General features: G+C 40.0%; 3 protein-coding genes across 5 annotated transcripts; 2 read left to right on the top strand and 1 right to left on the bottom strand.

The window, feature by feature from the left end:
• The first annotated feature begins 121108 nt into the window (after positions 1–121108).
• On the top strand, positions 121109–248522 carry GHR (growth hormone receptor). Of its 2 annotated transcripts, none has more exons than XM_050913295.1 (10): positions 121109–121135; positions 166459–166543; positions 181110–181189; positions 231383–231512; positions 233998–234158; positions 235200–235378; positions 240239–240410; positions 242536–242626; positions 245370–245439; positions 245699–248522. In XM_050913295.1, exons 3-10 carry the CDS (start codon positions 181120–181122, stop codon positions 246659–246661), a joined length of 1836 nt encoding a protein of 611 aa, XP_050769252.1. In that variant the 5' UTR covers positions 121109–121135; positions 166459–166543; positions 181110–181119; the 3' UTR covers positions 246662–248522. The 2 variants fall into 2 exon arrangements, with proteins under 2 accessions (XP_050769252.1, XP_050769251.1); XM_050913294.1 differs by lacking the exon at positions 121109–121135 and adding an exon at positions 121455–121514.
• Positions 248523–259891: 11369 nt separating this feature from the next.
• CCDC152 (coiled-coil domain containing 152) lies at positions 259892–279020 on the top strand. Its single transcript, XM_050913326.1, has 9 exons — positions 259892–259928; positions 262499–262591; positions 263566–263671; positions 271749–271817; positions 274054–274118; positions 275630–275732; positions 276447–276574; positions 277497–277583; positions 278099–279020. Exons 2-9 carry the CDS (start codon positions 262505–262507, stop codon positions 278219–278221), a joined length of 768 nt encoding a protein of 255 aa, XP_050769283.1. The 5' UTR covers positions 259892–259928; positions 262499–262504; the 3' UTR covers positions 278222–279020.
• Positions 278313–286501, bottom strand: SELENOP (selenoprotein P). Of its 2 annotated transcripts, none has more exons than XM_050913324.1 (5): positions 286477–286497; positions 284831–285034; positions 282830–283042; positions 281002–281119; positions 278313–280103 (listed from the first exon to the last, which is right to left on the bottom strand). In XM_050913324.1, the coding sequence occupies exons 2-5, from the start codon at positions 285019–285021 to the stop codon at positions 279456–279458; spliced, it is 1170 nt and encodes a 389-aa protein (XP_050769281.1). In that variant the 5' UTR covers positions 285022–285034; positions 286477–286497; the 3' UTR covers positions 278313–279455. The 2 variants fall into 2 exon arrangements, with proteins under 2 accessions (XP_050769281.1, XP_050769282.1); XM_050913325.1 differs by having other exon boundaries at positions 279474–280103; positions 286477–286501.
• Between the last annotated feature and the right edge of the window lie 1857 nt (positions 286502–288358).

The following is a 288358-nucleotide window of genomic DNA, read 5'->3' as shown; positions in this document are numbered from 1 at the left end:
TTAGTGATAATATTATGAAAAATCGGGGTATGTGTTACAATAATTCTAATGTTCCATGGTTTGGTGGAACCAGTTCTTGAGAAAACCAATATTCTAGCAGCCAGGAATCAGAACTAAATTTCTGTTTCTCTACAGCTTTTCTGTAGCCCTAAACTCCACTTCTTTTAGGTGATTTTCCCAAATCAGTAGAAGTCAGGTACCTAAGTCAAGAATAAAGCAGTTCATTGCAGGGATAAGGAACCAAAGGCATTAAAACTTGCAAAGGACTCATCTATGACAGCAGTATGAACCCTTTTGATGTCAAAGATGAAGATATGTCAGATTTACATCTCTGGCATGTGGTTGCATCTTCCCTTACCTGTATCTTTTGTATTGTCCATCTTGGAAAAAATGTAGACTTAAACACAAGGAGGGACCTCAGTAAGCCAACTGTCCACCTATTTGAATTGTTGTGTCTCTCAGTTTTTAGTTACTGCCATTGACCTACCTCTAGATGGTGTACTAAAAAATTAACTTTTTCACTTATTCTTTTTTAACATTAGATCAGTATTAAAGCAGCAGGGAAGAACAGATCTTTCTTACAGGATTTGAAGTAGTTCACAGAATATCTACTTTGGCTTCAAATCTCCAGACTTTGCTCATCCCTTAAACTCACTGATCATATGTGTATTATTTCTTACACTGTTTTAGCTCTTCAGTGTTTTGCCCTCAGTCATTTGGAATTCTTTTTGGGATACCTTGGATTGTCCCTGTGGTTGTGACTTGCTGAATGAGATATGCAAGATCTTCCTTACACTTCCTTTGGAAGAGAGCAAATTTTTACCCTGTCAGATAACTTAGTTTTCATTAAAATAAATTCAAGTTATCACCAGGGTACAATACGAACCCCAAAACTTTTTAGTCAATGTAACTTTCCTGTCCTCCATATTTAAATATCGCTAGCACTGCAAAATTGAGTCTATTTTTCCCTGGAAATGTCAGCACTTTGTTTGCTGTCTGATAATGCTGAGAAGTATGTTATAATAAGGAATCACAGGAAGATCCTATTTTCTATTAATTCTCACAGAATTGCAGAATGGTTGAGATTGGAAGGGACCTTTGGAGGTCATTTTAGTCACATACAATCCAAACAATACATACAGAAGCAGTTGCATCTTTTATGGGGTTAAAATTTGTCACAGAATATAATAGGTTGTCCAGACTGGCTTTGTCTGATACTGCTTTATACTTTTCTATGTCTTATAAGGCGGTGAGATGGGAGATATCATTGTGTTTATCATGTTTGTTTTCTTCTGCAGAACTTTGCTTTCTTTTTTCATCCATGCAGTAGGCAATTGACTGCTGCTTGTTTCCTTCACACCTTTATCATAAGCCACAGCTAAATGTCTCATTTCATTTTCCAGCCTGAGTGTCAGAACAAAGTCTGGTCTGTGCCGGTGTCTCACTTTCACATATAAGGGACATTCTTCCTTGTTTCTACTGTAGCTTACACCCATAATATGAAATAACATTGTGGTTCTGTTACTGCCTACAGAACTAGAACCAAAGCATGTGTTACCTGTTTGAGAGTTTGTTAAGCCTTTATGTTTCTGAAGTCCATGGCCTTTCATGGGGCCACAGCATTTGAGGACTAAAGAGAACATGTTGTTTTGAAAGGAAGACCCTGAAAACAGGGAATCAGCAGTCTCTCATACTTTCTTTCTTGTTCTCAGTTCATGCATTTATTACTGGAATTAGCTTACAAGAAAACCTCATTAAGCCTCTTCTCCTTACTAAGGAGAAAGCCTGTAGGGACAGAAAGCGTGGTTTTCAATAGAAAACACTTGGTTTCAATAATGAATGTTAGCAACATCAGAACACACAATGACCTGAGTGATATTTTAAATGAAACAACAAAAACAGCTTGGGACAGAGGTCGAGTAGAGTACATCCTCAGTCCAGACAACATATTTTGAAAGGTGGAATTTTTCTGACTTTTAAGGGTGGGTTTTTTGAAGGAAAATCTGAACTACATGGTAAGTTTCTCTTTTCTAACATTTGATCGTTCCATTGATACTACCAAGTAGATGAATTGCATAAAGTCTAAGTATCTCCTTGCTCATTCCTTGCAGATATCATAGGGGACATGGTTCTTCCAGAAGAATTTAAATGCCCTCTTGGGCAAGAGCAGACTCTGTGTGTTACAGGAAATAACAAAAAATGGTTGTAGGAGAAGTAGAACAAATGGTTCCCTTCACAGTTGTAAATTTGACATGAGACATATCTGAGAAAAGATCTTAAGCATCAGTTTGAATATGATGATTTCAGCATGAAAGCTACATGTTACACTCGATGTAAGTCAAAGTTGTTCTCTGTGTAGCTTTTAAACAAAGACCACAGAAAACCTGAGCATGGCTGAGCAAAGATCTCAGATGGATTTCTTTTGTAAAGAAATATAAGAAATATTGCACAATTTTTGGCTAAAACATTCTGCTTTTGCTTTCTCTTCAGTTTTTGTTTTGTCATTTGATTACAAGAGAACTTTAGGAAAAAAATTACTGTGTATTTTTTCCCATAGGATCCTTCTTGTCATGACTGATATATTTAGTTTCCTGTTTACCCTAAGGGTTTCACCTTTACAACCAACTGCCTTTCTCTGCCTCTTTGTTACTGTTGTTTGAATATAGTGTTGTGATGAAAATATGAAAAAAGAGGACAATAATATTTAAAAAATGGGGAAACATTGGAATTCAAAATTCCTGTTTTTTATCTGGATTTCTCTGAGGTGGTTCATGAAGAAATTCAGCATAAAGCTGTAGGAGAAAAGGCTTTCTTAGACTGCAGTTATAACTACGTTATACCTGAATCATTGCCTCCATTGTGCCATTTTGTGGCCATGCTGGAAACCCAGCAACTGAAGCAAATAACTTTCTTGAAGTGGCAGGTGAAAACTGGGATCTTTAGATCCAAATGTCTCACACAGGAACAGCATGTTCAAATGGATTTGGAAAGGGAATGAAAACATCTTAATCATTGTTCTGCCACTGAATGACTGCAAAATTATCAGGCAAGCCACTAAGCCTTAGTGTTCCTGTTTCTCCTCTTGACCAAATTGGGTAGTATTATCTCTAGCTTTTAGAACTGAGCCTTAAAATAACCTAAAGATTAATTATGTTTTGGCTGCAAATCAATAGGAGTTTTGCTGTTATTTGATGGAAGCAGAGTTTCTTCCTAGGAAAACAGAAAATCTGTGGGAACAGAAAACTAGCCAGATTAAGTGTTATTTATCCCCTAGCAGGCTCTGTGAGGTGAATGGTTTAAAAGATATAGTACTAGCTACTGCCACTTCATCAACATTGAGACTTAATTTGTAATGCTGGACCTTAGGATAAAGAACACAAAAAACCAGCCACCTTTTAAACTGTTTTTTGCATCTCATTTCCTACCAGCTGACTGATGCCATTTGCTACTCTACACTAATTTCCTATAAAATGGCAGGATCCCCCTGCATCTGCACTCAAGGGCTTAGGCATGCCACAGATATGACAACCAACCTACTTTTTAACCTTAGTATTTCTGATACGTTGCAACAAAAGCAAAGCTACTCTTTACCCCTGGAACAACATTAAGAGTTCAGCATGGAAATAAGTCCCTTGAGCTGTTCTCTGGAGTCTGAAAGCCTGGTTCTTCCACGTCTTTGTGTCAGCAGGACGGAACCTGCAGAATAACCACTGGGAGAGTCCCCCAGGAGAGATCCAAACAGCGAGGAGGAACTTTTAGTAGTGCGCAAGTGCTAGGACATCTAAATGTCTCCTATTCTCAGGACAAGTTGTCATTTTGGCCAGCTAAAATCTTCAGTGGGTGTAGCATCCCTGTTGCTAGAAACTAGAAATACTTCAGATTTAGTAGCAATTAGTCCATTAAATATATTGTAGTTAACCTGTTCTGAAGAATTTAGGTTTGTAGAGATGTGGTATTACAGAAAGTACTGTGAAGAGATGCACAATTCAATAGTAATATCATGACAGACTAGACTCTGTGACATGTTCCTCTTCCTCAAATAATTTAGGAAGGGAATGGTAGTTTCATTTAGATGGTAGAAGGCTTTTATGAAAAAAATCAGTTTAGAATGGTTTGTAATACCTTCTAGCTGTGCTTCATTTTCCTCTCAGAAAGCAACACAAAATGTTCACCTAATTTTGGACTGCTAAGAAAAAAGGAATGAATCCTAAGATGCTTGCTACAGCACGCTTCTATCCTGCCGTGTCTATATCTGCTTGTACCTCAAATTTTTGATGTATTGATGTGTAAGTACTTCTCAGTGGGATGCTTTCGATGTCGGTTGGGGAACCAGGGGAGGAAAGTACATGTATGCTTTCAGAATTGAAATAGTACATTATTTTTGATGTGAGGCTGAAGATCCAGAGTGATACCATACCCACGCAAATCAAAGGAATTGCAGAGTTATTTCCAGACATGGAAAGCAACTCTAAAATATTGCATTAACTTTCCATGCTTAATTTTATTGCAGGTTTACTCAGAAGCCTGAGTATTCAGAATATTGAAGCAAAGGCTTCCTATTGTACCCAGACGTATGCCTTTTTGACTCCATAGTCTTTGGCAATCTTAAAGAAATTTCTGAGAAGGTAAGTCATGAAAGGAACTACATTTTGTTTTGTGCAGATGAAAACTAGATTGACATTGCATGTTGTTTTCTTTAAATTTGAGAATTTTGCAATGCAAAAAAAATTCCCCCAGAATAATAGAATAAAATCAAGCTTTTTATCTAGGTATTAAGTGATTGGAGTTATCATTTTAATTGCTTTAGTAAAGATATCAAAAAGGGAGAAGATGTTAATATCTGTTGTTGTAGTTGAAGCTGCAATAATGCCTCAAGGATTTTGTATGGAAACATGGTAGTATGTACTAATTGTATCTTTTACTGGGAATTATTAATAGCAGGTTATACACCATTTGAGCAGAATCACATAGAGGTGTATGTTATTTATTTGTTACAATATGCAGATTAGTAAAAACTAATTAAATTGTGGCATATAAATTTATGCATGTCATTGCATAATAACGTATTCTGACAAGTCTTGGTTTATTGTGAAATATTAGTGTTGGGTTCCAGATTTCCCCTGAAAATTTTTCTTTTGTGGTTTTTCGGGTAAAAGGTGCCATGTGCTTCTTGCAACTTGCAGTCTGAAATCTTATCCAAATCTTTGTTATATTATATTGGGGGAAAAAGCACAACTTTATTATCTAATGCTGTTTTGCACAATTTATTTACAATAAAATTTGTATAATTTTACTGCATTATTAAGAAAGCAAGATAAGAGAGACAGAATTATTGTAGATGTACTGGAAATCATTATCTATACAATATTTAATTTTAGAGAGAGAAAATTGATTGCATGTGCAGAAAGTTTTAAGACTAAAGAACTAGCCTCATTTAAATGTAATTACTGTTTCTACTTCTCTGTCCTGCATCCTTCCCTAGCTCACACATCCGTCTTGTTTTTGTCATTGAATGTGGCTGTTATGTATGGCCTGTATTCTAGATTGCTGTTTGGGCATTTATTATGTACTCACAGACATTACACACACAGATCTAGATGTAGGGTGGGCCAGGGAGTGAGAACTGTGCCTGGTTACAGGTCTCCAGTACATGTCCTGTGTTACCTTCCTACCTTTTAGGGAATGCCCTATTTTTAAGGCACCATGGCAGTGCAGTGCAAGGTGCTCTAAGATACGGACATTAGGGAACAGTCACTGAATTCCCATGTCTCAGGGACTGTAATTGCTGTAGTACTAGCCAGAAGGCACGATAAATAGTTTGTGTTTGCCAAGGCCTTTGGGGTTCTGTAGAAAGAATGGACCCAAGGATTGCAAAGAGATCAGCTTCTGATTTCGGTTTCATCACACTGGCGCAGCTGTCCTTGGTTGAATTTGACGCAAACGAGATCAGATTCTGGCTGGTATTATTTACAAACCGTAACCATATAATTTCATGGCAAGAATGAGAATTTTTGGGAAAATGATGGTGATCTCACTGAAACCTAACAATTTCACTGACTCTTTTTGTTCAGTCTTACCTTCTGATAATAGAAATAGGAAAACTGCTGTAGTTTTTCTCCATTTCTTTCTAGCATTTTTTTCAAAAACCGTCTAGCTGTCAGTGTGACTCAAGATGAGAGAAGACAAAGATAGGGAAAGAATATAATAGAGACTGCACTTTCATTTAAAGAAAAAAAATTGTGAGATTACTAGTCTTCAGTAGCTAAACAACATTTGGGAGTCTGAATACCAGATATTGCTCTATAGAAGAGCAAAGACACAAATTCTAGCCCAGTCCCTTGTTCCTTAATAGTTAGGTTCCCAAATCAAGAAAGTTCAATTTTTGTAGTATGTCACATGAAATCTTTTCATCTTACACACTTCTCCATAACAGAAGGATCAAATCTCTTGTCTTTGCTTTACACACAATTGGGAGATGAAGAATGGGTAGAGACTGTTCCTTACATTTGACCTCTTTCCCTCCCTACTGTAAGATGGGAGAGCACAGCCCTTCTATCGCATTACTGTGCAATCCTTAGGCACTTACACTGGTGACTAACCTACAGATATGCAAGCTTGTGTAGGGATTAGAGACCTCGGCAATGAAAGGGAAGAAGTATCTTCAAGATACGAAAGTTCTGAGATTATAGCTTAGAGAAAGTTTTGGAGTATTTAGAAGGAAATTAAAATGACATTTGAAATCCTTCTGTCTTCACTAAGCTGAGCAAATGAGCAGAGTGACAGCATGCAGAATCAGTTTTGTATCTCTTGGATGGCCAACTGTGTAGTTTTGGATGTTTCTGGCTGATATTTAAGGACACCATAGCAGAGGTACAGAGCAAATGCACACCACTTACCCAATAAATAAATATAAACCCCTGAGAAAATGCAAAAGGATGCTGGCATGACTAAATATCAACATAAAGAGAAAAGTGTTAATAAAAGCAAAAAGATATCTTTCAGAAAGCTCAAACAGCATTGGAAGCATTTGCTAGTTGAATGTAAAACATAATAAAACAGGCAAGAAATCTGGAAGAACAGCTAGCAAAAGGCAGAAACCAAAACCCAAGTCCAATGTAAAAACCCTTTTTAAAGGCATCAGGAGGGGGTAGCCTTCTAGATGGTATGCTGGGTCAATAGATACCACAATGTGAAAAGAACACTCAGAGAAGCTAAACATCTATCAGAAAAACTAAATGAGGTTTTTGTTCAATGCACATGAGCTTCAAGACGTTTGTATGCTGGAATTCTTTTGAGAGGGAATTCATCAGTATTTCACTCAAAGTGAAGTGTTAGTGGAAGAAATTGTGGAACAAACAGAAACTGAACTACAGCAGATTGCCAGGAGCAGACAGTATTGAACCAGTACTTAGAAAAGTTCAGCTCAAGGATGAAATCTCTGAACTAGTTAACTGGAGTGGGTAGCCACGTGTTTAAAAACCCCTTGCACTTCAGGACTCAAAGGTCTCAGATGTGATGGTAATTTTAGAAAGGGCTGTATGGAAGATCTAGAGGAACTTGTACGGAAGATCTAGGTGAACTAAAATCTACTAATACTGTTATCTGTAACAGCCAAATTAGTAGAAAACTGTAATAAAGAATGATTCCTGGATACTTGGATAAATGTGTGGAGAGGAGTAATTGTGTAGAGGCATTAGGAACCTTGAGCCACAGGGAGCAAGATCCGCTCAGTCTAGTCTACCTGCATCTTGAAGAGGTGTTCTTTGAGCTCCCTTACCACAGGGTCCTAAAGAAACTACCATTGAATAAAAACAAAGTCCTTTTCAGGGATAAAGAGACAAGAAAGAATCTAGATGAGAATAATCAGTAGCAGTTTTATAAGTGACTGTATGCCCCTCCCCATCTAAAAAAACCAATCTAGTAGAACTAGCAAAAATACAATGAAGAATGTGACAAGGTTGATTAGAAATATGAGATGGCTTACATTCCAGGAATTACTCATTAAACCAAAGAGCCTCCAGCCCGCAACAGAGAGTGCTGACAGGAGATACAATAAAAGTGTGTTAGATGAAAGTAGCTTGGATGCAAAATAATTGATTGCTAGGATCTTTTCGTATACAAGAGTGTAAGTCCTCAAATTAAGTTAATAGAAGCCAGGTTCAAGAGATCTGATGATGATGATGAGGCTCCTTACACACCATATTGGTGACCTGAGGAGCCCCTTACTTCTGGGGGTTGTTGTGAGTGCCAGAAGGCTTAGGGCACACAAGACATGATCATGGGAGAGAAATCCTCCGAGAATTGTTAAATATATTGTGGTGGGTTGACCCTGGCTGGACGCCAGGTGCCCACCAAAGCTGCTCTATCACTCCCCTCCTCAGCTGGACAGTGGAGAGAAAATATAACAAAAGGCTCATGGGTCAAGATAAGGACAGGGAGATCACTCACCAATTACCATCACAGGCAAAACAGACTCGACTTGGGGAAAAAAAAAAAATTAATTTATTACTAGTCAAATCAGAGTAGGATAATGAGAAATAAAACCACATCTAAAAAAACCCCCCACCACTCCCTTCTTCCCAGGCTTAACTGAGTTCCTGAATTTTCTACCTCCTTCCCCCCAGCAGTGCAGGGGGATGGGGAATGGGGGTTGCGGTCAGTTCACCACACGTTGTTTCTGCCGCTCCTTCCTCCTCAGGGGGAGGACTCCTCACACTCTTCCCCTGCTCCAGCGTGGGGTCCCTCCCACGGGAGACAGTCCTCCATGAACTTCTCCAACACGAGTCCTTCCCACGGGCTACAGTTCTTCACGAACTGATCCAGCGTGGGTCCCATCCACAGGGTGCAGTCCTTCAGGAACAGACTGCTCCAGCGTGGGTCCCCCGCGGGGTCACAAGCCCTGCCAGCAAACCTGCTCCAGCGTGGGCTCCTCTCTCTCCACAGGTTCACAGGTCCTGCCAGGAGCCTGCTCCAGCACGGGCTTCCCACAGGGTCACAGCCTCCTTTGGGCATCCCCCTGCTCTGGCGGGGGGTCCTCCACGGGCTGCAGGTGGATATCTGCTCCACCATGGACCTCCATGAGCTGCAGGGGGACAGCCTGCCTCGCCATGGTCTTCACCACAGGCTGCAGGGGAATCTCTGCTCCGGCGCCTGGAGCACCTCTTCCCCCTCCTTCTTCAGTGACCTTGGTGTCAGCAGAGTTGTTTCTCTCACATATTCTCACTCCCCTCTGCAGCTGTAAATGCTGCTGCACAGTAACTTTTTTCCCCTTCTTAAATCTGTTATCCCAGAGGCGCTACCACCGTTGCTGATGGGCTCAGTCTTGGCCAGCAGCGGGTATGTCTTGGAGCCGACTGGCATTGGCTCTATATCAGACATAGGGGAAACTTCTAGCAGGTTCTCACAGAAGCCACCCCTGTAGCCCCCCTGCTACCAAAACCTTGCCACGCAAACCCAATACATATATTCGGCTCAAGGGTCCCTGAGCTGTAAGTTGTTGGAGTCTGGATGAACGCTTTTCAAAAGCATCACTATCTGCTTACACTACTTTTATATTCACTTTTAGGCATCTGCTTGGGCTCCTGTTCAAGACTGAGTATTGGACTTGACAACCTGACCCAATATAGCTATATGTTCAGCCTTTCTTCCTACAGTTTACAGGTGGCTGCTTCCAATTGCACGTCTTCCAGAAACCACTTATCCTACTTTGCCCAGACATAATACTTGACTAGACTTCAGATTCATCATTCAGACTGTTTTATGATCTAATGTGGCAAGGAACAAGCAGAAGTCTGGTGGTGCGCCCTGTGCAGCCCTCTCTTGAGGCAGCGTTAGTTCAGTGACCACGGAGAAGGATTTGTAACTCCAAGTTTATTGTTTCCTAATCACTAAGGTTTGTTTATCAGCCTTATCTCTTTCATCTGTATAATATATCACCTAATTAGTTAATAACTCTGCTCACATGCTAAGCATGCATGGCCATTAGTGTCACTCATCCAGTCTGTGGTAAATGTTGCATTAAGATCTTTTGTGGTCTCTGTCCTTGTTTAGCAACACCATTTCCGTAGCTGATATAAGTCAGATCAAAGGTGTCCTGTTGTGATTAACCAAGGCTCTGCAGCCTGATTCCCTTATTACCTCAAAAACATTCTATCAATCAGCTTTAAGCAGCTGTCCATATAGGCACTTATCCTCTCTTCAGATAATGTATATGCTTTCCAAGCTATCTATCAGTTATCACCTAATTGTATCATGTCTGAGATGATAGACAGTCAAATTTGCTGTTTTTTCACACATGCGTAAGTGGTATGCTGCTTTGAATGCGAGCTTTCACCTTTTTAATGCCACTTGGCCTTGATCTTTATAACATTGCTTTCTGTCACAGTGGTAAATGGACAGGTAACACTGAGGAAGCCTAAAGTGCTTAATATGAATTACTCATCATATAAAAATGTGCCGCTGAGCAGAAAAACATGGGGTAAATTCTCACACATTAGAGATACTATTAGAGAGAGGGAGGAAAAAGGCTGTGCCATATAATTCTATATCAGATTTATTTTGGGGCTGTGATATTTCACCATTCATTATTTTCATCTGTATTTCTGGTACCTCTTTAGTCATGCATTTACAAACTGGAGCTAATACGTGCTATGGTTCTTACAGTGGTCTGAAAACAAAATTCAGCTGTAGTTTTTTTCAGTTTTCATTGTGTGCTGTTGAATTTAAAATCATTCAGAGAAATCCTTTTTCCAAAAAAGCAAGTTATGTTTTTGCATTTGAATTGTCGTGGCACCGCACAGGTTGGCAGCTCCACGGGGGTGTGAAGGCTCCCTGGGACAGCAGGGCAGGGCCTGGCAGCCAGGCCCCATCCCAGCAGCCAGCCAGAGAGCCAGGCAGCCCCAGTCCCGGGCATCGGGCTGTGCCCTGGGTACAGGGACGGGCCGAGGCTGGGCCAGGACATTGGCCTGTGGGTAGGGGTCACATTCAGCAAGGTCCACAGCCAGGCAGGAGCATGGACTGGTGGCTCTGGGCTGGATGAAATGGGCTCCTGGGCTATGGTCAGGGGTGGGGGAGGCCCTGGGGGAGGCTGGGCCAGGCTGTAAGGCCTGCTGGTGCCCTCAGGACCCTGACGTGCATAGGAAATCAGTCAGAAAAACAAATTCCCACAACACTGGGATATAATTGTGTTTTGAAATGTAGTGACTTTGGGAGAATATTATACTGACGTGTTCATCCCTCTCACGGCTCAAATCTACGATACGTAGATTGGGACAAAATATCCTGTCAATATTATTTGTCAGAAGTTCAAATGCTTCATGGGTTTTTTTTGCCAAACTGTTTCTGTTGGGAACATTTTTTCCTGCATTAATGCTAACGTTAATGGTATAATAACCCCTAAGCAATTGCATAAATATAATATTGAGTCATCCATGTAATAAGAGCTCCTGGCTATGTTCCTTTATCTTCTGGTCATGTGTTTCAACCATCAGGTTATTAAATGCGGGTCTCTGTATACCGTGGTGAAGCTGATATGCTTTTAGTAAAATTCTTAAATATTTGTTGCTCCAAAATGTGGAAGAGAATTGAGCTGCTGGTTAGAAAATTCATCAAGGACATGGTACCTTAGGGTTATGTATCATGTGCTAATAAGTGTTTAATTTGTTACACAACAGTATCAACAGGAGAGATTATCTAATAAATCTGTGTCTTGGCAAAACAAACAAGTGTAAATGTTGAATGTCAACAGCATTTGACATCAAATCAAACTAGAGGGCACTGCTCTACAGGGTACACTGTCACTTGGACTTGTCCGTAGCCTCATTACACACACCCCGTCTGGAGAAACCAGCCATGGTCACAATGCAGCCAATTCAGTGACCTCACTGAACAGGCTGTAATGGTGCAAAATAAAATAAAAATAAAAATTAAAAAAAAAATTAGAAAAGCAGGTGATAGGATCAATGATAAGGGTTCAATTTGTTATCACCGATAAAAGTCATTTTTCTTAAGAACATGACTGTAGTTGTTGTGGATCAGGGAGGCTGTATCAATCATAATTAACTGTATGTGGGTGCGGATGTGTATGTCAAATGGAAGATCACAATTAACAAGGGTATTCTCTAACATTTTGAGACTAATCTCTTCGAAATGGATTGGAGGCCACAATGGTTATGTTAATAATCCTTGTAAGATGTAGCATTGCTCATACACTGTCACAGTTGTATGCTACTGCACCTCCACAACCTATGAAAAGCGTTGAAGGATATATAATATTTTACAGGATAGTTTAAGAATAAGAGCTTACCTGTCATTGGTATGTAGTAGTTCACTGTGGAGGCTATTACAAATTTTCATTTTGGCAGCTTTTTGACCTCTTGTGAACAGATGAAGACAGATTGAATCTAGTGTTGCAAAGAGAAGCAACTCTTATTTTAGTCACCGCTGATCAGTGGTGCATGTAGTTTGTGGGCAGTAGAAGCACCACAGCAGTAGACTGTATATGAGACTGGTTTATTTGCATTCAGCTAAGTGATGTAGTCTGCTGCAGTATTCAGATAGTGTGGCTGTGCCAACATTTAAGGTAACATATAGGTCAGAATGACTGAACTCAGATACTAAGGAACGTTTCATCTGCAGCTTTTGTAAGGAGAAGGCCAGTTCTTCATCAGCTATCTGTTTTCTAGATGTTTTTGCCAGTTTGTCTGGATGCATCATAGATGGCTCTTAGAACTCGGAATGTACTGCCCAGGTTAGGTTTCAATTTTGTTGCTGTTGCTGCTCATGACAGCTGTTTTTATATAAATAGTTGGTGTGAAAAATCAGTCATGGATAATGCATCCTTCATGGATCTCACTGTGCTCCTCTATGTTTCTCTGGTGGTACACTCTGGAAGATGAGACACTGCTGTATTATGCAACACATGCAGCAGTGATATCTTTGCCTATTTGCTGCATTTTACAGCTCTTCCCTGGCTTTGGAAAGGCACTCCCCAGATTTTTGGAAGTTTTTCCTGTATGGTAATCCAAGTGAAGGTCTGGACTGGGAAAATGCAAGAGTATAGGCCAACTTACGTCAAGATCTTCTGGAGAGCTAATGGCATATACAGTGTAGGGCTGGATTTTACATCATTTAGTGTTTTATGCACTTGTGATACTGAAGAGTTCTAAGTAGTTAAAAAATGTCTGAGGACACTCTTTCCTCAAATATTCTGTTAGCTGCTTGGTAGGGCACTGCTAGAGGACACTTCATTTTCCCTGAGAGAAGAGGAATCACCTCCTTGTATATGCTTTGGACTGAACAAGCCCAACCTGTTTTTTTCAAGTTTTTATTTGGTTTTGTGGAGTTTTTTCATTGAACAGACTCCACACTAGAACTAGTTATACCTGAACTGAAAATCTGGGAGGAGAGGGCAAGAAAGGAACCCTCCAAACCAGCTGAGGGGTAGAAACTGTCTGGCAGAGCTGGAGCTCCCGTTGTCCTTCAGCAAACAAGCATACTGCAGTACTCTCAGCCCTAGTTGCATGTATCCCTCATGATCTTAAATTGTTCTTGCTGTATTATTACTCAATATTTCTCCCAGGATATTGTCCTGGGAGTGATCATTAGGTAACAACTGTCCTGTGTCCAACTTCTTCACTACAATGAAAAAAAAAGCACCAAAACCCATAATTATTTGCTTCTGAATAATTCAGTATAGGAGTTGTTTATAAAGCGCCAGGCTGGGACACTACTGTTCACCAGAGCATGTGAGGGGTGTTCTGAAAAATTGTCTGGGAAGAGTGTGATTCTGTTTCTAATTCTGCTGCACGCTTGCTTGTTCTGCTGTGGTTCATCTGCCACTTGGGGAACTTTGCACAGAGCATAAATTATCGCAGTGTTGGGGCTTCCCTTAAATTAGATCAGTGAAATACTTCGGAGTGCTAAGCATAGAGAAATCAGATTTAAATTCACTTTGCAATTTTCCCTCATTCACAGCATGAAGCTCAGCTTGGTTAGAAGGGAGAAGCAGGCTTAGGCAGCCAGGAGGAGGACTTCGGAACTGGCAGTCTTTGGCAGCTAGACCCATTTGGAAAATTTCTGTGACTGCTACTTAGGGATCTTTCTTCTAGAAGGACAAATATGTGAGAGCTAATCCACAGAAGATAATAAAATGCTGAGCAACCAGTACTTTTCTGAGTGCTGAAGTCTTGAGCAGGATCTGTAAAGCGGTTGCTGTATATTTTAGATAACTGCCAAGTTACTGGGTTTTTCCCTCAGTGAAGTCTTACATGCATTAGTAACCCCTGAGGAATGACACTTTGGACTAGTTTACTGGCTGATCATCATACATCAATTAAGTCTGATCAGTTAAAGGATCTGAGGTAGCCTTGAACTTCATGAGCACCTCTGTTACACTAAGTCATCAATAATCTGTCAGGTTGTAAATAGCTTTTGGGGGAGCCCTTTCAAAAGTGATTTACCAGATTACAGATGTGTTTTTCTGCCCACACCTAATCTGGTTCTCCCGTGACTGGTGGCTGGCATATTGTTGGTGCTGTGGGCACCAAATATCCTCCTCTCGAATAAAAAATTAGTTCACTGATTCCTTTTCCCATCTCCTTTTACTAAGTCCCCCATCTTCCCCCCCCTGCCCCCCCTTATCAGGTCAATGTATCTTACTGTCCTTATGTTTCTAACAAGGGTTCCTTCTGTCAGCAAACTGAGAAACTCAGCCTCTGGACCCAATTTCTGGCACCTCATCTAGATTTATTTTGTAATTTTTCTGGGAAATGTAGTCTTCTGGATGACTGGGCAGAATTTTAAAGAATCTTCCAGATTCAGAAGCTGATACTGGAAAGGCTCGTATTACATCCCTGAGTACACCCTGAACTCAGGAATGTTTTCTTAATTTACTTTAATCTGGCTGTATTCAAATGTCTTTGTTAAGCTTCCAGAGAATTTTATTGACAATTTCATTTTTCTGTCCTTTTTTGCCAGAAGTTCAGTGCTGCCTCAACAGCTTTTAGTGAGAGAGATGGGAGGCTTTCATTAGCTGAAATTTTGCACAACAGTTAATGTCAGATCAGTTTTCACTGATCTCAAAACCGATCTTCCTTTTATCATTAACTGAATGTTATTTTTATTAGTGATTCACCACAAAGATTGTCCATATTTGCAGTTGTAGTTAATTCTAGACCCACTGTCAGCATTTTGCCAGACTGTTTGTTTTGTCTGCTTTAGTTCAATGTATCACTTAGATTAAGCAAATAAACCTTTGCTCTGTTTTTCCAACTCATCAGTGTTCAATTCATTGTAATATATATTAATAAATTATGAACGTACTTGCATTTTATCTTGTAATATAGGGAATTCTGATTATAAAACCATAAAATTTAATTTTCATTCTATTGTCTACACATAAACAGAAATAACTTTGTCTACTTTTTGCCATGCTGTTAGCAAGCAGGTTTAGATCTGATTGAACGCTCTAGTTGCCACTGTTTCATACAATGCATAAGGAACTTAGTATTCAGACACAGCCATGCTGGGCATCAGTTAATAACTTAATTGACAATTACAGCTAGAACGAAGGGAGTGTTCTTGACAAATAACAGGAGGAGAGCATGGAGGAAATAAATTTTAGGAAGCAAGGAGAGATAGCATGAAAAGAAAATATGATTAGGTAGAGAAGAAAGCACTGAACAATAAAGGATAGTCTTCAGCCATTAGTGTTTATAAATAACCTTGTAGTCTGGAACCAACATTTTGTTCATCCAGGCTCTGTTGACACATGGCCCTGGTACCTTCTGCCTACACTATCTCTACAGATGCACTCTGAACAACCACTCTCAGACCTCTTTTTCTAGGCTGCTGGAGAATGTTTGGCGGCACCTTGAGATGGCAATGGTCCCTTACGTATCAAACTTTGGTGGCATCTTTCTATTCCCACGGAAATGTCAGTGTGATGGGCATGCTTTGCTATTATTTACATGTCTTCTGCATCAAAAGAAATTGCATCCTGTTGATCACATCAATGCTGTACTAACAACTGGTAGTACAAATCAGTTCCTTCCAGATAAAAGGAGTGTGATAGCTGCTGATGAAATATATTTGTAGTCTAACGGAGCTTATTCCAGGATTATTTTGCAAGCATTCATGGGAAGATTTCTCTGAGTCATCCCTTGCTTCAATATTTAACTAGAATTCAAGGGTCTTCTACGATGCTTACTGGATGTTACACTGTGGCATGCGGCTGTAGCTTTGTGCTAAAAGCATTTACACACAGCAAGAAATCAAGAAGTAGAATTTCTGGGTACAATAAAGGCTGACAAATGAGCAGGTATAACTAAGAAAGGCACAGCATGTATTGACAAGCGGAGCTGTTACTTGCCTACCTTGTATGCCAAGGAACTTCCCCAGTGCTTATATTTACAGAAACATTCAAGCCTTTTAAATATGCTAATTTGTACTAGCACTGGCTGTGGAGCATGCACTGCTGTGGGACTGTTGGGGACCACTCACAACTGGAGTTTCTTTTCATACCTCAGTGGCTGCAGAGTGGGGGCCTGTCAGGGTAGGTTGATATTTGCATGGGAGACCATTGGGTCATTTCTCCATGGAGCCAGAGATGCTCACTGACAGACTGAAGGGTTTGTAGTAACTTTGTGCTACATCATGAGTCTTGGGCCTGTCTCTGCTGTGGCTTACTGAAGAGTCCAGCACAGTCAAGGCTTCAATTTCTGCTAGAAGCTACCTCTTAATATTGATCCTTCTCTTCTGACGTATCTCATAGAAGGGCAGTGATCAGAGTTCTGATTGTTCAGTCTCACTGACTTTTATGAGCCTGTGATTGGGTCGTGCACAAATACGCAACATCAGTTCTCTAGAATTTCAGTTTTCTGCCCCTGGGTGAATGAACCTTATATTGGTGACTTTTATTCCCTGATATTCTACATGATTTCATAACCAGCACTTCTGTTCTTTCATTGCTTATTAGTGCTTTCCTCTGAAAAATGCTATTTATAAATCTTCCACTCATTGAATTTTTGTGAAATCTTCTTCTTACAATAATATTCCTTTGACTGGATGATCAGCTACATTGCAAAAAAAAAAAAAAAAGAGTACCCAGTCAATCTGTGTTAACTGTTCATACTCCTATAACTGAGTTTTATTACCTAAGTCTGCATCCCCAATCAATGTTTCAGCTAGAAATGAACGCTCTGAGTTGTCTTTGGCATTTCTGTCCTTGGTTAGAGACTGCAGGGCTTCTAGGAAGATAAGGAGGCAAGGGCTTGCTTAAATTTTTTTAAAAGAAAAAATCACCTGTTTCTATACAAAAGGCTTTTATCCAGAAGCCTTTGCAGTATTACCATTTTCCAATGACTTTCCCTTATAGGGACCCTAGGCTTGTTTTGTGCTCCCCAAATTACTGCAAATCTCCAATCCCCCTTGCATTTTGCAGCAGAATGAGTCTGCTGTTTCAGATATGCCTCACTTTAACTTCCTAAAATAATAATCTATAACATGAAATAACTTATTTAAAAGGGCTAAATAAATTAAAATGTTATTCTAACAGTCACAATAATATATTTTGATAGGAGTGGTAAGATTGGAAAACCAAGTGCTGAAAAAATTTGAGAGTGCCAAAAATTCAAGTTATTCGGTCAATGTTATCTTAGTAGCAGAGCATATCCTGTGGGCTTTCTGATAAAGATATAGTTAAATTTAATGTTTACACTTGACAATGAAGAAGAGAATTAAAGTTTTGCTTTTGTCCTCTTCTTCCCAAATACTAGCAAACTAACACTTGAGGAGCAAGAATTATGACTAGAATATCTTTATTTCCAAAGGTGGATTTTTTAAAAATGTTTGTGGTTTTGTAGTAAATGGTTCTTGGGTAGTCCTGTCCCATGTTTCTCTTCCACACTGCTCCCCTCCACCCCCTATACCCCTACCCCCCTGGAAAAAAATTACAAACATAAGAAGAAATCTTCACAGCTAATCAAGCTTAGTGATTTTAGTACTACTGGCAATTTTGTCAGCAAAACATGAATTCCATGAATTGGAGCTATCTATTAGGAGGTATGTAAACACTTCACAGTTTCTAGAGATGTTTTGTCAGAACTTTCAGGAAACCTTGACTAAATGTTCAGTTATAATTAAACCGGGTACATTTCTTTGATGTTATGTATATTGAAAAAAATACTGAAATATTTCTGAAATGCAGATTGGTGGGAAGGGAATATGTATGTCTTATACTGTGAGTAACCTACTCAGACCCTTTAAGCTATCAGCTGGTTCAGAAAATTTTAATCTTTTTTTCTTTTGATGAGTCATTTTGTGTGTGCATTTCATATTATGCGTGATTTAATGCCTTGATGAATTACTATTAACATTAGAACTCTTTGGGATGAATTAGCACTTTCATACATTATGTCATCTTTTACAGTCCTTCACGCAGCACAGAAGATACATTTTCAAAGTGTCGTTGAATAATACTAAGTTGAAAATGAATACAGAAATAACACATATTTTTAAAAGTTAAATCAATTATAGAATGAAAATTAACTAGGATTGGCCATACAGAAAAGAGAATTCAAAAGGTACCTATTTTCTCTTAGGTGAGTCATATAGCATGAGCCAGTTCACATAATATGAGCATATAATTAAAGAAATACATTCCAAAAGAGTAAAAGCTGATACATATGCAGGTGATCCAACCAAGGTAACCTGAGGTGAGTAACCGAATTTCTATCCATTAGTCTCATAAACGATAAAACTGTTCTACAGATAAATTTGTTTAGGGTGCACGTGTGCAGTGTGGCGTATTACTAACACTGCATAGCCCTCCATTGTATCTTTGATGTTTAGAGATTACAAGCAGTGATATTTGTCTTCTGATAAGTAGTGAGGGGTGTAACTTTGTGCAATTGCCAGTGTGTGAGTCAAAGGTTTAAAGAAGCTGAGATACTGAACTTTGCACATGGTTACTACTGTTTCCCAGCCTTGGAGTTGCAGTTTGGCAAGAGAGTAACTGGGACATTGGCCTTTCTACCGAAGCAGCATGCCTCCATGGCAGTAAATAATAACTACAGAAATAATCATTTCCCTACCAGATAAAGAGAGTTTTCTGCTAGATTTGAGGCTTCGGCATAGATATTGACTGTATTTAGATTGCTAAATAAAACTGTCAGGGAGCAAAACTGAGCACTGGACCACTGATGGTACCCATTGCTCAGTTGTTAGCAAACAACCCAGTACAGTTATGGCTGTGCCAACCAGCCTTTGACTATCCTGTCTGTCCACTAACCTATGCCAACTAGTCTAGGCACAGCTAAAGGGATAGCATTCACCAAGACTATGCTCAGTAGGTGGTATGGAAATAGATACACTGCATTGCCCTCCAACACTGTCCCCGCATCTTCAGATACTAATGTGCTTTCATGCCATACCCCTGGGCATTCAGCACATACCCTTGGCTTCCAGCTTTCTGTTATGAAAACACCACTCTGACAAGTTGCAAAACAACCCTCATTCCTTCAGGCACTTTGAACTGAAAATAATAGTAATAATATCTCAGGATACCATATATGGCTTCAGAGAAGCATATCGGCTGGTATGTGTCTCCTATCGCAGGGTCAGGATACGGTCCCTTTTGGTCATATCCTGACCGCATACAGATTTTTGTGAGTTTGCCAGTTGCTGGCTTCTCTGACACATGCATTTGTGCAGCAGAGTGCTGAGAGGTCACTTCTGCAATAGGTGGTTGTACTGCTCTGCTGCAGTCACTACAATTGACTAAGAGTGACTCCCCCTGCCCAGGCCCCAGCTGAGCATTGCAATAGTCCAGAGTGTTCAATACACAGAAGTAAGGAAATAAAAATACTGGAGTATTAAGAGTATTCACAGTGGCTGATTTAAGTGTCTGACTTCAATGCAATTTGTGGCACCAGACCTTAGTAACCTTTGTTTCCTAAATATTGCCAATGGAGAGATGCACTTCTATAAAGCAATCTGATTAACCTATGTTAAAAACTTAAATTTAAGAGGATTTAGCTTCCAGCTATTGTTTGCAGGTGGCAAACAGTGAAGAACATATTTGCAAGCATGTTTGCTAAGACTGAAGTTAAATTCTTTACCTAGAAGTCAAAAACGGCAACAGACATTTATTGGAAAGAGCCTATGTACTTCTCATTTTCTCAATAGTTATTATCATAGATTTGTAAGGAAAATTCAGTTATGGATGTGTCTGTGTTTGTCAATCGTAGTCTGTCACTTATCATTTGGAATTTAATCCTTCTGTCAGCCTAAGTGTCTCCCACTTTCTAAGGCCTGCCCTGCAGTTCTTACAGCACACATTCTCTCATTGCCATATGCGTCACTAAAACTAAAGGCACATATGATGACGATGATGATGGTTCGAAGAATCCAGATGGTATAGAACGGAATACTGTGGTGGGTTGACCCTGGCTGGATGCCAGGTGCCCACCAAAGCTGCTCTATCACTCCCCTCCTCAACTGGACAGTGGAGAGAAAATATAAGGAAAGGCTCATGGGTCGAGATAAGGACAGGGAGATCACTCAGCAATTACCATCACAGGCAAAACAGACTCGACTTGGGGAAAAAAATTGATTTACTTTATTACCAGTCAAATCAGAGTAGGATAATGAGAAATAAAACCACATCTAAAAAAACCCCCCACCACTCCCTTCTTCCCAGGCTTAACTGAGTTCCTGAGGCTCACTCCTGAATTCTCTACCTCCTCCGCACCCAGCGGCACAGTGGGACAGGGAATGGGGGTTTGGGTCAGTTCATCACACGTTGTTTCTGCCGCTCCTTCCTCCTCACGGGGAGGACTCCTCACACTCTTCCCCTGCTCCAGCGTGGGGTCCCTCCCACGGGAGACAGTCCTCCATGAACTTCTCCAACACGAGTCCTTCCCGCGGGCTACAGTTCTTCACGAACTGATCCAGCGTGGGTCCCATCCACAGGGTGCAGTCCTTCAGGAACAGACTGCTCCAGCGTGGGTCCCCCGCGGGGTCACAAGCCCTGCCAGCAAACCTGCTCCAGCGTGGGCTCCTCTCTCTCCACAGGTTCACAGGTCCTGCCAGGAGCCTGCTCCAGCACGGGCTTCCCACAGGGTCACAGCCTCCTTTGGGCATCCCCCTGCTCTGGCGGGGGGTCCTCCACGGGCTGCAGGTGGATATCTGCTCCACCATGGACCTCCATGAGCTGCAGGGGGACAGCCTGCCTCGCCATGGTCTTCACCACGGGCTGCAGGGGGATCTCTGCTCCGGCGCCTGGAGCACCTCCTCCCCCTCCTTCTTCACTGACCTTGGGGTCTGCGGAGTTGTTTCTCTCACATGTTCTCACTCCTCTCTGCAGCTGCAAATGCTGCTGCACAGTAACTTTTTCCCCTTCTTAAATCTGTTATCCCAGAGGCGCTACCACTGTTGCTGATGGGCTCGGCCTTGGCCAGCAGCGGGTCTGTCTTGGAGTCAGCTGGCATTGGCTCTATATCAAACATAGGGGAAGCTTCTAGCAGGTTCTCACAGAAGCCACCCCTGTAGCCCCCCTGCTACCAAAACCTTGCCATGCAAACCCAATACAAATACTTATGAGGAATGGTTCTTATTTTATCTGCTGGACAGTTCAAAGTTATACAGGCATCTTTCCCAGGAGTTCACTGTAACATTCCTCTTTCCTTCTAGGCTTGGCCTTCTGGCTTCTTGTTCTCCATGCATCATTGTGTGTTGTGTGTGCATGCGACTATAGTTTTACAGCTTCTTATCTACAAGTCAAGATTGCCAAAATTATTTACATTCCTATGGAAAACTCTTTCCGAAGGAGATGCATCTGAGAGGGAGGAAAAAAAATTAGCAGGTCTGCACTGTGAGAAATTTCAAGGCTAGCACAAGGCCCAGTAGAAACTGATAAAAAATATTTGGTTTATTCTCTTTAGACATTTTTAGTGTTTCGTGTTAAGTTCAGTCTCTAAGATTTTAATTAAAGATTCTTTAAATATTTGCATAGTCTAACAACTGGAGAACAACTGTGAAGGATGAAAGAAGATACCTAGAAAGAAACAAAAATTCTGCAACCATTTTGTTACCATAGCATTTATAAAGCGCACAATATCAGACTACTTTAGGCAAGAAGGATGAGCAATGTGGATTCATAACACAGAACACTACCCATGTGCCCAGTTGTAATACATTTACAAAATTAATAAATGTAGGGTGCATGACGTTTTGAAGTGATTCAATGTGTTTGTTAAAATTTTCAGAAGTGTCAAAGAGCCAGATTTTTATGGATATTTAATTTCTAAAGCTATAAAGATTTTAGAAGCATTTATTTGTGTCCTCAGGCGACTATAGGGAGAAGCCTTAAACTAATGAGACTTACATATCTAACATGCTGCCTAAAGCAAGGGTCAGGTGATACAAGTCCTTTGCACATATGTAGGTTACTGCATAACTATTCCCATGAAATATGGCTGAAGATAGTAAACAAAAGGTGGAGCTGAAGGGCAAGCTAGAAAATGAGTGAAGTATCTGCAGTGATGACACAAAGATCAGAAGGGCCTGTCTGAATATCCATTTTCATTTCTCATTTGAGTGTGGGAGTGCACTGAGTCACTGAGCTAGAGGGGAAGTGGCAATACATCACACAAGCATATAATTACTTTATTGGATCTAGTTTTGTGTTCAGGCAATTAGCACACCCCTGTTGAAACCTGAGGCACTTCCTAAGGTACGTACTTTCTTATTGATCAAAGGCATTTATTGCAATTCACTTGATAGTGTTTTAAAAGTTTCCTGCTAGGTTATGCACCCGCCAATGTTTTTGCTAGTGAAGTACTGAAGAATAAAGTGTTTTTCTTTTGCTCTGCAAAGGTTCCCAGCAGACTGTAAACTGCAAATGATCTTACATAGCAACAAGAATATTGTTCCCAAGGGAATATCACTGCAGAATTGCTATGAGTCAAATTCTATTGCATTTTAATAGTAATTTTACCAGTTATTTGATCTATTAAAACTCTTTGGAATTTAGTTCTACAAACAGCAATGTTGTAAACTGTTTTATTTCTTTGAAGATTGCCATGCCAGATATAGTAATCTATTCATGCTGAAGAGCATTAATCTCTTACTAAGGGTTTTATGAATTTGAGATGAACAACAATTTTGAAATCTTCAGAAGACAGAGCAACTCCTGTGAGCATCCTGTAGCCAACCAAAATTTTCAAGTCTAGCTGTATAAATCCAGGTTAACACAATTCTCACTTGCAGGAGTTGCTGAAGTCAAATCAGAGCTGTTATGAAAGCATGGCTAATGAGCAGCTGGTCTGTGCAAAAGAGGTTAGAAGAACATGTCCCTATCAGTTAGAACCATAGAATTAAGGGAAAATTTAGGTTTGAAGGAACAATCTAATTTAGCCCCCTGCTCATGCTGAAATTGGATCAAGTTCATCAGGGCCTTGTCCCAGGAGTACTCTGGAAACCTGGAAGGATGGAGATTGCACAGTCTCTTAGGCACCTATTCAGTGCTTAACCACCCTTATTGTGAAAGCTTGGGAGTTTTTTCCTGATATTTAGTCAGAATTTCCTTTGCAGCAATTTCTGCCCATTGCCTCTTGCCTTATTGCTGTGTACCTCTGAGAGGGATCTGGCTTGGTCTTCACTAAAACCTACGACTGAAGCTGAAGACAGCACTTAGATACTCTCGAGCCTACTTTTCTCCAGTGTGAACAAGCTCAGGTCCTGCAGCCTGTCCTCATACATCACATGCTTCATCCTTTTAACCATCTTTGTGGTCTTTTTCTGCATTCATTCCAATTTGTCAATGTCTTGTACAGGGGGACCAAAACCTGGCTCCAAGCCTGGTGTCACCAGCAGAATTTTGGGTTTTTTGATCATGGGTCAGTCTACATGACACCAGGCCGGCTGGCAACAGATGGGGTACACCTGTCTCAAGGGGGGAAAAGGATCTTTGTGCAGGAGTGAGCAGGGCTCATTGAAAGAGCTTTAAACTAGATTTGAAGGGGGAAAGGGATAAAACCAGGCTCACTAGAGATAAGCATGCCAATGTTTGAGAGACAGTGCGCTAGTGAGGTCCTTTGGTCTGCCATCTCAGTGGAGGTAGGGGATGGACATCCATGTGGCAGCAAAGATGCGAGGGTTATTGGTCTGTTAGAAACCATGGAAGCACCTGAGAACAGTCACATAGGAATTAGGGCTTCTCCTCCAAAAAAGGTGGTGGGATCAATAGCCCAACTGAAGTGCATCTACACCAATGCACGCAGCACAGGCAACAAACAGGAGGAGCTGGAAGCCGTTGTGCAGCTGGAAAACTATGATATAGTTGCAATCACAGTAACATGGTGGGATGACTCACACAACTGGAGTGCTGCAATGGATGGCTATAAAGTCTTCAGAAGGGATAGGCAAGGAAGGAGAAGCTGTGGGAGAGCCCTGTATGTCAGGGAGTGTTTTGACTGTCTGGAGCTTGATGGTAGTGATGAAAGGGTTGAGTGTTTATGTGTAAGAATCAGGGGGAAGGCCAACAAGGCAGCTGTCATGGTGGGAGTCTGTTATAGACCACCCAACCAGGATGAAGAGGCAGAGGAAATATTCTATAAGCAGCTGGGAGAAGTCTCACGATCGCTAGCCCTTGTTCTCGTGGGGGACTTTAAGTTACCAGATGTCTGCTGGAAATACAATACAGCGGAGAGGAAACAGTCTAGGAGGTTCCTGGAGTGTGTGGAAGACAACTTCCTTACACAGTTGGTGAGTGAGCCAACGAGGGAAGGCGCCCCGCTGGACCTGTTGTTTGTGAACAGAGAAGGACTTGTGGGTGATATGATGGTTGGAGGCTGTCTTGGGCACAGCGATCATGAAATGATAGTGTTTTCGGTTCTTGGAGAATTAAGAAAGGGGTTAGCAGAACTGCCACCTTGGACTTCCAGAGGGCAGACTTTGGCCTGTTTAGGAGCTTGGTTGGCAAGAGACCCTTGGGAGGCAGTCCTGAAGGACAAAGGAGTCCAGGAAGGCTAGACATTCTTCAAGAAGGAAATCTTAAAGGTGCAGGAGCAGGCCGTCCCCATGTGCCAAAAGATGAGCCAGCGGAGAAGAGGACCAGCCTGGCTGAACAGAGAGCTTTGGCTGGAACTCAGGAACAAAAAGAGAGTTTATGACCTTTGGAAGAAGGGGCAGGCAACTCAGGAGGACTACAGGGATGTTGTGAGGTTACACAGGAAGAAAATTAGGAGGGCCAAAGCCCAACTAGAATTTAATCTGGCTACTGCCATAAAAGACAATAAAAAATGTTTCTATAAATACATTAACAACAAAGGGAGGGCTAAGGAGAATCTCCATCCTTTATTGGATGCAGGGGGAAAACACGGTGACGAAGGATGAGGAAAAGGCTGAGGTACTTAATGCCTTCTTTGCCTCAGTCTTTAATAGTAAGACCAGTTGTTCTCGCGGTACCCAGCCCCCTGAGCTGGAAGACAGGGACAGGGAGCAGAATGAAGCCCCCATAATCCAAGGGGAAATGGTTAGCAACCTGCTACACCACTTAGACACACACAAGGCTGTGGGGCTGGACAGGATCCACTCAGGGGTACTGAGGGAGCTGGTGGAAGTGCTCACAAAGCCACTTTCAATCATTTATCAGCAGTCCTGGCTAACCGGGGAGGTCCCAGTTGACTGGAGGTTAGCAAATGTGACGCCCATCTACAAGAAGGGTTGGAAGGAGGATCCAGGCAACTACAGGCCTGTCAGTCTGACCCAGGTGTCAGGGAAGGTTATGGAACAGATCATCCTGAGTGCCATCATGTGGCACGTACAGGACAACCAGGTGATCAGGCCCAGTCAGCATGGGTTGATGAAAGGCAGGTCCTGCTTGACTCACCTGATCTCCTTCTATGACAAGGTGGTCCACTTAGTGGATGAGGGAAAAGCTGTGGGTGTTGTCTACCTGGACTTTAGTAAAGCCTTTGACACCGTTTCCCACAGCATTCTCCTGGAGAAACTGGCTGCTCATGGCTTGGACGGGTGTACTCTTTGCTGGGCAAAAAACTGGCTGGATGGCTGAGCTCCAAGACTGCTGGTGAATGGAGTTAAACCCAGTTGGTGGCCAGTCACAAGTGGTGTTCCCCAGGGCTCAGTATTGGGGCCAGTTCTGTTTAATATCTTTATCAACGATCTGGATGAGGGGATCGAGTGCACCCTCAGTAAGTTTGCAGACGGCAGCAAGTTGGGCAGGAGTGTTGATCTGCTTGAGGGCAGGAAGGCTCCACAGAGGGATCTGGACAGGCTGGGGCGATGGGCTGAGGCCAACTGTATGAGTTTCAACAAGGCCAAGTGCCGGGTCCTGGACTTGGGTCACAGCAACCCCATGCAACGCTACAGGCTTGGGGAAGAGTGGCTGGAAAGCTGCCTGGCGGAAAAGGACCTGGGGGTACTCATTAACAGCCGACTGAATATAAGCCAGCAGTGTGCCCAGGTGGCCAAGAAGGCCAATAGCATCCTGGCTTGTATCAGAAATAGCGTGGCCAGCAGGACTAGGGAAGTGATTGTCCCCCTGTACTCATGTCGTGGTTTAACCCCAGCCGGCAGCTAAGCACCACGCAGCTGCTCGCTCACTGCCCCCCCACCCCTGGGATGGGGGAGAGAATCAGGAAAAAAACCTCGTGAGTTGAGATAAAGACAGTTTAATAGGACAGAAAGGAATGAAAAACAATGATAATGACAATAATAATATGACAATAGCAATACTAAAAGAATTAAACTATACAAAGCAAGTGGTGCACAATGCAATTGCTCACCACTTGTTGACCAATGCCCAGTTAGTTCCCGAGCCGCAATCCCCCCTCCCAGTTAACTCCCCCCAGTTTATATACTGGGCATGATGTCATATGGTATGGAATAGCTCTTTGGCCAGTTTGGGTCAGCTGTCCTGATGGTGTCCCCTCCCAGCTTCTTGTGCCCCTCCGGAGAAGCTGAAAAATCCTTGACTTAGTATAAACACTACTTAGCAACAACTAAAAACATCAGTGTGTTACCGACATTCTTTTCCTACTAAATCCAAAACACAGCACTATACCAGCTACTAGGAAGAAAATTAACTCTGTCCTAGCCGAAACCTAGCCGACAACTCAGCACTGGTGAGGCCGCACCTTGAATCCTGCGTTCAGTTTTGCACCCCACGCTACAGGAAAGACATTGAGGTGCTGGAGCGTGTCCAAAGAAGAGCAATGAAGCTGGTGAAGGGTCTAGAGCACGAGTCTTATGAGGAGCAGCTGAGGGAACTGGGGTTGTTTAGTCTGGAGAAAAGGAGGCTGAGGGGAGACCTTATCGCTCTCTACAACTGCGTGAAAGGAGGTTGTAGTGAGGTGGGTGTTGGTCTCTTTTCCCAAGTAACAAGTGATAGGAGGAGATGAAACAGCCTCAAGTTGCACCAGGGGAGGTTTACATTGGATATTAGGAACAGTTTCTTCACTGAAGGGTTGTCAAGCATTGGAACAGGCTGCCCAGGGAAGTGGCTGAGTCACCATCCCTGGAGGTATTTAAAAGATGCATAGATGTGGCACTTAGGGTCATGGTCTAGTGGTGGTCTTGGCAGTGTTAGGTTTATGGTTGGACTTGATGATCTTAAAGGGTCTTTTCCAACCTAAATGATTCTGTGATTCTGTGAAAACTGGATGCAACTCCAGTAAGTCTTATAAAAGAGGAGGATAATTGCTTCCCTCAATCTGCTGGATACACCTTCTAATGCAGCACAGTACTTTATTAGCTCTCATTGCCTCAAGCGTGCCTTGATGAGCCATGTTCAGCTTGTGCACTGAGACTGCCAGGTCTTTTTCTGCAGAGCAGCTCCCCAGCTGGTCAGTCCCCAGCCTGCACAGGGTTATTCTGCACCAGGTCCAGAACTTTCCATTTGTCTTTATTGAACTTCATGAGGTTTCTGCTAACCCACTCCTCCAGCCTGCCAAGCTCCATCTGAGTGGCAGCCCCGCTATTCAGTGTTGCCTTCCTAAAGGCGTAGGAATTAATGTGAATTGGCCATGGTAAATCTATGCTGTCTGTTATTAATCACCTTCTTGTCCTCCATGTACCTGTAAATGGCTTCCATGAAGATTTACTCCATAATTTTCCTGGGGCCTATGGTGAAGCTGACAACTCTAGTGGCCTTTCTAACACTTTTGAAGATTGATGTAATTTTTGCCTTTTTCCAGTCATTGTGAAACCTCCATGCCAATCTCCAGAGCTTTTCAAAGATGGTAGAGAGTGGCTTCATAATGACATTGAGAGTTCTTCTGCCGAAACAAAACTCTTGTTGTGCCATCACCTATAAACAGAGTTTAAAGCTCTAAATTGTGCATCAAAAAATCGCACATTCATACCATAGCACCTAAAAGAAGCAAGGTAGGGAGATGAGAAGGAACACAGTGGAAATGGAAAAAAGCTCAGGATGGTTAAGGGATAGATTTTCAGTTTGTGTCTCGAGCACTCTTGACTACCTCCCTCATCATCTCTCTAGCAGGAGCCTAAGACAAGCTCTCCTCCACACACAACAGCTACTCCACTTTCTTCCTTGTGCAAGTAACTGACTCAGAGAGTCCTAGGGAGAAGCTGGCCTCAAGACAGTTGCTACTAGATCCAGAGTTGAGCTGCTGCTTTTCACACCAAGGGGCAGGGACAGGTAGGGATGGCCAAAAGAGGAGCCTGGCAGGAGGATGCAGCAGCAGCAGCAGCTGCTGGGAAGAGGCTTTCTCATCAGCGATATCCCCTATCTCTCACCCCTTGGGTCAAGAGTAGCATCAGCCCAACTTTCTGGGATGTGCTGCCACTGCCAGGGGGTGGAGAAAGAAGATGTGTTCAGGTGCTTGGGTGGTGTTTTCCCATCAAACAGCTGTTTCCCATCTCTTACAAGAAAAAGAGTAGGCAAGATCGAAATGGTTTGGGCCAGAATGATACACAGAAATTCAGTCATAGGCTATTATCTTCATCAAATTGAAAGAGCCAAGGAAGGATTTTCAAGGTTTTTTGAAAAGGTTAAAACTGCTGTAGAAACTGCACAAGACACGGCTAGGATCATGTGAACTCACATAACTAGAGGTATACAGCATACATTGGAGCTAGTACTGGGTTACCTTTATAATCATGGAGAGGAATAGCTACTTCTCAAGTACAATTCTTCTTCTTCAAAGGTACATTCCTAAAGTAGTCACATGAATCACTTTCCGTAGGTGCCTATTTCCAGTAACGTGCATTATGTGAACTAGGAACCATTTCCATATTTGCATGTTCAAAAGTAAAATTATGTCATTTTTTATTGATGAAAAAAGCCAGGATTTTGAATATGATCTTGATTAAATGCTTTTAAGGGTACACTTTCAGAATTAGATTAAGCTGAAGCTTTTTTAGCAGCTGACTGTCAGCCCAAGGGAATGTACAAAGTTCCCTTTTTAGTGGAAGCACACTCAGATCCAATTAAACAAGGTTTGCACCATATCATGAATATTCATTTCTGCTGTATTTATTGCAGCTTTTGTAATTGTGTTTACTGATGTACTGAGCAAACATATTTCATACTTTGTTAATAAAATTTCTGAATAGGCTTTTGGAATTCAGTGTGGAAAAGAGTAAAGTTCATAATTATATTAGAGTTATGCATGGATTTCTGTGGGCTTCCTCACCCAGCCTCAGATGCTTTGTATCACCTTCTTAGACACTTTTAGTCATAATTTTTTCAGACATACCAGTTATGATTCTGCATATGAAGTATGGGAAGTGTGTAGCCCAAATGTTTGAGCTTCCCCAAAGCTTTCTGTTTGTAATATTAAACAAACCTTGAATTAAATTATTAATTTTTTGGAAAATCATACCCCATATTGAAATGAGCAGTCTTAAACACGAGTAAGGCATGAAGAGGGAAGAAAAAAACAGGAGTTGCAATGTGAAAGCTATGTTCATTTTTAAGAATCTCTTTGCAGTTTAGAACTTAAATGTCTGATTTTTCTCATCAGACCAGGGCGTCTTAAACAAGCTGATGGGGACAAAGGTGAGACCATTGCAGTAACTGCCCTTTTCTTTCATATTACCTACAGTTTGGATTATCTGGTTGCTCTGTTTTTGTCTTTTGAATGAGCAAGAAGCTGAGGGTAAGAAAGATGATGCTTTGTTTGCAGCATAATGCGTGGCTTGAAAATAAGCATGGTATTCAATATTGTGAAGAGAGAAACAGCTTACTTGGGGAGTAGCAAAAAAATCTTATCAATTGCTTGACATCTCTGTACTCTACTCTTTGCAGAGCTGTTAGTCCATTGTCTTTTTTGAAAGCATATAAAGCATTGCATTTTTCTGGCTTTTAACTTTGGGTGAAAACTTTCCAAATGTTTCTATAGCAAAATCACATCCAATAAATAAAAGCATCTCAATTCAAGACTATTTGGGTCACCTTCCCTTCCAGAAATAATTAAACAATACCTTTTGACATTGAATTTTATAGAGAACTTAACAGTAGAGACACTGTACTTTGTCCTACTACAGTTTTTGAGAGACAATCAGATGGTATCAACTCCTACTTGATCCTTACTACTGTAACTACCATGAACTCCATGTGGTTAAAAATGTAGAAGCCACTGCAGAGTGAACTCACAGTTTCTATTCCTCTAGTTAAACCGTAAAAACAAAAACATCATCTTTGTATATTTGGGTTGGAATGTGATTCTTCAGTCAAGCTGTGGCCATTGCAAAATTATGCTGGACCTTGTCTCAACCTCAAGAGGAGACGCTCAAAGGATTTGTAAGATATTAACTCAAGCAAAGCGAAGTGCAAAAAGGCAGCACATTTTTTCCATTGAATCCCTTTGTAGTATTTAATGAACTTAAAGTATTTTCATTTTAACATGTAGTGGGTCAGTTCCTGCTTTACAGTTCTAAATCCTCCACTGAAAGCAAATATGCAGTTTTAGTTTGTAGAAAGACTTGTGTTCATTTTATTTTCTCAGTCCAAGTATATGAGTTGGGAAATGACAATAAACCTTGAAAGGAAAGCCTCAAGAAAGCTCTTCTGCTGAAGGAAAGGGGAGCTAGCAGTCAGACAGTTTGCTCTGTATTGGGTTTCTGGATTTTGTGTGCTGTTCCATTTAAAGTTTTCATGCCTATATCATCTCCTTTTGATCCAGTTCAAGAACAGCTGTACCGAATTGGACCAAAGTATCCTGGTCTCCACTGGTGAGAAGTTCTTAGAGAGAATAAGAAAAGAGCAAACATAGACTGGTCTTTCCCCTGTCATGTCTCCTGGCTTTCTGCAGTCAGTGGGTTAGAAACTCAGTGAGCTGGAGGCTGCATGAGTAGGGGTAGATGGTCTATATTCCTTGAATTTGTCCAATCCCTTTGGCCTCCTCTATAAGCTGGAATGGTGAGTTCCATCAACTGATTCAGTGTAATTACAATGTATTTCTGTAGCCTATCTCAAAATTCCTGATAACTTCAGAGAAAAGCCTTATTTATTTCCTCTATTTTAAGAAATATTCAATAATCATTCCCCATTCACACACCCTATGTTAACTGATCTTTGTTGTGTCCCCATAAAGTAAAGAATTTTCAAAGCTTTTGTGAGGGAAACAAGTGGCAGAGACGCGTCCCAATGATGTCTTGTTAACCACCAGGTGACTAAGGTTTGAGTTAAGGTCTTAATAAATCTGCTTGTTATGCAGTTAAGTTCTTATTCATGCTATCTCACCTAGCAGATGATAATCATTTAATATCCTTTACCACTGGCTATACTGTTGCAAAGGGATAATGCACATCTGCAGCTATTATCCAAGTGGCTGCAAAAGTTTTAGCTATTCATGCCTTTTCCATTTTTAGAACAGCTTGTAATTTTCAAAGCAAATTCTTGATACTTTTTTTCCAGATTATCACTAGCCACTCTGTTTCTGTGTCTCAGGTGTTTTTTGCATTTCCCAGGCCAACTGACTGTTTCAAGTCCGCTGTGTCCTGTGTTCTGCCACTCCTAGGCCTGGTGGTCCTACTATCTTCAAGAGTGTCATGGTTTAACCCCAGCCAGCAGCTAAGCACCAGGCAGCTGCTCCCTCACTCCCCCCACCCCCCTCCCGCTCCCAGTGGGATGGGGAGGAGAATTAGGAAAGAAGGTAAAATTCGTAGGTTGAGATAAGAATGGTTTAATAACTAAAGTAAAATACAATACTAACAATAATAATAATGAAATATAATAATAATAATGATGAAAAGGAATATAACAAAAAAAAGAAGAGGAGGAAAAATAGGAGAAAAAAAAAACAACCAGTGATGCACAATGCTATTGCTCCTGCAACTGCAGGATGCACCTGCTGACCGATGCCAGAGCCACGATCCGCGCCTCCTGGCCACCTCTCCCCTGTTTATATACTGGGCATGATGTTCCATGGTATGGAATACCCCTTTGGCTAGTTCAGGTCAGCTGCCCCGGCCATGCTCCCTCCCAGCTTCTTGCACACCTGCTTGGTGGCAGAGCATGGGAAACTGAAAAGTCCTTGGCTTAAGATAAGCGCTACTTAGCAACAACTGAAACATCAGAGTGTTATCAACATTATTCTCACACTAAATCCAATCCAAAACACAGCACTGCACCAGCTACTAAGAAGAGAGTTAACTCTGTCCCAGCCGAAACCGGGACAAAGAGTCTACGCAAATCCCATCCCCTTTATATGGCTACAGCACAGACCATTCACCAGTCTCTCTAGTTCTTCCTTCCTTCAGCTTTTCTCAGTTGGGTGGCTCTCAACTGATGTGTTCACTTCGTCCATTTTCTTGCACTCAGTGCTGTAAAATTCTCCATTTCACAAATATGTTGAAAAAAGTTCTTTGAGAACATTAAGTTCTTTTTCCTTTGTTGTCTTATATTGTCTTTTGTGGTATTGTGGTATTGGGAAAACTTGCCTAAAAACAATCTGGTTTGTGGCTAATGATGACCTCTCTATTTTTATTTATTTTTATGTGGGTGAATTTGTTTTCTTTTTTGGTTTTTTGGCATGTGTCTGCAGACTGGTTTTGTATGTTGCATAGGCAGGGAAAGGAAGTAGGCCCATCCCCCAGAATGTTTCTGCAAGTTCAATGCATGGTTCCTATTAACTTGCATGCATTCAGAAATATGGGATGAATAAAGAAAATGCTGAGCATAATAAAATGGTGCAGTTAAAGATGTGAATGTAGGCGAAATTGTACCATGCAGGAAAGGAAAAAAGGTAAAATGTAGGGAATTTATATAGAGTAGTGGCGTTACAAAGAATCTTCAAACCTTATCTATAAAATTTATGCACTCCGTAAGGTGGTACCTGCTGCTGTTTTTGTTAATAGCAAACTGTTGTGGTTTAACCCCAGTCAGCAGCCAAGCACCACACAGCCACTCCCTCACTCCCCATCCCCCTGCCCCGCGCTCCTGGTGGGATGGGGAGGAGAATCGGGAAAGGCGGCAGAACTCGTGGGTTGAGATAAGAACAGTTTAATAAATAAAGTAAAATATAATATTAAAAATAATAATTATGAAATATAATAATAATAATAACAATAATAGCAATGAAAAGGGATGGAATACCCCTTTGGCTAGTTCAGGTCAGCTGCCCCGGCTCTGCTCCCTCCCAGCTTCTTGCACACCTGCTTGCTGGCAGAGCATGGGAAACTGAAAAGTCCTTGGCTTAAGATAAGCGCTACTTAGCAACAACAAAAACATCAGTGTGTTATCAACATTATTCTCACACTAAATCCAAAAAACAACACTGTACCAGCTACTAAGAAGAGAGTTAACTCTGTCCCAGCCGAAACCAGGACACAAACAAACCTTGAGCATTCACACATCCAGAGCTCTTTCTGTGAAGGCAGTGAGTGGGCTGTAGCTATGTAGCTATGTATGGTACAACTGTACCACTTTGGCAGGCACAATTAATATAAACTCCTGAATCAAATAAAAAACAGTTGTGCCACATCTCAAAGATAATGTAGGAGATGATAACCAGCAAATTTTGTTGTTCCTTGTGTTAAATTCCATTTCTTTCTATATAGTTGCCTGAGCTCCTTCAGCAGCCTCTTTCCAGGGTAGTGCCTACAACATATTTAGAAATGAATAGGGATCCCCATTATCTTGTTAAACGGTGTCCACATTTTACATAAAATAAGAGTATTTTCTGCACAACTGGGGGACATGCACACGCTGAGCACCACTAAGCCTGTAATGAGGCTCCTCCAGGTCTCAGTCATGACAGCCCTGGGGTTTGGATTGCAGTCTGGGACATGGGATAAATTCTTTGTCTAGGTTCCCATGGCTTTTAATAATCAGGAATTGGGCCATTTGTGTCCCGTCCTCAGCCTGTGTTAGGCTGCTGTTATCCATCTAGTTTCTAATGTATACGCTGTGCCAGTGTAGCAGGTCCTATTAAGAGAGAAGGTGGGTTCTGCCTGCAAAGGAGAATTGTGAGTTCTTTCCACCTTGGAAGGTAGGGTTCCATTTTGCTGGGAACACAAACTACTGCAAACACCAGGCTCTGCTCACAGCTACATCACAGTTCTACAATATTTTAATCTTGTGTGTGTGTTTAAACACAGAGTCTTTGTGCTAAATAAGGACAGTGACAAATAAGTGCTTTAGCTGCTGGCCACTTCTGTCCCAAGAGGACTAGCCACCACATCTAAAATGTGTTGAACACAGTAAAACAGATTAGCAACGATTATATGTATAAATCTGGGGCTAGATCCAATAAAGAAGCTTATGTGTTGCAATACTTGGCTTTTCTACAGTTAACTTGGATCCAGAAGTCCAGTATAATGGAGATCCATGCAAACTTTCTGCATATATCTTTGTTCAGCCTTTTTCATACGCTATAGTTAGACAGGTATCATTTTGCCATCTCCATTTAGGATGTGGCATTCAGAATCTTCTCCTGAAAGCAGAAGTTTAAAACCCCTCTTCTCCCAGTGGGACAGGGGTTGCTCTTTTCAAATGCTGAGAGTGTTGTTTTCCCCTCTACTGAAGGATAGAGACCCGCCAAAGGCTTCTGGAGAAATGCCCAGGTTCAAGTCCCCTCTCCCAAAGACCAAAACAAGCTACAGGAACTGAAAGGCTTTTCCATTATATCTCTACAGATGTCCAGGATCTGTTGCATAAATCAAACTTTGCTACTCATCTTTTGGAGGGCTGCTAACTCTTTATCTGAATCATCTGGCCTTGTCATCTGGATTGGAGAGGAGCACAGAGTGGGCTAGTTAAAGGCTACCCAAACACTGAGGTAGTAGACCAGCATCTTCCAGCCCAGGCATTCATGTGTTTTTCTTCTGAAAGTATAAATTAAAAAGGCTGGTGGCAGCCTAATGTTCTGCATTTAGGTCCTGGTGTTGCTGTTCACTGCCCGAGTTGTGTGGGAAAGCCCATCTCCTACTGATGGTGCTGCATGTGCTCTGTGGATAAACAGGACTATTAATCCATTTTGACAGGAAGAGGTATGAGTCATATGAGATTTAGCTTTTTCAAACACTTATATGAATGTGCCATTTTTTAAAAATTTCTATTGGGAATAGAATTGGGTGCATGAATTGAATTTCCAGCTAGCACAGGCAGGCAGCAGATGTAATTGCTAAAATCTGTTCTCTTGAAAACCCCATCTGAAGAATGACCTGTTATTGCCAAAGTTAAGATTGCTGAAGAAATTTGCATTTACATCAGGCAGGAAGATGCTTCTTTCAGCCTGTTTTTTTCAGAACTGTGGAAAAGGCAACCCAGAAAAACAACTGGAATAGATTTTCTTTTTCCTTCTCATTTGAAGTTTAACTCTCCTGCAGGTGTTGTGATGTTTATGTCCTGTTTATTGTTACCTAGAATAGTACAGTAACAAGGGGTGTTTATGGATGGAAGATATATTCTTTTCCACTGTGGAAGAAGTGCTGAGCAGCTGTTGTCAGCATCTGAGCTAAATAAAAAATAATTTAAAAAAAGTATTGATGATGTTTCCTGCCCAGTGGCATTCATAATGCTGTGTTATATGGTACAGATTTCCCTTTCCCCAGGCATAGAAATGGTCTTTGCAAAGGTCCTTCAATTATTGTTCAGTCTTGTTAACTGAGATGGTTCTTATGTTGCCAGCCTTTGAGCAAATGTTGATATACCATGTTGCTGTTCTTCATTTTTGTTTGAAAGGTTGTCAGAAGAGTGAATGACCACTAGTGTCTTGATTACACTGCAATTAGGACACAGCACCTGTTCTGATACTTTCTTAACCATGCTCTGAAATGAGTTTCAGGTGCTTTAGTGTCTTTTTATTTCCTTTTTCTAAGGTTTTATGTTGCTTTTGTCTTTAAATGTTTATCTGCATGCTTTACTTATCTATAGTTCTCTGTTGGGCCAGATATTTTTCTCACTTATGTATGCATAAATCATAAGAAACCTTTTTCTCTACAGGAAATCCCTCTGTATTTGTGAGTGTAACTGAAATTTGAATCTGATGTCATTGGTGTATAAATAACAGTATACATTAAATCATATGGCAGTTTATTTGGTCATAATTCTGCACACTCACAGAAACAGCTTTTTTTTCTGTTAGGAGCTAATGATAGGAAGGCAAGAACCTCTTGTCTTTCCAGTGTAATACATTTGAGGAGATGTGAGGGTGACTCCCTAAAGAAATGAACTGAATTAATCAAAAGTCATTGAGAATTTTCCTTTTGAATCTCACAGTCTATAAAAATCTTTGTTATTTGTTAAACTATCATCTTCAGTGCTTCATTTTTGTCTTTGTACTTTCAAATTACTTGCTTCACATAACTACCATTTCTTTGTCATGTGTGACTAGCAAAAGTAAACCTGTTTCAACACAAAAAGATGAGCATACTGTGTCTGGGCTGACAGAAAGCACAAAAATCCCAGAATTTGAGTTACTTAAATTTGAACAGCAAATTCCCCTGCATTTTTCCCTTCAGCCTGTAAGCTGAAATGTTTCCATGCTCTTAACTGAAAACTATATATGAAAAAGGGAGGTTGGTCTTGGTTTAGGTTTTGTGTCTAATTTTTGTTTCACAGGTAAGTGTGAATGCAACAGTTCCCTTAAAAAGAGTGAAATCTTCTGATGATTTGTATTTGGCTAACATAGATATTAAAGAAATTATGCTACCATGGTTCTTATCCTGCACCTCTGTTCATAGGAGTGAGATCTTGTATTTAGTTTGCATTGAGTTGGTGCAGTTCTGGGTAGATGACAGCTTCTTTCTGAATTGGAATCAGACTTTCTTTTTTAGTGAGTTGCTTTTTAGCCTTAACACAAAAATCACTTAGAAAACAATTTGAAAAGTAGGCTATATGATAAATACTGGCCATATTTTTCAGAACATTTATTAACTTTTTTTTGTTCCTTGCATCCAAGTAGGTATTAATCACTGACAAGCTTTGACTAAATAAAAAGTCAAGAATATTTTTCCTGTTCTTCTTAGTGGAAAGATACTAACCAATAACTGAAAATACAACATGAGGGAATGCAATGAAGAGAGAAAAGAATTTTACAAATATTCAGTAAATTCTAATCTTTTCTTTCAAAGTTAATTAGTAGAGCCTGATTAATCCTGGGTAAAGAATGACTCTACACCTGCACATCTAATAAAGTAAGCTCTTTTGTGCATTTAAGGTCTTTGGACTGTGTGCCAGTTATTAGGCATGTAGAGTGTCTTCTCTGAAAAAGGTAGAATACACTCATTGGGAATTCAGCATCAGTAAATCATATCTAACACCCTTGAGGAACGTAAACACTTCTCTTGCTTTACAATAACTGTAAGAAGCTGTTAAGATCCTTTATATAACCAACAAATTGAAACAGGAAGTGTACGTCACATAGAATCACATCACTGATGAAAACAAAGACAGGTTTTACTATTCTTTACAGAAAGTTGATTTTTCTTTAGAGGAATAAGTAGACAGGTAGAGAAGGCTTAAGGAGACACCAGACACAGAGACATTGCTGGTTTTGCTCTGAAGAAAAAAAGAGAAAAAGAGAGGAAAGAGCTGTGCTTGAAATGCTAGTTAAGTGAAGAATATCTGAGAACTTTTCCCCATGCTGATGATGGTTGGTTTTCTCTTTTTAAGAAACAGGACTTTGACAGAGGTGATTGCCACCAGTTTCTCCTACTAGCAGTAATAAACAACAGTGAATAATGTGATAGACCTAAGTTCAAAAGCAGTAACAATGCTGCTTGTATTTTTGTACCATAGCGAGTAAAAGACTTAGACAAAGTGGCTGAAGACATTGTCTTAGCACCGATGAAGGATGAATGGAAAGTTTCCTATTGGCATTAGGGGAAACCTGCAGTATGTAATTCTGCAACATGCTGCACACCAACAAGCGCAGCAGCAAAGGCTGAAAATGCTCCACACTCCAAGGGAAGGGCTGTAATCCTTTCTGGATAAAGTCTCAAGAGCTTGTTCCTTTGTATTTGATTTACATTCTGTTCCCTTGTGATTTTTTTCCTGGTTCTTCTCTGGAAGAGAAGAGGGAGTGGAAGCAAGTGTCTCAGGGTGTACTTCCATTGCTGAGTATTGGAGTTAAACCATGGGGTTGCAATTATTTACCTTAAGACATCATGAAGAAAATTCTTCTCTTATCACAGTTCAACACTTAAGTTTAATAATCTAAACCTCATGTGAACAGTGTGCTCAGTGTCAGGTCTGGCTTTCTCAGTGGAGAGTGTTTTCAGTTAACCATGTACAAAAATATACACCAATGTGCTTCATATTTAAGATGAAGTCTAAAAACCTCAGGTAAAAGCTATAAAAGGTGAGCAACTACTGAAGAGAGCTCTTGACCACCTGTTAATTAGTTCATGTTTCTGGGAGACAAAGGTGGGTTTGAGGTCGTATCAGGCACTATTCCATTTCAATGCATTTCACCACACACAGCTCCTAGACAAATGAGAATGACATTTTCCTATGTAGAGATCTATTAGGTGTGCTTTGAAAACCTGTACAAATATAGTCCTCAGCAGGGAGCAGAAACAAAGTACCTGCTTGGTATTTTCAAAGTATGAGGAAGGCATTAAGCTGCCAAAAAATTGTATCCTGGTAATATCCTTCATATCCTAATTAACATTAATTTTGGAAATTTGAGCACCAAGGATTGCTAGACATCTTCATGTATAGACAGCAGTAGCACAGGACTTTTTTTTTTTTTTTTTTAATTTAGGTACTTATAGTGATGGCAAAGTCTTTTAATGCTTTTGTTAATCCAGCCATTAGTTCTTTGTTTCTTTGTTCCTAATTTATTCCAGTCAAACGTAACCTTTGTTATTTCCAGTCACTGCTGCCATCCACTCCCAATGATGACAAAGACACTCAGCGCTGTTGCCTTTCTATTGTGCACCTAGTCATTGGGCCTGATTCAGCAAATATATTGCTTATTACACTTATTTCAATAGTGAATTCATGGTTCAGGAATGGAATATAGTGTTGCAGGACATGACTTCTGGTTTTAGAATACAAACCTCCCCAGTGTTTAGGACACATCCTCAATAGCAATACTCAGCCATGCATTGCTGGATATATGGGGATGGCCAGTGATTGCTCCTGTAGGATCTGCACATGGCAGATGTACTTCTGCTCCAGCTGTGCTGCATAGACTTGCATTTCTGCTGCCCCTTTGGGCTGGATATGGAACAGAGATAGTAAACCTTGTGTCACTAACTTTTCACCTTGTCCTTAGTGGGCTCACTGGTATGTTGCAATATGGTAATCCCATTCCCCATTTGAAATGGATCACTAAATTGTGTATAATACGTGAGCTTTTTCTGTCTTCATTGTGTTATATTACTACCTGGGTATCGTTTATTCATTCTAGCCTTAAAATAGACTTTTTGATCATAAAAAGTGGGAAATCATTTGAAGACAGGGTTTTGCCATTCAGCTGTGCTAAATTACTTTTATTGTGATGAAGTTTTGGAGCAAAACTGGTAGTCTCTTATTTGTCTAGTATGAATCGTATGAAAAGAAATTGTGATGTAAGGGTGCTGCCTCCATTTAATACCTGTTTTTATTTCCCTGTTTACTATTTATTTTCCAGTCTGTGTTAGTCCTGTCCTTATCACTTCACAGCTGGGCATTCATGAAGTTCACAGTTATGCTTTTGAGTAAATGATCGATCAATTCCTCTGTCAGATCAGGATCTTTGTCAATGGTTCAAACATACCTGTAATATTCCTAAAGGAGGCACTGTGATCCTCTGCCCGGGGTTGGGGACTGGAAAGACAGCTGGGCTTCCTTTTGAAGTTTTCCTACACAACTTTTGACAAGTTATTTAACTGTTTGCTTCCAAAACTCTCTAGCTGTCAAATGATGATGGTAATCATGTCACAAATCTTTGCAAAGTACTTTGAGGCAAAAGCATCATACAAATGGTAGGTAGGCTCTTCAAGGTGCTGTCTCACTAATTTTTTCTTCTCATTCATCTTATTTACTCACTTTCTGACATCACTGCCACTGGGAATCTGCTTATAGTGCCAAACTTGTTTAGTAAGAATGACCAGGGGGAAAAAAGTATATTCAAAGTCACCTGGAATGCCAGAAGGCGGCATTTGTAGTAAATTATGCTCTTCCATAAAAAGAGCATAGTCACAGATTTTAAGAGCAGAGGCCAAATCTTATAATACATCAGCCCGACCTGCTGCAAAACAAATGTTTATAAGCCAATAATTTCTGTACCACAATGATAAACATCCAGTCAATGATTTAAACTAAATTGTTCAACTAACAGAGAATCCACTGTGTACATACACTGATTGTTACAGCACTTGAAAATAATAATGTATTTTAGTGTCAGCTTCTAATTTTTGAATTCTATTATGCCTTTTGTACTTGGTGAAGGCACTGTCTGGTATTAGAAATCTCCTCATGTATATAGTTATAGACCACCTCATCTTGTCCAGGTGGGATTAAGGAATGGATCTCAGGATCATTCTTAGACTTCTTCTCTGAATAATTTCCAGTTCAGCATCTCTTTTTCAGTTGTGGAACAAAAACTGCATACAGTCTTCCAGGAAAAGACCTATTATTGAAGCTATTCATACCTAGCTAACAGACCCGCACAGGTATGACTATTGCACTATTGTTGCATGACTTCTGCAAGCAGTGGCGTAACTGGCAAGTGTATGTACTGGCAAGTATAAGCAGCGTCACCAAGCAGTGTCCATGGCTCACAGAGACCTCCATGCTAAGATACAGAGATACAAGGAAGGGTGAGTTCTGAGAGCTCACTACTCAAAATATACCCTTATTTCTCCTAACCAGTGCCTTGCTATACTGCGCAGTGAGATAAATATGTTGAATATGTTGGATACTGTTTTCAAATCATTAGTATGCAGAAAGATTATAAGAATAATCAAATTTGTTTCCTAATCAAATTATACTGTATGAAGAAAAACACAATCATTTCTGTCTCAAGCACAAATGTATTAGTGCTAATGAAAACTCCAGGGCAGCTTTTAGCAATTTCATTACACACTACCTTGGAACATGGTAGTTCAATTAATCTCTGCAGTGCCACATTGCATTCTTAACTTCTTTTCAAACAAGTTTCATTGAAAGAATTGTGTTTGATCTGCAGGCTTTAGGTAGTTTAAACAGGAATAGAACATGATAGGAGTTCAAATGGCTAAAAGCAAATGGGCTTTATTTAATATACCAACTTTCAAGTCCTCTTATAATACATTTCTGTCAAAGATTCCTGTTGTAAGTATGCATATACCTAAAACATCATGAAAGTCTCCAAGTGTGTTAATTTTATACTTTTCATTACAGTGGTCCACTCAATATGAAGAAATATTTAGTCTCAGCCAGTCTTGCCTAAGAAATAAAACTTGTACAAGCAACACGCATGCAGCATTGGAGGATGGCACAAAAGAGGAAAATACCTTCAAAGTGACAATAGAATTTTTAAGTCATGTTTCTGACAAAGAAACATAGGGTTCATCATGTCCTATATGTCCATGGCCCATCAAATGCCATTCTTCAACAAGAATTCCCAGTCTGATAGTCCCTTTTTCTTGCTCTTTAGGGGTTTGCTTTTGTTTTCTCTGCTAGCTATGTTCTAATATATGTTGCCATTTCCTCTGACTCTGCAACCATTTCATTTCTTTTTTGGAAGCTAAATAACATATCAACTAATTCCATAATCTACAATTTTGTGGGCATGCTTAAAAAAAAAAGTTGACCAGAGAGGGATGATTGTTCTCTGAGGGATCTTTGCTGTGTGCTCATATTATATTTATGCAGATGTTTTATAAGTGTCATACCACTACCACTTTTGGAAGAGCCTTTGGGGAAACAAACTTAGACCTGTCATCTGGGGTACCTCTACTGGGAAGATTTTTTCCTCTGGTATAACTGTGGGTTTTCTCAATCATTTTTTGCAGTTCAGTAGGGCTTACTCCCTTGTATTTACCGGCAGCTTCCCTGTTCTATTATTACAGCTGGAGAAAATAAATATTTTTAACTGGTCAAGCTATAGTCTTAAATTTTTTTCAGGTTTTCTAGATGTCACTGATTTGTCCTGGCCATTTATTTTTCTAACATCACAGTTTCTGTAGCATCTTATCTGTTTTTGTTGAGAGCTCTTTCACTACAACTATCTTTCTGGCATCCTTTATGACCAAGAATGCTGCAAACAAATCATTCTTAGGCTACTTATATAACTCCCTTTACAGCGTGGTTTATTAACTCAAGAGTGCCTCTAAAATACTGGAGTGTGTTCTTGTGAGCACTAGACCACCTGTAGTGTTCTTGCACTGTATAATATTCCTGATCACCAAGAGGGTTTCTGTGGTTCTCTCATTGCCAAAAAAAGAGGCAATGAACAAGGCACAGAGGTTCCTTCCCTCTCGCCCTTCCTCCCTCCTTCCCCCGGCATGTCCTATTAACATTGCGTTCTCAGTCTGCAACCATGCGTATATGTAACTCATGAAAAAATTTGAAAAGGGTCCATTTCTTTGTCATAATTAGGGTTGGGTTGAATTTCTGCATATTTTTTCTGTTGTGAATTGCCACAGGTTTGGAGGACAGGTCCTTTTGAGGACTGAACACTGATTGAAGTGTGGGAACTAAAGGGTAGGGTTTAATGATCACTTTTCAGGGTGGAAACAAATCAACAGTGGAGTCCATAGGACTGGTGAGGGACAGGTTTTATTCAATGTTTTCGTCAATGACCTGGAGAAACAAGCGCACAGTGAAGTCCCAGTCGTCCTTAAATAGTCTCAATTTTATCCTTTCTGAATCTTTTCTTCATTTTTTAAAAATTTAGCAATAGCAGGTGCTCTAGCTTCTCTTGCTCTTGCAAGAATATCAGTCAAGACCAAGTTGGATTTCCTTGGCTCCTGTGGTTCTCCAGCTCACTTCTCTGTGAGGCAGAGCTGGCACTGAACCTTTGTCTTTCAGAAGGACCCAGGGCAAAATTCATCACTGGATCATTCACATCGTTAACTGACAACCAAAGAATGAAAGTGGATACCTTGATGACACTTTCCTTAAAGCAGCTGCTGGTGGAAGCTTGCTTAGCAGAAATCATTGTCAGGACAGGTTTGGCTGGCCTTCTCGGATGAGATTTGGGTATCACTGTGCAGAGAGGAGGAAGGTTTATCTCTGACTATGCTGTAGGGAAGCTGTCAGCCTTCATGCTGTGTCAGCCTTCACGCAGTCACCCATCAGCAGCAATTACTGTTTGCCATTTTTGATTGTCACTTAATGAGTGAGGTCTGTCAATACTGAACATGAAGAACAATATTTCCTGTGGTGGAAACCTCAACATTTAAAGTTTGTTTCTCTTTTGGATTATATTATTTAGTGTCATTCAAATCAGTTGTTACTTACAGGAAAGGATGACACTGAGATATGAAATACAGAATTGTTCCAGCCAGATGAATTACAAATAAAGTAGAGTGGAATTATTTTTCAGTGTCAGGCAATTTCAGCCATTTAAAGATAACTGTGTCTGCATCCTAAATAAATGAAATGAAGCTGTGTAATTATAATTTTCAAAAAGCTGAAGAGGCTGCTCTATTTTGCAAGCTGTCAGACATATTGCTGTAAAACTATTGCAAGCTTCAGCTAAACCTCGCCATGCAAATGAGTTCACTGTCTCTCACCAGACAGTGAAAACTATTTGCCTCTAGGAGTTATTTTAAAAGATTAACCTGAATCCTAAAAAAGGCAGCTGACAACAAGGTATACCAACTAATCCTGAAGGGGACATAAAATATCTTCACCATTTTATTGCAATACATTACACTGAATATGTGACACTAAATGGTTGTCCAAGCTAAAAACATAGCAATTACCCTCTTTTTATGTTCTCTTTCCCCCTTTCCCCCTTTCCCCTCCCGCTGGATGCTGTAAGGCATCATTAATTTCTCTAGGAAAGTAGCCATTCACATCACATAATAGAATGTCTCATAGTGTACACTGGCACAAAATGGATTAAGGAATAAGTGGGTATTTAATAGTTTTCACTGCTTTCAAGTCTGAGTGAAATAGTGGTTAGATAGGGCTAGATTCCATAGTCTTTGCACATGGTAAGTATTATCGCTTTATGAATAGCTTTTTTGATGTTATGGATGACCTGTGAGAATTACCTGTGTTTTTACACAGCCTTATGCTGTTGTCAGGCCTTATCCTGACAAACATTTTAGCACATGAATAATGTCATCATAGTTCGTGTGATTTTTAAGTACTTCATATTTTAAGTTTTGCTGGTCTGGGATGATATATGAAAACTTTGTTTCTCGGATATTCTGTAGCTGTTATTGGCCACATGTGTGCAAATCAGGGTGCAAATACTAATCCACTCTAGACAGACATCAGACATGTTCCTTTACCCAAGGCAGATTTCCAATTCCATTTTATAAACATACATACAAAAAAAAAAAAAAAAAAAAAGTGAAAGAAAATGTGGAGCTCAAAGCAAAATTAGAGCCTAGTGAACACATCTGAAAAATCATGTCTGCAATCTGAAAAATCATACCTGCAACCTGTAAATTCAAGGGCCAGTAGTCATTTGAAATAAATATGGTAGCCCTGATTTTCTGGTGGTATTGTTTTAGGTTTTCTGTTTAAAAAATTATTCTGGATCTATTTGTTAGTGTATGATATGATGGTTTCATTCATAATTACATGGACATCTTTAAAGGGAGCACAGCTTGTTTAGCAGACGGCAGACTCTGGACTTCATGAACTCTAGAAGAAGGTAGGAAATAAATGCTCGGTTTCTTGTTTGATTAGTTATAAAGTTATTGCGGATGTGTTTTTGTGTTTAGGCACTTGGTATTTCTGTTTCAGACAACATAGACAATGATTCTGAAAGATTAAAGAATTATATTACATATATTAAATTCAAAAGTGAAAACTAAGTATTTGTGTAGATTTAAGAAATAGAATGCTCTAAAACCTTGAGTGTATTAAAATTGATGATGTGGGCAGTACTTTCATTTGTATCAGTTTGGGAAACATTAAAGTCACTAACAGCAGCATAAATGATTAAGTTGAATACCTTAAATTGCTTACTTATTATGGGAAGATAAAAACATTAATTTCAAGTCTAACCAGAATTCATAAAAATGATGATAATTCTTACAAATGGATTTTCAATCTAATCCACAGTAAAGAAGGGACAACCACATCTTGTGCTTTTAAGAAGATTGCCATTATTTGCAGAGAAATATTTTACTGTTTGATTCTAGTCTAACTACATACCAATTATCATTTAAGAGAGGAAATCAGGGGCGAGGAAGGAGAGTAATAACGAAGGTATAGGTCCCTTTAAAAAAATGATCACACCGATTCAGTTTTGGCTGCATAGGAGGTGCAACAAATAAACCTGACTTGTCAGCCTTGAAATGCTTTTAAAAGAAGACAGCTATGCCTTAGCTGGACTACAAACCAGAAGAGATAACAGTTTCTGCAAGGACCAATTCCTCCTCATGAATAAGCAAATACAAATGAAAAGAGAGAAAAAGACATGTAGGGAGAGGGATAAGGAGAAGGATTATGCCCAGAAGAAAGAGTGAAATGAAACTGCAGTGGCCTGAAACAAAAAAGAATCATGATTCAGAGTCACAATTCTTCCCATTCTTATGTTTGCCACTGCCACCTCTTTTGCAGAAGACCTTGCTCTTCTGTATGCTCAGCAGATAGATTGTCTTTCACAGTTCCCCCATCTCCTTTTAGCTGCGAAGCAGCACCTACAGAAAGAGAGGTTATAACCCAGAAGCACAGATAAGTCTTGTCTTGAATCTGAAGCTCCCTGCACTTTTTGGGCAGGTCACCAATTCTGAAACCAGTTCTGCTTAGGGAGGAAGCACAAGCTTCAAAGAGATGCTGTCACTGGCAGTGCCTGTGAGAGCAAACAGCACAGGAGGAGAGGAGAGCAGAGGATGTCTGTGGTAGAACTGCTGATGAGGAGGACACAGTGTCCTCCAGAAGAGCATCATCTGAAAGGAAACAAGGTTGGATGCTCTTAGTTCTCCCCACGTTTTGAGCCAAGGCACAGTAAGTGGTGACCGTTAAAAGTGCACTCCTGAACCAAAGTAAAATACTTCTGATGGCCATGTGATGTTTGCGGTCAACATCTTGCATGATGTACTGTTTATAAATCACTGAAGAGACTTGAATTTCTGTCACTCCAAACTGCATTGCCAGGGCTCCCAGCAGCTAAACCTCCTCAGAGGTCACATCCTAGAAAAAAACTCTCTTCAGTGTTTAGAATCACAGTTGACTGCTCTGTAGTGCTACTGTTTCACACAATTTGCCATGCAAGGAAAAAAAGTAGCAATGTGCTGTCCTTGCGACCAGAGAATCAGTATAAAATAAATCCAGGAGGAAAGAGGCTAAAGCATTTGAAGGTGCTGACAGCACATCCATCATATATTTAAATTTATTTTGCATATTTCTCTTACTGCTAAAGTTTAAGCAAACTTGCTGAGTCCTAAAAGGTTGGGCCATCTACTGAACCTGTCATCCAAGCCCACCAATTACCACAACTTCTAAATTAAGTTTTCTGTTCTTTAGACCTCTCCTTTATCTGTCCAACCTGAATTGCTAAATCAAACGAATTTCTAAGGGACTGTGATTCCTGAGACCCACTAAATACAGGCTGATGACTGAAATGTACCACAGTGCCAGAAAATAAGTTTTGATGCATGAATGTTGACTGTGTAGCTAACATGTGTGCTGGATTTTTTTTTTTTTTTTACTGCTACAGTGAGAGAAATTACATATGTAAATTACCTTACTTCCTTTTCTGTCATCAACACAAGAATAGATTAAATGGAGTGCTAAAGCTATGGTTTATATTTAAATATTGTGGCTTTTTAATGGCTTTACTTTGTATTATTAGTTATGGTACCATTTAAGAAATATTAACAAAGCAACTGAGAGCAGTGTTAAATGCCAAGCATGCTTTACAAATGTTATGATGCTTTAATAATAGCCCTGTAAGCAGACTCTAACTTTACAAATTATTTTCCTCTCTCTTAAAAAATAGAGATCAGAAACAAACTGGACAAAAATCTTCGCATAAACAGAGTAAAGAAGTCCTACAGTTTTTATAGAAGGTAATCGCATGTTTCATGGCTCATCACAAAACAGAATAAAAGACATATATATATTATTAAGATAAATAACAAGTACAATTTATTATTGGCTACCATATTTCTAGAATATGTAGAATTGCACCTACAGGAAGGGTGCAGGACTTCTAGTAATATTTTGTTTTCTTGGGTAAGAGCCAGATCAAACGTTACAAAAGGTAATCTGGTAATGCAGCATCTAAACAGACCTTTTGATCTTTGAATATGAGGACAGTAATTTAAAACAAATCTCTAAATTATTTTGATTCTAAACACTAAAGAGATTTTTTTCCTAGGACGTGACTGAGTGCTTTGGGCTCTAAGCAAATTGCCAAATGCTTTCCAGCTCTTTGGTCTTAGTGATGTGATATCCCAGCCTGGTGAAGGTTGGCAGAGCTACCGCAGAGAGATGAGGTATGAGAACTGCTCAAAGCCATTCCCTGTAGCAATGTCTTGGCAAGAGTAAGAGTTTAACAAGCCAGAACTAGTAGGTTGTGATCTTCCAATTCTAATTCTTTCCACTACATATTCATCCAGGGCAACTTTTAAATCAACCTTTCCAAAGGTTTATTATCTCTTTATCTGGGATATTTCTGTATATGTAATACAAATGCAGTGAATATCTGACATTCTTTATAAAAATAGAATTAATGAGTATCAGTGCTTAGACACAGGTCTGACTAGATAGTTTTGGAAGGATTCCTATTCTTTCCTAAATTAGTCAATATAGTTTCTAAATACTAATTGTGCCTATCAAAAGCAATCTTTAATATAATTAAGGTCTGATTCAGAAGCTAAACATTGTGGGGAGACGTAGAAGCAAAGGAAGGAATATAGCTACCTATTCTGTGCTGCCTTTAAGTTTAGCTGTTATGAATGAAACAACAGAATCGACCTTTCTCATTGGCAGCAGTTTCTGAATGGTCCTTCCAGACTGACAGCATCAGCAGGAGAGGGGGATGGAAACATCCAAGGCAATTCAGGTGATGGGATCATGTGTACTGCAAACGTTAGAATCTTTATGGGTACATGATAGCAGCCCCATACTATTTTTGCATTTATTAATATATTTTTATATTTTTTAAATAAATTATTTCAGATCAGCTTGATTTTTTAAGTGTTTTGCTGAAGAGCAAAATTAAATGTATAGCTGTATTTTAGCAAAGCAATGAAATTCATATATATTAGGCAATATGTTGAATCTAGCTTCCTGTTTGAAAATCAGTAAAAAATAATCATCTAAAACAATTGGGTTTCTAATGGTGCAGTTCCTTATCAAATATTAAATAGAAGAGAAAAAGGAAGTTGCTTGGCTGCCTGACAAGTGAACGCAAGTCTACCTCAGAAGAAACAAAAGAGCTTGCTAAAATGACAGAGTTGAAGGCTTGCTTTCAGGGACCAAATTCAAGAATCTGTACCTTATCATGTGCTTGTACTATCAGTAGGAGAGGCACAAAGAGAAGCAGAGCTCCTCACAGAGGAATTGGAAGAACCAGCTGTTCTACATGTTGATGTCTTTTTCCTCATTACATCTAGAAGATATAATGTTGCTGTTCCTAGTTTCCAATTTTGCCATTCCTTTGTTTGCCTCCAGGTGATCTCAGCACTCACCAAGATAGCAAAGGTAAGAAGAGGTTCTCTCTCTCCAGCATGGCACCGTTAACAGTCTTTGACAGGAGATGGGTAAGCAGATTTTCTGGCCCAGTTATCATCCTGATATAAATATAGTTCATCTGTAACAAAGTATTATCAAGCATGACCACAGTGCACCACTGCAGAGATCAATTGCCATCTCATTTGCAGCATCCTTACTTGAAAACACCTAGGAGTCACAAAAGTTTGACTGCAAAACTGCTAAATAAGCCTTCTCAGAAAAGAATTCTTTTGCTGAAGAGTATTCCCTTTCACTCTTCAACATAGTGTAATGAATCTCTTTCCTATAAATAGAAATAATATAAACTGCTCTTTGAAGTCAGTAGAGATTACTTTGATTTCAAATTCCTTCGTAGTTGCTGCTTCAAAACTATTCTAGTGTGATTTTATAATGATTGGACAGATAAATTTCCTGTAATTTCTAATTATATTAAACTATAGTTGGGATAGAGAGGTGGTAGAAACTCAGTGTCATTAAATAAAAAACATGGATAGGAACTTCTCTGTAGTACTGGGAATTTCATTTTTCAGTGTTAGTCAGGAATACTTTTTCTTCTTTTTTTTCATCCCTTCTCTCACCTGATTTAAATTAAGGCACACTTTTATTCTTTTAAAAAGTAGTTATCCAGGATTTGGGGCTGAATTGTATATTAAGTATTATGGTTTTATAAGTGTAGCTCTGTAAGTTTTATACTGTCACTTTTTTCCACTTTTAAATACATTGTTTATGTTTATTGTCAGTGTATTCTATCACATATTTGAATGACGACACCTAATGCAAAACTCTCATGGTAAAAACTCTCACTGACTTCAGCAGGCTTTAGCCTGGGATATATCAGTTGAAAGACAGGTTGCAGTCTGGGTGCCTGACTTCAAGAATGCATCTGATCCACATTCCACTGCTCATGAACTGAGCAATATCTGGGTTTTGGACTGTGTTCTGCCATGACTGTCATTTTCTTTGCTTCTTTTAGGGACTCCGAATGGTAACCACATTGCTGTCTATGCAAAGATTATAATAGCAACAGTTCTTCCACTAAAAATTTACTGCAGAATGTTTTTCTAGACTCACATCTTATTGCCATTCTACTCTCTCAGACCTGCCTTAATTTTTTTTCAGGTGTATCTTAAGTCTGAGCCCACAATTTATTTCCTTCTGCTTTGGTTCTTTGATGTTACTCAGTTCAGGGCTAGCTAGGTGTGGGTGAAAAATGAAGATCAAATTAATCCCAGCATATATGTCCACACTGCCCATCTGCCTTTCAAGGACAAGGCATTTCTTAACAGTCAGTTACTAAGAGCTGTGCCATTTTTGCAAGCTTTGATTTGGCATTTGTGGATATGACTAGTTTTCAGTTCACCCAGGTGTCAAGCTCTACTGTTGTGATGCAGCAGAAGTATTGTTTTTCATATGAGGTGTATTAATTGAACAAGAGACCAAACCTGTGCTTGATCAGCTTACTGAGATAAAAGGACATTTTGGCTTAGTACAGAAAGGCAGAGGAAAACAACTAAAATTGATTACCCTGTTTATCGCTGACTCAATTTGTTGGTTCCCTTGGCAACTGACATTGAAGTAGTTGAAGTTACTAGTAGCCTGAAGGAGATCAACACATAAGATTTGTATTTCTATCAGCCACATTAACCATCTTTTGATTGTCAAAAGTATGGAGAGAAAAGTGCAACCTTAGTGGAGGGATTAGATTGCTATCAGTCCAAATGCAGCTAGTCTGACCTAATTATTTTTTGAAATATTTGAATCATATGCTGTCAAAAAAATGGGAGAATATTGTGTTGTACTACTGTATCATTTTCATTTATTGTTTTGTTGTCTGATCCAGAGAGCAAGCAAAGTAAATTTTAGTCAGTGTTTTATGCGAAAAACCTCTAAGAAAGAACCCTCTCTAGAGTTTCAGCGAGATGTGATAGTCTTTATTTTTATATACTACTTCTACACTAGGCATTTGATATAAAGTTGCTGCATTTGAGTTTTGGTGTGATTTAATCTTTGTTGTGGAAAGTGCTTGGAAATCCTACAAAACTCAGAAATGGTGATTTACAAGAATAGGAATCTTTTCATAGACTACGCAGTTCACAAATCCATTGGACAAGAGGAAACACTGTACATAGTGGCTATAGATTTCCAGCAAAGATGTGGATTTTCCACAGTCTTGGTTGCCTGTTTGGTTGTAGCGATCTCTCTTCAATGTATTTTTATTTTTGAATGCTCTCTCCTAAGCCTACAGAGGAATGGCTGGGAGATTACGTTGTTTGTTCTGCTTACAGGATGTTGTTCAAGAGCTGTACTACAACATTTCCTCAGAAACGTGTGTTCTCATGTGCTATGCTTTACTGCTGGAGATTTTCTCTTCTGCCTCTATCCAGAACCTTACTTGGGTCCTTATTTTTTATTTCTGATCGAACTGATCCATGAGGATCTGAAAGCTGGGATCTGAAGCTTTTCACATCAGTATTCACAATTCTCCTTTCTTCCTTGAAGACAGCTTTTATGAAAAAGCAAACAACAGTGAAGTCTTTTAGGCCTGTTTTCAGAGCCTTTTGGACAATTGGAGCATGAAAACCGGAGAACTGGGGAGCCAGACCCTGGCTCTCTGTGGCTATGTCTGTACTTTGGGATCTGGGAAACCTTCCCAGTTTCCAGACCTGGACACTTGCCCTGAGCACGTTGACTCCCTGTAGGACAAATTCTGTCTGTGCAGTTTTCCATCCACACATGCACACATACGTACGCTCTGTTTCTAAGGAGAAAATCTGGGCACATAGGCCAGGGGGGAGACCTAGCATGTTCCCACAGTATACCTCATCTGGATTATCTGGGCTTGCCAAAAAGCCCACTTAGGACGCAATCTAGACATATTTAGAATTACTTTTTTTGGCTGTTTTCTCTGAATTTTAAGTGAAGGCATCTCTCTCTTCATTGGGATACTAAGAGCAATAGCCCATATATACATGTGTAAAAAAACTTCAGACATTTTACAGAGCAGGGAATAATTATATCTGAGAGGTTTCTGTATGGCTCTGTTTCAGAAAATTTTAGAGCATTTCCAGTTAATATAGGTCAAGAGAACAGGATTCTTACACACTGAATGGAAAGCATTCAGTTGCCCATAAGAAACATATGCACTGCTGGCAGTAATATAGCAGCAACTGTAGTCATCTTTGGCAGACTCAGATTTTTCTTGTTGTGTAGAAATATTTTCTCTCCTATTCTGTTTCCCTCTGCTGTTGAATATGGGTCTAAGAGTTTGTAGACTTCACAGTGGACTTTGCTGCCTACAGATTTTAAATCTGCTACCTAAGGAGCTGCCTTCAACTAATAAAACTAGAATAAAAAAATCAAAAGATTAATTCCAGTTTTCTCTTTTGGTGCTTATTTTTTGATGTTTAAATGAATAAATTGCCTTGGAGCTTTTTCTCTACATTCAGTACTGAGTGCTTACATGTAAACAGCTGCACACAGAGTAACCTTTTAAAATTGGGTTTTATTTAATTAAGCCATACACTAGCAACAAATCCTAACCCACTCAACTTTAAATTGACACAGTTGTGCAGTGTACTTTCTCCTGCCGAAATCTTGTTTGCTTGGTTTTCTGCCATAGGGTATATATCTGGAACAAACCAAATTCTCAGGCTTAATGAGGAAGAAACTAAAAGACCCTAAAAGCCTATTTTGTTTGCTAGTTTGAGCTCACCAGAGAGATCAGCAACATCAAGAGTTCTGTTCCCGGGCAGAGCTCATAGAGAAAACAGTCAGGCAGATGCTTTAAAGTGTGTTGAGACACAGACACTGAAACCATTCCATCTGGGAGCAATGTCCTAGCAGACTGTGCAAAAGATCAAAATGGGGAAGGCCTTCTTGGCACTGAGATATTAGGTCTGCCTACCTGTTTTTCTTCTAAGCTTTATTCTGTGGGTGTAGAGAAATAAAGAAAACAGAACATAGAAAGGAAGTAACATAGTACTTGTAAGGTCACTTTTCTCTGTTTTAAGAATCCTTTTTCCTTCCCTCTGCTGCTGATTAAAACAGACCAAGTGGTAGCATGGATTAAATTTATACAGCCATGGCACTGCTAATTGAGATTTCTGCCAGTGCCATCAACAAAGCAACAGCAGAAGAGATTCATACCATAAAGACAATGATAGATTTATGACAATAAATTGAAATAAGGTGAGGACGTAATGCTGCTGTCTTCTTGAATATCATGGAAGAAAATTTCTGCCCACTTCCCTGGGGACAAGATTTCTCCTTCATTTCTGGATTGCCAATTCTAAAGTTATTTTTCCCTTTCCCACATCTGACAGGGAAATCTTATCACCAGCACTTTCCCCCAGTGTCCCATGCTGCATATAGGATATTGAGCTTCCCAGCTACTGCTCTTTCCAGACCAGGAAAATAAAACAGATTTGCCTTCAGGGATTCATTGTTTTTATTTAGGCTGATCCAAAGCACGACGAAGTCAATGAATCATTCTTCCTCTATTAGAATAAGATACTTCCTCCTATCCAAGAATAAGTTATATATGAAAAACCCCTGCTGAGCAAGAAATGGCTATTCTGTTTAGTCAAGCAAGATTCAGGGAATTCAAATGAATTCAGTTATTTGCCTCTAAGGATATTTGTGTGATCCTCTAGTTCTAAGCTCTCAGAATACCTCTAGTCAGTACTGCAACAGACAATTTAGAAATTTAGCTTGATATGTGTATTAATATTACAATATATGTTGACCAGCATTCGAGGAGCTTCCTGGGGTTTATTACATCACTAACACTCCAACTCCAGGATGATGACATTGTGCAGCCTCTGGATTTCAGTTCCTCAGCACTTAAATAATGCATTTCTTCCTCTACTCTTTTTTCATTAGTTCAGTTGTAGAAATTATTTCATTACTTGTAGACGATTAAATAGTTCTACTGGTTATTTGCTCTTCCCATGTTCTCCATCTGGATTGCTTAATGCAGATCTGTTTTATGAGAAGTTCGTTTGAAGTATCTTTTCTTTTTTTTCAAATATCTATAATTCGAAATTATTTGAAAAGAAGATCCTGGCATCTTTCTAGCTACTTTCCTAGGACAAGTAAGTTTAGCCAGGAGATTTCTGTGAAGCGTGTTTCTATTATTTCTAAGATTTCACTGCATAAGACTTTAAAAGACAGAGAAATAATAATGTGATTGTCAATACCATGGTTTTAACTGTGACTAAGTGGAGGTTTGCTTTTATTGCTGAGGAATAATAAAGTAGTTTCCTTTGATTTAAAAGTTCAGTTACTGAACTATCAAGGTTTCAAGATAGAATAGTTCTCTTTATTTTCCTGTTTCTTCTCTTAATTTTTCACAACGTGACTTCTGCTTCTGAACACATTTCCAAATGGGGAGTAGTACACTGAGAGAACAATGTTTTTTGCTTCACAGTCAAGCTGCAAAAATTGGCAATGACTGCTTTGCAGTGGACACAGATTTGGGATGTGCTTTTGTCTGTTCAGTGATGAGATAAAAATTAGAGTTGTTTTTCTCTGTCACAAAATAGCTAGTCAACAGGTATCATTAGTACAGATAAACCACATGTTAATGATTGGAAAACCCTTAAGTATAATTCACTGTGTGGATATCAGCAACCCTCACCTTGTGTAGTTTATCAGCAAACTATTAAAAAGGGCACTTTTTCTAGTCTGGAGTTATGTTGCATAAGAAAAATATAATTTTATGCATTTCAACAGGTAATTTTTCAGATGACAAACATACAAACACTCATGTAGTTGGGCAGGGCAAGCTGATGAAATTCAGTGTTCTGCGCTTTCCACTCAGGGCTGGTACAATACAATATCCATGCAGTCCAGTGCAGACAGATGGATGCCCACTCTGTCCACAGTCTGAACTAACAAGTAAGGCTTAACAGTTAAATAGAATAACTGCATTATGCTCTATTGTGCCAAATACTGAAAAAGACTGACTTTTTATCTGATAAGGCCATAGCAATGTGTTAAGCTCAAGGTATGTGTACTCAGGAGACTGCTGGTGCAACAGTAGATCAAGGAGTTTGCATTAAATTAACTTAGCTAAAACGTATTCCAAACCTTAGCCAAAGACAGTTCTGGAAGGACTATATTTAGTGCTAACAGGATGCTTAGTCAAAGGCATCACTGGTAAAATGAGAGATGTAAATTGAGATTAGAGATATCATTGAAAAAATTCCTCTGTGGAAAGAAAAAAGGATTTTTCAGGATTTTGTCTGTTGTTTGGGGCAATTTATCCAGGTCATGCTGTGCAAAAACTAAGAGATCTTGAACTTTATGAAGATTTACGGATTTGCTGGATAGCAGCATAGGTGCTACAAGAATCTTGGAAAAATGCTTGTTCTCATGAGAGAACTCACTTTTCAGGTAAATATTTGCTCTCAAAGGGCAAGAATTTCCCTAGACTTCAGTGTCAGGACCTTTTGTAAAGTAGTGCATTGTATAAAGGGGTCATTTCATGATAAAGCTGAATTTTGGGGCCCGATAATTCATTTTTGCTAGTAGTGGATACACTTGAATAGCTTGATGTTTACAATTCCAGTTTTACAGCATGTATATTTCAAAACAAATCCTGTAGACTAGTAGTACCAGTTTAGAGAAGGAGAGTAAGAAGTAGCTACTAACAGTATCTAACTGTATTTCGTGCAGGCTAGCAGGAGGAATGAGAAGATGGTAAGAATATTTCTTTACAAAACAGATAGGAAACCTTTTGATTCAGGTAGGAAACTGTTAGGTTGCTTTTGCTGGGGAATCAGTGAGAAAATAGTGTCCCCCCTTAATTGCCCCTGTGCAAGCTAGTAGGAGCTTGTCGTGTTCCCTGACTGCTCTACGTGGTTCTTGTTCCTTTGGAAATAAAGAGGTATGTCAAGCAATATGAAGGTTTTTATAATGATCAGTTCATAGCATTTCTATAAATAAATCATTGTTTTCTTGAGTTGTCTGCTCCCTCAGTCTGTTGGAAATCTTTGATTATCCATTAGAGAACAAAAGAAATAGCAATTATGAGACAAAAATATTGGCATAAACTATACATGAATAAATTGAAAACCTTCATAAGACAAGAAGAAACAAATGGCATTTAGATTAAAAGGATATACCAGCAAATATCAAAAGACTATGCAGGGAGAGGATAAATGTAGGCTGAAAATTACAACATTTTTGGCCAGAATGGAAAAAGTCTTTACAATATCCTTCAGGTTAATGGGAACAAAAAACTCCAACTTTTTCAGCATATGAAAGCTTTGCAAATGTGTGTGTTGAGATATGACATGATAATAGGGGTATTGGATTTAGAAATTAAATGTTATAATCCAAGGTGCTGCTGCTAATGGTATTTACATTTTCTAAAGCCAATAAATTATTGGTGCAATTTGTCACTTGCATCAGCTCTTCAAAAGCCTCTCAGTGAAGACACTCAGGGCCTTAGCTTAAGTCAGCACTCTGCAGAGAACAAAACTGAACCTGCTGTAGTTAATTATGTTGTCCTTTCAATCCTGATGCACAGCAGGAGGAAAAAGGAAAATGGCCAGTTTGTGCTGAGCTTCTGTAATTCATCTTCCAGCTGTCATTTCGTCTTTCCCAATTATAATTCTGGTTCTTTCTTGCAGTCATGTTGTTATGATGGAATATTGCCACAAAGTAGCTGATGAAGTAGCCTGTTCTAGTAATTCTGAATAATATTTCATGTATTCTAGAAGTCAACTGCATCAACACTGCAAAATACAGAAAGAGATGTATCCACATTTTTTTAGATATTGTGTTTCTATTATCTCCCTATCTAGTCCCTTATTTTTGTGAGAGTATGATCTTTGAAGTGTTTTGAAAAAAAACCCAAAAAACCTGGAGGTTAAATGTTTCAGCAGCATATAATAGACCTGTTATGTGCAGTCTCATGCAGAACAGGTGGAGAGGAAACCCACAGGTTGAGTTTACACTGTAGCTTTAATGAGATTTTAAAAAAATAGTTGACCTAGAAAAATTAATAGTTATTCTGTGAAATAATTTTTTTGTTCCAGCAACAGTGAACCTGCCACGTCAGGTTAGTCATTCTTAGACACCAGGTTAGCTACCTTAGCAAATCTTGCAGAGTGAGATTTTACACATGCTGGTGTTCTGCAGTCCTGCAAAGGCTTCCACACACTCTCTCTTCCATACCAGGAGTAAATTATTTGATTTCACCAGGATTTTTTTGGTACATAAATTTAATCATGTGTACATCAAATGAATAAATGTGCTGGGTCTTGCTTTATGTAAAGTCAATGAGCTATTATTGTTTCACCAATTACCATCACTCAGGAGAAATTTATGAAGAATCTCCATGCTACAGTCTGTCTTTCAGAAAAGACATTGAGAAATCCACTTCTAAAAGGGAGACAGAGTCTGTGTATTAACAGAATATTTGAGGTTCTTGAGCACGGGATTGACAAAGGTCCTGTCATGTATTTTCATCACAGTAACAAATGAACAGTGATTTGCACTTTAGATATCGTTTTTCTTTTCAGTTTCATGTTGATAGGAGAGCTTTTTCTATTGCAGATCCAGAACTCAGAGCAACCCTCTCACTGTGCAAATTCAACAGGACATCATAGGGCTCTCTTTTCAAAAGGATTCAAGGTTTCCTTTTTGCCTCTTTAGCTCTCTGTTATTTAAGTATCATTTTGTTTATTACTTCAGCTGCACAGAACTCAGTGCCATGGGGTAAATGAGACAAGATGCGTAGAATTGATTTTTGAGGCCGCCGTTCTTTGAATGGCAAGTTTGTGCCTTCCTGAGCATTTCTAAATGTGTGCTTTAGTGCTATTTGAAGGTTAGTCATCTTCAGGGCGTGCCCAGCTCAACAGTCCAAAACTGAGAGGCACATTAGACTTAATCTTTTAAAATGCAGGTTCATACCTATGTAACTCCTGGGGGAAGGATTGTTCTGTTTTTACATTGGCTTCATGAGCTTTGCTGCCTTCAAGTTATTGAAAGATTTTTATTTTAAAGTATGTTTGTTTCCTACAGAAAAGACTTCAGGCTTGGCCTCACAAACATCTGAAATATTGCTTTGATGATAGCCATGCTTTCAAACAGAAAGAACAAAATCTGTTATATTCCATAGCTGGCAATTTTCACTTATTTTTTTGGAACATGCATGGGCTTGCATATACAGCCTGCGTTAATAATATCCTTCAATAATGCTAACTATGTAGGCCATTTTATTTGACAGATTCTGTCAAGCCACTTTAAAAAGGGGTTGTTCACATTTTATATTGTTGTCTTTTTGAAGTTTTCCTGCTGTTAACTTAATTTCCCTGATAATTTTGCATTTTGTTCTCCAGCCACATGTTTGTATTGCTATCTATTACATGCGAAACTAGGTTATTTTTTTTCAGGAACACTTAATAAATTGTGGACCTTCCTAGCTTTCTGTCAGCTGTTCAAGTACCATCTACAGGGACTTGTCAGGGGTCAGCTATTCTACAAACCGGATTAACGACTTCTGGTCAGCTCAGCTCCTCACTGCATGAATGCTGGAATTTACTTTACTAGTCCTCCAACAAAGCTTCATTGACTTTTCATAGGCAAGAATTACTTCTACCTAGCACCTCTTCTTGATGTACAAAAGTTTTGTAGGTTTGTTTACTTTAGTATTTGATACCTCCAGGGGTAAATCTTCGGCAGAAAATTAGGATTTCCTCATACAGTTAACTAAAATGCCTGAATCTAAAATTAACTCAAATGTTCAGGTACATCTTCATCTCACAGTGCATTGCTATGTACAGCAGGCAATATGCTTAGGCAGAAAGCTCTATTCATGTTCTCATGCTGTTTTCAGCTCATTCAGAGCTACCTCAGGTATCTCCATGTTGTGCAACAACCTTATTTTAAGCTTTATTTCCTAATAAAAACTGTTAATGAAATGATAGAATCATAGAATGGTTTGGGTTGGAAAGAACCTTTAAAGGTCATCTAGTCCAACCCCTCTGCAATGAGCTGGGACATCTTCAACTAGATCAGGTTGCTCAAAGACCTGTCCAACCTGACCTTGGATGTTTCCAGGGATGGGGCATCTACCACCTCTCTGGGCAACCTGTTCCAGTGTTTCATCACCCTCATTGTAAAAAATTTCTTCCTTATATCTAGTCTGAATCTACCCTCTTTTAGTTTAAAACCATTACCCCTTGTCCTATCGCTACAGGCTCTAATCAAAAGTCTGTCCCCATCTTTCTTGTAAGCCCCCTTTAAGTAGTGAAAGGCTGCAATAAGGTCTCCCTGGAGCCTGCTCTTCTCCACACTGAACAACCCCAACTCTCTCAGCCTCTCCTCATAGGAGATGTGTTCCATCCCTCTGATCATTTTTGTGGCCCTCCTCTGGACCCGCTCCAACAGGTCCGTGTCTTTCTTGTACTGGGGACTCCAGAGCTGGAGGCAGTACTCCAGGTGGGGTCTCATGAGAGTGGACTAGAGGGGCAGAATCACCTCCCTCGACCTGCTGGCCACGCTTCTTTGGATGCAGCCCAGGAGACAGTTGGCTTTCTGGGCTGTGAGTGCACATTGCCGGCTCGTGTCCAGCTTTTCATGCACCAGTAGCCCCAAGTCCTTCTCCACAGGGCTGCTCTCGATCCCTTCACCCCCCAGCCTGTACTGATACCAGGGGTTGCCCAACCCAGGTGCAGGACCTTGCACTTGGCCTTGTTGAACCTCATGAGGTTCACATGGGCCCACTTCTCAAGCCTGTCCAGGTCCCTCTGGATGGCATCCTGTCCCTTAGGCATGTCAACTGCACCACTTAGCTTGGTGTCACCTGCAAATTTGCTGAGGGTGCACTCGATCCCACTGTCTATGATGTCATTGATGATGATGGATGAAGTGTTTATAAATGATGGATGAAGTGTTTATAAAAACTCTACCATTTGTCAGACAAAATGGAAAGAACTCTGGGAACCTAAAAACACTGGGAGAGAAAAGTGATGGAGAAGAGAAGAAAAAGGAAAAAAACTCAACAAATATATAGGAGCTTAGAACTAAAATGCATTCCTATTTATTAAGAGAGCCTATTATTTCTCTGTTATGCTCCCAAAATACAAGCAAAAGAGCTTGGAAACTGATTTGTGTTTTTATTTGTGTTTATTTTTAAATCCCAGCTACCATACTCCGAAATGTTATTGTGTCTGTCGGTAACAGCACGCATGGTGTCTCCTACATAAACTGGGAGGAACTGATGAAGATGTGAAATAAGCATGTGTAGGCCATATCTTTGAGAGGACCAGATGGCTGTTGTAGAAAGAGGTAGAGTGTGAAAATACTTGTTGAGAAACTTCAGAAACAGTCTGGATAGTCACATGAACACATGCAGGATTATGTGAAATTCTGAAATATTATAAACTCTTCAGTTATTAAATAATAAATACTAATTATTAAGAAATAGTGCCTCCATAACCAAAGTGGCAAGCTGGTATAAATATTTTAGATTAATTTTCAAAATTTAAGGAGGCATAGAATCTGCATCTAAAAAATGTATGTCTATACATTGGTCCACTTGCAGTTCAACATTAAGCACCAGTTTGGGTGCTAGGAATTCTACACATTTCCATAAACACCAATGTATTTTAACATGAGGTTTAGCCCAGCGCTTAGGAGGCTGAACAACCCCCTGACATTTCTTTCTGCCATCCCTTTTTAAATTGTATTTTGGGTGGTAGTATAAGTGGCTGACATCCAAGATTTTAGCTGGTATCTGGAAATGAGTAAGCCCAGGTATTTCTTCAGAGAATGAAGCATTTCATCCCCCTATTCCTAATTAATTCCATCAGAATCTCACACCACTAGGGACACCATCTAGAATTTTTCTGTTGTATGTCATATTTTCTGTTTTTCTTAGTTTTCTATCAAATAAATTTCTGCAACTCTGAACCATAAGGGATTATGGAAACTGCAGTGTTAAAAGGAAAAATTCACTAATATTTCAATATATCAATACTAAGTGTCTCTTGTGATAGAGAATTTCATAAAATTAGTTGGACATCCTTCCCAAACCTTGTGAAGTTCTGGGTATAATATACAACATTTTTTATTTCCAGTTCCACTTACTTACCTTATAGATTTTTTTTTTTTTTTTTAATTTGAAAGCAGTATTTACATGCAGGTCTGACTGTTCAGCCCTCCTTCTGCCCCCCATGGTAAAATCCATCCTTGGAAACCCAGGTTCTTCACAGCATGTGCTTTACATGCCATGTGTATGAGCCTGGGTCTCCTTCCCCATCAGTGGTCTTGGGGAAGTAAAAAGGAACAAACTGAACCTCTGTATGTGAGTGTAAGACTATGATGTGATTTGTAACCAGTCATCTGATTACTGGAAGCCTCTGCCCAGGTTTGCCAAGGATGTGAGCCCTGTACTTGCCCGCAACCTGTTATTGTGACAGTTGTGTAATATTGCTGCAGCTGCATGTTGTCCCAGAAGGCTGACTGATGGTTTGTTGTAAATACAAGGTATATGATGGGATTGTACAGCTTGCTTTTTCCTGCTCAGTGTGTCTTTGCATGTAAGCAAGCCTCCTGTTCTGGAGTGCCTGACTTCTGCTCCCCTGTCTCAGTTGCTCCTTTGATCACCCCCACTTCAGTCCTGACCTTGCTGCTGCCTTGGTTCCCTCATTCCTGGTGTTTGACCCTGTTCCCTCACTGCTGTGGTACTTGGTTGTTTGTGCTGTTCCTGTCATCTGCTTGCTAAAATCTATATCTGCTTCATAAGCCTGTTGGATACCCTCCCAGACCTCATACCTGTCCAGATACTTCTTCCGGTATGTCTTCCTCTTGATCTTGTTCTGGCTAGCCATGTTGTTGTCTAAAGCATCCCTCAGAGCTTTTTTGATCTGTTTTTGGCCTGATGAAAATACCTGTTTCCTGTCTCCACTGGTGAGACTGAGAAATACTCCCAAGGATATTTTTATTGCTGCTTTTTTGCTCATGTTCAGATGATTTAGTATTTCTCTCAGCATTTCACAGCAGAAAGATATTTCAGTTTAGGTTTCTTGACTGACTCCATCTGGAGCACACAAACCTTGATTAAGTTGATATTTTACCAAGCAAATTGCTTTTGTCAGGCTTGTAGACAAGTGGTATTGGTTACCCAAGGGAGGAGACCCAAAGTCTTCTCATCATGTTTCAGGGTGAAGCTATCTCAGACCAGTGGTAATTCTGTACCAAGAGCAGGATTTGGCACCGATTAGGGGCAACTGGGATCATGTCTGCAGCTCATAAACGTCAGCTGCTATTAAAGGATGTCTTTGCAGCTGCAGATCTCCATGAGTTTATTTTCATATTTATTTTCACGGGGACAAGCTACTACAGTAGCTTTCATGTAAAGAAACAGTGGTCATGATAAAAGTGATTCTTTTAGTCTGCTCTCAGTTTGTACTCCTTTGAATGCCAAGGGATAAGTTGGTGAAGAAGCTTAAGATTAAATAGCATTCTATTGTAATATTACAGGTTTTTCATAATTTCAATTAGATGAAATTGCTAATGAGATCCATCCTGTAAATGAACAGGCTGAATTTGGAGCCTCATCACAAGAAGTTCTCAATTTGCATGAACAAGGTAACCTTAAATGAACTGGTATTTGCAAAGAATTACAAAGATCAGAGTCTACTCTAACCGGCAATCTTTTTATCAACTATCTGATTATTCTTTTACTCTCTTGTTTGCTAAGGCACCAAGTCAATGCCATATACCTCTGCCACAGTAGTTTAAGCAGAGGAACATATTGTACTAATAAATAGTAATGTCTGAGTTGCAGACAGAGCTGTAATGTTTGAGGAGAAAACAAAATCTACAGACAGAAAAAGTCTTCTATGTAGGTTCAGGTAGGACTTAATAGATACTCATATTTTTTCACTTGCAAAGCTCACCATACATGACTGTATATCAAGTTTTTGGCTATAGAAAATAGTGTAAAGCTTAAGCTTGTTTCTGTAGTACTGAAAGGAGCTAAGTTTCAGGGAAAATAAACACGAGAGAGTTTCCTAGGCACAAATAAATGTTATTTCAATAATGCACCAAACAATGGCTTCTGTACCTGAGGCAGCTTTTGCAGAAATTGTTAGTTAGTTGCTGGTGGTAACTGGAAGTTATACTACTGGATATCAGTCCTCAGCTTCATAAAGTCGCCTCTGCTCTCTGAGGTAGTTTTGCTCTGTGCTTTTTCTTTTCATTTTCTTTGCCTCATAGAATTAAAAGATGCAGCAGTGTCAACGATGGTGAATTATTTATAGGGAGCCTTGTTTCATTTGAGCAGCATTCAGATCAAGGGATGGTGGTATGACAACAGCTGTAGAAAGTTGTTGGAACACTCTGTTATGCCATGTCGCCGAGCCCTGTTTCCTCTGACACAGTCCAAAAGGTACAAAACCCCGTCATCCCCTACCCAAGTGTCAGGGTTTGGGCTCATGAACATGTAGCTGCATGATAAGTTATCCTGTGATATCTGTTGCAAAGCACGTGCAGGTGTGTTCTCCAGCTTCTTGTCAACTTTGTTCATTGAGAGGTAAGTGAGCTCAAGGTACTTAATGTTTTTCATGAGACAATAAAGCAATTTATCACAGGTAATTTGCCTGTATGTTGAAACTTTATATGTAAAATTTTAATGATATTTCTTTCAGTATCACACTAAGAGACAAGGAATGATCCTTTATGAAAAAGCATCTCCTCTGAATGAATACAAATTCATTCAGGGAATGGAGAGGCAGATCTCAAGTGCACAGCAAATCCAAGCTTACTTTAGATGCAGTACAGGAAGGCTCAAAAGAAAAATGGGCTCTCCCTTTTTAATTTATTCTTAACTTCTGTTTCACACACTTAAGCTGATATTTCCCTAAAACTATTTCTTAGAGCCTTTTTTTAAAGTAGTAATGTAATCATGGCATATCATGGCATATATTTTCTATTTTATTTCCTCCTAGATAAGATGCAGTGCGCTACTGCACTCCTCAAGACTGTCATAAAAAGTTAACATTGAATTTCCTTTAGGTATAGACTGTAAATGTAAGTGTATAGCTGGAATTGTAGATCAGTTGTCATTTTATTTCTAAATGAAATTAGAAATTAATTACAGAAAAAAAAATCCTTAAAACTAGAGGCAAGAGATTCAGGGAAGCTGGTAAAAATTGTACTATAAAGTCATATCAGAAATTGTCTTTAAACCATAAGAAACTAATTTGAGGCCTTAACATAAGTATATCCATTTTGCCTCCTGGCACAATGAATTATTTTTTTTCCCCATCTCCTCCAACACAATGTGTAAATAAGTCATATGCAGTTTGCACACATAACAAATGTGGCAAACAAAACTTTCATCTCATTTTTCCAGACATTTAACATAGAATCATAGACTCATAGAATGGTTTGGGTTGGACGGTACCTTAAAGATCATCTAGTTCCATCCCCCCTGCCATGGGCAGGGACACCTTCCACTAGACCAGGTTGCTCAAAGCCTCATCCAGCCTGGCCTTGAACACTTCCAGGGATCGGGCATCCACAGCTTCTCTGGGCAACCTCTTCCAGTGCCTTGCCACACTCACAGTGAAGAACTTCTTCCTTACATGTAATCTAAATCTACCCTCTTTCAGTTTAAAGCTACTACCCCTCGTCCTATCACTACACTCACTGATAAAGAAAGGCCACAATAAGGTCTCGCTGGAGCCTGCTCTTCTCCACACTGAACAACCCCAACTCTCTCAGCCTCTCCTCATAGGAGAGGTGTTCCATCCCTCTGATCATTTTTGTGGCCCTTCTCTGGAACCACTCCAACAGATCCATGTCTTTCCTGTGCTGAGGACTCCAGAGCTGGATGCAGTACTCCATATGGGGTCTCACAAGAGCAGAGTAGAGGGGCAGAATCACCTCCCTTGACCTGCTGACCACGCTTCTTTAGATGCAGCCCAGGATGCGATGATTGGCTTTCTGGGCTGCAAGCATACATTGCCGGGTCATATTCAGTTTTTCATCCACCAAGATACTGGAACTTAAAGTTCCATTTGCTCTTCTCCAAAGAAGAGCATGAAACTAAACAGCAAACCTATCATATTGTTGTGTATCTATTAATGTTTTAATTAACCCCTTGGAAACCAGAATATATCAAATAAAGGAGAACACACATGGAGTAAAATATGTATTACACAAATAGAAGTGCAACACTTAACATGCAGGAAGACTGCCAATAACCTATCTAGGTAACCACTCCTTCCATCCCAACTGCTGTAAAGATGTGTTTTGTTTTTATTATGTTCTCACTGTACACCAGTTAAGCATGGGCTGATTTTCTTGTTTAGAGAGACATATGTTGTAGTCTTTGTTCCAGAAACTCTTGCCTTTTAAAGAGATTATATTTATCATAAATTTGGGCTACCAGTCTTTACTTACATATAGCAGCCCCAGTTTAACATGTAAACAACCATCGTATTGACCTAGACCCACAATTTTTTTTTACCTGTTTTCTTACAAGCATTTTCTTACATGTGCTGAAAGTCCACCCTGGCTTAACAACTGTTTTTAGACTAAGAACAGTTTACTACATACTTTTTGGCTGTTTTATAGGAAAGATGTTTTTCTGATTACTTCAGCTGTTCTGATAAGTAGTACCAAAAGTTTTGAACACAAAATTAGAAAGGAGAGCACCATAATTATGCTTTCTGTGGAGCTGAAGAAAATCTAAGTTTCCACCCCTGATTTCATTTAAATGTCTTTGAAATTTTACTGATAAGTAGCTTTGATGGAGCAATCTGCTTTTGAGATGAAAGACCCTGATAGGAACACAAGTTAACATGATGTTCTAGTATATTAAAGCCAGCCTTTGAAATCTAGTATATAACCCCAAGGCAAAACCATTAAAGTACAAAAAAGTAGAAAAAACATAAGGTCACAGTATTGCAAAAAAATATTAATGTCTGAAAGGTAGAGTTGAGAAACAGCTAGTACAAGAAAAAGCCTGAAAGTCCTGTTTCCCTCTGAATACCTTCACAGGATTATGACTGAAGACAGCAGAGGAATACAGACAAATCTGGACAGAGATTGTTGTGCGGCGTGAAGATTAATGTTTGGATGGGAGGGAGCAGAAGGGGATCAGCTAGTATTACCTGTGAGCCTTTCAGCTCGAAGCATAAAAGCAAGATCGTATTATGAAAGCACTAGTGTAGTGCTTCCTACCCCTCACATACTAACCCTTGCCATCTGAGATGTAGCCTTAAAGAAATTTCAAGAAGCTAGTCAGAGGCTAAAGTTGGTCATGAAGCTGTAGAAAAAGCTGTAGCAGAGACAAGTAAATCCTGATATTTTTTCCTCAGTTCTGACAGGACCTTTTAGTATTTTGGTTTTGTTTGTTTATTTTTTCTGTAAGCATATTTGAACTACCTTTGAAATTCCCAGCTGAGGCACTGCCAGCAACGCAGCTGAGGCAGAATGGTTGGAAAGCTGCAGTAACTGAACTTTTGCCCAAAAATGCAAGCAAATGGTTGGATTTGGAGTGTGCTAAACTTCACCTTGCCCTGGCTTCACTGCTAGAGTAGCAGATGCCTCATTCACAACTAGCCTGGGTATGTTCAGTCACAGCTGTGACGTTATTCCTCTTTTCTCCTGCACAACTCTCCTACTTGATATTTTCATAAAACTTATGAATGCTGAGATGAGCTGGCAGTGGAACATCACGTCTCACTCTGTTCCCGTACATTTGTTTAAGATAGTACTTTGTCATTGCCTTTCTTCATCCCAAAAGTTCTTTGGTGCTCCTCTTCCAGTGTGCTTGTTCTTCTACTGGGAAATCCATCTCCAAAAAATGCAACTTCTAACAACTAGGTAATACCCCAATCTGGGTCACAGAGAAAGCCATCTTAGGTAATTTTCACTATTCCAATATGATCCTGTGTAAATGCTTTCAGGAATGGGAGCTGGGGATTAAGCTGCAGTGGTTTGAAGAGTGCCCTGTGAAAAATCACCATGGCTGCTCATGGTTCAAATGTCATCTTTCTTCCTTTCACTAGGATTTCTCTTTTATCGATGTGCTGCTGTGTATGTCTGCAAGTAGAAAGAAAAACTTGCCGCGTGATTCCCAAAAGCTAAATTTGTACTGCCTCCCAGATTCTTTCATGGTTTCTCTTTGTCTTTGGCTGGCTTGCCAGCTCCATCATTTTACCTAACAAAAAGGAAAGTTCAGAAGTGGAAATTTTGTTCCGCTGCTGCTGCCTAACATTCAAGGGCCAGCCTTTTGGAAAAGGCTGGTTGGCCTTCATTTCCACATATTCTTAGCTCTCACTCACTGCTACACGTAAGAGAATGGCAGTTAACAGATTCCTGCTGTGGAAAATACCAGATGTTTAAATAAGCAATATTTGCCAATGTAAATCTCAGCTAATTTATGTATTTGAGTCTGTTTTTATTCCATGTGTTGCAACAAATAGACATGTGTATTATAAAGAATGATGTGCTACATTCTGATATTTTACTAGAACATACAAATTTCTCTTCTTGAGGTCACTTGGAGCTTTAGCATCATCTGAGTAAGAGTAACATCGGGACTTATACCTAACAATACTGTTTTCATAAGGTCAAAGAAACAGCAGTCAAGAGGCAAGAAACAGAAATGACAGCTGAGAACTAGTTATGCCTTCTTTCAAAAAAGTTATTTCTAGAGTTTTAAAAATGCAGTCACACAGTATCATCTCAATCTTATCTCCCCCACCCCACAAAAAAGGCTTTAATATCTCTGTAGTTTACATATAAGCATTTCCAACTTCTCTCTTTTTGCTTCAGATCAAAGAACCCTATGTTTGGAATATGAGGAGAATTTTAAACAGATAAAATTTCTCACGTTAAAAGCTATCTACTAAACAGGAAATTCCAAATCACCTATACTGTTCTGATTTTCTTCCAAATTTTTTATTTCCTCAATCCAAATTGCAGGTCTGGTTCATTAATGTACTCAAAATGGGACATTTCCAGTCCCTGTGTTTGCAGAATTTCATTTAAAAAAAAAAAAAAAAAAAAAGCTGTTAAATATTTGATTGAATAAGAAATTCATTTACTGAAAAGATGTGCTCCAAATCTAAGTAATAGCAGGGCATGAAACTCTTCATCCACCTCACCAGCCTGCACCTGTGTATGTTTTACTTTTAGCTCCTTGTACTTCTTCTTTAAGCATGTTTCATATAAAGAGAGGGGGTGGGGGGTGGGGCGGATTGACTATTAGAAAATACTGGAAATCCTTTTCTTCTGACTGTAGTATTAGAAATTCAGGGGCCTGCTTGTTTCATTTTCCCCCACACATCAGCATTACATGCACATCATAAAACCACCAGTAAACTGATGGCTTTTTTTTTTCTCCCCCACCCTCCCCCAAATGAATTTGTACTTCTTAAGGAAGACCTGGAAAGTTGTCTTGTCTAATGAAGTGACATTGGAAAATATAGTTTTGGTATGATATATCTTGGTCAGTTAATCAGGAATGGTTTCCCCATATTAAATGAATGCTTGTCAGTGTGATTATGCATTAACTTACTCTGTGTACTAGTTTCTAGCAGAGTGTTTTGGTTCAGAACATGAAATGTTTGAGTTTGAAAGTGTTAACACAAAATGTTTAAAAATGTTCAAGAAGCTTTTTGAAAATGACCTTTTCCCACAAAATATTTTGGTTTAGATGAATCAACATTTCCAATGAAAACATGTTTCACCAAAAAGAAATAATTTCCAACCAGCCATATGCATCCAGTACTGCCAATAATAAGCACTTAAAAACCCATCTGTTGAACCTCAGAAAATCTTTAGAAGTTTAGTACATCTGGGATTCATTTCATTTTCTTTCTGGTGCATGTGGGTCAGATTGTTAAGCTTCCCTCCATCATTATAAGGATTAAGAACTTAGTAACACAAAAGCAAATCCTGAGATTCTCACCTTATGAAATATATTATTACAGGTCTTGTGATAACATCTGCATAACGTGCTGGTAATGCTCATATGCAGCTTAGCGATCAAGAAAACTGCTCTCCACCCTTCTCCTGCATTGCTCTGTGCTCATCCCAGGGACAGGGCAGCAAGGAGCAGGGCTCCAGAGGTTGCAGGTGAACCAGGAGAGACCTGGAGGTCAGACCTAATCCAGGAGCAAAATCAATGGAGGGTTCATGGGGTGGACAGATGCAGAAGACCATGGTGTGTACAGGAACTGAACTGGTGAGAAGACCTCAGGATACAGTTGATTTAGAGCTTGGTGGGGAGAATTCATTACAAGTAGGACTGAAAACAAAAGGCTTGAAGGAGGAAAGGGAGCATCCTCCAAATGGCTAGAATCACCTCTATTAAAGTTGCTAATACTCATACCAGTCATATCTAAGAATAATATTGCAAGTTTTAGCAGAGTTACTGATTTGTCCGAGACAGAGAAAAATGGAGAGGAAAAAATATACTCCAGGTTAGTCTAAATTTGAAAAACAAACCAAAATACTAAATGTAATCCCCACACCTCATGTTTTTCAGATGTCTCACACTTCCAAGAAGGTTTGTGTGATTTGTTTTGCTACATTTTATTTGACCTGTGATTTTTAAATTAGGCAGTAGGCAATACAGCAGCTTGTGTTTATGTTATGCATCAGATAAATATAGTAATAAATTATTTAACTCCCAAGTGTGACCAATATTCTACGATTGCTTTTAAGATTTCTGTCCTGTGAGCCAGTGATGACTATATAAGCATATCCAAATATTTTTGCCTTGGTAAAGCCCTGAATATACTAATAATTTTAAAGGAAAAATAAAATGGAGCAGATTCAGTATGTCACCTGCCTGTTTCTCTCTTCTACCTATGATACGGAGATCATCGTGTTCTGTTGACTGACCATATTTGTCATGGAAGAATATTGCCATTACTGTGGAGATTGTTTAAAGAATGATAGAAGTACAGAAATAAACTTATCTCTCTACATTTTGAAGAGATTTTTAGGTAGTTGGAGCTGTTCAGAGTTTTGCTTCTGAAGGAATGAATGTTTACAGTAAGGCCATAAACATCATAGAGTGGCAAAGGGTAATAGGATTCTCGCCCCGAATCCTGAATTAATGGCAAGCAGATTCTACCAGAAAACAACAGTTCTGTAAATTAGTAAAATATTCTGCCATCTAAAGGAGTGATTTAATTGGGAACACTTGAGTATATTTGCAGACACAGTCTGACCCTAACCTTTAAGTCTGTACAGCTAGGATTTTCTAAGCTGCCTGTGTTCTGCACAACTTCTGTGAGGCTACAGCTGCCTTCTGTTTCTGGCTCCTGCTGGCTCATGTGGGTGACACTGAGCTTATAGAGCATGAAACTCAGTAATGGTTTACCTAAAAAAAATTTCTGTTTTAAGACATGACCAGATAATAGAATTCGGGCCCACAGAAGACTTTGCTGAATAAGTGAATAGGATACCAATTGGTTTAGTATGAGAAAATTAATGCTGCTTTTCTCATTATATTAGTTCTAGACATATCTAGGCATATCATGTGGGCTGTGGGCTTCATTTTGCTGGCTGCTGTTCAAACATACATTGAGAGGGTTCCTGGTCCCAAGATCTTCAGTCGAAATAGAGAAGGAAAACACGATCAAAGAATTGTTGAAATCAGTGTTTGAATCAAGAATAAAACCCGGCACTCTTGTTTACAGAAGAAGGCATGAGTTGCCAAATCACACCATTTCTGCAGTATAGACTATACACTAAGAAGTTTTCTGCCTTGTAACATCATTAATAATTGTCAGTAGTTGATTTATTTTAAAAAAAAAATGAAGTTTTCGCACGTGAGGTTTTTGAAGAACTGCATATTTTGCCTTTCAGTAAGGCACAGAATTGTAATTTTTCAAAGGAAAATATGAACAGGCTGTTATGATAAGAATAATTAGACATTCTGTTCTGTATTATACCTGCAATATGAGTGACAACATAAATCTTGAATTCCTTCCTTCATGGGAATACATTTTAAACTTTGATAGAGTTATGAAACAGACATTTGGCATTTAGACTTTCATTAAAACCATGATGTTAGATTTAATACAAGTCTCTCAAACTAGGAATGCAGTCTTTCAGCAAAATACTTTAAGCAAGATCCTGAATATACCTGTATAGACTTTTCTTTTTAAAACGTGCAATAATGAGATCATCCAACTTTGTAATGAGGAAGATCAAAATAGAAAGGGAATTCACTAGTGGACAGTGGGAAAAAAACCTCAAAGTCCAAAAGGAGGTAAATCGGGCCCTAAACAAATACCTTGAACTAATCTTTTCTTAACTTTGAAAGAATTAGCTTGAAGTACCGTAAGCTGTATGGCACACAAACTCCTTGTCACAGGCAAAACTGAAGCATAATACACTGAGTACAGTCAAACACTGCTCAGTGAAAATATGTCTCTTCTCCATGGTCACTTCAACCTGCGGAAACCCAAACTCACAGATCTAGAAATTACTCTAGCCCCTGAGCAGGAGAGGATTGCACATTCTTCCTGTTAAAGCTATTTCTCTTTGCATGAAAAGATCTAAAACAATCGGTAGATGAAAGTAAAAGGCAGATAGGATATCAACGTGACTTGCTCTCCCAATGGTATACTTTTCAGCTGGCAGATACATGGACGGGTCTCCATTTCCCATTGAAAACATGTATAGTTTATATGAAAAGTGGTTGAATAAAATGCATAAGCAGAGCTTGAAGCAAGGATCTGGGCTGAGGCCCTACACAGAGGCTGGCCTAGGACCAACTTGTCTGTGGATTCCAGCAGGAATCAATAGCTAATAGCTGTTCATGCTTCTCCAGTTAAGAAAGCATTTGGTGATGTCTACAAGTGTACTTTAGACATGTGGCATTTTGAGTGTCAAAGATGTGCAGCTAAAGATTTTAGGCACTTCTATGAGAGTGGGAGTCTGAAGACATTTTACGTGTCTTGAAGACATTTTACGTTTGGATGCCTAAATACTAATGATAAATTTTCACCCTCTAAAAAAGGGGATGGCTCTCAGACTGTAGAATTTCATTTTGCAGTGGCATTACTCTATTCCATCTAATGGGAACATAAAGGGAAGTCAAAATCAACAATCTTCCTACTTCAATTTTCATTATTTGCAGTTTCTGTACGACTGCTATGATGCTGTACCTTCCTCAGACCAGCACTGAGCACTGTTATGCTTTCATGTGGCGCTCTAATGTTCCAAAACATTTAAATCCACTTAGCCTGTTTTAAAATGTTGAAGGCATCATATTAATCATGATACATTTTGCTGACTGCTCCAAATCTATAAGAGTGGAATAAGACTGAACTCATTCTTCTATGTCTTTTTAAACACAATAATGAGCATTTTCAGTGTGCACAGCCAAAAGCACTATGATGTTTTAAAAGAGTGTGACTAGGCTACTTCATTGTTGCCATCATTTTACACCTCAAAAGTGCTGATTTAGACTTTGTGGCTTTACAGCACAACTTTGCACAGGAGTTCAACACTCACAAACACAGGAATATTTTATTTCCCTGGTGACATCCATGGTCCTGAGTTCTCTTGCAACTTCCACTTTATGGAGTTGCCTGAATAGGAACTGAACTCCGTTAGTAACCAGGCTTGGTTTTAAATACTAATTCTTGAAAATGTGGGCTTCAGAGTATTGTAATGCCTGGCTCACTTACCTAGTTCTCTGAACTATTCTCTAATTTGGTATCACTAAGGCATTGAAAGACAGTAGGCTGCTTGAGAGGAAAGCAGCAAATCTCCCAGCAAGATACTGCCTGTCTGGAATTGCCTTTCGGGAATTCATTTTCCTAGATTGGGATGAAACATCAGAAATATACAGACTTCCAGGACATGCCAACAGGTGCCTTCGGGACTGAAGCAGCTTAAAGATCAGCTCAGGGAGAGTAAGTTATTTTCCTTTTTTTCTTTTCTTTTCTTTTCTTTTCTTTTCTTTTCTTTTCTTTTCTTTTCTTTTCTTTTCTTTTCTTTTCTTTTCTTTTCTTTTCTTTTCTTTTCTTTTCTTTTCTTTTCTTTTCTTTTCTTTTCTTTTCTTTTTTTTTTTTCAGGTCCTAATCAGAACTTCTTGCAGTTTTGTTGCACTGGATTTTTGTTGAAAGCCAAATGTCATATACATAACACTCCATTAAAAGCTAAATGCTCTACAGATATGTTCCGCTTTTAATAACTGTTGCTGAAGTATAACCTGGGTTCCCAAGAAACTCGTCTGTCAAATTTGCTACGGGTAGCCAGGGAGCCAGCAGTTCCTGAGGAGCCAGAGCTTCCAGAAACCACGACTTCATACTGACCACCTCAAAGCCAAGGGCAACTGCATTTCCAGCTGCCTATGACACAGGGGTGTCTGACAGCCCCAGCTCAATTAGGAACACATCAGCCCCTTGGACTGGTCTTCTGTACTTCTCTGCTCTGACACATTTTAGAAATTGTTTATTTTATCCAACTTAACAACAACAACAAAAAAACCCCTTTTCTTTTGTTTGCTGTTCTTATGCCATTTTGACCACAAAGTGTATAGAAGTGTCTTCTACTGCCTTACAAGCAGTATAAACAGTGACTCTCACCAGTGCCAAGTTCTCTTTATCTTTTCCTGGGAAAAGATTATATTGAATGTATTGTCGATACAATGTTTTATAAGAGCTTCTAATAAACAGTTGTGTGCTTATGCTAGAGAAGGCAGATTGAAGAAGATTGCTTTGTGCTTGAGTACAGGGCATGGGAGCCATAACGACTTGGAGTTCATGGGGAAATTCCACCACCTGCCCTTGCTTCAGAGGGCTTGGCAAAAAGTGCCTTTATGCCTAAGCAGCAGCACAGTCAGTCACTGCCTTTTTCTGATAGCTGTAAGAAAAAAAGAATGTGCACCCTTGTTCTTTTCTTTACCATCTCTTGTCACAGGATCCAGAAGAAAAGTGCTTGGAACCACAACACTTCCTGGGGCCTGGTGGATAACACTGTTGATAAATGGAAGGGCCAGTCCAGAAATTTGGTCAAAGAGTTGTTGGATGGCGTGATGTAATCTAGAGAGGGTCAAAGATGTGAAATCTGTTCCCAGTCATCCAAGAGAGAAAAACAAAAGTTCTGGTATTCTGCTCGCCCTGTAACTGTATTAAACTACACCTGTGAAGACAGGATCATCATTACTAGAGATTTGCAAATCAGCTTCTGATTTGGAGATAATAACTCGTTATCCTTGCTGAAAGACTGGAAACAAAACCCCTTTAGATCAGGTGACTAGAACAACGAAATAAAAATAATAAGAAGGCACTGAAACCATTCATATAAATAAACGGATGAGCTCAAGGTATTAACTGGGGATGATTAATTCATGTTGTTTCAAACTAGGCATACACAGAATGAGTGATGAGGTTAACAATTCCACAAAATCAACAAAATGTTCCACCTTATCCTAGCAACCCTAAGCAACTTTCTGGGTGTATTGTACTATCTCAGCAGGTCTGGCACCTGCTATGCTGAGTGTTGTTTTCATACGCAAATCATATGCATATGCAGTATTTGAGCCTTTTTCTTTTGCACAAACATCCTCACACCGTTTTGTGCGGGGTTCCTACCATGCTTTTCTTCTATAACCAAATACATTCTAGGCAAAACTTTGAGTGTTTTTTTATACCTTATTTAGCTTGTTTTGTTTGCTTGCTTCTCTGTGTAAATATTTGGGGTCTTTGATTTAAATTTGCACCTGTGTGACAGACGACCTTTGATTGTCTGCAGGCAGAACTCAGGATGAAGAATGCTTTCTAAAGTATTCTCCTTCCTGATTTATTTCTGCCTTCTTTAGCATAGAAGATGACTTACAGAAGGTGAAATATCAAATAAAGAGGAAAATCAGAGTTACAGGGCTGATTGCTGGGATTTTGTCAGGCCAGGGATGCTACTTAAACATGATACTAAATTAACACTAAAAGCAATAAAAGAATTTTGGCTTTGCTTTTTTAACTCCTCCTTCCTACCTCCAAATTTTAGAGAAATAGCATTTCCCCAGAGATGTTTTCCTTTCTCATTCTGCCTCCAAGATCTCCAGTTTTCATATCCTCTTCAAAACCTTTTTATTCTCCTACAATGATTTTTTCCCTTCCCAGCTGTAACCCACTACTGATGATCAAAACAAAATTTTTGAGATACTATGTTCAGGTTTTTTACTTTACTGCTCACTTTTCAATTATCCGTGATTTAAGTAAGGTCTATAGTCAAAAGGGATCCAGTCATCACAGTGCAGACCACAGCAGGTATCTGGTCTGAGAAGTATACTCCATATCTCTGTGTTTGGCTTTTAGTCACTGTAAACAACATGTAAAAAGATTAAGATGCTTACAAAGGCATCCAAAAGAACCAGCACACCAGGTGAGTAGTCACCTGATGAAGTCTGAAAAAAAAGAGTGTTCATTAAGTTTTATACTTTCTGGGTCATAGGCACTTTACTTTGATATTCATGGAGGAGCTTCCGTCCACTAAGAATTCACAGTCTGAGCCCTCCTCCACTGTTCCCATGCCCAGTCTTTTGCTAAGCGAGGAAGAACTAGTCCTTTATTCCACAAATGGATGATGAAGATGCTTTCTCGATCCACATTGCAAGCAAACCACATTGCAATTTCTGCTTCCGGACTTTGAGCTATACTGGAGTTGAATGGATTAGGAGTGAGAGAGGTTTGCTTTCTTGAGGGCAGTCTTTCCTGTCTGTATGCCACAGAGCATTTAACAGAAATAATGAAATATTAATTAGAACAAGAATAGAACTCCAGCTCTCCCTTCTCTCAGGAAAGTGCTCTAGCCACTAGATCATGAAGTCATGAAAAGTCTTACCAGTTCCAATGAATATTTAATAACTCCACACAAAGTAAAATAGCTCTCCGAGGACAGAATGGACTTCCATTCCAGCACTTACAACCTGGGTTTTTCTTTCAGGAGGTAGAACATGTGTGTTTGGATCCATCCTGGAAGACAAGGAATTAAATCCAAATCTCCTGCCTTCTGAATGTTTGTCCAATCTTTGAGCCAAGTGAAATGGGCAAACAAGGGTTTCTTTAGCCCCTTTTTGCCTGGAACCTAGTCTGACAGGCACACATTATTGAACTTTGGGAAAACGAAGGTGCAGAAACCTCTCTCTCAAGAGTCACAGCTAGGATTAATTCTGGGGAAAGTTTTAAACCAATGAATGGAAAATGAGGCACTTCCAGGCATGTTCTGAATAAAACTCTAGGAAGCTTAACGTTCAGGTGAGACATTGGCCAAGATGAGCAGTGTCTTCTGGTTGTGCTGCCTCCTGAGTTGTGTTGTGCAGAGATTGCAAGGACTGTAATTTCAGTGGCCTCCAAACAGAAAAACTAAATATTAGGAGATAAATTGGATAGTTCCTGCCTCCCTTGGATTTATTATTGTAGTGTCCTTGCAAACTGCAAGATGATACTCATTCACGCCAATGGTAGATGTCTAATATCAGGACCAAGAGAATAAAAATAAAAATGTTTTTATAAATCAAATTTTTTTGAATTAATGTAAACCTTGTTGAAATCACTGCAGTGGACCCATAACTTCTGTTCCACTCTGTTTGAGAATACCAAGTACCTTGCTGATATTTCTCTCTACACTGTGTTTTTACTTAAACAAGATTTATATCATTTACTTCCAGCTGACTTTTTTCATCCTCTTTTAATGGTTGTATTTTTGTTAGGTTGAGAAATACTTAGTGTTTAAGGCCAAGGATTCCTAATTTCTGATCTGTGGAGATGTTTCTTCATGTTAACATTCTGGTGTTTAGTCATTTATGTAGATTTGAGAAATCTGAGACTGGTAGAATACAAATACTGGGTTTGGAGTGAGGGATTTGTGGGTGTTTGGTTTTTGTGTTTTTTTATTTGTTTGTTTCTTACAAACTCAGGAAGCACTAAGAATGTAATTCCATACATAAACATTCAATAGTCTCAAAACATAGAATCCCAAAACAATATTGAAGCCTATCTGTAGGTAACACAAGTTTCTAAAATACTGAGCATCAGCACATTCTTCAAGGGAAATTCAGAATGCGCAGCAGAATCTAACCAATTCTGAGGCTTTTTTTCTCTCTCCTTGTAATCAGGTAGGAACATCTGGCACCATAACAGTTGCCTATACATGTTTCAAAGCTGTGAAGAACAAGGCTAAAGTTTATTTAAGTGAATCACAATTTTGCCATTGCTTAAAGGGTTTCTGGATTTCATCCCAAGGAAGGTTAACAATTAAATCCATATACTTGTTCTAACAAGAATCAATTACGAAAGTAGAAAACAATGTGGACTATCAAGAAAAACATTCAGAACCTCTAAGGTCTGTTGTGATAATGACTATTAAAACAAATTGTGACAGTCGCATTGCTGAGAGAGAAATGACCAGTAAATGTTCTTTGCAGGCAAGGAGGAAACCAAAGAATATTATTTATGAGAAATGCAGTTGATGAGCCAATTCTTGCTAAATGAAATGCTGTAGTACAGCATTTCAAAGGACTGTGGCGGGTTGTGGACCATAGTCCACAAAAAGGGCTGTGGCGGGTTGACCCTGGCTGGACGCCAGGTGCCCACCAAAGCTGCTCTATCACTCCCCCTCCTCAGCTGGACAGGGGAGAGAAAATATAACGAAATGCTCATGGGTCAAGATAAGGACAGGGAGATCACTCAGCAATTACCATCACAGGCAAAACAGACTCGACTTGGGGAAAAAAAAAATTATTTATTACTAGTCAAATCAGAGTAGGATAATGAGAAATAAAACAAAATCTTAAAAACACCTTCCCCCACCACTCTCTTCTTCCCAGGCTTAACTTCACTCCTGAATTTTCTACCTCCTTCCCCCCAGCAGTGCAGGGGGATGGGGAATGGGGGTTGTGGCCAGTTCACCACATGTTGTTTCTGCCGCTCCTTCCTCCTCAGGGGGAGGACTCCTCACACTCTTCCCCTGCTCCAGCGTGGGGTCCCTCCCATGGGAGACAGTCCTCCATGAACTTCTCCAACACGAGTCCTTCCCACAGGCTACAGTTCTTCACGAACTGATCCAGCGTGGGTCCCATCCACAGGGTGCAGTCCTTCAGGAACAGACTGCTCCAGCGTGGGTCCCCCACGGGGTCACAAGCCCTGCCAGCAAACCTGCTCCAGCATGGGCTCCTCTCTCCATGGGTCCACAGGCCCTGCCAGGAGCCTGCTCCAGCGCAGGCTTCCCACGGGGTCACAGCCTCCTTTGGGCATCCACCTGCTCCGGTGTGGGGTCCTCCACGGGCTGCAGGTGGATATCTGCTCCACCATTAACCTCCATGGGCTGCAGGGGGACAGCCTGCCTCACCATGGTCTTCACCACGGGCTGCAGGGGAATCTCTGCTCCGGCGCCTGGAGCACCTCCTCCCCCTCCTTCTTCACTGACCTTGGTGTTTGCAGAGTTGTTCCTCTCACATATTCTCCTCTCTCTCTGCAACTGCTACTCCCCTGTAACTTCTTTTCCCTTTCTTACCAACACTTACAACTCAAACTATATATTTAAACCATCTTTACACCCAACGTACAGGTTTACACATTCTCATTAACTACTATGCTCTGTCCTTTAACAGAGAGATATTACTCTCCCATTCCATGGGCTTCTTGCACACCTCCAGATGTTCACAAACAGGCTATGACTTGGGCCCCGTCTGTCAAGATGGATGTTCAGGACAGGAGAAGCAGCATGTTCGATTGCTGGACACCTGCTTGGTTTCGGTCATCGTTGCACTCGTCTTGTCCCTTGCAAAACTCACCCTTCATCGGTTCAGCTCATTCCTGCTGCATTACTTCCTACAACATAGAACTCACATCACAGATTACTTTTCCCCCAAGGTTAAATCCCCTTGAGGCACGCACCGGGTCTCCCCATCCTTCCACATTATCCACCAAGTACACCCAGGTCCTTGAGCAAAGACAATCCCACACGTGGGTTTGCCTTTTCCCATGGGTGGAGCAATCCATACCGCCTTCCCCAGCCACTTCCCCATGTGCACTATGGGGACCTTATCTCCTCCCACAGTATGTAAGGGTTTTGTTTGGGCAGGACCAGGACGGTTAGCAGATCATCTGGTGTTAACCAGCCAAGTGGCTTCTGCTAAATTTGTATCCCAGTGTTTCCATGCCCCATTGCCTAGCGCTCTCAACATAGTACAAATGCTGTAGTACAGCATTTCATTACAGTTACATACGTAATAACAAGTCTTTCAGTCTACAAGGTAGCTCTAGCAGACTATTCAGTGGTAATCTACAGACATACCCTCTTTCTATTTCATCAGAAAATGCAAGGATTAACAGGCAGACATATAGGAGGAATTGCAATTAAATAGTACTTGATGACACAAATTATCAAGGTCATGTTTTTGACCAAACCCACACCTCCTATTTTTCTTAGGAGAGAAACTTTCATGAGAAATACTGTTTAGTGCATATGAAAATCAAATTTACTGAAATGTAGATTCAACAATTGAATTGGATGAAAGGTAGCTCCAATTCAGGACTTCTCAGGATAGGTGTGAATGGGATAAGAATCTTCCTGTCCAGGCTCTGAAGCAATTGCAGATCTGTTTTATGGTTGCTAATATGCAATATCTTACTTAGCTGGGAGGGTGTTAAAAGCCTTCTGTAGCTCTATTACCTCTATGTTAACATGCATATTTCACATAGAAATTAGACTCAACCTACTGCTAGAACTTATTTTCATGTCAAGTGAAATCCCAAGTCCCAGTAGTAAGGGGTCTTAATAAATAAATCAAAATCAAGGTATTATTGGTTGTTTGAAAAATGTAGTGCTTATGTCTAAGGAAGAAGAAAAACAATACATACATGTAAGACTGACTTTATACTATGCTTTAGAAGAAATTTTTAAGAATGAATTATCAAAGTCGGGGAAGTATTTATAAAACAGGACAAAAAGCAGCTGGAGTATATCAGTCCAGATTGTCTTTCTTCTGTAACTTTTTAGGCAAAACAAATACAATAAACCTCAGAAGGCTCTTACCTCCCCACTGGGTAGCTGCCAATCACAGTACAAGCAATTCCTTGCAAAAAGGCCCACATGGACTCATTGATGATGTTGCAAATCAGAAGACGTGTATATTCTCATCAGCAAGTCAGACAGCTAAGAGGAATGCAGGGTATATTTCAGCCCATGACAAAGGCTAAAAAGTTTGTGCTGCCTTTCAGCACTCAGGCCAAAGAAATGGGAGACAGGAAACATGGTGGTATGCAGGGTCATTTGCAATAGGAAGCAGAAGGAGGAAGGGAAACAAGATTTCAAGAAGGAGCAGATAAGGGACATCATGGCAGATGTGAGAGTGGAAATAGAGTGACATAATATGTTATTGTCTAAAAAGTGGGTGGATGTAGCACATGGTATGTGATCTGACAATCTGGGATTTGGGATTTATAATGGCCCACCCTTTTGTTTCATTAGAGTATTCTGGTTTTATTTGCTCTATGATTGCAAACACAGCGAGTTTACCTGCTCCTATTGTCAACTTCTGGGGAACTTCCCAGAAGTCATGGTGAGGGAGTTAAATTCCTTCAGTTTTATTCTCTGCTCTGCTGGGTGTTTCCTTAGTCATCAGAAGATATCCTGGAACTCTTCCATTTGGTTTTGACCCTCTTCATGAGGCTGAAGTGTATATTTTCAGCCTTTATCGTTGTTCATTTTTTCCTATTTGTTGTTTAGCTGTGCTTTTAAGGAAGGTTGAACTTGTCACTGTAAAGTGAGTTTTACTTGTTTCTGTTCCAGTTTCCATGACCTTTCTTCAGGCATGTTTATAGCAAGATACCGTTTTGTATTACTCTACCGGTAGTTTTCATGCTGATCATCCATTTGCCTTCGACTGCAAGGTGGTCCCTTTTCCTCTCACAGATTCAGTGAGTGGGTGGAGCTGCGTCCTCCTCTTGGTCTTTGTAGTCCATGCCAAGTGCTGACAGATTCCTGCAATGTGAGATAGTCCTCTGCATTTCTTGCATCTTTCCTCAGATGCCAACCATCCTAGGTTTTTTCCTTCTTTTGGCCACCTAACATGTAGTTCCATTTACTGCATCAATCTCTTCTTTTGATCCTTACATGCGTACGTCTCACGTTTTTTTCTGTCCTGCAAATTAATTTGGTTTTTTTTCAATACAGTGATGTGATAACTTTGTTCACCCTCCATGTGTTTCAGTAGGTAATGCATGACAGATTGCTTTGCAAATTCTAAAAGCCCTGTAAATATTGGATCTTCATACCCTAATAGGCTCTCTCTGAGGGTTTGGGTTTGGTTTTGGGTTGGTTTTTTTTTTTTTGTTATTCTGATTGTCAGTCACATGATATTTTACCAGAATTTCTATCTCAAAGTTTTATCTCCATTTCTGCAAATGGGCTGGTACAGAAATGATGGGCAAGTTGCTTAAAGGTCATACATGCAAAGATGTTTTAGATTGTGTGCTGGTTTTGGCTGGGATAGAGTTAATTTTCTTCACAGTAGCTAGTATGGGGCTATGTTTTGGATTTGTGCTGAAAACAGTGTTGATAATTCAGGGATGTTTTCATTAACTGCTGAGCAGTGCTTACACAGAGTCAAGGGCTCTTCTGCTTCTCACACCGCCCCACCAGCGAGGAGGCTGGGGATGCACAAGAAGTTGGGAGGGGACACAGCTGGGACAGCTGACCCCAACTGACTGAAGGGATATTCCATACCACAGGATGTCATGCCCAGTATATAAACAGGGGGGAGCTGGCCGGGAAGAGTGGATCGCTGCTCGGGCATCGGTCAGTGGGTGGTGAGCAACTGCATGGTGCATCACTGTTTGGTTTTTTTTTTCCTTTTTTTCACCCTCTTCTTTTTTTGTTATATTCCTTTTCATTACTATTATTATTATATTTCATTATTTTTACTGTATTATATTTTACTTTAGTTATTAAACCTTTTTTATCCCAACCCACGAGTTTTACCTTCTTTCCCGATTCTCCTCCCCATCCCACTGGGAGTGGCGGGGGGAGTGAGGGAGCGGCTGCATGGTGCTTAGCTGCTGGCTGGGGTTAAACCACAACAGATTGTAAGTTCTTTTGCAAAATATTTATGAATCTAGCATTACTTGTCTTACCATTTGTCCGTTTTGGCTATTTGAGGTGTAAACCCTGCAGGCAAGGACTGCTCTCTCCACTTGTGTATTCCTGGAGTACTGGCTGCATTGAGATCCCAGTCTCAATTATGGGGATTCTGGGCTCTGTTGTTATATAAAAAAATAATATAATTGAACAGTTACATTTGTATAAATGAAGATACACTTTCCCTAGCAGAAGTTGTGTGTTTGACATACATCAACTATTGGATGAGTGGTTATTTTAGAAGAAAAATATTCTTAAGCCATACAAAACAACAGGGGACCTAAAAATACATATTAAAAAACATCCTTTCATTTTCAGCTTTCAACTGGTCAATTGCATAGATCAAAACAAGTGAAATATGAAGTGACTTGAAAACATTAGCAATGGGTTTGAGTGCTTCTTATTTTATTACCTGTAGGTCAAGATGGGCTGTCACATTAAGATGGAAAATAGAGAAACCCTAAGACCGATCTTCCTGCAATTTGGCATATGTTGGGTGAAAATCAAAGAGAACATTTGGTTTATTGTCAAGATGGCTGTGTAGGAGATGCAGATGCAGACCATCAATAATGTCAGTATTATACCTTTTAACTGAAATACTGTAGAACCGTTACAAGTACGTAGTAAAAAGATATGGACTTCAGTCTGTAACTAAAATGCAAAAAGTACTGGATAGAGGCTGCTAGCTTTCCTTCCTTTCATAGTGCAATTGCAGCTGTTTTCAAGCAAGCTATAACATGATAAGGAGTAAAAATTCAATGTCAGTAATGTAATTGGGTATCATATATCAGTGTTTCTTAGCAACAACCCAGTAATGTTCAGTGAAGGCCATGCTCAAATGAAGTAATAAATATCACTGGAGAATATTTCAATGAATTGTTATGTTTCAGGTTTTTCCCTCTTTGAAAAATGTAGATGTTAAAAACCTTGCTGCTTTAGGTTGAAAACATGAATCACTGGATTGTTTTGTTTTGTTTTTAACAATCTGCCTATAATTCAGCTGTGACTGTGTTCATTAAAGCAAAACCAAAACTCACTTCAAAATACTTCTCTTACTTTGTTGTAAAGGTAGATTGTCTGTCCTGTCAGGAAGGATGTCTTTCAGCCCCTGAGATCTCTCCCAAGTAACAGTCTTGTGATGGACGCACAGTGTTGAATGTTTATATGTATAGGCCATCACTTGAAGGAAGAAAAATGTCTTTTTACCATGTTCAAGGTACATCGCCTAAGATATGTTTGCAACCCTTCTCTCTTAAAGTTCAACCTGTTTCTGAAACCAGGTAAACTTTTAACATTTCAGCATCCAAAGGGGAATGAATTTAGTCAAATAACAAAAACAGAAAAAGCCAAGGAACAGGGAATATCAGAGATTACTACTAATCCCCTGATATTCTATGTTAATATTTTTATAACCTTATGATTCTTTATTCATTACCCAAAAGACAAAAGCTGTGTGTGAATGAACACTACTCTGATAGTAACTTGGATCAGGATCAAATTCTCCTCTGCCACTCACGGATGCGGCTTCATGGAGGTTTGCATTACCTGAACCTCTCACTCCTTCATGGTCCGAACTCTTGAGAAAACGCGTCTTCTGGAAATTTTCATGCCTGATGTACTTTGCTTTTAAGGGAGATCACTTCAGCTTTTCTTTTTCCTTTCTGATCCAAGCATTAGGGAGATACACAATCTTACTGCTTTCAAAATAGTAACCTTTTGTGACAGGGGAGCAGAAGTGTAAAATGATTGGACTTTGATCAAAGAATGATGTACGCTTCAAGACAGCGTAGTGGGCAACTGACATACGTTAGCCGTAAAGCCAGTAGGTATCCCTGGAACTGGAGATCTGTGTCCATGTTGGTTCAAACAAGCTGTTTACTTCACTACCCGACTCTCAGCATCTCAGATTTCTCAAGGGTGTGGAAATGTTAAACTTGGCAGGTGAACATTTCTATCTCAACAGACCACTGAAGGCTTTATCTGGAGCGGAAAATTAACCAAAACAAACAGTTTCTCTCTACTGAGAGCCCTTCCCAAATAACATATTTTTGGACTAGGCCTCTGGGCCAGTCTCTTTGCATTGACAACACCTCGGCTCGCAAGAGATAAAATCCTGATGTCATTCAGAGAGTATTCAAACACTGATTGCAAAACTGATGGGATTTGTAAATCCTGGGAGAGAAATGACTTATTTTTCTAACTCCTCAAAACAAAATAGAAGCAACCAAAGAAAGGGCCCCCTTAGATGAAATAACTGCCTCGTGTCACACCACGTAACTGATCCCACCTTCAAGGCCATGCAGGGGGCATGTTGACATAGGTGGATGCAGATAGGGCATATCTCTCTCACCCCCACTCTGGTCAGGCAGACACCGACTGGCTGTGGTCAGGAACCCTTGAACTCCTGTAAACATGCCACCGAGCCCAAGGTGATACACTTTATCCCTTTCAAGACCTTTACTTTAGGTCCAACAGCGTTCTAGCATTGCTGTACAGCTTCTGAACGGGAGCCAGCTTCCATCTGTCAGGCCCTGAGCGGGTGCAGGACAGACGCACGGTTCCGCAGCTGCCGCTGGAGATACACCATTGGTCTTGCCCAGCACTGCGTAGTTAAGGTAGGAGGACGGAGATTTCTACAGAGGCTCAGGCTACAAAACCTGAACCTAAAGGTGGCCAGCGCTGCAGGCTGCAGAGGAAAGCGTGAGAAATCTGAAACTGGCATTTCTAGAGCAATTCACCCATCAGAAAACTTTCTTCCTCATCTTGAGGGCTCGGCCAGGGAGATAGGAGGGACTGCGTTCCCTGCAGTTTAGCCAACTAAACCATTGCATCCAGTGTGACTTGCTGGTTGGGCTGAGGCTGCCACACACGTGGGGACTGCCTGTATCTGTCTCTCCCTTCTCCAATTCCTACATGCTCTTTTTTTTTCTCTTCTGCACTGCAGATGGTGGAAGGAGAGAAAGGGGTCAGAGCGAGGAAGTTTTAACAAAACTACAAAACACAAAGTATCTCTGCAGATCAAAATATACTGTCTGTTTTCGAAATAATACCGGAAGCTCAAAAAGCAGGCCTTTAAATTCTTTTTTCATGACAATTCTGTGATATGCCTAGAAATCCGACGTTTAATTTCTAGAATCTCTTTTTTCCCCTTTCTTCACTGAAAGTGTCCTTTTGGGAGAATAATTTTAGGTTTATGTTTGTGCATAACAGTTTACCCTAGGATCAGCAGAAAAAAAATGCAAATATAAACGTGATGTCGTAAGTGTGGTATTACTTGGAAAAGAAAACTAAATGAATGTATACCATTTAAAATGGCTTTAGCCCGCTAGGTAAACAGCACAAGCAGCCTCTTAGTTATCTCATAATTGCATTCCACTTTACACAGAGCCGATGGTGGTTAAATAGACGGTGTGGTGATGTTGCATTTGAGGGAATAAATTTAGCATTTTACCTGCTACTAACATCATACTAGAATTATTTTCTCTAAATCAGTTCCTGGAGATCCTGTCAATGTTAGTTCCAAGACTTAACTAATCTTGAACTAACCCAGTAACACATTGGGAATCTTGCTGCCTGTGCTAAGGTCCATGGTGGGGCTCACAGGTGTGATATGCTTGACATAAGGTAAATCCAGTGCTTCCAGGAATGGTCAGTGTTGAAACATGAGGTACGTTCGGGAATGCCATGAATTTCTTGGCTCAGTCAAACCTACTTCTCTGTGTAAAAACCCTGGCTGCAGTACTGTATATCCAGATATTTTTAAACACTGATAGAATATTTACAATTCATCTTAAGTATACAGAAGCTGAAGTCTCTCTACACACCAAAAACAGGAATACCTGGGTTTCCTGAAGGTCTTGTGGTGTGTCTGTTCAATCTAATATTTCAAGTGCATTTTTTAGGTCTTTTTAGACCTAAATTTCCCATTTTGACAACTGATTTCTTTGACTTAGAATCTGACATTTAATCTATTGCAGTTTCTTTCCATGTCAGAAAGAAAATTTGGAGAGGTACAAAGGGAGAAGGGAGATTTTATTTGGGTGAAACTGAAAAAGGAGATTTTCTGATTTCTTACAAAATAAAAGAAAACACAAAATCTTCATTTTGAATCAACATCAAGTGGTTAAAAATCTGTATCCACAAACTTAATGATTCATTTACTCTCCTGTCTACTTAGCCCTCTTTATAAAACATTGTGTGGTTTTTTTCTTTTAAAAAAATGTGGATCAGTTTGTAAACATATAATGTCATTTCAAATTTAAAAAATTGAAAAGGCTCTTTTAGGCGTGTTGAAATCAGATATTTCATTTGGAGCAATTTCAAAATTTTCTCCATGTTTCTTTTTCTATTGTTTATTTGTTTAATTGTCTAAAATTGTTTATTGAATTAATCTAATTTTCATTAATATTTCAAATCTATTTTTGATGAATTCACTGTCAAAAAATGATTAAAATGACTTATCTATAGTTATGAACAACCGCTGCTCTCTGCAGGAGTTGGAGCTGGTTTGGGTGGGATGTCGTTTAAGTCACGTTTACCTCAGAGCTTGCTATTTTTTAGAAGAGTTGAAAAGTCTGAAAAATTTGGGATTAATCATTCCTGAAGAGCTACATTCTATCAGAGCTCTAATTTTAGTTCTATTTATGGTTTCTCTGGTGAGACAATCAAATATCTTTGAAAGATATCTGTCATAAAAACAAAAGTGAACTCTTTGGGAGCTTTTACACATTACACAAGTATACTAAAAATTATGCAGGATCATTGTCATGCCTTTGTAATCATCAAATCCTTTGAAAACTTCATAAACTCTACCCTGATTAATTGACTTCAGTGATATATAATGTCCTTATTTATACTCTTGTCTACAGTGAGGCTAAACTGCTGAAAACAAATCTGTATAGCTTGTGTAGTCCCAACACTGCAGTTTGTATGACTCCTGATGGAATTCTTGAAAATCCTTAGTCTGCGTTTTACCAGGCTTTAGGAATCTGGCCTTAAAATTTTGTCACAAAACTTAGCAATTGGAATATACTTCCAGTATTCCAGAATCTGAGAGACACTCAGCTATGAATCCTCACATTACCACAGTTTTCTTTAGCTGAGGTTTGGAAAGGATATTGAGAATTTGCCCAGAGCTTACTAACTACTTGAACAACAAGGTGGTTATGTCAGACGATGATATTCAGGTTATTTTGTGAAGCAATAATCAGATTGTTGAGTGGCTAGAATGAGAGCTCAAACACCTATGTTTGATTTGGTTATTGCCTCATAAAACAGAAATAATAAGTAGGTTAGTTTTTCTAGAGCAAAATAATTTGCATTAAAATGATAAATCCCAGTTTATCTTAATTACAAGCCTAAATAATGCTATACTATTAGAAGACCACTTGTAGTGTTCAGCAAGCTGATGTGATATTTGTCACTAAGTGGTGACATTATTGTATTTCTAATTACAATTGCTAAAACATCGAATGTCTTTGTTTGTGCTTCTTCAGTTGCTGTTAGCAAGTTAGAAAAACTGACCTCTAGTAAATCACCAGTTCTGACTACTCTGTAATGCTTGGTTTCAGAAAGCTCAGACACCCCAAACTGTAAGGTCCATCCTTAGTGTCCACCAGCATCCAATGTGACAGAGAAGCATTGTGATTATAAGAACCCAGAGTAGAAGGCAGTCCCTGCCCTAAAGAGCCCATATTATAAGCAGAGGAAGGGAAGCACAGTGAGTCAGTGATTCATCCAAAGTCATGTAAGCAACTACTGGAAAAGTCAGGAGTTTCTTATTTGCCCTATTTTTTTTTTTTTAACTGAATAATCTTTGTTATTATTGCTATTCAAAATCATTCCTTCTGAAACAGGAGTACCAGACAAATGGAAAGGTCGTAGTGCTTAGCCTTCTCTTAAGTGCTTTGTTGGTCTCTTTAACCATATTTGACATGCTTAATATTAAAACTGAGATACAATGAAAGAACGAATGTATGCAATGGAATGCAATCAGACAGAATAGGTATCAGCAAATTTAGCAATGTATGAACTCTTGATTCTAAATTAAAGTTGAACATTTGCTTCCATTTTGGGGTAGGAAGATAGTGTAGAAATGTGATATATCACTTTTCAATGAGGAAGAAATGGTATTTTCACGTCGCTGATTACTAAACCATTTTCTGCCTAAATCTGGCCTGTGATATTTCAGTATCTGATGCCATTCTCTTCTCTCTGTCTACATATGCAATGCCAGAAAAAATGCATGCTCTCAGTTTTTTCTGCCCTATATGGCTATTGGTGTCTGTGTAGTTATCTCTTCTGCTAATATCAACTAGCCATTTATTGCATTGCTAAGAACAAAGAATTGAGAAAAAAGACTGATGAGGTGGACCCCAAGGATCTGTAAGTCTGACTTCAACTGCAATGAATCAAGAGATAAGAAATCATCCACAAACAATATAATGGGTGAATTAGAGAAAAGAATGGAATAGATTGAAGACAGATACAGATGTTCATGTAATTTCTAGACAAGAACATTTCTAACTGCTTCCGGTGTTCAAGAAAGTACTGTAACTGTGGCAGGATATTTCAAAGATGCAGTACTAGTCTTATGCATAAATGAAAGGTTTTTATCACAAGTTTCATGTTTTAGGTTACAATAATCTCCAGTTGATGAGCATCAGACAGGCACCTGCAGTATTGTTGGTTAGCTTTTCATAGAAATAACATGTATTAGTCAACCTAATTTAAATATATTACCACTTCCTAATTTGAGAGGAAATAATCATCTTTTAAATTTGCCTGAATATTCAGGAAATAGTGTTATACCAGCCTGTGCTTAATCTTCAAAATAACATAACTGGTAGGAGTGTGTTTATTTATCTATGTAATTAATTGATTTGCAGTGTTTATGACTTTCAACAAATGTATGCTGCTTTTCACAGCATGTGTGCTCCACCAGCAAATCAGTCACTCTGACTTGAAGATACATTTTCAGGTACCTACTAAAGGAGGGATTCAGGGGAAATAGTGAACAGAATCTTGACGACACTTTCCTATGTGATTCATTCAATACAAATGTATTTAAATTTGATAATGCCTCTGAGTTTACACGTATTTGAGCCTTCTGAGGGACAGACTCTGATTTCATTCCTTAAGAAAAAATAGTGTAAAAAGTTCTCTGAAAGAAAGACCATATTCACAATTGCTGAAATTTGTCCTCTTCATTAATACTAATGGAGCAAGTCTGATAAGACCTGAACGTTTGCTTAATTTTATCATGTACAGTCTCAGTGTAGTGAAAACTGTCACTTTAAAATACTTGAGAATATTTATTCTCTTTTGCAGAAATCTGCATGGACATGTATCTTTTTTTTTTTCCCTGAGATTTTAAATTTGTGACTGTGGCTTAGCATGCATTCATGGACCAATGATTTATTAATGAATTGCTACAGCAAGAATGGCAGACTGTGTAATGCTAAGTATCTCCCAAAACTTGTTTTCTGAAGGTGCCACGGACAGCGTAGTTCAGAAGGAGGTGTGTGAGGACTGTATGACCCCCAGGGTGACAGCTGAGCTGTCAGGACATGCGGGGACCACCCTGGGAGCACGGTCTCTCTCAGCACACCCTCCAAGCCAGGTCTTGCATGGGGCTGGCCATGCTACGGCCAGGGCAAGTGTCACCTCCCAGCTCCTTTGCGGCAACAGTTTCTCAGCGGGTTTCCAACCCATGGGACAAGATAGAGCCAACTCACTGCCCCTGGCCTGTAGGGCTGACGAGCCAAACCATGGCTGCACAGGGAGCAGTCCCTGTCCCCTGCCCTCCACCTGGTGACTTGACCTGTTCCTCTGCTAGTAACACCAAGTAACACCAGCTCAGGTTCAAAACTTCAAGGAACCTGGCAGGTTATGAGCTTCAGGGAGTTTCTTTGTGGAAGCCTTCCTACACCTTCCAGGAAAAACAGCAGAACAGCCGTGTTAGGTCAAAACGAGGGCCTGCCTACCTAACCCAGTTCTGATGTCTCATGTGCATATAAGCCAAGCATAATGCGTGCCCCTTGTACTCCTGCCTGGACATGGCAACCAACAGCTGAGGACCTTGCTACTGTTATTTACAAAACCACAATGTGAAACACATTTTTAGGGGTCAAAAAGCTCACTAGAAGTGACTTACACATGACTTGAACCTTGCAGTCTCATATTTTTTAATGACTAATTCTCCTTTGCTTATGATTTGCTATATAATGTCCCTTATCACATGTGAATGTAGTCGATAGGCTACAAGGAGCACACTTAAAAATCACTGCATTACTGCCACCAAAGCACCTCTCATTTGCGTGTTGTGGACCCCTCCTGAACACACAAAACTGAAATAAGTGATTCTCTGATATCCCTCTGTGTGCCTCAACAAGGAGCAATCCCATTTCCATTTTACACTGACCTGTATGAGTCACAAGACAAGCACATCCAAGGTCCTGGGCTCTACTGATTAATTTAAATGCAGGCCTAGCATTTTTATTGTCCTAAGGTATTTTTCTACTGTTCTGTTAGTCCTCAAGTCAGGCACTTTCTAGTTTTGAGCTTTTACAGTAATAAATTGATTACAGTTTATATGACCTTCTCTGTTGCTTGGAGACAAATGTCTATAAAACACACCTGGAGGCATTTTCTTCAGTTATGCCTCCCTTGCCTGGCTCCTCTCTTATTCCTGTTCAAGGATAGCCAGAAGCAGTCTGTATGACCAAAGAATTTAGGGTGCTGTTTGGTCATGGTTCCTCCTCTTTAGCACCCTTGGGGCTTGCTCCAGCTTTCCTCTGATCCCGTGGGGAGACACAGTAAGATGCTTGAGGTTTCCCCGTGATGCTTTCCTAAGCTTACACAATCACACAGGATCAACAGTAGGAGTTGCAGTGTTTCAGGTCCACCTTGCCAGGTAATTTCGCTAGCTTTGAAAATCATTCCCCAGTCCCAAATGGGTCAGGGTGTTTAATATTTGGGGGCTTCAACTTGTTTAGGTATGTGTTTGGGCACATGGTCAGAATGAGATGAAGCAGTAACGTGAATTATTATGGTGAGAAAGGTTTAGGATATATCAGAGTTCAGAGAAGGAACTTCAGACTAACTCTATGTTTCACAAGGGGAGTTGCTGTCTTGCTCCAGTGGTCATATTGCTGGATTGTGTTGTGTTCTGGGGCAAATACTCTCTTGGATTTTATATATGAAACATGATTTGTTCGATGGTAATTCTTTAAATGTAAATTTGAAAAAAACAAGGAGCAGAGTCTATCTCGTATTTACATACTTTCTACAATTTTAAACATAAGACAGATGTATGTCAGCAATATAAATTAATGTTTTCTTGCTTATTTTTTCTAATGCAAAAGTCTCTTCAGCTGCAATTGAAGCTTTCACTCAGAACAATGGCTTAGTTCATTTGTATTTGTGCAAAATGTTGTCATGAGTTTAAATGTTACCTGCTCTCATAATAGGCAACATTTGTCATCCTCTTGATCTCCCCTTCTTCCCAAGACTATGAATATGCAAAACTTAATCTTGTTATCTCAGATAATTGGAGTAATTGACTCCAGTGTGGCTGTGTAGCTGAGAAGGGATATACAAGAAAAAAAAGATAAGAGGATCCAATGTGCCTCTTCTCTTTAGGTAAGCCATAGCACAAAACAACATGAATGATTGAAGCAGTATCCAGAGTAAAAGAAAATTATGCCCCTTGAAATAACTTTGAAAATTTCTTTGAACTTTATTCCTAACATATACAGATATGAACATACATATTATAGAAACACAAACAAATATTAATGTTTCAGACTTTTGGAAAGATACAAGACTTCTGGAAGTATACAATCTGAAACTCTTTGTGTTCTGAGAGAGTTCAAGACAACTTCAAAACATGTCCAGACAGCACATTAAGTACTTTAAAAAACCCATCTTTTTTTCTGATGTGCCGTGTGGATTTTTAGCATCTGTGAAGGACCTTGAGATGAATTTTCAAAATAGCACAATAATAGAGAATTGCATTTCATTCCGCAGTTTCATCGTCATTTATTGTTCCTGAAAGATTTAAGAAAATACGTTGGTGCTCATTGAATAGAGCTGACTACATGATTGGTAAGGCACTTCTTTGGGAGTCTATGAAAGGGTTTATGATCCCCATAGCTAAGAAGTTAAATGAGCCCCATTCCATGTACATGGCCACAAGCACAGCTACTCTCTGCCTTCAAGAGGGAGGTCCATATGCCATAGCAAAGGGCATCTATCAAAATAGCACAAATGTGTTTCATCAGTCCATTAGCTATGTTAGTGTTTCACAGCAGTGATGGATTGTTCTGATAAACTCTTTATGAAGCCTCTGCCTCCCTGGGGAGTTGAACTTTTTCACCCAAAGCTGGCATCTTTATTTCTTTGCTAACAGCCAAAAGGCTGCCTGTAAGATGGGGGAGTCTGCAGGCATAAATTAATATGCAGGGCTAAGCCCTAGGTTTTAGTCTGCCTTATTTCTTGTATCTGTTTCTTTCTAGTGAGTACTATTACAGTGCTAACCACAGCTTGACTTTTAAATTTTCTCTACTGAGATTTTAGAGGATGTAAAATTTACAGCCAGGAGGAAAACAAAATCTTGTGGTGCTTAATCTCACTTGCAGTAGTAATTGTCCTATGGCAGCTCTCCTGTTGATCCTGCAATGAGTCAGACTCTTACATGCATTGCAAAGCAGTGATGATATCATGCATGAGAGTGAGTGAAGCACATGTATCTCCAAAAGAATCACCGAGTCACCGCACCACACATTACAACAAATTCTGTCTTCCAATATTATATGCAATTAGTCTGCGCTTATAAATACTTCTGTGTGCAAAAAATTACTTTGCTGATCTCTGTAGTATTTCTCAGAAACACATCAACTGTTTACTGCACAAAGCTACGCTGTGCAGTGTAGGTTATGCAGAGGAGATAGTGGTAGTGGCTATCATCCTTTTCTCCAGGGCTTGTTTTATTGTTTGTGGTCATTTAAGCTGCTAGACAAGAAGACTCTTCTGCAATATTGTTGTCATCAAGATGATATAAAAGGAGAGATGCCAAGCTGTGCATTGTAGTATATTCATAATATCCTAGTGATGCCATTGCTTAGCAGTACAGCAAGTCTTTTGCCCTGCTACCAGCTTGAAAATTTCCTTCTTCCAATTACATGTAAAAATATTAATTTGTCAGAATTCAAATATTTTGCCATGTAGCAGCAGTAAAGTCAAAGGATTGACAAGTGTGAGTTTAAATAACAGACTGTGGCAATCATTTCTATTGATTGCAAGAACGCTTCAGGATCCCTCTTTTAATTAGCACTGCAGTTGTTCCACTGCCTTGAGAATTGTTACAGCAATATTTATGGCTGCAATTGAATAGAAAGCATTTGTAGTGGAGAAATACACACATGCCACAGCTGATCTTGCACAACTTTTATTACATGAATATAAGTACCACTCAAGCATCTGCAAACTCTTATGAGAAAAATGTGCTTCATGTGTCAAAAATCCCAGTCATCTGAAGGGTGCAGTTTGGTGCCACTGATACACCAGCATGTCGTCTCTGAAGTTGTCTCAAATGTTTTTTAGAAAAAAAATACAAGTCCTTTCTGTTATGCATGCTAGGGGGAAAAAAAAAATGACCAACAAAAAATTTTTATCAGGCATCATAATCAATAATGTTACTTTGATAATTATAACAGTAGTATAATTGGCATACATAGGCTGACTTTTCTTCTAAACCTTGGATAGTTGGAACACGTCTTTGAAGCTGAAGTACTTTTTTTTTTTTTTAAATTTAGCTCTGTCTTGAAATTCCCTCTTCTGGTTTCAGCGGGGGCTAATATTTTGCATGGTTACGGCATATAGTTACTGTATATTCAGATATTAACTCATTTGGACATTATAAGGCCAGAATTCAGCTTCATCATAAAGACTGCAAAGTTTGGACAGGACTTGTGTTTTAGGTATACATGGGCAGTAACTGCTCAGATTTACAGAATTACTGAGTGTGGAACTGCCATATATACATGATAAGAACTATTCATTTGAATAGACTTTCTTTTGAAAGCCTTGTCAGCTGAATCCTGTATGAGTTGTAACGGACAATTAAGCAGCTTAAGTTCAAAGAGGAGGTTAGAGAGCAAGAAAGGGCCTGGATGAGCCACCTCTGAGTCCTGACAAGGCTAAGACGATTCTAGATCAAATGGCTGTAAAAATGCATGCCCACACTGTGAATATGTGTATGGGCAATGTTTTCCAAAGAACCTTCACTGGTAAATCACCTTCCTTTTTACCATTTTCACCTAGTTGTACGTAGAATAAAAAATTTTTTGTCCCCCTCCGCAGTAAAATGTACTCTCACTGAAGCAGTATAGTCGTGTAGGCAAGGTGAACTTATTTTAGTATATCAACTTTACATCTGAATGGCCTAGAAATACTCTGATAGACTTGGTCTATGTACTCTTTGGTCTCTGTAACACTATTACTTTTCTCTCACTAGTTGCATCCAATTCTGTACATCTTTCAGATGTCTCAGGACAAGCTTTTATTTTTGTCACAATTCCTTTTGTATCACTAATAACTGTATGGATACTTTTTCTGTCTTTAAATGAAGGTCCTTTTAATGCCCTCAAATAATCATTGGTGTAAGCAGAACAGTAATGTGAATCAAACATAAATGTCTCCAGTGCTGTAAAGTCTGTATTCCAGGAGGAAAATGTTACTAAGGAAATAGGAACAAACTAATTAATATTTTATATTCAATTATAACTATAAATAGTATCAATGCATTTCTATAAAAATTAAAATAACATTAAATGTTCAATATATGAATAGTGCATATTATATATCTATTATGTGTTGTATATAAATAACATAGCAATATAATTAACAATTAATTGAAATGGCTATATTAGTTAACACTTAGTACATGGATTAGTCAGTGTTATCTGTGCAGCATTTTTGAATAAGAGATTGTAAGGGTCCAGCTCTCTTATTTCCTTATAATATTGATTATTTTCTCTGAATTTATTACTCTGAATTGTAAAAGTTAAGAAACAGCAGAAATGCCATAATTAAGTCTGTCTGTTTAACCTTTATGTTGCCCAGTGTTTGTAGTATAGTGATACAGAATGGGATTTGGCAAAGCACAAGCACAGTTGTTATTCAGCTGAACAAGTCACTTAGATGCTCAGAGGAAGCCACTTGAACCTTCTCCTTAGTCCCCCAGAAAAGGCACTTCTGTGTTGTGAATGGAAAGTGCAGAGTAGATAAGATAATGTTAGAATATTTATTTTCGTTCCCCTCATTGTGTGAGTTTGTCTTGCTTATTGCATGCCATCTGAACTTTGTATCCACAATGGAATGAGCTTTTATCTTAGGTTTGTCTCTGATGCTTGTTACCATAGGATCAGAGTAGCCTACAAACACAGATGAGTTGGCCGTCTCAGCTCCCTGACAGGGTATTTTGTAAACTTCATAAATATTTATCCCAGTATTTACAGAAGCAGCCTCTAAACCGAGTGCTTCATTACCTGTGTACTTCACTTGAGATGCTCAAAAACTGTCCTATAGCTACCAGTCACTCATGGCATCTGCTGGCTTCAGCTGTACTGACTTGTCAGTATCTACAAAATCAGACTCTGGCTGTCTCGGGCTGGTGACCCAGAAAACAGGGAACATATCATTAGTGGTCCAGTGTGGTTGTTTTCTTAGTATAAAATGAAAATCCACAAAGCTGCAGCCTGGAATCAACTTGCACCATAGTCTGCACTAATCCTCACTTTACTAAGTTTATAGCTATCTGTTTAAATTCTTATTGTTAACCTCATCCTTTGAAATAATGCACATGGTTCTTTCTTTTATATATACATGAGCTTCACAGTGAAAATAGTAGTGCAATCCCTTCCAAGGGACAGGGTGTGCCGGTCAAGTTGAATTCTTTACATATGTGCCCCAGTAAATGTCAGTATGTTAGTCTTCTCATGTGTAACACCAAGAAGACTCCCAGAAATCTCCAGAGAGCTGCTGTGATTAACACCTATTTACTTGTTCTGTGAACAGAAGTCAACAAACATATTTTAATAAAGATTTTTTATGGACTAAACCAATGTGAAGAGTCAGAACATTTGCACTTTCTATTAGAGGAATCATTAGATTGCATCTAGGCTGTGGTACGTATCACTTCCATAGAAAAGGCACTTGATTATCAAAGATTATAAATGCTTGATTATAAATGAAACTGTTTTTTCATGGGACAGTTCTGACAGGTAAAGAACTTTGTTTCACATCCTTTCTCCTTTGAAGATTCATTAAATGATCCTTTTAATTTTTCACCTTTGATAATGGTAGTATTTTAGGTTTTTCTCCTGGTTTCTGTTTTTGTTTTTACTTGAGTAATTTTTTTTAAAAATTAATACTCTCTCTACCTTCATGGGTATGTTTTTCTGTTAGCCTGAAAACTTCTAGAATCTGTGTTTCTGACAACAGTCAACTATCAGGTATCTGGATTGCAGATTATTTATGTGACATACGGAAAGACTGTTCAGGTATGGCATGAGCACAGTTCCACTGTCTCTCAGACCAGTTCGCCCCCAGGACCACTGTAATCACCATCATGCAGCAAAAAACTAGAATCAAAAAACCCTGGGAGATGCAATCTGGTTTCCAGCAAGCCCGTTCAGGTCAGGTACCTCCTGATCTCATTTTGAAGACGAGGACTGCTGGGGAGTATAGTGCGGAAATATACCCCACTTCACACACCTCTGAGTCCCAGAAGCTTGTTAGGTTCAATGCAACCCCATTGGAACACCTGGACGTGGCTGGGTTTAGTACTGTGTTGAGTCCAGCAACAAGCTAGAAGCTAGGAGAGCAATGCAAGTGCGCTTCATTGGATGGCAGCCCAGGTATGCCACAGCTGATGCTGAACCTGATCCCAAGGGACAGGGCTGGCTCCTGTAGAGAACATCAGCTTCCATGTCCTTTTTCCTCTGAAGACTCATTCCATGCTCCTACTGATTGTACCTGAGCCTTAGCACTTTCAGGCTTCTAGGAGGAAGTGCTGCCTTGAATGCAGCACCTGGGCCCATGCTAGGTCTTACATTTGTACTGTGTCGTGCTATGCCAGAGGCAACAAGCCCACCCGGAGCCCCAGGGATAGTACAGAAGTGCACTGTAGTTGCTTTGTGCAAGGTAGATGAGGTCAAGGTGAATTGTCATCAGACTAGAGCTAATAAAGCCTGTTTGTTTCCTGGTGGAGACACTGGTGGCGGTGTTGCACCACATTGTCTCTGAGTAGCTATACATCCTTCATGCAGGGCACTCCTGCACCCCTTTCTCTTTGATCTGTGGATTACTCTATAGAAGGTGTGGCTACATAATCTGAATTTAGGTGTCTAATTTAGGTGCTAAGAATCACCAGCCAAAGATGCCTACATTCCTCCACAGGCTATTATAGAGAATTTAGGCTCTTGAATGTAGATGTTGTGTATCAAGCAATCAAAGTAGCTGAAAGTAGATGGTATATGCGTCTAGCAGAAAGGGGTTCAAATCACACTATTCCCTTGTATTCTACTACCCAGAAAATTACATCAGAAATAATTATCTGAAAGTTATTGTTAGGAGAAAAAGGAATGTTGAAAGAAAATTTCAGCTCACTGTTCTCCTTGCTAGAGCTGTTCTTCAGTTCAAAGTAAACAGAAGTAGAAATACTTTATTGCTACCAAAGTACTCGATGTGGGCAGGGACCTGTCTGAGAGAAGAGTCCTCTCTAAGCATCTGTTAACAAATGGCTGCACCAGACATCAGTTATGTGCCAGATGTGCGATAACTTAGGATACTTTTATTAGAGAAAAAATAAATTATGAAGTTGAAGTGATTCTAGGACTGCAACTCATGTCTGGAAACTGACAGAAACTAAATCTTTGACAAATATTCCCATAGGCAAATGCCACCCTGACTGCAGCTGCAGCCAGCAATGGTAGGGTGAAAGAGCTTGAGACAAGAAAAAATCATGGTCAAAACTGTCCATTTTTGAAGTAAAGAGTAAGTTTGTATTCCCTCTAAGAGGGAAGTACCAAAGTAGTCTCCTGGAGGGCCTAGAAGAGCTCATGTGTTGAAGATCAACAACAGCTGGGGAAGTGCTGTGGTAATGATGACAGATGTGGGTAGCAAGGCAGCAAGAGCAGTGACAGAGCTCAAGAGCAGCAGTACAAATAACAGAAGCTGCCTTTTACCCAGCAATACATTCTCTGGAGTACCACATACTTCAGAAACTGATTATTTCAGATACTTCTTAGCTGGGATAAGCCTACATTTGGACTGCTGCCCTGGACCTGTGAGAAGGTTAGTAATCTTGCCTGCTGCTAAGTTATTATGTAGACTTATTTTTTATCTCGACTTATTTTTTATCTCTTACTGGTTTATTGTTTTATTGTGTTTCTTTATCCTTTTATTAAAGTTTGTTCAAACCACTTTGACCAGTGCAGGTACTTGTCATAGTTTTGTGCCTTATTTCCCAGGTTTCTGAGAGGGAGTCTTAAAGCATATTTTCTTAAGCTTTCAGAAGGCACTGATATAGCTTGTACTGGCTTCTTGTAAGTGTTAATGAACATAGTCAGTTTATGATTGGTACTACCTAGGCAGCCATAAACTTCCAAGTCATCTTTATCTTCCATGACAAGACCTAGAGTTGAGTTCAATACCTTCCATGCTGAATTATTTCTTTGCATTTTTAGAAACTCTTACTGTATAGGACTTGCACAGAAGGTTCCTCTCTTTGCATTTCTTCTCATAGAAGATCTGTGCAGTTGCAGCATGTAGTGTTAGTCTGAGCTGTATTTGACGTTGTAGTACTTTCCCCTGCATTTGTAAGTGCTTTCCTGGCTGCATGGTTTTGTGGCTGGATCCAACCCCATTGAAATCAGTGTAAAGGTTTTATGACTGGTGGGAGCTGGATCTTATCTCGCAGCCTGGAAACCAGTTAGTCAAATATACATGAAAAATACAGAGGTGTTTTGAAGTAACTGCATAATGCCTACTAAATTAAGCTGAATTAATCTGACAGGGACACAGACTTCCTTCTGATGAAAGGGTTAAGTAATCCTTTTGCAATACTCCCTCATGGCTTTTTATGGGGATGTTTTGTATTGCCCCATACAAGTTTTCCTGGCTCACTTAATCATTATTTACGTAAATTTATCCTCAAGGCAGAGTACTACTGATGTGCTTAATGGCAAATGTGCCATGCTTGGATATTCAACCAGACAGCTACAGTAACATATGGGGGAAATGAAATTCTGAAATCAAGTAGAGAAACAATATGGGGGCAGTAATAACGTTGGTCAAGACTGAAAGTGATTAAAATGAACAGCATATTTAGTGAGCACTTTTTAGAGAGTGTGTGTGAAGATACCAAAAGATAGCATCAGGAACAACTATTCAACTCTTCATTTGTGATTAAATCCTTGCTATTAACATCCTTGTTACCAGGCGTAGTTTATCCCTCTCCCCCCAACAGCATTGACAGAGGCTATGGAAATTCCCACAGGATAAAATCTGTTTTCGCTCAAGATCATGGAAGGGAGTTCTTCCCTTAGAGCATACTAATCTGGTGGTAAGCAATAGGTTTGTCTGTACATGCTCTTGTAGCATCTGACTTCCACTCAAGTATCCTCAGAAGCATTGGTATAAGGGGAGATAAGTCACTGAATGTGGGCATCTGTAAGTGCATTTCAAATCTCATGCATATGCTTTTTCATTGCATTTTTTGCATTGCTTTTTTAGTTTCAGAAGCAGATAGATCCAGATTTGTATGTGAGACTAAGAAAAAAGGCTCACTGCCTGTTGTCGCTAAGGCAGGAGAAGTTTCTGTTCTTGCAATGCTGTGTTTTTCCTGTGGGGCAGATGTATTCTAAAATTGAACCTAGGAGTACCAGGAACCCAGAGCCTGAGAAGATAGTTGAAGCTGTAGATGTAGGGATTTCAGGGAATGATGAGGCTTCATGAATGTGGGAGGGAGTTGGAGGTAGTGGGAATCAGACCAAAGGAAGATGGGAAGTCTAGAAGTTACAGTGTTCAAAGGCGAAGACACATGGATGGATAAGAGCACCAAGAGAAGAAATGAACAGTGACAATTGCTAATATAAGTTGTAGGCTAGCTGGAGCATGCATATGTTGAACAAGAAACAGTGGAAGGGTGCACAGACAGGTTGAGGCTAGGATGAAATGACGAAAGAATGGCACAGGAATAAGGGTTTTCTCTTACCAGGCCTTTTACTGTCAAGGAGTACTAACAGGAGAAAATTTTTTTTATTTTCCTCTTACTAGCAAGATAGCAAGGCTGATGTGCCTGCTGCTGTTCCACTGCAAAAAAATTGGACCCCTTGAAATTTGTATTAAGGATCACCTTTAAATAGAATCTGTCTAGCCAATGGTTTCCAGCAGACTGCTTAACAGACTTTTTTCCCCCACCATTTGAAGGTCATTTATCAGAAAGTTATGAGATTATTGCTACATTAATCCTGTAGCCGATTTCTGAAAATTAATTTCACTGACTTGCAAGACTAGGCATTCAAAAATACGGAAGCTTCAATTCACAAGATCAGTCTAAATTTTTTTACTGCAGTTTCAATATACATGACATCTGAGTCTGACTTGGAATGAACTTTTAACTTCTCCAGAGTGTGGTTTGGTTTCGGGGTTGGTTTGTTTGTTTGTTTGTTTGGGGTTGGGTTTTTTTCTGTCAAAGGCCCTTGGGATTGATGTCTTAAAATAAGCTAAACAATCTCTGTAATGTTTTTAACCAATTATAAAGACTTTTCATGTATGTGCCATCCAATAAAATCCCAAATGCCAAACATTGCAACCGTCAGTCAAGTGCTTTCTCTTGCATACAACTTTCTGTCTGTTCCAGCTGAGAACTTACAGGTTTACTTACTGAATTTATTGAATTAAAGGTAGTTGTGTTTTGTGCTCTGAACTTTACTGTTCATCTGACCATCAACCATTTTGATTGATGGTATTTGCAATAGGAAATGCCTAGAATCTCTGACAACTGTCCAAAAAACAGTTTGCCCCATCTTGATCTTATGATCAGAAATAAATCAGTTTTCCTATCTCTTTTTAGTCAGGAAAGATTACTATGGTCCAGTTATGTGACTGATGCTATTGTTACCATTGAAATTACTACAGTGATAGTTTTCAATGGTGATGTGGCACCGTGAGGTAGGTGTCCCTGAGCGAGTCCTCAGGCTGGAGCCCAGGAATGCCTGCCTCGCATCTGTTCTCTCAAAATCCACCTCAGAAGGAGAAAAAAAATGGTTAAATCTTGAAAATTACTGCTGTACCCAAAAACAGTTTATGGCCTAGTTTCAGTTTACAGTGTGGTACAATTTGAATGGCAAATATTGTGTCTTGTTGATGATAAATGTTAAGCGATCGGTTTTCAAGGTGTGCTAGAGGCTGCCTGTGACTTTAACTTATAGTCCTCAGCTGCTGTTTTAGGGTCAGCTTGTCTTTACAAATTTTGTCTGTATATTTATTTGTCCATTTCTAGTTAGTCATTGATTTATAATGATAGTGCAGTGGGAGTAACTGTCCCTCATTGCCAAGTGCTTCTTGTTTGCTTGGAGTCCAACCAATTGTAAAAGAAAACAACTGAGCAAAATCACAATCCTCCCTTTTTGTCCTTTCTCAAATGATGCACTGCTTGTCCCTCTAACTTCTTTTGGAATGAGCTGCACCTTCTCGGCCTTTTACCAATACATGCAAGGGAAAAGAAGTCTTTCTTCAGAGTACAAAAGATGTCAGCTGTCTCTTGAAACCAAGTACTTTTTTTTTTTTTCTTCTCCTGAAAGATAAGGTGGAAATACTAATAGGAAAAATTACCCAGAACCAGTAATATCTTGAGCTGCAAAATACCGATACCTAATTCCCTGAATCACTAACTACTTCCTCTGCGGTTTTCAGTGAGAAATTCAGGACAGGATCTAACTCATGTTTAGATGTTCTAGTTTCTGCAGTTATCAAGGGTCTCTCCACAGGCAGTGGGGATAGACAAACGTGTCCAGAGGGTGAACCTTTTTAAGACTCACCCTCCAGAGGCCTCAATTCCTGTCTACAAGCAGAGATAAAGCACTTCGCTGCATTGGAAATGTATTCTGAGGATAAATGCATTGAAGAATGTAAGGCATTTGCACTTTGACACTACAGCTGTGTCAGTGCTGGAGACAGACCACGTTACGGAGGCTTCGCAACAAAAATGGTCAGAAAACTTACTGTGTCAGGGTAACTGTGTGATAGGAAATGGAGTTTGGCTTGGCCTGTGCTTCTGAAATTTCCTTAGGCATTTGTGATGACTGAAGATACAGAAGCTGTGAGGACAGTAATTACTTCCTTCAGATAGAGAAGAACTGAGAGCGTATTTCTGCACAGAGATGAGCAGAGCTCTGAAAGGGAGATGAATCCAAGCAGAACACTAAAAGGGAAAATGAATGGTGGTGCCAACTCATCATAGGCACTAATGAGGGTTTACAGCAATAAGTAAGCTGAGTAGAAAGCAAGCATCACCATAGAGCAAACAACAACTCTTCACTACAAAGACAAGTACATCCCTGTGTAACCTCCTGGCTCTCGGAGGAATCTGGAGGGAAGGTGGTCTTTGAAGATTGCCTAAGAAATAAGTGCTCAAAGCTCACAGGCTGACTTAATCAAAGCAGGTCACCCATTAACACCTTCTCCACATCCCAAGTGCCCTGTACCTCACGGCATGTCTCCTCTCTGGACACAGAAGAGAAGGCTTTTCTCTATAATTTTGTTAGTGATGAGTGATCTTATACCAAAACTACCATGAGAAAGCCATTTATGCCTCACTTTTATGCTAGTGTAGGCTTTCTTTGGTGGGCTGTGTGTTTTGTTTTGTTTGTTTGTTTTTCCTCAAGCTGAGGATAGGACCTGTGTTATGGACCCTTGTGTTCATTTCCATTGCCCATTCTGCTTCACTTCCTGAATCTTGATCCAGGGCTTCCCACCATGGAGGGATTCAAAGACCTGCCCGGTCAGGGAGGATGGAAACCTCTTCTGCACTGGCAGAGCAATGAGACTCTGAATAGCAGCATTCTACAGTGAAACCCCATACTTCTTGCAGAGCTCAGATGCTGATGAAATGTAACCGGCCAGAGCGAAATACTGTTAGTGGTGATGCGGGCATGAGTGTGATAGGACACTTCTCCTGGGTTACCTAACCCTTGGGAAAGGAGGAAGGGTGAACTGAATGAGCCAAGCTGGTAGAGCCAACTCCAAAGATGATGTTTGTTAAGGCTAAACAGCACCCCCCTTCTGAGGCTTTCTGCTTTGCCAGGGGAAATCACCGTATTCACCATTCCCTCACAGTAACTGTCAGAGATGCTGTAGGACCATCGTGTGGAATAGCTTCTGGTAGGGAAAAACAGAGAGATAATCAACAAGTGGCTAGTTGGAGGGACAAGGCCCTCGTTTAAATGACCTTGAGGTGCCTTGGTCACAAGGCAGAGTCTGGCAGAGATGCACTCAAGCTACTCCCAGTCTCTGCCCAGACCATAATCAGAGGTCATGCCACAAACCCTGCTGACCTGGGAGCTCTGCTGGTATTTATCACTCCAGCAAACAGTACACTTGCCAGCCCAATGAATTAAGTAGCTCTGGGGTAAAGTTGCAACACACAAGGCTCATTAGCTTACTGTGAAATAAGCAGAATGTTATGGAATAGTACAGATTATCAAAAAAGGATACACAGGACCAACATCCCCTTTGTACCTGTAGGCAGGATTATCAGGTCACGGCATAACTTCAGCAAGTCTTGCTGCTTCCAACACTTCTAGGTACATAACTGCTCTAAACACCTTGTTGTTTAACCAGTCTTGAGCCCCTGATTTGCTTAAGGCCCAGCTGTAGGGCCAATTTTTGATGCTTATGAAATAGAGTAAGGAAAAGAATGAGTACTGTGATGGTTACAGCAGCACTTCACTTCAGCTGCATTTCACATTCAATACAAATTTCTTGGGTTCTGCCTTTGAAGCAGAAAAGGGGAGCCTCATCCTTCTCAAGGATGAAGGTTTGGTTTAAAAAAAGATAATGAAAACTCTACATTAATAAATGGAAGTCAGCTGTTCTGCACCCTCGGCTGCCTATAAATGGCCAGGACGCTGATAAATAAATAGCTAACATGCAGAAATAAGGGAAACACTTCTCTTAATAGCTCAAGGCATTAAAAAATGTGTTGTTAGGCTAGATTATGGGAACTTGAAAGATTTTTTTTTTTTTTTAAATTAGAAGGAAATATAAGAGGCAATTTAGGAATGGGGAAAAGAATAGCTGGATACTTTAAAAGGGAGTTGAAAAGCAGTAAGAAATGCATCAGCATAGCAAAGGAAGCTTCCAAGTCTAACATCCAGAGGGACTTCCATTATATCTGCAGATACATGAGTATTTGGGGGAGGGAGAAGAGGTAGTAACCACAAACCGAGCTGGCAGCATTCAGAGGCAGAAGGAACAGAAGCCTGCTCTAGAGAAGATAAATGAGACCTTATTATTAAAAATGGGAAGAAAGATAATGATCATACCAAATTTGTACTTTGGAGTGTAGTGATACAACACTTACAGGATAAAGGATGAGTGGTGCATGTCTGAATGCTGCAAAGAGTCTAGGAAATATGGAGGAAAAGTGATTATCCTTATTGAGAAGCAAATTGGCCCTCTTCTCTTTGAACAACATGAAGATGATCCAGGTTATTATAGCAGGAGAAAGGACTAAGTGATTCAGTGCATCTACTCTACTGCTATCAGTAAGAATCAAGTCATTCTCATCTGTTGTAATCAAATGTAATTAGGTAAAAAATGAGCAAGTGAGTATACTTCAGGCTTAGCCTGCCAGCATTGGATTTTGATTTAGACTTGGTTCTGCAGTTTTATCAGCTTCACATGCCTTGAAAGAGGCCATTTCAGTTTGTGACCCTGGACACTCTGCAGCTGTTTATCATTCCCATTTCAGCAAAAACACAAGGTCTATGAATAAAACAGCAAGCGAAAACAAGCAGCCAAACTGTAACTAATAGCATTCATTAGCTCATTCTGCTATTAATCAAAGCACAGTTTAACATCAATATTTGGTTTTTTGTTAAGTTTAATGACAAATGTTCCCATTAGACTCAACTTTTACTTTTGTAACAATAATTGTGGTCTTCATTTTGCTGGAAAAAGGAGTGTGATGATTACCACCCAACGGGGGCAGATGGGGATTAGACTCCACTATATACAATATTGTGTATATTTGTAAACTTAGCTCTTCTGTTTGAATAGTTCATGACCAAACTGACTTGGAGACTTGATAGATATTATGCGAATGAGACTGGCACAAAAGTTTTTGTTTCTTTTCCCTCTAGTCCCATTGCCATGTCATTTCAGAGCCTGCCACAGTTCTCAGCCCTGCTTTGATTATCAGACACCGAGTCCATTCTTGGAGTTGGTGCTCTCAGACCAGACCCAGTAGGCTGTGGAAAGGGAGCTTAAATGTTGGCGAGCAAGGACCCCTGTAATTATTTATCTCATTAAGTAGGTGTCTCAGTGCTCAGTGTAATACCTTCATGAAGGGGACCTTCTGCTTGAATTCAGGTGCTGCATTTCTTGCTGCTGTGGATAGCAAAGCTCTCATGAGTATGTGAATGGTCAGGCCCTGTGGTGTGGCCCTTATTTGAGCATGGCAGATAAAAAACAGCAAATATGTTAAACAGCAGAGTTCAGAGCAGTATCCGTCTCCTAGCATCAAGAATTCGTGGATTTTATTTTAATGATATAAATGAACAAGTCAATTCAGAATAGCATTAAAACTTTGCTTCTGACAAATCTTCACTGTCTCCTTTCCTCTGACATACTTATTCAAATGGATCTCAATCATATAGCTATAAAAAATCTGCAAGAAAATAAATAAATCTTGAGAGTGGGGAAAGGAAGATAGTTCCCCCCACCATGCAATAAGGAAGGAGTTAACTGACTTCCGATAACAGAAAAGCCCATGAGTCCAAGGTACTGCAATCATGGGTGTAGAGGCAAATAATCAGATCAGTGACCAGATAAGAGACTCTTTCTCCAGCAAATCTTTGACATTTATAGTTAAATTACACAAGTGGGCTGGGAATGATCATAAGGAGCCTCAGCCTCTCTGAAAATATTAAGCTGAACTAAAGCAGAGCTGTGCAGCTGAAAGTGGGGAAGGAGAGAGTTGGGATCTGAGAAGGCTGGTAAAGGTTTGGAAAGAATATTAATATACATAAATGTTTTCCTTTTACATGGAACAGACTCCAGAAAGGGAGGCTTGATGTAGGATGCAGCAGCTGAAAGGGGCAATTGAGACAATGAGGACAGCTGCTCTAGTACTTTTAATTCCAACTGTGTACTTCTGAACCGTGATCTCCAAAAGCTGTGTCTGGGTGGGAGGCAGGGGGGTTGTGGTTGGAGATCACCAGCTGGGAGGAAAACTCTCAGAAGTTTACACAAAGCACGATTTAAAAGCTGAGTGCATTGGCTCAAAGCAAGCTTTCGGTTGGGTTACATAGACAGAAAACTGGTAGATGTTTGGACAGAGTATAATAAAACCCCCCTTGTTTTCGCCCTACTGAGTTTTAAATTATGGAAATTAATTAGAGACAGCCCAAGGAGGCAGATGACCATGGCTACATCTGTACTACTAAGTGAAAAAGAACGTGTCACAGATGGGCAATGCCCACACTACATAGCTTTTGGCCATGGGTTTCCTCTGGGCCCCCATCCAGCACTTGTATAGCATAATGATTATTTCTGTGCAGTAGCTAAAATTGTGTGAAGGCTCAGGTTTCAGTCTGCCAGACCAGTGTTTTCATAGCGTGAAACCAAGGGCATGCATTGCATACCCCTGATGCGTACCATGTTGCGTTCCATGTACCATGTACCTGGGCATTCAGACGCTGCTAGGACAGCACTAGAGGACTGTGTAAGAGCAAGGAGCCAGCTTTGGTCATTTATGCATCTCCATACTGTCTACTGGAAGCAGTTCCCAGACAGTGTTATCCCCCTGGCATTATTTAGGACTTGTTGACTCACGTCAAAACTATGCCAAAGAGCGTGTTAAGTGATCGGGGTGGGCGATTTAGGGACCAGTGAGCAAGCTCATTGCCTGGTCCCGTTTTATTTAGCATTACGGTGAAGATATTTTCATTAAAATAGAGAAGATGGGATTTAGTACAAGATGAAAAAGGGAGTGCAGAACTGATGACTGGATGCAGCTTGGCCAGCGATGCTTAGGGAATCAGGTTACATACGTGCACGTACTCTGTTAGGACTTCCAAATGCACTGCCTTTTCTGCTCCTCATGTGGCATGGCTTCTTTTCTTCCCCAGTAGCAGTGGCTTCTCTTCCCCCAGCAACCACCAGCTCCATCCAGCACTGTAGCAACTGTAGCGACTGTAGCTTGCTCTAAAGGCAGGCCTATGGGCAGAAAGATGTATCAGACAAGGGACTTTGTACAGAGATAGGCAGTACTAATAAGACAAAAAAGACAATTCACTGAACAGTGTGTTTCACATACTGAAATGTGTGATCTGGACCATGTAGACTCCGAGGAGCCTCAGCAGAACCCAAGGCAGGATTGAATTGCTGGGAGCCTCCCAGAAACCAGGCACTTTGCTCACACTAGGTTCAGCAGATGGACCACACCAGGGCTGATGTTTTGCAACTGGGATTTCAGATTTTGTGACTCCAGGACAGCCAGATCCAATATATGGGAGCCAAGCACCTGTATTTCCCTCCTCCAGCTGAAGCCGCAGGCTTGGGACCCTGGGTAGCAAAACTAAGGTGACAACTGATCTTCATGTGGGCAGTTTTTGAATGACATTCTCACAAATTCAGTTCACTGGAAATTTCAAAATGTTCAGGTTTTGGTCCAAATCAAAACAAAGCAAATAAAAAGGAGTAAAACATAAAAGTATTTCAATTGAACTGGAAATCCTCCTTTTTGGTCAGCTCAGCAGCAGGATTATTAGAAAAATTAAGTGCAAAGCACAATCAGGGGAATCTCCATTCCTACAAGAACCCACTCCCTCAGAGGGGACTAAAGCAGCTTGATAAAAGCAAAGTCAAAGCCAAGAGGCAATAAAGTAACTATCAATATACCTAGGAAAAGTAGTGGGGAGGAGGTGAGTAATTTCACGTAAAGGACAATTTTGATGCACAAAGAATTGGATTTTTGCAGGCCATGAATATATGAGATGAATACCCATAACCATTAGAGAAGCTGAGTTCTGATGCCCCAAACTCAACGCCATGTTGCTTAAGATGGGGTTTGAGAGAGTTTGAGATGGTTAGATGACACAATAGTTGGAAACAGTGAACTAGACCCCTGCATATAAGCTGCAGGGGATGTGTTGAAGAACATCATCCTTCCCTCTCTGCCCATGTGAGTAAGCAGTTGGGAGTCAATAGTGTTTCTTATGACACCTAGCTGTTAGGATGTATGTAGGCTTTATAGCTGATCCTATGCGTTGGGGATGTCTGTGTTTCACTTTTCAGCAGTTATTCAAAACTTCCCATCCATTTCTGGTTTTGCTGTCTCTGTAAACTTCATTAAAATTGGCAGATGTGGGGAAAAAATAAATGAGTCAGTCCCAACATATGAGTAAATTTACAGCCACAACAATATTCTGTTGGGATCGCTGAAATATGTACATACCAAAGACAGTAATCTTACTGTTGTAATTCTTGTTCTGCCTGCCCCAGCCCATCCTACCCAGCTGTACATTTCTCTGAATTTCTCCACTGCAGATAAACGGATGGGGCTTGGAAGTCCCAAGCCTTTAGGCAGCTATGAAATCTCAGCATCGAGCTTCCACTTCTTCTGCAGGGTGTCAGAAACAGCGTCTGTGCTCCACAAGTAACAGAAGCTATACTTTCTTACGTGATATGTTTCCAGAACTACAAACTTCCCTTACAGAAGGGAACTACAAACTTTCCCTGCCCTCTGGAAAGTTAATTGCTTGTTTCATATTTTAAATTAAACTCCAAGAATCAACACGAATATTCCAGTGGCTCTCCTGTGCAGAGGTTTTGGCCAGGCATGGATTGACCTGGGACTGGGGATAGAGGCAAACAGACCTTTAACCCTGTGCCCCTCATGTGCAACGGAGACACAGCCCCGGCTGCTGGCCTCCTTGTCATGTCAGGGCTATGTCTGCCCCAGGGGTAATAGCTGAAAACTACTACTTCAAAGTTATAAAAGTAAAAGGTTGAGTTTATGAAAATGGGAAACAGCAGTTTTGTGATAGTTTCTTACTAGAGGAAGTGCACGTTAACACGTTGTGTAATGAGTGTACAACATAGCACACATGAAGTCATGAGCAGAATTGCTAGGGTGAAAGTCGGTAGTGTTCTTGCTAAACAGCACGTATGCAAGTAGCACAAGTCCCAACATTACAGGGCCCTCCTCTTGGCTGTGTCAAATATTTTATGGGATTATTTCTGTACAAGCTATTTCTAGATGTGGCCTGTGTCAGAGGTTTCGGCTGGCTGGATATCTAAGCATCTGTTTACAAGCGTCAGGATGGATGGAATGTTATCAAGTACAGTCAAAGGGAACTGGAAAGGACACATCTGCTGGTGCTCCACTTCAGGGCTACAACTGTTGTGATTAAAAATAAAATTAAAAAAACCCCAACACATTAGGTAAATGTCACTGCCATTGTGTGAAGCCATTTAAACATTGCATTTGCAAATGACTTCAGGGCTGATGCCTAACCTGCACTGCGCTCAAGTCAACAATGACAAATAAAAGCACAATTCAACTTAGAATTTTGATAAAAGACCTCTTTTCCCTGTTTGGCTGTTTGGTCTTTCTGTTTTTTCTGCTCACTTGGTCAGTAATATAAAAATCCTTAAAAAAAAAATCTTCAAAGAAAAAGAACAGGGAAAAAGTTACAGGCTTAGATTTAATTTTATAAACAATGTGTCCCTCTGTATGTGTCCCTCTGTACCACTCTGTTTGTATGTGATCATTTCAAGTGCATAAAGCAAATTTGAACAAATTTAATTAAAATAAAAAAGTGTGAGGTGGGGAGGATTATGACAAGCCAAGTTAAAAGCATGAGGAAATGCAGGAAATCAACAAGAGGAGTAAGGATATCTAAAACATGACCACAACAATGACCTTGTTGGCAAAACATAGATTTATGAGCAAGATGACTCACATAATAGGACTATCTAATAGTAAAGGATATAGCTCTGCACTGGTCCTGAACTCCAGACAAGGGAAGAAGTTGGACTTGTTGAAAGCCTCTGCGTGACAGTGAAAGAAGAGGACATGATTGCTACTGTTGTTAGACCAAACCACCCAAACAGAGAATATCTGCTGTGGAAGCCTTTTTTATGAGTAACATGACAAATCATTCAACGCACAGGACAGGAGAGTCACGAGAGAGTTTAACTGTCCAAAGAATGGGTAAGAAAGGAAAACATCAGGACAGAGATCAATTCGCAAGCTCTAAATTGAAAAGCACTGGTCACCATTTCTGGTGCAGTAGAAAAAACAGACAGAGGAGAGGCTCTTCTGGATGTGGTTCTAATCAGTGAAGTGTACTTGTTTGAGAACAGGATGATGAAAGGCAACTTGGAGACAGTGACTATGAAATTATAGAGTTCGCAATCCTAAGAAAGAAAATAGGGGAAAAGGAGAAAATCATGGACTTGAAGCAGGCAAACTTTCACCAACTCAAGTCAACAACAAAGTCAAAGGAAAATTTAACCAAGTTGTTGCAGCAGAAAATATAAGCTATTCCTATCAGAAGGGAAAAGTACTGAGAGATGATTTTAGGTAAGCCAGAAGCTTTTAACTGATCTCAAGCTCACAAAGTTTCACCTGGAAAGTCAAAATCAGATCAAATTCTAAAACATACAAAATAACAGCACATATGTATAAAACCCAACCAGAAAACTAAGGCACAAAACCAACATACAGCTAGAAAACACTTCAAAAGGTAATGTGCATTAATAATAAGGAAGAACAAGGAAAATGTTGATTGTTTTTCCTGTCTGTTTGGGGGAGTGGAGGGAAGGCAATGACATAACTGATGATCCCAAGAAGGTCAGAGTATTTAAAGCCTTTTTTGCACATCAGCTGCAGGCACATGACTAGCATAATTAACATTCATGACAAAGGGTTAAGAACTCAATCTAAAACAGGGAAGAAATAGGACAGGAGGGCGTTACAAAATGTTCTCAAGTCAGCCAGACCAGATAGACTGTGGCCTGGAGTATTTTAAGAATGAGGTGAATTAGTCAGATTAGCTACTACTTGAGAATTCGTGAAAGATTGCTAAGAGATATAAGACTGGGAAAGACAGCTGCCTTTTAGAAAAAGACGGGAGAGAGCAGAGAAGAAGAGCTTGGAAATAATAAACTAATAAATTTAACTTCAACTCACAGAAAAAAAAATCTGGAATCAATCAAACTATTCGCAAACACTTGAAAGATAGCAGGAAAAGTAATAGCATAAAAACTAATTTGTTAATGCATATCTTTTTAAACCCATTTGCTTTACTTTGATACTGTCATATCACAATTAGGGTTTTACAGGGACCTGTCTTTGTTATGACCTTATTCAACATTTTATTAACAATCTGGATAACAGTTTTATTGAACTTGCAGATTAGACAAAGTTGGAAAGAAGTGCAAACATAAATGTGTTGGAAGACATAATTCAAATTCAGAATTACCCTGAGAAATTGCAGTAGTGGAATGAAAAATGGACAAAATGCAACAGGGATGATGTGTACTGCATTTAGGTGGGAATAATCAAATTTAAAAAAATACAGGCCAGGGAACGACTTTTTAACACTTAATTTTCCAGAGAAGTACCTGGAGCTAATAGGTCACAAATTGAAGACTGTTATCAAAAATAACAATCTATTGCAAATGCAAGACACAAGGAATATGCTGTGATCTATAAATAGCAGTATAGTCCTCAAGCCTTCCTCTTCTCAGCACTACTAGAACGTTGGGTAGAGGACTTGGTCCCTTTGGGGCACCATACTTCAGAAAAGACATGGGCCAGCTGGAGAAAGCCCAAAACCGTGCAGGTGATTAGAGGCAAAGAGAATGTGATCTATGATGAAAGATTTTAAAAATAGAGATTGTTTGGCGTAAGACAGAGAAAAGACTGAAGAGTACATGGCAATTCTTTTCAAACACAGAAGAGAATAATCTGACCGCCATTTTCACTGTGGATAGAAGAAATCAGGAATTGAAATTGTACCAAGAAGAATAAGGGTTAGGCATTAAGGAAAACATTCTAATAATAAACTTGTGAATTTCTGATACAGGTGGCTTTGGTAGGTACAGGGGTCTTTACCATTGAGACTTGTTAAAAAAGCTATTCAAGAAACTACCAAGAATTAGGTAAGGACAGTTAATCCTGCTCTGGGACACATCAACGAACTAGATCAGGAGTAGGTAACTTGTAGGTTTCAGCTGCATTTGGCTCCTCAGTAATTCAAATGTGGTTACCATGTCAAAATGATGGCATGTCAAGCACATGACGAGCAGGTGGTCTGTTCTGGTATGGGAGCTACTGCTCAGTCTGAGTCTCCACCTATGAAAAGAAGTAGTCATCAGGTCCTGTTTAGAGTGAAGTCACCTATTTTCCTGGAACCCAGCTTTATATTCAGCTTGCCCCCATCCCATGATGGAGCTCTGGAGTCCTGTAAGAACATTGTTGTTCATAGGACTCCTGCTCTTTGGCCTCTCCAAGGCATACGGTATGCATCGCATGGCTTCAACCCAAGGTAAAACATTGTTATGCAGCTCCATTAATCAGAAATGGACACTCCCGGAACTGGATGACTCTTGAGGTCATTTCTCTGTCAGCTGACTTTTGTCCTTACTGCCTTTCAGTACTGTTATGAGCGCTGATGATCATCAAAGTACAAGCATGCAGGATGAAAACAGTTTGAAATAATCGTGTGCAGCAATTTCACCCAGGCAGTGTTTCAGGGCCAAAGGATATTAGATCGAGTGGATGGACAGTCAAACCGTTTTCTACAAATGGAATGGAAAGTCCATGGGAGACCCTCATGGAGGAGAGAAGGACTTGTCACGCAACAACAAAAGGGTCCAGAGATCTGCATTTTGACTGCAAGGTAGTTATGGCTCAATTAAGATTTCTGAAGGGAGAACTATCAGTGTAATCCCATCCACAAAAAGGGCTCTATAATAGGGAAACCAGGGAACTGCAGACCAGTGGGTCTGATTTTTACACCTGATTAGATGGATGATACAGAATAGGATTGGGTAGCATGTGAATGAACATGGTCTGTTTGAAGAGTCGAAGTGCCATCTCACATCATCTTATGAACTTCCATGTATATAACAATATTCTGCTTTGAAAGACACTTCTCTATGAGCAGTTGAATGATACTCTAACAAAATAATATTAAGACAAGATTTTCCTCTACTGATGTTACGTTTCTCTCCAAATGGTGAGTTAATGTAAAAAACCAAGCTCTTCAGAAAAAGGTTAATGTCATGCTCAATAGAAAGCGTATCAGTTATGTACAGAAGGCAACAACATGCATTTTGTCAGCCTGTCTGTCTTGAATCCCTTGCTGTCGCATATGCTTAAGACCTGTCAATTATACACTCTAAGTTGAATCGTAAATTAAAGGATGCTGCTGTTCCTGGAAATAGCAGACTTACGAAAACAACAAACAAAGTAACTCTGTGGTTTTGTTTACATTCTTCAACTAGCCCAAGAAATTTAAATCTCTTGCTTTATACACTGTGACCTTGGTCAAATTCTTGTCTATTGTCTTTTGCATGGTAACACTAGTGTTTTAGCTTAAAGTGAATTTGAGTACCCAAATAATCAAACATAGTCCCTGCTCTAGCTTATGTGATCTCCTTTCCACCTAAATCTGACAGACAAAAGAACTTGGCGTGGAGAGGCAGAATATGTAGCAGGAGCTGCAGAAAAATGCTCATAAAACATGGGTAGACAATGAGTACTCTGAGCAATAAAATGTAAAATACTTTGAGAAGTGAACGAGTTAGGTCTCTAACATGTTGGAATTTAGGAATCTAAGTGCAGGAAAGCAATCCAAGAAAGCCTTGTGTCATGTGCTTAAACATTTGAGACACTTTAGACACTAGCATTTTAGGCAGAAGCTTCACCAGACGTCTAAACTTGTGCTATTGGCAGAAGGAAATGGAGGACAATGTGGACACATAGGTGGAGGAAGTGGTCCCAGGCTCTGGATTCCAGTTTTGCAGTATGTGCCTGGTCACAATCTTCAATAAGCACTGAAAAGACTAAGGATGGGATTCAGTTAAGATCCACAGGGCAATACTCACACATTATTTATCTTAGAATTGATTCATGTTTTTCATCCTTCATTTGCAGTAGTTCTTCTGGGTAATGTAACATCTAGGATGCAGGACAGCCTGTGTAGTGCTGGAAGCAGGCCAGAACACCAGCTTTGAAATTCCTTACCTTAAAAAAAAGAGCACTGAATATACTGGCTGAAGCAAAACCTTAACCTCTACTCTCCTCCATGTCCCTTCTTCAGAAACAAAGCAAGCAAAAAACCTCCATTGTCACTTTTCTTTTCCCAGAGAACCAGAAATTCAATGTATTCATTACACAGTCAGATAGGTCTTTGTTTTATGTTAGCTATAGATAATGACATGATGGATGCCTTAGAAACGACAGAAAGAGAGTGCAAGAGACTGCAGGCTGTGGCAGGGTGTTCCTTCATCTTCCTCTCTCACTTTGCCTGTGCCTTCTTATCCTGCATCCATGTGCATATTGATTCCTTGGAGATTAGTTCCTTAAAGAAAATTCTCTGTTTCCACAGATATTTGTGGTTAGGTAATTATTCTGCTTTCACATAAAGTATTCAGGGGAGCTTTGCTCTGCAGCCTTAAAGGAAGTAACCCAGACAACCCACAACCTAAAATTTTCCACGTATTCAGAGGCTGAGAGCAGAGCTGCTATTAAATATTGTTTTTATTTTTGCATACAGTAAGCACTGTGCATTCCCAGCTCTTGGTACAAGTCTGATCATGGTTGGAATATGCATTTTATTAGTGTGGTTTCTTTTTGTGGCAAGCAATCATGTGCCGTAACAAAATAACCTAAATGGTACTTTTTTTCTGCAATTCAATTTATGATGGAAATTTAGATTAAAAGAGTGTTTCTCTTCTTTCAGCTATTCTTATTTCTTAGATGAATAGAGAACATTAAGAAGGTGAAGTAAGGAAAGAGGAGGCATTAACCTACCCACTGCACAGAATTTTGACTTGCTCCTATCCTATGAACAGAAATTTTGATGGAATGTGCTTAAAAGATTGATTTACTCCCTATAAATGTTATCACTTAAGTTTCACACAGCACCAGTGGACTTTTTTTTTCCTTAAGTTTTCTAAAGTCATGACATAAAGGGGGAAACATACATTCATCTGAATCATTCTCTATCCTATTTCTAAAAGACCAATATGTTCCTTTTACATCCCCCATTTTTTCATTACCATCTAAATAAGATCAGTGGAGATTAATTGGAAAAAGATGTTGTATTACTAAAAAAATATGGATTCGTAGTCCCTATGCCTGGAGGCCAGTAACAAGTGGAGTACCACAGGATCGATACTTGTACCTGTCCTGTTTAACATCTGTATCAATGACCTGGAGGAGGTAACGTGCACTCTCATCAAGTTTGCAGATAACACCAAACTGGAGGGACCAGTCAATATGCTCAAGGGCAGGACTGTCTTCCAGCAGGACCTAGACAGGCTGGAGGAATGGGCTGATGGGAACCATGTGAAATCCTGCCAGGACAAATGCAAAATCCTGCTGTAGGAAGAAAGAAGCCCATGCAGTGATACAAGCTGAGGACTGACTGTGTGGGAAGCAGTCCTCCTGAAAAGGACCTTGTGGACTTGCTAGACAGAAGGCTGCTGTGTGCCCCAGCAGCAGTGAAGGCCAACAGCATCATGGTCTGTGTGAACAGAAGCACAGCCAGGAGATCAAGAGAAGTGATTATCCCCCTCCACTTGGCGGTCATGAGGTGACATCTTGTGTACTGCGTCGTTTTTCCCGCTCCCTACAAGAGAGACATTGCCAAACTGGAGCGAGCCCAGTGGAGGGTCACCAGGACGCTCAGGGGCTGGAGCATCGGCCCTGCAAGGGGAGGCTGAGTGACGGGGCTGCTTCAGCCTGGAGAAGGGAAGGCATTGGGGGCACCTCAGAGCAGCTTCCCCCCTGCTACAAGTAGGTCATTGAGAAGACAGAGCCAGGCTCTCCACAGCAGTGCATGGTGGCAGGAGGACAGACAATAAGCATAAGTTGAAATGAGAAGTTCAGACTGGTGAATAAAGGAAATCTTTTTCCCCATGAGGACAGTGCAGCAGTGGAGTAGGTTGCCGCAAAATGTTGTGCAGTCTCCATCCTTGGAAGTTTTTGAAACCCAACTGGGTAAAGCCCTGAGCAACAAGGTTTGACCTCTTCACTGACCCTGCATTGAGCAGTAGGTTGGATTAGGGAGCTCCTGAGGTCCCTTCCAAGCTGAATTTTCCTGTGATTCTATGATTGTGTTCAATGAAACGCAAAGAAAATAGATAAAAACATAGATTTAAGCTGCAGGTAAGAATGTGGAATATGAACAATGTCTTGATTTAATCTCAGTCTCCTGCAGTTTTTCATGCAGTTTTGAAAAATAAAAATTGTTTTTGTAATTTAATGTAAGTAGTTCCTCACTCAAGAGAAACACATTCATACTCACTTAAAAACTGTGAACAATATGGAATTTTTAACTACTCAGACTAGACCTCAGAGTCTCAGGTCCCATCTAAAAGCTCAGCAGGTAGAGCAATATCAATTAAGAGTGCATTTTGCAATATTGTATTGGCAAAATGCTCAGCAACAAAAAAGTCACTTTATTTCCTTCCAGTATAAACTCTACTAGCCAAAGAAACCCTTTTTTCTAGCATGGACCCTGCATGTGGACCCCATTACATTGATCTAGAAATGTATATATTAACACAGCTTTTCCTGACTACAGGAAGCTATTGCCTGCTAAACCGAGCAGCCAGAGTTTGACTGGTGTAACTCCACCTATGGCAGATTTTACCAATGTAGCTACCTTTATGCTGTACAAGCACAGACTTAAGCCAGTGCTTACACTAGGCATTCACAGCTAGTCGTGCAGAAATTACTGCCAATCATAATGTAACGTGCACTAGCTCTAGCCACTTTACAGTGAAGGAACCTGTTCCAGATGAAGAACTATTATGAACTGAGCTGTTGGAATCCCATTTGACATCCTGTTGATAAACACTGATACACTAACATAAACAGAGAGCAAAACTAGATTCAGCCATCATTTCGTCTTCTGTGCCTGGTTCCAGAGCATCATGCTCGGAAAGGAGAGGACTTTCAGTACGCTGTTTGGAATGGACTGAAGTGGCAACCACGTGTGCAGAAAAAGAGTACTTACATTAGCTGGTGTTGGTATTATTGGATATTATGTCAGAACAAGTGGTCAGAATTCAGGTATCTTTACTGAGTGTACTCAAGCCAGACTTGCTTTTCCAGGCTTTTTAAGGGGATTGGAGGGAATCTGGAAAAGTGATAATACAGTGTAAATGAAAAAGTGAAGTACATAGGCATACACGAAATTATACATAGTTTGAAAGGTTGATGTTTCCTAACAGATGTATAAAGAATATAACCAATTCCTATATTGTGGCTGAGCTAAATTTAAGACTTATGCTTCATAAGATACCAAACTCAAATATTCTGAAGCTCATTTCTGTTGATGATTAAAATACTACCACAGATTAGCAGCACAGAAGAATTATATTATAATATCCCCCCAAATCCTCCAATGAAACTGAGTATAGTAGTTACTAAAAGAAAGTCAAGAGTTTTTTCTTTTCTTTTTTTTAGTGAGAGAAGCCAAGAGATCACTGACCATTTATTATGCTATTTACTTGTATTGGAGCAATGAAAAAAATTCAAAATATTTATCCTACAGACACGTAACACACACTCTTGTGCTTTTGAAGCTCCAGGACTAGCTGTAGACAGTGTGGAAACCCAAAACCTAATTTAGGGGTGAAGTCCTAATTATCAAAAAAAAAAAAAAAAAAAAAAAATCCTCTTGTTTTCCAACTTCAGAGAATCTATTTCACAAACTTTCAACCCCCTCTCACCTGTGTACTGATGACCTTCACCCCTCCAAAGCCCGCCTGCCATCCCAAGCCAGGACCCCAAACCAGCACCTACCTACACTCTTACCTGTCTCCTGTCTTCCAGCCCCATCCACACCCCCACAAGCTCTCCGATTGAAAATTACTTTGGCTGCTTTTGCCTAAATCTGGTCTTGTTGGCAGTGAACTGCATTTGACATTGATCCTCTTGAAACTAAACCACCTGCCATGGAAGAAGTAAAAAACGTTATCTAGTATACAGAAAGTCCAGGGAGGCATAAATCCAGAATATGTAATAAATTTACTGATTTATTATTATCTATGCTTATTCGTACATATAGTGAGGGAGCAGTAAAGTATTTTCTCTGGTTTATCTAGGTGGTATTTTAGATGTTCAACTCTCACTCCTACTTGGCCAATACAAAACAGTTTGTAATAATCTTAGATCTTATTATATTACAGAAATGTTCTATTAAACAAATGCCATAAACATCTCTGGAGCTGGAATACAAGTCTTCCTCTCCTAACACAGTGCTCCAGCCACAAAACTACAGAGTCAGGATCAGGTCTGTGGTTGCAATTTCTAACCCAATAAGTTACTAATCATGCTTTGCCATAGCTTCAGTAGCAGGAGGTAAGAATGAGAGGCCTGAGGAACGACCGCCAGTTTGGCAGCACACGCATCTCCCGGGAGATGTGGATATGAATCCCGTAACCAGCGGTAAGAACTGAAACTTAATGTCCTTTGCACGTGTATTAATGGAAAAGCTATGGTATTGCTTGACAGTGTTGAAAGAATATAGAGTTCTGCTTCCGTGATTTTTTAAATGAGGAAAAGGCAAGAGATGGTTCTGCTGTAGGAATAAGAAAGATGTATCTGTGTGCCTTTAGTTTAAAACCTCAGTGACACTTCTGGCAGATAGTTATTGACATGTCAGATTTCAATTCCCTTAAGCCAATCAAAAATTGATGAGGTCACATCTCACGGTCCATCTTGCCCCAGCCAGATGTTTTTACACCCCCCACCCCCCTGTTTGGTCTGGCACTCATGGGAGTGGGCAGAGAGCCAGCCTGGAGTGACAGCCTGGCTGAGGACTGATCACTTGCTGTTTGCAGGTCAGTTTTTGAGGCACACCAGCTCCCCGAAGCCAAGCAGCACCCAGTCGCACAGCTCCTGGTGCAAGAACAAGGGAAGGGCAGCACCAACCCGAGCAGCGAAAGGTGCCAGGAACTGCACTGTCCCCAGCCACTGTAACCCAACAACTTCCATGTGGTGGCACCACCATTTGTGTCCATCGAACCACAGCAGGGAACTCGGGTGAGCTACAATTCTCTTCTATTCCGGGTTAATTTCAGAGGGGGCTCTGCATCATGGCTTACCAAATGATTGTGAAACTCTTGCAACACTGGCTTGTGTGGCTCTTGTCCCACCTCTGTTGTACGAGGAAGCCAGATGCTGAGCCAGCATGGGGCGGGCCACGGCAAGGGCCTTAAAGATCAGTACGTCACTGCTGAAGTCACCTTTGCACATGTGGGTCTCTCTCTGGTACTGTGTCAACGTAAATGATACCTAAATAAAATAAACTGATGGCACTGTGCTAATTTTGACTGTTTTCTTCCCTAGGGTGTTTCTAAAAAGAGAAATCTCTATTATTGTAAGACAAGTCCAAGCAGCCGTTCTCCCTTTTGCTGTAGGTCATGCCTACGCTCACATTACTTAGCCCTGCGTGTGCTGCGCCACACACCTGGTCGAGGAAGGTGCCCATCGTGGCACTTTCAGCCGTTCAGAACCACTTCACTTCTACCTGGCAGCCGCGCGCGTGGCACGCTGACACCCCCTTCTCCCTAAAATCGGGTTCACCGCCTTCCTGAAAACAAACCCGGGCGCCAGCCCTGCCCTTACCGGCACACGCCGAGGCCGGGACCCCGGGCTCTCGCCCCCCACCCGCGATCGCCGCGGGGATGCCTCCGGCGGCGGCTGCCGGGGAGCTGGGTAACTCCTCGGCGCAGCGCCCCGCGCCCGCAGCGCGGAGCTGGGCGTCCCGGGGGGGGGGGGGGGGGGGGGGCGGGGCAGCTCTCCCCCCGGCAGGGAGATGCGCTGCAGTAGCCGCCGCCTTCCCCTAGACGGAGCCCCGCGGCGCAGTGAAAGTGACAGGCACCGGCCGGGGCTGCGGGGCGGCCGGGCAGCCAGCCCCGCTCCCGGGGACGCGCCGAGCCGCCCCGCCCCGCCCCGCCAGACGTGTTCCCCCGGCGCGCCGCCTGCCCCGCTCCCTGACCCCCTCCTCCCCGCGGCGGGCGGGCAGCCAGCTGCCGAGCGGGGCGCGGCGGCCATGGGGGGAGGAGGAGAAGGAGGAGGAGGAGGAGGAAGAAGAGGCGGCGGCGGCCGCTGAGCGCGCCGGCAGGCCGGGCAGGCGCGGAGGGGACTGCGGGGCGACAGCGAGCGACGTGAGTGCTTCCGCTGCTGCCGGCGGGGAGGAGCGGCGGTGGGGTGGGTGTGCGGGGAGGCGGTGGGGAACACTCCCCGCCGTCCTCCCGCCCCGGCCTGACCTCCCCGGCCGCTCCGCCCCGCCCCGCCCCGCGGGAGGGGTGCGGGCTCAGCCCCGTGCCCGGCCGCCCTCGCTCGCCGTTGTCGGTCGTTGCCGCCTCAGAAGTTGGGGCCGGCCCCGGGCGGAGGGAGCGCGATGCCCGGCGGTGCCGCCGCCGCCGCGGCGGCCGCTCGCTGAGGCGCTCCCATGGTGCCGGCGCCCGCCGGGGGGGGGGCCGCGCCTGCCGCCGCCCGCCGCGCCGCGCCGCCTAAACTTGGGGGAAGTTTCTGTGCGAGTCGGTGAGTACCGGGCGGCGGCTCCGCGCCTGTCCCCGCCGGCCGCGTCCCGCGTGGGGCGGCCGCGGGGCGGCTTCCTCGCCCCCAGCCCCGGCGGCAGCGGGCCGGGGTCCGGTTCCTGTCGGGCTTCGCCGCCCGCCCACCCGGCTCTCGCTTGGCGGTGGCGGCGGGTTTCTGAACAGCCTCCCCCCCCCCCCGGCCCCGGTCGGTGTCGGAGCCCCTCCGGGAGCGGGGGCGCCCGGCGTGTCCCGCTGGCGTGGGCAGCGCGGCGCCGGACCCGGGCCCTGGCAGCGGGCGTCAGCTCCGGCCGCGGCCGCGGAGCGACGGCTGGCGGGGGGCAGGCGTGGGGGCGAAAAGTTTTGTGACCCTGCGTGCTGTGGGTGATGAAGAGGGATGACGGGGGAGGGAGACATGGCCTTGGAGGTCTGGAGAAACAATATTGTTCAGAGAAACCTTCTTTTCTGTGTGGACTTGGATTTAAAAAGCAGAGCGAGAACGGTAGATGAGCTGCCAGCGTCTCAGTCTTCCCTGATGTAATGGACCTAATCGGAGTGTCTCTTCTGCGTGCTTTATTCCAGTTTATACAATTCCCCCCCCTCCCTTTTTTTTTAATTTTCCATGGCATTTGTAATTGATTGCATTTCTTAGTGTCTCGTCTGCTGTAAGTATTGCAGAGGAAAAGAAGAGAATATTTTTAAAAACAAATACTGCAAATACTCTGAGCAGAAGTATACAAAACAAAGGGTGTTATTGCAGGGGAATAACTAGTGTTTTCTCACAGCAGCATCTTCAGTGATATTTGTTGCAAACTCTCACGGGGCTAATTCTAGAGATCAAGTGTGTGGATGTGCATTAGTTACTCATCTTTTCAGTAGTGTCTATCTCGTTCAGAATCTAGTATATTATTAACTCTACAGTATTCAGTCACAGCTTCACTTTCCTCCTCGTGTAGCAACTACAAAAGACCCACATCTGATCATCTTTCTGTTCGTGGTTAAATCAGAAATAAGAATGAAGCAATTAAAAAATTGTAGCCCACCGCTTGAGTTGGATCCCATTTTATAAATGCTTTAAGCAAATGTTTACTGATACGAAAAATTGAAGTTATTTACCAGATGAAGAGGTGCTTAACTTAAATCTAAAAGACCTTTAGCTATAGCATAGACTTGGTTGCCCACAGCAGTGATGAAAATGTAGTTAGGAAGAGAATCAATATAAGGAGATTTGGTAAGATTTATTTAAATACTGACGTTTATTTAAAAGATGCTATTTTAAATACTGAGATTAGAGTAGATTGCAATTGAGATGTTTTGTGGCTCTGAGTGATGAATATAAGTATTACTGAAAGTTACTCAGACAGCTTGAAATGTTTAAATAGGAATGCGATGTCTTTCATCTCCACCACATCTCAGTCTCGCATTACTAGAATAGCTACTTGCCGTGTTAATTCAGGACGTTAGCATGTTTTAATAATTATAAAAGATTGACAAACAAGACAGCTTGCAATGCTTCTGAGGAGTAATTTCTAAAATTGCCAGTAAATGGTAGTGGCACTTTTATTAAATGTATGAAAATAACTGCTGAAACTTACTCAAACGTGTAGAGAAGTCATAGATATCCCCCAAATATTTTGGAGTCAAATTCTCTGAGTATGGTCAAGCATTGTTTTCGTTACCATGAGCTGTTTCATTGTCTCGTGGTGTTGATGTATCTGCACAGCACAGTGCAGCACCATGCAAATATATAAATTTGGGGGCTCTATAGAGGTCTTATTTTCTGTAGCACTGTGCAGCGCGGCAGCACTGCTCCCAGAGAGCACTTGGGTGTTTGTACCATGCTGGGTGTGTGGGGGAGATGTACAGAGCTCGATTCTGCACATTTTTACTAACTGAAGTAGCATGTGCTACTGTGTGTGACCTCTTGTGCCGTTTTCCAGTAGGGAAAGCTCAAATAAATGTTTGATGGTAATTCTCATATTTCTGGGTTGGTACCTTTCTTTTCCATGATCTGGAGGCTGAGGAAGTATAATATATATGGGTCCTTTTAGGGCGTAACTTTCACTCACAAGGTCTCTTTCCCTTGACTATATGTACATTTCTGTTAATGTGTATATAAACTAGAAGTAGGCCTTGTTCCTATCAAATGAAGCTTCCCTTTGCTGCAGAAATTATTTTTTATCAAAGCTAGTATTTATCTTGCACTACTAATGGGAGCATTGAGCTAAATAAATGTAACATTGTGTATCTTACTTGAAATACCAGATTTCCATGGATAAAATAGAAGCTGTGAATATATGTCATTGAGAAAGCAATGTAGGCAGAGATGCTTTGATTTTTTTTTTTTTTGGTCTGATTTAAAAAAGAAAAATGTTTTCTCAGACACAACAGCACTTGGATTCAGCCCAGTTGAAGTTCTTGCAGACTTAAGGTAGGTGTCAAAACGTATTCAAAGCATTGCAAATAAATAAAAATGATAGGAATAACAAGAAGAGGGGATAAAGTTGGTGGGGAAAGGAAGGGCAAGGATACCAGCAGTGCAATAATGAGTCCACTCAGTCCACATAGGAGTCCCTAAATGATGGGTTTGCTGAAGGGTCAGGTTCCTCTTAACTAAAAGGATCTTCCATATTTTTTCACCAAATATTTATCTGATGGAAAGACAAATCTTTGGCCTAGCGGAGCTGGGATGGTAATTCTGGGAAGAGGGCAGTGTGAGGAAAGCAGGCAGAGAGGCGGCAGGGCTGCCACTACAGTCATGGCAAACGCGAAAGGCTGACGCAACGAGATACTGGCTTGGCAGGAACAGATTTATGTCAGGACTTGAAGGAACACTTTGTGCTCAAATTGTTTATCACAAGAGAAATCTTTCTTTATTGTATATGAATCCCAATTTAAATTCTTTGTATGAGGTGGGTGTTTATTTACACATCATTTTAATTCGTGAGAGATGTAACAAGCATCCTCTTACCAAAGAGGTATATTTCTCATACATTCTCTCACTGTATGAGAGACAATTTTTCCCAGTAAATTGTAAAGGCTGTTTCCTGACAGACATGGATGTGGTCCATATCACATATACTGCAGATTATGAAGTGAAAATACATTTAAGCTTGATATTTTATTGACCTTTAGAAAGCACATATTCTATTGAAAAGAAAGTCATCGCCAGAAACTTTTTTTTTATTAATAAATTAATATAAACTTCAGAAACGCTTCACAGTAGCAGGGTGATTTGCAATAGGATGGGTCTTAATGTCTTACCTGAACAAGGTAGTGTTCCTTGCTGTTTACTGAGTATTTCAGAGGTACAATGTTGTGAGCATGTAAAGGACAATTAAAATTATTTTTACTGAAGGAATAACTGCTGGAAAACACTCTTGTCCAGTCTCCTGCTTCAAGCAGTAATGGTCACTGATCCATGAGATACTTGCATTAAATGTGTGGATGCACGTGCACAGGCAGTCAGTTCAGAGTAACGTTTCAGGTGTAAGGTTGTCCCACTTCATTTGTTATCCATGTGGTCAGTAGCTGAAGGATTATTGCAGCAATCAAGCATTTATGAGCTTTAACTCCATCTGTCATGCTATTCATACTTATCACGCTAATCACATTTATGTTAGTCTTTTGACTTTCCAAAAAATCCAGTGACCGTGATGCCGACATCTGTATCTTCTAAATCATGCTGTTTTATAACTTTGAGTTATTAAGATAGTCCTATTTGTAGCGATACAGTCTGCAACGTAGTCTTTTGTCCTGCTACAGGTCCGAATCATCAGTTGTGTTTTGTGGAAGGGATCCACTGTGCGGGATCATGGTCATACGGGGGAAGGTCATACAGGGCTGCATGGAGGACGCTGGAGATGTGGTGGAGACAATGAACTCTGTGCAGGGAATGCTGATGGAAGGATATGGAGCTCTGGGAAATTTAGCAGAAAATTTTAATCTCTCTGCATTAAGAGAGTAAACACAGCACCCATTCTTCCGGTGTGGAAGGAGTTATGCTTTCCCGTCTCTCCTTTTCTGTAGCCATTAGAGAAACACACAGCGTTAGGGTATCACAGTGCTAGACCTGCTGGGCCTGTGCATCACGCACAAGTGACTACCTAGGGTGGGTGCATAATGTGGGAACCTGAACTCAGAACGTGCAAAGAGAAGATTTCACCGGCTTTATGCTCATTAAGGTGGAAGATTTCTGTCTCTGATCACTTAATAAGCTTACTGCTCATAATCCTAGAACAAAGATGATATATGAAGACATATATATGAATAATCAGTTGCATTTGGGTACCATTTAAACACTGGACAATAATAGGGATGGAGATTAGTAACATTTAGAACTTTAAAAGCTGTTTAAATACTGTCATAAATCCATTACGGTCTTCAAACTCAGTTTATAAGTAGTCAGACCAAATATAAAGTAATATTTCAGATGGTCTACAGAGTAATTTTGTGCAGTACAGGTTTGTCAGCAGCTAACACACAACAAGTCTGAGGGGTGGTTGGAAAGAGTTTGGTTATTAATAACAACCGTTGTGTTGCATCATTCAAGCGCTTAAATTGAGTTTGAAGTTTTAGTGCCTCAGGAGAAAATGAGATTGTTAAAACGTGGCCCTTCAGTAGGAGAAAAATCAAATCCTGACCTGTTATCAGGAGCTGTTCCAGCACTGCGCTCACTGGCTATTGGCTGTCGTGGCACTGCAGTCGTGGGCAGCCCGATGTAGTCACTCAGTACTCCAGCTTTTGCAGTGGCGCTAGTTCAGGTCTGGCCAGCCTAGGGTTTGGGGAGAACAGAAGTTTTTTTGCCAGTTCTTCTTCAGGTAGAGACATCCAATGGCTGTTTCTAGCCTTGAAAATCTGCTACACCTGTAAAATGTTGGGTTCGTTCAAATCCCAGTGGGCTGGCTCCGTATTGCAGTAGATGTCTAGGATGCATTGATGGTACCCGTAGGTAGAAACCGTACCTGTGTTAGCTCTGTGAATAGATATCTGTGTGCCTGACCAGTATGCAACAGTTTTGAGTTTTAATCTGTACATTGTTCATCTCTGCAACCTTATTGATATAGCCAAACAAGTCCTTTTGTGCCTGTTGGAGTTTGGCGATAGGGTAGCGATAGTCTGACCATGAAAGAGAGTCCGTAGGCCAGGAGAAACAGACTGAAAGAACCAACAAATTTTATTTCAGCTGTCTCGGTTAAATGAGCATGCTTGTCAGTTTTTGCTTCACGAACTTCATGCCTTATTCCCAGCTGCTCTCAAATGTTCAGCTAGCAACCTGGTTTCTCTCCTTTATTGCATGACTGCAAATATTGTTTGAGTTTGGTACTGAATGCTTATTAAATTGTGTTTTCTCAAGAACCATGTTACGAACCTACGTTATAATTGTTTTGAGCAATGCTTTGTATACTGTTTTCATCTAAAAAAAGCTTGAACTGTCTGGTGTTTTGACTGTTCATGAAATTGCTAGTGGCTTTATGTGATGCTGTAAAAAGTGAGTGAAAAGAAAGCAGGATTCCTTCTAGATGGTGGTTCTTGTCCTTTGCTTAGCATGAGTTGAAGAGGACTGATTGCGATTACATTTGGGACCAAGCTTTATCTGTTCTGCCTAGAGTAAGGAAGGTCTGGGATGAGGATCGAGAGGAGAAAAGCAATTAGAAGCAATGATCTGCTGTATCTTTGGCTTTGGTTACTTTTTATGGCTGAGCTTGGTAAGGTATGTCTGGAGAACGCTATGGAACTTCTTACAATGAAACCCCCAAGAAAACCATCGCTTTTGTCATGACTGTGACAGTCTAAATTCAGGCACAGAGCAGCTCTAAGGACTAGGTCAGATGTTAAGTAAACAGGGCAGAATGCAGTGCGGTCAGGACTCCAGGAGCCCATCTGTACTTCACAGCATGTGCAGATCATGCCCGGTGAGCTGTGCTTACGCTGGGGCTTTGGTCTTCCAGGCTGAGTCCTGGGTTTTGTAGGGCGTATACTTGCCACAAGCATGTAGGGCCATGCTTGCCACAGTGAGTTGAGCCACCAGAAAGAATGACTTGCAGTGTGCTGTGGGAAATCCTGCTCTTTTTTTTTCTCTACTCCGTTTGCAGTTTTTGGCTCATCTACCTATGTAACTGAAACACACGCAGCTAAAACTTTTCAGACTTGACTTGTGCTTCTTCCAAACAGTGCCAGCCTGCTGGTCCGGTACATGTGGATGAACTGTTCTTACTCGTGGCCACAACGTTACTGCAGTAGGATCAGAGAGAGCGTGTGAGACAGTGCTTTAAGCTTTTTTGCTGTGATTTCTGGCCTTTGGAGAGCAGCAGTGAGTCTCTGGGTCTGCTCATGCTGGTGGTGGTAACAAACACTGGACAGGAGGGACGCTTGTTATGTGATACGGTCATTGCTGGCCTCCTGTACGCCAGCCAATTCTGCTGGTACAGGACAGCGTGTACGGCATGGAGGGACTGCAGCCTGGGACAGGGAGAAATGGCCCCTCCACCTCCCTGTGAGGAAGGCTATTTTTGTGGAAGTGTGTGATGAACTCTGGTATCTTCCAGCACTAAGGTGCATTTAATAAGGGTGGCCATATCAGCTCAGAAACCATTTCGGAAAAAGCAGTCACTGTTGTAAAGCAGCCTGTGCCTCGTTACTGCTGGTTCTTAGTTAAGTATTTTGCTTGAATAGCTAATTTCCTTGAAATAATAGGTAGCACTGAGAGAATTAATTTCTTTGTACTGAATCCAGACACACTTTTTTCAGTGGCATGTAATTTATCCACCCCAAGGCACACACAAGTGTGATAACTGTAGCAGATACTGCCTGGTCGTTCTTAAGGCTTTGGGTGACCACAGGGGTGCTGGCAGTGACATTAAGGAAGGATGGCATTCAGCTGTTTAAGTGGTGTGAGGGACCTGCCTAACTTGCATCAGAGCAAGGAGGAGAGCGCACTACTTTCATGAAGATGCTTTATACATCATTGATTTTTCAGGCTTATTGTGTATAACTGTAGAACGTGTGTCCGCTGTACAAGGGAAATAAGCAATACATTGTGCCCTTGTATCTTTGATCTAGCTTGTGGCATAGATGAGTGCACTTAATGCCATGATGGAAAAAGTAATGCTGTTTCCTGTTGCGCCCATGCATTTGTTGTAGCCTGTTCTATTGCTGTTTTCCAATTATAAAAAAAGTTAATGTTTATTAAAGTAACCAAAAGTATTGTGAAAATCATTGCAGGTCCCTTTTCCTCTCCCGTTCTACTACTGCAGGCGGAGGGCTCTCTCTGTAAGAGCCCGAGGGAGCTTTATGGATCCAGCGGGAATAAAAAGTCCATCCGTCAAAAAGAAAGAACATAGGATTTAGGAAGAGAGACTGCTCCTGACTAATTGTTTGCATTGACATTGAACAATATAACGGAAATCTTCATATAGAAGCTTCTGTAGTCATACTCCTGTTTTGTATGCTGAGGTATGAATTTCCGATATAATTCATTTTTTAAAGGATTTCAGCCTATCGTTTGAATGTTATTTCAAGCTTAAGGAACACAAGAGCCTGGTTAACCACAGGAGATCTCAGAGTAGAAGAGGGAAGAAGTTTTCCACAGTGGGCGAACACGTTCTACAGGTGTTTCAGTTTGCTAAATCATGCAGAAAAGGAGAGGAGGTTTTATGGTGTGAGGGATCAAGAGCCAGGGACTGCATACAGATTGTGGCTAAACTCTGAAACAAAATGGAATACATGTAAGTAGAAAGACCAGGACATGAAAGCCTGGGGAACTGTTGGAGGATATTGGAAAGACTGAAGTTATAGACACTGAACTGTTTGGTTCCACTGTCTTAAGGGGAAAACTGAACATTATGTGACCAGTAATCAAAAGGACATGTTTAAGACTAAGTGTAATGATTTGTTTAAGGATGTTTGAGATGGCTGGACTAAAACACAGTAAAAAACCCTCAAGATGACTTAAAAATTCAAATGTAACTTGAATTGCACCCAGAAGTATATTTTCATACTGACTTTTTTAAAAGATTTTATTTTTTTATTATGAAGATTATGCTACTTTATGGGTAGAGCTGTGGTAGGAATAGAAATGGGTTTGGTCATATAGGACTCATTTTGCCAGAGGCTTGCATTGCTATGCTTTCCCAATGGCATATTGGTTGCAGTGTTTTGTAGGAGCGTGTCAGTGCAACAGCTCGTAAAAAATACAGGGAACAGAAATATTTTTGCATCAAACAACTGATGTCTTTCACCAACTGATTTTATATGTGAGTAGTTGGTACACATACTGTTTGTTTATGTTGCAGTTTTTGTTTTATTTATTGATGCTGAAATGTGAAAAAAAAAAAGTAAGATGTCAATAAAAATGACTGGCACCATTTGTTGTTAGGGCTGAGAAGAGGTATCCCTCCCTAGTTATTTATTCGTCTGGATTTTTTAAACTGGTTTTAAAAGGTTCCTGCCAAGGAGCCTGATCTGACAAGAGGCTGTGGCTTGGTAGTCCTGTTCGTATGAAGCAGAAGTGTGCCTTTATGGGCAAAAGAAGAATCATCCCTCCAGCCCTCTACATCTCAGACACCTGCACTGACCAGGTATCTTGAAAATTGGCACGAGAAGTACATTCATTACCATTCAGATTGAGCAGTACTGCAGAGCAGCGACCTCAGCTGTGGCTTCTGGATCTGCAGGTCACACAGCTGTCTGTTCTTGGGGCTTTTCATTTGCTCCATTGGGGGTGGCCAGGCTCCTCTGCCCCTGGAGCCATGTGCCAAAACCTTTGCTCAGCTGAGAGAGTGAGTTGAATAGGCTTAGTCAAGTAATTTTTTTTTTATTTAATTTTGAACCTTTAAACACTTTCCAGCAGGGTACAAACCATTTTAGAAATCTCTTAGGTTTATATTACAGTATATATAAACAACCTTTATGTTGTCCTTTTTTATAGGCTCTATGTTGAAAGCCTCTGTAACCTACGAGGGTGACATTCATTAGAGTTACTGACTCATTCTGTGGAAAAGTTACCATGACCCGGCCTGCCAGAGAGGGTGCAGAGTAACAGATGGAGAGGGGAGGGAGGAACACTTTTAATCACTGCTGTGTCAGTGTCAATACCGGCCATGAGGGAGAAGGCAGCAGATTACTTGCAGAGGCTTCTGTAGGAGGCTTTCTTATTTTCTTCCGACTGTTTTTAAGCAGTCGTATTAAATAATTGACAAAACCAAATACCAGAATGGTGATCCACAGCTTACTGGACATATGGTCAAATTTCAGCACATCTTTAACACAACAATCCATAAAGAAGAAAAATGCATCCAGATTATTGAACTGTGTGTTTCTTTATTGTATACAATCCATGATGAGCCTCATATTACTGTTATATTTAATAGACCTGGCAAAGTTACTTCCTTCGCTTTATTCCAGCTCTTCTGACTGAGAGTTGGCTTTCAGTTTTGGGTAGGATTTTCTGAATTGTATGGCTTAGAGAAAGCACGGAAGGACTGAGAGAAGCTCCTTTTACAGGACAAATGAGCAATCTTTATCTCTTGCCACATCATTGTGGTTTGGCAGGGTGGCTCTGGTGGGCACGGGCAAAACCCTGTGTTTGTGGTGTTGCTTCATATCCTAGTAGATTGGTATTTTCCAGGTGCTCTGATTACTCCGTACCTTAACAATACCGATAGGTGCTCTTAAAAAATGTTATTAAAATTCCTGGTCAGAAGCAGCGCAGTTCTTCACAAGCTGTGGCTTGTGGAGCACTTCCAGACAACGCAGATTTAAGCCAGCTCAGGGAAAGTGCTGAGCTGTGCTCGGCTGGAGGAGACGGCAGCCGGGGCTTCAATTGCCCATTCAGCAGCGTGCGAGCACAGCTGCCTGTGCGCCATCCCCTGTTCCTCCCCAGCCCCTCTCCCTGGGCTGCTGCTGAGCAGAAATTGAAGTCTGAATTTGTGCTAATGTATGTGAACTCAGCAATCAGTTTCCTCTGATACCAGTACAGGAGAAGCAGCAGCAGATAAAGCCCACGTTAAGTGTCCCTAAGAGAGCAGAGCTGCAGAAGCTGGTGAAGCGTGGCACTGGTGGAGGTGGAAACTAGCTAATGGAGAATAGCAGGAAGCCTGAAGAAGCAACTGTATTCATTATGGCAATTACTGGACAGAAATAAGGCATCGTCTGGGGAAAGATGAATGTTAATCTGTGTTTTGTTCTGTTGGTGCAGTTCATAGCGCAGCTGGCTGGCAATCTAGGTGCTATAATCACACAAACAATACCGGAGGAATTCAGACATTGGAAAAGCAACAACAAAAAAGCACCGAAACCACAGTGAACAGGCTAGCATTGATTCTTTACCTTGCATAAGCTTTCTGGGATGCATTAAGGGACTGAGACACGAAGAGTAGACAGTAATTCTAACACTCTGGATCAAGGATGGAGGGTAAGCGAACAGCACAGACCTCTTTGGACGTTCTACATTATAAATAGTTGCTTATTGGCAGCTCTGGCTTTGGGCCTTGACTTTTGACCCCTACTGCTCTTACCATTCATTCCTTTGTCTTTGTCTTCGCAGAGCACTTCAGTTAGTACAGAAAAGGACTAATGCCATTTATTATGTTGTTTTGTCATTCAAAACAGTAAAAACAAGCAACCGCTCGTATTCCCTCAACTTTTTCTTCACAGACCTGTGTGTGTCTGGTGGGCGAGGGATGATGCTTTCAAAACCATCCTGGTAACTCCTTTCTGAGCAGTGACACAGGACCTTACCGGGCTATAGGTGGGGAACTTCCTGCAGATAGTGTTACAAACTTTGCATGTATTTTATTAGTGTTAGTATTTCTGGCCATTGTTTGGCTCAAAGGTGTATCTACGGACATTAAATGCTGGCTGCTCTTCTTCCCCTTATTACCAGCAAGTCACAGTGTAGAACAGTCATTTTAATTGTAATAAACTTAAGCAGATGTTGAAAAGGTAAAGAAGTGCCACATGGACCATTAGAAATAATTACCATGGGATCAAGAAGACCCACAACAGTAGTGTTTCATCTTCAGTTATTAATACAGTCGGGCATTGAGAAGTTGTGAAGGAAATTCAAAACAATCTCTCCAAGTTTTGCCAGGATTACTCAGTGGAATCCCTTGTTGCCAGATGCAGATGCTGAATGAGAGAGAGCAGCAGCCACCACTGGGGGGATTAGTTTTCTGAAACTGCTCAAAGTCAATAATCAGTCCAGTTATTGTAGGGGTTTATTAATACTCTGTGGACTAACCTGCAGTTTGAATGACAAGCAAGCAGGTAGAAATTATATGTATGAGGAAAGTGTTAGCTCTGGGAATGCACACAGCATCTTTTATTTGGGAGTTTAATGTAGCTGTGAAAAAGGGATTGTGGCATACATTGTAGGATCGGAGCGAAAGATTTGGTCTGCATTTCCCAAGCAGTAGCTCCTGGAAACGATATGCGGCTTGTGGCTAGGAACAGGGCCATATCCCCAGCCATGACTGCAAGGGAGGCTCTGCAGTGAGCTCAGAAAGATTTCAGCCAGACGTGAGCCTTCAGAGCCTGCGCTCGTGGCACTGGTTTCCAAACCATAGCAGAACAACTACAGCTGGTCTGGGTTTTTTTTGGTTGGGGGTTTTTTTTTCCCCTCTTAGAACAGGGGAATACTTGGTTGAGTGTTTGGGTGTTGTTTTGAATGTATTGTGCTCTTAGTTTTTATGCAGTCTTGGAATTAGTAATAAGCCAGGTGCTGCTTGTGTTTCACGGATGATGTATCCAACCCAAGAGTCCAGGGAACCTACAAAGAGACTATTCCTTTTCTTCAAGCCGTTCTCTTTGGCAGTAGCATGAGCTGAAAGCTTTGCATGAATTAAAGATTCATGGCCGAGTATGAAGTCAGGCTATTAAAGTTATATGCTGATCAGACCCCCTTGAGCAGTTAATTAATAAAGAATTGAAAATCTAGCGCTATATTGACTAAATATATGTAATTGCTTCAATGGTAGGTGCTGCAGGGAGAAATCTGGCATCCCTTCTGGAGTCTGGTTTGTTGATTATTTTATGACCCGGTTGGCAGTAAGCCTGTCTTGTGAGGCACAGGACAATAATATCCTGCACAGCTACTTTGCTAAGTAATTGAAGTACAGTGCCAGCATTATTTGGGACAGATATGTATTCGATAACCTATTGCTGCCAAGTTCCATGATAAAAAGAACAACTTTTTTCCATCATAAAACTTTCCTGCATAGTTAATCAGCAAGCTGAGCCTGAGGAACTCCGCTTCCGGTAAGATTGAAGGGAGAGTTTCTAGTCAGGGTGTCAGTAGGCACGTCCTGTCGCTCACTAGCAAATCTGCTTATTCTGAAGTTTTCCATACCATACTAGAAATCTAGGCATTTGCTCAAAATTCAGCATACTTTCAGAAATTCAGATTGTGGTGTAAAATTTATTTAAAAGTTACTGTCATAAATCCAGAAAAGCTTAACCAAACAACACCAGTAGGTATCCTCTTAGGTAATCTTAGCTTCTAACTGTGGTCTCTGCCACATGATGACCTATCTGCAGGAAACGTGCACTTCTTCACCAATCTCAGAATGGCTAAAAGCTCGCCCTTTAGCAAAAATGGGAACCTGGCAGGCCCCAAGTGCAAACCAGTCTCTTTGTGGAGACTTACCTGCAGGCCCTCTGATATGCTGGTTCTTCCTCTGCAAAGTTAATGTAGGCACCTGGTGTGGTTAGTCTGATCTTCTTTCCTCTGTTTGAATTTCTCTGTTGTCTGAACTCTGCCTGAAAAGTAGATTGGCACATGTTCTCTTGTTTTTCAAATTAGTCATGCCAGCTATGCATAAAAGAGCTGGAGCAAAAGCATTCCATATTCGTTGTTAAGTGTTTTATTTTCCAGACTAAAAACTGAATACTTGCAGCTCACAAGTCATTATATGCTTGTCATTCCTAATTACTTTCTGGCATGTTCCTGGGTGTTTTGTAGACAGGAAAATATATTAGATTATTTTTTTAAACACACAGCTGAAATGCCTCCATAACTAGGCTAACAATAATATTCTGTGAGGTGGAAAACTATTGGGAGAAATAAATGTGTGCACATATTAACTTGTCTCTTTCTAAAAGAGTAACTTGCTTTGTCTCTTATTATCAATAAGCATTTTATACTGAAGGAACGGGACTGTTACCGTTCATAACTGGAAATTAGTCATCAAGCATATTCGGTTATTTTCAGAGCATCCAAGTGTGTGATTTTTCCCTGCAGGTATTCTGTATACTGCAGCATGTTTTACCAAAGGAAAGTGTGGTGTTCACATACCAGTTTTTATACGCACAAATTCATAAATGCACATGTACACAGAAGCAGATATGCAGTTCTGACCAATGAGATATGCTACCGGCGAGCTACAATAACTCTGCTGAGGCTGGTGGTAAATAAAAACTGCATCAGTGAAAAGCGAGAGTTTCCCAGCTGGCATTCCCTTTGCTTCTTGGGATTTTATTCTCTCTTGACTGTCAGTTGACAACTTGACTACCCTGACAATGTGCTGGAGTATGAGAAGCCTGTTATCTCCCAGAAGAGCTGCAGTTCCTGAGTCTGAAGGTAAATCTTCAGAGTCACTGCAGTTAAGAGTGACGCAGCTTTGTGGAGCATGTGTCAATACACAGGCTCCTTAGGATAGGTTCAGATGTGAAATACATTCGAAGGCTGTGGCCGGAAAGGCAAATATATTCTACGTAACATTGATTAACTGGGGAGGCTCTCATTTCTCTGCCATGGGGGCTGCAGCGTACGCCATCGTGTAGGATGCCTGAGCTGCATGCCTGGCTGGGAGGAGGGTTTTCACTGGGCTGATGCAACTTGTCCCACAGCTGCCCAGTAGCAGGAGAGGTTGGGAGCCTGTGGCAGGGGGCTGCCTTGTCATCGGGAAGGGCTAGTCAGCTCCTTTTGGCAGCAGCCCACAGCCAGGTTGGTTTTGGCCAGGCATGAAGCTGCCTTTCGACAGCCCCACGTACCAGGTGCTGCCAGCCTTGTTGCAGGGCTGGGGCTAGAGGCAGCCTTGGGGCAGCTGGAGCCCTGGGCAAAGGGTGGCACTGGGATCTGCTCTCAGTCACCTGCAAGGTGGCCCACGTTCATCCTGTGACCCAAAGGCTTGTGTATCCAGGAACAAGGGATGTGAGAGCTCTGCAGCGGGGGCATTGCAATCAAAGACAAATCTTAGGCAGGGGTGGGCACGGTTAAGCTGTAGCAGCAGATGGGAAATGTGACCTAATGACGGTTGGTCTGTCTGGGCAATATCGTAAGTTTGTTAAAGTTGCTGGAGAGTACTCACGTGACGTAATATTAAGTATCTGCGCTAGATACCTGAATTATTTGCCTTCTGTAAAGACTCTATTGACTACGATAAGCCTAAGACCTTAGTTCAGCCACCTCAGTTTAGTGCCTGCTCTTCAATGGTATGTGCAGAATTTCGCTGGCATGCGCCATCTGCTGTGATAAACAGGAGCGAAGACTCTTGCCTCAGGTGACAATAATTTATTACTAATACAGTGCCATAGCCATAGTTTGCAATTCAGTCAACTATGCTAAACAAATATGAAGATACCTGCCCTGGAGACCTCACAGGCGGCATTCAGGAATGGCAGGATAATTTACAGTGCCGAACAAAACAAGTACAGTCACATGTGGCTGTGCTGTGTGCTGATGACTTGTGCTTTTAATATTTTTTTTGTTGGCTGTATGCCTGCTGAAATCTGACACTCTCCAGTATTAGTTGCCTCTTTGTGCCTTGCTAAAATAGCCATAGAAAAATATTTTTCTGAAATCTGAGGTTTTAAGGGAATTTTGAATATAGCCTGATGAGGTATGACGGTGAAGGAATCCTTGAATATTTAATTTAGAGTGAAGGTAATGAATCTCTTCAGCGCAATGAAGTATATAAGCTTTTCATTATAAGCTTGCATCTGACTGGATGAAATAAAGTAGTAATTTTTCTGGGAAAAAAAGTCTTCAAGAAACCAAGCCAGTTAATAATTTTGGGTTGAATTAGACTAATGGTTTAATCTATTAGAAGTAGATGGGACTGTATAACTCATAAATGCTGGACTGGTTAAACACATTTTAAATAAAAATCAATTTTTCAGTCTGAAGCATGATTTTAATAAGTTGAAAACAGCTAAACAAAAGTAATTTCAAATGAATTGAAATAATAAGTTCAAATATTTTCAAGTATGTTCAAATAAATGAAAATACTTTTTATTTTGTATTGCATAAAATGATACAAATTGACTAGAAATAAAAATTTCAGTCCTCCTATAGAATTATATATCAGTATGAGTAAAGCCAACTGAATTTTTTTCATTTTTATATATATAGTTTTATTTTATAGAGAAGCCAGTGTTTTTGTGATGTTCATGAAGATATAAAATGCCTTGAAACAGACAGAGTTCTACTAAATGATTATTTACTGATGACAGGTATTGATTGAGCAAGATAATAATCTCGGGTAAGGATTACAGTAGACATAACGCTGCTGTTGATACCGTAGTAGGCACTGAGTGATTTGCAGCATGGACAGGAAAGCTGTCACCCCTCATGGATGGGACAGCAGAGCCCCAGAGCACCGAGTGAGCTCCACAGGGTCTGTGGAGGCTCTGAAGCACTGCAGGGTTGTTTTGCTTTTCTTAATTACCTAGCTGGAAAGTTATTAAAAAAACCTTCTTCACCGCAGTCGGTGCTCATGATAGCACCGCAGCCATGGCCGGCCACTGACCACTGCTTCCTCTGCGGCAGCCTCTCCAGGCTGCAAGGCTTTGTGCTTGCCGCCCTCCTCCTGCTCCCCCAAATGTCTCGCGTCTCTTCTGTAAGCCAAATGCCACTCTCTAAACCTTTCTCTGCTAGTCAGGTTTTCTCAGCTTCTTATCTTCATTGCCCTCGTCTGCGCACTCTTTGGTTTGGCAACAACATTGGAAAGGAGAAGCAGCCCAAAGGGAGAGTGGAGTTTAGTAGCACCCGGGAGTGGGGCAACTAATCACTGCTCTCGTGCGTGCTGCTCCCATTAATGCGGTGCCTGTGAGACAATGGCATTTTGTCATTGACTCACATTCAGTTTGTGGTTTACCCCAAACACCTCTTCTTTTTTCTTTTTTTCTTTGAAAACTGCTGTCTAGCCTGTTACTCCTTACTTGCATTGGTCAGTGGTAGAATATGACACTCTGACATTTAATCTTGTAATAAAGCAGTGAGAAAACTGTCTTGAATCATGGGAAATCTCTAGATGTAATCACTTTTTTGTTTGGTTTTTGTGTTTGGTTAGTTTTTGTTTAAACACTGCCCAAAATAAATGTGTGTTAGAAGAAGCTTCAGACTGATAAATGCTTTAGCGAAATACACAAAATGCATCTTTATTTCCAGGTTAGGGGTGGGCATAACAGGTTTTGCTGTGGATCTGGACAGGTCCCATGGCTGCCTTAGCGTGACACTGGTGCCTTGCTCCTGGGACTGTCCTTTGTCAGAGCAAACACTCAAAGCCCCGTTTGGTCAGTTAAGATCCTGGCACTGCTTTTTTCATCAATTAAGGTGATAACTGTGGTGGCCAAACTAAGCTGACAGTATGGTTTCCCCTTTGGCCCTAACTGCTACTTATAAAACTTTGCAAGTACAGCTCTTAAGCTGGCAGGCTGGTTTTCTTCAGCTAGAGGGTGAGCCCTTCTAAGAGCTCTTGCTCTCCCTGAGGTTTATTGCAAAATGAGAATGTTCCCTTTGTCTTTGGCATCAACTCAGGTTTGTAAACTTTGTTAACCAAAGTAGTACTGAGTTCATATTCCAAAATACTTGGAATCTGGTTGTTGACTTTTGGGTACATAGGGCCGTTGCTCTCACTCAGCACAGTTTTGCTCTTAAACTTCCGGATGATCCCTGTACACATTTTCTTGTTTATTCCCTTTTCTGTCAGAGGGCTTGTTCCTGGAAAATCAAACGTGAGCACAGTTTCCAAATTGTGCTGAGGGTGATCGTTCTCTTTTGCTGCAAGAGCGCTTGGTGGGACGGATAGTGGACATTTTGCACATTACTGATTTTTTTAGCACTGCAGATGGGAATAGTTGAATTACCAGAGACAATGAGTGGATGGGGTGCATACCTAGAGAGGGAGATTGGCAGGTAGGACCTGGATGTGGCGTTCAGCTGGGAGTTTCTGGCAGCAGGGCAAGTATGAAGGGGTGGTAGCTGAGAGGGGCTGTGACAGGCAATACTCGCCAGTAGTGATCTCTTGACCTTTACCCACTCTCCTTGGCACAGCTTGCCCCCCTGTCCTCCAGCCCATCTCCTTCTCCTGGACATCACAGCTTCTTTCTTCCTTTGAAGTTGACCTTGGCTGCACGTGTGCGGAAAGGTAAGCTCCCATTGAACAGCCTGCTTCTTTGTCTTGGCTGGGCTCCCAATCCAGGTGCTGGATTATCTTATCTTTTAATTGTTATTTTCTTGGTTTTGGGGGGATGGGAAGGACAGAAGGCAGTGCTGGGTTGTACGGACTGGTTTACAGAGACTTTGAAGGTGGGGCTGTTCAGTATTGAGGAATAATGTTTTTTCTTTGTACAGCATTAATCAATTTGCATTCTATTTGCACCATGACAGCTCAGATATAATTACTCCTCACCATGGGCTACTTAGATGAGTACTGTATATTCAAGTGAACTTTTTAACCTGCTAGATGAATCACATGGAGAAAGTGAATGCTATTTATGTTTAATTAAAAATTTGCAAACCAGGCAGGAGGGAAGAGCGTACACAAAAGCAATGTTACCCTTTATGTTCAAGCGAATCGAGGGAAGCCTGGTGTCTTTTTGAGAGATGATGAGTGTGAGCTTCTGCTACAGCCAGTTGACTGTTATAAAGGGGTTGATTTTTAAAAAGGACAATGTCCACTTGAATATTGTGAAGTTCAGTAATGTTAAAAAAATGCCTGATCGGGGTATAGCCTCCCTTTTCTGGATAGTCCTGCTTATTTCTTGATAACATTATCTTCAGAGGGTTGGGGTGGGGGGCCTGAAAAGAGGTGAATGCATATAGCAAGGTTCATTCTGTCTTACTCCCTGTATACCTCCATGCCTATTTAGCACCTTGCTAGAGATTTGATCTTACACAGGGTGCTATAAAATGCCTGAAAGTGTTTTATTTTTAAAGAGGTGCGATATGTCTTTCTCTTGCTTTTAATGAAAGTTTATAGCCTTCCTTGTTGCCTGCAGAATTTTGCAAATGTGAATCCTAAAGGCTGAGGCCCCGGAAGAAATAAGAAAGCTCATTTTTAAGCACAGTTTTAAGCCAGCCTCATGAACGTTGAATGCCTGTAGTAAGCTTGGCAAGTCAAGTAACTTCATAATACAATCCCATTCACTGTCTTTGGTGTATGAGTGCCTCAGCTACTTAAAACAAAGAGAGTAGAAACAATCTCTTTCTCTGCATCTTCTTTCCGAACCTGTGAGTGAACTGATTTACAGATCTACACGTTGTGTATTAGTTGCTCTCTCTATGTAGACACTACTTAGGTCCCAATCCTGCAGTGAGATTTCTAAGCACAAGCCACTGTGAAAATCACTGGTGCAGGATGAGAAGACATGCATCTTTCTGAAAAGGGCTCGTTTCATGTCTGGGCGGTGCTGAGGGAGAGCAACAAGGCATGTTTTAGCGTGGAAATGTTGGACAGCCCGTTTCAAGTGCAGGGAAGGGACAGGAAGTTCTTGGTAGTAAAACTACTGTGTAGGACTGAGTCATACTTGTTTATATATAAAAAATGAATTTTCTTGTTAAAATAAGCAGCAGTTGTGTTTGCTTGCTGGAATTCTCTCAGTTAAATTATTATTTCAGGAGAAAGAGTGTGCTCCTGGTTAATAGCGTGTTACCCAAACCTTACCAAGGTACAGGAATTTCAGAGCATTTCAGAGTTAAGCTGCTTTTAAAAGTGAAGAAATCATCTTGCCCTCTGTTCTTTTTACTGTTGCTTTAAGCAACAGTTAAACCATCCAACTCTCAATGCCACTTATCATTGGGAGAGATACGAACACTGAGCTGGAAAACAGTTTTGCCCTTTGCAATTTATAGGCACCTTCAGGGTGGTGATAAATGGCCTCTGTTAAAAAGAGAGACAATTATGTTTAACTGATTGCAGTGGAGAGTTTCTTGCCTTTTTAATTGTACTATCTAAGATATTTTCCTCCTTAAAGAGACTGATACATTCATTTGCATGTTTTTTCCATGTCTTAGTGCAAATGCTAACAGCATTCCAGAGCCTTCTCCTCTCACAGGGAATGGTGCCATTTATTTTCTTGTCACCTATGGCTCATATTATTGCACCCAAAACCAAATCCTTCATGTCCCGATTACCCAAAATAGAGGTTTGGTTTCTTACTGTGCAGACTGTCAGCACTGGTAGCTGATAGGCTCCCTTTGTGGGTTTGAGCTGAATGTAGGTACAGTGATGCGGTGATATTTCTGTGTTTGTGTAACTCGCATGCTTTGTAATCATCAAAATATCACAAGACAACCTTTTGGAAAGTACAGCTGACTTAATAAATGTGTTTCTGATGTTTGTATCTACTGGAAGAGGCATTTGGAGAAGGGAGGGGAAGGAGTTATTGAGAAAGAAAAATGACTCATCAGAAATATTTGTCCTCTTGTCTTTCCCGTGTTTGGCTATTTCCATTGTAAACTGTGGAGTGATCAATGCCTGTCTGAATAGGATTGAGGATGTGAGATAGCTCTCAGAAGGTGAAATATTTTGCAGTTTTTAGCCTCCTTCCTTCCTTTGCTACGTTTAAACATGCTAAAGGCTGACAAAATTTAGTAACTGTGAAGGATGTTTCTCTAGTTTACGCTAATTATTTATTTATTATATCCTACCTTTTTTAAAGGGAAAAAAAAAGAAGAAAAATGAACAAACAGTATTTTGCCTCATTTCTGAAATTGCTAACATGAATGTGTATATCCCACACTAGATGGTGAAGATGAACTCCTTCGGACTATTAGCGTTGCTCTCCATTAAGAAATGTGTGCACTGCACTTAATGAAGCAGCACTTAGCTTTGCTAACATCGCTCTGGAGTAATACGGAGGTTCTTTTAACACACAAGTGGATTCCCAGAACTCTTGCTTTGTAAATAAGGTCTGTTCCCGGCGAGTCCTAATTGATAACGACTGTTAATGTAATACCTGCTGACTAGGCCTGGCCTTTACTAAAAGAGTTCTTTGAAACTTATTTATTGATTGCTGCAATCAATTTAGTTTAAAAAAAAAAACAAAAACAACAAAACCAAACAAAAAAAACAACAAAAACCCCACCACCACATTAATTTGGCCTCAGTTTTCTGATAATTTTTTTCTTTATTTGATGGACTGAGTGAGATTAAAGTCTCAAAACTCTTGTCTGCCTTTTAATTTGTAAAGCATTTGGTGGTTTTGATTTTACATGTGATTATGGCCCCAGGAATTACGGTTATATGGATATTAAATAAATGTAATTTTCTGTCCAGATTGACCAAAGGCTGTCCAGAAATAGACAGACAGAATTCGCCTAACTCTCTGTATCATCAGTTCTTTATAAACTAATTATTGTTTATTTACCTGTGCAGAAAATGGGGTTTAATTGCAAGGCTGAGATGGCATTCCCCTCTGTTGTTCTCATAGTCATTAGTACTTTATATTTGCACAGCGCTGTACAGACTTCAAGTAATGAACCCTTGTCCCATGGTAAAGACGTTAGCCAGCTCTACTGCTGTCTACAAAAGGCATGGGAGTTGTGCTTTGATCCTTCTTACCTTTAGTATTCTCTCAGAAGTCAGAGGTTTGATTTGATTGCCATTATCAGAGAATGGATAATGTTAGACATAAACCATCCAGCGGTGACATTGACCTCGTGTTTTTGTGTTCCCTGTCTCCCTTTGCATACATTTCAGTAGTTGAATTCTTAGTGCTGAATTACTTAACAGTAGGAAAGTAATCAGCTTTTGAAGGGATACCTCTTTTTGCTTTCCCTTTGTGTATTTTTACTTCAAAAGTGGTGTAGATATCATTTTGTATGACTTGCACTAGACACTGTGCGAACACTCAGTGGACGATAAGATTTGTTACGAATGACCTGAAAAATGGTAGTCCCTAAAAGAATGCATGAAAAACAATTAATTGTTGATTCTTAGTAAAGATTTAATTAGTAAATAATTATTATTCTCTCTTTATTGCTGGGTGTTGTTTGCTTTGTGCTTCTGATTGCATTTTAGTCTCATTTTTAGTATGTATGGCACAGTTTTATCTAGAACTACACCGACAAGGGAGACAAATACACTACAGAACAATAGCTATACAGTTTAGCAGGGTATTTTAGTTGGGGTAATGTCCTGGTTTCAGCTGGGAAGGAGTTAATTCTCTCTCTCGTTGGTGGTATAGTCATGAGCATAGCTGCCTTCCAAGCAGTTGACCCTTGTTCGATTCCTGGCCAATGCACCATAACAAAAAAAGAAGGGGGGGGGGGGGGGGAAGGAAAAAAAACCAGCGATGCACAACGCCATTGCTCGCCACGCACTGACCGATGCCCGAGCAGCAATCCGCCCCTCCTGGCCAACTCCCCCCCATTCATATACTGGGCATGACGTTCCATGGTATGGAATACCCTTTTGGCTAGTTCGGGTCAGCTGCCCCAGCTGTGCTCCCTCCCAGCTTCTTGCACACCTGCTTGCTGGCAGAGCATGGGAAACTGAAAAGTCCTTAACTTAAGATAACCACTACTTAGCAACAACTAAAACATCAGTGTGTTATCAACATTATTCTCACACTAAATCCAAAACACAGCACTGTACCAGCTACTAAGAGGAGAATTAACTCTACCCCAGCCGAAACCAGGACAGGTAACTTAAGTACCAGTTTTTAGTGAACTGGATTCTGATTTTAATGTGTCCCATTAAGAAGGGGTCATTTGTGCTGCCTTGGAGGCCGGTTTGTGCCCTTATTGACTCCATGCATCCCAGCTTTATTTTGACAGGACAATTGTACTCTGAATCTTTTGTTACGAGTTTGTCAGCTAGTTGGAATAATCTGTCAATCCTGGATCTGAAATGGACATGGGATTAGAGTGGTTCAAAATTTATAGCTCAACACATGCTTTACAAGTGACTAATCTAACCAATGGAGTTGTAAATGTTCTAAGGGACAAGGAGTGCAATAAAATAATTCAGCCTGCAGCCAGTCCATTAAAAATTAAACATCACTATAGTATAGAAGTCTTGTCCTGGCGTATATAGTCATAAAACCAGCAGAACAAATTACACAACACACTTTTATTTTGCCATTGCTCTGTACAAATAATAACCATTATTAAGCATTTCTCTTCCAGCTGTTGTTACAGACTAATATATTAGTCTGTAATATATTTGCTGAGAAATGTGATTAACAAAAAATCCCCTCCTTTATAGAAAAGTACTTCAAATATAATAGAAAATGATAAACATTTTGTAGCTGTTTTGAACATCCAATAGTATGGTAAACAGAGTTTTGAACTTAGGGATTTTATAGACTGTTAAAAGGCCTGTAATTTTTTTCATTCTCAAAATGTTGCATTCTGCATATTCTGTTGTTCCCACCATGCCCTCTTATGGACGTCCACAGTTTTGGTCTTTGTTAATAGTTTCTGTTTATTAATGAGGCTGCACCTCTGCTGAAAATGGCATGACAGCTAGTGTCATTGACAATATTCAAAACTGGTAGAGAAATCTGCATTTTTCTCAAGGTGTTGAAAATTATTTTTGTCTCTTCCACACTGCAATTCCCCATCACTTCACTAGGATCCCCTCTTGACAGCACCATGGGATTGTGCTGATGTTAAGCAGGGCCAAGCAGTACTGTCCAGTTGTGGATCCTGCCATGCCAGGAATATTTTCAACAAGTGCTTTTGCTGAACACTAGCTCTTGGTTTTCATCCTCTTGTCCTTTCTGCATGGGTGCCTCCTTGGATGATGTATTTTGGGGAGCTGCAGGGTTATGGGGAGTGAGAGCTGGGGGAGGGAAGGCACAGCTGCAGCATTCCTGCTGTCATACCACAGCCCCTTAAAAATGACATTGCAGCACCCCTCTGAGATTGGTGCCTCCAGCGCATGGAAATGGCTGTCTGGGAACTAAATATTGGTACCTTAAGCATGCCTGGAACTGTTCCTGTCACTGGGACCAGCTGGTGCAGAATGGCCCACCTCTTTACAATCCAAATGTTTTGCTCTTAAGTCATGCTTAAGAATTGTTTTTAACTGTGCTACGTGACCCAAGCGGGGGGTCCACAAGGGATCATGGTAACAGTTTAGCTCTAGAGATAACCAAACTTCATGGGAACTGGATAAATGCTCTTCCAGGGACAATGTGCCTGGGAGCGTTCCCGTGCACTGTTTAGTTTAGACCCAGACTGGGTTTAGACCCAGCCCAGATGGGGAGATGTGATACTAGTCCTTTTGCTCCTCCTCTGCCTTTCCCTACGGAGGTCAGCATGGCTTCAGCAAGCTGGTGGTCAGGACGTGGACAGGCCTCTGACGTTTTGAGTGAAAAGCAGCAGTCATCATGAGTCCCGGTGACAGAGGAGGGAATGTTCAGATGGATGCTAAGGCCAAACTGGCCAAGGATGTTGAACAGGAGGAAAGTCTTGACTCAGTGGAGATCTAGTTTGAATAGGAGAGAACAGCATTTTAATTTCGATTTCTTTTACAAAGCAAATGTTCTGCTGCATTTTGTGACTTTTGAGGGTGGCTGGCTCAGTCCTTAAAGAAAGCGAGTAACAGCGAGAAAGCCTGGAGAGACAGGGAAAATTCTCACTGTTGCTGACATGCTGTGTGATGGGGGCTTGCTTGCAGCAGCTCCGATGTCGATTTCTGTATGGATAGTCCACTTGACAATGCACACGTTTAATACTGAGGATCTTTTTGCCCCTAAATCTTTTCTGAATCGTCACCTGTGGTTTAATCTGTAGGGCAGGGACCTGGAGCGGAGACGTGTGGGAGTGGTGGTGCCAGTTTGTACTGCTGATGTCACCCAGTCAACACTGTCAGAGAGTACAGTGAAGAAATGGGGGTTTATATTTAGAAACTAGGTAATTGGAGTACACTTGCCTAATACTCTTATTAATTCTGTGTGCACCCCTCCCTTTTATTTAAATCTCTTTTATTGTTCTTCAAAGGTTTGCTGTGAGAACTTTCTCCACATGAAACCTGGATCCAGCTGTCCCTGTTAAATTTTTTTTTTGCTAAATTTAAAAAATCAGATTGACTACCACGGCCCATCATTTTACAAATTTTGAAGTTAAGCAGATTAAGTAGGAAAATCTACAGATTTCCAGTGACATCTTGACAGCAAGTAGTTGAACTTGAGAGTTCTTGATTTCCTGGTATGTGTAAGAAAGCATCAAAAGAAAATTAGCTTTTTACATATACTGAAAATGTCTATATTGAATTTATTTAACTCAGTGTTCAGTGAATCCACTGATCACCAGCAAGAAATAAGAAATTTTTTTCCCTCCATTGATGTATAATCTGGCTTCTAAAATTTTTTGCTCTTGCCTAAACCTGGAGGTGAGCCACAGCTGAGCAGTGTTACATAAGGTGTACTGCAGAAGCAGCTGGGCAGCTGCTCGGTGTGTCTTGCTCATGTACTTAATATTAGGGTTAGACTAATGAGGGAGCTATTAGGGAAGAAGGAGGTGGCTTCTGTTATAGCATGTTGTGATTGTCTAGGCATTTCACCTAATACCTAATATCACCTAATTGTCACCCTGTTTTTGCAATTCCTTGATCCTGTCTACACTCTTCCTCTTGATCAAGTTAAAAATCACAAGTTTATAAAATCCTGCCTAGATTCCTTTTACAGCAATCTCCAATATCTTGCCCTTGAAACATATTTTTCTGTAACACTGAGGCATAGCTCGGTGTGCTTTTACGAAGTATTTCCATTTGCGTAGGCCTTGTAAAGAAAGTGATTATGGTCCAAGAAGTTGCCTTTTTGTAGTAACCTAGAAACTTACCTGCAGTTTTGTAGGTAAGATGTTATACAACATTTTCATAATCACACAAAACTGCTGTTTTTAATGACTTTCCAATAGAGACATCACTCAAGGTTTTTATTTTTCTTTTCTTGTGCTTATTATATTGTATAATTGGTTTCTGGTAGTATCGAACCACTAGGAAGTCTCTCTCAGTAATATCTCTAAATCTCTAAATGTTACAATTCAGTCTTAGCAAGGTCTGCTTTCCCAGAATCTCATTTTTAACAACGAGACGCTTTGAATCGTGTGCACGCTCTGGTGCTCTGCTGTAGTTTTGGCACTCAATGCACTAACATGTTCAAATTGGAATACCTAGTGCTTGCATCACTTCAGCTTTTGATTACTGGCACTGTGTCACTGGGCAGTACTTAGATCTAGAGTTATAGATCATAATTGGATTCAAAAGCTTATAAATACGTAGCAGCTTCCTCAGAAGATTCGTGGCGGTCTAACTTATATTAAAAATAAAACAGCATCCAAACTAAAAATCTCCACGCTTGGGTTGAATGGTCCAGGATTTCAGTTCATGAGCTTTTGCGTCTATAATTGCTTTTATGCATACATATCAGTTAAAACTACTACTACTAGAATATGCATACATAGCATTTGTATGAAAAGAAATGGGATGCTACTTAAAACATCATGGCTGCATTAAGTGTGAGCTGTATTCAGCAGCATGAGTTTACAGTGGGAAAATATCTGAAATCAGTCAAGTTTTTGGAGCAAACCTATCAAAACTCCTTGGAAAATAGTGCAGAAACCTTACTGGGACTTATATCCTTATACGCTGTGTGTAGGCCACTTGCTGTGGAACCTGATACGCTCTTGATGCCTCCTCTGGCACCTGATGCAAGTGCTGTCTCCATGTGCTGTCCAGGCCTGCCAGCAACTGTCCCCCAGTGCAGTCCAGAGAGAGGATAGATCACTGTGCCCTGGTGCAGGTGGTGCAACTACTGAATTTTGCTCCTAAGCAATTTGGAAGATGGAGCAATAATAAAGAAATCATGCAGTTCTTGTTGGAGCTATTTGGTTACCACAAGCCCAGTCTCTATAGCTGGTGATAGATCTCTGCCTTTCAGTAAGCAAGTTCAAGTTGCACAGAAGGTAAATATAAAATATGAAAGCTTTGAGTGCATTCATACTGAAGACCCGCACTTAAAGAACAATTCTCCATTTAAGTAGAAAGAGGTGTTTTGTCTTTGTTTAGCTCTGTTGAATTACAAATTAATTTGTGATTTTCTGTAATTAGTGTTTCGTTTCTAAAGCTGGCTTTAGAAGTAATTCGCTTTCAAAGCAGGATGGCCTAAATGGAAAGGACTATCTAAATAACAGAAACTGATTTCTATTACTATATTATTGAAATACCAGGATTTTTTGAGGGAATAGAACACACCTGAAAATAATTGTGACTGATATTAAACCAAAGGGTAATAACTTGCATCTCTGTGGAATGCTTTTCATATGCTTTTGAAATAGCTGAAATACATGATCTCAGCAAAGAATAAACATAAAGTTCAAGATATGGACTAGAAATAACAAGCCCAAGAATTGCAAGTGTTGCTCTAGAAAACCACTGATAGTTCTGTGGGCATGAAACCTTTGATTCCAGAAGCCTAAAAATGTTAGTTTATTATTTTTCAGGCTCTTGAGCTGCACCTAAGTTGTATAATGCATACAATTGTGAGATGTTCTCCTCTTTAATATTATATACTCTTATTTTTAGCTAAACACTGTCTAAGGAGATCATGGATCCCTGGATCCACATGGATTCTCAGTAAGAATAAAGTAAGTATATGACATAGAGAAGAACAAGAAAAGACTGACTCAGTTCACACACTTTATGGCCTGATCCTGTTCATCTTAAGCTAATGGAAGTTCAGACCTCTGCTTTATCTTAAGCCACTGTGGCTGGTAGCTTCAGCCTTCCACTTTTTTCATAACTAGAAAAACAAATGCCGCTTTCTAAATAAGGGGACAGTGGTTAATTCTTTCAACAATGGGCTAATAGATTATTTCAACCTCACTGAAAGTTCAGTACAGTGATACAATTGCTTAAACATCTATTAATACAGAAACATAATGTAATATTTGCACTTACTCATATTATCTAATTGGCTTCCAATGCATAATTTTCTGTCTGTGCCTTTGCTGACAAGTCCTAGAAGATGCTATGCCTGTGCAGAAGAGTTTGCATTAATAGTGCTGTGTAACTAAGGATGTTTTTCATGGCCATGCAGATCCTTGGCTTTTTGGTTTTGGTTTTTTGGTGGGGTTTTTTTGAGTCTGGAATTACTGCAATACAGTCTGACCTCCGTCAAAGCAAGGGCTAGAGAAACATAACCCAGGGGTCTTCGTGTTATGCTTTTGATGTGTGTTTTTTATGGCTGCAGTGTGTTAAGCACCACATGTTCAGTGTCAGGGATAGCAAGCCTCGGCACACTCAGGAGAGGCAGGACAGACTAGTCACAGGAGAAGAGTGAGGTGCAGGTGAGGGGACCAATGGTTCAATGTGAGACAAGAGGCCACAGCAGACTCAGTCCATAGATGAGCTGATGTCCGCTTGGTTGAATAGCCAACGTGCTACACTGCTGCAGGCAAAGGAACATTTTGGGTTTAAATGTATTTCTGATAAGATGCTCACCACTCCTGATACTCAGATAAACGTCAATAACCATGCTAAATTGCTAGTCTGTATTGTTTATTTTTTTCAATGTAGAACCGTTTTATTCTGTAATTTATCGGACTGTTTTAAATATATTTTATTACATGCCAATTCTGATAGCTTCTAAGTTAGAACTTGTACTTCTGTGGTTATAGTAGGTTTTATAAGCAGTTAAACTCATTTACAATAAGGGAAAGAAAAGTCATATGCACCCGTGCCAAGTGACCATCTTCACGTTTCTTCCCTGAAGCAGAAGTGCAAGGGGTATGTTCATCTTTTGTTAAGAAAAGGCAAAGCTTATCTTCATCATCAGATCTTTTTCTGAATGGTGGAAGTATTGTTCTTCTTTTCCCATATTGACTTGGTTTATTTAAACTTGACATTCATGTAAACTACTTAAGTATTTATACATTTAAACTTTAGAGAAAATAAGGGAAATTCACTTGAATTCTTCATTCTTCACTTGACGACTGTTGTAGCAAAGCCAGCTAGGTTTGTTGTATGTCTCCATTATAATTTCAACTGAGTAGCGATCTGGTCACAACATATTTGCCTTCTAGTGTAAACACAACCATATTGGGCTTCTCGTACAGTTAAAGCCAAATTCATTATCTGTTGATGCTTTGAAAGATAGCAGTACTCTTTAAATGAGCCCTGTGTTTGCGATCCTGGTGGTTTCAAGTACCTTTTTGATTTTCGTAGTAAAGCAGACCCCCGTGCTCACACAGCCATCAGCACTGGGCAGGTGGTTGAAGAGGCTGGTACTGCTCACCTGGGTGTTGGTAACATCTCACGGCAGCGAGATAACTGTTCTTGAGTGCTCGTAGTTTATTTAATTAGAAGGCAGATTTTCAAGAAATATAGTTGCCACTGCATTTAAGTGGTAGCTAATAGTGATACTGTTTGCAAAATCTTCATTTTACTACAAGAGACATTTCTGCAACTGCACTTGCATAAGGATTGGTGGTCTGGGCTGTCCCCTTAACGCTTTAGGCAGATGTAACTTGGGAGTAACAAGAGCAAGCCGCAAGGATGGCTGGATGAAATCTCAAGCCCAGAGTAAACAAGTAGCAAATGTACCTCTGAGGAGTTGGTGTCTCTCCAGGTCAGAACTATGGTAAAACAAACCTGATAGTGAAGGCAGGATTTGAGCAGTGAGGGAGGATCTACATACAACATTCAGCTCACTTTTCACCCACAGCTGTGCAGGACAGTGTGTAAACATGGCTGATGTTTGCTAGTGTTGTGATGCCATTTTAGTGTTCCCCTGGCTTAGATAGGAAAGGATCTGATTTCTCTGAACCCTCAACTTTCTTCACTGACATTCTTAAATCTGTGGTTCATTAAACATCCACATTCCTTAGTAAAAGTGCCAGGTGACCCAGCTTTTTTCTTTATAGTTATTTTAGAGAGTAAATACTGCTAGGCTGCCCACTTGGTGTGATTCATCTTTTTTCCCTCAAGGTTATGTATAAAGAAAGCTTTCTTCTGCATCCCTCTTGCTGAGTGTAATACCACAGTGCACAGGAGCGAAATGATGTTTATCGTCATATGCAGCTGTGAAGCATACAGAACATCAGTCATGTGGAATTAACTTATTAATGTTGCTGACAAATCTCTCCACAATAGTGAACGTAAGATAAGGGTAAGAAAAGAATGACCTTTTACAGTTCAGGCTGATTCATCACACATGCTTACAAAGGGATCTTGCCATAATTCATGATCCTAACTTGGGAAAGAAGCAGTTATCTGGCTGGTGTCAGCTTTGGCAGTAGGTGGCTTTGTAGCTTAGAGTATTAATTAAAGTCTTAAGGGCCTGAGGGATTACTTAAACACCCTCTTAGTGTTTAGGAACTTAGTGTTCAGGAATTTTATATGTTTATTTTTAAAGACCATCCTTCCTTCATTTCTCTTCTAGGACTGGAATGGGAAAGAACAGATTGCCGTAAAAGTTTCTAAAATTATATTTCTGCGTTAAATACATAGTATGATAAAGGACTTCTCACTGGGGCTCAGATTAGGAATTACATTCAGAATATTGTTCCTGTTGCTATTCCCTGCTGAATTTCTCCATGTGGTAATATTACTGTTTAGGAAGTGATAACATATGCATGTAACAAGTTAATTATAAAAGCCCAAAATGGGTAATTTGATTGTGCTACTAAAACAATAGTATTCAAGCACTCCAGTCTGCGGTTGCCAGCTTTAAATTATCATGATTGTTGTAAATCATGCGAGGGGATTGTGGGAAATAGAGCTTTCAGCTTTTCATTACAAATCCCCCATTTTCTGTCCAGTGATCTAAGGGAGAACAACACGCAGCCATCTGTCTAATAGACTGCAGCGGTGCTTTACAGACCATTACTCTCAGCACTCCAGGGGAATAAGAACGGGAAGAAGGAACATGCCTGAATATTGCAGTATCTTTGGGATCATAGTGCTTCTTACTATGCAGATTTGTAGCTAAGAACTGAGTCCACCTCTCCATTTAATTGCTGCATAAGGGAGCACTAGCGGTTTTTCATGTTAGGAACTATGCATATGTGTAACATACGCACAATTAGCTAGTCAGCACTGGAAGCAAGAAGAGCATTTTGTATGTGCTCTTCTTTGCTGTATGAGACATGCTTCTCCTTTTTACCTTTAAAAAGTAGAATCCAACTCCAGCATACCTCAGCTAATGTATTCTCTGCCCTTGTGTAAGTACATGTTTGTACCATGATCAGTGGGCACAACAGGACCCCAGAGCTACCTGTATGAACACTTCGGAGAATCAGGAGGGGAAAATGTCACACTCTAAAGACTTCAAGCAGTGTGTAGAGGAAAATAAGTGTTAATTTAAAAATGAAGTCTTAATACCTTCCATTTTCAAACTTTTAATTTTACGTCTTCAGACATTATCCATGTTGTTATCCATAGGACTGAGACGCGGGCTCTTCCCTGGAAGCCCTTTTCCTATTGCAGACACTCTGTACTTGCTGTACAGTGACTTTGGGGGTTCACACTGCTTCTTGGGGCTGATTTCTTCCCGGGGTGTTTAACAAAGTGGCACCAGAAGGAGGAATTTAGCTGGAAAGTGACTGCATTGCTGGCTCAACATATAGCCCTACTACGTTGTTTTCCCTATCTAAAAATGAAGGAAGCTTATATGAGTAATGTCAAAATCACTATTCCTGCAGCTGAAGCATGTGGTATTTGGGTTAGTGTCTCTTGCCAGTTATGAGACGTTCCTAATGCTTAACTCTGCCCTGATCCTTCCTGTGACATTTGTACTACTTGAGCACATCATATGGCCATGATGTATATGTATGAGAGTCAGGATTTCTGAGATGCCAGTATCTACATCTGTCACAAGTATGTGAAATCTTCTTGGGCTCCCACTCTCTTGTTTCTGCCTGCCACACTTCACTGACTCTACTTTGTGCTGTACCCACTCTTCTTTTCTTAAAAGAAAAAAATTAAAGATTTTTAAAAAGAAAATCCACATTAAAATGGTACTCTACAGAAATTTACATCTGCCTAAGTACATGGCATGGAAACATTTTCATCTCAGAGGAAAAAAATACAGCAGTCTTTCTTAGAGTAAATACAAATTATGAAAAAAAGGCAATTGCAGTTTTATATTCATAAGTGCATATTTAGAAATAGCTTCCAAGGAAGCTATAACTCAGTTCAGTAAACAGTACAGTAACTGATATGTTTTGATTAATCAGAAGCCAGTGTGATTTTGTTCTTAGTGTGGAGAAGGCTAATATAATTTAAAAGCATTAGCTGTTTGTGCTTAATCAAAGTATAAGCAGTGGTGGTGAAATCTCTTCCGGTTGCCCTGACTTACTGTTATTTTGGCATCAAATAAAAGTAACAAGGTAACTACCGATAAAGAACTCTTTATTTCAGATAGAGACTTTTCAAACTGATAGTGTCTCTAATATGATGCCAACCAAATTTGCCTTCGTGTTCTTTTGTGTTGATATGGTAATAAAAAAAAATTTACATATGTGTTTCAGCTATATGAAATCTTTTGCTAAAAATGAGATCAGTGGCTTATGAACTCTAACTTGAAGACTTTCTGCTTTGTGTAGCTTCAAGAGCTGTTCAAGTAGTTTATTTTGTGGCAAGAATTTTCTTTAAAAAAAAAAATTCTGAGTTGCTTGAAACATCTGAAAAAGGGGAGGGTGATTAATTTAAATTTTCTTTGACCTTTAAATGTTATCTTTCACTTTCAGGTGTCCTTTAACCTTTTAAAATTAGATTTAGGTCAAATTTTGAATATTAAAGATGTCTTTAAACAAAACATTACCGTTTTTGTTTAACACTGGAGTGGGTACTAGGTTCAGGGGAAAGAAAGAAAAGCTTTTTGCAGACATTTTTGCATTTCAGTTCTGTGAAATGCAATTTGAATTTACAGTTATTTTCAACTTCTCCCAAACTGTATTTTTCAGTGTGACAAGAGAAATGGGTTTGGAGTAAAAGGTATGAGGAGCATCCTCAGCCAGAGGATTTTACATATCAGTGAAGCTGGTGTTTCTAGGTGAGATTTCTGAAAGATGAGGGGGAAGGAGGGAGCACTGTGAGTGGAGAAGTGAGAAGCTCCATGGAAGCAGTCATGGAAAACAAGATTTTGGGAGTGCAGTCAGAAGAGCAAGGGAAGAAGACTGAGGGTGGAATCCAGGTTCTGAGTTTTGTCCAAAAACAGATCTTGAGAAACTTTGAGGTGCAGAAGATCCATCCTTCAGAGTCAGGGATCCAAACCGGAGGATGAGACCTTCAGCGAGTGAAAGCGCTGTGTTTGATGAGTTTGAGCTGGATATTGTGGAAAGACTTGCGATGGTTTGGGGCTGAGAGGGCAGAGGATTTTGTAAGATGAGAAATACTAAGCACATTCGTAATGGGAAAGGAGAGGCAGAAGATAGTGGAAGGTCAGAAGAAAGCCCGAAGGAGAAGAGGAGAGACGTAGTAGGACAGAGAGCGAGAGGAGGGAGCTGAAGGAGTTAAGACAAGGAAAAAATGTGCATCCGCTTAATACTTGAGAGAAATCTTCAGATTGTTTCAGCATTAATCCACTCCTTTCTTCCCTCCTCAAAAATAAAAGAAAAAAGAGGGGAAAATTTTTAGATTAATTCTTCTGGCTGGCGACCTTGTGGCCGCATTGGGATGGTTGCCTGTCTGGAGAAGCTGTTAGGCAGCTCCCTAGTATCTTTTATCTGTGCTGCTTGGAGATCTGTCGGTAAGCAGAAGATTGATGTGGCCCGTAATTACCTTCTCTTTCCTGGGCTCTGCCTTAGAATAGCTTGAATGTTGGGACATAAAGTGAACACCAAGGTCGTTCAGTGCTCTGCCTAATGCCCCAAAGCACTTTTTGGATACCTGGAAAAGAAGCCAGGCCTCTTAGGGGCTGGCCTGGCAAAGGATGTGTCCTTACTTTTTGGCGGAGCAGCAACACCCATTCTGTCTGAATGATGCTATCGTTGAGTCATTGCCCCCAGGGAGAGCCGACCTGTGGGTAGGCCTGGAGACAGGCTGTTGGTTGGTACAGACTGTGCTGTCCTGCAAATTTTGTTGCTCTGTTTTGGATCTTTCTTGGTTATTTTGAAATTTTTGCCATAGACTTCCTGCTGGCTCATGGTGAATGAAACGTGCAGATTTTGGTACATGACATCCAGCCTCCTCACTGACATTTCTACCCTACCAGGCTTTTCTTGTCTTCCCTCTCGCCCTGCCTATGCAGTCATCCTTGTCCCTTTGAATTAAATGTACGTAGTGAATAATGTTTTATTAATCTTGTAACTTCTATCCACATGTTTCATTCCAGCCTCTTCCCAGGCTGCTTTAGACCTCCACTCTTAATTTTTCTAAAGCATAGTGAGTGTCATTTGAGCTCTTCCTTGCACTGTCACAGCTGAATCCATCTGTGCTCGTTCAAGTATATCCTTATTCATGCACTACTTTCCTATCGACAAGCGTAGTTCTTGGAAATGTGATAGGTCCCTACCCGCCAAGTCCTGTTCATCCAGCAGCTGAAAGATGCTTAGGAGCCATTCATCAAGAGTATGAACTCCTTTTGAAAGACAGGCCTGAGGGGCATGACATTTAACTGTACCTGCCAATCTTGACATATCCTACAGTCATTGTGGCAGCTGGGACATACTGAAGGAGAGTGTCTGTGTTATGCTTAGGAAAAAAGAGGATGTGCTGTTAGCCCGATGCTTGAAATTGCTTGCCTACATAAATTATCAAAGGAATTCAGTTCTTTGTTGGAGTGAAACTCTCCTACTTTCTCCTGATGGTCCTCATTTCAGCTGTGGTTACAGGAATGGATTGCTTCTGGCAGGAAAAACTAGCACAGGAAAAATCTCATTTTGCTTCAGTATTCTGTGAACTGGCTTTCACAGGTGGATAGGTATAGCTGATTTGATCTCTCTGCCGGGCTTTGTATAGCAGGCTAATACTCAGAAACAACAGATTCAAGGCATGGTAACTACAGCTTGCTTTGGTATTTGAGTCTGACTTTATGTGATAATTTTCATACAAAATGCATGAGCTTGTTTGGAGAAAAGCACTCACTGCGGTGAGAAGCACTCTTGGCTTCTCACACCACTATTGCAACCCAAGTTGCTGGAGACAGTTTCTTTGTTTTTTTAGATCTCTGAGTAATCAGCTACCAAAGTAAGATATATTTCATAAAAGAGCCAAATCATTGATCACTTGAAAAATGCAAGTCATAAAATTATCAAAACGTTCTGATATCAACACATGGTCTGAGGACTTAGTGCTACTTTAGAAGGAAACAAGGCACTATGCAGATTGCATAAATCTTACCTCGTCTATGCATTTTTTTCAGGTCTGTGACCAAAAGCTGAAATTATACTTTTCCCTTATCTTTACAACCACTGTTGTGAGTTTCCAGTCTGACAGTGATCTATTGTATAATTAGTGCTGCCCTGGTGATCTAACTGCTGTCCACTGTTCTGATTCAGTATTTTTGGCAAGGCAAGGTAGCATGCACCAGAGTTATGGAGAACAAGTTGAACTGAAATTTGTTTGAAATATACTTTTTTTTTTTAAAGCAATGTTTCTTTTCAGTATAACTTTTTTTTTTATCTGTATAGATCACTTGTTTTCATTCTGAGTTTGGTATTTTATTTTTAAAAATCATATTCAGGTTTTATTTCCAGAAAATTGACTTTATTTTTCTTTATGCCCAGTACAGAACTACTTACAGAAATAACTTGTCAGTAATCTTTTCAAAGACTCACAGTGTAACAAATGAAACCCTTGATCCTTTAGTCTAGAGTCTTAAACACTGACAAGAAAAATTAGAGCTTCGTTAAATTAATGATTCAATAATTAAAAAGGAGGATTCAGAGGAAAGACTTAGAAGAATGGATGAGGTATAAATGAACTCTGCATTAAACTTACCATTAAGCGGAAGAACAATGAATCATAAATTGCATCTGTATAAATGCACGTGCTTTCTGTGGGGAGACAGTAATTATTATGCCCAGGAGCATTCTCTGTAACATCTCCCACTCAGTTACTGTCAGCATCAGTTAGTCCATTATGAAAACTTCTGAAGTGATCTGAGGTTAAAGAGAAATGAAAAACCCAAATCTCTTTGCTTTAGATTTTTTTCCTGTAAATAGTTGGGAGGCATTGGTAACTTGCAGCTCTGTTCTATACAGAGGCAATTAAATTTACAAACACATTGGTAAACATACCTTAGAAATGCAAGAAAACTGCAAATCCCTTCATTTTTTAATGATGTCATTTACCATCAAGTTATAAGTGTTTCATAAGGAAGTTATTAGAGATTATCTGATTTGGCATATTGTGATGTCTTCAGGGATCCCTTGTGATATCTGCCTACTGAAATGGGAAGAGGAAGCACTCTCCATTTCTTTTCATTTAAAATGTTAAGTGAGTTTATGAGATTCTCTTTTGCAATTACTCGGCGTTTCTGTCATGTACTGTATAACCAAACATGAGAGAATTGCTGACAAATACTTATATGTTATATTACATAAGTGTATATAAGTAAATACATAAGTACATTTATATTCCTAATATAGTCTCTTATTGGCTACAGGCTGGAAGCTGTCTGAATGCTGCCATGAGTGGTGCTCCTGCCAACCCTGAAAATAGGCCTCTCTGAATTCCTGAGTCTGATTTAAGGTTGTTGATTTAATATTTTTAGAAGAGAAAACAAGCCTAAATCAGCGGAGAAGTAATTGGCTGAAAACGTGAATTGCACAAGATATATGTTCTCACTTGGCACCTCAGGGAAAACATACTCTGGAGGAATTCTCCAGCCCACTCCTGTGTTAATTTTGACCACCCCACCCCCCCAAAAAAATTCCTGCCACAGATACTTTCTGTTCCCTAGTTAGCCACATTTAAAGAAACCTTGATTTTTGATACTGATGCTCTTATGGTTGGACTCTGATTTGCATCAGATGCAGCACATTGTCTTGTACCTTTCCTGAGATGTATCAAAAAGACTTCAAGCTAAAGAGGTAGTATGGATGCAAAATATACATGAAAGTCAGAAGCAGGACTTAAATTAAAAGACAGCCACGACAAGAACTCACAACACGAAACAGATGTGTGATACAAACACATATCATATGCATAAATCCTATAATTTAAATGTATACATATACGCAAGCCCATGCAGTCTTACGGAAGATGGATGGAGGGGTACGAATGAAATGCTAAGATTCCGCAGGTGCCTCACTGTGATTGACTTGCAGAGAGGTATTCTGGAGCTGTGTTGCTTTTTTTATTGATTTAAGTATTAGCGAAAAGCAAATGGGGACTGCTTTTAAAATAGAACTGAAGAAAAATACAAAAGCGACTATATAGTGTCACTGCTGTATAGGGGCCAAAATTTGTGACATGAGAAATCTCTTCTGGGTATCTATTTCCATGGGTGTTATAGGCCAGTAATGCCATGTACAATCTTCAGTGAGATAAGGATCTGGATTTGAGAACTCCCCAGATGAAATATTTGACTCTGAAATAAAATGCTGAGTGCCTTCAGCTGAGAACTGAAAAAGATTTTTTTTTTTTCTGATCTAGTAGCTTTTTTCTTGTAGGGTCATTCTTCAGATTCAGGTTTTAGAAACTAGAAATGTTTGAAAGTGTGAAGAAAAAGAAGACTGAAATCGACAAGAAATGTTTCTTCTTAAGCAATTTACAGAGTTTGGAAAACCACTATTAAAAGTCATAGTGTATATGGCTCCTGCGGCTTTGTTAAACAGAGAGCTCTCTAACGTTAAGGCTCTTTGTTATCCAAAATTGTGGAGGAGAGCCAGAAGAGAAATATAGTTAGAATATGAAAATACACAAAGTGCATGTGTAGCTTGCGAACAATTCATCCCAGAAAACTGACAGAAGGCAACGGAAAAGCCACAACTAAAATGTAAATGTTACTGACTCTTTTTGCCTCTTACATGAGACCACATTAGTGATTGCTGATGAACAAAAATAAGATCAATATTTGATATTAATAAAATGTTTCCTTTTAACATGATTATTACATTCACTCATATTCCAGTAGTATTTGAAGCCACAAGTATCTCAGCATATTGCAGGAACAGCTCTTGAGGCTTGGATGCCTAACTCAAGAAACAGCCCATGGCAGGGTATCTAGAGTGGGTGGAAGGGCTGCGTTTTAGCACTTCAGCCCTACGCGCGTACGCACCTCCCAGCTGCACTTTTCACTCCTGGCTGACTTCAGCATCTTCCTGCTTAGCAAACTTCTGTAAATCCCTTTCTTTAATGCTTAATCTATTCACATGCACTCTTTGTAGATAGCACCAGTCATGCTGACCTTGGAGCTGTACACTCAGAGGTGTAGGTTTTAGGCATTGCTCTGCATAGCCAAGTGTTGTCCAGATTCCCTTACTCTGCAAAAGGGCTGAGGAAGTGCAGTGCAGGACTGCAAAGCTTAGAACCATCTAACTTCAAAAGCACGGAGGGAGGAGAAGATCCGTCTGTTTTGCTACATAGTTTTGGGTGCTCGTGAAGAGTTGTATTTTCTTCTTCTGTTGGGGAGCTCTGACCCCTGCTAAACTGAAAGTGAACCTATACAATGATAAATGTTAGCTTTTTGGGGAAACAAAGTGATGGAGCAGTCAGTGAGCAGTCAGTGAGGCAGGAAGTGGAGTAGCTGTTTTGGGATATAACAACAAACTGGGCTTTTTGGGTTTGCTGATGAGTGAAGAGAAGATTGAAGAAAGTGGCCACCATCTTAGTTTACAGGTAATGCTTTGTTTGAATGTGAACCATTTGTGGAACTTGTAAAGCCAGTCATTTAAAAATGAAGATCTTTCATAATGCTTAGGATAGCAGCTGCAACACTTAATTGCCAAATTAAACTCAAATGTAGCAGTGATGGAGATTAGGTAAATTTGCTGCTATCCCCTAAATCTCCCTCCTTTGTCCTCAAGAGCACTGTCCGAAGGTGTAGATTACGCCATTTCCAAAAGTGGGGAGGAAATGAGAGCCATGGAGGTTTTAACTTTGCCCAAGTTACATACTATAAGCCTAAAATAAAATCTGTATCTCTGAATTTTAAGCCCTGTACTTTAAAATCACTAAACTGTTCACCCACTGTGCTGGTTAGTCATGAGCTTTTTTGATCCAGTACATTTTGTTTGTATGTTTCTGTATTAACAGTTTGCCAAATCATCCCATACACTATGTTTTTTCTTAGAGCAGCGACAATTTTGCCAACATGCGTTTAATACATGATTTTCTTAATATTCTGTATTTCCTTTTGGAAAAATGTTTTCTTCTACCTTCTTACAGTCCTAGTTCCTTGAACCACAGTTTTTATCCTTGCAGTAGTTTTAGTCTTTAGTTAAAATCACCAGCTTTGTTTTCCCATATCCCTTTATGTTTTATTTGCATATTTAAAAATGTTTAATCAAAAAGGAGTGGGAGATGGTGAGAGGAAAGGGAATCATATTCAAAAACCAGGCTTTCCACTTTTGCAGAAAATCTGGAGCTGGCTGACCATGAGTCAACAATGCTATCCTCCTACAAAAAGACAGATGTAGTAGCGTGTGTAAAGCTGAAAGAGGGCTACATGAGGTAATCCTGTCAGCTTGGCTTTGATAAAGCCTCAGAGAGACTGCTGTTTCAGACTTGGGCTGATTGGGGAGAGTCCAGAGGAGAGCTAAGGGAATGATCAGCAATCCAGAAAAGTTAGCTGAAAAATTGGTTCTGTTTCATCTAGAGAGGAAGGGAAGTATAACAGTCTTCAGGTAGGTAAAAGACTATGAAAAAAGGGTAGGGAATAACCTACTCTTCATTCTCATGGGGGGGTTGGGGGAAGTAGAGGAATTAAGTTACATCAAGAGAGACTTGAGGTACATATTAGAATAACCTTCCTGGTGGCAAGGGTAGTCATGCAGTGGGATAGATTGCCTGGGGATGTTGCAAAATCTTTGCAGGTCTTTGTTGGTCTTTAGAAAAATCCAGTAGGCAGAGATGAGAGTCAAGCAAAAATTAATTGATCTGGCTGTGAGGAGTGGGAGTGGACCAGATGATATCTGGCAGTCCTGCCCAGCCATATTTTCTGTCGTTCTGTTACACAGGTCACCAGTTACTTGTACCCAGTAATTTGTTTTGCTTGAAGAGCAAGTTGAAGTGATGGAGATTTTTTTTCATTATTATTCAACCTCTAGTAAATTTCAGTTTTCACTTTATTTTAGCTCTTTAAAAGATTTTTTTTTTCCCCTTATTTCTATTCTTGATTCCTCAGTATCTCTTCTACTTCATTAAAGAGCAATCTAGTGTTTATAGCTTCTTCCACATACGGGTTATTACCAGGTACAACTGAGTAGTCCATTACATATTTTTCTCAAATAAACTGGGGCTATTATCTTGATTACCAAAAGATGCCCCAGACTTTAAATAACATTTTTAGGTCCTTGCTCTTTTGAAGTTTGTTAGTCTCTTAAGTGTGGACATGAGAACTGGCTACAATAATCCAGTAATACATCTTTCTTCTCAGCATATACTTGGTATTTCCATGTTAATTTATCAAGAAAGTTTCCCTTTGAAGTTACTGATATGTCAGCAACAGTTTCAGCTAGTAGAATTCTGGATTTCCAGCTGCCCAGATCTCAAAATACTTTACGTAAACATTGACTAAACTATTCTTCGTAACATTCCTCCAGCTCAAGTAGGTAATTAACTGTAGCTGGGAATATGACATGTTTCACTCATGGAAGACAGCCTGAATTTCTGGATACCACAAGAGCTATCTTGTATGTCAAGTGAAATTGCTACCTACTTAGAAAGTTTGGACTTCTTGTCTGTTTACATCCTTTACAAAGCTGATGGTTTCTTTTATAACCCAAAGAGGTGTATTAATTCCTGTATTTGGCCTTGGACTGCCGTGCAGACCTCCCGAGCTATCCTGTCTACAGATATACTTGTAACCATAATGCAGTGGAAAACATAAATTCACCTTTCATCCCTACTATGAGTGCCAAAACAAATATCAGTTGTTACTCAGCTTAGTGCTGCTAAGAAAATGTTCCGGTTATTGTTATGTCAAAGAGGCAGAGACTGCCTATCTGTAACAACAGAAATGTGGTTCAGTGAAGTATTTAAAACATGAAGGGCAAGATTTAATGTTGGACTCTGAAGGATATGAAGAGATTCAGACGAGGAAAAAGGCTCTGATTTGGAGCTAGAATGTGACCCCTTGTCCAGGGTATGCTGGTGGGGCAAGTGGAAGGGTTAAAAGAGGAAAACAGGTTAAAAGCCTTAGCTATCTGAATAGAGGAAAAAAGGGGAAAGATGATGGAAGGTTCTGATGGGTTTTGTTAGTGTTTCCTTGAAAGAATTTAGGGAATTCCTGTGCAGAGAAAAAAGTTGATGAGAGAATTTAAGGAGTGAGTTCCCAGTTGCAAAACGGTATTTCAGCTGAGGATGTGAAACCTCATTATATTAGAGAAGTAGAGTTTGAAGGTAAGAAGTTTGAACCTAAGAAGGATCATAGAATATCTCAGATTGGAAGGGACCCATAAAGATCATCGAGTCCAACTCCCTGCTCCTCGCAGGGCTACCTAACACTAAACCACATGACCAAGAGCGTTGTCCAGACACTCCTTGAACTCTGACAGGCTTGGTGCCGTGACCACTTCCCTGGGGAGCCTGTTCCAGGGACTGACCACCCTCTCAGTGAAGAACCTTTTCCTAGGGTCCAACCTGAACTTCCCCTGGCGCAGCTTCATTCCATTTCCTCGTGTCCTGTCTCTGGTCACCAGGGAGAGGAGGTCAGCACCTCCCTCTCCACTGCCCCCCGTGAGGAAGCTGTAGACTGCCATGAGGGCACCCCTCAGCCTTCACTTCTCCAAGCTGAACAAGCCAAGTGACCTCAGCCGCTCCTCCTAAGTCTTGCCCTCGAGGCCTTTCACCATCGTGGTCGCCCTCCTCTGGATACACTCTAATAGTTTGATGTCCTTCTTATATTGAGGCGCCCAAAACCGCACACAGTACTCGAGGTGGGGCTGCACCACTGCAGTGCTCAGCGGGACAGTCGCCTCCCTCAACCGGCTAGCTATGCTGTGCTTGATGCGCCCCAGGGCATGGTTGGCCCTTTTGGCTGCCAGGGCACACTGCTGATTCATATTCAACTTGCCATCAAATGGATGAAATGACTTGATTGGAGAAATCTTAAAAATGCATGTGAAGAGCCCATTTTTCCTTCTGTTCAAGACAAGTATTTTCAAAACAGGTTCAGGAGAAAGTAGTTTGGGACTCTCGGCAAGTGCCACGCATCACAATTGATGCAAACTGGAGGGACTAATAAAACGCCTGTCAGATACGATCAGAATAAAACTCGGGCAAATTATGTTTTGTCTTCCTTTGAGCTTAGCTGTAGAGGAGTTGCTTAACTGGAAATGGAAAGAAGTAAAAAGAAATACAATAAAGCAAAAATTACGATTCCTTAGGCCAAATCTCACAAGCACAAACACCCTGGAAATAGTTTATCACAGATGCTAGAGATCCTCTTACGTACATGGTGGTAGCCTAGCATAATGGAGGGGCAGGACTTCTGAACAATCTGTTAGGACTTGTGAATCCAGGTCATGTGTCTGCTTGGAAATAATCCATCCTTCCTCGATAGCCCATGCAATCATAGGGGGTCCGTAGTTTAACATCTTTCTTCCAAAGCATGTCATTTATATCCTCCTCTTTTTTGTCTGCTGCCAGCAACTTTTCAGTTCCATTATCTAAACATACAGAATCATGGAATCGCAGGATCGTTGAGGTTGGAAGGGATCCCTGGAGATCTAGTCCGACCCTCCTGCTCAGAGTGGGGTTTCATTAATGCGGTCGCCCTGGGCCATGTCCAACTGCACTTTGAGTATCTCCAGACTCCACAACCTCTCTAAGCAACCTGTTCCACTGTTTCATCACATCTTCAGTGAAAAAGGTCATTAATGAAGGTATTAAACAGCATTTACCCTTGGGCTACTTTACTAGTGACTAGCCCTCAGCTGGACTTCGTGCCACTGATTGAAGCCCTTTCAGCTGGGCATTTCAGCTAGTTTTCAGTCCACTTCACTGTCCACTTATCTAGTTTGTACTTCATCAGTTTGTCAATGAAGATTTTACATGGGACAGTGTCCAAAGCCTTTCTAACTATTTTTCAGCACTGAGCCTTTGCTTAGATACTCTTTTGAAGACCAAGAGATCTTTTGGCACATTTGAGTCCATCTCATCTTCTCCAGTTTATTATTTTTTGGTAGGTTAGCATGGGATGTACTGAGAAGATATAATGGGCACAGATCCTCACATTCCAATCAAGGGAGTGATGAGTCTGAGTCTGTTTCTTAGTTTGTGAAGCAAACTAGCCCTGGATGGACCCTGTCTTAACTCAGTGCTGCAATCCTTTTGTTTGCCACGTGGGTTAGAATAATCAAATGTGTTTCTGAGAAAATATGTGTCTCTGAAAAAGCCTCTGCTGTATAGTTATTCACACGAATCTATGTTCTCCTTTTGCTGAAGTTGCAGTTTTTCCAAGAATCATTTAAAAGGTGGCTGCTTGCCATTAAACATCTAGCTCACTACCTTATGTGCAGTAGTGCCTCTTTTTCGCACATAATGAAGCGTCAGAGCCAAGTGCAAATACAACTGTCTTCATGCTTGTGTGGCTTGTTCTAAACTGCAGTATTACAAATGAGCAGTGTCACTGCATGCAGGCTTTGTGCTATCACCATTTGCTACCAAGAGTGAAACAAAATGTTCTGAGTACAATTAGGTAATCAGAAGTTAGGACATTTCACTTTTGTCACCCATAAAGTAGCTAAGAGCTCTTTTCTGCTGTTGAGCAGGATTTCAAAATATTTTGGAAAGACTGCTGGAATTATTTTCCCTGTCCTAGTGTAGCAGGATTCTGACTTTGTCACATGGAGATCATTTCCTCTTCCTAATACGCTACCGAGTGTTTTGAAATAGGAATTTGTCAGTAGTCCTTGGTAGCTCACTTCAGTCAACAGCTGCCTTAGACTTTACAACTTTGTTTCAGTCTAAGCTGTCCCTTTATTTTTGGAAAAGAGAGTTGTGGCTCACAGGTCAATTATTCTCTCTGAAATTAAGAGTTCTTTTGAAAATCAGCAATTAAATCAACATAAGACTCCTTATAGAATTATATATAAATGGGACACATAATCAGTTAGATTCTCAGCCTGATGAAATGTGAGCAGGCTCTTTCTGAAAAGTGGGATATTACAACTTGGCTGTGCATACTATGGGGTAAAAGGTAAAGACTTACTGTGTATGGACCTGTCTAGTCTCTTGTTTCTTGATGTGAACCAGGAGAGAACCCTGCTTACAGGATTCACTTCAGCTAACCACACATAGGATGTTTATTTTATAATAATATTGCATACTATTCTTGCTTTTGCATGGAAAATGCTTTCTGTTGTTTTCAGATGTCTGTTTAATTTTTCTGTCTGTTCAGTTCAAGGATTTTCTTTTTTGGTATTTGGGGGGGGGTTGTTTTGTTTTCTTTTTTTTAATATAAATATAGAGGTGACAGCCTTTTACACATTGCACTGAAGAAGGATTCCTGAGAAATATGATGAAATTTTCACTCACAATCACATTTTGCTTTCAATTATTTGTTGTTTAGGTATCTATCCATACACTAAAATGATACACATAAAAGGAAGAAAAGTCTATGGGTACAAATCAAGATTCCTGCTGCTCGTTCTTAAGCTAGTGCTAGTACTCAGTCAAGAAAAACTCTCTTTAAAATATTACTTTTTTCTTGTTAAGGCTAGGGCAGTGTGGCCCTAAGCGTTCAGCCTAAATGTATACAGCATTTATTTAGATGTTATTTGTGGGGTTTTGCAGACTGCTTTCTTTTCCTGGTTATTTAAAGAGCCTGATACTGTGAAATCTACTCTTCTTTTCATAGTCGCACCCACTAGAAACCAAATTATTATGAATTACTCAATTAATGTGGGCACTGTGGCTGACTTTTTAAAATGCTTAAAAAAGCTGACTTGCATCCTTGGGAAGAAGTAACCTTCCATGTTGAATTAATGTTATTTTTATTTAAATATAGAAGTACTACTAATTCAAAACCATTTTAGATGCTGCTGCTGTGCCAGATATCATGGGAGTGATAATGTGCTTAGGAATTCTGAACATAACAAATGACGTACTGCTTTTTATAACAGCGTGCCATCTTCCTGAGGCTTACACACTGTCCTTTTAGAGAAAAAGGAAATGTTACTTTCTTAAAATTACCAGTTCATAAGTTCCTACACTGTAGTTTATTGTCTAAAGTAGCAGTAGCGAGATACTACTCATCCACACCCTCTTCTTGGTGATTCAGAGTTTACTTCCAGTCCAGCTGATTTCCACCGTGGATGTGCATTGAAAACAAGTCTTGTTCAGTCACCTTGACTTCTCTTTGCCATTTAAATCTGTGTTCGTGCATTTTAATGTCAAAGTTAGCGTGGGATCCTGCGGCTTGGCAAGCCCCCAGTGACACAAGGGGTTTCGGGCAGCTGCTGCTGTTGAGTGAGCAGCCCAGGTGCTCCGCTCAGGGCCGTTGTGCGGCCTGCCCAGCTGGTGGCCTTTCCCGAGGTGGCCTTCTCCGAGGGACAACAGTGCCAGGACGGCCGTTCGGAATTCGTTATGTCACCTTCTCGCCACCGGTGACCTTTGCTGTTCCCGAACTCATCTCTTGTCTCTGTTTCCCCTGATTTTGTGTAGGTGCTGGGATGGCTGGAGAAGGTCGCGATTTGCAGTTGAGCTGAGGGAGGCGTGAAGCATCATCCATCCCCTGCTGACCTTTGAGGTAGTGTGATAACTTCTATCTTACCTGCAAGGGACTTTATTGTGAATGTTGGCTAAGCAGAGCAATCAGTAGCATCCTGTAGCGCTCTGCAGATAATCCTCACAGATTCCATGATCCGTTCCTACAGAAGGTGATAATGATAATATGTAGCGTACAGAATTCTGTTTGGGATCTCGTCGTCGTATTTTATTATCCCAAACAGTAGAGATATTTGAATTAAGGCTGTCAAATTCAATCCCGATGTAAATTGATGGCTTCAAGCCCATTTCTACCAATCTCTAGAAGCCAGCATTTGAGACAAAGGGCTTGGTAACTGGTAGAAGTGCTTAAAAGGCATTTTTCCTTGTCAGAGAAAAATTATTATACTGTATTTAAATGAGCCATTTCTCATCTGTAATGTTATTTAAAGTATTAATTGCCTGACTTTTAAAATGCATAATATTGAAACAAATGGAGAAAAAAAAAAAATCTGTGTTTTTCCAGGGAGAGAGAACGTGAAAGTGCATATCAGAACATTGTAGATAACAAATCCTGGTTTAAATGACGCTTAAATGACATCTAGTTTTGAATGTATGTATTGGGTCTAATTCACATCTGGAGTGTATTACTTAATCAGATTACAGTGGGGTAAATTTGAGTCAAACATCACAGAAATACACTGTAGTATAAGGGATTCGGACCTATGATTTCTCATGCTGTCGAACTGGAAAGCTGTTATCTGGTGTTGAATGGCTGTGTGAGACTTTACAGCTGCTATCTGTGTATAGCAGTTTTATTGGACTTAACTGGCTATTCTTGTCTGAGCATACTCAAATGTAAAGTCATTAAATAGAAGAGAAATTTTAGAAACTTTTTGCTTTGGTTGCGATAACAATAGGTAAAACTTGCCACTCTATGTCCATGTTTTTGGTGTTTCTGAAACCAGATGGTGGAACTCTAGATGCATTCATTGCACCATTGATCTCTGCTTGAGAGGCTTGTCTAAGGATATACCAATTCCAGTAAGAAAATAAGGTCAGAATAGTGAAAAGTTACTTGTAAAATGCTTGTAAAGTAGGCATAACTTAGAGTCATTAGGGACCTCTTCAACCAAAGCTGCCTTTGTTGTGGTTACCATGCCTTCTAATACAGAGTTAAGCACACCTGAAAAACAATTTATGAATGACTGCTCTCATTTTATTGCTGAAGCATGGCCACACAACCATACAGAAAGCTGCTTCTGTGCTCTGTTTTCCTGGCTGTCCATGCCCAGCAAGCTGGTCGATCCTTAGCTAAGCTGCCCGATTCCTCTGCGAGCAGCGGTGCAAGAAGCGTGCCCAGCACTGGGAACACACAGCTTGGATGCAGGGTCTGGCCTCGCTTCTGAGCTCCACCACGGGCTCGCTCAGGGATTCTGCCACCCTCTGTAACCTCATTGTGTTTCAGTTTCCTATTTGTAAATGAAGGCTAATAATTCTTAACTTCCAGAAGGGACCAAAGCATCCTGATCCTTAGGAAATGCTGTTACTCACACAGCGCCTGTCATATTGTGATATTGACGCTGTGTTACCAGGGGAGAATTCAAACCCTTTGCATTTAAGTGTGACCCTGGGCTTGGAAATTGATAGTGGATCCCTGGGTGGTAAAAATAATTTCTGTGGTGCTTTCTCACTTGGTATTTTCCACTAACTAGAGATAAAGAACATTTTGGCACAGGGAAGAGCAACTGACTTAATCCAAGGATAACATGATCATAGAGGAGGGGAGATTATGCTGACCAGATATCTTGAAAATGACATGTCTGTAATTTGTATTACCTATGACAAGTTAGTTTTAGATTAAGAACTGGAAATGTCATAACTGTTCCCATGTAGATCAATTGATGGCTTAGCCTTCATATATTTGCCTTTTGGTACACGTTTGGCAATACCAGCCCTAAGACTCAGTCATCTCGAGGCAAGTTTACTGTTCAGCTCTTCTGTGAAATTGAGACATTGAATACATTATGCACAGTGGGAAATGTTCATCTGCACATTTTCTGGGCTGCGATTAATGAAGTGTTCTACTCTGAATGAGGTTTTTGTTTATCCTAAATGAATGTGTCGCATTCTTTCCTTAAAAATTAAACAGATGCCTTGTTATTTCAAGTCCGGGATACTGAAAGTGACCCATAGATGTGACGAGATAATTTGTGCCTCATTGACATTTACAATCCCAATGGAAGATAACACATGAGGCACAGCTTTAAATAGATTTTGACAGTGCTGGTAGTTCTGCTGAATATGCTGGAAAAAAAATTAATATCTGGCCTAAAGTAGCAGAGGTGTTTGTAAAATAACTACTGTAAAATATTCCAGTAACCGTAATTTCTTTAGCTATTAACACTTATCCAGCTACCAGGTCAGCACACTTCTCTGTCCTTTTAAATAAAGCTCTGCTAAGTTGCTTGCTGTGGAATACAACATACGGAGTACAGAAACCATTTGTGGTGCTGTGAGAGCCTGAGAAAAGCTAAGATTGTGGAAGTAAAATTGACTGTTCCTCCACAGTTTGGAAAAAACTTCTAGGAATACAGAGCTTCTCCTTTTTAACAGCCTTTTAAGTTCAGGGAAGGACTTGGCTACACTGAAAATGTCAATAATACAATAAATGTATCAATCGGTTTAATACCAACATGCTGTAATACCTTCCTCATCAGGCAACTTGTTTGGTGATGTTAGGCTACCACAAACTAGGTACCCACCATGTGTGGGTTATGTCCGCTAGTTTGTGACTGGGATCAGATCCAAATCTTTTGATCGATAGTGTTATGAATAGTTCAGAGACATAAATACTTAACTAAAAAAGAACCCCAAGCCACTCTTTTTTTTTTCTTTTTTTTTTTTTTTTTTTTTTTTTTAGCTTTATGGCTATTCCTCATACTTTTGCTATATCAGTTCATCATATGATTTGAAGGGTTTGGTTTTTAGCATTTAATGATCCAGTCATCAGTGGGACATTTTAATTTGCTGTTAAATAAATTGAGTTAAATTCTGCTGCTGTTGAATCGTATGTGACTGCAGATTTGAAATCAGAGTCAATACTCAGTTTGAACAAGTCTGGCAAAGTCAGGTATTATGTCCTGGCAAAGGGCTACAGGCAGTCGTATTTTATTAACTACTGTGCATAAAATAGAAAAGAAACTGGGAATGTTAACATTAAAATCTACTACACAAAGTATTTACTTAATGGTGTTTTTTCTTTTAAAGACAATGCTCTGCACTCATTGGTAGCCACTTTTATTCTGGCACTTGCTTCTGAGTAAAGTATCTCATAAATATGCTGTTTGAGAATTATTTGTGAAAAATAGACTTTCCAGACTAAATATACTACACTGAACCAGTGAGAAGAATCAGATTAGATAAATCTGTAGAATCCTATCCTCCCACACATGGTTCAGTGTCCTTTAAAAATGCACTGCAGCAAATCAAGTCTTACACTGTATATACTACTGTAGGGTTTATTACACATGACTTGTAAAAATATGTCCCTATGGTCTGATCTTTGTAGTCATATGTGGGAAGTAAATCTGGATTTTGGAAAGGCTAAACTCAGTATTCCCACTTTGCTGCAGTGGTCCCGCTGTTAGTTCAGCAACATCAGACTGTCTGACCCCATCCACCCTCTGTATCTCACCCCGTCCACCCTCTGTGCCGTGTCCCAGAGGAAGCAGCTCGTCCCTTTCATCACGCTTTGCAAGCAACTCTCCTCTTCCCATCTCTTTTCCTCATGAAGGCAGTTGCCCTCCTACTTCTATCGCTAGCAGACATCAAGAAATAGGAAAAAGGAAAGGAGGGGAGCAAGGGCCTGGAAAAGCACAGCTCCCCATATCTCCCTGCAGAGATGGCAGTGGGAGAAGCCAAGCTCTCCTTTGGGCTGTGGCTGGCAGAAAAAGCTGGAGGCTTCAGGCAGCCTTCATGGCCTTAAAAGCCATTTCTCATCTCCTCCAGGCAGAAGTGAAACAGGCTGGATGGCATTGTTTCATGGGCTAGATCTGGTTTATGAACTACATGCCATAAATAAAAACCTACTTAAAGAATCCAATTTTCGTTAAAGAAAGAAATGCTAGTCCTCTTTTTCAGATGTTTCTCTGTAAAGCTATACCACCATCTCTATTAATTTGTGCTACAGCTCCTAGTAACAGCCGCTTGTTACCATATCAGATGACTTTCAGCCACACTAGTAAATTAAATGTACTACTCCCATCAGGACAAATTCTTCTTGAAAAAAATAGCTTTTGGGTTGTTTCAAATAAGATAGTTGTCTAAAAAATCACACACGGCATGATACAAATTTCCTACCATTTCTGTAGTATGATACTTCAACTTTTCAGGCTCGAAACTGTTCTCTAGATCCTTTATCAAACGTATGTAAGTATACCGAGCAGTATCTATAGCAAGATCTAGAACAAGTATTAATTAATTAAGACTTAAAATCTTAAAAAAACCCTTTCCTCTAATACAGAACAAAAAAACACAGGGCAATTAAAACACAACGGCAAGCTCTACATTTTGAGGACTTTCCTGCTCTGTAAGGGTACAGCTGTTGGGTACCTCCCTACCAGCTGAGCTATTGAGGAGACATCTGGCTGACCCACAGTATGTGCTTTTTCTGTGAGTTTTATACATCTACCAGAGAGCGTGTCTGAGACTGGAAGAAAGCCTGCTCTCCTAGGGAGATAAAAAAATCAATTCCAGGCCAGCCAAAACCAGACCCTTCTTAGCCAAGAAACTAATTTATAGACCACCGAGTAATTCTGCAGTTAATTGTTCTCTGCAGCCCGTAGAACAGCTGACATCTGGATTCACTTTCTAAGCTATGGAAGGACTACAGACTTTGAGGGGCTTGGGGGTTTTTTATTTGTGATTAAATCACCCTGTATCAATTTATATTCAGAGCTAACTGGTTGGTAAGCTGTCAAAAATCTTTGCAGACTATCACTTTTAAAATGTCTGAAAGCAGCCACAGAAAAATATCTTCCTTGAATGAACTATACTGAGTCATTATTCTCTTTCGTGTATGAGTCCAGTCACCTGTTAATCAAGTCTGATGCTGAAGAAAAACTTGTATGTAATAAGTGAAGTAAAAATCAGGACTAATTTATGTATCAGGGCAATTCAGAACTCAAAGCTCTGTCTGCTGTGATATTCCACGGTTCTAGTAATGTTGGGAAAAATTATAATCTATGCAGAAGTGATATATCTAATGCTGCCGTACACTTTGTAGTAGAACCTGAGAGCAGTCAGTCTCATCATTATTATTGTGAATGTGGTTGCTTACACAGGATTCAAGTGTGATTGGTAAGTGTCATACATATTTTAGGAGCAGATGATATTGTTAATGACTTCTTAAAAAAAAAAAAAAAGATTTTTTTATATAGTAAGGTTTTTCTAAAAATGGAAGCCTTTTATCTCTCCAAAAATAAAGTTTCCTGTGATATTAAAGTTACTCAGTGTAAGAACCACAAAAAGGAACAGTCGTACTCTTTCCCTTGTACACCGACAGTTGCCGCACATGGTCACGTGGGTGAGACTAAAAAACCTGCAGTTTAGTCCACAGGGCCCAGTGTTGAGTGGGATGGTTACTGATATGCTGATTAAAGGGAGAGAGCCAGTTGCTAAGACTTTTGCTGACAGGCTACTGTGCAAGCAGCCTTGCTCCCTGTTTCAGTACAAAAACAGGTACTGAGGCAAGACTGCTGGTCAGGCTTCAGAGGAGTTCGGTGTCGTGCTAGACCAGGAGAGCCCCCAGCAGGGTTTTACAAAACTCTCTGTGGCTACAGTGCAATGTCCTCCCCTTAGTCTGCTTGTTTTTATTGTACTGTGTGTCTAATCTAAGTCCTGAGATCTGGCTTGATAAGGGATTTATTTTTGTGAATAGCCCTCACATAACGGGTTTGACTCTGAGCAATACTTGTGGTAGTGGTGGGTGAAGGCTCAGGCTCTCAGCTGCTCCTCAGGGCAGATATCTTGTGAATTTTGTCTGTAAACATCTATTGCCTCATGGTCCTGTGTAAAATAACAATAACAGCAATGGAGAAACGTGAATGTGCTAGTCTGTTTTAACAAAAAACAGTTGAATCTGCTCCAAAGTTTCACTTTGATAATCAGATAGTTGGTAACGTGATGGAGTTCCTGCAGAGGAGGGAGTCCTAGCATCAGTGGAGGCAGACGCACTCTCCATCAGCCAGCCAACCAGCCTTGCACTGAGCAGCTCTGTTGTTTGTAGCAGCCGTGGCAGAGTATCCCGTTTTGAGTTGATTAGTTCAGAGTTCGTGTATTTTATCTGCGGTGTCTAAAAGCCAAGGTTGCAATGCAGAACTGTGATTGTTCTAGTCTCTGACATTTTAGGAGTGATAAATGTGGAGGGAGAGGTTTACATCCCCTACAATGGGATTAACATAGCTAAAGAGCATGGTTCATGCGTGTTGTTTGTAAAATAGAGCTATACACTTATTAAGGTTTTGCTGTTGCTTGAGTGTTTCAGATGAGCTGGTCTTTCTCTTAATTAATCTCTCTTAATAACCAAACCCTCTTTCACCTGAGGTCAGCAGGAGCTTCATCATTTTGAACCAGGGTTTGGTTATAGCCAAGCATTTTTGAACAAAGCATCCTCAGTTTCTTCTAATCGCCTTTAACCCAAACCTGCTGTTCAGACCTCAAAGAACAATTTCAGGAAATCAAGGGAGCAGGGTTTTCATGTTACAGAAAAGCTCCAAGAGATCAGATGCAGATTTATTTATAATGTGTGCTGAAACTAACTGACTATATTTGCCCAAGTATTAGGTAGTCTGCTTTTTAATTTGAGTGATACGCAAATACTAGCACACAGGAGAAGGCTTGCAAAGCAAATGCCAACTGGAATAGCGGAACTGGCCTGCTGTGCAGTGGCGATCCACCAGCACATATAAGGTTATTTAATATTAAGCATGTGAATAGTCCTGTTTGTTTTCCCTCATGTTCCAGCCTAAACTCCCAGTAACGTCACATAGGTTGCTTTCCACCACGATTCCTATGCTTCATCATTTCTTCATAATTTCTGTGAGGTGCTAAGCACTTTGGCTGTGCTAGGGGAATTACTCAGCCATGTTTCATGTTAAATGTATAACCTTGCCTGCTTAAAATCAGATGTCTTTAACTGCTTTGCTGGATTGGGGCCACACTGCTGAGTCTTGATGGGATTTAAACTTTAATACTGGCAAGACACTGAAGAGTTTTGGGTTGTTTTTTTTTTTACACTGGCACAGAAATGTTTTACAGCACTGGAAATATCATTTAATCTCTTTATGTGAAGTGTGAATAATTATCTCAGTGAAATGTTTTTCTTTGAGTAAAACTACATTTTTTAGTACAGATTACAAGGGGGTGCGTTCTAGATACAGACTCAGACATTTCTTTTTCCTTTCTTGTCATGATATTTGACATTAAGTTGATGCATTATACTTCTTCAAACAAACTGGAATATACTTTTTGCTCATATAGAGCAATTCACTTTTCTTTGCAATTGATTGTACAAATAACAAAGGGCTGAATTTTGTCTTTTGGGTGACTGTTATCTAAATTAATAACAATTTTTAAAAAAAAGAAGAAAAAGCCTAGGAAAAATTACCAGTGTAGTTGAGAAAAATGTTTACAGCCTGAAAAAATCACCACTCGTAAACAGGCCTGGATCTTCTTCCTTAATGGTACAAGTACATGTAAAGCTGAGTATCAGCTCAGCAATTCACATCTGCACGATAGCAGCTAAATGTTGCAATTTCTTTCAGCTGAGATGCATCTATTTTGCTGCTTTGATGTGTTTTGGGGGGTGAAAGGCAAACAAAGCAATTAAGTCTTTTCCAAGTTCAAAATTTGCTATCTATGCAGTAGACAGAAACTTAAGACTGTAACTTCAATTCTCTTTTAGCAATTGTCTTCTGACGGAGATGATCTACTAGTCTTATAGCTAAGATCCTCCCTCTGTGTACCTAGTCCATTAGGTTACTGCTGTCAGAGCATAACAGATTTTATTGTAAATTAAGAATTTATACACCATATGCCACAGCCATCCTTGGACTTTGTAGCACAGTTCTTGGAGTACGACTTTATAGCTGGATTAACCTAGAACAGCTTTCAGTACAAGCCCACAGCAATGTCCAAACTCTGGATTCACTGAAGAGCTACTTAACCACATCGAAGAACTGATAACCACTTGGCCTGTTACCAGTTTAAATGCAGTTTACATCAGAGTAATTAGCTGACTCATCTATCCATGGGAAAAAGAAATCAACTCTGGTAAATGTATTGAAGGTGTCTATTACAATGGAGATACAAGTAAATTTGGTGTTAAAATGAAGCTTTCTTACAGTCTCTATTCCAAAATTAGAAGTTGGTTTAGGAAAAAAAAACCCCAATTTTTCTGAATCCAAAATGAGCAATTAATAGATTCAATTTTCAATTTTAACACTTGAAACTATTACAAATTATTTAGCTTACATAGAGCTCTAATTAATAATACAAAATTGCCTCTGTTCCATAGTTTCAGTTTGTCATAATGATGTACCTTTTAGTAATCCTCAAATTTGCATCAAACCATGCATAATAAATGCAGCTTTGTGCCAGAGTCCTTCATTCTTTTTCAGTGGTGCTGTCTTTTGTTGTTAGATTTTTGGGTTTTTTTCTGAAATGTGCCCTTTATGAGATCTTTTTTTTTTTTTTTAATTTGCAGTACATAATTTCTGCTTCTACGGTATTATTCCTTGTTCTTTTCATATCCCAGATAACCGCACACACTAGGTGAATGCTGTGTTATTCATATCAACTGTGACAATTTGTCATTTCTGTTTCTTAACAGGGCTGAGTATATAGCCCTGACAACGGTTCTATAAAAACAGGCATTCATCGAAGTGCTGCTGATGACTCAATCAAGCTGTAATACCAGCAAGCAAGGGAAGAAGTCTTCAGGTCCGTGGCAGTTTTAGATTGTGTTGACTGGAAGGGCTGTAACTCATTTCATCTGCAGAATGACTCTGTCCTGTTGGCATTCAGGGGAATGAGGGTAAGCAGGCAAAGTGATTTCAGCTATGCATGATCAGCCAAACCGGTGTGAGTGTTCTTACGCAAGCACAGAAAGAAGATTTCCTCTTGGTGTCACTAATCTTGCTATGAGATAGCTTGTAAGGAATGTCCGCACTTGGAAAAATAAAGGCCTTTCACCCAGAAAAATTCTGCAAGGATATGTACATATGTATTTAGTAGTTGTATAAGCAAGGTTCAGGGCAGATCTGGAGAGCCTGGAGTTACATTCCCTTCTCAGCACTTGTTCTTACTTGGTGGTGGATGTATTGGTGTGTATTCATCTGTATTGCACAGTCTTGTGTCCTTGCGTGTTTGTGATCTGACGGAATGATGAAATGTAACAACATACAGAAAAGCTCCTCAGATTAATCCTTCACTCAATAATTTTGTGGTTTGGTTTGCAGCAGAGAGGCCACCTTTGGTTCTGGACGAGCTACATGTGTGCTGCTTTGGCAAGCAGTGCTAAACTGGAGGAGGTTACAGGGGAAAAAACTCTCTCATATTTGGAGTACAGTGAGTTAATGGAGATGGTAAAAGCAGAAGTCCCTTCACAGGCGCAGTTTAATGAAGTGTAATGTCCTCCTTCCCTCAGGTCCTTTCAGGTTCAGGAGCTATCTAAACGTAAAGATCTCACTTCAAACAAGAGCGTTTTTTATAAGCAAAACTCCTTACGGTTTACTGTGAGCGTTAACGTTGTTACCTGACCAGAGTAGATGCAAAACGTTCAGTTTGCTGTGACTAAACTATTTCTTGTCTCAGGGATTGTCTTAGCCCGATTTCGCCTGTTTGTGCTGACTATGTTCATGTCCCACTGGAGAGATGTCATGTTTAAATTCACTTGTGATTGACCTTACTCCAACATCGTTACAGGAAAGGGCCAAGAATTTTTTTTATCCTTTTTATAACTCCTGGCTCCCTTTCTGTACTGAAGCAATTAGCCTGAGCTGACCTCTAGCCAAATGTTCCTGTGGTCAAGTTTCAGCTGGCTTGAGGACAGTCAGCTGCTGTAATTTTTTTTTCTGGTTTTAGCACTCTTCATTCTTAAAAACTGCTGGAGTTGGGTAAGATATAGACTATTATTCCTTAGAATAGTGTATATTACAGACACTGATTTTTTTTTTCTGTTGAATAACAGGGACTTTATTAGTGGCATTTGGCTTTCATATGCATACAGGGGTAGGTGTTGGGAGGTAGATATTACTAGATTGTAAAAGGTCAGTTTTGTCCTAAAGCTGCCAGAGAAGCTGTCTCTTGCTAGGTTAACACTGCAGCCTCTGAACAATACTGTTCTTGTTGGCAGCGAGCTTGCAAGAGTGTCTTAGAGGAACAGCAGCGGGTGGTTACAAGAGTGATTTTTGAGAACTTTCTGCAAGGCAGTAGTTGTCTGATGATGGAGCAGATGGCACTTCAGAGGACTCTTCTCTCAGAAATTTTATTCTGTACCACCAGAAGCGATATCATGATGGGGCAGCTCCTGCTTTGCACCAGATTTTCTCCGAGACCAGAGCTGTGGCGGTGTAGCTCTCCTTGGCTTCCAATACCTCTCGAAGTGGTAGTCGTACCTGGAGCCCAGCAGAGCTTTTGGTATATGTGCTGGACGCAGAGAGGTCACATAGTCCCTGGTGTTTCACACCTCTTGCAGAGCTCATTTTGCCTGGGAGAGACCTTGAGCATGAGTCCTGTCCCAAGGGCTCTGGGTTTGAGCTCCAAGGAGGCTAGCACAACTTGCCCTTTCCAGAGGCTGTTATACAAAGGGTGGAGCATGGCTTATCCATACTTTCAAATGAGAGCAGTACCATTTTTGAGCTCAGTCCTGTCTGTATTGGACATGTTGAGAGTACACCAGTTGGATTTTTCTCCCCAGTGCAACTTGTCTGGACAGATAACTCGATGGAGGATCCCATGTGGATTTAGGTAGAGCAGAGATGCTGTTGCTTTGCCTTGCTAAGATAGTGGCATTTGTGAGAATCCACAGAAGGAGCATCATTTATTTCTGTACTGCATTTTACTAGCAAAAAGGCAAGGGATTAATCAGCAATTTTGATCACCTTTGAGGTTTAGGAATGCAAATTAATCCTGTGCCCTGTTTCAGAGAGGTAGATGTTTTAATCAAGGTGTGTGGCTCAACAGGGACTTTCCCAAGAATTATAGAATTCTTCTTAAACAAGTAGTAGCTGCTGCTGGAGGGGTGGCCGTGTCCTCCCCTCCATCGTGGCTGCTCACTCCCATGCCTATGCTGCCGTGGTTGTGCTCCCACGGTGCACCTTTGTGGAGTCCTGATAAACCCAGTCAGCAAACAGATTTGTTACAATATAAGTTTATGGATTAATTTTAACTGGAACAGTTTCCTGACAGAGTTCACTGCATGCAGGTATGTAAGCAAGTGTGCCAGCACAAAAGGAAGAGCAGTACTGGAATGGGATTGTTTTCATCTGCATCAGCAAGACCTTATTGACGTTCAATGTGATTGTTGACCTCTGGGATGTATTTCCAGGCTCCTGGGTTGGTGCTCCGGCTGTCAAACCACGCTTCCTGAGAGGAAGCTGAGATGGCTGCTGGTCACAGCACAGGGATGGAGGGGGTAGCCATGCTGTGACAGCTGCGCGAAGGGGCTGATTCTGGTCCCACCACGGAGTTGTTTGGTGCAGTTATGAAAAGTGAACCGGTGTTCACAAATGTGCTCTGAGTGACGGAGTCTGTTGATGACATTTGTTCTCACAGGAAAACTCCTGTGAGGGTTTGGCTTTTCTTGAGTCTGCTGTTAGGCAGGAAGAAGTAGGAAAGCTTGGAGAAGAGTGGTAGGAAGATCAGCAGAGGCTGGTGGACATGGGAGAACAGGGAAGTATGAATATGGAGGCAGCACGGGATGCCTGGGTATTGCGACAGGGAGAGAGCAGGAGGGTTGTAAATAGAGTGGCATTGTGTTCAGGCCTGTGAAAGAGAAAACAAAACTTTAGGGAGAAAGTGGAAGGGCTGAAGGGGAGGGGGGCTGTTCAATGGGTTAGAAATCGTGTAAGAGGAGAGGAATTGGCAAATACAGAGAAGCATTTCTGTAGAAGATTTATTAATAAGAGACAATAAGAATCCTTTAAACAAGAGTACAGATGGAGCAGGGGAACAATGGAGCTAGCTGAAAACATAGCTGATCTTGGATGAACCTCGTGCTGTGGCAGTGTAGCTCCTCTCCGAGAGCAGGATTGTTGGGCTGTGATTTGCTTTATGAACTCTTTCCCAGCCCTGTGCACTCTAGCAGCTGCAGCCTTCACTGCTCCTGGTCCTGCTCCCCAGGCTGCCTCACTCTCACACCACCCCAAATTCTCACTAACATGCCTCCAGCCTCACCGTACCTCCTCCTTCCTCCCTGTCCACTTGAGAACGGGGGATTCATCTTTGGAGAGACCCGTGTCTGCTTGGCCAGGAGAAAGCCCTGACTGGTGCCTGGCAGGTCCCCAGAGCTCCCCCAGCTCTTCTCTCTGTGCAGCTGCCCCGTGCCTGCTCACGCTCCCGCAGGGTGCCCGGGTGGTGCAGCTGGGCATCCCTGCGGTGGTGTGGGTGCAGTGGGGAGCATCTCCTGGCTTGCCTTTGCAGGTCTGGGTTAGACTCTGCTAGCGTAGAGTGGTTGGAATAAATGCTTCCTGTACTGAGCCTGAAACTCAAGAATTGTTGAGCAGTTGTGTTAATGAAGGCGTGAGAAATAACCTTCTGATTTTCAACTTTTGTACTAAACAGCATGAATGAGAAATCTGGAGTTGGTAGTAGTTCCGTTTTTTTCTGTAATGTGATTCAATCTGTTCTCTAAGGGTAAGTAAATTAAGGAGGGAATGATCTTTTAAATTCACTGTTACCATGGTTTTACATACTCGGCATGCTTGTGTTTTACAGTTTCTGACTAAATTCAGACTTTGCTAACTCTACTAGGAGACTGACTAGTTTTTGATACCCAGATTTGACAGCATGGGTTGTTAATCGGTAACACCCACTTAGAGATTGTTACTCATTAGTGGTCTTGGTTGTTTGGACACTTGTGATTTAATCTCCTGTTAGATCAAGAAGGAAAATGTCTAATTGAAAACACTCCAGTGTAGAATCAAGGTTTGTCATACCAGTTTACGGTCAAATGTGAAAGTGAAGCTATTACTCTCTCTCTCCCCCCGCTGCCTCACTGAGCTGGGGTGTCAGTGTCTCTTGGCAGTTTTGTACCACAGGACAAGAAACTGCTGCCTGACTGTTGGTTCAGCATTCGTGTTCATTTTGGTGGTGTGGCTTTGGTTTTGAAGGTCTCCATTAATCTCTGTGCTCCACTGGCATGGTTGTAAATGGTCAGGTAGTAATCCATGGTATGTATGTTTTCCCCCTGCTACATATGGAGACCTCCTGAGCCTTTGGGGGCATGGTACGATTTTGTGCAGAAGGCTGCACTGCCCGCAAGTCCAGCGTATCCCACCTTCTGCCCTTCCCCATTGTTATCGGATGCTGGTGATAATGGCGGTGATAATGGCAGGAGCAAAGTAGTGTCCCTCCAGCAGGATCGTGTGATGGGGTTGTAGGCTATGTGTGTGTGGCACAGGTGAATTAGGGAGAAGGAGGAGTGTGCTTTTGGGGGAGGTTGTAAAGGCTTGTTGGGTTATGCTTGGGTTGTAAAGGTTTGTATGCCTGGAGGTTGTAAAGGCTTGTGCAGGTGTCCATCGGAAGGTGCCTTCTCAGAAATGACACGGGTAGTAGAAGTTTCCAGTGTGAGGCAGCCTCCATGGCAGCCCCCGAAGAGCAGCGTGACAGAGCAGGGGCACCGAGGCAGGTGCTCAGGGTTGTACAGGATGCCATGAGAAACAGACCAGAGAATTAGCCCAGGTTACTCTCATTCTTGCAGCCCCACAGCTACTGCTGCCCTCTCCACTGCTGGCCAGTGGCCGTAGGTGCTAAGCCGGTGTGTCTCTGCTAATAGCCATTTGGCTTTCTGGTGTGGGAGCTGGTTTATTAAACAGCATCACTCCTCTCAGCTTTACTATGTATAGTCCTAGACCCGGGAAGGGTTGTACATGGCATGCAAAGAAGAATACAGCTTCAGAGGAGCATGAGCTAGAAAGGGGATCATCATATCTTTGTTCCCTGAAAGAGATACTGTTCTTTTCCTACTTTCACATTTCACCTAGGTTACTCATTGGGATCCATCCCCCAAAGGCTGCTGTGGGGAGAGTGTGGCTACTCCCTGGAAGCAGGCTAGAGATTGACAATACTTGATTTTTTCCCCCTCTATATTAAATTAACTAGAAACCCATAAGCTAGTTCTCTTGTAAAAATAATATTTACTCTCTGTCCCAGACTGCAAGATGATGTATGACTTTATGAGGCAATAAACCATAAACTAAATACACTTCTGGTTTAAATCCAATCAGAAATTCAATAAAACTAGATAATAGTTTAAATGTCATGTCATGTTTAGTTAGTAATATTAGTTTATAAAGAAACTCTCTTATTGTCTTTTGCTGTTACAGAATTAGAGGTATGGATCTTCGACATCTGCTGTTTACGTTGGCACTGGTCTGTGCAAATGATTCACTTTCTGCAAGTGATGGTAAGTTTTATGATACCTTTCTGTGCCTTTGTGTGTGTACATATACATATAGCTTTATATAAAGAGTTATTTTTATATTATATGTGTCAGGACTATGCAAGTTTCTTGATTGCAGCAATGTGGGTACATAATGTGAAATGTGAAAATACATCAGTTAATGTTGTTGTAAAGAGTGTGGATGAGATTGAGACGTGTTGCAGAATGAAGGTGAATTTCATAGACAGCATTAGATGTGTGATGTGTAAACTGGCTGGATCAATGTTGGTGTTAGATATCTGGATTTTCTTTGCTCAGGTACTGAAGTTATGAAAGAATTGTATGGGGTTAATTTTTTTATAGAAACTGGTAGTTTTTTTTCTTAAGTCTTTTTAGTATATTCGTATGTTAAGTGTAGAACTATTTGGAAGTACAGAGGAAGCATTTTAAGACTGTACACTTTGGGTCTGAGGCCAATGTGAACAAGTTTCATAAGAAATACGCTTAGAAATTCTTGAGTAGAGGTTATAAAAGGGATTTGAAAAGAACATGGACCCTCAACCAGCCAGCTGGCTGTCGGTAGCCAGCAGAAGCCTTTTTAGCGAGGAGAAGCTCTGAATGCACGTCCTGTGGTGGTCACGATTCAACAGATCTGCCCAGGGTTCACATCCACTGAATGTACCTCTGGCTTTCCACAGTTCTTCTCCTTCCCATCCTTATTCACCTCAGTTCTTTCATCTTCTGAATTAAATGCCAGGCTGGAAAGTACTTGGTCCAGCTGAGCTTTTTCTCATGCTTTTTCTTGTTGCAACCAGCAATGATTTAGAACCATTTCTGTATCACCCGCAAGCCTGTGCTGACTCTGGTGGGTCCTCTGGGACTGGTCTTTTACTCATTTAGAACAAAAAATTCCCATTAACTCCAGTGGGAGTTTTATGTTGTGTCAGACTGATCTGTTTATGCTGGTTATGATCTGCTCCTGTAAACAAATGCCACTTAACTTGGTCTGCTCTGTCTTGTTCTGGCCTTTGGAGAGAGCAGTAACAGTTTTCCATAATTACTAATTTCATGCAAACGTGTTGCTGCTTCTCCCAGAGCTACAGAGCAGCTGCAGAAGGGTGGCTCCTTAAGCAGGTGCCCCTCCTGACCTCCTGGCCAAAATCAGTGTTAGCAGAGAAAGTCAGAGAGGGCAGTTTGATGAGTAATTTTGGAAAAAGTGGGGTGGAAACAGCTTCCACAACAAACTGTAAATAAACTGATAAAATTTTCAATGAAAATTTCTGACATCTTTCATTTTCTTTTTTTTTTTTCCTTTAGCTCCATACTTAGGAGTTACTGAATGCAAATTACATACCTATAGAGTTGCAAGCCATGTTTCATTAGCCTTTCTAGTGTTAGTTTTAGAATATGGTACTAAACCAAAGGGCTATGGCACAGTTGCCTGTAGTCATAACTGTCCTACAGTTTAAAGGTATAATTGTCCTCCTTTGCTGTGATACAGTTCTATATTTTCTTGGAGTTGCATACTTAAAATTTCTAGATATCCATATTTGCAGAAGTGCTGGAGAGATATAAGGGGTATTACTTTGCTGTTAGTGGACACATTAAGCTGAAATAAGATACAATTAGGACTCAAATGATCAGTTTTCAGAGAATTCTTCCATAAAGTTCATTTTGTTTATTAAAAAAGGGGTTTGGATAGGGAAAACACAAGCTTCTGTTTATTTACTTCTATGTGTGTGTCTCAGACTCTTGTCCTCTGTGTTATCAGGAGGAGAATCTGTAAGATTCTCTTCTCTCTTGCTCGTTAAGGCTTTTTCTTTAACATTCACCAAATTTGGTTTGAGTTCCTAGTGTACCTGACCATTGAAGGCGATGAATGAATCAAGTTTTCACTTTTGTTCTCTATTTTCATTTCCTACTTGCAGCAATACTTTCATTCTGCTACCTACATGTCCCATGGGAAGTGAGTGTGCCTATTTAAGAAGTGTGTAAGGAAGTGTGGGGCAGTGAAGTGTTTATTTTTATATTCGAATTGGGCTGAAACAATGTGGGGCCTTTATTTAATGTGTTTTGAATCCTTCTCTGTCTTCTGATTTGGTTAAAAGAAGAGGAATTTTCTGATAGGAATTTGCAGAATAAAGCTATATACTCATTTTTCCCGCTTTGTGTACCAGTCTCTTTAGTTAGACCTATGAACTGAAATAAAATTTGCAAATTCCTCCTTGGTTCTGCTGAAACGTGGGAAGTCAGTATTTCACAGTGAAATATGATACATGTACCAGCTTCTATTCATTGCCTCGTACAGAATGGTCAGTAGAACAAAAATGAATGTGTCCTGACTTGATCCTTCCCCCCCCCCCCGCCAAGTGTCTGCATTTTACAGTACATTCATTCAATAGACAAAAATAATCTCTGCCCAGATGCAGCCTACCGGACCAATTGATTTCTCTCCAAGGTTTAAGAGCACATGAGGATTTTTTGATCCTTGGCAGATGAGGTGTGGTCCAGATGTCCTAAGTTCAGTAAAAATCTGTGTTATAAATAAAACTTAACCACAACATCACCTTTGTGTGACTTTGTCTATACTGATGAAATAGTAACTTCCATGAGCTTACCTGCAGAATCAAAAAATGAAGAACATTTTAATTGTGTTCCTGTGCTTAAATCCAAGACACAATACTAAATATATATGTCCTGATTTGCTGCGTTATTAAAGAACTCTGTGTGTGAAGGGAACAGAGCTTTGTTGTCCCGAGAATAAATTTCTAACCACTAAACTGCTTCTAATGCTGTAACACATTTATTCTGAGTAGGGGAAATGCTCAGCTGAGAAAGTCAGACAAGACAGTATAAGTCAAACAGGAATATTTGAGATAACAGCATGAGAGAACATCCATTTGCCATTCTTGCATGATTTAGGACAAAGTATTAGATGAGATCTGTTTATTAGCTGTTTTGTTCTTTTCTCCCCCCATGTGAATGTGCTTGTACCTGCAAAAGTTCTCATGAGCATCCAGCCCCACTCAGGTGATGAATCGTGACAATCTTACAGAGCTCTGCCCAGCACAGTCTTGCTGAGGCCTTCCTATAAACTTAATTAGATGTGCTCCATTCCTGTACCAGACCTGATACGTTGCCCGAGGGACTGGATCTGTGGTGTCACGGTTCCCTAAAAAATCCACTTCAGTAATTGTATTTCTTCTGGCAGCACATTAAAAAATTACATGTACTTGCTAATCTGGCACCAAAGCACATTACTGAGACAGTGTAATATTGACTTGTATATGGAAGGCTTTTATGTCTTGAAAGTAAGCAAAGCTTACGTTCAGCCTTACAAGAGCCTGTGCTTCTAGCTGGCTCTGTGCCGTGGCGCCGGATCCACCCTTGGCACACGGTGAAATCCCATACGTGTTTCCTCCTGGCGGGAGAGAGGGTGTGAGGCCAGCAGTTGGCCAGGCAACTGCACAGCATTTGAGACCAGATATTGGACGTTTAGTCACCTATTTGCTGTCTCCAGGCTGGTGCCAAGTTCTGCTGGAGGCTTTCCGTTGATTTAGGTCGTTTTCGTGCTCTCCTTTTGCGAAGAGCTTGGCTTGCCGGCTCCTTAAACTGAGGCTGTGGCTAGCATGAAGTGACAGGGGTGCCCACCATCTCTGAGATGGAGATGCTAAATGTGACCAAGCATGTCTATTGCACCAGGTCTTCGAGTGTAATTCAGAGCTGCGCAGGTCTGGGACTTGCAGCCTCCTGCCAGGGGACGCTGACCCACACGCTGTCTGTGTCCTCGAGGCGCCTGCTGTACGATGGTAAGGGCAGAACAGAGGCAGTGGCAGAAAGAAAGTATAAAGGCCACAGTAACAGGAAGGTAATTTCTAATAGGTGTGTAATTACCATAGGTAAGTGGGTTTTGTGCCCTAAGGATTGGAAAACGTAAGGCCCATTTTCACAGCTAATGAAGACATTTTTGTTAAGTCAACAGAACTTAAGCTTCTGAGATTTTAGCTTGCTTTGAAGATGGGGAATTGTGTGATTTTGAAATTTTAGTTTAAGTTAGTTGATTAGGTACATGAACAAGAAAGAGTACTGCTTCATGAGTCGATCACCTATGTCTGTGCAATATTGTCATTCAAGAAAAAAATAAGAGCTTATATTCATGTACACATACACAATTTGTGTTTGAGATACTTACATTAATGTTACTGTGGTGTTTCAAATACATATCCAACATACACCTAGGTATTTTGGTTTACTATACCTGCTGACATCAGAAGTGGTTGAGGGGAATTGCTCCGGACACAGATTGCAAAATGTTTAGGAAGCAAAATAAATTTTGTCTGCTTATTCCTTCTCTACAACTGATGAGTGTAGGTCACATAAGGACATAGAGGAATAAACTGGGAATTAGTCCCAGTTAATGAAACAATACATAAGCTCAAGCAGTTCCAAAACTAATTTCTTCCCAGTGAAAAGAAGTGGGAAATGTCTTTTATCATTTTTTATACTAGATCAAAGATCATTCCAGACTATTACAGCTATGCTAATTCATCCTCTGAAGCAGGTTTAGGGAGGCATTCATATTTAATGATAGCACAATAAAAATATTTTTGATGGAACTGGTTTTGTACAATGATAATTTTAAGAGCTACAAGCCTGAATTTATTGTTCATTTTATCTAGTCTGATTTTAGAAATGTATTTATGTTTTCCCATCACAACTTTTTTTAATTATTGTATGAAGCTGTTATGCTCAAATGCTCTATTTTCCTCACTTTTATATAAGACATAGGATTAATTATTTTCCCTTCTGAGACGTATCAAATCTAATTTTTACTTCCATCGAAACGTCCTTTTGTTATGCTGGTGTCTGCTCACTTATTGTACTTGGATGCTTTGCGTGCATTACATACCCAGATTAAACCATCTAAGTATAGGTGTGCACTGGATATCAAAACTCCCAATTATAGAGCTGGAGATTGAATCCATAACCCATGCACAGGGCTTTAGTGTCATTAAAGACACCCCTGAGCACCCGAGACATCTGCATGGACTCACAGCATTGACACAGGACCCACAGGACATATGCATCGTTCTGGAATGGCCAGAAGCTTAAAGAGCTCTATAAAAAGCTTAAGGCCAGGCATCTCATATGTGCCTGAACATCTGTTTTCAGGCAATTAAATCAACTCCATTAGCTATTCTTTGTTCCAGGGAATGTATTGACTAGCTCTCCATTGACTACTGGGAGCCTGGACACCAAAGGATGAGATTCATCCATGTATGAATTGTATGGATATCCTCTAGGTACCCAGAAAATCTGCATGAGACTTGTAGATGGGACATCTATGCCTTTTGAAGCAGCGGCTGGAAGGCAGGCAGAATATCCTAGGTGGTCTGAGGTAGCTACAGATGTTTGGGCAACTGAATTTTGCCCTACCTTACATGAAGAGAGCTATGTGTAGATGTCTTCATTTTGAACTGAGCCTCACCCTTACAGCTGCCTTGTCTGGATATGCATAATTCTGCGTGCTTTCTTCTGGGTAGTGTCATAGCTGCTCAGCCACACACTGTAGGTCTTCTGCTACAGCCAAGGTGAGGACTCTTCTCACTAGATTGACAGGATAGCAGCTGCGTTCTTGCTGTCACCATGAAGTTAAGTAGCAGACGGATGTTGTCTAAAAGCATGGATTTGACTTTTGTGATACACGGAGAAACTCCTAGTCTAAGCAGGAAGGTACCTTTGAATTGCAGCATATTCTCTGCTGAGAAAGGGAAATTTGTCCATCTGTTCATGGAGTCAGGAGGTACCAGGGACTTTGTTGCTTGGCTTGAAATATTCAGAAAAAAGATCAATAGCTGTGTGGAGTCTTGGCTGAAAACATGTTTTGTGATTTAGGCAAACTCACTTATAGATTGCAGTGTACTGACAAGCTATTTCTCACACATGAAGGATATTCTTTTATTATTAATGACTTTTTTTGATGATCAGGAGGACTAGACATATTTGCGTATATAACAATCCTAATCTTGTTAAGAAGTGACAAAAGATAATGAGAAAGGGCAGAATCTTCCTTAGCTTAAGCTGCAAACTCTCTTGCCTCCTCTTGGTAAATAGTAATCCCATAATATAGTTGGTAGTCATTTGTTCATTGTGGTTGTTTTCTCTTCTTAATTCTTCTAATTGGTGTGTCTTTGCTACAGCCTTTCTCTGTGTTACCAACTTTCTCAATTATATGCAGCTATCTAAGTACAGAACACAAGCCAAACCAGAGCTGCAGTAAAACCTGAAAAGCTCAAAACTATGATCAGCTTAGTGCATCCTGGTTTACGTGGACAGGGGCAGAACTGTCGAGAATGTGGATTTAAAACTTTTACCTGCAGACAAAGCCTTTAGAATAGTTTCCTTATTTCCAGAAGTTTAACTGGTTTTCAGCAAGAAATATATTCTGTTATGTAGAAGACATTGCTATAGAGCTGTTCCAGGAGCCAGGATCAGAAGGCTTGGCGCAGGGAAGTGTAAGTTATACCACTCTGATCTGGCTAAGCCATTTCGGCTGGAGGGAAGATTCATTTTGGCAGAGAGCAAAGTAGTATTTCCATCATCACTTTCCATTGCGGTTAGGCATGGCTTTGACAGCTAGCAGAAAAATCCGAGGGAAGACCTTGAGTCTGTGCACTCCTGAGTTACTTTCACCACTCTTGCTTCCTAGCCAGTAGTATATATTTCAGATAAGCCATGTGTCTGGGCCAGTGTGACAGTATCTATGCTCTCACATGGAGAAGAAAGGATTTCACCTTGCCTTTCTTCTGTGTTGGGAGCATACATGGTATTGTAACAGGAAAGGAATTGGGGTTTCTAAGAGTGGAAGACACATACTGGAAATGAATTGTAGACAGGCCTATATTTTGTAAGAAAACACAGAAAATAAAAACATAGTGCTGAAATTTTCAGGTACAGAAGCCTTAAATGATGCCCCTAAAAATCCGTGTTTCAGCTTGTAACTGAGTAGATCCAATGGTTCAAATGCTAACCTGGATTGCCAGAGACTTGTCTCCTTTGTCCTTTCCTCCAAACCACTTCTGTGACTCCAACATTTACTGAAGGCTTTCGAGACTTTGGATATCGTCACCCACAAGCCTGCCAAAAACACTTCATGAACAATCAGCTTCAGTCAGACACCTTGCAAAATAACATATGTGCCATAGTTATCCCATCCATTTATCTCTGTTATCTTTAACATTCCTGCTATTGTGTGTATTTCCTTCGTTGCTCTTTAGTTGCCATTATATTTTCTTCTTTTGAACAGAAACTCGCCAGTTTGCTGTCCTCTGATTGCTGGGTTTTGAGGACATTTGCAAGCATTAGCCACAGCTCTGTACTTAGTGTCAGCTGTAGTCAGAAGGAGAAGTCAGTATTTCTGCCTCTCAGCTGCAAAGCTTGTAATGCCAGCTTATGTCTTCGTTCTCCCAAGCAGACCTACAGACTGCAGCCAAGCCACCAACACATGTGCTGGTCCTCCTGTGAACCAGAATTGTTCCTCCTTTACCAGGGCTGAGCTGCACCCAAAACTGCTGGCTGACGGAGACCACTTGTGGCTTGCTTTTGGAGGAGAAGCAGTGAGGCCAGTTTGAAACACAGGAACTTTTGCCCACACATGCAATTAAGTCCATGTATTTAAAGAGGAAGATTAGATGATGGAGATGATGCAAAAATGTGCACAGCAGTTTGTTACCACTATCTAAGAAGCTAACAAGTGAGAAAATTCCTAGTTACAGTTTTTACTTTGACTCCTGTTTAGATATTTTAAATGTAGTTGTATATTTCATGTGAATTATTTAAACAGTTTGTACTGCACTAGCCAAATGAACTCTGTTAATAAACTGACTGTGCATCAGGGGAAGGAAAAGTAGCTCAAGCAAATAAACACTAATCCATATTATAAAAGCATATTGCGTGAGTTATAATGAATCATTCCATGCCGTGGAGCATGCACAGAGCAAATTGCTTTCAATACCACGCATCTGTAACAGGAAAAAGAAAAAGAAACCCTTGTTACTGCACATTCATAGCATACAATGAAATGACCATTGGACGGGGTAACATTTTTTCATTTATTTAAACAATGATGCAGTTATTGTGCAGTAACTTGCAGTGTCTGATCTAAAATACAAGAGATTTTTAGAACCAAGAGGCTGTCTGCAATGTTGCACCTTTTCTTTCTATGCTGTGCGCTTCAAAAGTGACAGTCAGGATCAAACTGGAAACAGAATAAAAGTGTGACTGGGAATTGGAGAGCCATCATTGAACAGACCTGGTTCCTACCAGTATAAATGAGGGAGCATTTTGTGCACCTCAGCAATGTTTTGGCACACCTGGGTGTTCTCTTCAGCTGTTCCAAGGGATCAGAAGTGAAAGAGAAACATTTTAGAGTAGGAGTTCACAAGATACCATCCTTGAATCACACACAGGGAGACTGAAAGCTTTGTGCTGGTCACCACTCTCAGCAGAATCAGATGATTCTCAGGGTTGCAGCAGCACTTCCAGCACAGTGGGGTACTTCGGGAACTGGAGCCACCATTTGGAGGATGGCTGGGTCCAGCCTTGCAGAATTCTTGGTCAATTGGGCTCCAGAGAGTCCCCCAGTTGCTTGTTTCCAACCTTGGCTGCTGCCCCAGTCTTCCCTGTTACACTCCAGCAGAGTACTGGTACCCAGGTGATTATCTGCTTCTGAGGATGATGGAGAGAACAGGAATGAGATAGTGCTGGGGAGCTTGGCCATTGTGTGGCCCTCCACAACAAGGCTCTGGCAAGGTTCCCCTTGGGGAATAAAAACACTTAGCCTAGGCTTCTCTGCTACTGGAGACGTGCTCAGAATGAACTATGGAAGAAGAATAGCCTAGGAATGATGCTGTAGGTGAGAGGCAGAGCTACAGACTACCAGTAAGGACTCTCTAGCTTCTGAATCTGGAAGAAGTCCTGGTACTTAACAAGACAGAGATTTCTCTACTTTGCTTTCTCTTCCTGCCCATTGTAAGAAGCATGCTGTAAAATGAAGTAGTAACAGCAATGGTTAGTTTTCTGCAGAACTAGAAAACTGTCACCCTGCTAGGGTTTTTTAATTCTTATGCATAATGCAGTGAAGACTTTCTTTTTCCTGAAGTACAGGATTATTTTTTTTTACAGATAATTAAAAATCTTTTACAAAGTAGGTAATTCCGTGCTAAGGGGTGTAGAATAGCCATAAGGTAGGCTGATAGAGTTGGTATATTATCTGAAGAGCTGTGCATAATGTCCATTCAGTCCCATGTTTCGTTCTCACTGAGTCAGTCAAGGAGATCTTCCTGGGAGTTCGAAAGAATGCAACAGGAAGCTGTTAAATGTTGTGTAGTTGGGAATTTATCACTTGTATCAGCCTTGGCACCAATGAAGTGGGATGTGGCAAACCTGACACCAATTTTAAAAACGGACTCAAGGAAATTGCACCTCAGAAAAGTTCGTCCTCTGGGCAAGGCAAGTTGGAAGAAACTTGAAAAAAAGCATATATTGGTAAATGCATGAATACATAGGATATATTTGGGAGTCTGTGTAAGTCACGTTTCTTTCAAAAAACACTTAGTGTCTGTCACCCATAGCTGCTGACGCAAAAAAAGATTTCAACATGCACACAGAAAATGGTTGTTCAGTCCCTACAATGTGGATTTTCAGAGAGCCTTTGATACAACACCGTAGCAAAGGTTACTTAAAAAAATGCCAGGGGTTAAAATGGAAGGATTTCCATGGATTAAAAATTAATGAAAAGGAGAAACAAAGGAACAAATGATCAGCTCCCACAGCAGAAACATCCAAGGATATTTCCCTTCTACAGACTGTACAAGCAGAAAGTAAATTGACAAGATCTCTTCTGCTTGGAAAGCTCCATGGCAGGACAGGACAGAAACCAGTGCAGTCCTGCATGGTGCCAACGGAGCGAAAGAGAAGGATGTGAGTGGCCAGGAGCCCTCCGGGGGCTGCTGGAGCCCCACATCCATGCGTGCAAACGCTCAGCACTACACTGCTGGAGTGATGGAGTGCGGTCTGGCTGGGAAAACACGAAAGACCCACCCAGACCGAGAAGTGTGTCTTTTGTGGGCTATCCCTAACTGTTACCCGGAATATATTCAGAGAAACATGCTGAAAGGAAATATGTTTATTCTGTATTTGGTCTGGGATGTTGTTTGTTTATTATTCCCCTAGCAATGTGTAGTCTTGGCTTTAGGGCTGACACAGAAACTTAGGAAGCAAATTTGAAAACTCGCTTGGATCAAGAGTTTACCCTTGAATCCCTATCTGCTAGAACCCCCTGGTTTTTACTTTGTAAAGGCAAAATGACCAGAACAATTACATGCCTGGCTGGCAAACACCACGTACGTCATGTTTCTTTTAAAAAGCGCTTAGTGTTTGCCACCCATGCCTACTGCAAAACAGGAAAAACTGTTAACATTTAATAAATATTAAATCTTAAACAAGAACATGTACAAAGTAAAATAATGTCATTATACTCTTTGAGTTTGCGTTCTGTCTCTTCATCACTGAAGCACGAAACAAAGAATAATGTGATAGTTTGACTTTCAACAGGAAATTGCAAGTGTTGGGGAAGCAAATGTAGGTAATAACTATAAATGTTAACATGGTCTATTTATTATTTGCTGTTAATGATCAAATAGTTAATACTCAATATAATTACTTCAATGAAAATGCTGATGTTGACTATAGTTACTGTTGTATAGGATTTAATTCAAACCATCTGTTTTAATCCACTTGTATATATCCCGGGTTGATCTTTGCTTGCAGTGAAGTGTTTTTCTGGAATTTAAAAGTAATTATTAAAGGAATGGAAATTATTAGCGGTTCATGGTTTGGCAAGGAAAAGAAATACCTTCTTAAGTTCTTAGTGTCTATTTTAGAGGGCTTCTACACCAGAAATGGTTGAGGGTGGAGTGTAACACAGAAGTATTTTCTGTCATAGGCTATGTGCTGATATTTGGGGTTCATCCCAATGAGGTGTTTGGAAGTATAAGTCACTGGTCTGATTATTCTCCACCACTTAATTAAGTCCATTTATTTCATAGGGCAAAGGAAATATGAGTGGTTTATTGAAAAGGAGGTATAAAACACTGGTGAACAATGTGGAAAAATGCTGGTGTGTGTACATAAACAACATAATTTGTTTTCTAGTGAACTGTTTCATTCTCCAGTGTATTCTTCAGTGGATTTGTAGGGGATGTTTGGTCTTGCTAGCTAGTTTAGTTAGCTTTGAATGTAACTGCGTCTGTTTTAGTCAGAAATTGCCCTGTTATCAAAGGATGCCTCCACTTGGCTCCAGAGCTCAGCTCTTCGTGCTGTGAAGATCTATCAAGCCACTTCACAGGAAAAACACTTGCATCTAGGGCAGCTCCACAAGTAATGAAATGGATGTGAGATCAATAACTTATTATCTTTCCTTTCTGACTCCATAGCATTTGCACAATAGGAAGCTGTAGAAGTTAATCAGAAAAACCCAAGGTATCTCCTGGTACTCTTGGCACATGCCTTTCAACACACGTAGGGCCTTTCGGAACTAAATTAAAGTCCTGGCTGGATTATTCCATACTTTACAGAGGTAGAAGGCAAGACTTTGCTCTTGAAAGGATACACTGGGAGCTCTTCAGTGTATCCAGCTGTCACAGCTGAGACTGTTTAACCTCCCATTCCTGGCCAAGCTGAGTAAGTAGAGCTACATCCTTGTCTACAAAAATACTTGCAATAATATTGCAGAACCCTCCTGACCGAGACTTCATGTTAAGAGAGGTAGCAAAGACAAAACCAGCAGAATTTAATGTGATTGCCGAAAATATCCAGCTGCTATTATCTACTTTTCCAAGGCCGTGAACACTGCTCATTGTTTGAAGTAGGTTTTTCTCTGGGTTGCCCTTTCTTTCCTCCCCAAGTCAAGAAACATTTGGTTTTTACCAGGAGGAACACACGTTACAGAATCTGGCACGTTTGCATGTGGTGCAATCTTGTGAATGTTTTGTTGAGATAAGTGAGTGACAGCTTCCAGTTGGTGTTCTGCAGGACGTGAGGGCTTCTTTCCAGAAGTGCTGACTATCTCAAAATAACTATATTCTCCTTGCAGAGCTCCCAGTCTGACATGGTATCTCATCCCCCCAGTACAGCAGGCTTCATATTCTGCTACACCAGTTTATCTAGCTAATAGACTTAAGTAGCCGTTCTAGTTACAGGAAAGACTGTGCAAGGATTACATCTATCGGAGTTAGCATTTGGTCTGTGTTGTCCAACTTTATAACAGAAGATTTGATTGTAAATTATTGTTAAATGCTGTTTTTCAGTTATGAGATCTTGTTACTGCTGGAATTCAACATGTTTTTTCTTCCAATTTGTTAAGCCAGAAGTGCAATTTTTCTTGAGAGAATGAGGCTCTGTCTTCTTCTTGTTTAAAGAAGTGTCAACAGTTAAAGTCTTGCTATTTAATTTCATTATATCCCCTTGAAATCCCTTAAGAAACATGAGTTATGACCGTGACAGCGCTTTACACTTCACGGGTTTTACATCTCAGCAACTTGCAAAGATGTGTGAAATACAATTAAAATCTCCACTAATCCCAAGATACCTGTATATATGCCCTGGCTTTCTAGAAACAGCATTATTTTTCCTGAAGTCATAGCTATCCCTAAAGGAAATAGAATATTAGACTTAGTATGTGGCTCTTAACCCTCTTTAAGAACAGAAGTGGGGACCAATAAAAATAATATTTGGCTTACATTGATAGGACTCCTGGATTTAAAGAGAAATGGTCTCTCTGTGTTGTTCTACTTGCCTGTGGGAATCCCATCATGCATTCAATTGCAGTTTATGAAAAGCTGCTATAGTCTTCTAACAAATTACTTTTAGAAAAGCCCTGAATCCGTTGTATCTCTACTTTACTAGAGGTAAGCTGCCCTGACTTCTTATATAGGTGGGGAAGTTCCACAGCATTTCCTGGTTGTTAACATAATACACCATAGCTTTTCAATGCAGCAGATTAGACAGACACGTGATTTTTACAAAAATGCATAAGAAGAAATCCTCCTTCCTTTAAATCAGGGCAAGGCTTAGGTTATAGATAAGAAATAAAAATTGTTCCCTGTTTGGGATGGCTACAGGATGGATGTGTCCCCAGGAGGAACAGAACCGGCATACTCAAATCCTTGCAGCCCAACGTATGGGACGTGCCAGGAGAGCTGCTGTGCAGAGTGCTTAGGCTGTCCTGAGTACTCAAGTGTTTATTTCAGTGCTAAGATGTGAGTGAGATTTGTTTTACTGATTCAAAGGCACAGCCAGTCCTAAGAAATTTTCGCTTTGCTTTAGTTGTTGCCCATGTGGTCCTGCAGCCCTTCTCCCCATGGAATAATATGATCCAAACATAAAAATGGAAATGCTGGAGCTTTTCGAAGAAGAAAGTATTTTGTTTTGAATTATGAACCTACTTTCCCCTTTTCTTGTACTCAGAAAAGGCTGTATTGTCCTGTGTGAAGTTTTCTAAAATTCTTCTGTCAAGAGACGTACACCTGATTTAGAAAATGTCAGCTCAGATGACTAAAGTTTGGAGAAGCTGTAAGTGATCCAGACACCCACGGTGGCAGGTAGTGACCGAGGCATCTCTGCTGGGACAGGAGAAGGGGTGCCAGTGATCCATGGTTTCTGCTAACCAGCAGGTGCTTGTATCAATTCTAGATACACTCTTTGACAGGTTAAATTTGACTTATTGACTGGCTGCTTAGTTTCTGAAAGTTTTTAGATATGCTATTGAAGCCAAGCTGCTTGCTAGCAAGCTGCATTAGAAAATCACTAGGGTCAAGAAATGTAATTGTTTCACTATTAGTGCGTCAGCAGCGCAAGGACTTCTCTAAGTGTAGCTGCACCACTGTCCTTTCAGAGAGGATCTGTGTGAAGCACGTTAAAACATATTGATGAAATGTTGTGGAAAAGGCTGCATTGTCACTGGCTGAGCTGCACATTTGCTTTGGACTGTGAATTTGGCACCGTTTAGTGAGACGAAAGAAACACCAGCACTAGAGTACAATGCTTGGCTTCCTCCCTGCCTTCAAAACAGTCTAACCTGCCAATTCCTTCTGCATACCCGAATACTGACTGGATTAATATAAATGTCAATTATAACATCATTTAGGAGAGCAAGCAAACACTTGTTCCTGTCTGGCACTTCTGTGGTGTGCGTGAGCACCTTTAGCACCAGCAGGTCCTTTCCTAAATAAAGGATGAGCCGCAGGTGTCACACAAGCGTGGGCCTTAGTGATCCCTTACCTGTGTGGCTTTGTGTCTTTTATTAGGTTGTTCCTCTGCTCTCCTCCCTTTTTTTATTGAGGTTTTTTTTTTAGTCTGAAAAGATGGAGACCGTACATATTATTAATCTAATTCGATTATGATGGATGTACTAATGTAGACTCGGATTTTCAAGGATGAGAAGATGACTACAGATGACTAGATACTTAGTGGGATTTTGAGAAGTGATATACATCTAATTGTCCTACTGTTTGCATGTTTGTATTTCCTTAAATTACAATTTTAATTTAAACTAGGAAATCTCACATCCGACTAAAATCCTTTACCTGTCATTGTGAAAGTAACAACTAACAATATTGAAAGTAGCAAATTAAACATCTCCTTATGTAGCTGCCTGTTGCGCATTACCTTGCTTTCCTAGGCTGAGTAATTTACTAATGAATAGAAGATGTTACTAAAAGCATGTGAATATAAAACAAGTTTTACTCCTTTTAAATGGTCTTAAAGAATTCTAAGAATTAGTTAAACTGAATTGCTTAAATGCAGGCAGAAGATGGTTCATGCTACAAAAGATTTTAATGATCCTAGAAAGTATCTTTCTCAGTGAAATATCAATATTGCAGATTTAAAAGAAGAATTATTTTAATTGTTTTCTACCCTCAAGGTAGCCTTGTTATCTGTGTTTTTGATGAGTTACCTTAATATTTTGTGTGTGCTACATGGGCCACTTAAAACATTTTTCTTTTTATAGATCCCTAAGTAGATAAATCTCTGGTTTCAGTTCCTTGAAATTACATAAAAGTATCCAGATATTTGTCATATTATGGTTGCGATTGTAGAACCGTGGTCACAATGGGAGTTTCTAATTGACTGCATTTTTCTTTCACTTTGTAAAATACTTTACTGAAGAAGATGGGTTCTTAGGAGCATGGTTTACTTTAAAGCATGAAATGTAATACATAAGAACATATTCTAGATTTCATATTTAATCCTTTTGCCAAACTTATCGTTTGAAACATGAAGAAAAATTTGTAATAAAACAGTCTTTTTTAATAACTGAGAAAATTGCGCTTAGTTGTGTTTTCAACAACAAAATTCTGCTATTTAAAGGATTTGCAAAACAATTGGTTTGAATTTTTTTGTTGTAACTTGTTCTGAGTCTTTTTTTTCATCCATTACTGTGAACTTTAATCGTGTTGAGCTTAGCCCAAAGGTTTCCTGTGTTCCAGCTTTTTAAGCTGCCTAACCTGTGTAAATACATTAGGGCAGTTCTAAACCATTAAAAACAAGAGGAGATGGATGTGTGCAAAGTTCAAATGTGTTCTGCTGGCTTTTATCATCAGTGTGAATCATGTGGCAGTTTAGATGCTTAAAATAGTTTGTTGTTCGTAAAACACAGCAAAATACAGCAAGTGAAATCTCTCTAGAGGAGACAGAAATATATATTGGGCATTTCAGTTTGGTGTTGTGGGAGGTCTTTTGGTGTTGTGGGAGGAAGGGGCTAGGTTTTTTTTCTATTTGTGTGTTTTTATTTAAAATTATTTTTGGTGTACTTGAAATGGTGTGTGTTGAAAGTTGTGGAAACTGAAAGCCTTCTTTCGTCCTCAAAAATGAAATAGTATGGGAAGTTTAAAATGTATGCTTCCAGGACAGGGTTAGATCACAACCATTTCACGAAACAGGATTCAGTCTTCCTGCTGAATTAGTTTCTCACCTGTTTTTGTTATTTCCGGAGACCTCCAGCTTAATTTCACATTGCATACAGAATCAGTGAATAAAAGTGTTTAGAAAACTTATAAAGCCCAAAAAATTACATTTTTTGGGCCAGATACAGAGCCTCCTCTCTGGTCAGAGGCTGATAGCTCTTCCTTAAAACCAGTAGGCACAGTGTGCCAAACCAGCAAAGCCGTGTGGGATACTACAACAGTTCAGGAAAGTATATAAAATCTAGTTGCTGATTGCGATTGATTGGAATTTTTTTTTTTTTCCCATCTTGAATTATCATTAGTGTGCAGACATAAAACAGTAGATACTTAAGAAGTGAGCATAGTAAGAGGGAATCCATCCAAATCTGTGTAAGGAAAAGTTAATCCCTTAGAGGTATAAGGGAGGCAGTACTTGCATGGACAAGCAGGCTAGGAAACAGAGAGCAGGAGTCAGTGAGGGGAGGTGGCATCTGTGCCGGGACCTGTTCTTTTCTACATATTCATAAACAACTCTGCAAAGGAGGCGAATGCTGAGGTTTGCAAAACAAGAAGTTTGCCGATGCTCTGCTAAACCGTGAAGGGCCAGCTGAAGAGCTGCAGAAAGTCCTTACAAGGCAAGTGCCTGGGTGATAAATCAGCAAACGATACTCGGTGTAGGTAAATGTGGAACGATGCTTGTAAGCAAAATACAACCCTAACGTGGCACATAAATTCATGGGCTCCGAACATTATGACTCAGGGCTGGGATTTTGCCATTGTGGCTGGCTGTCCCCTGGGAAGGCCAGCTCACTGCTCGTCGCAGCTCTGCTCATCCCCACCCCGAAAACGTGCAGCAGAGCTGGAAAAATGCAGAGAAGGCCAACAAGGATGAGCAAAGCTCTGGAACAGATTCTGTGGAGATCTTCCTTAGTGTGGCCTTCCCCAAGCTGTTATTCCTCAGATGCCCCTAAAATCGATGTCCTGAAATGAAGAACCAACAGCCTCAACAACAAAGGTGTCTCTCACGTGCGCTCTCACAGACTGCAGCTGGCATGCTGGGTGCAGATACTGCCTGATGGCAGCACACAGGTTGCATCAAGCCATACCCTGGAGGGAAGAAGCCCACTGGCGTAGCTAATTTTACACTGTGTCCGAGTGTGTGCAGCACAGTGAAAGTAATTCTGGTTGGGTCTAGTCCGTTTTATACTAATTATGACATCTGATACAAGCTTTCTGGAGTAACATGGTCAAAAATAGTGTTGAGACAAATACTACACAGCCAGTTTTTAAAAGAAAGCAATAAAAGAGTAAGGGTCTCAAAAGTCTTACTTTTCCATGGATATTTCCTTTGTCTGCCAACCTTATGCTAGAGTTTAAAGACATTATGCCCAAATGAAAGTTCAGTTATTGAGCAGTACTAATAGAAACATAGTGCAGAATTAGGGCAGCTCCTGTGTTGGTATGTCCTCCTGCATTCTGGTATTTGTGCTATTTCCACAGAAAATACTGGAAATAGTCAAGTCTCTAGTCAGCTTGAGGGAGTCCTTGGCTCCTTTTCTGCTTTTGGTATGAAATGAGTACCATTCCAGTTGGGGGGGGGAGGGGAGGGGGGGAAGGGGGGGGGGGGGAACAGGGGAAAAAAACACCAGAAGAAAAACTTCAGAACATTTCGGAACAAGGATGGGCAGCACTCGGTGTCTCTTCTGGTAGCTCCTTCTGCAGCCAGGTTTTTCCAGCTGAGAAGGCTTTATCCCTCCAGGGGAACTGCAGCCACGTCCAAGAACACAGGCTCTTGGCAGCAAGCTGGTGCTGTCTGATGTAGCTGGAGAATGAAAATAACTCTTTTAAGGGAAAAACTTCAGACGTAAAAGACTTTAGACATGGCTATCTAATGTTGTTAGTTTTTAGTGTATTTTGTTTGATAGAGAACTGGAGGTTAAGGGTTGTTTTTTGTGGTTTTTTTTTTCTTTCCTCTCAAAAATAAGCAGCTGAACAGTTTACCCACAGAGATAATACAGGACATAGTGAATTGTATCAAACCTGCTGTCACTTGTGAAATCCAAATTCTCTCTCTGCCTTTTTGAATTATGTGGAAAAAATTGAGTCATTGAGATCAACGTTCAGTCTTTGTTTTATACTCTTTCGTAAGTGCAGTTGGCTTATTTTCCAATTTCTTCATTTATGTTAAAGGCAAAGTTGTACAGCTAACTGTAATGTTGGATAAGTTGTCAATAAGACCTTAGCACATTTGGTAAAAAAAAATAAAAGTAAATTGTGGGGTTTGGATCACCACAGGGCAAGCTGCTTTCAAATAATTGTTTGCAGTGCCCGTTAATTTAAAGCGATCTCACCAGCCACAGCTGTGGGAGGATTATGACCTGGTCACCCATCCAAGGCAGGATGCAATGTAATTTAAAAACAAAAAAATCTCTAGCCTATACTAGTGTTACAATTTGATTTAAAGTAAGTGAAATAGTTTAGTAGTAGTAGTAGTAGTATAGCATGTTATGATAAATGATCTTCAGAAAGTGCTTGGTGTCTTCATATACAGTGCAGACGTGGTAGCAGAACCATGTATATAGATAAAAATGACCACAGTGTATGCTTCTTAGAGAGGACCTTGCATTTGAGAATATAAAAATACTTAATAGAGATTTAATATAGAATCAAACCAACATGTTTCATGAGTATTATTTTCATTTAACTGGTGAGGGAAACAGAGATACAGTAATTTTCCAGAAATCTTCAGGGGAATGTGATGGTTGAGAATGTGGTGGGTTGGCAGAGAAAAAAATTAAAATCCTAATAGAGAGCCAGGTTTCTTATTTTACTGGGGTTTGCATTTTTCTATTATATTAGTAATAAAGTTCATGTTTTTAAAGTGTGCGCTATACTGATAGATTATGATCCAGTAACACTGTGAACAACCTTTTTTGACTTTTAAGTAACTGGAAGGGAAGATCAATAGATCCTTGTGTACACAAGTCAAATCTGGTGTTTTGGAAAGGGGTGGAAGAGAATTTCCCTTGTGTTTGTTTTTATTTTATGTTTTACTTAACTTCAGATACTATTCCCCTCACTGAAAGCATGAAGTAGAGAGATTTTGTTTGTAATGCTGGTATCACTCTTCAGATTTTATTAGCTCTTAGTCCACTGAGATGAAAAATTCCTGGCAACTAGCGTCTTGACAGTTTCACTTATTTACCATATATAATTTATGAGAATACTTTGGCTTTTCTGAAACAGAGAGATGTGTTTATTGAATGATGTGAAGGATGTCTGAAACCTGAAAAAAATATGCAAAATGTGCAAAGAAAAAAAGTGTTACAGTACGGATTGTGCTGTTTAACAGTGGTGAATTCATGAAGGTGTGCTCTGTACAGATCCTCACACCAGGCTGCTTCTTGAAAGGTTGTTCAGTGCCACATGAGAGAGGAGAAAACAGAAAAGGAGAAGAGGTGGTTGATGATGGGTGAGATTAAAGGCTAGCCACACAGTGGACCGCACTATCGAGAGCATTGCAGCAGGTCAAGGGAGGAGATCGTTCCCCGCTGTTCCACGCTGGTGTGTTGTGTCTGGTTTTCTTACGGTGTGGGACATCCCAGCAGAAGACATAATGACAGACCAGGATCCAGTGGATGGCCACTACATGGATGGAGGGCTGGAGCACTTGGTGTACAGGAGCTAAAGAAACAGTGCTCATTTAACCTGAAGAAGGGGGATCAGGTTTCTGTTTTCTGCAGTCATCCGTTACAGCAAGGGCAGTTAGGTGTACGGTGGAGCCAGTTTCCTCTCAGAAGGACACAGAGAAGAACAAGGGGCAGTGGTCACGAGCAGCAACAGCAAACGTCCACGTGGACATAAGGAGAAAATTCTTCCCCAGCAAGTGGTTGAGCACTGGAGCATGCTAGAGAGGCTGTAGGAACCCTGTCTTTGGAGTTATTCAACATGGGCTTGGGCAAGGGCCTTAGCAGCCTGATCTAACTTTGAAGTTGGCCTTGCTTTGAAGCTGAACTAGGTAGCTACCAAAGAGACTTCCCATTTAATTTATTCTGTGCTTGTGTGACCCCAGACAGGCTGAGATGGTGGGTGGTCAGAGGTGACCTCTATTGAGGACCTGATATCCAGCCATTTCATAAACAGAGAGCAAGCCCTCTGTATAAGGTGGAGTTGTATGTAGATACGTCCACACAGTTTGCAATACTCTTTTAGTAATTGTAATGACAATTACATCATCTGATATGTATTAAACTGAAAGGTAGGAACAGCATATCTGTATTCTGAATGAACAACATTCAGAGTTTACTGATTTTCAGTTGCATTAGTATTTAAATACGTATAGGAGCAAATTTTCACAAGTGCTCTGTACTGCAGTTTACAGTCCTATAAATGTAATTTATTAATCTCTGACAGAACATTTACATTTCAAGGGACTAAGTATGGTTGTTAGGCCCTAATTTCATTCTATAAGGAGCTGAGAACCCTTTGCACCCAACAACACTCAAAGTTAAAGGCTCTTCCTGGGTTTATTTTACTGTGTGGGGGAAAATTGCCGGGATTGTTGAGTGGTTCAGGGAAGCTAATGCTAGAAATTGGTAAGCAGTGCTGAAGGACGCCAGTTCTGCCAGATCCATGGCTCTGAGTGCTCTTTGAGCAAAACATGGAAATGCAAACAAACAAAATACTAGAAGACCAGAGCGATTAGAAAAGGTGAACTGAGCATGAAACTTCTCTGGAAAAAGGAGGGATAAGTGAAGAAGGCTGATACTGCTTTTCCCTGTATATGAATGCAGAATGGGTTCCAGCAAAAAGTATTTTAGGCTTTTTCTTTTCTAGTGGAAAAAAGGAATTTGTAGCAACTACATATTTTTAACATAACGTGACAACAAGGCATGCAATATTTTTAGTTGATGAACATCCAAAGCTCTATATATGAGCTCTATATGTACCACAGTCAGCATAGAAACCCATTCCTGTGCTTTTGAAATTTGGGGTGTAAGACATAAAACGTATTAATGCTTTGAGTTAGGTTGCCTCCAGAAACAAGCAAACAAACTCTGTTTAGATTGAGGAAATAGTAAGTTTCTCACCACGCTGGGCATGTGATTTGACCTTTCTGTCTGCTGTCACAAGCTGGACAGTCTTCTTTATGCTTTGGAGAATGATTAAGGATCTTTATTAAGATGATTCTCTAAAAAGTAGACATATTCCACTCTGAAAACAAGTCATGGCTTAAGTCCATCAGGCTTAAGATGCCTTGACATGATCTTATGAGCAGACGCAACTGGAATCTACATGCAGTATTGTCATGGAAATTGGAGATGTTTGTCTATATGTCAGAATAGTGAGCCCTAACTCTCTTCCTGTCATAACTAATTGTTGATTTATAACATTTGTCCTGGACGTGATAAGCTGTTCCATTTGTCAACAGGACTTACAGTTCTCATAATTGTGGCCTTTCCTGCTTAATGAGTGACACCGTTTTTTACTGACAGAGACACAAGCATTTAAAATAATGTTTTCCAGATTTATTTTCTTTTGTGAGGAATAGTAAGAGGTTCCAGGGAGACAGTAAGATTTACTGTTGGAAACACTCTTGGTGGGTTTAGAGATGTGCAACTATCATTTTCCTAGTTTTGCTGCCAGATGTCTAAGCAGCTTGTTTCCAAATGTTATTATGGTGAAAAACCTGCAGTGAATCAGCAGAATTTTGTACATTGTTCTACAAATATCTGTTTTCTAGCTCTGTTGTAAACTGTGTAAAACTCTTTGGAATAAGACAAAAAGAAGACTCGTGTATGGAAGAAGATTAGGAAAAATTAAACATCATTTGGCCACTAGATGGAAACAGAAGCAGCAAGTGTGTATATGTGTGTGTTAACTATATGTTTTTGCATATTCACCTGAATTTTTTAATCTCTTGTCTTCACATGAATATATAGAGAGTAAATAAAGTAATTTTTAGTATTGCAGTTCAAGTCAAGAATGAACTAGACAGCCGAGTATGGCTGGAGTACACTAAAAATGCATAAAAGAGAGCTGAAGTAAGAAGGGGAACAGTAAGAATACCAATACGAGGGAAATCAAACTCAGGGAAGCTCTAAAAAATGCTGTATACCATGAAAGCCACATAATGCTGGCTCATCAAGAGGGGCAGAGTCTGTAAGATTGTCTTCTCTTTTTTTTTTCTTTAGAGTTTAGCAATTTTGTATTCCTTTGCAGCAGCAGGGAAGAAATCATCTTGGGTCTTTGAATGTGTCAGGAGTGATTTTCTGTGAGGAAGCCTTGCTTCTGAAAAGCCCTAGAAGTTCTCACAACATCTCCAAATATTACTGTTGTCATCCAAAGTTGAATCTCTGAACCCCGTGTTATTAAACTGAAGAGCCACAGCCTACTCAGTTAACAGTTAAGCAGCTGTTCTGCATGGTCCCTATTGAGTCATGGAATCGTTCAGTCACAGAATAATTTAAATCAGAAGAAAACTCTTCTTGACTAGGTCTCTAGTCCAACCGCCTGCTAAAAGCAAGGCTGATTTTGAAGTTCGATCAGGTTGCTCAGGGCTTTGTCAAGTTTTGAATGTGTCCAACAAGGGAGACTCCACAAACTCTCTGGCAAACATGTTGCTGCCCTTGACCACCCTCACTGTGGGGAAAAAAAAACAATCTTTATGTCTAGCTAGAATTTCCCTTACAGCAACTTCTGTTGACTCCACCAGTTCTGAAACTCTCATGGTCTCCACAGCTGAAGCTGCTGTAGATCTCCACATTCCCTACCAGCTCTTCTGTAATTGCAGGTCCTGCAAAGTATTTCCTTCAGTTGGCCTGTCCAGTGTCTACAGTAAAAAATTGTGACCAAGGAACACAAATCGCCTGGATTTTGAACGTAAATCTTCCTTATCTAACATTTCTGGGGAAATTTCAGACATCTGTAGCTAGAGATGCTTTAGAGATGACAGTAACACTAGAATGACAGGCACGCTTCAACCATGATCCACCTCATCCTGAAGTAGATGTCCATAAAATGTTATGTGAATTGCACCTGTTTTCTCTCCACTGATTGTAAAGGCTGCTTACTGTACTATGTACATCATGGATATCTAAAGTTGAATTAAATGAATCTCACCTTTGCTGACTGTTACATAGATGGCCACATTTTTCTGTTGCTTTTGGATATTGAAATCCATTCTGCAAGTCAGGGTACAAACTTACTGAATATGATAGATGCTATATTTTGAAGTACCTATCCTTTAGGGAAATGTGGTTGTGGCATTAACAGCACCCTATTTACTGATTTAACATTAGCGTAACACTTTTATTGGCACTCAATACCCTGTTCCTTTTCTCTGAAATGTTTGCAAAGCCTTTTAAATTAATGTAGGTTATAAGGGCTTTCTTGTCTGTTGTGCACATTTGCTGATGTTTTGATAAGTTTGCTGTTTCTGTTCCACAGTGACATACCATAATTTTTGGCTGGATTAGGCAGTATGAATTTGTTGCTCAGTCAGTGCAAGCCTAGACAGAGTTTTAACAACCGTTGATAGAAAAGGTCCGTCATGGACAGGTAAGTGGAAAAATGCCAATCTGACTGGGAGTTCAAAGGAAAGCAAAAGATATCACCACATCTTGGGAAGAAACCTGAATCTGTTTGCACAGATACGCTGGCCTTCTGGAAAAGGTTCACAGGTTCTTTTCTTTCTATCTCAGTTTGTATAAAAATTAGTAGAAATGGAGTGAAAGGTGTTTTTAACTTGCAGGCTTCCTTTCCCTGCCGAAGAGCCTCATTCTCAAACCAGGCTAAATATCCCTCCCTAATTAGTAGCAGATGCAGCAGTGCGTGCACAAGCGTGTGTCAAGAGGATATTTGGAAATCATAGCAGAAGGTACCGTGCCAGATAGGAAAGGAATATGTGAAGCTGAAGCAGGGAGTTGTTAGGAGAGTTCAACAGTTGTTTTGTAAAGATAGGGAGGGAAAGGGGACAGCTGTTATGGGTTTTTAGATAACGTTGCAAATCAAGCACATGACCCCCACTTCTCTTCAGCAGAGGTCTTCATCTGTTATTTAGATGTGTCAGAAATGCATAGGAGTTAGAAGAGACGCCTCCATAATTGATCTTCAAAAATGTTTAAAACATTTACAGATTTTCCTCCTGTCCCCAAATCCAGAAGCTTTTTAGCAGCGTAATGTCCACATTTTCATTTTCCATTTTTTCTCTTGCTATTGCATTGTTGTGTAAAAGAGGCAGACCAACTGCAAAGATGTTAATGACTGCACCAAGACAGACAGAAAAACTTCCTGCTACAAAGAACATAGAGGCAGACAGAATTAAAGAGAAAATATTTTTCTATCACCTCTTTTAGCAATGCTATAACTGTGTAACTATACTGTTATTGTTTTTATTACTTCTAATGATGTTAAAAATACAGTAATAGACAGTATATGTTTAATTGAAATTGTTACTGGGCCCTTAAATGTACCTGCACCAATCTCAACATACCTAGCCCTTCAATTTCAAATGCATCATCATGCTAATTCTCAAAAGTATTTTTTTTGTTTTGGTGGGTTTTATTATTATTTTAGAATAGTACCACCGATAAATATTTGGAGTTACATTGCAAGGTTTCTGTCAGTCTCGCTCAACACCATGACTACAGTCCTTTATATACCAGATAGACTGTGATTTACAAATACTGATGTTTTCAGTGCATTTTTTTTACCAGCCTTTGTAGCCTAATACGAAATTGTTTAATTTTATTATCTGAAAACGAGATTAAAAATGTATTTTTAAATATAGTTGGAGAAGTAGGATCAATCTTATGGGTCATGAATTAACATCAAAGTGCAGAGCCTTCAATGGGCACTTGACCCACAACGGCATGACCAAGGGGATAGAGTGGCACCTCTGGTGTCATATGGATAAGTAGCATCAAGCAGTATTGATGCAGCTCTTCTGTCCGCTTCCCATTCTGAAGTGCTCTGTGGAGGAAGGATGCTTCCAGGAAACCTGGCCTTGCACTTCCCCAAAGCCACTAACACAGTTTTTGGTGTTAGGAATATTGGAATTAGGTTGGCATCCCTGCTACGTGCAATGGCAAGCATTGTCAGCAATACATCATTTTTATTCTCCTTTGGGAATATCATAACTGCTGCCACATGGTCCCCGCTTTCCCCATTGTTTCTCTGCATAATGAAAAGAGAGGAGACAGGCTTCCCGAGGGCAAGGAGAACTCAACTGTGGCCTCACAAATCCATAAAACCCCATGTGAGGGCTACAAAATAATGCCATAGGATAAGGTAACTGCCCTCGCTGTGCTGGAGTTCTCTTCAGTTGCTGTTTCCCAAGGCGGGGTTGGATAATTGGGAGATCTTCTCTGTAGACACAAGTTCAAAGAAACTGACCAGCATTCAGTCACAAGGAATGTTTCCAATTCCTAAGTGTAGAAAGTGATTAATGAGGCTTTCTTTTCTGAAATATTTTTCAGAAGCACATCAAAATCATCTCAGTTCACAGAAAGATGTGGCTTTGCTGTTAAGTGGAATATTGTAGCAGGAAGGAATTGCAACTGAAAATTTGTGACCTGTGCTTACACCAAACGTGCTTTCAGTTCTTTCTTTTCAGAGTTACCAAACTCTAACATAAGCTTAACATCATTCTTACATAAGCTTTATTTTTAACCTTATTGTAGAACATGCCTGCAGAAACTGCCCTGTACTCTGCTGTAATTACTGCCCAGATCTGCTACTTTGCTAGCAATCATTGTCTTTAATGAATCATGAAGGATCCGTAAAATGTATTCATAATATTTATTTTACTGTTGTTAAGTCAGTGTGTTCTTGCGGGATTGTGCAATCTGGAGAGCTTTATAAATACTTACAACTATTGCTGACAAGCTGGAGGCAGTCCAGCGGAGGGCCACTAGGATGGTTAGAGGGCGGGAGCACACGATATACAAGGGGAAGCTGAAGAAACTGGGTTTGTTTTCCGTTACCTACAGGAGCTTTTATGGACAAGCCGGTTTCTTCTGAGGGGTACACACAAAATAGCAAGGGGCAATGGTCATAAACTGCAACAGAAGATGACCCATCTGAGCATAAGGAAAAAATTTTTCCCCTGCGAGTGGAGCAGGTTTTGCCAGAGAGGCCACAGGATCTCCGTCTTCGGTGATATTCGAAGCAGGACAGGGCAAGGTCCTCAGCAGCCTGATCTAACTTCGAAGATGGCCTTGCTTTGTCTATGAGGTTGGACTACATGACCCCCAGAGGTCCCTCATCAGCTCACTGATGATAGAACGACTATAGGCAGTGTTGCTAACACTTTATGTGATTATGATTGCCTAAGTCTTCCTACTGAAATGTTCCCAGTTGCCTGTAGCTCACCAGGGAATTGCCTTTTACTGTGTTTGTGAAAATGTGCTCAGATTTTGCTACTCCCGCAAGAATTGTGTTTTGTGTGTGTGCGCTCAGTAGAAACTTGCTTGCACTTAGTAACTAAAATCTCCAAAGACTCTGACATCATGGGTTGCTTAGGCTCTCCTAGTAATTAGCACTGATGAGCCTACATGTGCTGCCGACGGAGGATGTCTGAGCACGCTCTGTCCCAGGGCCGCAGAGACGAAGCAGAGTTTCTCTTAGCGGCCACAGCCAGCTGCTGCGGGCTGGGACATGGCCAACCCCTGGAAACGAGAGCAGGAAGCCTGTCTCTTTTGTGCATTCAGTGACCCCCTTGTTGGTGCCAAGGCAGTGTGGAGGAGGGAATAGGTTCAAATTTAGTGGGGACAAGAACTAAACTGGGGGAAAGGGATATGGGCAAGGGTTGTATTTATGCAGCTGTGTAGACATGGGCTGAAGGAGTCTCAGTGGCCCTGTAGATGCCTATCTGCATTACTTACCTGCTTGTATGCCTTTGGGGCTCCTTCCTGGAGTGACCCTCTCCATCTTCCAGGAGAAGCTTCCTGAAAGTGTTGAAATTTTGTTTGGATGGTCCTTTAGAATAAGCTTACCTGTGGTGCAGTTGGATCCAGCTCTCTATACAGCCTCTACCTGTGTTATCTGCTGCTGGCTTGTTAACATCATGCAGATATTCCCTAAAGGTGATCTCGCATTGTGTAACTTCAGGGCAGATGAGATAAGAAGCAGCCAGCGTCCATGTTTGGCTGAGAAGAGACATGCAGTCCTGCATCCAGGAGTGTGCTGCAGTGCAGGACAGCAGGTGTGATGGATATGAAGCCAAGGAGCTAGGGTGGACTGGTTTAGACGGGGTGGAAGAAAAGGCATATGTACAGCAGCTTGCTGTGTGTTGGAGGACCACTGTGGCAAGCAAAGAAAAGATTAGGGTTGTCTGAATGGAAAAAGTGGGACTAAGCACAAGAGCTTGAAGACTGGATCCTGTGATAAGGACAAGAAGTCAGAAGCAAATGGCAGGTTTGTGATACTGAGACACAAGATCACACTACCAAAGAAATGCACAGAAAAGCTCTGCATAAGCCCTACAGCCTACTTTCTTCCAGAGCCTGAATTAGAACTGGATTTTTTTGTCTCGTCAGTCTGCTGCTTCATACCGAAGAGATGCAAATCTCACTGGCAAAGCACATGTCCGAGCCAGCTACGGAGCGCCAGCAATTAGGCCCCTCTCCCATCCAGGCAGTGTTGTTGCAGTTGGCATTCAGGAAGGTTGGCTCATATTTATTACATGTTTTCTTCCTATGTGCATACGTCTTTTTTCCACTATGCACGAGGCTGCAGAAAGAAAACATAAATCTGCTGGTGACTGAGATTCATCTAGGCACTCCACCAGAAGTGCACCAGTTTGGTCTCATTAGAAGCAACAGATTAGCATTTTAAGGTGCTAGAAGGGAAAGTTTTATTACATTTCTTTTGTCAGTTTAATCTGAACAGGGCTATACTACATTTTGCAGAAGGGCTCCATGGGTGAATTGTCTAGGTATACCCTGTTCAGCATGAGTAAGCAGGGTAGAGCCAGTCCTACCCTGTGTTCATTTCATAATAAATTTGTGTCTTTTCTAGTGCAAGTGATAGGACTTAAATTTCTCAGGAGTCACTGTGATCCTGACATTTTTAATTTATAAGCCAGCTTTCTAAAAAGCTGTTGAAATGTTAATGTCTATTCAGTGTATCTTTGATGTGAATTTAAAAGATGGTTTTCATAGAAGAAATTGCCATTGTCTGTGTCAACAAGAGATTTGTCACCATGACGCCCGTGACAAAAAGTAAATCCATTTATAAATTCTGTAACAAACCGCTAAACGCTGCAACAGCAGCATTATACAAGACTTTTAGAAAGGATGACAGGGATTCTGTGGCAGCAGTTTGGAGGGAGCTTTGCAGTATTTTAGAGACTTGATACCTTTTCATTTGTAATACTTGTGAGGTTCATTTGATGTGTTTATTGTTGCAATCTTTAAACATGCTTTCTAAGTGCTCACGGTCACATAGCAGAGCTGTAGTTCTCATGGGCCCTTCTGGACTTCAAATTGCAAAACAGAATTCACACAAATGTTAGCCAAAATGTATTTTCTGACTTTTTAGGTAGATGAGTACTGTTGTCTCGGTAGCAAAAGTTCAGTGTTCCCTGTGGAGCAGGCAGCATAATTGTCGGATGCACCCTAATTGTACTACTCAAGATGCCAAGGTAGGTCCCTTCATAAATCTTTTTTTTTTCCCCATGGATTGAGCTGAACTAGCCAGTTTCCACCCTCCCACTTCAGGAGGTTTGCTGGGAACTTTTGGCCCCAAACAGAAGAGAGAGCTGTGCCCTGGGACCGCACCGGGGTCTGTCCCTCAGCAGCAGCCTGCTCTCCTGGGCATTCAGCAGCGGTGCGTCACACGCTCCCATGTTCACCCATCGGGGGCAATGTTGAAAATCAGCTCAGAATTGCAGTCAAGAAGTGTGGGATATCAAAGAGAAAAGGAAAGAAAATAAGGGTAGAGGGAAAGCACCTTGAGGAAAGAGGCAGGGAATTCATCGGAGGAAGCAGAGAGCTCAGGGAGGGAAAAGAGGACAAGAAAAGACAAAAAGGAGCAAATGGAAAGTGCAAAAGGATTTCTGTCACTAGGTTAAGTGATAAAATCTGAGATCCTCAGTGCTCTGAAACAGCATGAAAGGGAATTTGTTCTCTAATCTTCCCATCACATGAATGTTAGTTATTCTCTCTTTGCAAACTTAAAAAATCCCAATGTTGCCTTTCCTTTCACTCTCGCCTTTCTGGGAGCCTGGCACCGAATGTGCTCCGTTTCCACGGAAATATATGAAAGTTAATTGTGCACTTGGGTTAGATTATTCCACTAATCACATTTTCTTACTGGTGTGTCCTTGGCCCTGCGGCACTGTCACATATCACTCACAAACAATAGCATGCATTTGATTCTTCAGAGCTTGAAAATGAGAGGTATTTTTGGCTCTTCTCACAGTTTACAGACTTACAAGCCATGATGGCCCCTTCCCTTTGTTGAGGCCTCCTATTCATCTCTCAAACTGATCATGATATATCATCCGTGACTGAATCCCAAAAGCTGTGCATCCTCTGCCTTATCTTCATGTACAGAAGTCACAGAGAGAGTTAATGCTGTATGAACTGCTCTGCAAGATTTACAAGGGGGGTGGGGGGGGAAGACCATAACCTGCAATAGATGAATCTTTTTCTGTCTGTATCTAGTACAATCTCAGCAGCAGAATAAGCACATGGCAAAATTCAGGAAATATTCTGTTCCTTCAGTTCTTCGAGTCACTGTTGCTTTTCACAGCTCTGCATGGGGAGCGAGCTAAAAACCACCATGAATGCTGTATGCATTCTAGTAACTGAGGAATTGATAGGAGTTTTTTTCGCGAAGTCAGGAATACCAGTCTTATTGGTGCTAAATGACTACATGTTGAAGGGCTTTATTAAGCTACCTTTCCTTACGGCTTGGTATATCCTCCCTTATGACATTCTGCCTTCTTTTATAAAACAGAGTAAAGAAATTACTTTGCCCATGGACTAAACAGGGGATATAGCTTAGACCGCCCCATGCTTGGCTACACTCCCGGACTGGTTCTTATATAGTAACTTGTAAGCGAGCCTGAGAGGTGTCATTTACAGACAGGAGAGGGGTAGAGTTCAAGAGAAGAGGACAGGACTTTACACTTTTCTAAACCGTGAATTTCATGCTATCCTTGCCATACTCCTCTTTCTGAGCTCTCCATATATACATTATACATAACTCAGGTTTCCTTGCAGCAGTAAAGTGGAATAGCAGTTTTTAGCACAGAGCTATGAACTGACGTGAGCTTGCCCAGTATTTTTTGACTAAAAGTAGAAGAGAAAGTTTGTATCATGTTTGTGTTACGTAGCAAGTCTTACTAAGTTTGTCACTTACTGACCAGGGATGACAAAACTAGGCTGACTGATCAAATAAAGTCTACTTTATTTTGTAGTAGAAAAAATATTTTAAACCACCATTGGCTGATACTCATGTCTATCTTCCTTGCAGGCTTCTCTTTTCAAAAGCATTGTAAAAGAGTAATGGCTGTGCCAAGGAAGACCTAAAATTCCTTTAGCCTTATATCCTATCTCCTGTATCTTCAATGGCTGCTTACCAAATGCACAGTGAAGAGCAGAAGAATGGAGCAAGCACTGAATATTCTGCCTTCCTCCAGTGATGTGTGTCTTGGTGGGGTTTGGAGCCAGAGGTGGTGCCTTGATATTTATTACCTTTGAATATTTTTTCCTGTAAAGTGGACAATTGTCCTCTTGAACATAGAGAAGGATAAAATTTTAGGAGCCTAAATGCCATGTAATAAGGACTGTCACTACTCAACTACAGGTTGAGTGGAGAAATGTGTCCTTTTGTTCCTTTGAACCTGCTACTTACTAGTTGCATTATCTGCGCCCCCCCCCCCCCCCCTTTTTTATTTCAAGAGACAGTGAATAATCAGTCCCAGGTCATCTCTTCTGTTCTTTCTAGTTTTGTAGATCTCCCTACTAAGCTGTCTCTTTTCCAGGCTGGAAAGTCCTAGCTTATTTAATCATAAAAAAATTGTTCTTTAGCTTTTTTGATAGCCTTGTCTGAAAACAGTTTAGAATAGGAAATCATTTTCCTTTCCAGCTGCACTGAAGGAGGGAAAAAAGAGATGTGTATGTGTGTCCATGCATGCGTACATACATACATACATACTCCTGCCCTCCGCACCACTGGAGGTTAAGTCCGTTGTAGGACTCGCACAGTGCAACTGGGTGAGGGCAGACCGGAGCACGGAGAGCCCCATCGTGCAAATCCACTGCTGTCAAACGTGACGGCAGCTGTTCGGAAGAAGTTTACAGGCTTTCTGCAGTGATAATGGGTAATGGCTCTTTGACTTACCTTCTGCAAGGCAGCATTAGAGATACTCCTTCTTTGTAGCGCTGCTCCTCTAGATGCTTAAAGTACTTTAATCTGCTCCTCAGTTAACACGGTTTGAAAGGGGCTTGGCACTTTTATGAGAAAAAGGATCCTGATTTGAGCTCAAAATATTTGCTGAGTGATTTCTAAAAGAAGAAAACTTGTAAAAACATATTTGATTTATAGTTTGGTGAGACATACTAGGCATGTTCAGGGGCCAGGTGTAGATTAATCTGTCAGCGTTTTGCCACTGTCGTAGGAATTTCCAACATGTGCCACCATGTTCTGTGCCCTCAGGACTCAAAAGGGATCACTTCTGGGTTTGGTTTCCCAGCTCAGATAACAGCACAAACATCTCGCCAGCAGTCTGAGACCTACGCTGACCTACAATAGCATTATATAAGTAGTCATTTTAATAAAATAGGTCTATCTGCGCCTCGTGATAAAATTATGCCCCGTGCAAGGGGCCAGTGCAAATTTAGGTACAGTGTGAAGCCCTCAGTATGGTGCATAGTGGAGTTGGGGCAGATTTCCACAAGATGATGGTGTGTTCCCAATTGAAAAGCTATTTTCAAAATGAAGAACACTAGAGTACTTAGCATGAGCAAACCGCTTTCTCTAACCTGCTTAGGAATAGCTGAACTGTTTCAGATGGAGATTTCCATAAAAGACAGGTGCCTGATAGTGAGATTGTCACCTCAAATGAATAAACTGTAGCAAAGCATCAAGCAATTGAATACAGATTTTGTAGTGGGATGTGTAAGGAAGACTTAGCAGATGGCATTGTTAGCTCTGCTACTGATATATATTTTATCTTAGCATGTTTCTGGGATCTTACATCTCTGTTCTGTCATGTGGACGCTCTGTCTACCCACTCTACTCTCACTACTCTTCCCATCTTCCAACAACTTTTCTCTCTTATGCTAAGATAAGGTCCCAAAAACTACTAAAGCTTTTGAGTTTTGTTTTACAGTTATAACTGCAGTCTCTTGACTACTATAATTTTCCTTTTTTGTCCTTAGAAATGTTGTGATTTAGTTTGGATGCTTACCTCAAGCTTAATCATCTAGAAATGAACCTGGAAATTTTATAAGTTGTACATTAGTATTTCCCATGTTCTTTGGTTCCTGGTTTTGTTTTCAATTTATACTTTGAAATTCAGCTTTTTCATGATAATCTGACATTTCCATTTGTTCTTCCTGGTAGAACTAAAAAGTATAGTTAAAGAAGAAAAAAAATTGAAAGAGTGAAAAAAATACCTTCAGTTTTTCAAATTTCACACAAAACAAAGCTGGGTAGTAAGCTTGTATAAAACTTCATGCTATTATTTCCTAAATTGGCTTGCTTATTGCTCTTTAATATACACATATCTCAGATTTGTTGGAGCCAGAATTGCTGGAGCTGGTTATACTGTCAACACAGATATGTTATCCAAAATTTCAGGTTCATTTAATCAATATAAATTATTCTCCATAAGTCCATGTGTGGCAAGTGCAAACCATGCAAGCTGATTTGTTTTGTCTTTTATGGTCATTCCTGCTGCTGGAGTCACAGAAGTCAATACAAGGGACTGAATAGATTTCTGCTTGAGCCTCTTACTCCACGCCATGTGCCCCTGCATCACTTTTAAGCTGTGCAGAATCACTGGCACTCAGCTTTAGGCACCTCATAAGTAGCAAGGGTGGGGTTTTTGTTTTGTTTTTTCCCTGAAATAAGCGCTTCACTGCCAGTGAAAGAATTGGGCTCATCTGCGCCTGGCTGCTTGTTCCCAAACCTTCACTGCGGCCTCGCACATGCTGGCACAAGATTTTTTGCAGTCACACGGGAGGCTGGTTTGAGGAACCGATTTGGCTGGAAAATACTCCTTTTTTTCCACCCAGTGTTAGCTGTCAGCTGCTTCCCTTCCCTAGTCCAGCGTACCACCGGGTCATACAGGCTCTTGGTGCAGGAGAGAGCGAGTGGCCCGGGAGCCTCCTCCTTCCCGTGGCTCGGCCAGCTGCGCCTGCTGCAGGAGTTAACTGAACTGCCGTCAAGGAGGAGAGATCAGTATCTCCAGATGGCAGATCAGTATCTTCAGATGGCAGATCAGAGCACCTCAGCTCCTTCCTTAGGGGCATCAATTAAGCTCTTTGAAGTCAGAAAGCAAGAATCCATGTCTTTGCACCCAGAAAGCATGCCAAGGAGCCCAGGGAGAAGAAAAGTGGTAGAGCCCACCCAGAACAAGAGAGGCTTTGGGGCAACGCTAGTGACACGTCCATAGCATCCCTGGGAAGCATTCAGTGGGGGAGTTCTGACAACACTGTGCTGGGATTGTTAAAGAAGAGATGCCAGGCTTGTTTGTAGAGATCAGACAGAACAGATCACAGCACGGAAAGATTTCCCTCTGCTCCCTTGCTTTGATGCCAACAGGGAACCCAGAAAGAGATTATCCAACCTGTAGCTGTTTTATATACTGTTCCTCCTGCTTAATGCAAGTACGTTATTTTAGGACGTTATTTGATTTACTGTTTAGGTTTCTTAGCTGTATCTTGATACGTTTAAGGAAATCCCTGATAGCATTGGATCCTTCATGGGCAACCAAGGGACCAAACTGAGCAAGGTCAGTGTAAATGAGGTTCTTGGGAGCCTGACATAATGATAAAACTGCATCAGACAGTTGTATCAAAATTCATTGCTGGTCCTGTAAGCGTGAAGAATGGCTTTGTGAGCTGTGGATTGTAACTGCACCGTTAATTTTATGTTTGCATTGCCCAAGAGCAGCAGTGTGTACTCAGAAATCCCTTGCAGAGCCAATCCTGGCCACATGTGCTGCAGCACAGGGAACGTGGCTCCTGAGTGCTGTCGTCATGATTGCGACCCTTCACAGCTCAGTTGTCCTCTCTTCTCACAACTCTGTTGCTGTTTCTCTTCCGCTGTAACATCTGGAGACTTTCACCAAGACAAAGCGTATGAAAAGCATGTCTGCACGTCTCTTTCTCCAAGTCCTGAGGCTGTAGCATCTCTTGGCTGGCCGGTGAGAAAGGGAGCGGAGAGAGGGAGCGGAGAGAGAAGTTGTAAAATACAGAGGGAACTTACTGTGTCACGGGTGGGGCCTCTGTCTGTGTGGCAGTCCCTCTTGTTTATTACATTACTCTTCTATCTCAGGGAAGAAGGGTGAGCTTAAATATTTTCAGTTAAAGGACCGTTACTGGATATATCTACTTGGAGATTTTTTTTTTTTTTTTGTAAACTAAGCTGATATGTATTTCAGGTCCCTGTTGTTTCAGTAAAGATTAATTTGTTAAAGAGATCTGTGTGATTGCCTGGACACTGTCAGATGTGATCCATGTTTTTACTTACCTTTTCAAAAGAAACAGCTCCAAGAGCAGCTGGAGAAAGAAAGATTTTCATGTTTCTTAAATTACCAACAGTTTTTTCCTATTTTGAAATTAAAATAGTTAGTATTATTTGTATTTTTATTGTCTTGGGCCTGACTCTGTGCTGTGCTAGGTCTACATGCAGTAGCTAGTCATATATCCTTATTATATCCTGTACAGACATAGCAGAAGTTGTTTGCATTTTATTTCTGAAGTAACCATCAGAATATGATGGCTCACGTCATTCAGCATAGTGTTGTCTTGATCACTGACATAAACAAGGTGAGAGAAACACTGAAGTTCGCCATAAACTCAAAACTTTGCAGATTTCGATGCTGACTTGAGCCTTAAACAGCCCCTGTGCAGTTTGCATATTCCCTCTGGAGATTGATCTTTATATGCAGCGCAGGGCTGCATGTTTCAGAGTAGGTGGAAGCAATCAAGATAGCCTCTCTAGGCATAATTATTTTTTCCAAAGCATAACTGCATTGCCTGTTCTAGTGTTAGTTTTAGCCCAGCTATAAAAGGAGGGTGCTGGAAGTCACAAGAGGGGCCTCGCTCAGAGACTTGCAACTCAGCTTTGCAGGCCATGGGGCAAACGCTGTAACACTTGCCTCACTAAAGCCAGCAGTATTGCAAGCTGAAGAAGAATTTGTCTCTAGAGAAGCAAATAAGCATCCAAGCTTGAAATGCTGAATTCAGCTTTCCTGAGGTTAGTCCAGCACTGTGACCAGCATTCAGCGCTAATGAACGTCTGCTGAGGAAGGGCTTTTTAGTGGAAATAGTGTTGTTCTTTTGGTAGAGTCTTTACTGCAGTGTTTTAGGAGATAAAACCATGTTTTTCACAGTCTGCAAGGTTCAACATTAACAGTTGAGGTAAACCTGTCTGACTGTTCAGGATTGTTCTGGCCTCAAAATCAATGATGAAGAGCAAACATTATGGGCTTTTATTGATGAGTTCACTTCTTAGACTTGCCAGTAAGTGCAAGTAGGTCTGAAATGTTGCAACATGCTCTACAGACTGTTTGCTTTTACCATCTAGTCTTTTTCCTCTGTCATGAGCTTTTTGAGATCTAATCTTTTGCTGTAGCTTCTGTCTTTCTGTTGTGTTTCTTGAATGTCAACCTTCCACAGAAAGATTTTGCTCTTTCTTTTTATCTGTTTTCATTAAAAAATAATTTTGTACCTACCCAGAATAGCAAAGATTGACTCTTCTGAAAGACCAGCGTTTGTTTCAGATGAGGGTTTTTTTGTCTCTTACTGACAGCTTGTGCATGAGCCTAGGCAGGTTCTTAAGGCAAACTCCAGTTTGTGCAGGTTTTACTTTCTGACTTTTTGGAAAACCAGAATAAATATTACCCATGGCTGTAATACAGAAGAATTGGTGTCACTTATTTCAGTTGAATAATCACATGTATATTGGTGCATGGGCTTTTTGTTCATAGGTGGGTGTACGTTGCTGAAACCTTACCTTCTTATCTTCTTATGTAGAATTATTTAGCCAATCTCCTGCTATACCTTCTGGCCTCTCTGATGATCAGTCAAGCACTCAGCCAAGTGTTCTTTTCACCAAGTAAGGCAGTGGGGAGCGCTGGCCTCCCTCGTGCTGTCGAGTTTGTGTGAGGCCGTCTCTCGCTGTCCAGACTTGGAAACGGCTTCGCATCTCCTACCCTTGACATCAGCTTGGCACCGAGCAGCCATTCCTCACCGGCTCGGAAGCATCTCCTCACGCCGCTCCGCTGCTCTGTGTGGTGTGGGACGGCAGTAACCACTGTGCAGAGCTGTGGCAGCGTGTCCAGGGGCAGGCGGCATCCGTCCAAAGTGGGGGGACGGGGCGACTCCCTGCCTGCATGGGAGATCAAACACCCTGCTCGTGCGGGGACGGGCAGCTCCAACCCCCGGCCAGGCAAAAGCAAACCTCTCATTGCAAATACAGCTCTTTGGGATACAGGGTCACAAAATTTAGGTTCATTTTTAGTATCTGTTTAGCAGTTGCTTTCTATAGCATGCATTTAAAAAGAAGCAGCTTCCAAGTGTAGGTGTTGTTAGGATTTATAGTTCATGGCTTTGGTTTTTTGTTGTCTTTCTGTGTGCCTTTTTTTCCTTTTTTTCCTCTGCCTTTTTCCACCTACTTATTCTGGGCTGCTTGTAGCTCAATGTAACATCTGAAGTGACTGAAAATACAGGGATATTTAAAGGTTAGGTGAGGGGTTCAGCACTATAAATCTCAAGGTAAAGATTCTGCAACCTTCTCTGACAAATTCTGTTGAAACACGGGCCATAATGTATAATTCATCTCACCTTTCCAAACTTGCACTGGCCCTGCAAGGCCATCAAGATTTAGCATTTGCTTAAATAAACTGAGGCAGTATGATTTAGTGTATAATCAAGAATTGGATTTAAGTAAAAGGGTGACATTTCACAAGGTCACTCTTGTTGCTCTAACAAAAAGAGGTGTCTGTATGGTGTAAGAATGAGAATAATAAGACTTTCTGAATCAAATTAGAATTGCAATCAAGGAACATAGTATACTGTGGGAGATATGCTAGGTTAGTCATCATAAATGTTAGGTTTTCCCTCTTCAGATATTACTTTATCGTTAAAATCTGATCAAACGTGTAATTCGTCTTTTATTTCAGCAGATTTTGTTTTATTTAAGTACATTACTGACAATGAGCCAAAGCTAGTTAGTTTTCCTTTCATTTTCTTTCACATATCGACATTGCACGTTAGCTGCTTTAAGTCAGATGTTTGCATTTACTTTTTGCCCTAATGTTTTCTAATTCTAGTCTTACCATTCAGTCTCTGTTTTCTTAAATTATATCAATATATCCTTAGACATTTCTTAATTTACATGGCTAAGAAAAATACTATCCATAACATTTCAAATTTAAGACCTGTAAGAGAGCGTGTTTTATTAAAAAAAAAATCACAACTAGCAAAGTCTCACAAACAGCTTCTATATATTACTGCTGAGAGCGTCTCAGACTTCTGTGAGCAATGAAAACATTTACAATTGGTATGTGTCCATAGGGATTAGGATCTACCAGTTTATACCATGGGAAACTCCACACTTAGTATGATGGTGAAAATCTGGATTTCAAAAATGCAGGAAAATTCAAAGATCCTTCAGAAATGGTATGATAAGTATGAACATACGCTTATTGTAGATTACTAAAATTCTACCCTTTAAAAATTTGGAAAATATGCTGTCAAAGTCTTCCTGTTGGAAAAAGAAGATAACATCCTTCTTTATTGAGGTCCACTGCATTTGGACCTACCGGGACTAATGCAAAAGACCTGTGGCTATGTGGCATCATGATAACATCTATGAGACTTCCTTAAAGACACATTCCAAGGCAATTTTTTAGAGAAATTTAAATATTCTGAGCAAAATTGGTAAACAACGTGGGATGTGAAAGAAGGCTACGAGCGTTAAATGTAGTAGGAAATTAGAGAATAACTTTCTACCCAAAACTAAACTGGATCTTGGTTTTGTCTCTCTCTTACACTTGTATAAATATATTTTACCTGCTGATGTTGATTCATAGAATAGTAAAACTAGCACCAATTAGAGAGGAATTTTTCACCAAAGTGCAACGATTTCCTGAAGTAAAACTTAATATTGTGACTCAGGGATATTCTTACATGAATTATCCTCATAGCTATTTCTATTTATTGTTTTAAAGAGAAGACTAACCCTCTTGCACTCATCACGTTTTTCTGCTCACCTGTAGAGGGGGTGAATGAATCAATCCCTCAGTGTGACAAAAATGTAGTTTTGGTCATTTTGTATAATTACAGCTTGCTGTTGTTGCTCAGGAAATGGTGTGATTATAACTTTATTCTTGAGACCTGTCTGAGTAGCAAACTCTTTCTCTTACTGTGCAGGGGTGTAGATGGAATCACAGTTGCTGAGACCGTAGTCAAGATATAGAATCTGGCTAAATGCACACAAGTGATCTGTGGGCTGTTGTAAGCTCAATTTTCTCTTACTAAGGCATTGGTGGAAAATCAACAGAACGACTGCCAGCTTAAATGGTATGATTGTTGACGCTTACAGAGTAGCAGAGGGATACTGAGGGAAGAATGAAGAGAACAAGGAAAGCTGGGCCAGAAGCAAGGTGACGCACGATCTCTGTGCAACATGAGTTCTGCAGTACCTGCCTTCAGGCTTTCCAAAGCTACAGGGTCTCCAGAGCAGGAAAGGTGTATCTCATAGTAATACCTAGTGTCAGTCTATAGCACATGTATCAGTGATTAATACCTGTGTTTAGAAAACTGAATGTAAATGAAGCTTCCTAACTGACTGGCAACACAGTGCCTGACACATTAAAGCAAGTTGTTGGTGCCAGAATTTTCCGAGTAATCATTTTGGTTTTGGCAACTGTTCTTCCTTCCCACTTTCTAAGCTCAGTTGGGGTTCACATAATGAACTTCTCTTCTTCCCCCATTTTCCCACTGCAAAAAGCAGAGAAATGTATATGTCTCAATAATTTTAGGGAGATTATGTGTGATTGTTTGAATGATAGCTTGAATGAGGGCATGTACAAAGCTCTTAATGTGTTGTGTTGAATGTCCAGAACCTGCTGACTTTAAGTGTGTATTGGAAAGCTTGTAGAGGAGAAGGAATTACTGTTATAGATGGTATGTAAGAGCATTTTTTGACTGACCTGTGTTTCTTTGATTGTTTTAAAGAATCATTAGGGGTACTCTTATTGACAGTGCCTATTAATCTTTTGTTAATCTAAATAAACCGTGAAAACTGTATTGCTTCTGCACGGATGTCACTCAGGGGAATGAGCCCCTCCTTGGCATAGTATCCTTAAAGTCCATGCTTTTGTCAGAAGTGGTCTCTTCTTAGGCATGCTAAAGACTAATGTAACAGTAATTCTAGAGACCTAGGTTGGTCTTTAGTTAACTTGAATGTTTGCTCTTTGTTTTGTCCAGTCAGGAAATGGCTGTGTTTTCAAATGAAAAAAATCAAGGCTTCCCTCTAAACTCCTGTGGTTATTTGAAAAGACTAGTTTATGAAAAGACATTGAAGGAAGATGGGAAACAAGCCAAGTGAGAAAGGCCCATTTTTTAATAGTGATCAAACTTCAAATATATCTCTGGACCCTGTATTTCAAGTACTGAGAAGAAAAGCCCCCACCACCTCTGTCTGTGACTCCTCCCTAATTAAGCTCTGAAGCCAAGGACTGAGCACTGGGTTCTCACAAAGAGGGAACGGGTGTTAGAGAAAGTCAAGTTCAGCAGAGGATACATAGAACTTAAATCATTTTTGGCAGTCTGTCAGAAAAAAAAAAAAGATACTTCCTTTATAAATCTGTCCACTGTGCTTTTGAATGTGATTGTTTTGTCCAAATCTCCTCTGCAATAGTAAAACAAGGATGAGTCTGGAGGCTTACTTCAGACCACTCAGTGCTGTACAGGTGATCAGAAGATTCTTTTAGGCTCATAGCCAGATCACAGAAATAAAAGCTGAAGGAAAATATGTATTACTCTGTTAAGCTCAACTCCCTTCTGAGTCATGAGTGCTCCCTGTTTGCGTGTTCTCTAGTGCTTTGCTCATCCTAGCACTGAATTGCCAGTATTTCTGGGGGGGTTGTTTTTCCACTGCTAACTTAATTCCATCAGTCTAATACCATTGGCATGATTTCTCTCTCATTTGGTATTTACATCATCCTGAATTTCAGACTAAGTTAAAATGTATCCAGCTCAGCAACTTTCCCATTTTGGGAAGAACATCAGATACTCCCTGTTTGTAATTTTAAATGTGTCACATACATTTCCTTTCGTGTGCAAGATTCCAGCTGGGATCCAAAGCATGTATGTAAGTCATGGCCTTGAGAACTGCTTGGTACTCTCGTTGGTTGGTTGTTTTTTTCAAAGAAAACTAGTTTGTAAATTAGCAGGATTTTTACATGATATATCACAATATTGGCTTCATTTCTGACAACGAAGAGTGGAGATTGTTGCTTTAGAAATACTATTAAAAGGACAATCCTGGTAGGGCTACAAGAACTCTACTTAAGCGGGGGACAGAACTGTTGTCACAGTCATTTTCCTTTTGAAACCCACTAGAAAGGATGCTCTTATGAGAACACTGCGAAACTGCAGACTCAGGTTCTTGCTAAGTTTGAGGATAAATAGAGCGGAAAACAATTCTTTTATTCTTCTCCAATTTGTTTTTAAAATTTCTTTGAAGCTGGTAACTCATAGTTCATGATTCATTGCAATATTAAAGCTCTGAATTACTGAACAAGTAAATATCCTGGCAACAGTAATAAAACAGACACTCTAAAAAGCACAGGAGAAATACTGCATGCCAGAATGTTCTAAAATACTCAAATCAATTCAGTCTGCTTTGGGACCCAAGAAAAGATATTACGGTCCAGATGTGCAAAAAGAGTGAAAATAGTGTATAAGCCCCTGTATACTTCACAGTCTCTGTAAAGATGAAATTGAGTGGTTCTCATCATGAAGAATTGTGAAGAATCAGCATGACTTTCAGCCTTCAGGTATTCAAAGCCACATATAATTTCCAGTTGTCACTGTCACTGATCAGAGTACAGGAAGTAACTCCTCGGATTGCTTTGAGGGCTGAACTTCTGTCCAGTGCAAGTGCCCTTACTGTGTCAGGTGGGTCTCGTAGCAGGACTTCTCAGAGGAATCTCTAAATGAGAAGTCAGTAATGTCCCTGGGAGTTTCACTCCAGGTGTAGAAGGTAACAAATGATCCTCCTAGTAACAGCCTCTGGACGTTTTTTGTCTCCTTGGGTTTTATATTGATATATGGTGACTGTAACAGGGAACTTCCCTCTGGACTGAAGAACAAGATTGCTGCTGACTTTTGGGAGTTTCCTTCAAAGACATTCAGATAGTTGTTCTGTGGATAGAACTGGCGTTTTTCCTTCACTTACGTCACTTGACTAAAAACCACACCAAATTGTACTACTTCGAATTTCAAATGGAGATTCATGATTTGTAATCCATGAAAATCTCTGTAGAGCACAAGGTAGGATTTTTCTGTCATGTATGCAAGTGTTATTGCACCTAAATCAGGCAGTCATTATTTTGAAGAATGGTTAAAATCTGCAGAAGTCAGAAGTAGCTTCAAAGTTCAACAATGGGAAGTACAACAATTTACAGCTTGACTCTGGTCTCCCAAAAGCAGTGTGAATGAAAAGGACCGAATGTCAGGAACAAGACCAGATTGAGGGCCAATATCTTCATGAGTTACTTCGTTCAAATGTAACAAGGGTGTGGTGGGGGAATAAATAACAAAAAACATCAGGATGCATTTGTGCATAAGCAGCACTGTTTCGATGATGAAATACAGAGTTTGGGACATAGCGTCATTGGTAATTGACAATACACAGCTGTGTCTGTCTAATGAAACCTGGCAAATTCATGGCTCTGCTTTTATGGAGCACTGTTTACAGTGGACCTAATGACTGAAATCTCGTTAGATTTGTGAGGGAGACTTCAGTCTTTCTGTTGCGCTGTCGTCATTCTGCAGGTGTCCTTAAACAGAGGTGCACTGCATCATTGCTGGCTTGTTTCTTTTCATACTGTCCTTACAGCCACCTGCTTTCTCCTCCAGTCTCTTACCTCAGTATCTCTTTTGGGTGATCCCGGATACATGCAATTTCTTCTCTACGCTATCAGGATATGTATGTGCCGGACCAAGAAGTTTTCATCTTCACTATTTAAACTGAGTGACAGTGTGATTGCAGGTTTGCATCAGCTCCCATGTTTCATTTACAGTTTGTCAATATTATGTTTCTTCTGCCTTTACCTCAAGTCTTTTGCTACCCTTTTCTGTCTTCCTCTCATGCACACTTATGTGTGCTCTTGTGCTTTTCTTTCCAAATGTGTCATCCTCTTTTCTCATCATTTTTTCCTCCTGTGTCTTTGTCTTTCTTTATCTTGTGCTCCCTGCTTTTGCTCCCTTTGTCCATTCCCACTGCAGGTGTTAGCTGTGCTGTAACTCTTCCTTTGTAAAAACACTCTCCATATTGTTCTCACATTGGCACTTCTGTTGTTTGCTTTCCCAACGCCGCTGTGCAGCCGTTTGCTGTCACCTGACGCAGTGACATGCTCGCTGCAGTGCCCTGCAGTGCCCTGCACACCGTGGGCTCCGCTCGCCCCGGCCACCTCTGCCTGGCTCTGGTGCTCGAGGCTTGGACCTGCCTTGTTCCCCGGTCAGACCAAAGCATGGCTATCCTGTGCAAGTACTCACTCCAGTGCTGCCAAAGTGCCCCTCTGCACAGCTTCTTGTTTATAGGAAATGAGCTAATGTTAAAACAAGGGAGGTAAGTTGTCAAATCTAGCCAGGACCATCAAGATGTGCCTTAGCGTGACTTTTCCATGAAGGTAACTGTGAAGTTGCAGTTCTTAACCTGAGTTCACAGATAACAGTCTTAATCCCCAGATCCGCTGAGTATTTTCCTCTCAGAGTTTGCGGAGGTGAGTGTCAGCTTGGAGCCCAGATTGGGGATGCCGGATTATACTTTAGCTTGTCTTTCTGGAAAAATGGCAGTCCTGGTTCTGAGCACCCATCTCTGGTGGGAAGCTGGCAGCTTCAGAGTGGCTGTATCTCATCTAGGACATCCCCTCACCACTGCGTGGTGGCTTTATTATGCTGCATGATGGGGAGCAATGGGTTTGCTTTTAGACAGCGATTAACTTTGAACTGGGCTTCAGACTGGAAATTGCTAGTACGTGTGCAGGAGAAGGAAGGATGTTGGAGATTTTTGTCAGTACTGTAGAATTTGTTTGCTCTGAGAAGTGCATGGAAGACCTTTTGTGATGTTTGCTTCTTGCACATACTGTTTGCCTGCGGGACCTTATTTGTGCTTCCGTATTTCCTCATATGCCCTACCACCTAATGTTAGTTAATACTGAACATCTACAGCAATGGCCATAACAGATAAAAGCATTATTCATTATTATTTTTATACATACTTTCTTGAAAATGTAATTTCAATTTGAGTTACAACTATATAAGCAATTAAGAGATAATTGGAAATGGGTTTGGTACCTTAACTGCCTTTCATTTACAAATACTGTGACCTCCGGCTCTGCTTCCCTTGGCTTGCCTATAACAGAAATCATGTGATTCCACCACTGCACATGGGAGGGCATGATTTGGGAGGCACATGCCAAAGACTGTGGAACACGGCACATGTCCACATCCTCGCTCATCCCTGTACTGTCTCATGGGCAATAGTACTGAGTAATGCTGCATGATTGTTTTTCCCCCAGTCCTGAGCTTTACTTACTTAATTTTTGTGTGTACCCTTCGCATCAGTGAGCCACGTCAATTTGTGTTCTGTGGATGCTCAGCAGCACAGAGAGTGTGGGAAACCAGTACAGCTATTGGACTTCAATGCTGTGGAAAAGCTCTGCTTCTGCAAGGCTTTTATTCTTTTAACTGTATCAATCTCACTTGCCAGAAAAAGGGCGAAGTTTGTTCTGAAAGAGAACAACCTGAAAGAGAAGAGCCATTGCCTCTTCATTCAGTGTTACCAAGCTCCAGGATTGTTTTTTTGTTTTGTTTTGTTCATTGATTACATTGCAAACTTGCTAAAAAATCCTTCTGGCATTCCCCAAAACACTCTGCACACCCCCCATCTGTTATGCGGGGATACCTACGTGTTATTGCTCAAAGTAGCAGTCACCAAATTAATCTTCAATGCACAGGAGAAAACATATTCCTCTTTCATGTTCCTCAGCAAAACACCGTATTTATCAAGAACTATTACAATATTTAGACTTACTCCATGGGCAAAATACTCTCTTATGCAGCATTTCCCATCAGTTTTCACTGTGATATAGCATCTTAGAGTTATTAAACTTCGCTTTGTTTCTGTTGAGTACTTTATGCAAAAGGATCTTATTTATTACTGATACGAAAGAAATTGTCTTCTTTTCCCCAAAAAGTTGTTCCAGGACTTTACTGTTGGCCCTTCATGAACAGGTTGTACCTAGAGCAAAAGCTGAGTCAGACTAGCAAGCAGCCTGATGAGGAAGTGACCTGGTTGTTGTCTCCGCTTACTGCATCCCACGCTCCGTATATGTGATGTCTGACAATTTATTAATACTAGACCGTACCTATTTAAAATATCATCCACTGACAGCAAATGTTCATTTTGCTGCGCAATTTGAATGAATCAGAATTTCCTGGTACCAGAGAAATCTTCCTGCTCTTACTAAAGTAAATTGCCCAACATTTGTTGAGCTTGGTGGATTCAGGAGCAGAACCTAATTGATAGAGCATTCACTTTCAATGTACAAATTTGAGCTACAGTAAATAACACTCCAGGTCTTCATAACTGTTTCCAGTTTTAAATGTAGTTAATTCCCCTGTTGACGTTTCCATTTCCATCTTTCTCTATTATGGTCTAGCAATGATGCATTGTGTATGCTTTGAGAGTGGATTAGATGAAGATATATACTGTTGCATAAGGTTTCTTCTATCATTGATTTGCATATTGGAACATGTTGTTCTTCTCTAAGTTTAAGTTTGCTCTAGGTGTGATAGGTATTTTAAGTTCTGATAACTGATAATTCTACATAAACCTTCTAAAATTACCACAACCAGAAATACTTTGTTTTCTTCAGCAAAAATATATCCTCTTTTTTCATTTTCTGTTTAGTTAGCTTGATTTTTTTGGATCATTCATATATTCATCGTTATTTCACCTAAGTCCCATACTAGTAAGAGATGTTTCTGTACAACTTGTGTACTGCTCCACCATTGTCCCCGCAGAAGTACTAGAGCTCTGGTGGCTGTAGAACTTTTCCCAAGACGATGATAACCTATTTTGTTACACCCCAGTTATAAACTTCAGTTCCTTACCTTTCCATTCTCAAGGCTAGCTCCCTTTAGAGTTAAATTTTATTAGAGGGACTTTTAAGCAAAAAACCCAAGGGAACTTAACCTCTAAAGGAATTAGCCTTCTGACACCTCTAGATTTTAGGATTTTTTTTTATTTTAAAGTCCATCTCTGTATAACTTCCAGTAAGCTGCAGTTACAGTACCATACTGTCTTTTTAAAGATTAAAGAATATATAGCATTGACAGTACGCTAAATGGAAAACTGCAAGCTGGTGACCCACAAACAAATGTAAGCAGAAGAGATGGAACATTTGCATTCCTGATTCTTTCTGTAAACTGCACTACTGTTTTAGCTACTGTTTTGGCAGTTTCTTCTGGCTGAGCCAGAGTTTAGACCATGGCTAATCTGTGGTCATAACATAATGAGAGCAGAATGTGAAGAGATTTTACTCTCTTGTAGCACAGTTGTGGCAGCTGAACGTTTACCTTCAGCTAAATCCAGGGGCAGGACTAGGAACTTTTCTACCAAACTGTCTGAATAGTCACAGTGGTAGGCACAGATGTACCAGTTTTTTCCATGTTTTCTGCTGTTGAATCTGCGTATTCAGCCAAGCCATTATCTTGAATGAAGCGAGTGGGTTTATTCATGACAATTTGACCAGAACTTATTGGATCAGGTAGAAATAGAGCAAGCATGTATCCATGTTTTGTTTTGCTTTTCCAGTCTATTTTAAATCTCCGTTTGACAGCCTTTACTTTCAGTACCCTGCTGCCTTTATGCCTAAATGCATTCAGCTGAGCTATTGTGTTCATTTATTGCATTCTGGTACAGTTTGTTCAGGAGATGGAGCTCACACAGGGTCCTGTACAATGTTGATAATTGACTTGTGTGGGAAACAAGGAATTCAGGAGATGTACCCCAAGAGTGCTAAGCCTTATACAAGTCAATATGACAAAGTTTCCTCCAGTCAGTCACAAAAGCCTGCAATTTTGAAGGCTGGAAACTTGAGACGGAAACTGGAAACAATCAATCAGAAGATAATTTTTCTTACAAATGGAACTGGTCATAAATATATATATATATATATATTTATATTAAAAAATACCTGGTAAACCAAGAGTATATGAATCCCAAACAAAACTGCTCCCTGCTTAAAAATTCTTGTGCTTGTTGAAGGAACACCTGTGAGACGAAGAATTAAGAGTCCTGTCATGAGGAAGTGGAAAAGAAAGTGGGACCTTAGGGATACGTTCCTCTGAAGTTAAGGTGTAAGAGACCAAGTCTTAATCTGTATTCTGTGTGCATTGCTAATCCTCTCCATTGTAACTGATGCCACTTCTGGCTGTGTTATGATCCATTTTCCTAGAAGAGTTTGTACATCTTACAGTCCTTAATTTAGCTTGTATATAAAGCTAGTGAATTCAACAGAATTCATTATGAAGACATTGTAGAGCCTATATCTAAGATCCTGCTGGACCTCTCAAAATGTAAGTGAAGTTTGAGTCTATTCAGTTTATTTCATCATGTTAAGAAGTGACAGTGTGACTTTATTTACCCCTGGAGATGAGGACATGGTCTGCATGGGCTTTAAATATTGTATGTTCTAGCTATAAATATGGTGCAGGCACTAACAGAAATATTCTAATTTAGGAGGGTTTTCCAGTATATCATTTTCTCAAATTCTTAACCTGTTTCAGTAAAAATAGCTATATTTGTTCTTGATTCATGTAGCTGAGGATAGAAACAGGAAAAGCCATAACATGTACTTCCTTGCACACTGTTTATAGAAAAAGGGAGAGACTCATGTCTTGTTGATTATAGGTATTATGCAATTGAGGCAATTCTACTCATGTCTTTGAAGTAAAGGCACAAAATTTCATTTATTTTTCTTTGTTTCTTTTTTAAACGATTACTTGATTTTCAATTGAAAAGAAAGTTCAAGTTTGAAAGGTGGAACAGTCATACATTTAAAAAGTTATAATACTGTTCTTGAATCTTATATTCTGTTTTATTTTTCATCTATGTTATGACAGTTCGCAATTTCATGATCATGTGCTGTTTTTAACAAAGATTTCTGCCACGTGAAAATTGTTTGATGAATGATGTAAAAATGTGTAAAAGCTCAAATCAAGGTCAATCAAAAGCATTTTGAGATTTAGGCCAAAGCTGTCAAATATTGAATACCATACCAAACAAAATCAGGCACAATGGTCAAAATGTTTTGCTTCAATATTTTTTGAAAATGAACAGTGTGATTTTTACCATTTACTGCAACACATAATTTCAAAATTTGTTTCAATTTTAAAAATAAATTTATTTAAAGTTCAGTGAAATGGAACATGCTGGCCAAGAAAGAGAAAAAAAACTTTCTGTTTAAATCTTTCCAATCAAACATCAGTTATTTTAGGTTGGCCAGAAGAATTCTAAATGCTTTAGGGGTGGGGCTGGCAGGGTGTAAGCCACCCAGGTTACAAAATCTCTTATTTACACACATATGTTCAGGCCTTGTTCAATGTCTGAAGTATGAAATAAGGCAACGATATGGGATGAGTAAAACAGAAATTTATAACATTCATGTATTAATTACTGCCTGATGTGCATGCTGGGGAGTGTGTAATATAAAGCACACAATTTGAACCATTAAGCCCATGAAATACCAGTTGCTCTGGCGTTGAGTGGCTGTGTCTGTCTGAGCCATAAACAAAGGAGTCATCATGCAGGAAGGCCACAAAATCCTCATGCGTAGGAGGAAGCATCTGGTGCGTGTGGATGTTTGTACCTTAATACCTTTTCCAACTTGGAGTGTAAATATTTTGTACCAAATATTATGACAGAATCATAGAATGGTTTGGGTTGGAAGGGACCTGTAAAAGTCATCTAGTCCAACCCCCCTGCAATGAGCAGGGACATCTTCAACTAGATCAGGTTGCTCAGAGCCCCGTCCAACCTGACCTTGAATGGTTCCAGGGATGGGGCATCTACCACCTCTCTGGGCAACCTGTTCCAGTGTTTCACCACCTTCATCGTAAAAAATGTCTTCCTTATATCTAGTCTGAAATTCTGATACAGTTGTGATACTGCAAAAATTTTTGCAAAGAACTTCGCATACAGAGTCCAGTAGCATCACGTCATTCCCTGACCAGGGATCATTTCACCAGTCGTTAACACCTGACTAATATCTACATTTTAAGTGCCTTACGGAGAAATTTTCTTAAATAAATGATCATATTTCCGAGATAATCAGTGAAGAGAAGTAGACACTTACATGTGCGTGCAATCTCCCTCTGGAAAGCTTTCCAGGCCAAATAAGAAACATTGGCATTAGACCCTTAAAAATCAGGAAAAAATAAGTACTTACTTTGAAAGCAGTGAGTCATACCCGCAACTCTTGTTTTTATTTTTCTCACAAGGGTTGATGAGGCTGACTAATTGTAGCAGTCATTTCATGGCCCTACATTGTTTCAGTTTTGACAAAGGACAGAAATTATGAATATGGAAGTGGCATGTGGCAGATCAGGCACATGCTTAGAGCTGTCCTTATCTCTCTCAGAGCAAGGATATATCTACACAATGTCATATACACAAACCTGAACTCAGTTCAAGGTAGCTAGTCTAATGAGTAGACACATTGTAAAACTGCTCAGCTGGGTAAATCCTAAGCTGTGGTTAGTCTAATACCGAGCTCTGCAGTACCACACTTTCTTTAAATCAAGTGCGGGGCTAATTCAGGTGTATCTGTACTAAACTAATCAAACACAGCATAACCAGACGGTCAAAAAAGGTGACTGTCCTGCTGTAGTCAGCGTTGGTGCGGCCTCACCTTGAGTGCTGTGTGCAGTTCTGGGCCCCACAATTTAAGAAGGATGTGAGGGTCCCTGAATGCGTCCAGAGGAGGGCAACAAAGCTGGTGAAAGGGCTGGACGGAATGTCCTGTGAGGAGCGGCTGAGGACTTTGGGCTTGTCTAGTTTGGAGAAAAGGAGGCTGAGGGGCGACCTCATTGCTCTCTACAGCTTCCTGAGGAGGGGACGTGGAGAGGGAGGTGCTGATCTCTTCTCCCTGGAATCCAGCGAGAGGATGCATGGGAATGGTTCAAAGCTGTGCTAGGGGAGGTTTATACTGGATATTAGGAAGCATTTCTTTACTGAGAGGGTGGTCAGATACTGAACAGGCTTCCTCGAGAGGTGGTCGATGCCCCAAGGCTGTCAGTGTTTAAGAGGCATTTGGACAATGCTCTTAACAACATGCTTTAACTTTTGGTCAGCCCTGTATTGGTCAGGCAGTTGGACTAGATGATCATTGTAGGTCCCTTCCCACTGAAATAGTCTAGTCTGTTCTATTCAACTACAGCTATAGGGTTGGCAGATCCCCCCACTGTTTGTCAAGCTGTGATACTAACACTTCTACACTGCACAAAAGAGAGCTTGACCCATCTTTCACATTTTACTTCTTACAGGTATAGTCATCTACATATATGCGCATAAGAAGAATTTAAATCTTGCCTCATTGTACATAAGGAATTGGAAGAAAAGTTAATTATTCATTAAAAATGCTGAGTTTCATTTTAACAGCATGTTAGTCTGGCTTATGGATTTGTTTAATGTGTCTCCTTCTGTCCCCTGCCATTTTTCCTGACAGACCTTTTGCGGTGGCCACAAATCAGCAAGTGCAGATCACCTGAACTGGAGACATTTTCATGTTATTGGACTGACGGAAATTTTTATAACCTCACTGCTCCAGGAACAATACAACTATTGTACATGAAAAGGTAATAATATGGAAGGAACAAAAGAAAGAGGAAAAGAGAGAGAAGTCATATATTTTGCTATGCATGTTAGCTCGTTGCTGTTAATTTTTTGCTGTGATATGAGCCGTACTGTTTTTAAGGGCATAAAACTGTGTTTTAAGTGCATATTTTTCAATGTCAAAATTTGTTGTTAATTATTAAGCAATTTGCAGCAACCAGCATTTCTTGGCAGTTCATTAAGAACTCATTCTTATTAAATTTAGGTCCAGGTTGCGGAATCCAAAACTGAACACTGTATGGCTTGGGAAAGGAGTTTTTAATAGGGAACTTCAGTTTATTCCTTGTCTATCTAACTTGCAACTGTGAGATTTATTATATCTGTGCACAGATGTGGAGTTTGGATACACGCCCCTTTCAAATTTTTATTAAAGTTTTATAAAGCTCCTATTGATCAGTTTCTAGATTAAAGTCTGAATGTGCAGGTCCAGGTGAAAAGGCTGCTCTGAGACTGAGGATGACATTTCATTAAGCCCGGTTCAATTCTGATTCACATTCCACTTAGGCTTTTGTAATTTTCAGATTGTTACAATGATTAGCCTGAGAGGACAGAGACATTACCAGTAATGGCTTTTAAGGAAAGCAGGCCTTTTGTTCACAGGAACAGGAGGATGTGAGTTTCTGTTCCATCTAATGTACTGGGTTTCAGCCTTTTTGATCTACAGACACTTTATACTGGTGATGATACATTTGCTTTGCAAACTTAAGCCTAATGGCAAGGCTGGCTTGCTTTCTTACTCTTCTGAGACCTCTCAGAAGGGATAGGGATCCCCATATAGGGATCCAAGTTAAAACCACTATTTAAGTGTAAATGTTTAGCTGACAGTTGTCAGTGGCATGTACCATGAGGGTAAAAACTTTAAAAATTAATTTAACTCTACGATAAAGCAGTACCACGTATGTTGAGCAGATCACATATTTCATCTTTGTCCTAGAAATTAGAATACTGCAGTAAAAGATGTGAATTGAATATCCACATTAAAAATATTTGTTTCAGTGGGCAAGCAACATTTAACGCACAGGACTGAACTCTGTCATCTAACCCAGTCTCCTACTTAACACAAGCCATAGTATCTAACCGTGTACACCTTTATCAAGTCCTGAGTCTGGCAGAGCTACAGCATTTCCTTTAGAAAAGTGTCTGGTCTCATCAGCTAAGCACAAGACCGGTGCTAGAAATGCTTCTTAATTTATGTAGCATCTGCCTTTTTACTTCTTAAGCACCCACTCCAGTATTGAAGGCTGCACTTGGCATAATTGATTTAGCTTAATCCTCCTTCTGTACAGCTTCAATGGCTCTTAGTAAGAAAAGGCATTTATGGTCCATTTTAACAAACCAAGACTGTAGTTTTTGAAAAGATCCCTGTTTGGTCTATATTTGAGCTGAGAGATAGTATCGAGATAAAGAACAGCAACAGCAGATCTGTTCACTATGAGATTTGTTTTTATAAAGTGACTTCAGAAATACTGAATAAATGTCTGTCACTTCTCCTTTAGACTATTTCTAACAATTTGGTCATTTCCATTTTGCTGTAAGTGAAGGCGTTTCTGGTTTTGAACCTGCTGAGTAGTTTCAGCTTGGCCATATGAAAATGACCCTACACAAGTAGCAGTGTTTCTCAGTCTGAGAGTTCATGCCACTCTTTATAACTCTGCTGGTTTGTCTTTTTAAGAGATGGAATGAATGTGATATTTCCTGCTGCAATTCTTTTATTTACAAAGAACATTTATGAATTTTTTAACAACGTCGGAATGGAAAAACGTAAGAGGTTTCTTGCTAGTAGTTCCAAGCCTGTGTTTTAGAAGTTCCGTATCCCAAGGAATTTAGCCCTTTCTCACTCACAGCACTGTATTTCTCTTCCCTTCGTTCACATCCTGCAGTCCTGGGTTGGTTTGTGCCAGGTCTCCTGCAGCATTCACCCTCAGGCACTTTCCCGCATGAGCAATCAATGCTCCAGTGCCTACATCCCAGTTCAGCTCCCCAGGGCATCACACTCCCCTGTCCTTGGCTGTACAGGTGGTGCAGTACTGATCTGCTGTAAGGACTGGCTTTCAGTGTTTCAGATCTCATTATGTAGATGGGTATCTTACTGCAATTTAACTTTGCCTGAACAACAGTTGCTTAAATGCGTATCAAATTTACCTAAGTTTGTGCTTGCTGGTAGTCATTAGCACTTACCAGCATAGCAAGATGTTCTCTCTGACTGTTCTTTTGGAAGCAGCATCCAAAGCATAGAAATGCCACTGACAGTACCTGAGAACCTAAATCCATTTATGCAGGTTGCTTGGATAGTGGTTTGGTTTCACTGTAAATCACAATCAATATTGACATGTTTTTCTCACTTCCATAAAAGTTATGACTTATCAACAATGTGTCTTGTAACATCTATAATTTGTAAGATCTATAAGTCTCTCTCCCATGTATATTACATTTTTATTGTCATTCTAGGAATGATGAAGACTGGAAAGAATGCCCTGATTATATCACTGCAGGAGAAAATAGCTGTTATTTCAACACATCCTACACCTCTATTTGGATACCTTATTGTGTTAAGCTTGCCAATAAAGATGAAGTATTTGATGAAAAATGTTTCAGCGTTGATGAAATAGGTATGCTTCCATTATGCATTTTACCTCTATATTTTTATATCACAATAGGTGTGATGCTGTAAGTTTTCATATTACTCATACTGTATGTAAATTTTCCCTCTCAGAAAGGTTAGTTTCTAAAAAATATGATATACAGGAAGGGATTTGGTTTTCTAACATATGTAATGTGATCCACACCAGAAAATACTGCCCAGATTGGAAGAAAGCTAAAAGGATAAAAGCAAACACGTGGTTTCTCTTTCTGAATACCGGTAGTCTCTCAAATGTGTGCAGATGAGCTTGCCTTTGCTGTCACTCTGAGCCCTTTCTAATGGATGCTGCATACCCTTGTTCAGTGTGAGCAAGGATGGCATTAAAATCTTGATGCTGCAAAGTTCTGGAACCAAACAGTTTTTTGTTCCTGAATCAACAGTAACCTACAGAATCAGGATGTTTAGCATTTCTAAGCTAGAATTTATATTTATTGCAATAGGAATTGTGACTGTCTGGGACTTTGCAGATGTTATTGCTTGTTCAGAGCGGTGGTGTATGTATATGCCATTAATTTATTCCTGCAAGTGACTAGAATACCCACTGCTCTCTTTTCTTCAGCTGAGCAAAATTAGATTAATTTTTCAGATACCATAGTTTTTCAATGTACTTCTATATTAGTTACTAAATATTTAATTTAGTGTTACTGCAATTATTGTTTTTATTTCTAGTGAGAACTCTAAATTTAAATTTTGATGGAGAATTATTTATGTCTCAGTGTTTTATAAGCTGCTATTGGGAAATGTAGTGTAATAGGTAACACATTCTTAGTCTTCTTTATGAGTCACTCAGGTGAGATTTATGCAGAGCATGTCTACTGCCAATGGCAGGGTGCCTTCTTGTTACCAAACTTGTAGTGACTTTGTCATTGACTCATAGGTTTAGATTTTAATCAGCAAATATGTGGTTAATATGCTTTTTTAGTCCTGAAATCATTTAACAGTGTGTAGTAAGAATGATCATTTCACGTTGAAAACTGGCTGTTTTATTCCAAATACTCTGTTTAAACAGTACTACCTGATCCCCCTGTCCACCTTAACTGGACTCTGCTAAATACTAGTCAGACTGGGATCCATGGGGATATCCAAGTAAGATGGGATCCACCACCAACAGCAGATGTTCAGAAGGGATGGATTACTCTGGAGTATGAATTGCAGTACAAAGAAGTTAATGAGACAAAATGGAAGGAGGTATGAAGCAAATATTAATTATACAATAGTCATAGTACAGCGCAGGCTTGTTCTGTCCCTAACACTTTTGTACTACTATGAAAAGCAGCAGGTTTGTAATTGCTAATTAGATGATACCTTAAGTCTTAAACAATACCCATATTCTTCTGAAGTTTTCTAGCAAACATTGTAATTTTATGTGTCAAGACAGTTGGCACACAGGATAATAGTAACAAACCCTTAAATCCCTGTGTTAGATTAGAAAGTACAGCAATAGTCAGATATATACAAGTTTTTTCAAGGATAAGATACTTCTCTATTGTTTTCCTAAACCTCAGCTATTTGAAACAGTGCATTGTATTTTTAGTAGTTGGAACAGGAATATTTTGCTTGGAAAATTTCACCATGTCAGTCCAGATTCTGCAGGGTACCTGTGAAGTTCTAATATTTATAATTATCATTTCAGTAGATTAAAAAAAAGGAAAGAAAAGCTTTGAGTTATAATTTAAAATTTGATACAATAAGCAAATAAAAATAATGCAACATAGGTAAGACATACAGATTTCATACCAGACAGCAATGGAAATTGGTGACTATATGGATAGTCTATGAAAATATAAAATATATATACCCTGAATCTTTTAAGTTTTCTTTTTGAAAATCACTTAGCTTCTCATGTAGTTAGTTTTCCTATTACGGGGAAGAAATTGTACCCAGCTTACCTGAATGCATAGGCTAAGTGCCAGTGTGTTGTGGCGTATTTGCATATGGAGAACTCTTCCTGAATACCAGTTCAATGCAATAAGAACATAATTTCAGAGCAGAACCCTTCCCTTGCTTTCTTATTAATATGAACTGAGTTAACTGACAGAAGGCAGGCAGATAATACTGTTATGAATTTGTCTTAATCTACAAAAGGCAAATTTACTAATTGAAACATAGTCAAACTGCTTTGCTTGCCTTTATCTGTGAAAGACCTTGGACCCCTCCTCACCTCTGATCCTTCTCAATGTTAGTATTTTCTGTTTATCCTACTCCTTATTAGTAAGTCTACAGCCAAACAGGCCTATAATGTCTATAACTTTTTCCTAATACTTGTCTGAATTTCTCTCTATACTGGTTTAAGCTATACTTACTGTACAGCCTCTACATTTTAAAGCCTACAAAATGAGTTAAGTTTAGGCAGTAAGTCAATACTCCTTAAGAACTTGAAAATCTGCAGAGTATAAATACCCTAATAAAGCTTTGTTCTTGCTCCAGTACCATCAATAATTCCTTGATGCATTGAGAATAGTTCTTCTCAGGAGAGCAAAGGTTTGAAGATCAGTGTTTCTTCTTTCAGAAAACAGATAAGGAATTGCTGAATACTCTACTTGTCTCAAGAAAAATAGTACTATAGATTATGTTGTGCTGCAGCTGTATATATTGTATGTTATTGTGCCTTTCAGCTTAAAAGCACAAACACGGCATAATTCCCTGAGACACTATCAGAGCACAAAAGAGAAATTTCTGAACAAAATCTTGGTATGGCCTAAGACAATAGCAAAACACTGAATAACAGCATTGGAGCAACGATTTCACTCTTTGCATTCTTTGCTACAAATATCTTCTGTAATGAGTGTTGAAGCAGTAAAGAGATAAATGTCTAGTTATACTGTTATTACTAGTTTTTTATGCAAAGGATAATCTTTGACTGCTTAAACATACCATAATGCTTTGTACATATAACTGATACAAAAAACTGATACAAAAATTAATTTATAGTACTTAAATTATACTAAGTCTCCCCCTTATTGAGACTTGTTTGTAATTTTTTTAGACGTTTTGGGATGAATCTGTTTGATTTTTCATGTGTAGCATTCATTTTTTTCAATCCATTTACTAATTGAAAATAGATAACTTATGAATTGAAAGAGGACTAAAACATTAATTAAAGTATTATAACAGTAAATTATAGTGATAAGAGGATCAAAATTATTTTCTGAGAAACTTCCTAAAACCAATGAAATCCGCACCCTCATGTAGTGGGTGTTCATGCGACAGAGCCAAATGTAATCTGGCTCACAGTTTCAAAAAATGTCATTGTTGTTATGAGGTCCTTGCTGGGTATCTTTTTAAAATTCAACCCTCTTATCTGGAAGTGTTGCCCATTACATTCAGTAGACTAAAATTCTATCCCCTCTTATGTCTATCCAAGTTTACTCCTCATGACTAGCAATAGCTATACAGACCCTGTGAGGCTGCTGTGTTTTTCAAACAAGGCGTGAAAACACAATTCATCTCAGCAATAGTGAAGAATGATGACTTCATAGTGAAGTGTCCATCTATGAAGTGCCTAAAAACGTATGTGTGATAGGGAATCTTGAAAGTCTAATTTTCCTTTAGTTATTTATCGTATTTTAGATTGGCCTGATCTTTTGACTTCTTAAAAAAAAAAAACCAAACAACCCAGGCCCAGATCCACCTAATATGGGATGAAATTGGTGATCACAGCTCCGTCCTCAGTGAAGAGGGCCGGACCAGGAAGGACTCTGCTGGCTTTCGTTATCTTGTTGAATTTTTGCTGGAAAAGGTCCATTTCACACTGCAGTGAAGGGCACTTAGGGCAGGGAAGCATGGAGTACTAACTCCAGAGCTGAATACCATCGTTGTGTCCATACAGCACTGTGGCTGAGATACAGGGCTTACCAGTTTGAGGGATCTGAAACTCATCTCCCTGCTCTGCATTGGATATTCAGCCTAATATCTCCATGTGTTGTATGGGTGCCCAACCCCGTGCTATGCCTACCCAGGGTACCTCCAAACCTTTTCCTGGTACTGCCTGTCTCCCAGTTTTCACCATTTTTCTATTAAAGTTGGTGAAATCCATTGCCTTGGTTGCCGTGTTCCCTGTTGTGGCTGGGCCAGCCTCTGCCTCTGGTGCTCCCATCCCAGTGGGCACTCTCAGTGTCCCAGGGGATCCAGGTGACTAGTGACGAACAGTTGCTCTGCAGTCTGTGTTAACCCCCTCTTGCAGGGCCAGACTCATGCAGACAGCGCAATCACACAGCTCAGCGTGACAGCAGGTTTGTCACACCTTTCTTTAGCATGGCAATCACAAGCATCACTCTGTGTACACTGACTGAACAGCATGCAGTAAGTCCAGCAACCCAGCAGTCTGGTTCCAAGCTCCCCTTCACATATTTTAAACAAGTTTGCTATATGCTGTCGTGCATTTTTATTGGTTATCTTTTATCATGTCTCTGTCATATGACTTTTAATTGATTTAATCCATATGACAAATGCTATTCATCTATTCAGTTCATGCTGAACCTTCCCTAGTCTGTACATCTTGCTTCATCCAAGTGTCTCACATAAAGTTTTGTTAGTTCATTGATGGACTAGAGATATCCTGCCCGTTAATCAATTATCTGTTCTTTAGCAACTCTTGCAATTTCAGGTACACAGCTACAGTAATTTTACCTCATATTTTTCAGGGCTCTAATTTAGCCTGCATACTGCTTTTTCCAAGTGCCACCATTACTTGGGGTACATAAAATTTTTTTGTGTTCCAGCATCCCTAAGAATCTCCACTAATTGTCTCAGAAAAAAGAAGGAAAAAAACAACCAAAAAACCAACCAAACAAAACCCAAAAAAACTACCTGTAAAACTTCAGTGTACTATCTCTTTGTGGCTTCATAGCACAAAATAAGTAAACTGGACTAGTATATATTGTATTCCCTTCCCAACACTTTCCAACTGGATAGTCTTCACATGATAAAAACCTTTGTGGTGTAGAGCAATGGTTCTCCACGATCTTGTGCTCAACGACTAGCAGAGAAAAGCAGTCTGTCTGGGATCACTGCCTCCTCCAAAATCTCACTGGTTGGTTCTCAGAACACTTGAGTTTGGAGCCACCAGGGATCAGAGAACTGCACAGATCGTAGCTACCAACAGAACATGTCTCAAGTTTACATTATGCAGCTGCAGTGATTACAGGACTGTATTGTTGAAGCTTCCTTCAAATCCCCAATGGCTGCTGTTTTCCAGGTGTTTTAATTCTTAGCCCATGATGAGTTTTGCCAGTGTCATCCTTGATTCTGAACTAAAAGTAGAATATAACATCTGCCATACAGATTTCTATTTTGAGCACAGTTTCCTTATTTTTTTTGTTGGGCTGTTGGAGCTAAAATACATATTCTTAGTAATAGAAGAAGAGACAGATTTCACATATTAAGACGTCTAATGTGACTTCCTGCGTAGTTTGATATGTGGCAGTATCTAAGTATGTTGCAGTTAATACTTACTATAGAAGTCTCAAGACCGACAATCTGATGCCAGCTCTCACAGTCTACATTATCATATTTTATATATAGTTGAAGATTTTGCAAGCTATGCAGTGTTCCCCAAATAAATACATTTGTAAGATGCAATACATCTGGTTAGAAGGCCTTTAAATAATTTTTTCTTTTTAAAATTAATTCTGTAGTGGAGATTGCACTAGTTTTAAGACTCCCATGTTATTTTAACAAGGTTTTTGGCATTGTAAAGTCAGTAATGTTGTTTTATAACAGTAAAAAGGATTTACGACTTGATAAGATCAGTGGGAGATTTTCACACCACCTACTTATGGCATGTAACTGGGGGCAGCTGCCTTTCTTCACTGCCTGTATTTACAGAGAGCTTGGATTCTCCGCTTTTGGTCCCCTGAATCACAGCAAAGCCTGATGGCTAGTAAGTCAAAAGTAAATGGTGTGAATTTTCTCTGAACTCTTCTCGTGGTATCCTTACAGTTCCAAGTAGCAAAAACACCTTCAAATGTTTATTTCTGAAATCAAGAAGCAGTGTAAAATTGCCAGTACAACTCAAACAAAAAAATCACAGTCCTTCTGTCTTTACAGTTAGAACCCAGGCTCTCAACAATGGCTCCACTGTACTCTCTGAAGATGGGAAGAGATTATGAGATACGAGTCCGATCAAGACAACGTACCTCCGAAAAATTTGGGGAGTTCAGTGAAATCCTTTATGTATCTTTTTCTCAAACAGGCGTTGAATTTGTTCATTGTGCTGAAGGTAAATAAGCAAAGTGCAGCAAAGTGTTTTTATAACCATGCTGTCTTTTTGTCTTTTCAGTGGTGGTGTGGGTTTTTTTTCTCCTTACCGTTGATATTGTATGCGTGAATAGATTGATAATTCAGCCTACTACATGAAAATCATTTGGTGAGATTGAGAATGTACAAGTTCCATATACAAGTTCAGAAGTAAACTCAGCAAGACTGTTTCACAGCTCATCAGAAAGCAAAAATACAGATAGCTTTAAGAATCAGAAATAATAACTGCTGTTGCACATCTTATAGAGCCTAAAATACAGCTAAATCTCATACTTCATTGTCTAAAATGAGCACTCCAGTAATGAAGAGTTGTCACTTCTGTTGAAGTGTTATACTGCTGGCTAAGTTTGTTATCAGAACGATGTGCTTTTCTGATCTGCCCGATACTATCAAGGACAGTGAGTGTTTTTCTGATTCTTGCTTCTGTCTTGTACTTGTTTTTAAAGTGCTATTAAAGACAGAAGAAAAAACAGCCATTGAGCACCACATTTTTTCTATTAAAAGAAGGAGACTGCCTTTTCCTAAAGCATTCTCAGGTCTGAGCTACTAAATTAACTCTTTAAAATATGAGCTCTTCAGCAAATTATTTTAACAAGCTGCTTCGCTTCATTTTCCAGGGTATTAGTGAAGGTGTTAAATAAAACCACCCACAACTGTTATCTTTCAAAATCTTCCTAGAGTCCCCTTTCTAACCCTTCGTATTACTAGTTTTCATTCCTAATTTATATGAACAGCTAATGTTCTGGACACGTGGTATTATTTTATTAACCCCAGCTGCATTGAGTTGTCAAGGTTTTCATACGAACAAAATTAAAATACTATGAAAATGTAAGGCCATCCTACAAGCACAGTTTTCTTCAGTCAGTATAACCCAGATTCTGCAAGTTAATCCATATCCATACATCTCACACGGCAGCAGTGATCTGATTTGATTGAGAATTTATTCTTGCTTGTTTTATATATCACCTTTAGGAACACAGAATTAAAATTTAAATTTTTGATGTATTAAAAATTTGCAGTAGTTAAATTCAAAGGCAATATTCTAGCTTTTTGAAGCAGCTGGACATTCGCAGGTCTCACTGACATGACAAGGAGTTACTGGTTCTCCATTAAAATAGGGACCTGTCTAACACAGACATATCCAGATAGGACTCTACTCATGCCTGAAAATATGTCCAGTCAAAATCTAAGCTGGGAGCACAGGGCTAAAACTAGTACCTGAATTTTTTTTTTTCCCCCCCCTTCCGAAAGGACGTATATTTATGTTCGTGTGTAGAATTCTAAAGCTTTCTGTCCAGTATTCCTTGGCCTAAAAACGAGTGAAGTTTGTATGGAAAACTTAAAATTGGGAACAAATGAGAAGAATCTTAGACTACAGCCAGAAAAAATTTCTCAATACTTTGTATTCTACAGTGTCAGCTTAAGTATAATGGAATTGCCAGTATTTAAAAGATAAAACATTTCATTTATCAGCATTGTTCTTCATTCCTACCAAATTGCATTTCTCAGTGATCTAAATTCTTTGTAGCCACCTGCAAGATAAATAAAATGGAGAATTTTTTTTTCAGTTGATGGTTCACAACATAATTAATGTTCAGCCTTTAGAAAGAGGAGTAGTATGCTTTTTGACACCATCATATTTTAGTTTCTGTGAGAGAAGAATAGTTTGCCTGTGATTTAGTATGCTATTAATAATGTTCTCTCAGCTTGGGCAAACAAGCAATAACGTGGTCTGCGGCATTATATGCTGTCAGGACTACTGGTACCATGTTCCAAGCAGGCAGAATGTTCCTCATGGCTGGTTTTGCTACATATATTGTCTGCACTAAGATCTTGTTTATATTTAAAAACTTAGTCTGTTTTTGCAAGGAGTCTCAGTGGACTCACAAATGCAGTATGGAAACTATTGAGACCAAAAGGTTGTTTTTATTTCTGCGTAACACAGAACCTTCACATTTAAGTAACCAAAAATTCTCCTATTGGTTTTTACCACTTTGGAATCCTCAGGCGGTAGCAGAGAAGGTTGAAATTAAAGATGCAACAGAGATGCAGATTCCTGCTAACATGTTTTTCTTCTGTTGTTTCAGAAATTGAGTTTCCATGGTTCTTAGTTGTTATCTTGGGAGCATGTGGGCTGGCCGTAACAGTGATCTTAATCCTGCTGTCTAAACAACCAAGGTAGAGAGTTTTTATTTGTCAGATTTTATGTACTTGTAGCTCAAAAAATAGGGTGCTTCAATTATTTCAAATCTAGGGGACTAGAAACTGTTTTGAGGATTGCTGTCCATTCTCACAACCTACATGGACGCTGGCATATGTACATACTGGGCCTTCAGCAGTGGGCATCTGATTATGTTGACAGCTCCTCTTCCTTTTGGATTGCAGAACATTTTATTCTACAGTATTGACATAGTTAATTTACTTAGGCTTTGAAGGGGATTGGTTTTTTAGTCCATTCAAATTTGTAAATGCTATTTTTACCCACATACTGTTCAAAAGTTTCACACAAACATATGTCTATATATTTGTTTTTGTTCTTAGACTATTCCACTAATCTCTGACTATTTCTTCATCGAGCCAAGGGAAGGAGCTTGAGTCACAGGGGAGTATTTGGTCTCTGTGGATAGACTGCAGCTCCTATAAATAACAGGAATAAAATTAAAAAAAGCACAGGATTGTGTCATTTATAAAAATTATAAAATTGTATCATTTATACAAATGAAACAATGACACATACATAAAAATGACAAAATGGTCTCAAAGTGAATTCATCCCTTAATATGTCTGTTCAAGGATAGGTTTTGGCAGAATAATTCAGCTTGGATGTCATTCCAGTATTGTCCTAGACTATGGAGCAACACCATGGTCAAATCCCAGTGCACACATGCATGTTGTCAGTGGTCTCGTATATGCACTTCGAAAATGAACACTGAGGTGTTTTGCACATACCAGCGTAAGGACAAGTCATTGAAATGAAAACAATATGGTGCAGTTGGAACAGCTCTAAGAAAATAATTTAGTCAAGCAGCACTATGCTTTGGCAGAGCTTAATTTCAGGAAGCCACTCCCTGCAATAGCATCCCGGTCCCAGAGGTAAGAGCAAGGCTCCTAATACAATGCATGACAAAAGCTAGATGTGTCAGAATGGGGCAAGAACAACTTGCACATGGGACCAGGAGCTCACTAAGGTCAACACACTGAGCAAGGAGTGGCTTGGTCACAGAAGATCTAGAGGGCTGAAGCATGTCTCTGATCAGAGCTTATTAATATCTTCCATGCTAATCATGACTGCTGGAGGCGGCTTTTCTCCACTGAAGACCCTTCATCTGGAAGGTTTTTCTGGACCTGTGGGCCTGCACCCTTTCCTTCTAACTCGTGCACATGGTGGTGGGAGCGGCAGTGTATTCTGCAGAGGAGCAGGCTGCATAGATTTCCCATAATGCAAAACATCCAGGCTCAGTTTCCTCCTGTATCTGAAAAGATACCAACTGATATTTTCCACAATTCTGATCTCACAGGATCTGAACCAGGGTTCCTAGGACAGATGCCATAGGGTTAGGCCATACTCTTTTAAAGAGTTGAGAGATGCAGGCTTGAATTATGTGAGGCTAAGAAAGGAGCAAAGCGTAGTTCTCCCTCCTGAATGATTTCTCCAGGCAGCGAGTGGTAAAATCCTTTGTCTGTTTCATTAGAAGCAGTGCCCAATCCTGTCAGAATAGCTGATTTGTGGATTCAACTGTAAGTGTAAGTCTTAAACTGGTACCCTGACAGCCCAGCCAGTGCACAGCTAACACAGCCCTTCCAGGGATTAGGTGGAAAATTACTGGATTTCTGGCTCTCATTGAAGCTTGCTGGGCAGAACTTTGAGGGTCTGCCAAAAACAAAAACAGCTGGGGAATTTGGGCCTACCATAGTTAAGCAGAAGGTGCCTAAATTTCTCTGTAGCACTCCTTAAGACTCCTCTGATCCTCTCCGGACCTCACCAAGGTCACTAAAAATGCAGCAAAACTAATATTTGGGTTCAGATCTACCATTCTCGCAGCTTACTTTCTAAAATAGGCAAGTAACCCAGTATAAAGAGAATGTTGAATTTTCCTTTTGAGAACTACAGTTTATCTGTTTGCAAAAGAAGCAGGGAGGTAAAATGGAGGAGATAGGCATGACCTGCTATTGTTGGATTATTATTAATGGAAAATCATCCTTCTATTTGGGTTTTCTTTTTTTTTTTGGTCCCTTCAAAGAATTAGAAATTCATTTTATGAAGGATTAGAATAATATGTATTTCCACAGTATGTACACGCATAAGCAAGTTACTAGTCCTTTCTCTACAAGGGTAAAACCCTGTCCTTATATATGACTTGTTACATTAGTAATTCAGAAAACGGAGTGTCATAGAGATGGCAAAATACTAGCCTAAATTTTTGCAGTTGTGTTTCTGTTTTATTTATTAGTTCTGAAGTAATTCACTCTTTTCACCAGCTCCCTTTTTCTGTTCCCCTATTCAAATTTATTGGGCTTATGCAAGACTACTGTGTCCCTGAAAAAAAAAATTTGGGAAAGTCACTCTGCACACTGAGGCTTGTATCAGGTTCCTTTGAAAATTATGTAAAAAGGGAAACTATTGACAGAGCTCTAGGAATTTACTCTCTTTCTGTAGAGCATTAAATTATCAAAGACCAGACTCCAAAATGGATTCCCACATAAATGTATGTGATTTCAACAAGGAAGGTTGCAGAAAACTTGGGTTTTTATTTGCAATGAGAGAAAATAATCATTCTTTTCCTCAGGACTATTTGAAGTTGAATCTTCAAACATTTCAGTTTTGAAGTAATTACGTATAAACGCAATGTAACGCTCTCTTCTTTTTAACTTCCTCAAAAAGGACCACTGTCAATTAAAAGCCATCATTTATTTTTTCCAGATTAAAAATGCTGATTTTTCCTCCTGTGCCAGTTCCAAAGATTAAAGGGATTGACCCAGATCTCTTGAAGGTAATATTGTGCTCTAAAATCTACAGTGGGAATCATTGTAGTAGTAGCAGGTGACAATTGTTGTCCTAGGCAGAAGAATTTTGTAGGAAAAAATTATGACATGGGGGGAGTTGCCACAGAATTAGTTTTCATAAAATAATAAAAAAACCCCATGCAATTATTACATCAGCTACAGTTACTTTTCCTTAAGTTAACATCATAAAAAGCACAAGTATTTTTATTATTTCCTTTATAACATTCATTTTTTCTTGCTTTATAGAAAGGAAAGCTAGATGAAGTTAACTCCATCTTAGCCAGCCATGACAACTACAAGACACAGCTATATGATGACGACTTGTGGGTTGAGTTTATTGAGTTGGACATAGAAGACCCTGATGAAAAGAACAGAGTCTCGGATACTGATAGGCTCCTGAGCGAAGATCATCTGAAGTCACACAGTTGCTTGGGAGCAAAGGATGATGATTCTGGACGGGCCAGTTGTTGTGAACCAGATATTCCAGAGACAGACTTCAGTGCAAGCGACACATGTGATGCCATCTCTGATATTGATCAGTTCAAAAAGATAACTGAAAAAGAAGAGGATCTCTTGTGCCTTGACAGAAAAGATAATGACGAGTCACTTCCAAGCCTTGCCAACACAGACACCCAACAGCCACATATGAGTACTCAGTCCGAAAATAGCCAGCCGTGGCCACCTTTTGCAGACAGCATTGACTCAGCTAGCCCATCGGCCCATACCCAGCTAAGTAACCAGAATTCATTGACAAATACTGACTTTTATGCGCAAGTGAGTGATATTACTCCAGCAGGCAGTGTTGTACTTTCACCAGGGCAGAAATCCAAGGTGGGGAGAGCACAATGTGAAGGCTGCACAGAACAAAACTTCACCATGGACAACGCCTACTTCTGTGAGGCAGATGTGAAAAAATGTATTGCTGTGACTTCCCATGAAGAGGATGAGCCGCATGTTCAGGAGCAAAGCTGTAATGAGGATGCTTATTTCACCACAGAGAGCCTTACCACTACCGGTGTCAATCTTGGAGCTTCAACAGCAGAAACCCCAAGTTCAGAGACGCCTGTCCCAGACTATACGTCTATTCATATCGTTCACTCTCCACAAGGCCTTGTGCTCAATGCAACTGCACTGCCTGTGCCAGACAAGGAATTCAACGCATCTTGTGGCTACGTGAGCACAGACCAGCTGAACAAAATCATGCCATAGCTCTTCTTTGGCTAGGTGCGTGCAGTATTTCACAGCAGAGAGTCAGCTCAGGCTTGTATGCTGAAACCAAAATGAAGTCTAAAAGTTTCTCGTCGTTCTTATCATTTTATCTGAAATGTTGCAACGTAAGATATTCATCAAAATATTCCTATTGTGTTCTGTAAATATTATCTATGAATTTGTCTTGAGACTGTTTTACTAGCAGTGACTGTCTTGTTCTTGTGGGTGTTGATTTTTGTGATACTAAACATTGAAATGACTATGTTTAATGTACAGTAAATCATGCATTTTGATAAAGCTAAAAATCAGGTGGTTTAAAGTCTAAGAATTTAGTAAAAACTGTGCTGTTGGCAGAGATCTTTATATCAACAATTGGGAACTGAACATATAGGTGAAGAAAACAAAAGTAGCTTGAATAAATAACACATCTATTTTGATTTATATAAATTGATAAAATATATTTTAATATTTTAGTCATAAAACCATAAATGTTTTCTATTACACTACACACTGTAGTTCAATTATGATTACCCATCTAAGGAATGTAATTGCTGCAATTTTAAAAAGGAGTTTTCCTTTTTATAAAAGTTTTATTCGCAGCAAAAAGAAAAAATAGATTTTTACAGAACCATTTTATACCTCCAAAGAAACCTGTAGAGAAATTTTGAAATATTGTAGAAACTTAAAGTAACTGATTCTATTACTTTCTTATGGTAACTAATACAGAAATATACATTCAATTTAAAGTTTTGTAGAAAACCTTAAAATATACAAAATATTTGGGCAAATTATTCTGTTCTTCATCAGATTCTGGTTAATGCTAATAATGTACTTTTTTATAAGCAAAATTTTGTTGACCACAGTATTAAATAGTGTGCAACTATACTTACACTGAAAATTTTTGAGAACACATGAATAAGCTCTGGTGACTTAGCAGCATAATCTCTTCACATTTGACCAACTTCTGAAGCCCTCCTACAGCCAAAGGTATCACTACATTTATTCGTTTGTGCCACATAAAGTCTTGATTAAAAAAATAAAATAAGGACTTCAGGAGTTAGCCAGCAGTTCATTTTTAAAGATATAACAGGATTAAAAGACTTCAGTGGAACAAGGGAATTGAATACAGTATTGTTCAAAAGTGGTTTTCGTTTTCGCAGCCTAACAGCATCTCCTCTGACCGCGTTAGGCAGACTTGCAGAAGGAAAGAAGAGGAAACTGAAACTCAGTGGGAAAGCTCTCTCTGTTCTTACATATATTAAGAACTTGATGGAGCTTTGCAATGAACTATTATTGCTTCAGAAGTTATCTTCCTAGGCCATGGTTTCATCATAGTAGGGTTCTTCTTAGAAAGCAAATAGGGACGTTCATTTCTTTTCTCTAACCTTAACAGAAGTGTATGAAGCGCAGCAAATGCAGGTCTTGCTCACTATGTCTCCCACTGAACTCACTGATGCTCTCTTTGTGACCAAGGGCAACAGGACTGGGCCCAACTATTGGGTGGGATTTTTAAGTTTAGCATGTACTTTATGGTAAATGTGCATTAGATATTCTGCTAATTTGCTGCTGTATTTTTCTAACAGCTACATTATTTAGTTTCATATAAAATTTCATAGATGATAGACACTAATGCAAGTAATGCCTATGTGTGTGTTTGGAAGAAGATTCTTACTCTGTTTCTATTGCCAAAAATAGTTAAATACCTCAATCAAACTCAGAATGTCATTTTGGTACTTTACTGGTCACACAAGCCGTTATACACCGGTCAGAAGATGTGTCTTTCAGTTTCTATTTAACTTTCCTTATGTCAGTGTTTTGTTTGTTTTTCTCAAAGTTTAATAAATGTATTGTCTTTGATCTGTCCTGACACAATGTGTTTTATTGCAGATAGGTTTTTTTATGGAAAATAGAGATTTTATTAGGAGAAATCAAGTATTTCTGATTGAATAAAGTAGAATGCAGCTTTCCTTAGAATAGAAGCAATGCCTAATGAGATCAGTGTTTTCACTGATTGATACATATATAGTTAAAAATAGAAGCATGGACCTAAATTTATAGATGGAGATAGAACATGCTATACCCAGAACTGGCCAAGACGTGTTACTAATTTAGCAGACTAGTTTACCTTTGGCTGGAACAGCCTGCGGTTGCAAGTAAATAAGCTGCACTAGTTCAAGATTTACACCTACAGCTGAATCCACAAATCAGATGTTCTGACAAACCTCGATAGTTACTTGTAGTGATAGTTAAAACCTAGCGGTATATGCACTCTGAAATGTCGGAAGTGTCAGATAGTCTGTCTCTATGGAAATGCCATATCTTGAATGTCTCCCAGTGTGTAACTTAGTAAGGTACTACTGCCTCTCTTCTCTCTCTAGAGGTAGGGAGGGAGCTGTTGGAGGAGTCCAACTAGACAAGGGTAAGCCCTTTCCTCCCAAGGGAATCAGGGTGTGATTCAGTTCCTCAACACAGACGTTCAGTGCCATTTAAGGTATGTAGTTGGGCTTCCAGGTGCTGGTCCAGAACAGCACAGGTCTTGTGTAGATTCTGTCTTATCTAAAAGCCTGACTGATGGTAGATGGCCATGTTTTGGCAGTTGAATTGATCCCCAGTGGAAGAAAACAGCTCCAGGAATGTAATCATCTTTGTGTCACATAAGTCTAAGTTACCATTATACTTAATAGTCTGAAGAGCTACTTAGCTGACTTGATATAGGTGTCTGCTTTAGGTGAGCTGATTAGGGCTCTCCACTCTTCAGACTAGAATGGGAGCATGGACATCTTGCTCACGTTGAGACACCAAATATATTTGTTAATTAAGGCATCTTGATGTTGATGTGAATTTCACCTTAGCTGAACTGTTGGACAAGGTAAGCCAAAGAGGGGCATTGGTGTTCTCTTAGGGTTTATACTGTCTGTAGAAACAAGTTCATCTGTAGAACTCAATGCAAATGAACTATCATGATGAGTAAATATGCTTGCTTATACTTCCTGCTTGAAGAACTAAGCTTCAGAAGGCTTATGCCTTTTATAAGGCTCTAAAACTACCTGAGCTCCAGGGGTAGTTGGAGGATTCACAGCTGGACTAAGAAACGGCAGTGAAGAGTGATTCACCACTGCCGTGTGGGGAACTCCAGCTCCCACTAGTCTTAACCTGTGCCAGTTCCAGTGCTCTCTGCCAGTGCCCTTCCATGAGCTGATCCAACTTTCTAAAACCTGAGAAAATCATGAAAGTAAAGTATCAGAAGTTGCCTTCTGTTGATTAATGAGTTAAACTGATTAAGCAAAGTCCCAAATGAGCACTGGGGAAGAAAGGCAGGACCACATGGCCAAGAGCAAAGGACGGAGGTGCTAGAGCAGTCTTCCCAGGAATATTTTCATGGCAAAAACAGCTCCCTCATGCAGCTCACTCATGCAGACAAGAAACAGGAGGAATACACAGCTCAAGGTAGGTGTGTGTTTGCAGGGACGCAGTGTAATGACCTCTTTTGGTGGTAACTATGACCTACGCCAGCTTAAAGGGACTGTAAAATGCCAGCTTGAGCTCCTTCCTGCCTCCAGCAGCAGTGCAGCTCAAGTAATCCCATGCTTAATGACTGCAGTCTGTGTACAGTTCACATGTGGGTGTTTAGAAGAGAAATTCAAGTGTCACACTTGCAGTTGTCTGTGAACTTTACGTTTTATACTGGCAATCTGCTGTTTTCCTACAGAACACAGCAACCTATATTTCAAGATCTGATGCACTTGCCAGATACAGAAAACCTTATATTACACGGCTGCAAAGCAACCTGTTTATTTACTTTCACCTTTTCTTTGAAGTGGAGGAAAATACATCTGTGCTCTACAGAAAGAGCCTCTGGACCAGTAACTTTTCACCTTCTCTCTTACTCACATTGAGAAATAATGCTACATATTGTCCCAATGCCAGACATATGAGTTAATGTGAAAGTGACAGAATTCATTCTTTTAGAAATGCTTACTAAAATTGTACTTTCCAAGTTTAATCAATGGCTAAATGTGTAAGGTGAAAAGAAACAGACATCACAGATGGACGCTGTACACAACGAGTATTTTGGTGGTAAACCCAGTAACTTTCACTCTGCATTGAAGCTTTTGGCATCTAAACTGGCTGCACTTGTTCCCATTCTTGGAATGACATTTTACTCATATGTTGCCTGGCAGGGGCTAGTCTATATAAATATTCGGAAACTGTGTTGGTTCCCAAAAGCAAGGAGGACTCAACTTGCTCTGCTGGCTGCCTTTTGGTGTCATCAAGAAGCACACCTCAGTTTGGAAGAGTTGGGTTTTGAGCCTCTTTTCTCCATCAAAGACAATGTCCATTTCCAAGGCTTCAAGTTACTGTTACAAGAGACTGAAAGCACCATCTATACCAGTTTCCATTAAGATAAGAAATTATTTTGTCAAACATAATGACTTACACTTCTACTGTTTACTACTTGAGTTGAAATATTTTTCCTGACATGATACAGGAGGTGAGATCAGCAGATTATGAGAGCTGTTCACTCTTTCTGAATGAAAATTAACATTATCAAAGGTATGTTTTGTATTTCAAAATAGTAAGAGTATTAAGAGATGAGTGTTCTACAGACTTGCCATGTTTTTAGAAATGCTTCAAGTTAATGATGGAAATCTATTTTGGGAACACTCTACTGTCATTCACAGCACAGTTGTAAGAAAGGGAAATAATGCTCTGGTTCAAAGAGAAACTTAAAACCATATGACATGTAGCCACAGGCAACCTTTTTTTCCTGCACTGAGATGTGCTATCTCAGGGGCTTATTACCAGACACCCTATAAAAAGGAGTGCCTGACTCAGATTGCCTGATTTGAGAGGAAAAGGGAGAAAAAGTTTAGAGCATATTGTTAGTTCTATTAAAGAAGCAATGCGAACTTGAGGGGCAGGCAAAGAGGTACACACTACAGAATATTACTTTTTCATTACCGATTTTTCAGTTCTAATTCAGAATATCCTAGTTCACCAAGATGGTGGAACTGGTAAGAATTTAACCAGCTTTTATAGCCAAGTGACTTTGAGGAGATACCAGTGGATGTATTTCTCTCTTGGAACTCCCTCTGTTTAAACGTAATTTTACAGTACAAATTCTTCTTTCTGACTAATCATTATTAATTGCACACAGTCAGTGCTTTAACTGCCATAGAAACGATGCCCTCAGGCCACACAGAAGCAAGATGTAGCCCGAATCCATTTCCATGATTTGTATATTACTTAAACACTCTGGCATAACTGTATTGAGCAAGCATTTCCTCACCTTCTGTAATCAGGCGTATTAGAGAGAGTAGGCAACATTCAGAAACAGGTGGAAGAGGAGAGAAACAGTAACAGTGGTGTTAGAGAACCAGGTGCAGTGGAGCAGCTGCCAGGAGTCAGCAAAGTGCTGGTTAATTAGCTGTAGGTGGAGCTGTAGGAGTGGTGTGGTGACAACTGTAGTCAGTAGTTGTAATGAAAAGCAGATGCAGCTATTAAAATCGATGCATCTAGTAAATTGACACAAAGGTTTGACAGGTTTAATTTTTTTTTTGCTGCAGGCTTTGGTATTTCTTTTGCATAATATGAACTCTTTATCCTAATATATGAACTTTAGCTGACTAATGATACACTGGCTTCCTGAAATTAGTCTGAGAAAGCAGAGGATCCTTCCACATCATGTTGCAAATTGTCAGAGAGCATAGCTGAACTCCCCTCCTGCAAACTGGAAGGAATTAAAAGTCTGCAGAAGGCTTAGTGGGAGTAAAAGCAAAGTGGAAGAGCTGACAACTTTCTGTAGCTTCCTGTCACAGATGCTATAAATGATGCTTCCACTACTGTCCTTGGTCTGCTTTTGAGCTCATGCTGAAGGAAATAAAATCTGTTCCATAAGAGACACCTGAGGCCTAGGCATGCCAGGAAACTGATTCCTCACACTTTTTTCTTCAGTAGTAAAATTAACAGGACATATATTTTACATATTTTTTCACTTGTATATGAAACCTTATGATATTATACCAGAAAGACATACAGAACCATACAGCGTCAGGTAACTTTCTCATACTAAGAAAGAAGTTAAATTTTCTGATCTATTTCACAGCAGCTATCTGTATAGCACGTACAGTGCTACAATCTCGAGTTACAAACAAAGGAAATACCAACCTTGCCCTTCTGAATGGAAAACTTCATCAGGAACTAATTCTGTGAGCCAACTAAATGTACTTTCCTGGGAAGAGTAAGGCACAAGCTTGGAAAGTTACCAAAGACAATATGATTCCTAGCAAAACTGTGCTACCAAATGAGTGGGTCCAACCCTTTTTCAACAGCCATCTGAGCACCGTATGCTTGTTACCCAGAGATGTTACGATCATCATGAGCACCCTGTCCTCCATCTGTGGCCTAGCTGTGTGGGATTCCTTAAGCTAAGTTTTTACCTATGTGTTAGAATTCTTTCTTGGTCATATTTTTTGATGGAATCAGAAAGATTTACTAATGCCTTGAAATGCTATGAAAACTTTTAAGTGAAATTTCCCGAGTCAAACTACTGATGGAAGAATGTGCAACTCTGGGCAAGGACCTGTATTAACTGCAATTAGATTTGTAAACCTACAGTATTTAAAAATGCAAAATTTTACTCAAGTGTAGTTCATACAATTTGTAGTGGTAGTCAGACTACAAGAACAGACTACCCAAAGAATGACCTATTTTATTAAAAGCTCTAGGGACACAAAGTCTCTTGCTTTTATAGTGTAAATAATGGCAAAGTTGCATCACTTTCTTCAGAATGTGATCAGTATTAATTAGCTGATTTCTACCAATCACCAACCAATCAATTATAACAACCTTCTGAATTTACTTCATTGAGGAATGTATTAAACGACTATTTAGAAACAAAATGCATGCTTTTAGCCTGGCACTGATAGTTGAGCACTGTCACAAACAGAAATACAAAAAAATAAAAGCGTATGTGTCTTTACAACTTGTCTTCCTGCTTCCATAGTGTAGTAATCAATGCTTTAGACACAAGCATTCCTTTCTCACAAGACTAGGCCCAAGTCTTTAACTTCCATAGAAGAAGGGCTAATAGTCAATGGAGGGAAAAGTAAGAAACAAAAGAAAACAAACAAAATACTGTCCAAATGGACTCCTTTGGATGGGATCAATTAGACAAGATTTGATAATCTCTGGAAAATGTAGTCCCTAACAAAGCAGTATGTTCTTCTGGTGTACTAAATGTATTTAAGAAAATATACTCCTTGCCAATGTGACACATACGCACACATTTGTGTGGTTCAAACACTCACTATCACCTGATTTTTTCTGGAGTACAAGAAAACTACGTCAGAAGTTCAGCATTACCTTAAAAGTACAAGAGATCCAGACTTACAAATAAATTATAAGAATATAATTGTTATAATTGTGCTTAAAATTGGAATTATAACAGTTTGACCCATCAGTGTGTCAACAGAAAGATAAATCTAATGTAAATAGGAAAGCAAAGGAATGCAGGCTGGGTTAATGAGGAAGCCAGTGGAAGCAATACAATTACTTCTCCTGACTTTGTCCTTCTTTCTCTATTGCTCTTCATCCCTAAGGTTCATCAGTCTTCTTTGTCATATCCTATTTAAACTGGGTAGGATATCTATCTAAATGCTTCCAAGCAAAGAATGTTTTTTGTAGGCTTGCACCATGGCTTGCAGGACAGCTCTTTGGCATGGTTGTAATGCCGACATGGCTGCAGTATAAATAGTAAATAGTAATTTGTAAAGTGAAAATCTTTTGAGGAGAAAATTATTCTAGTGACTTCAAGCTTTACAGAAGCAAATCATCAAAATCAACAATGTATTTTTGCATAATTATGTCCTCTCTGAAACTGAGTCCAAGTGGATGATGTTGATTGATACACTCTAATGAAGAATACTTGACTACTGAAGAGCTGAGGGCATAAGAATATCTTAATCTGCCTGTGTGCAGATAGACACTTTCTTCCCTGTAGCATAGATTAAAGTTTTGTATTAATGTAGTTAAATTATTTAGTCTAGGTATGTGATTTCTGTTTAGGCATGGGTACATATTTATATGCTTGAGAAAATGTAAACAAGGTCAACATAAATGAGCATCTGTGTCAGACAAAGAGCAAACAAGCTGTGCTACAAATTAATGTTTTCACTCCTGCTTGGGTGATAGTTGAGACTTTTAAAACAAAAATACTGTTCTGACAAGCTAAATGACTGCAAAGATCTCTTAGGCTCTAATGACATACGAGGGGCTTTTTTCCTCTTGGAAACAGCACGTACCAGGCTGTCTATGCAACAAAGTGCTGGAACATGCTGTCTACCTTCAATACCATATGGCTAAATATTTTATTAAAAGTTATGCTGCAGACAAACACAGGCTATTCCAGACAAAGACTTGTAGACAGCATGATACAGTAAGCTGGTTTTCCATCTGTAGTAATTTAGAAAGTTATTTCAGAAGGCAAACCAAAGCCTTTTTAAGTTCAGCATGTGGTACAGCTAACACAGAAGATTGTGTGATTTTTAGATCTGACCCTCATGACTCCTTCTGGAGATTACAAAATCCAGGTTTTTACAGAGTCACAGGATGATACACATTTTAGGAGATTTCATTTCCAATTTACCTAGTGTTTACCTTCCTTTTTTTTTAGTTCATCCTGCATCACAGAACACTCCTGTTGAGATTACAAGAATATGGAATTCATATAAGCAACATCAGAAATTTACTGCCTACCAATGTCCTGTTACACATAATTAAACTTGCATTTTGATACATACCGTAAACACTAATGCTAAGCCATTATTAAGCTTTAATGCAAAGATTAGGTCATCCTTTGCCAAGAAAAAGACACAAGTACAGAGGAAAAAAATACTTGGTGGAAGAACATTTCTGTTCTGCTTCTGAACAAAATAACAGCTCAAGCACATGCTGAAACTAAGTGGCCTGTTATGTTGTTTGATGGCTCCAATTATGAGGATAAGGTCACATACATAATCTTTTTTTTTTCTTTTTTTTTTTTCTAAAACCTCCCACCCCAAGACTTAGGTAACAAAGACGTATGAGTGATGGTAACCAGCAATCAACTTTTTTTACAGAGGTTACAATGGCTACAGATATTATTTTAACAGATATATTTGCCTACGCACATAGATATGTATTTATTTATATATTTAAATATCTATATTTAAATGTGTTCTAGTATATTAACCTGCTTAACAAACATGTATTTGTATGTGTTTCTGTATATTTGTATGTTTTCATCCTTCGGACAAATATAGAACATTTTGAAGAATGCAACAGAAATGGGTGCTTCTATACCAAAAGTCCCTCCTGACAGACAGTTTTCATCTCCTAAACCAGAAAAATAAATCCTTTTAGCAAGAGGAATACAACATAGCAAACAGTATGCTGATGCCCAAGACGCATGATAGTACAATTTATGCCCCCATCTTACTCAGCTACTCTGCAGCCTGACACTGTAGTGTATTAAAACACTGTGATGAGTGCTCTAGCAGTCTAGAGCAGGTTAAAACCTATGCTCTCCCTTCCATGTACTCTTCAGAAGAAGAGGAAAACAATAATTTTGTAAACTGAGTTGAATCTTGCAAACCTTAACTCTGTAAATGCAGCTGACACATTCCTCTGATATGGCTGGGGTTGTAAGGAAGGGTATTAAAGACCATCAAAATGTAATAATAACATGAAGATCAGTAAAAAATTACTCAAGCCTATGCCTAACCATTTTAAACGTACACAGGTGATGCTGTTTGTGAGAAACAGAATAGGAAACATAGCTGGGACTGCCATGTCATAGGTCTTTGGCACAGAAGTTTCTCTTACAGGGATGCTCATAATGGCAATAAAAGGCATTTGTGTTTTCCATTTGTGTTAGAAACCCTCTGTATGTTGCACTGTATTAATACAGCATCACCCAGCTACCTGCTGGTTTCTGCCAGAAAGGACCTCCCTACTTGCCTAATACACAGCGGATGTCAGACATTTTTTCAGTGACCACCAGACTCTTGAACTGTCTTACCAGAGAAGTTACTACCGTATAAAAAAAAAAAAATAGAATGAACGCTAAATGAACTATAGAAAAACTCTCATATTTTGGAATTTTGCAGTACTAAACTACTTACTAGTTTAGCAGCAATATTTTAAAAGCTAAAACAAAAGAATATTTGCTGACTGCTAAGCCTATTATAAGTTAAATGTTCTACCCTTGTCTTAGAGTTTTTTGTTCCATGTATGTCTGTGTCAAAATCTGTCATACATTTTTACCTCAAAGGGGTTTTTTTGCATTTTTTCCCAGTCTGCTCATAGTAATCACTTTCTCAGTGGTTAAATGACATATTTACATATGGGTCATTTAGCATAGCGTTATTGCAAATATAACATATGGCCACAGGGTAACATTTTTGCCTAATCGTAAGAATTGGATTTCAGTCTTCATTCCCTGTCTTCCTGTGAATGTAATCTATAAAATAAAACCACCGCTACATAATTAACACAAAAAACAATCTGTGCAATACATTGTGGTTTACTGTGCGTTAAAATCCTCACCGCTCAGAGTTTGTTGGGGTTTTTTATCTTTATAGCAATCAACAGTGATTGTGCTCCTTCTTCTGGGTCTAAGACGAGCACTTATTGCTGTGACATTTCACTTTGACTAAAATACTGATCTAGTCTTCTCTAACAAATAACTTTATTAAACTTGGAATTCTTTTCTTTAAGTACCAAACCTTTTGAACAGGTTTTTGGAGTGGCTGCAGTTTACATGGACAACTGAAAGTGTGTAACAGATTCTGTAAAAATTGGTCAGTGAAGCAGGGAAAGTGAGCTAGAAAACACAAGCAGCACGTACTGAGTTCCCTCAGAGATGACAGGAGTACCCCTTTCCCTATTAGTATCCGTCATCGTGACACACTTGGCAGTGTGTCCTTTCCCCACTTGTATCTCAGCTGCAGATCTTCTATCCACAAAAATTATTTTCATCACTTTGCCTATGTCGATGTGCCAGTGGACACCAACCCTCAGACATTCTGATAAAGCAGCCACCCACAAACAGCATTTGTGACCATGACTGGTAGGTTGTTATTTCTCTGGATGTTCTCAGGCATGAAGGGTCCTGCATGCTCCCACAGCTTCTGATCTGCTCAGCACACAGTTCTGCTCTTGAGGACAGCATCAACAAGCATTCAAGATGTAACATCTTCCCTCTCCATTACAAACAAAACCAGACCATCTGAGAATGCTACAGCATATTTAGCATTTCTGAGAACAAGTCCATTTATTCTGGCGTGCAGATGTGGCTCTAGTAATGTAATTCTGCAGCCTGTTTCTGAAAAAATCTATGTCCATAAAGTAAATTAACAGTTGTTTCTGTCTAAGCCCAAGCCTGTAAAACAATTCCTCTTCAGATTATGCCACAAAACAATCTTCTCCTTGAAGATACTCCAAACTCAACTTGACAAGGCCATGAGCAACCCATTCTAGCTTTGAAGCTGGCCCTGCTTGGAGAAAGGGTTTGAACCAGGTGAGCTCCAGAAGCCCCTTTCAAACTAAATTATTCAGTGATTCTCTTAAGTATGACAAATGGTCACACACTCAGTATTACTAATCCTGAAACCGAGTTATGATCATTTAAATGACAAAATGGCTAATGTTTTTCTGTGAAGTTTTCAGCAAGGGTATCTAGGTAAGAATCCTATTCTACAGTTACAACATTTACTGATACGAACCCAACTGCTGAAGAGTCTGCACTGCCTTAGCACAGTTTATTTCCATGCTAAGGCAGGATATTAAACCTTACATTAGACACTTCTAGCAAGGTTGAAGAGAGGTTGGTATGTCTTGATCATCAACTCAACTTTAGGCTAGAAAAGAAGCAATTTATACCTAGTAAGGTGGGAAGAAGCTGTAGGAGGGGGAGTTGTTTTGTTTTCCTGTGGGACCACAGGGCTTGGTTGCCTCTGATTTCACAGGAATGTTATTCAGCAACCCAGTGGGTCCCTACCAGTCCTACATGTCTACTTTAAAAAAAAAAGCCTGGCAGGATACTAAATATGTTAGGACAGGGTAATCTTAACAGGACTTGCTATCAAATTTCAGTAACAGAAAAAAAAATAATGACGTAACTTGCATCCTTTTCATATTTAAGCAGAACGATCGATTTCCCAGCCTACTCAAAGCAGCAGCACAGCTCTCAGTCACCAGCACCGCAGCGGCATCTACGTACACCGCCCACAAGGAGCAGCCTGCCTACAGAGCCGAGAGCCTCCCGCTTGTACTACTGACCTCCGGCTCAGCAGCCTCAGGCCTCGAGGTGTGCGCCCACACTGAGGTGGTTGTCTTGGAAACTTTTCTCAGAAGCCCTTTGTGGTAATTTCCCCCAGAAAAAGGAGCGATAGGCCGGGGAGTATCACTGCTCGGTAGCCATAGTTACATGCGCAGTATAACTACCGAGAAACCAGCGATAAAGGGAATCTATTGATCTGTCACTCACAGAAGTACTCCCATCCAACATTTACTTCGTTCGCACATGAAGTCCCGCCTCAGCTGATGTTAATGTCCATGTGAGGAGCCATTTGATAAAACAATTCACATACTACACAGAGGAGTGAAATCAGGGCCTCAACAGACGCTCTGCTGAGGTGTTTGGGTTTTGAGTTCTTTGGTGAGGCAGCAAGTGGCGGCCCTGCCCTTGGGGTTATGTCAAGACAGCATCGGGGTGCACTGCCCCCAATTCCCCTGTCACCCTGCCCCCAAGGAGGCGGTTATCCCGTGGAGACTTCGCCAGAGGCGCCAAGAGACCACCACCGACCTCCGCTCCCGCCGCGCCGCACACCCTCCCCTCAGCGCAGCCCCACGGCCTCCAGCGCCTCCAACAACACGTTCCAACGGCGGCCATGCGGTCGAGCCCACCAGCAGACCGGCGGGGAGGGGGGATGAAGCGGCCCCCACAGCGTCGGTAGTGGTACGCTCCGCCGGCGGCGCTGGGTTCCCGCCTTCGGGTGCGCGCGCGCCGGTCCCTCTCAGCTGGCTGTCGGGGAGCAGGGGAGCGGCGCAGGGTGAGGCGGCTGTGTGTTGTCGCCGGGATCGGGACCGCTGTCGCCCTGCCCCGTCTGTCGGTTATGCCCACGCACTGGGGAGTGAAAGGCGGTGCTTTGAGCGTTCTGTGCACCTGAGACTGTGAGAGGGTCTTGCTTCTACCCAGGGCACGTTGTGTAGACGAACTGCAGAGGTGGGAGAGGGAAAGAGGGTCGCTAGGACTCGGTGGGCGTCGTCGGTGGGGTTTGCAGTGGTGCAGCTGGTGCCGCCGTCCCGTTGCGGTTGTCTGTGAAATCGGCTGAGGGGATGGGATTCACCCCGCGTGTGGGTGCCACTTGGGTGGTGATAATTTTGAGCTGCAAACCCTGTTTTAAATGTGCTCAGGGTCTTCAAAGAGTGGGTAATTAAAGCAAGGTTATAGTCAACGCAAATGTCAGGTGCCTGTCTTAAAGAAGGGTGGAGTTCAGAAAAATGGTGAGACTATTTGAAGTGCCTGTTATTGAATAATTACTACATTGAATTGAGACATGCAGTTAAAAATTAATATCTACTCATTTTATTTTGGTTATAAATAAAACAGGTTATAAAAAACAAGTTTCACTGTTACATGAAGCAAAAATGAAACCTTATATTCCAAAATCAGATCATCAGCTGCAACACTTAAAAAAGGATACTGAGAGAGCATGGATGGCAAGGGGTTAAAGAGAGATTAAATAAAGGTGTCAGTTTTATGACAGTCAAAAATACATTTTAAGTCTTTTTTTTTCCCCCTAGTGAAATAAATATCATAGTTCAAAACAGGGTTGGGAAGCTTAACAAAAATGCCTTTGGAAGACATAACATGTATAATAATAATATACACAAAAATAAAAATTATGAGTTTTCCTGCTGGAAAAATACAACGTTAATAATACAACATACTCTTTTTAATTTACAGTTTCAGTTCAGCAGTTTTACTCCCAGTGGCACTGTTGCCTAATGCTGCCAAGTGCTGAGCACATCCTGTCTTCTGAGAAAACAAATGATGCCATGGAATAAGGAAACATACAAACAAAACAGCACACAATATGGCAGCTCCCTGAACTCCCATCCACAGTCAAAATTTAGAGGGTAAAACACAGTTTTAAGAGCACGATGAAAAGAAATGGCGATTGACAAACAGATAGGATACTGCCTATGATAAGGACTGGAAAGATCAGGGCTTGGCATTCATAGTGTATATTTAGATTATCAACTAATACAATATTAACATATTGTTTTACAAAATTGAATGTCCTGAATAAATATTTTAAACTCCATTTTAACAAATCATTGCATTGTAATAACAGTTAGAAGTCATTAAGATCACTAACTTGGTAAAAAAATCACTAATTTAACTTAGAAGCATTAGTTCTTTAATGTTACACATATTCTTAAAAATTCTTGATTAAAAAAAAAAAAGTTAATTAGCCTTAGCTAATGAATTAGTTTTCATCCCTCTCAGGAAACAGTGGATACAAGAGAAAAATGAGTATTAAACACACAGAACAACTATCTTTATCTTATTGCTTTGGTAAAGAAGTTACATACATGTGAAGACTTGTAAATATTGAATGACTGAGAAAATAATTCAGTTATGTAATTTTGGTTCCTGCTTAGTTGTCGTTCAGTTACAGATCTGTTTCCACCTAACTTAACTGTAAGTATTTCTGTCTGGAAACCTATTCAGTTTCTGGGTAGTGCACACCTCTGGTTCATCTGGTAGTGCACACTAACTTCTCGTTCATCTCTCTCATTGCAATTTTTTGTTATTTGTAAAAAGCCAGTTCATTCATTACCACACGGAAGTGATGATTTTGTCTGGAATACGTGGTTTATCTGGTATTGGAATTTTTGTTTCATGGAGCCTGATGCTCAGAAATAGTTTCAATATTTTTAGAAGCATTCATATTGTGTCTTTCAGATCCATCTTGCAAATGTATGTTGAAGATTCTTTAAGTAGAATTTCTACTAAAAATAGGAACTGTGTTAATAATCTGGAATTATATGGGTGCTTTTCAAAGTATTATCTTTTTACTCATATGGTAAGGTTTGTATGCTGCAGTGTCTCATCACTGATATTAATGCAAATTGTTTATAAGAAAATGTGTAAGTTGAAGCCTGAGTAGTTAAGTATTAGAGCATCTACACATGTAAAAGTTCTAGATCCTGCATTAATGTGTCCCTGGTAAAATCTCATTTACTTAAGTAACATTTTTAAGTTAATCAAATGTAACAAAATTTCATCGGTTGCCTCTAAAATATGCACAGTAGAGAATGAGTAATTGTTTCAATTGATTGAATTTCCTACTCTTTAAAGTGAGGACAGGAAGACCAATCTGTTCTAGCAGCATATCTAAAGAGAAATTGGTCATATGTTTTAAAAGCATCCTATGTGCAGACCACTAATATATTTAGGTAAAATTCCATCATTGTGTCTATGGAAGTGGATTCAGGTTTATTTTTAATTGCAGCAAAAAATTCCAAATTAAACTATATCATCTAACAGTTTGATAGATTTTGCTTGGACTGTCTGACATTCATTGTGTTTCCTAGAAATGCAAGACCTTGGGTTGGTTGAAGTTTAGCTTCACATGCAAAAATAGTTCTGATTTTAAAAAAAGTGTTCTTTATTCTGCTTACATTTGTGCATATGAAATCTTTTGACGTAGTATGAATGAGAAATATATGAATTCATAGATCTATTTTTTATATATACCGTGATCACTGAATTGTATGGTCCAGAAATAAATGAATCACAGTCATGAAGAAACTATGAAGAAAATCAGTGTGGTGAACCTTGATAAACTTTTAGACAACTTCTCAGAGATAGAAAAGGTAAGTGAAGAAGATAAAAAAAGTTGAAACTGCTATCTATAAATATTTTGTGACATTTTAGTAAGCTTTTCAAGTGAAAATTTCTTCTAAGTGGTATCAGCTTACTCTTATTAATATGCCTTGTAATACCAACTTTGTTTGGAAAGTGTTTGTATTGCCTGTATCTTAGAGTGATATGAGTGACTTATGTGGAGTCTGAGAAGCCTTTGTTTCTGTGCTAGAATTTTAATGGTGCTGAGGCCAATTTTGGTTTCTCAGGAAAAGTGTGGAAGTGTCCCTTTGTATCTGAAGCTGGTATTGGAGATAACAGTATTACATAGCTTTGCTGGACTATCCTTTCAGAAATAGTTCCTTGTTCTAGAAAAATGTCATTGCCATAGCAGGAGCATCTGTTCTTATATTCCATATGCATTGAGCTCTCTTTATTTTATGTATACGTCAGTTCTGAAAAGATTGATCCACTGAGGCAAATCGGTACTGGATTTGTTCTTAGACCCACACTGGCCAGCTCTCTGGTGATTTCCTGATCAGTAAATCCATACTAGAGATAATATAAAAGGGGCACCTGAAATAAATTTAGCATTTCTCATGGAAAAAACATATTATACCAATTCCTCTTCACTCCCATTACTCATGTTGGCACTCAGCGAGGACATTGACAGCCTCATATGCAAAGCAGTAGAAAGAACCTTGCTGAGGATTGATCCAGACTGTGGACTACAGAATTGAGAAGAAACCAGTTTATAACTAGTGATGTAAGTTGGCATTCTTAGTTCTGCAGGGTAAACCTGCAATAGCACAGGCTTTCAATTCTAGCATCGTTCTCTATAACGGAATTTCCAGAATGGCAAATAATAGAGGTTTGTGACAGCAGTGTTGTGAAATTGTTAAATTTTATATTAATTTAAAACTCAAGATTTAAAACTTAAATCAAAAGATATTAATATAACTTTAGTCGTTTTCCAATTTTCTAGAAAATATCAGAAATTAATGAGGCAAATAACCTACTGGTTCTTCAGCTGGAAAAATGTAACAGGTTGTTATCATTAAGCCAATCAAAGGAGGAATCAGTAAAAGAAGGTAAGTTATTTTTTAAAAAACGGTATGGGTTTTGCATATATTCAGGAAGTTCTGAGAAATAGTTCCATTATTTTCAGTCATATCAATTACAAAAGTAAAATAGCAAGGATCTGAGATACTGTGTGAAAAACAGTAATGATTAATCTTGCGTCATGGAATGAAATCCATCTCATTTGCATAAACCAATAACTTTAATCCACAAACATATCTTGAGAACTGCATTAAAGTAACTATCTTCCAGTTGTTAATATCTGTCCATTTTAAGAGATTTCTGAGTGCATGCAGTACCTATGAAAGAAAAACTTTCCTTTTTTATTTTCTTTCATTTTTTCCTCTTCATCTTTTCTCTTTTGATTGTGTTATCTCCTTTTCCAAGGCAACAATGTGTTGACAGGGAAAGATGGGAGGATGATATGAGCTTGGTACACCTGATGACGTTATTGTGCCCAAATGTTTACCTTTCCCATCCATACAGGCCTCTTGAGCTCCTAGTGAACTGCCACAGTTTACAAAGCCAGCATTTTTAAGCAAACTAACATCAGTAGTTTTATGTAAAGTGGTAGCCTGTGACTTATGTTAATCCATAAGCGGCTCAGTTGTCTGGGTCAACATTTGGGAAAAGTAAGGTCAGCACTGACACTATCGTGCCCCCAGCTGAGTTGTTCCATTGGTATCAAAATGACAAATGCTATGTTTTCCTGGTCACCAGAAACGTTTTGCCCAATGAGAAATGAGCCAATGCATTCTTAAATGCATATTTTGCTGCCTTCTGAAATGTCAAAGCTTGCCGGTAATTGGAGACGGCATGTCAGACTGGTGGGGCTGGTGCTCTGAGATAACATAAAGAATTATATTTCTTAGTTGCTTGTATGATTTCGTTTGTTTAGGGACAATCTGGTAGCCCAGTTTGGGGTTTAGAATATATTTGCCCTGTACCATGCTGACTGGCATATTGAAGTTTTAGTATTCCTCTTTGAATTTTGCTCACCTGAATTAATTCTGTGAGGACCTTGGGTGTTGGTGGAATCTCAGTGTCTTGTTCTGCCTAGGCATTTGTTTAACTTCTAGAAGACTGAAAAGCTGTCCAAAGTGATTATACTTTTTATCTGTGTGAGATTTAGTCTCTGAAGAGGTCAGATTAAACAGTGTGACAGCCCATTTTGTGTTTATAATGTCACCGTCAAGATTTTATCTCAGTGACATTTCCAACTCAGTTATAAAGTGTAAGGAATAGCATATAATCCTTCAAGGTTGAGTTCAATTAAGCTGATACCACTGTTGTAAGTTTATTCCATAGGCTGTACTTGTGTTACTGTCAGCTTTAATGTGATCAGTTTTGATTGTCTTTCTTTTACTTTGTATAGCAGATGTCATTATGGTGCTGAATAGTTATGAATGGTAATAATAGTTAATATTAAGAGGATTCAAACTGTTCAATGGAAGCTAAATAATGAAATGGCATTTACTATTTTACAGCCGGGAATTATAAGCTTCTACATCATAATAAAAAAGTTGCCAAATAAAGGAGGAATTAAAGAGAAAATTATTAAATTAAGATTTATTTTTTTTTTAAATTCTAGAAGTATATCTTTTCAGATGGGTATTTGAAAAGAGAAATAATAACTAGTACTTAGCATTGATTTGTGATTGCTTATTCTTCTGTAGTTTATAGAGTTGCTGAAAGGTGCATCTTTTTGTAGAACTTTGGGCTCTGACAAGTCAACTTGCTAAAAGTTAGGAAACAGGGTAGGAATAAACTTAGTTTCATGCTAGAGTGAGATTGCCAGTTAGTTTCACTTAGATCTTTGCTGGGACTTAAATAATTTACCATAATCAGAAATGAATTGGAAAAGTTATTGAGTGAGTGAAGTTTGCTAATGATGCTAATCTGTTCAGTTATACCAAGAATCTCATGATACACAATGACAAGTGATAAAATGGGGAGATGAAAATCAGTAGCAGTACATGTAGGAGGCATTTTGTATAAACAGTGGTTGGCCCTAGTTGGCTCCTTCTCAGGAAAGAGATCTTGGTGTCCTCCTGGACAGTTCTCTTTAAATATCAGTGGTCAAAGAAGCAAACACAGTGATAAGCATTATTATGGAAGAAATACAGAAACAAACATCATGTCCCTGTAAAGTCTGTGATTTTCATGTAGTGTTCAGGTCCCCATGATTCAAAACGGACACACCAGAACTAGAAAAGATAACAGAGAAGGTGGCGAGGTTTGGTATTGTCAGGGAGGAGCAAGGGACAGGGAATCAGGAACCAATTATGTAACAAGGCCCACAGAGGTAGCGGCTTCACCAGCCAAGACTCACTCGCACCATACCCATGCAGGGCTGGCCCAGTGAGGGCTGCCAGGGTCAGCCAAAAGTCCACATGACCAAACAAGTACGTAGTGATGGAACAGGTCCAAGGTCAGGACAGGAGGTTGAGTCAGGATCAGGTTCAGAAATGGTAACAAGGGCCAGACATGGTCTAGTGATCACTAGCAGGTCCCTAGTTGTTGTGGTTTAACCCCAGCCAGCAACTAAGCACCACACAGCTGCTTCCCCCTCCCAGTGGGGTGGGGAGGAGGAGGGAAAAGAAAAAAAGTAAAACTCATGGGTTGAGATAAGAACAGTTTAATAACTAAAGTAAAATAAAATACACTACTAACTAATAATAATAATAATAATATAATAATTGTAATGAAAAGGAATACAACCAAAAAAAAAAAAACCAAACCACCCAAGAAAAGACAAGTGGTGCACAATGCAGTTGCTCACCTCCTGCTGACCAATGCCCGAGCTGCGATCTATGCCTCCTGGCCAACCCCGCCCCGTTTGTATACTGGGCGTGACGTTCCATGGTATGGAATATCCCTTTGGCTAGTTCAGGTCATCTGTCCTGGCTATGCTCCCTCCCAGCTTCTTGCACACCTGCTTGCTGGCAGAGCATGGGAAACTGAAAAGTCCTTGGCTTAGGATAAGCGCTACTTAGCAACAACTAAAACATCAGAGTGTTATCAACAGTATTCTCACACTAAATGCAAAACACAGCACTGTACCAGCTACTAAGAAGAGAGTTAACCGTCTCAGCCAAAACCAGGACACTAGTGATGAGGCAGGTCTAGATCTACATGGTATGTGGCTGCAATACCGCTGCAGCGTAGCTCAAGATAGGCCAAGGGCAAACCCCTCAGCTTAAAAACAGCTCCCAAGGGAAGGAGGCGCAGCCATTTCTGAGTGAGTCTTCTTCCACAGGTTCAGTCACAATTTTGGAACATCCGAAGAAAGACTTAAGTTGACTGGAAACTTTTCAGCCTAAAGCAAAAGTGTAGAGCAGGTATGACTCATAGCTGTAAAATTATGAGTGGCACAGAGAAAGTGACTAGGGAATGAATATTCACTGTTTAATGTAATAAGAGAACTAGATGGAAATCAAACTTGTTGACCCATTTAAAGCAAACAAAAGGAGGAACTTTTCCATACATTACAAAATAAAGCTGTTAAATCAATTCTGCAGAGGCTTGTGGATAACAGAAATATAGATTAATCCAAAAAGATTAGAAAAATTCATGTAACAAAACTTAACAAACTTGTTAAACACAAAGACAGTACCTCTCACTCAGGTCTCCCTTATTTTTGTGTTTTGGAAGCTGAGAGGATATATTAAGGGTAGTGTTTATCCAGTTTTTTTTCCTCTTTCCTGAAGTATCTTCTACTGGGTATTGTGAAGTGGGATAGTAAACTGGATGAAACTTTGGTCTGACTCATTAGAGCCATTTGTTTCTCTATTAAGCACAAAAGACAATGCAGGACAGTCATTCAGAAACAGATCAAGATGCTTCATTATTGACAAAAACGGAGAGGAGGGGGTTTATACAAAGTAGATTTTAAAAAGGGAGAGGGAATGGTGGACAAAAAGAAGAAATTATTCTTACCATAAAACCTATGGGACAAAAGATAGCAGAGAAAGTGAGAGAGACAACTCAGGAAATCAGAGCAGCTGGGATGACTGCAGCAAGGACTGTGGAAGTAGAATGGACTGAAAATAGGTGAAAGTCAGAAGAGAGATTTGAGCTTTGTAAGTAGTAGTGCCTCACTTCGATAAGAGTGAAATTATTTGAGGAGATAGTTATGCTGATATAACTGAAGAGAACGACCTCTGGAGCTGTTTTGAAACACGTGATGAAAAAAAAGTGTGGATGGCAGAAGTCCAAGTAAAAATACCAGAGCAATCAGCATGAAATATGAACTAAAGTTGTAGCAGCAGGGGTAGTCAGGAAAAAACAAATCTCAATAATATTGAAGTCATAGTAGTTGTACAAATTAGGACGGATATAGATAGGAGGCAGAATTGTTGGAAAACAAGGATTCTGGTCAATGAGTAAGAGAGATTGCAGAGCTGTTAGTAGCAGTAATGAAAAAAGCGAAAAGCAGGAACTTCGAACAACGTGGGACATCCCAGAGGTGGTTCTGAAAGCTACTTGATGATAAGGAAGTAAAAGGTAAATGAGAGATGCCAAACGGATAGAATGTATTTAGAAATTCAGACAGTTATCATGGCTGTTCTATTAGGTTAACATGCTTACCAATAAGGTGAAGACTTCAAGTATCATGACATGAAGTGCTTATAAGTTTATATTTTTGAACTGTATTCATTAATGGTGATCAGAGAGCAGAGTTTCACAAAACATCTTGGGCAGCAAATTGCTTCTGCAGCAGATGCTGTCAGGGGAACCTTCAGGTGAACAGTTACCATATTACTGGAGATCAGCAGTGATTGTAATGTTAATCAAAAGGACATTACGGTTGGTGTAGTGATTATAAATTGTAGTAAGTATATAATGTTTCTAAAGCATTTTGGTTTTTCTTTTTGAAATGGGTAGAAATTGTCTTTGCACCTTTATCAAATTCACCTGCAACATTGACCCTTCAGAAGGGGTAATAGCTTACTCTGTATTCAGAATCAGAGCACTAAAAATGTTGCATCTAACAGTTCGATTCTTTGTAAAACCTTTTTGAAAGTCAAAGCACTGTGGGATTAAAAAACCACTCTTTATTATTGATGGAGTTATAGAGGGATCCTGTGCAGAACTGGAGGAAATGCAAAGGACCAAAGGTAGCATTACTACTTCCATTTTTACTCTGGCAACAGTTATCCTAACAGACTCTAGCTGTGAGAATGGCTTTTATACAGTGATATTACCAACTGTGGCTTGGAAAAATAGATTTCTCCTAGCCTTATGTCCCAAGTTGTTTCCCAGAACCCAGCTCAGCCACATTTCCTGAAAGTATCATTTGAACAGTTGGTCCAAAGGCAACTGAAATTGCTGGGTTTGGACTGCTGCATCAATTTCTTGATGAACAGTGTCAATACACAATCTTAATGTATGTACATTCTCAAGTTGAAGAGCATTCTCAAGTTCATCCTATTACAGATTTAACAGAAAAGCAAATGAATTTACAGGATAGGTAAACAACTCAGCCTTAGAATGTACAGCTTATCAGTGGACCACAAAGCACTTCACAGAACAGAGAAGGAAAAAACATGAGAGACTACATGCTGGTGAATGGTTCACATATGATTCCAAATAAACATGCTGCTTACAGCAGAGGAGCAGAGAGAAAGAGCACTATGGAAGGAAAGGCTGTTGCTCCACCTACCCTGAAGGGTTTGTGGCTGCTAGTGGTGGTGGGGTGGAGGAAGTGGAATTTTATCCTGGCTGAAAAACTCTTTGTTAGTATGAGAAACAGAAATAGGAATAGCATTTCACACCCCAAGAAATCTCCAACAAGTATAAGTGAGAACCTGAGGGCTCCTTGAGATCTTTGATTGCCAGAAGTCTCTCTCTAGAACTGTTTAAGGTAAAAGAAGACTGGGAATTCTGAAGGAAATGCAAAGGAAGAAAGAAAACTTCTAAAACTCAAGGGCAAGGGGAGAGTGAAACACTTGAACCAAAGATAAGGTGGGAAAAGATGAGCAACTGGGCGAGTGTATACATGTTCTGAAAGATCATAGATGAGCTTTGTAGTGTCTTGATACGTTCTTTGCTAAACAAAGGTGAGATTCAGGACCACAGGTTTTGTTTAGTGTAAATCATTGCAGATCCACTTAAGACAGATGCAAGTCTGGCATTCTTGCTTCTGCTCCTAAACCTTTTCTATGGTGACTAAATGGACTCTTGTGGTGCAAGCTACAATTGTGAACTAAGATCTACTGTAGTTTTTAAAAAGAAAGCAATCACATTATTGTCTATGGAGCACTTAAGGTGTGTCTATTTAGCATCTTCAGGATTGCATATTTGTTGACTTAGTGTTTCAAACGTGTTAGAGAAAAAAGTGGTTGATGTAACTGCCCTATAAAAAAAGCCAATAGCTTCAAATAAATGCAGATGGAAGAAACTGCAATAAATTATAGATATTAAACATGGAAAAAGAGCACTTAGGCTGTTCAGTCTTTCTGGGTGTAGGCAGTATTCTTTACCAGGAAGGAACCACACAGAATCCGTAACAGATGCTATGCCAGTGATCCACAAAGCTGCAATCATTTAGCAAAATTTTGCTTTTTCTTCCTTAATGTAGATGAGCAAAACTTGTGGGTTCCCAGTATTTTTTTCCAGTCACAACTGTAATTACTTGAGGGATTTGCCAAGATATGTCCTTTAAAGATAAGAAAGATAAGCAGATATTCTTGGGACTGGACAAAAGGGTGGCTTGCACTTAAATAGCTGTGATTCATTGTAAGACTGGCTACTGTCCTATTGTTTACTCAAATGCATAGATGTCTTTTGAATTTGTGCATGAATTACAAGCATTTGAGTTTATTTCCATACATTTTCAAATGGGAGAAACTTTGTAGTAGAACTAGTCGGTACAAATAGGCATGCTAACCTAGTGTTTCCGACTTTGAATAGGATTTTTCCACAAATGCTTTTGATCCAGTACAGGAACCGAGGGCAGGCAACGTTTCTGTGCTGTTTGTGCTCCCTCTACTGTTTTTTTGGATACATGGACCAGGAGAATACAGCTGGCTAACGTACTCAGCTGCATGAAAAGCGGACTTAATAGAAGAAAAGACTAAAGGTCAAAAAGATTGAGTGGAAAACTGAATCTCTGAGCTGGGATCTTAATACATTTTCCTGACTCCATTATTTGTAAAGTAGTCTTTAATTATATGTTCTACAATTTTCAGCAGAGCTTTGGTCTTATGAGATGAGTAACTCTTATTTAGCATACTTTATCTGTTGCGGAAATTAAAAGCCACTTAAGAAATGCAGTGCTATTCTGGAAATAGAAAGAAAGGTTTTAAGAGTAAGCAACCTCAGTTTTAGAGTCCCCCGTCTTCCCAGTCTTTGAAAGTTTCCTAATTTCACTGATAAGGTTACAAGGAACATAAGTGATAAAAATGGTGTTTAATGAAAACCAAATGTTATATTACAGGCAGTCCATATGCTGTTCAAATATTAAAAATACAATTTAAAAAAATAAAATTATGAAATACCAATATGTAAACTGATAACAAGTTGCATGTATATACATACACACACACATAGTTATTTTGTTTAACATGAGATAATGGGGATATAGTAGCATATTCTGAATCTCTCCAAGTTTATGTTGAGCCACAAGATGAATGCTAATATGCACTAAAAAGGGGGTGAGAAACTGCAATGAGTGGATAGTGTTGGTCTTGTTAAAAAGAATCTTGGCAAAAATGCTGTCAGGAAAGTAAGCTTCAGTTTCATTAATTACATCAAATTGCTGGAATGCTGATGCAGAAAACTTCCATTATTGCCCAGAAAACAATAACACCCTTGTTTTCTGGCTAGAAACAAAAATGTAATAGTTTTATGAAATTGTTCGTACTGCTTGATAAAATTGTTCTTAATCTATCATCAAAATAAAAGCTAAAATTAAGCAGTAATCATGTAATAATAATCTGAGTTACTTCTATAGTCAGTAAGAAGACTTAGATTAATATTTAACTGAGATTATTATAAAATATTTGAGAAAAGTTTATAAACAAAATGTAAAATTAAAATTGTGAAGAAATTATTAAAAAATGCTGGACTTTTCATTTCTTTTAGAATGTACTACTCTACAGAATGTGATAAAGGGTCTAACACAAACCATTGAAAACCAGTGTAACGTGAAAGGTAAAAGCAAAAATATTCTTATAGATACTGTACTGTAATTTAGAATGACCATGTGTCATGGTTTAACCCCAGCCAGCAACTAAGCACCATGCAGCCACTTCCCCCTCCCCTTCCCAGTGAGGTGGGGAGGAGGAAAAAAAGAGTAAAACTCATGGATTGAGATAAGAACAGGTTCATAACTAAAGTAAAATAAAATACACTACTAACTAAGAAGAATAGTAATGATATAATAATAATAATTGCAATGAAAAGGAATACAACAAAAAAAAATAACACCCAAGAAAAGACAAGTGATGCACAATGCAGTTGCTCACCACCCGCTGACCGATGCCCGAGCTGCGATCCACGCCTACCGGCCAACCACCCCCCCCCCCGTTTATATACTGAGCATGACGTTCCATGGTATGGAATACCCCTTTGGCTAGTTCAGGTCAGCTGTCCTGGCTGTGCTCCCTCCCAGCTTCTTGCACACCTGCTTGCTGGCAGAGCATGGGAAACTGAAAAGTCCTTGGCTTAAGATAACCACTACTTAGCAACAACTGAAACATCAGCATGTTATCAACATCATTCTCACACTAAATCCAAAACACAGCACTGTACCAGCTACTAAGAAGAGAGTTAACTCTGTCCCAGCCGAAACCAGGACACCAGGCTTTTTTTTTTTTTTGGTTTGTATTTGCTGTTTTTTTTCAGAGAAACTCACTGGCAGCCAAACAGAAAGGAAAAAAACCTGTATCTAAAATCAGTCTTGTGCAGATTTTGGTGGTCTATATGCTTAATGAATGTCTATTGCTATTATCCTACTTAGAATCCACATGCAAAAGAACTTCTGCCTCAGTGAGGTTTTTTTAATCAATAGTTGAGTTTTAAATTTATTTCAGCATAGCACAGGCAATTTTACAAAAAGTGAGAAAGTATCATTCAACTGTTGGACTGTGGCATTTATGCATCGTTTTTATCACTTTGTTAAACCAAAGAGTCTTAATCCTCCGTGTAATGTTATTAAAATTTAGCTTGACATTTACTCATTGCTATTTTAAAATAAAATATATAAATATTTGCTATATCTTTATACCACGGTTTAACTGTACACCACGTAGCTAATTTTATACCCATTGTGTGTTCAAGGCATACTAGCATAAATATTAATAAACCTCTAAAAATTGGAAGTATATGGCTGCTTTTAATACTCAAAGTTACTTTTAATAATTAAAGCATTATCTGCTTTTTCTAAATTCTGTTTTTGAGATACTACTTTCTAGTTTTTGGGAAACAAGTTCTTAAAAAGTTGCATCTTCCAATTCGAAGGTCTTGTAGCCATGATAATAATCTTTTATTTTCTGAGCCAAAGAACTTTGCATCTAGATTTGCTTGAATGCGTCAGTTATCAGAAGGCTAAAGACAGTTCAAAGTAGAAATTCCAGGCAAATATTATGATTAAACTATGAGTTTTCCTGTTAAAAAAAATGGAGACTGAGATTATGTAGTTCTCTAAATGGTGATCATGTCTACAAAAAAGTTTCTTAAAGTTCATATGTCGTGGTTTAACCCCAGCCAGCAACTAAGCCCCACACAGCCACTCGCTCACTCCCGCCACGGCGAGATGGGGGAGAGAATCGGAAGAGTAAAAGTGAGAAAACTCGTGGGTTGAGATAAAGACAGTTTAATAGGTAAAGCAAAAGCCGCACGCACAAGCAAAGCAAAACAAGGAATTCATTCACTGCTTCCCATCGGCAGGCAGGTGTTCGGCCATCTCCAGGAAAGCAGGGCTCCATCATGCCTAACGGTTACTTGGGAAGATGAACGCCATAACTCTGAACGTCCCCCCTTCCTCCTTCTTCCCTCAGCTTTATATGCTGAGCATGACATCATATGGTATGGAATATCCCTTTGGTCAGTTGGGGTCAGCTGTCCCAGCTCTGTCCCCTCCCAGCTTCTTGTGCACCCCCAGCCTCCTCACTGGTGGGGTGGTGTGAGAAGCAGCAAAGGCCTTGACTCTGTGTAAGCACTGCTCAGCAGTAACTAAAACATCCCTGAATTATCAACACTGTTTTCAGCACAAATCCAATACATAGCCCCATATTAGCTGCAATGAAGAAAATTAACTCTACCCCAGCCAAAACCAGCAGATCAGACAAGTCAAAAAATGAAAGTAATTTCCTTATTCTGCTTTCATGCTAATAATACTGTCAAAATGTGCTTTTTAGTGTATCATATAGGTTTTTTATTTATGTAGATGAAAATGGTAGACTGAAGGGTACCATTCACATCTTGGAAGAGAAATTAAAGGCTTGTGAACAGGTACGTCACAAATGATCATTCTTTAGGTAGAGGAATAATATTTTATCTCTCTTGTAGCCATTAATATATCTTTATATTCTTGGGTTTGCTACTGATACCATTATTGTTGCACTTTTCCTAACATGTATCATGTGTAAAAAGAGAAGACTGGTTCTCATGCCAGTATCAATATGAGAATGTGTTAGAGGGACTAAGAGGTCAAAACTACTAAGTGCTAAGAACTCTGGCTCAATCTAAGATGCAGTTATCTTTTTTAGCTGTATTTAGCTTTAAATTCAACTTTACATTCTAAAACCTAATCCTGTGCATTAAAATACATTTTTGTGTGGAAATAAGGTTTTGGTATTCATGATGCCTGCTGTACTGCCAAAGAATCACAAACTGTCTGAATTTTGTTTATAGTTTCTTAGGGAGTAAGTGCTACAAAGATAACAGGTCTCTACTTCTTATCTGTGTCTCATAATAAACTCCATTTACCATCTCTCTGCTTTTTATCTATGCCACTCATTTTTTGAAAGGAGGTAACACCAGCAGGGCTAGTCACAAGTTGTGTTAGTTCTCTCTGCTAAGATGGCAGATCTGTTACCTGTATAGGATTAGGAATCTCACTGCTGATTTTCTTTGCCTGTGTTTGTACTATGAGTTAAAATTGAATTTTTATACCAATAGAGCTGTTATCTTGACAGTTTGAGAATAAAATAAGTAATGCCTTCTGCAGGATGTGAGAGAACTATGATTCTATACATTATATACACATATGGGCATGGTGGAACTTCCTGGTGTTGTTCTGAAGGCACTTACTTAACTATGTTCATATACACTATTACCATCAATCGGTAACTGCCTTTGTGAGTGCCTCCGAGCATTGCTCTGTTGAGGGGCTACCTACCTTGTCAGAAGGCTCTGACAAGAGCTTTGGAGTAAGCACCTCTACATGGGCAGCTACAGCCAATTCCTTGGTAATTCTGGAGTAGTTATTGGAGCAAACTTAGAACAGGCGTGCTCAAACTCTTTAGCTGAGTATCAGTGCCACCAGCATCACTACTGCTGCTATCACTGATGTTTCTACTGCTGCTAGTATGAAGTTGTGGAATCCTTGGTACAAGCAATATGAACAAAATTCATACTTTAAATATGATTTTTGTTATACAATCTTACAGTCAAAAATCCAGAAAAGTAAAATTGTAGTCACTTAACTAACTGCAGCATTGTATCAGATCCTGGACTGGGGAAAGGAATATTACCTCTCCATTTGCTTGTTGTCCTAATAAGTACAATTCTAATTTTGTATTAACTGATAGCTGTAATACAATGAAAACTGCTACATTTTTCATCTGTGGACTTCAGCCAGATTGTGTACGAAGTAATTGGGCATTTTGAATTTACTAGATTGAGGATAAAACAAGTATTGAATTATAGAGTACTGTACATTTTTACATTAATGTTGTGCTTTGCAGAAGGCTAAAAGCACAGGCACCTCAAGATTTTTATGAGGCTTTTTACATTCACAGGAATATAAAGGTCAGATTGAGAAACTTATGATAGAAATTAAAAACAAAGAGGAAGACCACAAATTAGAAATAACACAGCTGAATTGCGATATAAGAAAAAAATGTAAGTTCTCTGAAGACTGAATGCTATAGCATTGGGTAAAACGTTGTAATCTGTAGGAGCTATACTTCATCTAGGGTAAGTACAAGTACAAGTTCCACTTCTTAGTGGAAACATGTGAAAGCTAGAAGTGGACAGCATTTAATTGAATTTTATCCTTGCTCAAGAGAGTAGACAGTGGCAATGAGGCAATAGTACAACAACACAGGATGAGCAGAAATTCCCAAACAGGTAGAACAGACACCGGGAACTTGGACCTAAAAATCTGAAGGAATGAAATTTTGGGTTAAGTGTTGACTGGAAAATTGCTTTGAACTATAAGCTAGACTGCTGTTACAGTGTTCCAACTATGCTCAGAAGAGTAGGACATTATTTTCACAAATAAATAATACTGCAATGAGAAAAAAATTATTTCAATATTAATTTTTTCCATTACTGGCATAGCCTTGAAGAGTAGGATTTTTTAGTCATCCACTTAGCTGAAAAAAGCCGAACTCTGTGTAAAACGTGATGCTTCTTTAAAGAGACTCCATCTTACTTGGACGAGACAGGGTGGTTTTCACATAAATTTAAAGTATGTTTTTTGCTTGAATGAAATTGTTTTCCCATGAAATATTGACCTGTTGTGCAAGAAGGTTTTAATGTTTGGGAAATTATGTTATTTTTCCATCTAAACATCTTCTATAATCATCATATTTGGTGTTACGCTGTTACTAGTTGAAGTAAAAGAAGTGGAGTATAAAGAACAGAGAGAGAAAAAAGAACTGGAAATATTGGAGCTAACTAGACAGCTGAAAATTCAAAATGAAGAGAAACAGAATGAAATAATTAAACTGCAGATAGAGGTATGCATTACAGAGCTGAGTTAAAGATCAGTTGGGCATTGGGTAAACTTAGAAGAGACTGTAGTGAAAAATGTTAATTAGTACTTAACAAAGTATTATGATGGAATCTAGGAAACTTAAAAAATTATTGTCTTTACAAAGATCAGTGGCATGTGCCCCCTTCCATAATGGTGTCTGAGTTGCTTCTGCTCAGGAATTGAGTTCTACCTACTGTATAGGGAGACTGAAGTTTGCTGTATTATTGTTTTAAATTATTTTGAAAATTTTGCTAGTTTTTGAGCTATAAAAAAAATTAATGTTTTCTGCTTATTTTTATTCTTTTTAATTTCTGAATGCTGGGAAGATATATTTTTTATAAACTTCCAAAAGCTTAAAGACTTCTAATCCTCTGGAGATTTGAGTCACAGAATTCAAAATGTATTTCATGGCTCAGGTTTTAAGCCACTCTCATTACAGAAACAATTAAGGAAACACTTCAAACCTTTCATATATCAAAAAAAAAGTAAGGTGTGAAAGTGTTCGGGCTGATTTATCCTTGGAACGTGAGGGAAGGTTGATGGTTTCACAGCTTTTTAGCATCCTCCGCATTTTCTCCTCCTGCAGACATGCGGCTGTGGAGCCTTCAAATTTTTTTTTAGTAGTCACCTTGTTCGTCTAAATGTATTTGGTTTATTATATTTGTAGTATTTACTTTTTGCAATATGTTGAGGCATTTTTTTAAAGAAACATAACTTGTAATTGCATTCTTTTTAAAATAAACTTTAAAACCTCATTGTCCCTGGATTAAATAGTAGATAACCTTGCTATTACTACTTTCAGGTAGAAAATCCAATTTTAAAAAAGTGAAAATTATACTTGTATTATTTAACATACTTTTTTTCCTGTTGGTTCTTAATGTTTTGTCTTTTCCTGACTCTTTCAGTTCAATGCTAAATTAGCAAGAGTTCAGAATAAAACAACAAAAGCATTTTCAGATGCTTCTGTCTTGCCACAAAGTATTTATCGAAGGGTATGTGCTTTAATAGCCTGTAGTGTGCAGATACTAAATACTGTTACAGCCTGTTTGAAACAGCAGTTCCCTGGTGTTCTACAACAAAGCTTTGGGGATAGGGGAGGTGGAGTTTCATGCCTTATGGGTCCATCTTACTCTCCCACACATCCCTCCCACCTCTATACAACTAATTTCATGTCACTTTGCACTGATGTTGATACAGCTGGGGTTCAACAAAAAAAACCCACACGTGAAGTGGTTTTAGTACAGAATTGTTAACCTGGGAACTTAATTCATATCCTAGTCATCTATGTCAGTTCTATCTTATGTATGCACATTATTGTTTTTGTAGGCTTGGGACTTTGGGATGTCACAAAAATAGGATTCTGGGGAAGTCATCTTTGTACTTTTGTGATACAAAATACTGAGAAAAATATCTTTACTAGAATATTTCTCATTAGTAATAGCATATTGTATTGTTACATAATTCTGTGTGATGTTTAATAATGAAGCCTTTGCTTGCATTTTTACAGAAGCTGCAGCATCTCCAGGAGGAGAAAAACAAGGAAATTGAAATACTCCGAAACACCATAAGAGAATTAGAGCAACGTCTTAATAAAGGCCAAGACCTGCACTTCAAACAGAGGCGATTTTGAGTAAACGACATGAAGTATTTCAGTAGTACGTAAAATGAGAAATAGAAAGAGGATCTTTCGATCTGTGCACCTGAAAGTAAAAAACAAGATATGAAGAAATACAGAATATTTTTTTATTGAAAACGCTCTTGCCAAATATTCCAAAGGCATGCATTCTGTATATATTCAGGGCTACTTTCTTGCTAATCAGCATTCACGATAAAAAGATTCAGGTTTCATAGGAGTAATAATTTCCCTATTAAACCATCATTAATTATAGTGTACACTTTCAAAGCAGTTTTCCTTTCTTGAATATTCTCTTCTTCATCCAGGAATCCTTCGAACAACTATTTTTACTTCAACTCGGTTAATCAAAGGTTAGGAATGCTAAGCTACAGACAGAGAAGTTATACAAGTTTCAGTGGTGTATTACCTTACTAATCAATACAGATTTATCAAATTCAGCACTGTTATAAGCAAAGATAAACATTAAACCAAGATTAAATTTGTTCTGCCCCTCCCTCCTTTTAATACTGATTCTGCATGAAAATTTGTTAACATGCTTCTCACTTTAGGCACGATCTTACTGATTTAGTAGGATTTTACAAGGTGTAGTAGTATTAATGGACTCTCATACCGTATCTAAGGCACAAAAGTTAAGCATATAAATCTGTTACTTTAAAATAATGCAATTACTGCTTGTATCTTACATTTGAGATAAAAAGTTACTTTGGCACATTGCTTAGGAATAAGCTTTTCTTGTACATAATTTGTATCCCTAGGTTGGGGGGGGGGGCGGAACCCCACCTTTTGAATATATTCCATCTTCTTAATAAAAAATGATTAAAATATCTGCTTTGGTTATCTTCTATTCTTGATTGCAAAACATCAGACAGGAGCCCCTAGGTCATAGTTTATGCTCCTGTCCTCACAAATGCAAACAGAATGTTAGAAGAGAAACAAGACAGACAAATTAATCAAGAATGCAGACACCTTCCCAGTGCAACTGAAAAACAAACTATGGGTCAATTAAATTCCTTTAAATTATGAAGCTTTTCACTGATGGAATTTGACAGGTATTGTGTCATTTTAAAAGCAGCGCTCTAAAAGTCTACCTCTTTGCAATATTTTAGCTCTACACACCTGTCAGTATAATTTTTAATTGGGGGCAATAAAAACACTTGATCTGGTAATTTTTCCACTCTTGTAACTATATGAATTTAGGTAGTAGGACTCCCTTGCATTTTTAAGGTGCTTAGTTTGTTTTTCAGGCTCAGTTTCTTTCTTTTTCCTGTCACTGTCAGGTGTCACTAGTTTCACTTGCTCCTGCTGCTGGTGACTGTCAGGCAGCAGTGAGCAGACGTCACTGTCAAGATTCAGTGATGTCCTCTGCTGACAGCTGGCCATGTCACCTGCAAGAATTTGGAAGTGCTCCACGACACTGTCAAGTGACAGAATTTCCTAGCTCTTCAAACAAAAGGTGTCGACAATGACAGCATCAGCTACTAGAAGCTGAGTCTGATGCTGTCTGCCAATTTCAAGTTAACTGGTTTTTACAGCTGGTTTTCCCTTTTTTTCATAGCTTTTTGTCTTGTGTAATTTCCACACTTTCTCCTGGAGGAACAGTGTCTACCTGTTCATGACTACCTGTCTGATCATGTCTGTTATAGCCAAAAAGTCTATGACGCCGACTGCTGTGAGGACGATGTCTTTGAGTTTCAGAAGGATCCTGATGGTTCTCAGTTTTGGAATGATGACTGCCCTCGCGATGGTGGTGGTGTTGTCTATGTCTGTGCAGGTTGTGGTGATGTGAATGTTGACCAGTTGGTTTGGGTTCTATCTCTGCTAGCTTTTCATCTGCTTTTTTAGTGATGTTTTCACATATACCATCAATATCAGGTGCCTGCAAAACAGAAGCTTGCATTACATACAAGGTATTATATTTAATTAAACTAGTTATAAAATATTAATTATCTTAATATTTTTGCAGAACCTGAAACCCAATTTTAAATTATTTGTGCTACTTTCCTGAAGAAAGATATGAGTGTATCAAAAAGAACATAGTTTTACAACACCACTGATAACTAGACAGGGCTCTTAATGTAAACTTTTAGGAATTATAATTCAAATAATTGCTAATAAAAAGTATTCTTTTTCTAGGATCCCACATCTGACCTGCCTGAGGCCTACATTTAGCTGGAAAACTGTATGATGGAATCAAAAATCATTCTTCTCATTGAACTTTCATGACTATGTATGTATATTTCTTGATAATCCTTAAAGTAGTTCTGATCTTTAGTTATATGTAAAACAAAGCTACCCTTCTTTTATAACAGTAACAATAATTTGTCACCTTGTACTATTGCTTTTCTAAAGTAACTATCGTATACTGTGTTTAAATGTAAACTGAAACAAATAGTAACTCAAAGCAGTTCAGATTTGATCCCCATGTTTTAAAAAAAATTACTATTTGTTTAAATACCTACCCATCCCCAAAAACTAGAGTAGCTAATTGCTCACGAGCTATACGTAACTCCAGAAACAAATCAGCCTCCAAGATTGCATTTAGAGTTCTGAAAATTATTTGAATTTCTGTCAAGGGCAGGAATTCAGATAATCAGTCTATTATAAATTAGATCTAATTTACTTTGAAAAATGTCTAAAAGCTCTCTGTCAAGACACATGAAATGTGTAAATTCTAAATCATGTCTTTTTGGATTAGTCACACTGAAATATTTTTTTTAAGTACCAGTCAGATCCAGTTTCCTTTCCTAGTATATATAGAATGAAACAAGAAATACCGTGTAAGAGCAGTTTCCGCACTTGTTTTCACAGTATGCAATCTTAATAGATTCTTCAACATATTGGAAAGACAGGAAGGAATAGGGCAGACCCAGATGATACACTAGACGGCCGCATCTAAGGAGGGAAAGAACTTTGTGGTTACATATACATAAAAATATACCTAAAATTAAATATCTCTTCTTATCATACCTTATTTTATTTACGTCAGTACACCCACACTGTACAGTCCCATGGAGAGTGTTTCTGTCCAAGGAGTTTACAGGCAAAACCAGTATCTGCCTTACAAATGTTTGCCCACTCAACTGCATCCGTCAGTAATGTGAAGCATGATTTCTGGCTGACATAATAACTACTGGCAGAAGCCTCTAGTTTAGTAGCATTTAGACTAGCAAAGGTACCCTCATTACAGACCTATCTTGCTAATGAGGAGGGCTGTTTGCATGCGGGTGCAAATCGCCACATGGTTGTTGCATCCTTACAAAGAATGTTTTTATGCAACGTAACATGTATTTTGATTGGAATGTGCATTGCAGTGCATCTGCATTACTGATTTAGTGTGCATGAGGGGATTTTTATGGTGTCTATTTGCCCCACGTCTGTACTTCAGTGTTCTGGTATGCACTTGACTACACAACCAGTACATTCAAAGGAGCTGGAGTAAATGCAGAACTTGTACACAAGGGCACTTCGTTAAGTACCCCACCTGCAAAGTCAACACACGGTCCTCCAGCCTTAGCTCCCTACACATCTGCAGTGCACATCTAGGACCAGCAACAGGCAAAGACTTCATTGCCAATAGAGGCACAATAAGGACATACATTCCTAGAACCACCATGGATCATGGCCAAACTAGTGCCAAACCTATTCATAGTGTAGGTGTGTCCTATGTGTCAACAGCACAAAACCGTTCAACCTTTCAAATGCCATGGGCCAGTTGTCAGCTTTGGGGTCCCTCTACAGACTACACACAGCCTTGTTCTGTTTGTCTGTCATATGACAGCAACCTTCCATACTTAGGTATATTTGCTGCTGTAACATGCAGTCACTTTCTAAAGATCATTCCAGTGCCAGTTTCATCCCACAAGCCCAATTTAGCTAATTTGTTCAATTTCATCATATTACCAAAAAAACATTAAGTAACTTTCTCATTCTTTATTAAACTTAATTATGCTTCAGTATGAACTGAGAATGTTCGTGACAGTAACATAATAGTAATTAGGATGGACATGTTAGTGCAGGATTTGTTGAATAATTTCCATCACATCAAAACTGAAAAATCAGGATTTCAGTTAAAGAGTTATTACTGGTTCTGCCAAAAGATACATGTTCCAAAATCCTATGATCAAAAAGCTATTTTCTTCCAAAGTTTTAAGTTTCACCTAAAGACTAATTTTTCCATATGGCTACATGACATTTTCAACAACTCTGGTCAAAATGTTTTCATGAGAACTCAGATAGCTTTTCTCATTTCATTCTGCTTTCACATGCATGGATGTAATGAAGTTGTCTGAAAATAAAAACAGTGTAAGACCAGAATCATGTTATCAAATTCTACACTCAGTTATATTAATCTAAATCAACAGTAATTATAAGGAAAAATTTATTTATCCCAAACCTACTTAAACAAAAGCAGACTTTTCTTTTGTAGCTTCCTTTTTCCGGTAAATGCAGGTGCTTCACTTAGTGCAACTTAGAAGTTGATTATGATGTCTTTGTTGTAACATAATTGGGTTATTTGCAAATCAATGAAATAATATAGAGATTTACAAAGCATTACTCTAAATATATGCAAATATTTTCCTGTGTTCCCCTCTAAACACAGACCTGTCATAGATGAGAAAGTCATCTTTGTTTCCATTTAAGATAGTCCAGACATCAGCTTGCTGTTCATCTTGCTGGTAGACAGTAATATAGTCTGACACACTTTCTTTCAGTAGGTGAAATTCCCTCCGGGAATAGGTTCCCTGATGGTTGACAACCACATACGAGATATTGACCAGTCCTTCATTCTCTAACTTCACTCGCAGGTCCTCCAATCTAGTGGAGAATGTAAAGAAGCAAGACCATAAATCACTAGAGAATCATAAGCTTAGCCATGTTCAACAAAAGTTAATATGCTCCATCTTGCTTTTATTACAGTGAATGTTATTTTCTCCCAGTTTTAATGGCAACAATCTAACACTATTAAAACATTCTTGCCATTTGCCATGACTATCAACTATACTGTCACCAAACCAGACTCTACAATAGCTAATATGTCATGGGTCCTGTCCTTGTAAGTAGAATGCAGTACTAAGTAAAGCAGACATCTGTTTTCAGACTGAATTCAGTGTTATTTTTATTTCAGTTCTTTCACACTCTTCATGTTCTAACACAGTTAGTTTATCTGATGTCTTTATTTAAATGCTGAGGTTTTGGTCACACAGTTGGTTAAAGAATGCATACCATAAATACAGCAGGAAGATTAATAATCAAGAAAACAAACCTGCAGTAAAAGGCCAATAACTCTCCCACTTATCTTGACAAGGCTATTTTCTATAATAGCCAGAAAAGGGATATTTCAGCAACTGGGTCAAAAGGATGGCTATAGAATGTGTGCATGACCTGTCTGACAGTAAGTAGCCTTTCCCTTTGGCATCCCATCACAAAACTCTTTCTTTGCTTTATAGCACAGAAAACTGCTTTCTTGCTGTATGATCTGTTTTTTTTTTCCTTTTCATTTGTATCCTTCTTATTTAATTGCTCTAGAAAACTCTTTTATTTTTTGCAGTTTCAGGAAATAGTCTAGAGCTTGAGAGATTCCTTAAAACCTTTCTAAAATGTACAGAATCAAACCCAATTACCTTGAAAGCCAACAACAAAGCCTACTTTTGACTTTGATGGAGCCAGAGATTTACCACCATTTTTTCAAATCTAGTTCTTAAAAAACTTGCAAAGATTATTATAATATGAAGTTATGCAGCCTAGAGGGGGAAACTAAGATGTTATTACAGTGATTAAAATCAAGCTCTGAAACCGGTACTATGAATTTTTAAACCAAAATGATTTCACAATCACTAAATGAATCCAAGATAAGGGCTGTACGCAATTCCTGTTTGGGGCAGTTAAAAATTATTTTCTTGCTGCTGTTACTGTCATGATACCTAATTATTTGCATGGAAGTAGGTTCTAGAAACCAGGGCACCAATGTCCCAGGTCTTGTATGAAAATATAACACTGATGATTCCCTTGAATGCTGCATCTATTTTTCAAAAGGCTAGTCTTTACCTTGTCTTCTGGATTTTTTTTTATATTTAGGACCTCTGAACAGGGACTGCGAAAGCACATGAAAAACACATGTTTTGATTTGCCTTTTCCCCTACAGATCTTACATAAGAAATGAGTGATCAGGGATCTCTCTGTTTCAGGTGTTCTAGCCGTGTCAGAGAATTATGATGTTTCTTGGCTTCAGTATCTTTGCTACATTAATCATCTGTTGCTAACTGAAGCATAGTCTTGAGGAACTGTTTCTGTTCAGTTTTCCTGTGATTTGGGTTTCATTAATGTCAAGTTGATCATACTTTTATGTTCTAAATACAATCTGGAGAAGATGATCGGTCAGTCAGGACTATCAAGAGAGAAAGAATCTGAGCCACTGGCAGAGAATGCTCCTGCTGAGAGTTAACCTGGTCACTGGGTCACACATGCAAGCTGGGATGGTGGCATTTGAGGAAGCTAGAGTTCATTGAGTCCATCTGTAGTTGGGCACATGTATTATCCTCAGATGGCATTAAAAAATTGACCAGTCAGGTTTTAACAAAAACTGGGAAAGAGATTTATGCTTACCTGGAAGCCTGCAGCAGGCACAAGTATCAGCTAGCTTGGAGGAGAGCCACCACCGTCACTGAGCCCCTAGAGTTCAGCATTGGGTTCTCCTCCCCAATATGCCATTCTGGGGGCTCCCTGCAGTTCTGGATCTCTGTCCCTCCTCCTGGGAGGAGACAGAGAGCCAGAACTAGTCCCAGCCCTGCCCACATGGCTGGGCTTTATCTGAAAAGACAGAAAAACAAAATGAGATTAATGCCTAAACAAAGATCAGACTCTGAAATTCCCATAACAAAACACAGCAGGATATTGACTCCATTCAGTTTAAAAAAAGTGTAAGAAAAAATTTGAGCTACTTTGTTTACTGTTTGATCATATTTCTTTCACTTTGCAGTGGAGTTCCCCTATAATAAATAGGCAGGGGTTTTTTTTTTGTTGTATGTAAACAGCTAAAAAGTAAGCGTTCCAAGTGACTGGATTTTCTTTTAATGCTACTAATCAGACTATGTTGTTCCTTCCTCTTTGTATTTCTTCCTGACTATTTTTAACACTTCAGTGATTTTAAAGTGGCCTCATTTCTTGTGTTTTGAAATCAGTTGTGCTGAGCCAGTTTACACCAGTAAGAATCTAGACCAGTTCACTCCAGATTCCAGAGTAATTCCACTGACTTAAAACTACTTACACCAACAGTGTATTTTGGTACACAGCAAGTATTACAGAACCTGGCAGAAATTAAAAAAAAAACCTAAAGATTTTTACAAGTCTGTAGTATTTGGATCCCACTGAGAAAAATCTCTTAAGAACACAGGCACTAGAAACAATTTTGCAAAAACAGGAAATGAAAACTGAGTTTCAGGATTCCTCAGATCTTACAAAATCTCCTACCCACACTTAGTCCATTTAATGTTTCTCAAAATCAAAGCATACAAGAAATTCTGTAATTATCTTTTCCTTTTATTCCATTAACATAATAATTTTGGCTTAATACATTCAGAAAACACCCATTATCAAGCAATATATAAAATTATAAAACTGTTCCCCAACATGTCCTAGGTTGTGGAATTGCATAATTTCACCACTTACATCGAAGTCTGACAGTAAACACAGAATGTTTTGGAAACACTAAGTTCCAAAAAACATGCGTTTCATTGATCTTATCATATTCTAAAAAAATTAAAACATTTTAATAATTTATCTTTTAAAACAAGAGCCAGCTGCTGCAAAGCCAACATCATTTGTGAAATCCATCTGTCCCTAATGTTTCTTTCCTGCAGGTCTACCAAAAGCATTTTAGGTACAGTACTTTGAAGATTAAACTGTGGTCCAATAGATATCAACAGGGCCAGTTTTTTACTCTTTCCACACATCTGGAAAGCTGCTCACCTTTATATCCATTATAAACACATGAAACTCCAAGGACATCTTGAGATCCTTCTATGCCTTTATAGCCTTCTGCAGCACTGGCATACAGCACCCAGCAACAGCTGTCTCACCCCGTGAACTAGATGAGAGGTATGTTCTGAATTATACTTCTCTTTGCATTTCAACTTTCTAGTTGGTTTCCAACAGAAATTTCCACAGTCAGCCTTTTCAGCCAAAGAAACAAACAGACACTCTGCCAAATCTTAAGTCATGAAGCTCTTTCATAGCAATACCAACACACTTACCCTTTCCTCCCCCCGCTCCTTGGCAGCTCTGCTTAACTCCGCTGCAGAAGAAAACAGTGTGGGGAACAGGGCTGTGGTATTTATATGGCTCTTGTTTATCTCACTTTGCAGATACAGTTCAAAGTTCAGGGAGCTCGTTCTGAACGACCTTGCAAGCAAAGCAAACCCCTTTAGCAAAAGTAGCCAAAATACTTCTCCATTAACTAATTCCAAGTGGAAACCATTTATCGTGCAGAATGGCAAGGTATTTTTAATAGAATGACTTTGAATATCAGGTTATGCAATTTGTCAGTCACCCCAGTCAGCTGGAGGTAGTGGTACAGTCAGAGAAGAGGGGTGGGCCAAAGAGTCATTATCTTCTGAACACAGTGGTAACCACAGCGAGAGGGGGAGGGTGCTTCTCTGTTCATAAAAATGCTGAGCTAGCAGGTTTTTCTCTCATATGCTTTATCTGATATTTGCATTAGAGAATGGTGTACCCTGTCTGAAGGCACATGCAGTACGGAGCTCCTTTTGCCCAGCTGCTCTTGATTACATCACTCAGCTTTAAAACTTATTTCTGTAGAAGCTGCCAGTTTATCAACTTCTGTTGAAGGTTAGAGCCCAGATTTTCAGCCATTTAAATCAATGTAGCTAAATAAAAGCCATGAAGCTCTACCAACCGGTAATAGCCACTTAACTCTCTGTATAACTCTGTCATGTTTTCTTAACACCATCATCACTGAGGTATCTGTGGACATTCAGGGTGTCCTGGTTTTGGCTGGGACAGAGTTGACTCTCTTCTTAGTAGCTGGTACAGTGCTGGGTTTTGGATTTAGTGTGAGAATAATGTTGGTAACACTCTGATGTTTTAGTTGTTGCTAAGTAGCGCTTATCTTAAGCCAAGGACTTTTCAGTTTCCCATGCTCTGCCAGCAAGCAGGTGTGCAAGAAGCTGGGAGGGAGCACAGCCGGGGCAGCTGACCTGAACTAGCCAAAGGGGTATTCCATACCATGGAACGTCATGCCCAGTATATGAATGGGGGGGAGTTGGCCAGGAGGGGCGGATCGCTGCTGGGGCATCGGTCAGCAGGTGGTGAGCTACTGCATTGTGCATCGCTGGGGTTTTTTTTCCTTCCCCCCCCCCTCCTTTTTTTGTTATATTCCTTTTCATTACTATTATTATTATTATTACTATTATATTTCATTATTATTATTGTTAGTATTATATTTTACTTCAGTTATTACACTGTTCTTATCTCACGCCACGAGTTCTGCCTTCTTTCTCGATTCTCCTCCCCATCCCACCGGGAGTGGGGTGGGGGGCGGGGAGTGAGGGAGCGGCTGTGTGGTGCTTGGCTGCTGACTGGGGTTAAACCATGACACAGGGTAAACTGTTTCCTTACTCTCTTTCCTCAGTGAGAGAATTGTTTATGCATGGCAAGTTTTATTTTGACAGAAGTTTGCTTGAGTTTGATTTCCTTCAATGTACATGTTATATGTGTTTATGGAGAAATAAATGTTTAAAAATGTGGTGTGCCCTCAGAGTTTAAGGTGGTGAGATTTATATTGCTTAGTTCTATGGCCTGAGACTCTGTCTCCTGCACAGATGAGCTTTATGCTTCTGGTTGGATGTGAGAAATGGAACTGCCAACCTTGGGGTTTATCCTGTAGAAGTCCTATGCTCAAGTCAATGGAAAGAAGGACAAAGATCTGAAGTTTTATTCAATAGTCTTGGAGGACACAATGCAGAAAACAGACAGACATCAGACCGGGACTGAATTTTTTTTAAAAGGTGGAATGTGCTCGCATCCCTTGTATTATTAGGGAAATGCTTCCTTGTATTCTTTGCCGGGTTGGGACCAGGCCCTCATAACTGTGATGATGTCCTTTACTATTCCAAA

The sequence above is a fragment of the Gymnogyps californianus genome, chromosome Z (assembly GCF_018139145.2).
Source record: "Gymnogyps californianus isolate 813 chromosome Z, ASM1813914v2, whole genome shotgun sequence".
Classification (NCBI taxonomy): domain Eukaryota; kingdom Metazoa; phylum Chordata; class Aves; order Accipitriformes; family Cathartidae; genus Gymnogyps; species Gymnogyps californianus.
This window is presented reverse-complemented; position numbering and strand designations above follow the sequence as displayed.

Coding starts and splice junctions, on each gene's coding strand:
- CCDC152 (XM_050913326.1), top strand. CDS start 262,505: ATGAATCACAGTCATGAAGAAACTATGAAGAAAATCAGTGTGGTGAAC. Junction 275,733..276,446: donor TTGCGATATAAGAAAAAAAT/GTAAGTTCTCTG, acceptor CGCTGTTACTAG/TTGAAGTAAAAGAAGTGGAG. Junction 277,584..278,098: donor CACAAAGTATTTATCGAAGG/GTATGTGCTTTA, acceptor GCATTTTTACAG/AAGCTGCAGCATCTCCAGGA.
- GHR (XM_050913295.1), top strand. CDS start 181,120: ATGGATCTTCGACATCTGCTGTTTACGTTGGCACTGGTCTGTGCAAAT. Junction 181,190..231,382: donor TTCACTTTCTGCAAGTGATG/GTAAGTTTTATG, acceptor TTTTCCTGACAG/ACCTTTTGCGGTGGCCACAA. Junction 231,513..233,997: donor CAACTATTGTACATGAAAAG/GTAATAATATGG, acceptor TTGTCATTCTAG/GAATGATGAAGACTGGAAAG.